Raw genomic sequence first — 246,187 nt, 5'->3', positions numbered from 1 at the left:
TTGTAACTCATTGATTTAGTTTTATGCGGTTTTAAAAAATTATGGAATTCAATTCAAGTAGAGCGTCATCGTATGTCGGTGATATTTTTTGGAGATGACATTGAATTAAATTATTTGTATGTTCTTTATCAAATACAAAATGATTAAATCATTTGATAATAATTTTCATTTTCTTCACCTCTATTTTATCTCGCAAGGAAAACATATTGATTTCCTTGCATAGATAAATTTACTTGGTTTAGAATATAGATGTCTGCCAAGTAAAACAGTTTTATAATCCATATTTGTTGTCGAAATTAATGGCCAAATTTGATTTTTCGCACAGATGCGAAATGCAATAAACCTAATATGCTTTATCAGATGGTCAGTATAGTGTAGAAATCGTTAGCCTAGAAGAAACAATTTTGATTTGTAAAGATGTCAAAGCATAAAAAAATCTATTAATAACATTAGTTGTAACAAATCTACATACTCAATAAAAATAATATAATAAGAAAATAACAAAAAAATTGATATGCTACAAAGGGCTATTGACCATATATCTTTCTGCCTTTTAATAATATTTTCGCGGCTCTCCTAAATACTCTTCGGAAACCCGGTTAACAATTGCTGTCGATACACTTTCACGCTTCAAATCTTCTTGACAACAGCTTAACTAGGGCCAATATGTTACGGGTGCTCCTTAAAAAGTTAATAGATGTTCCGTGAAAAACCTGGAATGAAATTATTATTAAATAAATATTGAATATTTTTCTCATCAAAATAAACAAGGTATTCGGCGAAAATTTTCACAAGAAATACCAATAATTTAAGTATATTTTTTGACTAAAAAATTGAAAGATATTTCATCAATTATAACTAAAATCCGACGAGATTAATCAATAGTACGCCATAAATTAATTTAGGAATGAAATCTCTTTGATGTTGGTTAACAAGACGACATGGATGTCAATTGAAGTAATGAACCAGAAAAAGATTTATAAATTAAAATTTCGTTTTCAGAACATGAAATTAATATTATTAACAAAGATAATATAAATATTGCTACATGAAAAAAGTCAGAAAAAAAACCTTTTGTTACAATGAATTTTACTTTCTTTCTAAACTAATAGCTTTTTTTGTTAATGTTTTCAACTTTTATCAAAACTTAATTAAAATAAATACCGGTAATTTACCAGTTTTTACGTTTATTGATAAACAAAAATCGGTAAATTTAGATGCCGTACTAACAATGATTGACATATTGATTATGTGCTCTTACCTACCCTATAAATATACAAAGTTTTTCGTGAAAATTTCAGAATTTAAGAAGTGTTCCGTTTCAGAAAAACTTTAGGAAACCCTTCTTTAAGGTATTACTGTACTATGCAGGTATCCCCAACTTACGAACCCCCGGACTTATGAACAAAATTCTAAAAGCTCTAACTTGTTACAAGGAGATATATAGTGCCAAAAAAATTAATAGTCCAAACAATAATTGATAATTTCTTTAATAAAATATAATATTTGTTTTGTTGCATTTATTTTTTTATCGTTTTTTTATTAAATAATTATGATGTCTACATTGAAAAGTAAGTAAGTAAATATTTTGTTTATTTTAATTTATTTTTTCAAATTTATGCAGTTAGTAATACGGAATTTAACAAATATAACAGTAAAAATCATGATAAAGTGTGGTAATATACTTATTTTTAAATTTTTAAAATTCTCCTTACTAACAACCCTTTGGAACGGAACTAGTTCCGTGGGATACCTGTAATTCCAAACAATGAAATAAGTTATCGTGAACTGCAAATAAGTTTGAATAAAGCAAACCAAAAATACTTCACATTTTAATTATTTTTGAGAAATCATATTTTATTACTTTGTTATTGAAATTGCATGCAATATCTGAATCGATCATAAAACTTAACGGGGAAAATGATAACAGCGTAATCAAGTAAATATCGTGATTTTTTTTAATATATGCCTGAGACTGTTGTTTGTTATTGATACAGCAGATTCAGGTTACAAAAACCGGAGAGAATTGATTGATAATATTAATAGGGAAACAATTGTATGTGGCGTACGAATGCAAAACAATTGCGAACAATGGTCGACCCGAAGCGTTAAGAATGCGAATATGGGGAATACAGAGAGGACGAGAAATATAATAAAATCGAAAAACAATGGTCGTCGTAAATGTGAACATAAGCGACATTTATTGATCGAAAGACCGAGCGTTTCATTTTTATTTTTATTATGATTTGCCTTTTTCCTCTTTGTTCGAGCGTTTTGTTTACATTTGGGCAAAACGTTTCAATCACGGTTAGCAGCCGCAAATAAACGTTTGCAATGCAGTTTATTTATTGTTTTCTTTTTTTGTGGTACAAATGCTTAGTCATTAAGGAGCTGCGCTGTTAGTATGGAAAAAAAACCGGCAAGTTTGCAATGTTTTCTTAAAGCGAGAAGCTGTGGGAACACGTGGCTACTGTATTTGGTCGAATGAAGGCAGATAAGGCAGCCGATTTGATTATTTTCCTGATGATGTCGCATTGGCAGTGTTTAATTTAATTTACTTCATATTGTTGATAAGAAATATTAAGCATATTAAAAGCAACGTAATTCGAGAAGACAGTTGATTTATAAGGAAAGTCCCCTGTTTAGAACTGTAACTCGATATTTACTAGAAATATAATATAATATTTATTTTATTTGTAAATATATAATGATAACATAATAGCTAAAATACACAAAAACTGTATAAAAAATAAATAACAATGTATGAATAATATTGATTGGAAGTTGTGACTAATAATTCATAATATTTATTGAAACAATAGCCCATAAACAAATTTAAAAAAAATGTATACTCATAATATTCTTAAAAAAATCAGACTTATAATCTTTGCAGACATTTCATTTTTAAATTCATATTTTTTTTGTCTGTAATTATTTATGTAATTGTTGCAAAAAAAATATTGTTATCATTATTTTTTTATAATAAATAACAGAAAATTGAATGAATTTATGTTTATAAGGAACAACAACAACTATGCGATGTTAGTGCTGATAATCGGTTCCGCCAATATCCCGAACTAAATACAGTGGAACCTCGCTTAACGAACACCCAGCTTAAGAAGCATTATAAATTGTAAATTGACTCCCTTAACGAGCGACGTTTCGCATGAGTGACGAGGAGAAGTCTCAGATTTTGCACCTGCAGAACAAACATATTTTGTGTCCAACCGTTATTATAGTTATGTTATTTTTGATTTTTTGTTGTGCAAAAAGCAAAATCATTAAAAAGCTAGACCAATTTAATTTTTATTCCGACATGGAACGGATTATGCTCGTTAAACGTGGTTCCACTTTACACTCAAATATATTTTTTTACACGGTAGATTACTTCCTGAAGAATACGAGTAAACATATATGTAGGATATATGAAAAAATATAATATTGGTTTTTGACACTCCTCAAAAATGGTAATGAAGATCATATGTATGAAAATGGTTATCTAATTTGCTGACTACTAGAAGCTTCCTTTTTTATCCTGCAGATCTGAAGAGGTGCAGAGAAAGTCTATTATTTCATCATCCAAGAGATTTGTCTACTGGCAATTCATGAAACCATTTTCTATATTTTTTTAAAATGTATTAGTAGTAGGTTCACTTACAATTAAAGGAATACCTCATTTGACAAACTGATACTTTTCATTAAAGTTTGTAATGTCACTTTTTTTACGTCTGCGAGTCTAGGCATCGCTGAACTATTTTAATGTTAAATAATGCCACAATTGAGCAATTACTTTTTAAAGTGGTAAAGTAAGTTTGTAATAATAATAATTGTAATTATTATTGATTATTAGGACTTCAGTTTGCACTGCCTTTTAGCATGTAATTGCCTTAAAAACAACATTAATATTAAAAAAAATATAAAATGGCTGAAAATATATATTTTTTATTTGGAAAAGATTATCTACATCAGTGATTCACAAAGTATTTAGGGAATCGTAGAAAAATTAATGACAGATTAATTCTGGATATTTTTCTACACATACCCATTTTCGGGGAATGGCAGGGTTTTCTTTTAATGTAAAAGGCTGCGGACCAAAAAATTACTGAAATTATCATTAACTATTTTTATTTCGAAAAGTGGTCTTATACCATTAAAAAAACAAAACGGCTCATATGTTATTGTTGAAAGTGGTATCAGTCCATTTGGAGAAATATATGACTACCATTTTCCAAAATAACGATTCAATTATATATTGCATATAAGAATTATACCTAACTTAAAACATATATACAAGACTAGAGATAAAAATAAAACTGATCAACTAATGAAATTTAGAGACTACAATATTGCAGTGATTACGAATCTTGAAGTTATACTTACGAACTAGTTCCGTTCCAAAGGGTTATTCGTAAGTCGGGGGTTATTTAAAATGACAAAAGAAATAAATTCAAGAAATTTTAGTTTGGATAGTTATTTTTTAATCACTATATATCTCCTAGTAATCTAAATGATGTAATCTGTGTTTATTGAAGAAATTCAAGACATATTAAGCAAATTTTTAATATATCATTTGCACACAATATGCAAAAGTAATAAAATATTGTCTTTCATAGAAAATTACATAATTATTTAAGTGTATTAGATTTTATTTCAATTATTTCTCAGAAAACAAAACAATTAAATGTGATAATTGTACGTAAATAATTAAAATTATTAAATATCAATTGATTATTTAAATATGCTCTAACTCAATAATGTAACTGAAATGAATTTTCAACGCATTTACTGTTAAAAAAAAAAACAAAATTAAATTCTTGTTTAATATTTATACTATCAGGGTTCCTTTGAAATAATAACAATATTAATAATATTTATTAGTTACAATGCAAACAAAGGGCTATCAACCTAAGTCTTTCAGTTTTTAAATATTAAAATTATTAATATTTATTGTAACGATTATACATAAATAAATAAAAATGAATACGTAAATCATAAGCAATGAAAAAATAATAATAAACCATTAGAAAAATATATCTTTTCTGTTTTTTTATATTTATTACTTACAAAAAATGTGTACGTGGTACAAATTTATTAAAGAGTACAAAAATACTATACAAATTAAAAAATATTATCGTATAATCATAATATCATCCAGAAAATCTAGTTAGTCCATTATGTTGAGATTAGACATGAACTAAGTGTACATGACATTTAAAATGTGAGGAAAGTGTCAGTGATATTCTGGACAATTTGATAAGTTAGAGATATAAAAGTTTTAATTTCGCTAACAATTTAATTTATCTATTGAAAATATTAAAAAAAAAATATATTCAATTAATTATTAATTTAATTACTATGATGGAATGATTATTTTCTATATTCAAAACAGATTTTTTTTTAATTTTTGGAAAAAAAAATAGATTTATTAATTCGCCTTTCCACGCCCCTAACACTAAGACTTTTAACATATCTTAATAGCTACTAAATATTGTTTAAACCCACATCTGTATCTTTTATATTCACATTACGTTGATAAGTTCAGCGGATATAATTAGAAAAATAATATAAACATGATTTAAGTCAAAGTTGAGTAGTTATAGTTGCGATAAAAGCACAATAATGTGAGGGATTCAATGTGAATTGGAAAAAGTCACAGTATTATCTATTTCTATTTTAGAAGAGAATCAAGTCACTGCAGAGCGCATAGGGCAGTTCCTCATTGAATTTTAACGACGGTCACTTGAACAAATAACTTAAGTGGACCTATTATTATATGAATACGCACAAGAGAAAGAGCAGAGTCCACATCCGATTGGTGGCTGCAGAGTTTGACGTAAACCTGAGATGCAGAAACTGCACAAGCGATTTAATCGCGTTTTGTTTTGTCTCCGGCGGGAAAGGGTCGTTTGATTTATTGCTGCGAATACTATAAAAGTTTCTACGCTCGCTGTAGCTCAAATTCAAGTTGCTCGTCAACGGAGAAGGACTGCTTCCTCTGACTGCTTCTCCATTGCACTGCGACACTATCCTGAGGGGGTACAACTGGTATTTAGAACGAATGAGCGCGAGTTAATTTGTGACGAATCAAGACGCCTCCAATTTGCAAACAATCAACAATTTTGTTTACGAATTGTGAGCAATTACTGGATAAAATCGAGCTAGGCATGGCTGAACTTCTTCAGTTGGCTGTCGTCGGGCGGCCGGTGGCAGGATGTTCGGGAAGCGAAAGCCAAGGGTGTCACGTGTAAATAATGATAAAAAAAAGGAGCTGCTGGATTCGGTGAGCCAGACCAGAGACAAGGTGATTCTAACATTGAAAGGAGAGGTCCGAAAGAAAAGGAAGAAACCAAACAAAATCAAGATGCCGATGGTGCTGCGGAACTTGCCGCGCAAGAATTATTGTGAGCTTTCTCCATACCCCGAGAGGGAATACCCGAATATTGATAACGTTCCTAGCACCAGGAGAAGCAGAAGCAGACGCACCAGATCCAGAATCCGTGCAAATTCGCCGCTCTTCTTTTGCTATGGAACTCCCGGTTCGATTACTCGCTCATCTCTACGAAAATTGATTTTTTTATGTATATTCGCAGCTAAGAAGCTCATAATAAAAAGATTCCCCATACCCGAACCAGCTAGACGTCGAAGATTGACAAGGAAGTTTCCGTACGTCTACGCAGTTGGCATGAAACTTCACAAGCTTGGAAATAGAAAAGGTAAATTTCAATATATTTTTGCCCCAATAATAAAAATCAAATAAATATCCCAATGGCTTGGTTTTTGCTCATCAACAGTCATATTTCATAATGCACTCAATTTATTTTTTAATTTCGTTCAAAAATCCATTTACCGTAACACTCAAACCACTTATAATTATAAAGATTTGCTAAAACTTAATTATTTTGATGATTTTATATTAATAATTTCATAAACTGAATATAAAGGAAACAAATGTTTTAAAAATTGTATACAAGGAACTTGCAAAAAATCTATTTTAATTTAACTATTACTATGTAGACTGATCACTCTTTGCAAAACAGATTTGTATAGACGTATTTGAACATAATTATCTATTTTTTTAAACTGTTCATAATATTTATTTTTAATTTATCATCATCAAAAAGAAGAAATAATAGAAAAATATTTTGTGATTGAACGTTTTTTAATTATTGCGATTATTTATTGCTATAAAAAAATAATTCTTACAATAAACTTGAAATATGCTGTATATACAAAGAGAAGAGTTAAACAAAAACATATGTTTATATATGCAATAATTTAATAAGTAAGAGCAGAAGAAATTATACTTAATTTAGGAATTTAAGTTAAATATGTTTATATGATTTCACTATATACCAATAATTTTTGTTTGCACAAGTAAAATTCTAAAAAAATGCGATTAATTTTAGTTTTTTATAGTTTTCAGACATTCAAAAATTAAAGAAATTGTAACGAATACAACCAATCGAGACGTCATTTTTCTACACTTGTTTCGCCATTATTTCATAGCAAATGTTGTAATTTCAAACCGTACTATAGTGTATCCGCACTAATTGAGGCCGCACTATGCGAATTCATTAAAAATATAATAATAAATAATTATTTTGATGGTTATCTAAGCATGTCGTAAAACGAGTACTAAAATATCTTCAGTAGTTTTAATCTTGATATTGTATTTATTATAACACTTCATACACAAGCAGTATATTTATTTATATTGTAGCGTCGAATATAATGGTTAATTACGATTCTCATGATATGCAATTAAAAAAATCTTTATTTTTTAAAGGAAATATTGGAAACGTTCATTACTTTTCTTTTACAACACAGTAATAGTTGTTTGTTATTAATAGTGATAAACTATTATTTTATAGAATTACACATTTTAACTGTTTTAAAGATAACTATTGTTTTGAGGATAATGTTACAAAATGTTTATTTATAAATATTAAATCGACTTAAAAAAGACTTTTGCTATGAAACATGAGCCTTTCAGTTGCAATAACATGCATCATTTCATGATATATCGTATATATATACAACGTCAATGTCATACTGACAGATATTTTATCAGAGCGCATAAATCATATGTTTAATAATTTGTTTCACCGATATGCCTCTAGATTCAAATAATCTATGATTCATATAACATGTACAAAGTTCTTTGCGCGTTGAGATTGTCTCAGCGCCATATTATAGTGGAACGCCATTTTGTTTCGACTGTACTTGATATAAAAGTTGTCCAACATCTCTGTTTTATTTGATTTTATTGCGCATTTGCAGAGTAAATAATTAAATAAATTGTAACGAATGCAACCGTTCAAAACGCCATTTTGTTCTACACTTGTTTCGCCATTATTGTATGGCAAATGTCTTAATTTCGAACCATACTATAGTGAATCTATGCGAATTATTGATGTACTTTATTCTTAGCCAATCTTAGTAAATCTGCATTATTGTAATCTACATTTTTGTTGTGATAATTTAAAACTGCGTCAAGGAAAAACTGTTGTGAGAAATAGATCTGTGTTTATGTCACATGCGATTAATGCGGGCGGACATAAAGATAAATCGAGCGAACCGTGCAATAATAAAAATAATATGCTGAAAACAATAGCAACAGCGAAAAACGATTATAGCTGAGAAATGGCTTTCCGGAACGAAAATAAACGCCAATCTCGTCGACGAAAAGCCAATCTCTGCGTCAAAACATTGGGGGAGAAAATAATTATGCATTGCGTTTACTATAAATAACATTTTTATCGTCCGCTCAAAATACTTACAATAGTTTTATGAATCACGTGTATTCTATTTTCGATTATAAATTTCTTTATATTTATAAATTAAAGTAAATTGGTATAAATTAAAATATTACAAAAGTGAGGGCAGACAAACTGTTTCTGCTGTCATCAATAAATTATACAGTCATACATTCCACGATTATATACTTCGTTATACGTTATCACTCTTCTCTAAATATAAATCTATTTATCTAAATAATGATTTTTACTAATACAATAAAACGTTTTCAATTTTAAGCACCTTTTTAAATATTTACTTTTTAACATATTTTTTCGCCGGGAACGTCTTTAATTTTGTCTTCATTTCCTTTGTCTTTGTAGCTGACAAGGTTTTCTAAACATTCCTCTGAAAAATGTCATCTTTTGCACTGAATACATTTCTAACATCCACATCATCTTGATTATTTTATGTAATTTTTTTCTTCTAATACAATTCTAAGCATTTATTAACAATTTCTTTTCGAGAACAAGAAATGTTTTCGATATAACGAAGTATGTCGATGCTTTGTTATCAGAGGTAACGTTAATCGTTACTGCATGATTATAGTTATTATTACTAAAGTGTTAGAATAGATTCAAAGCATTACTAAATATTAGTTTTTTTATTAAAATGGAATTAGTATACAGTGGAATCTCGCTTAACGAACACCTCGCATAACGATCAAAATGATATTTAAGAAAAATGACTCGCTAAACGCATGAAACGCAATATCGTAATTTACATTAGTTTATATCGGGAAAACTATTTCACTACACAAGTAAAAATCCGGAAATTTTGAAACGTATTAAACTCGTTAAGCGAGCTTCCACTGTATATTCAAATGTTACAAAACTGAGAGTATAACGACTGCAGTAGCTATTATAATTAGAAATATGAATATGTAGGAAAGTTTTCTGCAAAATTACAGTAAACATTTATTTTGTATTTTGCTTGGAGCTCGTTATATTTAGACCAATATTCTTTGAAATTAGTATTTTTGTAATATGAACTTTTTCAAACATTATATTCATATTTTAATTACATTTTTCAAAATAAAAATGTTGTTTCAAAAGAAATGGAATTTCATATATACGTGCGTGTAGCGACAAAACCATATTTTCTCGAAGGTCTCTAAATGTAGTTGAAAGAATGTTTTTATACTCTTAAATATTTACTGAAATATACCTTTCAGGTATCCATTCAAATATTGGTCTTTAGTAGTGATTCTCAAACTTTTTTATAGTATTTGTTAAAATAATTAATCAACAAGCTATAATGATATTTTAATACAATTCTGCGGATTTTATAGAATGCAATAATTGCAAATAGTATAGTGATCCTAAGAGATTTTTCTCTTAAAAATAATCATATATTTATTTTTGTATGTATCTTATAATTTTATTATAAATACTATCTTTTTGAAAATATTCTAAACAGTACCCATCTGTATTATTTTACATATTTCTAGAAAATTACACTTTTTAAGTTGTATTAGATTTACTAACTGATTTTTCGTTAATAGGTTAAGTGATTAAATATTTAGTATTTAGCAAATTTCTTATAAAAATAATTATTTTTTATCTCATTGAAAATTATTATTAGAAATGTCGTGAGACAAATTTTACAAAAATTTGGAAATATGGAAACCATATTCCATCTACTGAAAGTAGACAAAAAAGACAAATAATTTGCCATGTATGCTCAAATACTGTTCGAGGTGAAAAAAAAAAAAGAAAATAGTTTACAACTCGGTCTCCCGAGTGTAAAGTAGGACTTTCTATAAAGGACTGTTACAAAATGTAACGCACAAGGTTTTTACTGAAGTAAAAATGTTCAAATTATTGATAATTCCGATTTAGTATTTAATTTTTTAATTTTCCGTAAAATATGTTTTTGATGCTAATGTGATATTTATTGAGTTTTGAAATTTAAAGTAGTTCACAATTTATTTATTTATATTAATGATAGAAGAATGTGATCAATGTCAAATGTCAATAACAAAATTGACATTTAAAACATTGTAATATTGACAACTAATTTATATTCAGGATTAAAAGTGTCAAACTTCAATATTATCTTTAAAATTTATCAATAACAATAGAAATAAATATAAGTGTCAATTTTTAGTAAAACAAAGTTGTTTTAGTGTCAATGGTTATGGTCTTTTGTATCATAAAATCTGAAACGAACGGTGATTGGTTCGAATATCACCAAATGTAAAAAAAATCCTCTAAGGATGGCAGAAATAAGACCGTAAAAATAAATAAAATTACTCTAATATTTACATTCAGGATTAGAAGGAAGTCATTAATTTACTAAATGCTAAACAACCTATTTAACATTTGTGCAAGGATATTCAATGAGCAAATTCAGAAGCAAACATAATTTGTACATCAATTGACTTTAATGCAACAATATTGCAGTGTGCACTCGTTGTTTCTTTGAACGACGGCTGGATTTTATTCTTCGTTCGAATTGGGTTTATTCTTGCATTGCATTTTAAATTCTTTTATTATATTTAAGAGTGTTACAATGGTTATTACAGTAGGTTAGTTATGTGGGTTTATTCTTGCCTCTCATCGCCTATCTTTATTCTCGCAAAACCATTATGGTTCAGATTTATATTTTTTGATGTAGGGATATCGGTTTTTAGAGAAAATTTATGTAATTTGAAAACCGGATTTTTCCAACTAAAAATACGGTTTTTGAGTCTAGACTTAAAATATAAAAATTAATTAATTATTTTAATTATTTGATTGAAAACATAAAAATGTTGACACAAAATTGTCTTTATTATGTGAATTGAAATAAAAAAAATAAAACTGAAATTAGTTCCAAGGTTTTAGTTTAGTAATGTTTTTAGTTAATTTACAAAATCCATAGAACGTTTAGCTTATTTCTTTCACTGACTTCATTAAGTTTTTGGTGAAATATTATCAAGATCATATCCAACTTATTAAAGAGAAGATGATTGCGATGATGAAAAACCGGCGAAGAAGAAAAACAAATCATAATTTGCTTTGCAAAAATCAATTCATAAATATCTTCAGGAACCTGAAGATGTGAATTTAGAGGGTACAAAGAGAAGAACAAATAATTTGGTTCATTATTTATATGGGAGTTTTATCTATTTCTGTAAATTTTGTATGTGCTATTGATCCGTGTGTATAGAAAATAACTTGTAAAAATCCCTTTTCTCTATTTCTTTGTGAAAATTTGAAAACCGGTTTATACCGGTTATTGTATAAACCCTACTTTTATGGTAACTCGAATATCTCCTTGCATATGCTGTAAAAGTTGCATTATTGAAGAATCACGAGTGGACGGATTTCCGACAATACACATTATTTTCCTTAAGACCGTTTGACTCACATAACACCTTCCCTTAGCAATTACGTACTTTATCTAATGTTCTCATCTTCATGTATCTTTTGTTTTACAGATGATAAAGATGCCGTTCGTCGGGTCGTCAAGAGGCTCAAAGACGAAAATTCTCGACTGCGGGTGAGCTATACTATATTTTTCATATAATAAATTTTTAAATTAATTAATGTTATTACTCATATATTTTAAATAAATATATAATTTCAACGTTATATAAAACAAAATACTAAGTTTTATTACAATTATTATTAAATTCTGTACATTATAATCATATTTTTCTTAAAATTTATATAAACATGTTTTGTGTACACGTTTATCAACATTTCTAATCATATCGAGTTTGAAAATAAAACACTTGTTACAAATTTAAATTATTAGTAACTAGTTCCGTTAATGATATTAATTATTATAAAATTATTTTTTAAAGTAATAATATTATTATCTGTATTTTTTCATGAGTCAAGTGTATGGAATATGTGTAGACCAGGGGTTCCGAACCTTTTTTTCTCAATGTTTTTCAATCAACCCCTAAATTTTGTTTATTGTAATCGTCAATAATCAAGTTATTATTGGAAAGATCAATTTAGATTTTTTTTTGTATTAAACAAATTTACAAATACGTATGTTTTATAATTATATAATAATTATTTTAAAGCAACATAAATATTAATCATATAAATATGGTTGATGTTTCTTTAGTAATATTTTTTATATATTTTTGTTTATTTTTGTAATATTAAGTATGAATTAGTATAATCGAAAAACAATGATTTGGAGATATTTGTTAATTCATTGTATTTGCAATTCCATTTTTTTTCAAAACCACACGTTTGAAAATTGAAAATTGATTATAGATTCTATTTTTTTCATTAGTTTAATCAATTTCCATTGCAATGACAAATAAATGTTAATTTTAAATGGTTTTATAATCCAAGACAGGACATGTATATCTAAATCTATGTAACGAATATTGATATGTTGGATATTGATTCAAACATTTTTGTTGCCATAGGTTTATCAATTTACAAAAGGAACTTTATTAGAGAATTAAAGATTTCAATGAAATTCAATGCAAACAATTGTTTTTCTACAATCAACGAACTTCCGTATGGAGAAGCAAATTATACGTGAGGTCTAACAAAAATACTCTAAGTTGGCTGGAAAAAAAGAAAACAATAACAATTTTACTTTAATAAGCCACCTTTTTGGAGCTTTTCAACTTTTATTTAATGATCTCTTCATTGAAACGGAATATTCTTTACTTCAATTTTTTATTTTCGGAAACATCCAGAAATCACAAGACGCTAAGTCGCTACAATAAGGTGCTAGGCGAATTTCATTGATGCCAGATGGCGCAAGAAAGTTGTTGGTTATTTGAGTAGTGTGAGTGGACGCATGATCGTGATGTAAGAAGTAGAGACGAAGATCCCATTTTTCCTGGTTTTCCAACTAATTTTTGAAAACTTGTGATAAGCAAGTTTCTCTGTACTACTTAGCAGTTACCCTCTGACTAGCTTTGAGTGAGAGAGCAGCTACCACTTTTACCCTAGTAAAGTACATCGACATCATCATTTTTGTTGTTGAAATATTCGGCAAAACGAACACGTGCCTTTATTTGGTCGTCATTTAAAAATCGTAGAACGCATTGAGCGGATTTTGTGTAGCCATAGCTTTCATCAACTATCATTTCCTGTGTCACTCTTGTATCTTTGTCAATTTTTGCCTTCATCAGGGCTACATTTGTATCATCGGTCGAAGATTTCGGGCAACCTTCAGTATGTCCGGTCTGAAATCTTTGAAACAACTTGGCAATAGTCAGAAGAGATAATGCATTCACTCCATATGCATTTTAACATTCCTGGAAAATTTGCATAGGTTTGAGTTGACGTCGAAATCCATAGAGAATGACAAAATCAATTTTTGCAGTGTTGGTGATGGAATTTCTACCAAAATTACATCACTAATCTTGCATTTTCTCCTCTCCATTCTTACCGATCTTCTTAAAATTTGACATGAAATATAGTTAGATTTTAACAAATTGAGAAACAACTTTTTTTTCAGAAACAAATGAATTAATGCCAACTTAGCGAACTTTTGTTAGACCCCTCGTAGATTTCATCATTATTTTCGCATAATCGCAATATCAATATTATATTTATACATATTAAATTATTATTATTTTGGAGATTCTCGTAGTATAATGTTTATTAGAGTAAATCATTGCTAGTTATAATACAGTATAATGTTTCCGAGGCCCGGCACAGAGAATACTCACGAGATAATACAGAGAACCTTACATGTTATTAAGGTACAAGAGTAGCGAAAGAGAAGACAGGAAATAAGAGAGCGGTTACGGATATGTTGCCGCGTATATACCCTAACCAGATAGAGCCCTTATCAGACCTTCTCGGAATACCAGCTACGGGCTGGAGTGGGGCGTACCGTATCGGGCTTGTAGGTGACTTGAAATAGCGGGCTGGAATGAGCACATTATAATTAATAAAATTTAAAAACTGAATATATATTCATCGACTTCTTCAATTCTATAAAATAATGTTTATTATTTGTATTACACTTTTATTGTTTAAAGTTGGTACTTGGTAATAAGTAAATATTTTCATGTACATCGTCGTTTGTTTGTTTATTTACAATCTGTTGTTAGTAAATTATTTCATTTTTAATAATAGCAAAGCATGTAATGGAAATTTCCATTTCATATTATTATTTACAATATTTTGTTTGTTAAAATTCAGTAAATTTTTTCGCTGTTAAGAACTAATACATTTCGCTTGGAACCATTTGGATATTTACTATTTTTGACTAATTGGTTTCACTTAATACAGTAATTACTTCTACCAAATAAAAAGTACTACTGTCATATGTTGGAAGTCGATAAAATACAATTTTTTGAATTAAAAATGGTTATATTTATTTTTATTTCAATTTCCGTTAAATTTTAATTTAGTTATCGTTATCCAATTTATTAAAATATATTTTTTCTCTTTTATTTTTTAGGACCAGGCACAATGCAACTTGGTTTTTAAACAGATCGCGAGCTATCATAGGAATGCCAACAAGTTCTGGAGCATGTTCCTATTGGACTTAATTTCTATCCGCCATCCGAAGTTGCTGTCATCCATAACATTTTTGAACGTGAAGAGTGCAACTCAAAAATATTTTATGAACAGTTTCCTATATTACGCACTGAACCTGGCTCGCGTATACTACGAGACAGGCAGTTTCGATTTTGTGAAGCAAGGTATCGATATAGGCCGCGACTTCTACGGCGTCCAAAACCTGCTGTCCATATTCTCTTCGGTGGCATTTGAACCGGTAAGGTTCAACAAAGAGGTGCCTGCGTCAAAGCCACCTCTCCTGAATATGGACGTCTTTCCAACTGTTGTCCAGATGCACCGTGAGATTGGTCCAGTCTACAAGAACTTTGGGATTCGGAAAATCAATAACGATTCCGTAATTGTCAGCATCGACATGGAAAAGATACAAAACGGATCCAACATATTTCGTATACAAACCCCTGGTGAAATATCCGAATATAATCTGAAATTTGACAAGGACAAGGAAAATAACACTCAAGTTTTGGTGTCCTCAGATGATACTGTATGTGATACCACGCAGAACGAAAGTGATAATTTCTTGAAAAGAAACATGTGGATCAGGAAAGAAGACGTCGCTGAAACTAATGAGAATCAAATTTTGATGTCCCCAGGCGCTACTGTCTGTGTTACCGCGCAGATCGAAAGTACTACTGATAATTGTTTGGAAAGAAATCCGTGTATCACAAAAGAAAACATTGTTAAAACTAATGACAATCAATTTTTGATGTCCACAGACACTACTATTTGTGATTCCGCAAAGAACAAATGTACTACCGATGACGTTGTGACTAATGACAATGATATGTTGGTATCCCCAGACGATACTGTGTGTAATACCGCGCCAATCAAAAGTATTACGGACCATTATTTGGAAAAAAAGTTGTTGATAATGAATGAATCCAACATAGAAACAGATGACAATCAAGCTTCGGTATCCACAGATGGTGAAGTTTGCACCAATGTATTAGATATACAGAAACTTTCCGATCAAAATAAGCAGAAAATATTTGAGAAAATCTCTGAACGCTGCACTGTTTTAAACATGATCAAAGAAAATATAAAAGTTCCCATATCTAAAGAATCTAGTACCAAGAAAATAATCAATATCGTCCAGAATGATATAACTATTAAGATGGAGTCCTTATCAAAATTATGCTTTAATTCTTTTAAGAAACAAGGCTTCGTTGATATTCACGTAAATAAAAATAATAGTATCCAGCGAGAGGTTGACTGTCAGATGAATAAAATTTGCTGGGCGAGTGCGGAAATTCATTTCCAAGCCAAACATTACTTACGGACTGTTCCGTTTTACGAAGTTCGTAAGATTATGAAAGCGAAAATTGTAACGATTCCAAGGCAATCCGATGAACGCTCTCGAATTGTTTTGAATCGATCATCGAAAAATGTACATAACATATTGAGAGAAGTAGATTCAAATTTGATGCGAGATGAGAATAACAAAGATTCGTGTAAACCTTTGGACTATAGTATTGAAGCTAGTCGCAAAAGAATTGCTAACGACAAAGGTAATGGTCATCCGACAATCAGTGAACAGCCAGAAATTAAGAAAGCTGTGAATACTCATTCGAATGTTTCTAAAATAGTTAGAGATCCAAATTTTTCGACTACACAAACCATGAATATCACTCGAAATAAACCTATCAAGAGATCAACTAACCGAGAGGCATATGTGAATGATGCACACACGGGGGCAAGAGCCATAAAATCGATGAGGTTAGAAGTGACTCCTATCAATTTAACTACGGATAGTAATTGGTCGATTAGTCCTGATAGAAGGCAGTTGTTTATTGAGCATATGTACTCCATGCACAAATATAATTTTAGCTATCCATTATACTGTCAACAATGGTACGATACAGAATTCAAAATCTACTTTAAATCACTCGACCATCCATCCAGTGCCCAACACGTATGCGGAGATCATAATACGGGAACTTTATACTTTTACAATTACAATTTACCGAAATTCAAGAACAGAGAGATAAAAATGAAAATATATGAAAGCTTTCAGTCTGTACATCAGCAAACTGTCTGTAATATTTACTTTGCAAAGCAGCACTTTGTCATTCGTCGTCAACAAATGTGTAATAGGAATTTCGACCATCACGCGTATTATAGACACACAGTAATCAGTATGGTTCCATTGGATCCATTCCAAATACAAAATTTTCCAAGTACTGAGCAGGATTACAGCCACTATGTCCAATACCCATTCGTTTTGCCATATAATATGCCAGAGGATCAACTTAGATATCACGTCAACACGATTATGGCCATATTGTTAAACGTTTTGACTACGCAACCTCGTGCTCTGCCTGAATTGTTTCCACATAATAGATCTCAACAAACTCATGCATTAGGGCAACGAGTCGAGTTACCCGTTGCGCATCAACCAGTATCTCATCAATTTTTCCTGCCACAACCAATGCCTAGGCAAGTGCAGCAATTAAGCCTAGGATTATCGCATCCTAGGATGCAATTCAATCCAGTTCATGCAGAGTTGCCTGTTCAGCATCATTATAATTTGTTTCCTCAGCGACACATTTTCGATCAGCCACCGCAGATAACTGGACATGTGCAAAATATAAGACCACCGCAACCGATCCATAACAATTTATATAAACACCCAACAGCGCAACAGCAACAATATCACCAATTATCACAATTATCGATATCACAAAATTTAACTGCGTTTCCCACAAATGCACTTCCATCTTTAGACAAGCATAAACAGCAGCAAACATACCACATGTCAGAACATGGAAGAGTATTTAAAGAAAAAGAAATGATAACGCAAATACCAACAACTCAACTTTCTTTGTCACAGCAAAAAATATTTTCTTCATTTCCGGTACCGAAACTCTCACCACCTCCTGTACATAGACTTGAATCTACGCTGGAACAAACTCCCAACACAATGCATTCTATTATGGAATACACATCACATGACATAATGAATACACAACAACCAATCTCTTCTTCACAGTTGGAAGTGTCAAATAAAAAGAAATCAGTTCCTTGCTCGCCGCAAGAAATATTAAGCGGGCAGAAACCACATTCTTCTTTGCCGCAGGCAGTTTTGAATACAAAGCAACCACATTCTTCTTTGTCGATAAATGTGTTGAATAGACAGAAACCAGTTTCTTCCTTGCAGCAGGAATTGTTAAATGGACAGCAACTACATTCTTCTTTGCCGAAAGAAGTTCTAAATAGACAGCAACCATATTCTTCTTTGCCGATGGAAGTGTTAAATAGACAGAAAACAATTTCTTCCGTGCCGCCGGAAATATTAATTGGACATCAACCACATTCTTCTTTGCCGATGGAAGTGCCGAATAGACAAAAAGCAGTTTCTTCCTTGTCGCAGATAATAATAAATGGACCACAACCTGATTCTTCTTTGGCGCATAAAATGATGAATAGACAGCAACCACATTCTTCCTTGCCGATGGAAGTGTTTAATAGACAGAAAACAATTTCTTCCTTGCTGCCGGAAATATTAATTGGACATCAACCACATTCTTCTTTGCAACAGGAAGTTGTGAATAGACAGCAACCATATTCTTCTTTGTCGATAAATGTACTGAATAGACAGAAACCAGTTTCTTCCTTGCAGCAGGAATTGTTAAATGGACAGCAACTACATTCTTCTTTGCCGCAGGAAGTTCTTAATAGACAGCAACCACATTCTTCCTTGCCGATGGAAGTGTTTAATAGACAGAAAACAATTTCTTCCTTGCCGCCGGAAATATTAATTGGACATCAACCACATTCTTCTTTGCCACATGAAGAGCTGAGTAGACAGCAAGCACATTCTTCTTTGCCGATGGAAGTGCCGAATAGACAAAAAGCAGTTTCTTTCTTGTCGCAGGAAATAATAAATGGACCGCAACCTGATTTTTCTTTGCCGCATAAAATGCTGAATAGACAGCAACCACATTCTTCCTTGCCGATGGAACATGGACATCAAACACATTCTTCTTCCTCGATTAATGTGCTGAATAGACAGAAACCAGTTTCTTCCTTGCAACAGAAATTGCTAAATGGTCAGCAACTACATTCTTCTTTGCCGCAGGAATTGCCGATGGATGTGTTGAATAGACAAAAAGCAGTTTCTTCCTTGTCTCAGGAAATAATAAATGGACCGCAACCTGATTCTTCTTTGCCGCATAAAGTGCTCCATAGGCAACAACCACATTCTTCTTTGACGATGGAAATACCGAATGGACAGAAACCAGTTTCTTCTTTAACGCAGGAAATGTTAAATGGACCACATTATTCTTTGCCGCTGGAAGAGTTGCCACAAGAAAAATGTTCTGATATATTGCCTAAGCCACAAGTTTCCAATGTATCTAACATAATATCTAACCTGCAGGAAGATCAACCAGCTATAGCATTGTCATCAGAACAATCATCTGGTACAAAACTGAAACCATCTATATCAAAATCATCTTGTGAAATTAAAGTTAGGCAGCAAGTACCTGATCTGGATAAAGAAAATCCACCACATGATGTGCCAAAACTTCAACCTACAGCGATCATGGATTTCGAAAATTTGCCTACAGAAATCACAAATGATCAGCAAATGTCTGAAAAAGTACAAAATATAGATGATAATTCAGTATTAACTGTAAGAGAATCAAACAGGAAACGTGCCAATTTGATTGATATATCGGACACTGAAAAGAAACGACCCAGAAAAGTGTTTTTGCCGAATAAGATAGTCAATTCATTGTCGCCTGAAATGGAAAAGAATATGATTTCGCGCTTGCCAACATCTGAGTCTACAGTCACATTTCATATTAACAATGATACAGATGACGGAATCAATTTAAGTCTAAAGTTGGATCCCGAGAAGATGAAGAAAATCATGCAGCTTCTGGTCGGTGAAACCTCTAACACTACTAGTCGAACAGACAAACAGGAGTGCGAGACACAAACTTGTGGAATTACAGACATATCATCAGAGGATGAATATGCAGAGTTGTCTTCTGATGAAGTATCTATTGGCGACGTGGTACAAAATAACGGTAATTGGTGTACACTCTCCAACAACGATAACTTAATGGATATGTTAAATACAATGGTGGAGGACACAATCAGCAACAAACTAAATTTGAAATTAATGAAAAGCTTTATGGTTATATTTTTAACCTGCCATGATACAGTACGCTACAGAGCATTACTCAGATTACGCATGGACTTATACAACTACTACATATATTTACAGAGCAAACTGCATAATATTCAGCTGATACTAAATGGTTATGTAGTCCCGTCAACCTACAACATGATATACAAAGATATAGAAAGCATAATTGATATTAACCAGCATAAGGTGACATTTCAAATCCAAAAGTATTCTGGATACATGTACATCAATTATGTCGATAATTTGTTTCGAAATATCTTGTTCGATCCTGGTAGTTCTGTCAGTATGCGGTTTCGAGCAGATTTCTATAATATGGAGTACTTTTTGAGTCACATGGTAACCAACTCATGTGGGTTCAATGATTCTCTCGCTATCTTCTTCAAAATAATCTATGAATATTCCAAACATTTGGTGCCACAAGAACTGCAAAAGGAGCAGGATCTTTTAAGTAATAAAGACGAAGTCATTGACACCATCAAAATTTGCGAATACAGTTCCTTGCCACATATCTTATCCGATTTCTACGAATTCTTAGCCGAATACAATACAAAAAAAGAAATACGATTGGCATCGTTCAGTATGTATTCAAGGATGTTGAGAGATGCTGTAATGGACAAATACTACTTCGCATTCTATCAACTGACGAAAAAACTTGCTTGCAAATGACAGCAAAATATTACGTAATTTTTTGTGTAGATTGTTCTTGTTTGTTTTATTAAATAATATAGTGATAACCCAATCTTTAATAATGCTATTTTTAAGGAATGTTTCAAATAATTCAAATTGTGTTGTTTCTGTTTACTTGTTTTTAATAAATTCGATAATTAATTAAAAATTAAAACAAAAACGTTGATTCCTCTAAATCTCCTGAACCAAGTAAAACAAATCTATATATCAATCTGGGCTACATCTCCTTTACTGCAGCCAGCGTTCAGAAACATTTTCGGAATGTCTGGACCGTAATAGACCTTATTGTTGGCCGCAAGCGCTTCGTACTTTTTGATCTCCAAGTATTGCTTGGTGTGCAGCATTCCATTGATTTCTACCTCCTGCTTCAGTTTGTAAAACTCCGCATCAGAATGCGACTTCTGCCTTGCCAAATGCATGTCATCCTCGATAGCAGCAATCCTTTGCAACGATTCCTTTTCCATAACCTTCTGCTCATATTGGATCTTCGCGACCTGCGCTTCCTTCTCAGCTTCTATAATCGCTCGTTTCTTCTCCGTTTCCGCATCTTTCTCGACCACCTTTAATATAAGCAATTGATCTATAGATATATATCAACATTATAGTTTCGACACAATTACCTTTTGATGCTGCATGCTTATCAGCAACTTCGTTTTCTCGGATTCCATTAGCTCGTAATTTTTCCGTATAGCTTCTGGAATTTTTGGTTTCGTCACTCTGACTGCATGTATGGACAGACCTGGGGCCATTTCCAGTAAATCCATCTGCAAAGCTTGCTTAAGGTTCTCGTCGATTTGATCAAACAAATCTATATAAACTTCATGCAAGGAATGCACACTGCAGAATTGATTAAGTTCATGGTGGATTTTGTTGAATATAAGTGCTTTATCATAGTCAGCAGTGTAATTCCTCACAATGTCATAAACTGTAACAATAACATGTTATAGATATTTATTGATACATATAAATCTGTGTTATATTTACCACTAGCTGGTTGGATGTAATTAACAACCTCTATTCTATCAAAATAAATCATGACACCACTGCTTGTCCCACAAGGCACATTCTTCACTTCATCTGTTTGCAGGGTCACTTGCACCGATCTGTAGGTGGTAAGCAATGGGAACATCATGTGGTATCCTGGGGAGCTAGTAATTGGTAGTAAAGCACCACCCTGTAAACACAATTTCTGTAACCTCTGTCCAATTAAATATATCATAGTATATTTACCCTAAAATATACACCAACATGACCCTCCTCTATTCGATGTAGTGAATACATTCCAACCAAAAATAAGGTGGTTAAAACACCACCAATTATGAAATGTTCGAAACCCTGTAATTGAGCCTAAAAATACAGATAATCATACAAAAATGTATTAATTTTTAGTTATTTATAATTACCGGCATATTGTTTGTATATTTACGCAATTCTAATTAAATTATAGACAAATATTTCCAAGTAAATCTAAGTTTACTTGCGCCTACTAATATTACCTATACAATAGTCGATAATTCCTTATGCATTGTTGAACGGGCTGCCTAATTAAATTATATATTAAAATTGATCATAATTATTTATTACTTTGTAATATTTAATAAAAGTATTAATATATCGATATTTGTTAATTATTATAGATATAAATGTTTATTGTAGTTTCATAATGTTGAAATACTAATGTACATATGGTAGCCTATATTATTGTAATGGTTGAATGTAGTTAAAATTATTTAATGCTAAAAGAATAAAGTTCTTAACAATATTAAGTGGATTCCTGCTGCTGTTTCCTTTTTAAAGCCGCTTCTGCAGCAATTTGCAGTTCTTCAGGAGATTTTTGAAGGTACCATTTCTTCGTATATTTAGTTTTATCCAAAGCTTCCAGCTCTTCGGCAGTGTAATCCCATTTGGCGCGATTGCCTTTTCCTAAGATATCATATACAATGGTTGTGCCTACTGATATACCGAATACCACCCAAAAGACGATGTGCCACTCAGACAAAGTGTTCTACAAGATTGAGAGAGATTATTTATTAGTTGGTAAAAATGATTGAAGTTTGAGTGATTGTTTACATTTGGTGCTATGACTCCGATGACGTAGGGCGTCGCGACGCCGGCTATCGATCCGATGCCATTAGAGAGTGACATCAGGACGCCGGCGTAGTTGGTCGTCAGGTCCATGCCGTTGACCTTCAACGAGCAGTAAAATGGTCCTTTGAAGAAAAGGGCCAGAGAGAAGCAGATCAGTGCGTAGGTCCTTTCACAATTGCTGTAGCCGGCCAGAACTACGCAGATTGCAGGAAGAACGCCAGCTAAATGGGAATACATAATTTTCAGTTGTCTACCAATTTATAATTCGAACAATTATTCTATTACATATGGTTGTATATAATTTCCTGACCAATTCTATGTTTAAATTGTTCTTTCGTATCATGCGATCGGCAATTTTTCCGCTGATAATGCTGCTGATATACTGCGCGATGAATGGAAGTGACGAGGCAAACGCATTTGATTTGGTGTTATAGTTAAGAACGTTATTCATATACTTGGGTAAATTGGTAATGAGCGTGAAGATTATGTAGTTGTGACCTGTCTGACCAATAATGAGCGCCCATACAGCAGGATCTGCCAATATGGCCCTTAGGGGCGTAGCTCTCTTTTGCTTTTTATTAATAGACTCGGAAATTAGCAAAAGTTCCGCCGTAGTTATATTCGGATCTATGTTGGGATCAGAGTAAATCCAGATCCAGCAAGCAGGTACCCACAGCAGTCCGGCTGCACCCCATATGTAGAAGGCAATACTCCAGTTAGACATGTAACTGATAGCTAGTCCGCTCACCGTTGTACCTACGATAACACCAATCGAGTTACCAGAATAGGCGACCGCTCCCAATGTCGCCCGTTCGTTCGGTGGTACCCACCTAGCCAAGAGTGTCGTAATAGCAGGATAAAGGATGGCCTGAAGAAGAAATATAAATAATATATAATTGTGGAAATACATCTAGATATTTAGTGTCTATTTACTACGTATAAGGTAAGATTAATCTAATTTGGGTCCCTATACATTTTTTTTTTCAAAGTGAAACGGGCCTTAGACATTTATCTTAAGTGTCCGATATTGAGTATATAATGTTAATTTAAGGAACCGCAAAGTATAGGTGTAATCTCCAGTTGCTTGATAATATTAAAATTAGTAGCAGTGATGCAATCTTTAGGTGCAAACCTGACCAGCTCCAGAAACGATTCTAAGTAGACTGGGGACCCACCAAGACATCTTCAAAATGACGGTGATGGGAATGCAGAGCGTGGCAACGGAGGATAGGGCAACGCAAGTGATCAGGATGAATTTGGCACCGTACTTGTCGCATATGAAGCCCGCTGGTGGCTGGACGAGCGTATAACCAATGTAAAAGGACAGCAAAACGTAGCTCTGCTCTGCCTCGTCCCACTTGATCTTACCACCCTGAGGGTAAAAGCTTCAGCTATGAACAAGCATTGGAAACCATCGGAAAATACTTCGATGTCCTTAATGACCGAGGACTCTTCGCCTTCAGGCAACGGACAACTGTTCGAACTAGTTTTGTTCTTTTTAGCAGGCTGCTCGACCATCTCCACTATTGCAATGTTGAGCGCCACCCTCTGGCTATACAATATGATCACGGCGAAGAGCATCAGCACAGCCAGCACATGTCTCAATTGGGCCGTATGGCCTTAACAGAATCATCGACGATATTGAAGTCATAAACTTATGGTAATACTCACATGGTGAAATGCAGGATATAACCGAGCACTTCTTTCTTCGTCTCATCGTTAATTTGACAAAGCGTCAAACTTGATTTCAATTAACTCGAATTGTGGTAAAACGTCAAAGTCGAATTGGATCGTGTTTGCGTAGATAGGGTTGTTGTTTAGGTAGATAGGGTTGATTGAGTGGTTGCATATTATTAAAGACAACGATGGTTATGGACCGCATTGCGGTGTGGTTTTATTCGTATTCAAAACTGAAATAAAAAATCGATAAATGTTATCGTTTTCTCGAATAATAGTACATTTAAACTTAAGAATAAATAAATATATAAAAATATATGCGTGTGGTGCGTTGAATGGACTGGTACAGGTTATTTGGTCGTTGAGGCGTTGCCGGATTCCACCATGGCTTTGGGGTCCTTCTCTGCGGCGTTCGGATTTCCTTTCTCAGGGGTGTTCCACCACTGCTCCTCGGCGCTTCCCCACATCACATAGATGAATGTGGTTAAGGTGAAGACGACAAACGAGACCCAGAAAACGATCCTCCACTCCTCTACGTCATGCTGCAAATATACATAATATGAGATAGATTGGAGGGGTTAGTGCGAGGTTGAATTTGCTTTACGTTTGGTGTCATAGCTCCGCTCAGGTATGGAGTGATGATGCCGGTGATGGCGCCGATTCCATTGACGATGGCCATAAGTGTGCCGGCATAATTCGGAGAAAGGTCCAAGGCGTTGACTTTCATGCCGCAGTAGAACGTGCCCATGAAACCCATGCCAACTGTGAATAAGGCGATGACCGTCGTCTGGTCGTTACCGGCGTACGCGGCGACCACGATAAATATGCCCGGCCCGATGGCTGCGATGGCCGTGAAGAACTTCCTCGCAAACGTGACCTTCATAAAGTCCTTCTGGATGAGCCAGTCGCACAGCCAACCGGAACTCATGGAGACGATCCACATCACAATATAAGGAACAGAAGACCAAATACCGTTCTGGTCCAGTTGTAAATGTAGCACGTCACTCATGAAGTTGGGAAGGTCGGTGACCATCGTGAAGAAGCCCCAGTCGTGGCCAATTTGTGCAGCAACAAGCGACCACAACGGCACCGAAGTCAGGATTGCCTTCCACGGCGTTGGCACGTTACTCTTTTGTTCGTTAGATCCGAGCTCCTTGCGCAAGAAATTCTTCTCATCATCGGAGATGAAAGGATGAGAGCTGGGTTCGGAGTAGCAGAGCAGTGTCCAAAGGACGAACCAGAGGACGCCGATGCCGCCGAACATGTAAAAGACTGATGTCCACGTACCAGCGGCCTTGATCAGGAATCCGCTGGCCGTGTTTCCGACGACCGTTCCGATTTGACCGCCCGCGTACACCAGCGTTCCCATTTTCGCCCGCTCGTGTATTGGAACCCATTTAGACAGAAGCGAATTTAGAGCCGGGTACGTGGTGCCCTACAACAATTTCGTGTTAAATCGATTTGATTCAGCTCTCAAGACAATATCCTCTTACCTCTCCGAGACCTTGCAGTATCCTGAGGACGAGCAACCCCGGCCAGTCACCCCATTCCACCACAACTGGTGTTAACAGGGTAAAGAACGCTGTGGACAAAATTCCAATACCGAGCGTGTACTTCCCGCCAAATCGCTCCGCGAGTATTCCGCCCGGCAGATGAGTTATAACATAACCGAAATAAAATGCGCTCTTGACAAGTCCTTGTGTCTCCCTATCCCATTTGTGGTCTTCTTCTTCCACTATATCGAGAATCGCTATAGACAAGCAGATTCGCATCGTGTACGCATTGACTACCGCCAGAAATCCCATGATTCCTACGATATACCTTTGCGGTATCACGAAACCTGCAACAACGCCAAATGGTTAACAATTTTGCAAATAAAGTTAGAGTAACAAGTCATCACATGTTACAATATATAATATCAATATATATTTACTACTTTCCATCGTGCAACGTAATATAAAACGGTGGTTGGTGCTTAAGCACCGAAAAAAAATGTAATGTATTTCCATAAATTTACAACTAGTGTAACTAGATTATTATTTCGATTCACTATATCATTCATCTCCAATTCTTGTAACTCGTATTTAAAAACTGATTTCACTTTCTGGATTTATTTTGAAATTAATCTAAATAACATCCAAAACATATTGCATTTTTTTCTTGATTCCTACTAGGTCATATTCATTACCACGTTATTTTATGTAATTTACTTTTTATTATTATTTTGTTCTATTTTTTAATTTTCATAGATAATTGAATAAACTTTTTATTTGTATTTGTTTTGAATATAAATTATTTGTACCACGTTCTCCTTTCATGCAAACGCAAAAAGCTAATTAATTTCTTATATATATTTATATATTTAAAAAAAAAGAGTGTATATCGGAATATGCATTTACATAAAAAAAGGTCGATTCCACTGGACTTCCTCACCATGACCATACGGTAATAACAATAAGTCAATAAGAGCATACCTAACTTGACCTAACCAATACCAATTCATTTTCATGGCCATTATACATGTGGCTGTGCAGCGCTTTTCATTCCACTCATTTATGTTCGTCGTATTTCCTGTTACACCTTCAACGTTTGGCACATTAGAAAATTGGTTTTTATACAATTAAAAACGCATCCACATTCAAGGCTCATTTTGATCACACCTCCCTCCCAACCGTTGACATGCCAATATTTAATTATCAATTGTTTTGAGCCAACTCCAACTGGAATACCGCTAATGAAAACCAATTAACGCTAGCTAATTCTGATTAATTAGCAATGTATAAAGTAAAAACAGATACACTATAGAATTACGCTATTTACATTGCGATACGCTGAATGCATTCATCCTTAAGATGCACGAGACGAATTATGTGTTTCTGCTGCACAGATAAACAATCTGAAACAATGCAACTCAAGTGTGAACGTTATCAATCGATCTAAACAAGTTATCAGACACTTGTTGCCACTTTTATTTTGCTCTCTTTTTTCTTCGTTAAAATTCACGCGAATTGAATGTAACTTTGAAGTGCGTGTTCTTGATAACGCGCTGAATACATTCCTTCTTGTACGGTTACGCTTTTCTTTTCGTTATGTTTGAAGAACGTTTCAACAAATGCAGGAAACGGTAAATTGCACATGTTTGGAGACACTCTCACTCTCTCTGTGAGGTCTATAACCACAGTGTATTTACTTGTATTTAGAAAAAAACATAGTCATATGATTAAGCTATTGTTCGGCATTTGCGCAATACTACTCCTAATAATAAGAATAAATGAGAAACGAAAACAAACTAAAAACAGTGAAACGTATAATTTTTTATTATAAGTTTTCTAATTGACGTAATTCTTAAAAAAACAACAAAAGTTTTAAATTATGAAAATAAGTGACCGCTCAAAATTAGGTGCTTTAATAACAGTAACTATGGTAACTGTTATAACTTAACCATATTCAGTAGGCACGCGTGCACTTGCTGCTTTGTTTTCGCTATTGGACGCGAGTAATGTCACTTTTGACATTGAAATTGTCGAACATGAATCGAGCGTTACTTGACTGCAACTATTCAAGGTATGCCCGGTAAAATTGACTCGATTTATATTGATACTTTGTCGCGAAATACTATCATGTAAATAACATATTATTCGTTGTTTTCGAAAAAAAGAACACAATTTTCATAAATGCCAATGTTGAATGGCGAAGAAAGCTTTGGTGATAGTTGTTATCGGTGAATACGAGTTTTAATAAACTTTATACACTCGTAAAACAATCGAAATTTATAGTTACTTTGATCTTGTTCTTGAAATAAATGTATACTTAAACATACTTAATTAGTAATAAAAACTTTTGTTTTGCAAATAAATAAATTAATTCATTAAATTCATCGTTTTCTTTTTATGAAAACATATCAACTATAGTTAATCCAAGGATTATCGATAATAATTTAGGTTTTAAAATTGATTTTTCTTTTAATTAAAGACAATTATTCGATTTGGACTTACATTTTGAAAGCGTTAATCTCCAGCCGGTCAGCATGTTTGCTACTTAAATCAGGCGTCCTGGTAGTATCATAGGTTGATGCTTCGTTTGTTTCTCCGGTTGTATCACAAGCTTCTATTATATACTAATACTATTTCTTTGTTCTCTGTTTACTCTTCTTATAATGTATTGAAATTATCACAGTCGGTGAGGTTTCTTCTTTTTATTATGAATCGAAAAAAAAGAAAGAAAAGAAAAAAAGAAAATAAGAATAGAAATGAAACTATTCGTGCGTCGCGGCGGGCAGAGTTGTATGTGTTCGTTTTTTTTGTATATGTAGTTATGTATGTGCGCGCCCGCGACAGGTCTCTGAATGCGATGGTCTAGTACAGTGTGTTCACTTTTATAACTTCAAGTCCCTCAGGTACTAGTGTAGTAGTAGTAGATCAGTCGGTTTCCACTCCTGTACTGTTCGGGGAGACAACGAGATGGAAAAAAAAATTGAAATGCACGGCTCACACACGATGATATCTCACGGAGACCAGAAAATCGAAAGAGAGAAAGGACACATTGATATGCGTATATTCTATTCTATTTGTTCTTGCCTCTCCATCTCGTAGACCAGAAGAACTAGTTTCACTAAATACCGAGCAAGTGAGAGTAAAAAGTCAAGATTAGATAACGGAAGCCAGAAAGAAGAAGTGATCTCTGTGTCTAAGCGGTTGTTTTTCTCTTCTTTTTTTTTCAATCTCAAATATATTGTTTCTTCATAGCAACGATATTAGGAGTGGGATCCAAAGAAGTGCATTTCCTTTAGTTTCCTCGATGTATAAAAATTTTTTGGTTTGTTGTGACAGTTTTTTTCGTATTTTTTTTCTGAGACATTTTAAAATTTTATTTTCTTTTCTTTCAAAACTGTGTCTAAGTTTATTTTTTCAATCGGAATTTAAAGAACTTAATTTTTTTTTCAATAAATATATATTTCGATTTGATCATATTTATCAACATTTTGATTTTCTATTTTTTTTATGAGTTTCATTTGCTGAAAAATAAAAGACATACTACTGGTGATAACGTATCAGCGAATCAATGCTATTTACGCGAAAATTCAATTAGCTACAGTCATAATAGCTAAACTAAATCTCCGATCCCAAAAAAAAATATTCCTTGATAATGCATTGAAAAAAAATATTTATATTATAGCAAATATATTTTAATCGCAAAATCAGTGAATTGTTGACAAACAAATTTCTATGCTATTCCTTAAAATTGAATGAAATTTTTAACGTAACACAAATAGATAATCCACATATATTTTTAAACACTTAATTGGAGAAATAACTAGAAACGAACGGCACGTTTCACCACAATATCCTTAAATTAACGTTGAATAACAAGCGACCAAAAACAAAAGTTCACTGTTTACGCACAGATAAACCTTTTGGTTGAAAACAACCCAAATCCGTTTAAGTTTCTTTAAATTTACTTAAGCCTCTCGAATAAGCGCACGATCATCGTCGCGATAATCGCTTACTTTTGCACAATCCCCGTTTTCGCGAATTATTACAAAAAAAAACTGAAAGCAAAAACCAATTAAAATTTCGATTTTATCATTGCTGTTGCTGTTCCTGTTTTTTCCAAAAATCAATATCACATTGCAGATTTGATATGTTCCCATGGATTATTGAACGACAAACAAGTGCAAACTCGCAGATAAAATGATTTTTTAAAAGAGGAAAAAATTTATCAAGATAAAACGATTGCGATCATGAATACATAATAATTATACTACAAAAATATATACGATAAACAATGGGAATTTCAGAGCGATGTTTCTTTTTATTTTCTGCTTGGCAGGTAATTCTTGAAACGAATTGCGAAATGTTTATATGCACGGGGATTTTCATTGTGGTTTGAAGCTGTTTTTTTAATTTTATTTGACTGATTTTTTTTTTTAAGTTTATATTATATTCATGTAGAGTTATTTGATAACGAACAACTCCCAACCAAAAAACATGCGATACCATCGACCGTCTATTAATAATCGTGCGAGAGAAAGAAAACTTTTAAGATGAAAACTGTGTATTTATAAAATGATAAGAGCATGAGGGAAGGAGAGAGAAATTTTAACGGAAATTGAATCTTAATACATAAAAAAAAACACTTTCATCGATGAATTTGGAGTAGTTTCAGTTGTAATCATAAGTATTTAACGCTAGATTATATTTGTCGGTTACTGGTTTCTAGAAACAATATTCAATCCGCTTGTGCTATTTTACTATAAACCAGGGATTCATTTTCATTTTTTAAAAGTGTCAACACTTTAATTTATTATTAAAACAAACTTTTTTTTACTTTTAATCATTCACAATCTGCCACAAAAAGAAAACAAAAACAAACAAAAAAGAGCGGAACGACTTCTCATCGGAAATCTAACTACAAAAATAATGTAATGACAATAACAACCCAACTAAAAATTAATTCTAACTACACTGTGAAACTAAAACAAACTTCTAAAATGTATATATTTCAACACATAATTATCATTTTGTAACCTAACCTATAAAATTATCTTTTTATTATAATTGACATTTACATAACCTTTAAATTGTGGCATTACCACAACGATTTAATTGGGTTCTTTTTTAACCTGCGTTCAATAGTGAATTCAATCAAATTAGATGCTGCTCGATATTGTTTTTAATTTAATCATCGAAATGAACACAAAAGTTACTGTTTAACATTAATCCTATATGTTTTACAACTTTTGTTAATTTGCACATATTACATGAAGAATATACCACAAATTTTATATTAAACAGTAAAGTCGTGTTAAATCTGCAAATCCAGTAAGTAAAACTTAAAATTTGCAAACATATTTTTTATATACTTTTTCAAAAACAATTAAGAGACACTTCAATATTTTGACATAAATTTGATAATTAGGTATAACATTAAATAGATGATTATACAAAAATGGGAATTCAATGATTTTATTTTAAATATCGTAATCATAAGTTTCTCCAAAGATTCGATTCGAAAATATTAAATATCTATAATCTATTGGACAAAGTATATTCAAGTAAACAAAGAAAATTAGTGAAATGATCCAATTTGAATACAATACTGAAATAACAGAAATAAAACAATGATTTATAAAAAAAAATAAATCCACAACTAATATCTATCGATTAACGTCCATTTTATCAAGAACAAAATTGACGTTAATCCACCGAAATACCTTAAAATCGCTTAATCTAAACTTGACAGGTTTTTTAGAATCCGTTGAATGTGTTGTTATTAATATTATACAATCATCGAAAATCCAAGTTGAATGGTAATTTGATTATAAAAAAACTAAATGTACAATTTCATTCAATTGATAACAATCAGTTCGATAAAGACGACAGAACGGAATTTTACACGTGAAATTCCACTAAACAATCAATACCAAAGATTAGATGTAGTTTTTTTTAAGAATGAGAGAACTAACAAATAATGAATTAGAAGCAAACGCGAAAACACACCTCCAGAGTGCATTATCATCGATCGATCTACTTTGTATAGAATTTTGGCTAAAGCAAAACAACCGAAAAACAAAAACACAAGTGCAACTGTGTGGCAAGGTTTGCGTGATAATCGATATACTGAAAAAAAAAAAGGTCGTAGAATGGAGCGATCGTTTCGCAAGAAAGTTGGAGCACGTTGAAGCGTTTCCGCCGTGCCCTTGACTCTCGGATAACGCATTTCTTTTTCCCGCTAAGCCATTACACCACAATTATAATTGCATTTAGTAAAAATACTACCAATGCATTCGTTTCTATGAGAAGGGAAACACTTGAATGAACTTTGAATGAGGATAATTTGAATACCCGTTTACAATCGCGACTAGTCTAACTTAATACTCGGTGATATTGCAATATCACATGTATCCAGAATAAAGAAAAATGGAACGATATAAATAGAAAGAAATGTTTAGAAGAAAAAAAAGAAGTTGAAACAAGTTATCTAAAGCAGATCTTGAACAAGTGCTGTATTCAGTTTCATACTCACATTGCTGTCTGATGTAATTAACAAGCATATAGTAATCGAATGCTAGTGCAGGTAGTGTCAAAGATTGCTTCTTTTCTATAATTATACAATTACTATTCAAACATTGTCTTTTTCCTATAATTATACAATTACTGTCAAAACATTGTCTACAAACCTGCTCGCAGTAGGAATTCCAATACAGCTGCACAAATCATTGATAAATACCTTGATCGCAATTCAAGGTATTTGCAAGACTTGATGAAAAAAGCTAACGCTAACTTTACCATCAAAGAGTTTTGGAAAAAGCTTTCTCATATAGTAAACTGTCTTAAGATCATCGATAAATTCGCTTTGATGTACGAATTAATACTTAATTGTCAAATACCAGTAAATTGTATTCGACTAATTGTAGAGCTGCTGTCAAAAGCAAATTTCATTCATATTACGCGGAATCAATTAAGTTGCAATTATCAGTGAAATGCACTTGATTAATAGTAGAAATACAATAATAAATAATTTTGTTTTACTATTTTTTAGAACTTATTTTTATTTTGCTCAATTATAATTTAGATTGTTTTGAGAATTTCAAACTGTACTGTAGTATTTTGTAAATGAAAACTTTAACATTAACTACTTTACCGAATGCGGTTGACAAGTAAAAGTAAATTGAATTGTATGCACCAAGTAATTATATATATGCACTCCATTTGCTATACAATTGCAGTCAATTATAAGCATTAGGTACAAACTGTGAAAGTTAAGTAACAGATGTCACGACATCAAGTAATTGGCATAACTACATAATTTTGTATAAAACTATAGATATAAATACATTTTATAGTAAGTAGCATACGCTACAAATCTTACAAAATTAATAAGTATTTATCCAGTATCTTGTACTCAAATTACTTGAACAAGTACTGGTACTAGTGTATATTAATATACACACTAATCAATTAGAATTAATTAAAATTAGCAAATAAATACAGTCTTGTCCTAACTAACATAATATATAAATCAGCGATTCTCAACCTTTTTTCCATGCCCAACATATTTGCTTATAGACCCAATTATTTATAACTTAAAATGTAACTTGCTTTGATGCAAACTAAACTTAACATATATACCGCCTAGGTTGGTGGTGCGCCTCCTCTATCTGGTTCGTTTGTCTCCTATTATTCCTACTTGTAATTGTAATTGTCTTATTATGGTCGAGTTTTTAGAGTCGTTTAGCTTCTCGACCAAACGCTTCTACACATTTGGTATGCTGGACACACCAACTGGGCGACAATTTAGACAAAACAACAATTATACATAAATAAACATTAAATACATATAACCAAAGAGCTCTTGACGTTGGAGAGACAACGACAAAGACAGAGAATTTATAATTAATTTGAAATACAACACACAAAAATGTAATATGAATTCATATTGCAGTTGTACAAAAATCTATGTAAATATTCTATTATATTTTGCTTATCGTAATCTAGCATTTTTTGCAAAATTCTTAAATAAAAATATTATTTTTGTCATCCGTTGTGGAGCTAAAGCATGAACAAATTACTTTATTATACTGTTTTATGTTATTTATTTTTTTTTGATAATAAATTATTATTATTTTATTTAAGACTGAGGTCTTTTCGCCCTTAAATTATTATCATAAGAATGTAATTGGTTAGTTCTTTTTATTTACATTTCAAATTTGATTCATTACTATATCGTTCATTTGACTATCGACCAATTGACCGTCGCCCGCTTATCGAGTATCGTGTAATCATATCAGGAAATCATAATATAATGTACAAAAGGTCAATATAAAAAAATACCAAAATTATAACGGTATTTCTCAAGTTGACAAAGAGCAAGAGCAGTTTATTTTATTACGCAATAAAATCAATTTATTTCCGTGAAAATCGCACGAGCGAAAAAAAAAGAGAATTCTGTAAACGTTATCAGTAATAAGAAAAAAAAACAGCTTGCATTGAAAAAATCGCAATTATTGTTTTTGATGCGAGTTTGTTTCACATTTACAAGAAATTCATTCATTGTTTCTAGATTCTACCGTCATCATTTTAAAATCAGAATTTATTTAAAAAACAACTAGTTCTTTGAGAATCTCATGGGCCCACGAAATAAGAAGGCTACACAACATTCAGTTGCGGATTTAGCACTTTAGAGACGTAACTTAATTGTGAGGCTCACCTCTAAATATTTCCATTTTTTTAGTCAAAAAAGTATTGATTGGTTTTTGTAGGGCTGCATTAAAGTCGTAGGCCCATTTTAAGATTGAGGTCCCCTTGATATAAGAGGACGTCACGTCAGCGCTTTCTGCGCCTGTGCGATATCATCAGATCCGCCACTGACAATATTTATTGTATCCTATATCTAGAACTAATAAAAAAAACATAACACGTTAAAATTCTTTCATAATAAAACAACATAATACAAATTTCTAGAGATCTAGCAAGTTTTTGATAAAATATTGCAAATATTAGCGGATAATAATCAATTTCGTTCAAATTATGCCAATAATTTGTACTTGGACTTTATCTTATCAGATACGTCCGATCTATAAACATCAACGCAGACAATAGTTGCAGATGACGCAGCACTAAATGTCATCACATAATAACTTGGAGGTTATAAAAATATGCGTTTCAGTAAATTTATCATAAATGATGCGTAAATAAATAGATATTTTATTAATATATGAAAGAAGTCAAAATTATCAGTGAATTATTATATAGCAGCGGTCGCAAACCGGTGGTCCCTGGACCACTGAACAATTTGAATATATTTGCAATTTTTGTCATGGTAGTGGTCCTTGGGATTACAAATACATCAATAGTGCTTCAATCAGTCCGGATTAACTATCCGTTTCAAAAATTTCAAAACAAACTTGGATTATGCTCGGTATTACTATACAGTGGAACCTCACACCTCGAGGTTCGAGCACCTCGCATAACGAGCGAAATTATCGATCAAAATGAATTGTAAAAAAAATGACTTGCTTAACGAGCGACGTTTCGCATAACTAGTGACGATGAGAAGAAAAGTCTCTACATCATTTTTAAAACCAGTGTACACATCACATATTATGTGCATTTTTCAATATGTTTCACTATTCTAGTATTTCACTATACGAGTAATAATCCCGAAATTTTGGAACGGATTAAACGAGGTTAAGCGAGGTTCCATTGTATTTAGTTTCTCTATTAGTCCGGTTTGAAAAAATACGGGATATTGGCCGAACCGATTACCCGTACTATGTTAGGTATTTCAGTATATGATGTCCCAATTTACTTAACTTAATTACATTATTTATTAGCTTATTGTCTGTCTTTCCCAGAATATAGAAAAAATAATCTTTATTACATTAAAGCTCTCCTTTAAGAAATATCAGCGCAAATTATACAGTGGCATTGACAAATTGATATTCACTTCACCAACCGCCCTCAGAAGTGTATGCAGTCTAAATAGTGATTATAAATTCAAATGTATTTCACGACTTTGATTTTTTTCTTTGCGAAGTATATTATATATATGGTTACATAAATTTCAAGTAATTAGACTTCTCTTGATCTGGCGTAACCCAGAATCATTGCACTTCGTAACAGCATATTTGTGAAATTGTGATATAAAATGTCAAATGTCAAAGTTGAATGACTTAAAATTAAAACTCAAGTCACGTAACAAATCGGAAGGACAAAATAGAATTGAAATGTAATTAATTTGCGAGTTTCCTTCGAAAATAATTCGGGGATTACCCGAACCATTCAAATGCGGGTTTTTACAGCACAAAATAAAAGGTTGCATTTAAAAATGCAATTAAGCAAAACGAAACAACACAAAGACTGCATTCATTTTACTGTACTCTACAATTTTTTTATTCAATATTTAATATCGATAGTCCAAGAACTTTCGAATATTCCCAGGTCTTTGCACCCATTTCTTTTGTTTTCTCCAGCAATCAAATGCTATTTTTATCTACAATATTAACGGAAACGTTATGGAAGTATTCTCTAATCACTTCAGCACGCAGCATACATTAGATTTAATATAGATTCTTAAAAATACTCTCACAATTCTGTCGGAAGCTGATTAGTCGAAGCTAATAGTTCAGTCAATTTTGTAAAGTATATACAAATATAATGCATTGTGTTTAAACGTAATTGTTACTCATATAGCTGCAACACTTGAGACTTAGCTTTGTATAAATTAAAAGTTGTTAATAAATATGGAATTTTACATGGAAAACATAAATAATCGTACGAACGTTCAAAACAAACAAAAGATGAGAGGAGTAAAAATAATTAAGTGGTTATTGACGTATCTGGAAAGTTTTTCTTTCATTCGTGGGAGGGGGATGTGTTTAGATATTAAATACTAAGTGTAATTAAAATAAAATGAGGAATGCATTTTTATGCTGTTTACATAACTGCTCGGCATCGAACTGTTATCGGGTGTTCGGTAATGCACGTAACGAAGTGATAAGTCCGTAATTTACATCAGCTGACCCAGCGGCATACGTAAAGCTACACACTTGATAATAATTAAGACAATATCCATTAAAGTAAGTAGCGAATTGTTGGCAAAGATTAGACAAGACATAGAGTCGAAATCCAATAGAGAACAATGATATCTTATCGCACGAGATCAACGCCGAAACCGGACAAATCCGCATTTTTTCCTTCTAATTTCAAATAAGTTTTTCGTCAAATCATCACCAAAAAAAAATGTGATGTGCACGCGAAGAAGAAAAAGAAATCACAGAGACGGGTGTCGCCTAGCAGCAGCACGAGCCTCACGATTCAACATATATATTTGAATTCCGCGAAGATCAATATTTGCGCAAACAATCGAGGTAGAAGAAAAAAAATAACAAATAAATCCATCACCGTATATGTTTATATATATATAAATATGTGTATGTTTGTATATATAGGCCAAGGCGTCACGCCGAAATTGAGTGTCGGAGACTAATAAGAATTCTGCGTTCATTCCGTGGAGCTTCCTTTTTGGAGGAGGATAAACGAAGCGGAAAAAAATTAATGTTTCGTTGCACAATCACGCCGATTGAATTGCAATTAGGAGCGTGTTATGTCTTTGCTGTTTTTTTTTTAAATAAATTCCGAACGATTTGAGGAGTTATGGATCGGCTTGCCAAGGTGAATAAATCAAATAAAACAGCGACGATGATGATATCGGATGGGTGATGGATGTTGCATTCCGGGATCAATTAGAGCTTCGTGTTTGTGCAATCAATTCATCGCATTTTTGAAGTGATTAACATCGATCTCTTCCCAGATTTTGTCGCCAATAAATACATAAATAAATATACTCTTTATGTGGAATGGATGGAATTAAACGGATCCACGCGTAACGTAAGGTCAAGTGGTCGGATTTCCATTCTAATCTTATCTGTCGATTCCACAGGTTATCTTCAATAACAACAACGCACATACGTACCTTTCGTTTGGTTCGGTATGAGGAAAGTCCTCTCGTCAGCCGATGGTGGAATCTGTATGTTCTTGGCATTCTGCATCTCGTGCTTCTGCTGTTGTTGTTGCTATTACTGCTGTGGTCGTTGGCTTGTTGGAAAGGACTGAGGAAAAAGGGTGTCGAGCACAAAACCCTTGTTTATTGCGCGTTCCTCGAATGAATATAAATGGAATAAGAACTGAATGGCTTCGGCACAGACACCAAAACCTTACAAATAGCAGCGTAATTAAAATATGGTTCTGACTGTGGAATATAACAGCGTGATGCGCTCTCAGGTCGTTCATCAATCTGTGACCGACTGCGCGCTCAATCATTGGTATACAAGTGCCGATTAGCGAAGAGCTAAACGTATCCCCCGTTTTTTAGGCAAACTCGATAACTGTCTTTTGTACTTCGGTTTCTTGCTCTCTTTTTCGAACGCGCTCTTCATGTTCTTCACCTTGTTCTCCAGCTTCACGAACAGCGAGTTCTTTTGCTGCATCTCTATCTCCAAGCTCTTGATTTCTTTGATGGTATTCTCCATGTCTAAGAGCAGCTTGTCTTTGGTTAGCAAACCGGAACTCAGCTTCAATCTGTGCGTTTCATTACGGTAATAATCCCTGCGTTGCTTTAGCTGATTCACCTCCTCCCTTGCCCTGATTCGTAAATCCTCGCAATCCGTCAGCGTGGTGCTCAATTTTCTTATTTGGATCTCTATCGCAGAACACTTTTCGCGGATGTGTGCCAAACCCTGATTGGCCATGTGGCATCTCTTCCGTAACTTGGAAAGCTCTTCGTCTCTCTCCTCGACCTTGTCCAGATGGGTACGATTCTCCATCTTCAGCTGTTCAAACTCAACGAGCGTGTACTTGTCTCCTATCCTGTCCATCGCCCTCAATGTTGTCTGCAAATCAGCGCTCGCGTTCCTTATCTTTACGTGTTGCAATCGCAGCTGCTGCAATTCCATCGCCTTATCATGCTGATTGCTCAGACACTGCCTTAACATCTACTCAAAATTTCAATAACAAACAATCACGTATTTACAAACAAACTGAATTTTGACCTTTTCACTCATCTCCTTCCCAGTTTTGGTGAATATTAAACCGGTACCGGTTTCGCGCTCCCTCTGTTGCAGACTCGCGTAATTTTCTGCGGATTCCATTTTTAACCTATCTCTTAACTCCTTAAGCTCTTTGTTCTCTTGGGTCACCTTCTGCCGTTCCTCACGGTCGCGGTTTATCAAATCATGGAACTGATCCAATTTCATCTTGTACTTAAGTGAGTTTTCGGCGTAGTGCTCACTCTCCTTCAGTATATGAGTCATCTAAAGCCGAATAAAACATAGAAGTTAATTTATTTGTAAGGTCTCATCAAAGTTGTTAAATTTTATAAACTGTATTTATTATTGTGGCTAGCATTTATTTAATCCGTTTTGCATCTTTTAAATTGTATATAATTTAATTTTATATAAAATTATTTAAACAGTATTTTATACAGATTTTGATTTAAGAATAAGTAAAATTGATAATAATAATGTAAACTTACTTCGCGTTTAATGAAATACACGGACAATTTATGTTGAAGATATTGATTCAAACGTTTAACTGTGCCATAATCCTTAATCGATTTCTGGAAAATAGGGTAATAGGGTTCCCTGTCGAGGATAACCGGAGTAGCCTCCTCTTCTTCAAAGCACTCCTCCTCCACGACTTCTTCCTCTTCTTTGATAAGCAAACTAAAGGTAACATCTATCTCTGAAAATTCGAATATTACTAGTAATTAACCGGTACTCCTTCGATTTGTTCCTTCACCTTGATACTCGCTCTCTTGTTTTTCCACGGAATGCTCTTCATTTATAGCAACTTCCAAATTCTCAGTCTCTTCATCATCCACCTGCAATACTTCAGATCCAATCGTAGCTACGGATGGTTCCTTAATTGCATCGATTTTGCTCAATGCCGCATTATCAGTCGATATCTCTTTCACACTCTTCTCCTGCACAAGCGTTTCTGCATCAACCTCGTTTTTCGTTTTCGAATCAACCTCTTCATTGCCATGTTCCAAAACATTAGTTTCCTTTTGATTAATCACATTTGAAGACGTCCTCGTCGATTCTTCACCCTCATGCCCATCCACTTTCACAAATTCGGTCTCCCCGTTTCCTTCCACCATATTTCTACTACCGGATTCATTGATTTGCCTATGAGAGGACGTTTTCGTCTCCAAAGCCATACCCAAACCCCACAGAAACCTAACCCCAACGAATGACAATATAAAATTGAGAGACTTATTTTGACATTTATTATGCGGTAAAAAAAAATAAAAATAAAAAATATTGACGGAATAACCGCCTACTCAAAAATCGTCGATCTTGATGAAGAACTGCTTGCTCATCACTTTGCTCAGGCGTTGATCGACTGACAGGTTCCTATTTTTCTTTTTCATTCCGCGTTTCTTGGCGGATTCTTTGCGTACGGCGGCGAAAGCAATCATGCACTTAACTTTCTTCGTCTCCCTCTCGTAGCTCTTCTTCACTTGCTCGTTCATTCTCTTAAGTTTCTCGAATCGCTTCGATTCGTTCGCCAGCAGCTCTTCCAAGCTTTTAATTTCCTCCATTGATCTCTCCATGTCATTTAGAAGCTTGTCTTTGGTTAAGAGACCCGACTCCTCTTTCATTCGTTGCGTTTCGTTTCGGTAGTTATCACGCTGCAATTTAAATACGTTCACCATTTCCCTAGCCTAATTAAAAAAATATGTTGTTTTAATATTTTACTTTGAAATAGATATACAATGTATGCAAGGCATTTCTATAGTCAGATAATATCAAAAAATGTGGGTATATACGTGAAAAATACTTGAAAAGATTTATAAAATCAACAATAAATTACCAATTATTTGTAATATGTATATTTTTCATTGAGCAAAATTCATCTGATTTAAAACGGCTTTTATGTGTTAATACAATGAAAAGACATATTACAGCTTACGAAAGTAAAATATTGTGTATTTATAAATAAAAATGAAAATTCAAAATGTTTGCTTAAAAATATAACTTTTTTTAATGCATGCATCATATCAAGAAGGTTAGTATTGATCTTTTGAATTAAAACTATATTAATACCTTTATTCGGTCATTCTCTTTGTCATCAAAATTGCTTTTGTAGATTTTGGTCTTGATCTCGACGGCCGAGCACTTTTCGCGAACGTGCGCCAAACATTGCATGGCTCCGTTACACTTCTTCCTCAGCTGCGATAGTTCCTCATCCCTTTCCTCGATCTTATCCGCATGACCCTGGTTCTCCATCTTCAACTGCTCAAACTCCATCAGCGTGTAATTATCTCCGATCCTATCCATGGCCCTAATGGCTGCATGTTTATCTGTCACGGCGTTTCTAATCTTGATGTGCGTGAGCCGCAGTTCCTGCAATTCGGCAGCCTTATCCCTCTGAATGTTGATCATTTTATCCAAAGCCTGTAAGCCAGATATGCAAATAATCATACAATAATCACAAATTCTCGAATCGGGATTTAAACCTTATCCGGAATTTCCTTTCCAGTTTTCGTGTAAATCAAGCCCGATCCAATCTCCTTCTCGCGCAGCATCATTCCTTTGAAGTCCTCGAAAGCGTTGCTGCACCTCTCGTCTCGCACCGCCTTCATATTACTCATCTCCCTGTTGATTGCTCCCCTTTGCTCCTTGTCCCGCGATATCAGATCGTAGAAGTTGTCCAATTTCTTCGCGTACTTCATATACACCTCCTCCGGATGTTCACTCTCACGCATAACGTGTTCCATCTTGCGTTTCTTGAAGTACTCGGCCATCTTTTTATGGTAAAAGTTGTTCACTCTCTTGATGACACCGTACTCCTTCATTGCATCCAAATATCTTTCGTAATACGGGAAGCGGTCCAGAGGCGTCGGCAGTGATGGCTCCGACTCTTCGATCTCTTCCTCGACGATCTCCTCATCATCGTCCATGGCCAGATCGAAACCGCTGACTACAACCTGTACGCTCGAATAGGCCTGGTCATCTAAACAATTCAATTATTATTGAACTTATAGTTAATTACATGTTTATAAGCTAAATTAAGGGGATTTTTTCCAAGTTAACACGGGTAATCTTTTGCTTTGTGGTACAGCGGCAGGTATACATAAATTAGACGGCAGGCGCCATGGTGCCCGCGGCCTTTTTTGGGGACCCTCCTTGAAATCGATAATTAAATTTATTATATAACTTTACTAAAACTTACTAATAATATTTACACTCACATTTCCACAATTTAAGAATTAATTATTTGATTATAAAATATTAATAAATGTTTCGCTACGTTTTTATCAAAATATTTGCTATTTTAAAAGATATTTTTTCTAATAATCTGGGTCGCGAATTTAGATTTTTATTATTTAAAAATAAAAATTCATAAGATATGACAAAATTATAAACTAAAAATAGGATAAAGTGGGTTTCTAAAAAGAAGGTCGCAATATACAAAATTTTGGGAACCGCTGATCTATTGTATATGCTCCAAGATTTTTGACAAGTATGTGCAACAGCGTATAGAAGTACTTGAACAAGTTACCAAGAAATGTATAAAACAAGTTCATTGCATTTTATACAATATTAGTTTGATTTATTTTTTTTTTTAAATTGATGTAAAAAGAATCAAAGTCTAAGGATAAGGTTTGGTTGGTAATGTTCAATTTGCATAATTATATTGTGAATTAAAGTCGATTACCTTTATGATCAACGTCCTGTTGACCATCCTCCTGTTCACCATCTTCGCCTGGTTCTTCAATATTAACTTCTTTAACTGCATACTCGCTAACGGCCTCCAATAGTTTGGCCTCCTCATCATCGGCGTTTGTCGGTCGATCTACCACTTGATCCAATAAACTCTGCATGCTTGCCGCTGCTGTAATCTCATGGCCGTCAAGCTCCTCTTTTTTCTCTTCGGTATCCTCCGCAACGACCTTCTTCTCAGACTCTTCATTATTCGGCGACACTTCAGGCTGAAAAGTGAAGTCACGTTAGAAAGGCATGAAAGTATAAAGACAAAGTTACGCACTACTTCCGCGTCGCCGTCAGCCATGGCTTATTTAACGAATCCTTGCCGGATAATTGAATTGTCAAAAAAACAACGACAACAACAACAACGACGAACTAATTATAAATAGTAAAATAATATGCGACGTGCGTTGCCAGGACGAAAAACAAAAGGAACTCTTGTCATTGGCGTGCGGAAAATCGGTAATGAGGTGTCGAAGGTTCTGCGATCGGTGAAAAGAGCGTGAAATTATCGTGTTTGTGTCGTTGACACTTACGACAATTCATTACGCAAACCATGCACATCGATGGTCCGCGCGTGAAGAGGGGGAGCAAACACTAATTGATAAGCCACACTTCCCTAAGTACCCACAACACAACAATATGTTTTATTTTCCCTTTTCTCTTCGCTCTTCATTCATCCTCATTTTCTCGTCGGAGGTCTCTACACCACACCCTCTCTGCCACCCCATCCGACTAGTTAAAGCCCCTCGGCGATACACAGGGATCGTGTGGGAACTAGGCTCTGAGTTATTCAAGCCCCCTTCATTCGGGAATATCCACTCGAGAGAGAAACCGTGACAAATCTATTTGCCGACCACCAACAAAACAAACTGTCTGCACCATCGTCCTCACCCCAAGTAAATTCAATTCGCCATTATCTGTTTACCCATTTAAAACCCAATATTCACACACAATTGAATCACAGCGATTTCCGCTCAACCCGATTACATTTCTATTCCTTCAATTCATTAACATAATAACATTACAGTTTGATAATCATCGAAAAAATAATTGTTATTAATAGAAAATAAGGTAACCATAGATTCTTAAATTAAACGTTTTCACTCACAACAATAATAAAATGAAAAAAAAATAACTGCTGTAAAATCCTATTGACTCAAATACATTTTATCAATTTAGTCTGTAAAACAATTTCAAAGCATTGACAAAATCTGATAAATTTTTAAAATATTATTGTGTCCTAATAATAGATTTTAATTGGAATTATTAATATAATTATTAAATTTAAATTTATTATTATATTAATATGATGATAATAAAAAAAACAGTAATTTTTAAATTTTGTTATTATTAATATTCTTTAAAATTTCTAGAACTTAAGACTTGTTTTCTGTTTGATATATGGACTGCACTTATTTTGAATTTATTTAGCAAATTAATTCGAAGAATGAAATTTGTTATCCAGATGTCTAACCATAAATGTAACCTACTCGTTATAATAACTTAATCTGTTTATTGAATGTCTAATTAAAATGAAATAGTGACGTTTCAAGCCGTATTGGTTTTAACCTTTGCGTTGTCACGCTGCATCCATATTTTGCGTGACATTGGTTATAATGGAGTCCGCTGACACTGAAACTAAACTGGTAACTGTAATTGCCATACGTACATAGTTATTGGTACGTCTTAAATATATCTCCTTACGTGCAGCATTAGGCAATTGTTCAATTGATTAACTACCAATAATTGCGAATAAAATCAATTTTCTGACTACAGCTGCGATAACCTTTTTTAACTGAAGCAAAACACACATTTAATAAATTCAAATATACTTATACATGCTTACAAAGGCTTTTCCAGAAAAAGTAAAAAAAAATGTACTATCACAAACTTATTGATATAATAAAGAACAATTTAGAATCGCAAGATAGTTAAAATCTCTTGAACCGAATAATGAAGTGGGGCGAACAAATACAGCAATACCTCGCATAGTGCCAATAATCGGTTTCGCCAATATCCTCTGAGGCATTCATTTTTGTTTTGCAAGATTTTTTTTTCTCGAGGCGCAATTAAGTTTATTGAAAAATAATCTCGGACTATTCAACATATGAAGGCATGAATCCATGAAGGGTGAATTAAAAGAATACATCAAATCCCCTTCAAAATTTAATTCTACTTTTGTTATTCTGTTAAGTTTATATTTTGGTAATTTCTTGCAATAAATATTATTATTATTTATACATTACGACAGGGTTCAAAAATTCTGAGATTGTATAGGGAGCTATGTGTGTAGTAGATTTTATTCGATATTGATTTTTCTTTTTCAGGAAAACAACAAATTGAAAAATTTACAATGTGACACTAGCAAACGAGATCAAAAAAGTTAATTTAAATAGATCAGATTGATCGCGATTCTTTGTAAGTAGAAAAGTCGGTCTCAAGAACTAAGTTGGCTGCTTAGGCTGATACTAGTTTTTTAGATATTTTTCATTATTCTATTTTGCATATACAGTAAGATCTCGTTTAGCGCTTTAGATGCGTTCCTGAAGACAGAGCGCTAAACGAAACAACGTTCTAGAAGGACAGTTTAACACATAGCAAATAGGGAAACGGGAACACTTGACCAAAAATGAACAAATTTTCCTTTAATTTTAAGTTGCATTATAATATATAATTTATATAACATAAACATTTGCATATTAAGTTTATTTTTGTGATGAAGGTCTTGGCTCTTCTGATATTTTTGATTTTTTGGCGATAAAATCGTCTAGAGTCATTTATCGCTTTCTTTTTCTTTCATTAAACAAATGCTGGTAACAGACTATCGCACCCAAAACTTGTCTTCTTGCTGTTGCACTCCTGTCAAAATTTGGATTATTCGCTACAATTTGATCAACGATTTCGATTATCATTTCTAAACTTTGTCCAAGAAAATCTCTAGGAAGTTCTTTTGGTTCATCGTCTTCAGAATCACTATTTTGTTCTACTAGTTCTTGAAGGTCGTCGTTGGTAAAGCCCTCACCAGATACCTGCATTAACTCCTTAATATCCTGTTTATCTATATCTCAAATAAGCATAGATTTTGAGGAAAGACTGCGCTACGTGTTCGAGAATCATCGTATAATATACGAATCAATGAAATTTGATCCGGGTAAATTTTTAGCTTTTTATGGTTTTATTTTGTTTCATTAATAATATACGATCAATTAGCAGACATTCTGCTAACAATGTTATTAATAATTGCTAATTTGTAATAATTCCTACTTATATAGATGTTAAACAATAATGTAAATATCTATAAAGCTTTGTATTAGAGTAATATGTAGGTTTATTTCAAAATAATAAACAAATACATTTTAATTTATGACTTATTATTGATTTTAACATTAAACAACTTAACTTAATGAAATGAAAAATTGATTATAACAAAAACCAAATGTGACGAAAAAGCAATCATGTATATTTATAAGTATTTAAATACAGCATTGTACAAGTCCTTGGTTTCCTAATTTAAATAAAATTCACATGGTTTTTACTAATGCAAAAGAATATACTTTATTATTTATAACATTTATCGCTAAAAGGATACACGATACAATGCAGATGCCACTTTGGAACTACTAAGAGACTTTTTTAAATTTCATTATCTTCAAATTTAACTATTTTATTTTGACTTGAAACTTTAATGAATGTCTTTTATAACTTGATAAACCTAAATAAATTATATGCAAAATGCATAATTGTTCTCTGGACTTTCAAGTTTCCAGAAGAATTACCATTTTTTATAAATTATAAAACTTGCCTAAAAAAATATGCTTCATTTTAATTAATTGTTGTTATTTTAAGCTTTCCTGTGTTTGATGAATCGAACTTCATTGCAATATTTTTTTTTTAATTTGAAGTCATTTTAGATGGCACATTATAAAAATTGATATTCCAATTTTTTCTAACAAATATAATATTTCGAAAAGAAATTAATTATAATGTAAATATGTACATAATTCTTTGGTTTAATTCACTTAGAAATAATAACTTAAGATATTTCAATAACAGATTACTTAAATTTCTTTTTTAAAATTCAAGAATTCAAAATCCAATTAAAAATTATGAAAAAAATAATATGTCGTAATTTTATTCACAATCTGTTCATCAATTTGAATATTGAGTAAATTTAAGATCACGGTTGACATTAAATATATTGAACAGGCAGAAAGACCTATGGCCAATAGCCTTTGTATCAGTTTTTTTTTAAATTATATATATTTTTTTAATTTTGAATATTAACAATTACTTAAAACTATATACAAAATCTAGTGGTTTGCACCGCTTCAGCCTATTTGTGGTTTCACAGTTGTCAACAAGGCCAATAGCCAGAACATTAGTATGTGACTCCAGTCTATCTTGATATCTACTACTAAATGTTGGTATTGTATCCTTGACCATATCTATATGCAGATCTTCGTGTATTTGTTTATTCCTGACGAACCATGAAGCCCTAATACTATTTGTTAGGCATTTGTTAGGCCGAGAAGCATGCTTAGATATTTTACTTTTGTTGCTTTGGGCAGATCTTGTCCATTAAGTCTTACTGCTATTCTTCATTTTTAAGCCATTCTTGTAGCTTATCTAAATTTTTGTGTAGATATTCAGATGCTACTGCTGGATTCTCGTTTGATGCAAAGATTGATGTATCATCAACGAATGTTGTAATCGTAGTGTTCCTAGTTTTAGAAATAGATTCTATTGGAATAAATCGGTATATTCGTCTTCTATTTTTACCTGAAACATTCTATTATCGAGGTATGATTTTATTACTTTAATATAATTATATGGCAAATTCTTCTTTCTTTTGTATAGTATTCCGAGATGCTAAACTTTGTCAAATGCTTGCGATATGTCTAAGAGGTAGCCGAGCAGTTTCTTTTACTTTCCAGGTCTTGGTAGATGGTATTCACTATTCTGTTAAGAGCAAGTATCTATTGTGCCGTATTTGACGCTATAAAATATGAAACATGAATTTATTAATTTAGTATAAAGTTCAATTATATATTTTATATTTATATCATCAATAAAAAAATACAGATTATTTAAAAAAAAATTTATTTATTAATTAATAATTATTATTAATCATTATCTCAATTAAATTAAAAATAAACGTTATGCTATAATATGCAACCAATCATATCTGCAAAATTCAACTTAAATAAATGTTTTTCTCTTTAAGAACATAATCTATTTACAATTATCATAAAATAACTTAAATTTATCTGTTGATAAAAAAATAAAGCATTATGTCATTAATAAATAAAAAACAATAATACAAATTATCTGCACTTCAAATTAATCTTAAAATGTTATTTAATAATAATTTTATATAATTACGTTCTTATTTAATAATTTATATAATTAATTTAATCAGTTCTATTATTTTTAATTTTAGAATAATTTCAATCATTTGATACATATATTAAATTGCTTAAATTGTTTATTACTTAAGAATTAAATGTTTGAATCATTTAAATAAAGTACAAAATTATTGTATATTTTGAGAAGAGATTCGTTGATTGTCTCCAACTGAGATATACGAAATGTATTTTTATACGAGATCATCAGTTTAGTTTTCGAGGAAATAATGGCTCCAAATGAGTTAGCTTATATTGTAATCAAGGTTTAGAAAATAAAGTATTTCTAGATTTAAACTTATTGAAAACAGAAACCTTCTTTTTCATAAATTTGTATACAATAAAAACATTATAATGATAACAACATTTATTGCAACAACGATAAATTACATAAAATGTAACAATATAATAATGTTTATTGCAGCAACCATAAAAAAAGGAAACAAAATATATATTTATACCTCGCATTGTGCGCGTAATCGGTTCAGTAAATATCTCGGACAGTTTTACAACTATGAAAGAAAAATTACCACTTAATAATTATATTTTGATGAAAAGCTTTTGATTACTATTATTTTAAAGAACTATCATAATCACCAAGAACAACTTCACTTCAAATAATATATGTATCAGTAGCGGGCAGTGACTTTTCACTGAGTAATTATAGCAATTCAACATAATTTCCCTTAATTTCTAAATTTTTGTCAAAAAATAGATTGAGTATATTTATTTCGATAAAATGTATCGATTTAAAGTAACTTCCTTAAATTGCGCACTAAAAAAAAATCTATACGAGCTTCCTTTAAATTTTTTTCATTGTACAGTAGAGCATATGTAAAATTGAGAACATTCGTGTCTTTTTCATGCTTTACTGATATTGATTGATTTAGATCAGAATATCCGAATTTATTCCAGGCCTTTTGTTCTTGAGAAAACAAAATTCATGGCCAACAGAACAATTTTGATAAATGAGCACAACCATAAATTCAAGCAATTTGTTTCTATTTGAAGTTTATTTCTATATTTAGATTAGAAACGTTACAATATCCGAAGCGCGTTTGCTTTAATAAGAGAATAATTACAAGACAGTTCAGTCTAAAATTTTGTTTAAATTATTTTTATCTTATACAAAATTATTCAAGTAAAAAGGGGGTCGCGAAATACTAAATATAAATTAACGTATATTTCAGTATGTGAATACATTTTATCATTTTCGACTCAATTACTCTGCAATTTTTTTTGAATAAGTAAATAAAACTTGGAAAATAAAGGATAGTTTAAATAAGCTGAATGATATTCTACACACATTATAAAGAAGGTTATTTCTACCGAAACAACACATTGAATAATTCATTCAAGAGAAAGTCATTAGTATAGACTTCATAACATTGCCAATATAAACACCTCACTCAATTGCCTCTATCGACAAATCCATATGATTTTTAGGAAGTACCAACCTCCAAACGACGCCTGTCAAAATTACATGCCAATCTGACGTTTAGTTCACAAGTTGCAATAGATTTAGTGAAGCTACTTTTATAATTTTCAAAACAATGGAAAAATCTGAATTTCATATGCAAAGCAAATTTGATAAGTGTTTGATCCGTCGAGACAAATGGTAGAGAAGTGGATTGCTGATTTTAAACGCCCAAATTCGGCAATTGAAGATGCGTGAGATAGCTGACACCCTAAAGATGTCAGAAGGCAGTGTATTCACCATTTTGATGATTCCTAGTGCTGTTTGGAGCTTAAAGCGAAGTAAAAATGGATTTTTTCATGCGGTGTGTAACAATGGATGAAACCTGAATCTACCACTTCACTCCAGAGTCAAATGAGTGGACAGCAAAGGGTGAAAGCCGTCCAAAGCAGTCACAAACACAAATTTCAGCTGGTAAGGTTTTGGCCTTACTATCAATTACGAATATTATATCGCGTTATTGGTGCAATTGAAGGAAGAAATTGCGAAAATACGACAACAAATGACGAAGAAAAAAGTGCTCTTTCACCAAGACAATGAACCGATCAAAACGAATTGCACTTTCAATTGCTTCCCTATTCAGCGTATTCTCCAGATCTGGCTCCCAACGACAACTGCCTGTTTGCAAACCTAATAGTAATGCTCAAGGCAAAGAGATTTGTCTCCAATGAAGAAGAGATTGCCGAAACTGAAGCGTATTTTGAGGCCTACTAGAAGAAAGGTATCGAAATGTTAGAGAAGCGTTGGAATGAATGTATTACTCTTGAGGAGACGATGTTGATGAATAAAATCGAATATTGCCCAAAAGTTGTTGCTTTATTCGACATCCCACGAAGTTATTGAGTGAGGTGTTATATTTTAAAATATAATCTGGCTTAACTTGTTACTTATCAAGTAATGTGTTAATAATTTGCATTCTATTACAAGAAACACATATATATTTTTATTAAATATATCCAGCAAATACAAAATAAATATAACAGAAGAAATATATAATATTTTATATACTTCTTCTATTTAGTATCAAAGTCAGATTTTCATGGTTACTTAAAAATATGTAAGTCAAAACAATTCGGCAAGAGTACATGATTAAAACATTAATGTTAAAACGTTGCCTATTCGGTCACCTCTAAATAAAACATTATACAAACTTTGGAACAGAAAATTGATTACAATGTCTACAATGTGAACTGTGAACCACAAAAATTATCAGCGCATCCAAGGAGACAATTATGTCGAATCGCGCGGCCTAAAACCAATTCATTCGCATTAAACGTTTTATGGACGTGTTGACGAACAATAAATTTCCTCGTTCACGTCGCAAAATTTACCTTGCCTCGTTATGTTTTTCAATCTGCGTTTTTATTTATTTCTTTTGTTCGTACTTTTTTTATTAACATTTTTTTTCTCGAAAACCTATTAAATTCGCGGTTGCACGTTCCCGTTAAATTATGAATATGTATTGAACGTGTACGGAAATTTAAGCGTGCAATATTGCATAACGAGTTATTCTGAGCATAAGTAGTTTGCATGTTTTTGTATGTCTGATTTTGTAGACAGCGTGGAATTGACTGTTATGCAGATGATTCGGATATTTAATAGCTAAAATATAATATTTACAGAGACGGCAAAATTTACGTTTGTACGTTCGTGCGAACAATATATATATGGTTTACAAAATTATCGTAAATGTTTAAAAATTATATATTAGTTTCAATATCTTTAAGAACTTTATTATCACAAAAAAATGTAAAATGTACGTTTATATGTATAATGAGTATGTTCGTGCGACTCTCGTTTAAAAAATGTAAATGTTTACATGAATTTGTAAATTTCTGTTTCTATTAAGGTACATTTGCTTTGCATACAGATTATCTACAATTTTTGTCTTATTTATTTTTAAAGAACTTTATAATCATAATATTTTGATGTGTATACTATTAATTTAAACATTATTAACAAATTAATTAATGGAACGTCACTAACATTAGAAAAAATGAATGTGAAATTAATCATGAATTATAATGAAATTGCTTCTTTGATAATTAAGTAAATCACACATTTCATGATTCATTCGAGCATGCAATCATTTATTTATTAATTATACAAAAATATGCGGCGGTACCTCGCACAGGGCACAAAGACTTATGGTCTTAATAGCCATTTGCAGCAGTTAACTTATCAATTAATTATTATTATTGTTTGAAAACATTTTATTTTTTCTTATTGTTGTAATAAAAATTATTATTATTTCTCGCACAGTGTAATAAAACCACATAAAAATAAAAAGCACAAAAAATAGTGTAAAAATATAATTATGTGTACTAATTTTTTGAAATTTGCTTTTATTTTGTTCAATTTAAATTTAATTTTCTTTCAAATTTTCAAACCGTATTATAGTGAATTCACACTGGTCGAAGCCGTCTATGCGACGTATTGTTGTATTTTATTGGAATGAAATATAAACATTTTATAAATTTTAAATTTCTTTTTTATATAATTGAAACGCCTTTCATTAATAAAAACTCAATGGAATCATAATAAATATTAGTACGCAATAGTTTGTGATTTGTATTTTTTTATTTGGAAAAGATTTTAACCTTTCGAGTACCGCCTTCAGTAGATGTTATTTTGGGATTTTTTTTGTACCATCTCGAAATGGTTAATGGTTGAATAATGAACAGTTTTAGCTAAACAATAAATTTATTGCATGTAAGGGCGGAATGGGAGAAACTGGTACTTATATGTACCAGTAGTCTTTTGTGGTGTACCAGTAGTCTGTTATAGTTTTTAAAGTTTTTAGGAATAGAACAATGAAGAACAAAGTTTGTATAGTGGAATCAGACATTGTTTGCACATGGTTTTTGAACGCGTTTATTTTTTAGCATCTGAACACCTGCTACGGCGTCTTCTGATAGAGCCTTCTACAGGTTTCTTATATTGTTTTATTCCTTCTTTCTTTCTTCAAAATTTCGAGTAACTCATTAGTACACTGTGCCATGTACATATGCAAAGAGGGAATGTTTTCTTAAAATATTCCAGTGATGAGTTCCTCTTTATATTGGAATTAAATTTGGAACTACGTTTATCAGGAATACTGTATTTAGGAACAAAGGTTGAATCGGGTTCTGCGTTAATACTGTTGGTGCACATGTGTATCACACGGCTGGAAAATATGTATTATTCATGCATAATACATTATGAAAAACATTGCAAATTACAAAATACTTACTTATCAAGCTTCAATATCAAACAATTTAACTTTGATCCAGAGAAAACACTTAGTGGTACATATATGTACCTGAAGTACCAAAAGGGTTAAACTTAGATTAACGAAAATATATACATTTTTTTTTAATCAATGACTAATTTCATATCATTGCAGCTAAAATTAAGACAAATTGTCATTTGATCATTATATCATTAAACTAACATAATTTGATTAACTCATATAACAATTTGTATATAATATTTTTGTTAAAATATATATAAAATAGAATATATTAGTTTAACATAATTAGTAACGACAACAACAAAAATAATATACATTTGTAAATTAGTTCTGAAAGAGAAATAGACCTTTCCACTTTTTTATCATGCTCAATTTCAATAGAGATCAAATTTTTACAACAATAAATTCTATATTTTAATTTCCATACGCATCAGCATGTTTCCAAGTCATTGGAAGATGTGTCAAAGAATATAATAAGTACAATGAAATACAACATCCGATGGAAAATTTATGACATTGTCTTGCAAAACAACAAATAATATTGACACGTTTCAAATAAATGTATGTTTACTGATTTGTGGTTAAAATGAAATTAATTAAATTCTAAATTGTAATCTGAAAAATAAATCAGTTATTTTTATGTTATTAATTTAGTTCTAAATAATAATTACTTATTTAATCATATCGTAAACTGCATTTATTTTGTAAATGTAAATCAGGATTTCCTGCAAGGAAACACTGTAAATCCTGATATTTTCACGGAACACGTTGTTTATCTTGTAGGCTATATAATATTTATTTGGTAATTATTTCATTTCAGCTTTTCACGGAACACCTATTAACTATTAGAACATAGTTTGGGAAACCCTGGTGTAAATAATGGTATCGACCTAGGTCTTTCTGACCTAGATAACTAGAAGCATGTTAATTGTTTAAAAAATAATAAAAAAAACGTTGATATTATCAATTTTCTGCTTTATTAATTCTTGAGAGTCATTATACTCTATTCGTGTATTTTGAAATAAAGATTATGAAATGCAATCACTAATGTATCTAGCTAGTATGAAATCTAATGCATAACAACAAAATTTATATTAATATATTATTGATTTATAAAACGAAAATTCATCTTTATTAAACTCATTACTTATTTTGAAAGTTATCCAAATCCTTCTGATTTTTTTTAATTAATGCGAACTTCTTAGCAATAAATTATTAGTATTAGTTAATCAAGTACTTGCCTAAATAATACTTGACAAGTTGTGTAGGATGCGCGAACCACATATCAAATAAATTCTACTTGTAATATAAGTTTTTTGTCCAATAATCAATAATCTTTTTTTTAACAATGTATAAATATTTGAAAAATAGTTCCGATAATCAAATCCGACTCTTTGAAACCGGACTAATTGAGTACTTTAAACCATAATAAAAATAAACAGTACAAAAGACATTAAGTCAAAAACAGGAACAGGCTATTAAATATGCAACCGCATGGTTGATTATAATGAATATTATTTATAATATGACTTTTATTTATATTTTATTATGAATTAATTTTATTTTCCGTTTATTATTATTTCGTATATGCATTTTTTTGACGAGGGGTACTCAGTGTTACAAAAATTATAAAAGGGGTACACATATGTCGAAAATTTGGGAAATACTGTCTTATACCACTGAAGAGATTTAATTTCAGGAAATTGTCAATATTCTATTGAAGATTAGAATACAGTGTATTACATGTATTTTTTATATTTAAATAAATAAACAAGATGCACTTAAAACACACTGCATTTTGATGTTAAGTGATATTATTGTAACTATAAAAAAAGTAGTAACAGTATATATTAAACAGAAGAAGAATAATATTTGAACGTATCCCGTGTGAGAAAAAAACAAACATAGAATAAAAGAGTCCTGAGGGGTTAAAACGTGATTACACGTCTTCGGTGCTCCTCTTTTCAGTTTGTTTGATGCACGCGGAGAGGGTTGTAACTGTTAACATGCCAATTTGGCGTCGGTAATAATCGGGCCATGAATTTATGAGCCGTATAATAATAATAAATACAATCTGTGATTGTGACAGGGGGTATTTTTTCGTTCGTCTGAAAATGCGATGCGTTGGATGGAGGGGCGGTCGCGTGCCGTGACGACCGTCGTTCGGGCACGTGCAGGTACGGTGGCCACTTACATATGTCAAACATCGTTTGGAAACCGCCGGCTCCACCACTTTACACACCGACCACCGGAAGGGGCGGCAGGTCCTGCGCTCCCGATTCGAACCCTGCCCGTTCGAATCCGAGAGATTAGCGGAACAAAGGATGCCGCAGATCACGGGGCCGAAGGGCTCCGGCCGGAGAAACCGCGCTCTTTAAATCCTATTTGAAAATGAGATTAATTTATTTATTTCGGTTTTACATTTGTGCCGCACGCTGGGAACTTTAAAATCTCACCGGCGATTAAAATCCCCGACCACATTTTTAATCCTTGCGGCTGCTTCCATTCACTCTATAATCACTATATAATCATTGTTGTTTTTTCCTATGCCTGGTTAATACATAAATTACAATAATTGTTATAATAGCTATAGTGGAATCTCGGTGATTAAACACCTCGCTTCCCTAATATAAAACAATAAACTCTACGTGGGGTCTAACAAAAGTTCTCATAGTAGACATCAATTCATTTGATCCTCAAAAAAAAACAAAAGTTGTTTGTCAATTTGTTAAAGTCTAACGATATTTCATGTCAAATTTCAAGAAGATCGAAAAAAATGGATAGGAGAATGTGCAAGATTAGTGATGTATAGTCGGTAGAAATTCCACCACCAACACAGCAATAACATTGTTTTGCCATTCTCTTCGGATTTCGACGTCAACTCAAGCCTATCCAAATTTTCCAGGAATGCCAAAATGCATATGGAGTGAATGCATCATCCCTTGTGATTATTTCCAAGTGGTTTCAAAGATTTCAGAAAGGACATTTTTCTGTGAAGGGCGAACGTTGAAACAAAAGTAGGCAAAAATTGATGAAGATCCAATAATGACACAAGAAATGGTAGTTTATGAATTGGGCTTGAATTCCATGGCTTTGTCGCAAATATTAAATCATAACTTGGGCTACACGAAGAAATCCGCTAGATGGGTTCCACGATTTTTATCACCTATCGTAGATGAATCTTAATTCTATAAGTACGACCCGACCTAGCGTCTTGTGATTTCTGACTGTTTCCGAAAATAAAATAAAAATGAATGAAAGAGTCTTCAGTTCCAATGAAGAGATTTTGAGGAATGCTTTACTGACTTAAGAAATGAATGTAAATAAATGTACCAGGAATCTAATGCTTTCAGTTTTTTCAGAAGAAACCCAAATATATTGGACTGCTATAAATACAATACACTTATTTATTCACACAAACTTACATAACATTCATACGAAAGTACATTCTCCCGTCGGACCGCAACATCATATATTGGTAATTTCCGTACATAGCATTAAAACACACTACAACGGGAAATGGAGTAAAGATTTTATTTTTGTCAATTTTATTTGCAATCTATTCTAATGAACATTTAGCAAATCGGTTGTTATTGACATTAGGATGTTGCTTGTTCTTGCCCACTCCCCATTAGGTTTTCGTATATTTACTGATGTGTGTAGCTTTCCATGAGTAGGTTGTAATTTATGTGGGAATTATTTCTTCCTGGTAGTCTTTCATCGCCTCATTTTGCATATTCTTTATCAATAACTTTAGTTTATCCAGCAACTACGATTCTGGAATTTTCCCATATTTTTCTAAGTTTTGTATTTCGTCAATAGCTTCATAGATGAAAAGTGGGCATTATTCGGTTTCTTTGTACTTTGTTTTAATCAGTGTTTCTTCCCAAGCAGCTGTTTGGATTGTCTGCGTAAGTAATTCCACAGCTTCTAGGTCAGTGATGGACAACCTTCGGTGTGTCAAAATTCGGATACCAGTCTGTATGTTTGTTGTATAATTTAGGTGGTTGCTTGTCATTGACACTTTTGAGCTCAGGATGACAAACGGTCGGAAGACTGATTCAATATTCAAATAGTTTTTTATATTCCTTTTGATATACGTAGGTTTTGTAGGTAGGTTGGTAGTGCGTAGGTTTCGACTGCTGATAAGTGGTTGAGGAGTTTTCCAACTACTGATTTATAAAGTTCTCTTCCTCTAGTAGTAATTATCCTGGGGATTCAAGATAAAATTTTAAAAGAAGAAAACTGAATAAGAAACTTTAAAAACTTCAAATAGCTCAATTCTTAAATATAAAAGTAAGAAACTTATATTGATATTCGGTTGGCTAACCGTTAGGACTACCAACAAATCTTATTGTCCGATATTTTTGCAATAGATATTTATATTCAGACAACAAACAAACCGACGGATTGATAGTGGTGATATAAAGCTTAAATCTTTCGGACCGTATTATGTAAAGCGTTCAATTTTATAACTGAATACCGATTTTCAGCATAAAACACTAGATGTAGTCTCGACAAATTATTGCAAAGATATTTCGTTACTAACTTCTACCATATTTGAATATTTTCATATCTAAGTGACGGTTATTATTGTGCTGGCAAGGTGGAAAATAGTAGTGTCAAACATATATAAGATATAATATTTTCTATACAAAGAATAATTTGAACATTATTTTGTCTGGAATGTAAAGTATAAGGTTTGTGAACTTACTGTACGAAAGTTATGTTTGTTTTTTTTAAACAAACAATCACCTTCATAGGTCTTTGAAATTTATGTACGCAATTGCCACTACTGGATGTTTTGTTATATAATGATGGAATACCACCAATGCAGTTTTATGAAAATTTAAAGAAATTTTAAAAGAAAATGTGGAAAACGAAAAGCAAAATTTACATGAAAATAATGAAATTGACAAAGACATTGAGAAAAAGATGATGAGCAGCAAGAAAATGAAGATGATAAACGACAAAAACCATACACAGTTCCTGTGAATGACATCAGATATGATAATCTTGGTCATTGGTCTGCTGAAAACTGTGCTTTTTGTTTAAAAAAAAATCAATTTTCAATATAATTTTATATTCAAAAAATAATAACATTTAAGCAACAAATCACTAAATAAAATAACATAATAAGAAAATAAAAACCATCTGCGGCAAAAGGCTATCGACCACAGGTGTTTCTGCCCTTGAAATATTTTTAAACATCTTTATTGACTACAATTGTCAACAAAGGTCGATCAAAGTCTTCCCGCCCATATTAAAATATTTCTCTAATCTTGCAATAAAAAATAGAATATTCTATTAACTCCAATTTGAAAATGATATTGTAAAATCTGCTTAACTATTAAAATAATGTACAAAAACATAATCATTAAACAAAACCAATTTAATTATTTATATAGAAAATAAAATATATTTTAATTTAATAATTATTGTAATATTGTTATAATAATTAATTTTCTCTAATCGTAGACATTAATAAAAAAAAACAAGAGAAAACTATTAATAATACATTTATTAAGATGGGAAAAAGAAATAAGCATTTATAAATATTTATTAATTACGTTCACGTTAATTAAATACAATTACATAACACACGTTCTTTGCAAAAAGTTGGTAATTGCTGATCATTAAAATGATTAATTGCTATGTTTTCAGAAGATATAAAGATGAAAACAATAAGTTCCATTAACAATTCCACTGTATTGAAAGAATTATTAAATTAGACAATTGCTTAATTAGAAAATATCATGCAGCATTTTTGAATTGATATATGCTGATAATTTAATCTATCTTGTATTTATATGTTTTTTTTTGTCTTAATACAACACATCTGAATAAAGCTAAATTTACTTTAGTAAATTCTAACGACCAAGTTAATTAAGTAACAAATAACTTCTTTACAAATCAACTGCGACTACGCAGCAAATATTACCGTCACACTAAGAGTTGGAAATGAACCCTTTCCAGCCCAAATTTATAAAAAAAATGTTTTATTCAAATCTTTATAAAAGCACTTACTTAATCATAAAAAGCATCGTACCTGTGTTTTTTTATTATTCAATATTACATACTGTAATACATCTAGCTTCAATTTACAGTAGTTGCTTCCAACAGTTTTAATAATAAAAAGACAAAATTGCATTTAAAAATAATGATTCCAATTGGAATCACTGGACTGGAAAGGGTTAAATATCTCATAAAACTAATCTTCTATAAAATCTAAAATTATTATTAATATATTAAAATAATCCATATGAGCGGTCAATAACTCTTTGTATGTATGAGAAAATAGATAAGCGGTACCAATCAAAATTTGGCAAAATATAGTAAAAAAATATATACAAACAAGTTTATCAATGATCATTATCATATTATTTTGAAGTAAACAAAATATTTTTTTATTATAATAAACTACTCGAAACTGCATTCAATAGATTTTTAAAAAGTGTTTATATTATTTCCTGTACTTTACTAAAATAATTATTACTAAGCATACAAAAAAAAATGTGCATAATACGTAAGAAAATATGAATAACCGCAGCTATGCATTGATAAGTTTATAGAATATTAAACGTTTTTTTAATTAAATTTATCGAAAGATAAGTAGAATCTATGTTGGAAAATCAATTTGTTTTTGCTCACAAACGTATGATTTCTTTTGTCGATTCATAATCAATATTATCAAATTTCGTCGAAACCTTATTTCGTAAATTTTGATATCTATAAAACAAAAGTTAAAAAATTGAATAAAAATATGTTCTTTCTTGCATTATCAATTCAAAATATAAAGTATCAATTTGATATAATGATATTGTTTATCGTATATACATTTCGGTTGATTAAGTAAGTTTGATTAATTGCTTAATGTATAATAATTCTTTAAAATTTCAGATTACATAAATTTATAAGTTTATAATATTTATTAAGAAAATAGTATTATACATTAAAATTTTAAACAATTTTAATTATTACACATTGTAAAAATTTAAATAACATTAATTTTGATACTTTTCAGTAGATTTTTTTGTTTTAATAGTACCGGATCACGTATTAAAAAGTTCAATTGAAAGTTGTATTTGACGGAAATACATGCTTCTAATGTACTTACTTTTTTCATTTGTCCACATATTATTTACCTATGAAAATATTCGTTTGACGGAGGAATTAGAACCAGGGAGACATAAAGAAAATTCTACAATTTTGCAAATGTTTTTGAAATCAATTTCTTTTGCTGTAAAATGTTCAAAAATATCAACCCATCTTTGATGTCAGTCAGGGCTTGTTAATCTGTCGTCATTCGTCGATATTTTTGTTTGTGTCGTATTTACACATGAAACTTCATCAAACAATTCACTGTCGAGTATATTTACAGACCAATGATGCGAAATAAAAATATAGTTTTTCTCTACCTTCAACCACAAAGGGATTTCGTGTAATGTGACCCATTCAAACACCTATCTATGCACGTTTGATAAAATCATTGAATATTTTGGCTTGTATATTTTCTGATTTTTCTAACGTTAAAATCAATTATCTAATAACAATAGGAAGAAACTCATCATTTTTTCTTGCAACTAACTTTAAATTAAATTCCTTTAAAAGTATGGATTTTATTGAGATTTCTTGTGATTGAACATTCAACTCAGTAGAACTTGTTTTTGTGCGGTACTTTTTTATGCCATACATGAATTCCAACGGCGTTGAAACCATTGTAATGTTTTCTATCAGTGTGCATATGTTCAGCTTGCTGAAACGATTCTGTTAGTCGATTTTGAACCAATTCATCACAAAAAGATGCGCGTTTTGGATTATTACGAGTAGCAGTGAATTATGTATGTGCATTTTGAAAATTTATCCATATGTACAAAGAGAAATTAAATGTTTTAAAATGTTTCCACGTATAATTATTATTTTGTTATTTATTTTATGCGTTTTTTTTATGCGGTCTCTTTTACGGTTTCTTTTATGCGCCCCCATCTTCCGCACAAAAACTGTTGGCTAATGTTTTATTGAAAAAGTTTTTCAGAATTTTGGAACATTTTCCAAGATTCAAAAAGTATAGTTGAAAAATTCTATATAAAGCTGTTAAAAGAGTTAGCCAGCAAAACACACTGTAACCAAGAAGCTTTTTATATTGAAGCTCTGCGTCTTCTCATAATTATTTGAACTCTTCTACTCGTATTGCGTAAATATAGAAATGTAAATAAATGTTTACTAATATCACTTTAATATCTATCGGAAGACAATCTACAGCACTGCTTATGCAATTGTCCAATATGTAGGCACAACAATTAACTCCTATCAATTTATGTTTACTTGATTTTAGAAATTAAATAAATTTAGCAATGAATAAAGGACTGTCCTCTTAAATAAAGGACGTATGGTCACTTAACAAATAGTACATGATGACACATGACCATAAGTTTCGCTTTTGACGGAACAGACAAGATTTTTTAAAAAGGAAAGAAAAAGCTTTTTTTCCAATTTACAGCAAAACAATAAAATATATGCATAAACATATAACTTACCTTATGCGTATTTTTTTTTGTATAACAATTTAATTAAATCTATGCGGTAAGTCTTAAATGTTACACTTTTGAAGTCTGTATACAGTTTAACTTCGCTTAACGACTTTAATCCGTTCCAAAATTTCCGGATTTTTTCTCGTATAGTGAAACACGTTTCCCATATAAACTAATGTAAATTCCGTTAATCCGTTCTATGCCGGAGAAAAAATAGTATAACTTGGTCTCGATTTTTAATAATTTTGTTTTTCATATCTATGGTTATTATTATTCTTTAGCTTTTTATTCGGAAATATGCCAATGTTATTAAATTTTACACAAAAAAATAAAACACAAATAACAATTTTGAACACAAGTTTGAAAATTTTGTAATATGGTAAAAACCATGACTTACGAACAAATTCGACTTACGAACAACCCTTTTATTAAGATAATAAAATAAAAATCTTAAATAAAGTTATTACAAAATCAAGTTCTAAATGTTGGAGGCTATAGTGTAATTTTTTAAAGGTTTAATTTGTTCTATAAACTTTTCAAATAATTTATTACAAAATTTTTTGTGTTAGTTAAATTGTCTTGAAACAGAATAAATGCGTACATAACGCAAACAAAATTAGAATGTCTGGCGCGTATTGATTCTGTGAGCGAAATGTCCCTTGCGCTGGATGGGCCTGCAGTTGATGGCCAATTTATTTCGCATCAAGGACTCCGACTGCGAAGAGAAAAGAGAAACCTGTCAGGAGCAGAGGCCCGTTCAACCCTGCAATTTGCCGACGACCAATGGGCTTTCAGCTTAATCGCTATTGGTGCAACCCTCCGCCCAAAATCGATCCGAAACCAACAAAATCCAACCCTCCGCAACCCCCACATAACAACGAGAAAAAGAAGAGAGAATCTAGCCCGAGCGTATAAATAGTAAACCCCCTGGGGATCGACGCTCACTTCCGTTTTCAGTCATCCAAGTAGTGTAAAGTGGACTTAATTGAGATAACCATGAGCTCCAGCCGTCAGCATTCCCAACTGCCAGACAGTTCCTCATCTCCACCGATTAAGTAAGTGGTGTTCGTTTCGTTTCTTTTTTTTGCACCAGTGTTTGATTGAGGATTTTTTCGTCAGTTTACAGTATGGTAATTACAATGCCACCGATGATTTGTCCGAAGAGGAGCTGTCCGAGCTTCCCAGTTGCGCCTTCGCCGGAAGAAACTCCGGGAACAACATGCAGCATCACTACCTGACCAACATGCATCACTCCAACCATAATAATGGTATGTACAGTTCGGTTGCATTCATGCGGAGATTGTGAATTAATTATATTTTGTCATCTTCAGTGGATGCAGGTCATTGCGGCGGCAGCGGTTCTCTGAACGGCGAATATTACTCCAACTCTCCATACAGGGTGCAAAGACACGCGGCCAACATCCGAGAGAGGAAAAGGATGCTGAGGTCTGCTATTGGACCCACCGGGTACTCTTTTAACTATTGATGTTTTATTTAATTAACTTAACTTCCTCGGATCTCTAATAATAATCTAATACAAATGAACTACAAAATATGTCATTTTATTCAATATTGGACATTTCATTTTTTAATTAGTCATTTTTAAGTATCAATTGTGAGTAAATTAATTTACCTAATGAAGATGTCCGAGGGTGTTACTTGATTCTTTCAAAATGTATTGTAGAACGAGAGATTTTTAATTTTGATGTCACGTACAGCAGTATAAACTCCGCGTTTGATGAGCTACGGATGCACGTTCCTACCTTCCCTTACGAGAAGAGGCTCAGCAAGATTGACACCCTTCGATTGGCTATCGCCTATATAGCCCTCCTCAGGGAAGTCCTGACTGCAGACTGCGATCCCCTCACCTACGTGGAACGTTGTCTTCGAGGCGAAATCAAAGCGGACAGAGCTAATTGGAACACAAGTGGTCAGTATAAATTAAAGTTTTTCTTTAAATAACAATTCGTTAATTCACGAATTAACTTTTTCCCTTTTGACATTCAAAATATGTTTATAAAATAATAACTTCGCGAAGCGGAGTTTCATTAATGATTACCTTGGTAACAGATCAGTTCAATTTAAAGTATGCAACCCAACATATTAATTAATTGTTATTAGCAATAATTATATTTGTTAACAACTTTATTTCCTAACGGTGTCTTCATGATGTTGACTATATTTATACGAACAAATATTAATTTTACTAAATTTCAATTTGGATGCATTATTACAATTACTAAGTTTAAGTTCCGTAACGCTGCTCTACATTATTATTTTTATTTGAACAACAGGTGTGGCTCTCTCCATTTTTAATATGAAAGACTACTTTTGGGAATACCGTATCCCCTGAACACATTTTAAAGTAAACAAAATAAAACAGTTAATACTTCAAATACTTTATTTATGATCAAGGTCAATTTGAGATTAAATTTACGTATTTAATTATCGATTTGATGATGAATCTTATCATCAATGTGTTGGATTTAATTCCAATTATATATTTCTACTAATTCAATAATTAGTTACATAAATAATCTACAATTTTGATCTTGGGATTTCCTCTTTAACAGATTTTTCCTCTGTATTCATATTGTATACCAATGGGGATTTTACCATAATATTAATGATAATTGGTTCATATAATAATCAACTAAAGCGTTGAATTAATAATATTTATTAATTAATTCTTTTTAAACGAGGTGCTTATTATGGATAATATATTGAATATACGATTAAATAAATTATATTAGTTTCAATAATTTAATTAATTGTTCAAAATCTATTTTTTATTTTATATTTATTTTAATATTTAAAAAGTAAGAAATTAAATAAATCAAAATTAACATTGCGCTGATAATGAAAATATTTCATAAATTTGCACTCGGTTTCATTTTGATATTTATCTTTGCTGTTTACAAATACCAATTTCTTATAGATTACTTTTATTTCCTACAATCACGTATACGTTGGAAACAAAATTGTTCGTTTATTCATCAACATGTTCTTCTCAAAAAAACGTAGTTTAAATGAATCAATAATATTACTATTAAAAATACCTACATTAATGAAAATCGATTATTTTATAAAATCATACGTAACGGCTTTATTTATAGATTTCACAAATATAATTTAACATAAAAAGTTGCTTGATACAAGTGAAATTGTCATGTTGAGATCGATGTGTATCGAGGGGCCTGAGAGTGTTTTACTATATTGTTCTAATTATCAGAAACAATTGAATTATTATTGTATGTAATAATATAATAAGTGTATATATTGTATTTGTTATGTATGGTACTAATCTACTACTATAATTGCAGATTTAACTGCCCGTTTATCTTGGATCAACTGGGAGAATCTGGGGGTGAATCCGGGTAGGAGAAGTGCTTTAACATCGCTGGCCCTAACCTCCGACAACATGAACCATTGATTGTTAATTTCACTTGCCACGTGTGCAATAACAGAATGCCAAAGATTGTTAATTTTTTGAATAAAGTTTTTCGTTTATCCCGTTTACAATTCTGCGTCGACTAATTCATCCAAATTTTGCTCCAACTGCTGCTTAGCCATTGCTGCTCCCTTCCCCAGAGAATATTCTACAGAAGTCTCCGGCTCCAACAACAAAATCCGCGACGAAACATTCAACAGCTCGATTGCCTCGAGAAGCTTGCACCTAAGTACCTCCTTCGAGATGCTATGCGTTCTGTATAAGTTCCTGGCTAGAAGAATGAGAGGTGCGTGCAGTTCGTAGAGAATTGTCCCTCTTAGCCTGGTGAAGCCGGGCTCGATCACGTCTAAATTCTGTAGTAGCTCCTTGCAGAGCTCCACCTTTCTCTCCAGAAGCAGATCCGGAAGCTCTTCCAGCTGATAACCTTCTACTTTTCCGTACATCTGAGCCAGAGAGAGTCTTAGGATAGTGTGGAAAGTGTTGCGCGGATGCAAAACGCTCCTATACTTCTTGTACAGTGTTTCTCTCGCTTCAATCGCTTGGCTCGCATCCTCCACGCCTTCATCGACGTTGTCCAGATCTGCTTGTATTGCTTCGTACACGCGCATCACAGCTGCAGCGCTTGTGCTGAATTCGCAATGAGTGCATTTCCATCTCGCATCAAAATCAAGCGGACTCTCTGAAATGATAACTCCGTTGTCGCACTTGGAACATTTCAATGTACCCATGTGCGTACCCAACTCAGTAGGATCTTTGCACCTGGAACAAGCACAATCAAAGTATTTGCTCTCTCTCAGATGCTTCTTGCGCACTAAAGTCGGATTCAAAGCGTAAGTGTAGCTCGAGAACAATTCTCCACCTTCTGCAACCTTCACAGAAGCCCTCGTGACAACACCAAAATCGCCGCCCCGAATCGAGTGACTTATATTGGATACACAGTTGTGCGAAAGTATCGCCAATTTCGGGTAAAGACAACGTATAGAATAACCGCCATTCGTGGGATGAGCCTCGAACGCGTTCACCTCAAGTATTCCGCAAACTTTATGGATGAGCTCTTCCGAAAACCGATCCAATTTACACGGTCCTCTCAGGTAATCCACGACATTCCGCTGGTTGAAGCCCCAAACTGGCAAACCTCTCCTCTTTTCGTCGTGCGACTCCATCAGAGAGACTTCGCGTTCCCACCGCTCAGCATCCGCTTCTTTAGCCAATAAAACTCTGAAATTATCTGTGAATGAAATCATTTCAACAGATTCAACGCTCATACCTCAGAGGTGTGATGCATTCGAATTGCAGGCAAATCTGACTGCAATCATTCACAGGTTGGAAACCAACGCCGGCCGCTTCCATCACCCTACACTCTGCATCCCTGTGAGCTGCAACTTGCTCGCATTCCGCACCACACAAAGGCCATTTACACTTCGAGCATAAGTAGCTACAATCCACAGGGAAGTAACATCCCAAGCACATAGGAGGGTGATCTAAAAAAAATAATAAGTACAATGAAATAATACATATATTTGTAGTTTCTTACCGGGCTTTGGGCCGTGAGCGAAAGGAGTTTCTTCGAAGATAACATCGCCAGGATTTAGCACCACATGTGCCACCGCGTACCTTCCTACTATTTCGTTTTTCTCCACTCTGAACTTGTGTTCACTTGAAGACGCCATCGTCAATAATAATTCGACTAAATCCGGATCGGATTTATAAATACACCGAATGCACACGCACGAACGTAGAAAGATGGGAGTTGCGCCAGAAAAAATATATATTTTCGACTCCAGCATTTACATGTGCATATCCTAAGATATACAGTAAAAAATAAAGAACTAGCTGTAAACATTAAATAATGACTTAAAAAATAATCAAACAAATCTAATACAATATGAATCTATAGTCTTTCTTAAATAAATTGTTAATATTTATTTAAATATAATTATTTTTATAAATGTACATTTCTATTGTAAAATATTTTTAAATTTTGTCAGTAAGATACTTTTGTCAGCCCTCGTGTTAGTTTTTTTTTTATTCTACAGTAACCTAGTTTTCCAAGATCAATGTGATAATAACAATAAAAAGCCTTACAAGAGCATAGAAACGTCACAATTACATAAATTATGTCAGTTGACAATATACCATTCAATTGCATTCAATTTCGATGTTTTAAATGTTTTTCTCTAAAAGGAGTAGTATTTTGAAAATGCTCTTGATCCATTTTTTGTTCAAAGTTTTCACAATCACTTTTTACTTATATGCCCAGTTATTCTTTAATTTTGTCATTTATTTACGAATACATTTTAATGTTCCGAGTTTCTGATTCATGAGAAAATATTAAAATATCAATTGCTAATAAACATAATTCACTATCAATTATGTAAACATAATAAGCAACAACATATTATATAAAAATATAAAATTCGTAAATGAAGAAAGAAAATAATATTCAATAAAATTCATTAATGTACTTTTATTATTGACATTGACTGGTGTATTTATGTTGTTCATAAATTATGTTTCTTTTTTACATATTACTTAACAATGACATTAATAACATTATGAACACAGTATAATGTTATGAAACAACTAATGATTTCAAGAACGAAAGTAGAAAGATTGCAACTGATTGCAACTACACATTATAGACATGATTCATCTAGTGTATTCTATAGACTTATTACTTAAGTAAATTTTAATCCAATAACATCCTCGTAACAAATTGCTAATTTCTTGTGATAAGTTAGCGTGTACCTAATTATAACTAAAACAGGCTTATATAAAATTGACATACACCATGAATTATACAAAAACTAATAAAAAATAATATGTAAAAGACAAATAACCATTTTCTTTTATTTTATATGCTTATTGTTGTCCCAGTTGCGTGTATGTGTGCGTATCGGTCATTTCATTTTTCAATTATGTGTCCTATTAACTTATATGAATGAAACCCAGTTATGCAACCAATTTAACACATGATTTGAAAACAATATTTTAAATTATTACCCCCGCCCATCGCCACAAGATGGGTTGAACGGAATGGTATAAATGTGAGTGTGATGAGATTTTAACTATAGACCATACACTCTTCAGCTTTCAGATCAGATATTTCAGATACACCACAGAGCTACCACTGACTTCATAAAGAAATTAGCTGAAATGAAAATACCATTCCCAACATCTACAATATACAGCAGTATTAATGGCAATCGGTGGCAATCGCAAGCCCGATAACCGAAATCCCGACGTTCGAAATCCCGAGTGTATCGAAATCCCGACTATATCGAAATCCCGACTACCATAGTCCCGACAATGAAAAACATAAAATAATTTTATTATAGAATATTTTTTATTCTTAAGTTTTATAATGAATAAGTCAACGAAAAAAAAATACAATAATAATTAATATTATGTATTGTTATTAAGAATAAATGACAAAAATTAATAATCGGGCAAAAGAGCCATCGGCCTAGGTCTTAAAAGTATTTTTTTCAGTATTCGTCGTACTTATTAAAATATAGTAGAATAATTTAAAAATGTTATTGTAGAAATTATAATAATAAAAGACACTGTCGGGATTTCAATAGACGGTCTTTCGGTTATCGGGCTTGCGATATAGACCCGTAACCTGTACGTCCTTTATTTCTAAGAGCACTTATGAAACTGTGCAGTGCACAAACCAAGTAAGGAGATTGGAGACGCAAAAGAAGAATTGTTATTAATTGTTATTTTATCAATAATTAATACTTATGATTTATTTAAACATTATATATTTTGTTATTTAAACAATTATTTAATTCGGAATAAGAATAAACATAGTTATAAAATCCTAGTCTATTACATGTCTTCTCCTAGTTGGCTAACGTTCTTCAATAAGATTATGAATCACAAAAAAAACATATAATTTCTTGCATTCTATTACAGCATTAATTAAAGTGCGTCCGCATAAATATATGTGTCAATAGTCAGTTTGAACAGAAACTAATCAAGAAAATTACTTTTGTAAAAACGCCCACTTCCGATTATTAAAAAAGGGGGTTGTTACCTAATCAATCAATGTACGGGTAAATATGAATATTTCAGCACTTCAGTTCCAACCACTTGAAGAAATGGAAGAAGCGACAATGCCTATACTTCTTGTAGCTAATTTTCTCGGCATGGCACGCTTCTACAGCATAAGTAAAGGAAAAATAATCAACTCCTTTTTCTACTATTTTCGATTGGCAATTATCCTTGCCGTTTACATAATCGTCCTTGTCCTGCGAGAAATCTTAAAAACGCCACTAACGTCTAGCGGATCTATACCCACGATTGTTGAAGTGATGGACTTCTATGGCAGAATTCCTGTAACACTGATGACGATGGCCATCTTAAACATCTCTAACTGGCGTTTGCTGGAGTTCTACAAAGGTATCTCCAACGTAAACTCGCAATTCGTTAAGATGGGTTTCAAACTGAGATACAACAATTACAGAAGCCAAGTAAGGATCATGTTATTTTTGGTTCTCGTAAAACTGGTGCTGCAGCAGTTAGCTTTCGCCTTCGGTAGATTCGACTACTCTACACTGGTTCACTACGCTGTCGACAATATCAATTTTGTATTGCTGCACCTGACCAATATGATTTGGGCATCAACGGTTCTCTTGCTTAAAGAGAATTTCGCATTTTTGAACGACGTCCTGAGAACCTTGATGTACAGACAGTGCTGGGTGATCGATGACTACGTGAAAATCGAGCGACCACCAATCGTCAATCTGTTGAAACGATGCGCAAAACTGTACGACCGGTTGATCACGCTCAGTAAAACTCTGAATTCAGTTTTCGCGTGGATTCTGATAATGAATATTCCAATGATATTTGTCGAAATCATTTACAACACCTTCAGCATATGTCAGATGGCGCAAGGATTGAAAAGTCTGAATGCTCAAACCATCATCTTCGATCTACTGTATCTGATTAGCTTCCTGGAAATCACGATCCCCTGCATTTACGTAAAAGAGGAAGCCGACAAATTTGTCGGTAGACTTAACAAAGTCGATTTGAATTTAGAAAACAGCATCGAACTGGACAACTTGATGAGCAACCTCACCTTGCAGATTTACCACCAGAAGATTGGACTTAGCGCTCACGGAATATTTCCGATGGACGGCACCTTAGTATACTCGGTAATTATCAATAATCAATAGGAACTTATATAAAATTAATATTTTTTCAGTTCTTTGGTGCAATAACAACGTATCTGGTTATTTTACTTCAATTCGACCATTAGAGTGCAATTAGTTATGTAAAATTTCAAAGAAATACAAATATGTAAAAGTAATAAATCACTTTATTTTGAAAACTTATTTCCAACTTTCGGAGGCACCCCAGTTGGACGCTGGTGGAGCAGCAGCAGCAGCAGCGCCGGTCGGGTTCTTTTCCCAATCTTCTTGAACTTGATCGGCCCAATTATCCTTGGTGTTGAAGCTTGGAACAGCTGCGGGAGCAGCAACAGCTGGAACAGCGCCTGGAGCCAATGGTTCAGTACTGGCATCCCACGGTTCAGCAACTGGAGCGGTGTCCTGCCATTCAGTTTGAGCTTCGACAACTGGTTCAGGCTTGGCAACGGGCAATTCCTTAGCGGCTTGCTCGTCCTTCTCAGCTTCTTCTGGTTCACGGTAGAAGAAGAGATCGACAACGGTGTCCCATTTTTGGTCACGTGGGATATCCCCGCGAAGACGCAAAACCTATAATGAAAAAAAAACAATATTAATGCTAATTCAATAGGATACACATTAAATGTTAATATATTTGATTGAAATCAGTTGGAAAAATCAAAAATATATCATTATTTATCAATAATAAAGGAACGATTTTTTATCATCATGACAATTTTAAAATGTTTGTCTACTATTAGAGAACAATAACTTACTTCACGAGCCAAGAGCCACCACATCAAACCAATGCTGTGGGTAGCCTTGTTGTTGCATGGAATAGCAATGTCAACAAACTTCAATGGAGAGTCAGTGTTGCACAGAGCAATAACTGGGATGTTGACATAAGAAGCTTCAGTGATTGGTTGATGATCACTGACGGGATCGGTGACGATCAAAAGCCTTGGTTCACGGAAGGCAGCTTGGATCTGATTGGTGAACGCACCAGGAGTGAAACGTCCAGCAATTGGGGTGGCGCCGGTGTGAGCGGCGAACTTCAACACAGCACGTTGTCCATATGGACGAGAAGAGATAACGAATACCTCAGCTGGGTGCTCGATGGCAGCCACAGCACGGGCGGCCAAAAGAACCTTCTCCCAAGTGCGACGCAAGTTGATGATATGGATGCCATCTGGACGCCTCTTGTAGATGTACTGTTCCATGTTGAAGTTGGAATTCGATGTACCCAGATGGGTACATGCGGCCAACATCTTGGTCACATCATCCTCTTTCAGAGCTAAAATGTCTGAACCTCCCGACATCTTCACGTTTTTTTGAGTTACGACAAACCTAGAATGAACCATCAAACGGAAAACAAAAAATATTAATAAACAATTCCAGAAATAAATCCACAAAAACCTGATCAATGTAAATTGTATCAGTTGGAAGAATTATAATCACATAAGCAATCATATAATAAGGAACGAATTTTGATCATCATAATAATGAACATAGTTCAATTAAAATAATAACAATCAACATAATAACAATAATATGAGGTTACATTTTTATAACTTATAAAACCACTTCCATATTCACTCCCTCACAATTTCAAAATATTATCATTCAACATCTGTTTTAAATACCTTGTAAATGGTATAAACAAAATTCTAATGAATTCGTCAATGTTTTGTAAAATATAGTGGAACCTCGCTTAACGAGGATAATCCGCATTTGTTTATATAAAAAGCGTTCGCGTTATGCGAAACATCGCACGTTATGCGAGTCATTTTTCTTACAGTTTATTTTGCACGTTAAGAAAAAACCGAAGCTTATACGACTCAATCCTATAAATAAGAACATACTAGTTGCGAGGTTATGTATTGGATTGTGATTTTAAAATTAAGTAAAATCTGCTATTGTATAGCTAAATCAATGTAACTAAATATTCAATAACAATCATGAATATTCGAAATTGGAAGATTAGACAAAATCCTTTTAAAAACATGAAGGATGTCTGAGAAAAACGAAGAGTAAACTTACGTGCGTCAATGCCACAGGGAATATTTGAAGTGAAAGAACGCTTCGTAAGGGAACAAAGTGAACGGTTACTTGTGCTCAGCATTGCCAACATAACAAAAACAATTTCACCAATTTTAAATTTTCATATCTTACGCTGTTATAATCCCAAATTAAATTTAATTAATCCCTTCTGGACTTACCAATTACAAAATTGCTAAAGACTAAAGCTTAAATCGTGTTACTGCAAAAAATCTGATCCGAAACTCAGACCGAAACAAACAAAAAATCCAATATATGTCCAATTTAAATAATGAATTAATAGTAATTGTAGTAAGACAAAAATATCTTCTTTTTATATTTACAATCATATCATACAATGAAGCACGATTTCTTTATAATGTAATCATTTTTTTAGCTATAAAATATCGCAATTTCTGTTTGTTTTAAAATGGAAAAAGTCAATCTAGCATAAGCATAATGAAAACAACTGTTTATTGCAATTATTATTGATTTTACTTCACTGTGCACTTTCGCACAAGTCCTATACTTCATTCAGTTATTACAATGAGTTCACATACCCATAAAAAAGAAACCCATACCCATAAAGCAGTTTGAGAAATATTAATTGAAGATTGCTCCAAACTAAGAAGAGGATAATAATTTTGGAATTATCAAATTCAACCATAGACGAAGATAACGTTACTAATTTTAGATCAATTTATGAAAATAATGATCAGAAAAGTCTTTTAACTTTAATAAAGGCGAAAAATTTTATACAAAAACTGGAAATATTATTACTGCAAATAAATTCTAAAATATGGACTGCAAATGTGCCATTATATAAAATAACAAGATATAAATACAGGTATCCCCCGACTCCCGGACTAAAAGTTCTAACTTGTTAAAGGGTGATATATAGTAACAAAAAAATTAACTGTCCAAACAAAAATTCATAATTACTATCTGTTTTGTTGCATTTCTTTCTTTTGTCGTTTTTTATTAAATAATTGTGATGTCTACATTGAAAAGTATTTGTAAGTATATTATTTATTTTAATCTATTTTTTTAAAATGTATGCAGTTAGCAATTTAACATATATAAAAGTAAAATCCATGATAAAGTGTGATAAGATAAGTATATTTTGAAATTTTTAAAATTCCCCCGACTTACAAACAACCCTTTGGAACGGAACTAGTTCGTAAGTCGGGTGATACCTGTACAGAGATGTGATGAGTTTACTGCCTTACATACTAACTATTTACCATCACTATGCTAACGGTAAAAAAGAAATAAGTTTAAAATATTTTTAGTTATATTAAAAAAATACTTACATTTTTCACTTGGTTATTTATATATTTTTTAAATATAAATTAAATCATAATAAACTTGATTATTCGTGTTTACATTTCTTCATTTTAATTACTATTTTTTACATTAAAAATGTCTATAAAAATATGGACTTAATTTCCTCGTTTTTATTTTTTTAAATGTTACTATTTAAAGTGGTATAAGTCCACTAGGACCTAATAAAAAACTATATTTTCTTTAACAATTTTAATAATTATTATTGCATAATAAAATTTAACTGTTTTATAGTGTAAAAAACATCACACGATTAACGTTTACCAATATTTTTAAATCGATTCAAACGCAAACCTCGATTAATATCTCGATACAGTAGAACCTTCCTTAACGAGTTTAATGCGTTCCAAAATTTCTGGATTTTTAATATACTCGTATTATGAAACATATGTGTACAAAAGTTTTAAAAATGAAGCAGCAGGCGCGCATTCTGGGTCTTCTCATCGTCACTCATTAATAGTCATTTTTTTTTAATTAATTTTGCTCGTTAAGCGAAATGCTCGTCATGCGAGGTTCCACTGTACTTAAAAAAATGATCCGTTTAGAAATCAAATAACAATCATTACTAGGCGTAGTGGGAAATATGGTGGTAAATAAATGTTTATAAGAATAGTTTTTATCTGGCATATTATATTCACTAAATATAATGCAGCACTTAATGGAAAAAATAATTACTCTCTTATGTATTATTTCTTCTTGGATACCTATATACTAATGTAACTAAAAAATAATATATTTATATATAATATGTATATTAGTATTTACAAAGAGCAATTTCACACGTCATCTTTTATTTACTTTCAATTTTCTTTTGATTCAATGTTATCTTTGATACGTCAAACAAAATAAAAGAGATAATGCCAACCTGGAAAGACTGAAAGAAGAACAAAACGTCGAAGAATAAGAATATTTTACGTACAAACTAAATAATATATTATATTTTTATATATATTTATATATTCCTGGCACATTATCTAGAATTAAAATGAAAGATAAAATTATTTACAATACAAATATAAGCGATTTATCATATATCTGTGTGTTCAGCTAAGGCAACGTAATGATAATATTTGTTAGAATTGCACTGAAAGTGTAGAGTCAAGATTCGTTGCCTCCAAAAATTGGTTTCGCCTCCGCTTCAAATGAACTGAATAATCAAATTTCATTCTCACTCTATCTCTCTCTCTCTTCTTTACAAACAAAATGTTTCGTTTTTAAAATATGAGCAAATAAACAACAAAATATATAAAATAGAAATAACAACCGATTCAATATATATATAGTTAATTAATGAATTATCAATAATAGTTATAATAAAGAAATGCATCTCATTGTCTATGTGTAGTAGTTGTAATAATAGTAATAAAGGTGAAGAAAATATGTTGTATGAGTACTAATAATAACTATTATATTAATAATAAAAAGTCCCTACTAAAATTATCACAAAATAAACATTAAACTGTATTAATTATAATTAATAAAAGCGTTCTTTTGCGGTTTGAATCACGCCAAAAAGGAGATGTCTTGTTGTGATTCAGACCATACATACATCGTGTTCTCAAAGAATCGTGTCAATCTGGCGGCAAACTCGAACGGAAACCATGCGAATGTCTCGCAATGAATATATAATATATATTTATATGTGAATATACGTGAAGAAGTTAATAAAAAACAAACGAATAAGAAAGATAAAGGCGGAAACCCCGGGGAATAATATACGTTGTCTTCTACGCTCCGGAGGAAGGTTTGGTTGGTTGTTTTAATTTGTGTGTTCGTTTCTGGATTTGCGCTGGCTCGCATTTCATTCCTCGATTTGTGTCAAAAAGAATATGCAATGTGTGAAGGAAGAAGGCAGATGTGTGGATCATCTTCCATTATGAGCGATACGGTGTTACATAGGTAGCCGGGAACAAACCTTTGCGATTGCCGATTTCGCCGTTCCACCAGTGCTGATCACACCTGTCCGTCACGGTAATTACATCGCCGCGTTTAAATTCCAATTCCCCGTGCTCCTGCGGCGTGAAATCGTATAAGGCTTGCACTAAACACTAAAAATCAAAACAGAATACATGTTACGTAACAAATAATGACAATCAATATCCAATATTAAAATATTTATATGATGAATTACATCAAAATTGACAGATAACCTATCATTTTTATACCTGACAATATTTCTAATGACAAAATTCACATAGGTTGTCAATCAATTATGACTTGAGACAAATCTTAAGCATCTTAATCTTAAGCATCTTAATCTTAAGCATTCATAAAATCTTTCTCAATGATATACATTTTATAAAATTGACTTATACCAAGATTCATATAGTCGTGAAATCCTTACGCATCACAAGAAACTTTGGTTGTCAATTCTAACATTTCCCGTTAGCAGCCGATATCAAAATTGAATTGGTCAAAATACGTCAATTGCGTACCGATTGATGCAATAGGATACGATCGACGTAATAGTCGAACTGATCTTTCAGCACTATCGTTTCCAAATTGCATTGACCTTTGTAATCACAAAGCATTGTGAGAAGCGAAATTTAGAACTAATTAAATGCGTTAGTTAGAACAATGGACGACATTCATCAATTATGCTGCGCGCGCGCTTTATGTAATTAATTCGATGGCAATAACAACACAAACAAGTTAATTGACACACGTTAGTGTGGCTGCTGCTGATGATGAAATAATTAAGTAGATTAAAAAACATCAAGTGAATAATGAAAATAAAAGAAAAACAAACAAAACAAACGAAAATTAATTATAATTTAGAAAAAAAAAACCAAAAAAAAGTATGGGAACGCCAGCAACAAAAAGCTAAAGGGCTAAACCACCCTTTCGCATATTGTTTTTTTTCTTTTCACCACGTATTGTTTTTTACAGTGCTTTGCTTTGTTTGCTTTAAGTTCTATTTTTTACCTTGTGATTTTGGACACAGCAACCTGCAATTTCACATAATTCCTTTACTTCGTTTTGAACAAAGAAATATTTTATTTTTAATTCGCAGCTATGGAACGTGTGTTAATTAACTGACGTTTCGTTACATGTATAAAATTAATAAAGATAGTTTGTTATTATCACGGAAATGAAATACCAACAGAATAAATAAATATCAATAGAAAACTAGGCTACGCAGGGCCGGATTGATACGTATTCTATGTTTAGGTCAGAATTTCCCAATGTGTGAGGTGTAAACACAAAACAAATTATGATTAGTAATAACTATATGATAAACAATGAAATTGCATGCAATTTGTAGATAAAATTGATAAATAGATTTTGTGTGGTTTTGGGCTTAGTTTCTTTCTAATTTCATGATATGAACAGTAGTTCTATTGGTTGTATTTACCTCTTCTGCAACCATGTCTCGAAGTTTGACTTCTTGTGAGCGGGAGACTGATGCTGTGCGGTGGTACTCAACCAATTCATTGAGTGAATTGAATTTCACCACCCAAAGGAAGAATTTACCCTGTGCGTCTCGGAGGACTTTGAAGTGCTGCACGCCATCAGAACACCTAAAATTTAGTAATAATTAGAGTGAATTATGAAATAGTTATTTCTAAAAGGAAATTGGTAAACCACAGAGCTGTTACAGGAAGCTGATAATTCTTACTTTACTGATAAAGAAAAATCGCCTGGTGACGATTCACTGATCCTTATAAGGAAGGCGCCCTCATGCTTCGTATTCAGCAGCTTCTCAGCATCTGCCCTTGTTATCCTGCCATAATACCAGCTGAAATGAAACAGAATAATTTACTGCTACTGTCGGTCTATCGGTTATCGGAATGCGATTACTTGTGGTCTTTCATTTCAATATAGTTACTGGGTATCAGCCCCTCCTTGCCGTCCAGTTCGGCCCTGTACCAGTTCATGTCATCTTCCATGTTTAGGATCTACAAAAACAAAAGAGGAATGCGTTTAGTGCTGAGCGACGATCGGTTGGGATGCGATGATCCCCTCCTGCAGTAGGAAATTACCTTGAGCACTTGGGCTTTCCTGAAGCTGAGCTCGTCCTCAGCTGTAGCATTGAATTCGTGCTTGGCTACGGCCTCCATAGCGACAAAGAGAAGACACAGGAACGGAACCAAAGGAACGAAAACACAAACAGAAGTCGGAAGAGGGAAAGAAAGAAAAAGAACACTCTCTTGCACGCACGCACGGTATATTCAAATTTCACAGGAATGTCCCTCCTCACTCTTCACCAATTGTCACTTGATCCAAATGGTGGGCGATTTACAGATGGCCGCTGACGGATTTATTTTTTTCTGTTCAAATGTGTGTATGAGTGAACAGCACGTATATGATGTTCACTCTTCTCTTGCATTCGTTGTTTTTCTTCTTTTTTTTATCTTCGGCTATCTCACTCTACCTCTTCCTGTGTGTATATCTATAGATATATTAGGCTGCTGACTCTTCGAATAACCGCCACTAATCCCTATACAACTCCTCCAGGAACATTGCAGCAGAATGGAAGGGGTAGACGATGCGAGTGAGGAAGGCAAACAAAATAAAAAACAAACAGAACCACCCGGAATCGTTCCAGAACTATTCCTCGATTTCACCCGCGCTCTCCGCCGACACTAAAATCCTATGCCTCGGTACACTCCCATTAACCACCATTGAAACTCGACACTCTGACGCGTACGAAAGCCACAGCGCGGGCGACGTTGGCAACATTGTGCGACGCACCAATTCGAATTTTGAACATTTTTAAATATCCAAAAACTTTGTAATCTCTTCCACAAACAACGCCAAACACACCCAAAGGAAACAAATGGTAGCACGATATTACGTGCTCAATAACATATGCATATTTTTCAATTTTTCCGCAACGATTTACAGAATGTTATCAACTACTTCGTTATCTTGTTAACGTCACATCTCGTTTGCAGGGAAAATTCCAATTAATTAATCCTGCCGAAACTGTGCTCCAGTAATAATCTAACGGATGCGTAATTAAGCATGTTTATTTAGTCCTTTGTGGTTTTTCCTTCAAAAGCCTATACGCACATACATATGTAAACATATACACATACAACACCCAGGCAGAGATATATGCTATATGTTTTCAATTTAAGGAGCGAAGATCTGGCCGTTTCTAATTCCGTGCCACCATGAAATGCACAATATTTCGCATATATTTTTAGAATGTCGGACGCGTTGCTAACATAGGAAGAAGTGATTTCAATTACATAATCGAACGATTGGCAGAGTTCTTCACTTTTAACTAACGGAAGCAAAGACATGTTAAACAAATGTTATTAGAAGATTTATATTTTAAATAGCTATTGACCGTGAGGACCTTCAGTCTTCTATCTTGATGATAAATCACTATAACACCAACACTCTCCACCCAACTAGAGAAAAAAAAGCGAGGTTCAACCAAACAAATCTAACATTAAAATAATTCAAAGATTCCAATGCAAATGTCTAATGAAAACAATATTTGCCTCGTGGTTCATTGCCAATAGGAAAAATTATTTATTCACTGCAAAACACTATTACAAAGCTGAGTACTATTTAAAATATACATTAAAAAATTATGAATCTACTTAACAACAGTATATATAAATAAGCGTTTACACTCCTAGATTGAGGGTATAAATGGAATTGAAGATTTTTTTGTAATGTTATTCTTTCTCATATTTCATTAACAATTACGATTTATTCTTGATTCTTATGATTAAATAGAAAAATACGTAAATGAATCATATAAATACCAATTTATCAAATTATTAAATGTAATGTTATCATCATTTAATAAATTAAATAAATAAAAACATAGTTTAAAAATCAATCAGTTTGCAATGTGAAAATAATTAAAATAATTATTAACATGATTTGGAATAGATCAATGTTCTTGTGAATGTCGATTTCCTGACGATTATACGTTCAATTTTGACGTGCCAGTTCAGTATTTTTGTCGTACAATGTACTTTTTGTCTATCAATTTTGTTTATCTACTAATTTGCATTAAATCCAACCCAAATATTTCTCACATTTTCGTTGGTTGATGAATGCTAGAATAGACATCACTGAAAATGAATACACATACATATATATTTGATAAAATTTCAAACACTTAGATCTTAATTGAATCGATAAAATTTATTTGATAAACGAAATAATTTAATAATAAAAAAGATGTACATAGAACATAGCTGTATTTACTAAATATGTAATTTAAAAATGCAAAAACCTTGAACCAAAAAAACATAGTTGATTGTTTGGAAAGTTTCCTATTTCCAGAGCAGATCATTGTACTTTACAAATCGAGTTAATTTAGTGTACGGGCTTTACAAAAATATAATCAATTGATAATTCAATGGTAAAAATTCATTAAAATACTTCACTAATGAGTCACAATCAGATTAAATTCTACTATTATTGTTTAGTTAAGTTTTGTATGAACTAATTAAAAATATCGTTGTTTATTACGTTAATGATATATGTTTTTCTGAACAATCGGGTTGTTACATAAGTCCGTTCGTATTTTGGTGTGTACACGTTTACGTCCAGTGGACGGTGAATAGTTAAATGGAAGGGGATTTTTGATAACGATAGTTGTAGTATGCAGTTGTAGCTACATTTTAGTGTAAAGTTTATTTAATTTTGCTATCTAGTTTGAGAATTTGTTTAGATTGAAATTGAAGAAAAAATGTGAATTTTCGGCATTTCATGCTGTATTTTAGAAAAGGTCCTCAAGCGGCCATGTCTAGAGGGCTTCTGTAGCTACCGATCGCGTCGTGGAATCCCCGATTCAAGAATGGTTAGTTCGAGCTTAGAGCTACCTCTGTGCTCTAGATCAGTGAACCCTAACTCTCGATCCGCGGATCATATCGTACCGGTCCGCAGGATCAAAGGGTACCGGACCGCCCAAAGAACATATTTTTTCCATTTTATTTACTATGGTGTATTTCTCTCAGCTTTGTGCGACTTTCCATGGACGAGAGACTATTTATGTTTTCATTATATTCTGAATCCTTTTTTTTTGCAATTTTCGCATTATTAAGTTGCGTTTTTATAAAAGGCCCAATGTAAATACTATTTCATATTTAGTTTTTAAAGTGCTGTAGTGGTCCGCGGGATTAAAAAATTTCAGTTTAGTGGTCAGTGAGGGAAAAAACGTTGGGGACCGCTGGTCTAGATGGTAATAAGAACTTCCTGGAGAGACGGCATTATGAAATTGATTGAATGTTAGGCCATAGTAATACAAAATAATGGACAATAAACTTAATAATAAAGCTTTTTTAGAATGTATAACTTTTTGAATTTTAGTTGTAAAAAACGAAAGGACTTATATTCTTCTTACAACCCAATAGTTACGTGATCATGATTTCAGGATCAAAACAGCGAGTCCGCTATAGAAGTAACAGGTTTGATGTTGTCAATATTAGACTTTTAAGATGTGACAATGTGAGTGTGTAGAAAAAGTATTGTTTATTGTGCACTATTACTGATCACGGTTGAACATTGATTTTGCAGGGGAAACGTAATTGCGGTTGTACTAGGGGCAAGGGAGAAGGAGAGAACGTTTGCCGAATCTTTTTGGGGTGCCTATACCTTGACCGTCGGCTCAGCATGGATGGCCGAAATGAGTTAATTCGAACGGTTATCGGACTTTGGTATTAGATTCTAAATGACTATCCTGTTTCAGTAACGTACCCGTTCGATCTAATAAAGACGCGGCTTCAATTACAAGGCGAATTTGTAAACAAGGTCGATCTGAAAATGTTCAAAGAGCCTTATCGAGGAACTTATGATACCTTTAAGGGTGTTATCAAAGAGGAAGGTTTTTTCAGTTTGTACAAAGGGATGCAATGGCAGTTGGCGCGCCACTTTCTCTATTCGGGGCCAAGAATGGCAGGCTACGATTACCTGAAGCTATGGGTTTTTCCTCCGAACGAAGCGTATATGACGACCTTCATGAGCAATTCAATTAGTACTGTGATACACACATTGAATTAATTTAATTTTTTTAATTGTTTGTGTGGTTTCTGTCATCAAGGTGGTATGACTGCTGGTTTTGCTGCATCCTTCCTAGGGAATCCAGCAGATGTGGCTAAAGTTTACGCTCAGATGGAGGGCAAACGTGAGTTGCTACACATGCGTTCGAGGACAAGCGTGTTGCTGGGCGCCTTCAGAACCCTTTACGCAACCAGCGGCCCGATGGGTTTCTGGAAGGGATGTTTTCCCAACGCGTTTCGAGCTAGCCTGATCAACCTCGGCGATCTTGCTTGCTACGACCTATCCAAGGATTACATCCTGGAATTGAAAATTCGCGATGGCCTTCCGACTCATATAGCCTCAAGCGCTTTCTCTGGCCTCATCACCTCCCTGCTTTCCACCCCATTGGATACTTTAAAGACTCGCATGATGAATCAACCAGTCGACAAACGTGGAAGGTTATTAATTAAGGTTAATAATCTTAATACAATGCTTAATGGAACGCCAGATTTTTTATTGCAGAGGAAAAGTATACAGGTCTACGTGGAATTGCTTGAGGAAAACGTGGCGTTTCGAAGGAATAAAAGGAGTGTATAAGGGTTTTGTGCCGAACTGCATGAGAAATTCCCCTTGGGCAGTGATCTTCTGGATAATATACGAGCGAGGAAATGAAGTACTCACCGTTGCTCAAAAGAAGTGGCGAAAACGATGGAAACGACACAGAAAACGGCTGAAAAGGGCGAGGGAGAGATGCGCCAGAGCCAAGGAAAGGGAGAGAAAACTGAGGGAGAAGAACAAGTCGAAATGACACGCACATCACATTTCAATTTGACAGTCTTGATATAAATCTACGTAAATAGCGAATATTATCAAACGTCGTTTTTTTCGTTAATTTATTTTCACAACGGAAAAAGCCCAAAGGATTATGTTGGCTTTAGGTGTTGAACAAACAATGAATTTACTTACTATGTGTATACACGTATTTTTTTTGTTTTCGTTTGGAGTCCTGTTTATCTAAGTATGCTTACCTCCAAGTATGTGTTGCATAATCGGAGTCTTAGATGACGTCGTTGTTGTTTATTTGACTTAGAGATGATTTTCGGTATGGTAGTTTTATGATGGAGTTTACGTACCTGTTGTTGTGCACTACGCTTTAATTGCTTACTTACAGTGGAGGACCATGATTTGGCCCCCCAAAAATCGCCTGAGATAAGGTACAGTAGGAGATTAGTTTGGCTTTGCGTATGTAAATCTCGGTTCAAATTATTTAAAAGCATAAGCCTTTGGAGTTTTGATTCCATTCAGTGAATAATATCGCGACCGACGAGCGCTCAGGTCCGTTCGTGTACCCATCGATACACACAACACTTATGTCCAAAGAAACCGAGGATTTTGCAGCAGCGACGAATAGAAGAGAAGTAAAACCGTAAGCGCACAGATAGTAAGTATTTAAAAAGTGTTACTTGATGTATTGTACTCAATCTCATCTGTTTTTGTGTAAATGTAGTGACGACTGACGAGGGACAATCGAAGATGAGACGTTTCGTCTACGACAAATTCCGGATCCTGCATTGGCTTCCACAATACAACAGGACAGCCTTCTTTTCAGACATGATCGCTGGTATAACCGTCGGACTAACTATGATGCCCCAGTCGATAGCATACGCTTCTATTGCCGAGCTTCCGCCGCATTACGGACTCTACACCGCCATTATGGGATCATTCGTCTACATATTCTTCGGCACCATCAAGCAAGTGTCCATCGGACCCAGTAGCCTTATGTCTTTGCTCACTTTCTCTTACCTAAATGGTATGGGCATTGATTATATTGTCCTGCTGACTTTCTTGGCCGGTTGCGTCGAGCTGCTGATGGGCATCTTCAATTTAGGATTCCTGGTGGACTTTATATCTGCTCCGGTAACGTCAGGCTTCACTTCGGCCACGTCAGTCATCATCATATTGGCACAATTAAAAAATATTCTAGGCATCAAGTTCACTAGTGTTGGCATTTTCAATCTGATGCGGGAGTTGTTTGCCCATCTGAAATATGCTAAACTGTCCGACACCTGTTTAGGTGTGGGTTCAATGACGGTATTGCTAAGTATCAAATATATCAGCCAGATCGATTTCAAGAATCAAACGCTGAAGAAGGCCATATGGTATCTAGCAATTTGCAGGAATGCGCTCGTCGTCCTCTTTGGGTGTATTATTGCATTCCTTTTCGAGTACAATACGGGGGAGCAGCCATTCGTCATCGCCGGCAAAATTACACCGGGTCTTCCGGAATTCAAGTTACCCAATTTCAGTACTACAAACGGTAACGAGACGGTATCCTTTGTGGAAATGATCAATACTCTGGGTTCAAGTATAATCGTTCTGCCAATCGTCGCTGTTCTTGCCAACGTAGCAATCGCTAAATCGTTCTGTAAGTTAAGCTAAACTTATTCAATGTTTTCAATCGACTAATGGATAATTGTTTTACTTTAGCTGACGGAAGCGTATTTCAAGCAACCCAAGAGATGATGACTTTAGGTATATCCAATATCTTGGGCTCGTTCGTAGGCGCTATGCCCACAACGGGCGCATTTACAAGATCAGCTGTGAATAACGCTAGCAACGTTCAAACGCCCATGGGAGGTCTATACGCAGGAACCATGATTCTACTGGCACTCAGCTTCCTGACACCCTATTTCTATTTTATCCCGAAACCATCGATTGCGGCAGTTCTCATTTGTGCCGTTATGTTCATGGTCGAATATTGGGAAATTCCTAAGCTTTGGAGATGCAACAGTAAGAATGTTGTTATTCCAGCATGTTTTGATAGAAGCTAACAAATATTTTTTATTTTAGAATTTGACTGCTTTATTTGTTTGGTCACTTTCTGTTCGAGCCTGTACTTAGGTGTCGAGGTCGGCTTAGCGATTGGGGTCTTCCTGAACATCATTCCAATGATCAAAATATGGACAAGGCCTGAGATACACACAGATATAAAATCAGTAAATTCATATATAATTGCCAATCATAAACAAAATTAATGTGCATTCCATTGTAGAACGGAAAAGGAAATGAGTATTTACTGGTGAAACCGGAACTGGGCCTGTTCTTCCCATCCGTCAACTACATGACAGACACTTTGATGACGCTCTCCGTAAAATACGATTCCATGCCAATTGTATTGGATCTGAAGAATCTTGTTCGAATCGACTACACCGGTTGCCAAGTACTAATTTAATGCAATCGCTTTAACACTAGATATAAATTTAATTGGTATTATTTTATAGATGCTTGCTGCTGCGATTAAGACATTCAAGAATAAATCTCGTCAATTGGTGTTCCTGAATTTGAAGCCCAACGTATTCAAAGCGCTGAAGTCAGTAGTAGACGTTGATGAAACGGACATCCGCACTTCAATCACCGACGATGATATCTTCCAGAATGAATCAGCCATTCCTTTGCTGCAGAATGAAATGATTATATACCACAACGAAGAAAATGAAAAGAGGAAATCGGTTTACGAAAACGTATAATTTTTATATGCATATTTAAAATATTTTTTTGAAATACAACTATTTTTAATTGTTTTTCGTCTTTATTTTTTAAATGCCTGTGTATGTTGGGCAAAAAATCGGCGGTCTTGATGCGAAACGATAGTAGAGTTGGCCGTCTGTAAAGCAGATAAAAGGCAAGAGGAATGAGGACCAGTCAAAGTCCGGAAAGAGTTCAGCTAGTTTCCTCATGAACAGTTGATATTTATTGGGCAAACGCACAATCTGTTTCAATTTATCATTATCCCCGTCGTTTGTGTGAGTTCCAGTTTTATCATTATTCAATTGAGCTGCATCAGATTTCTTGTAATTTTCATCTAACTCATTATCTCCGTCCCCTTTTCGGCTGCTGCTTCTTCCTTTTTCTCTCCTTCCATCGTCGCCTCTTCCAGATATATCCTTCATTCCTTTCTTACCTCTTTTTCCTTTTCTTCTATCATTATAATCATCACTGTCATTTCCTTTCCTACCTTTACTTCGTTTATTTTGTACATTTCTTCCACTACGTCTTTCATCATCGTTTCTATTCTTATTAACTTTTTTGCTCTTTTTACTTCTTTGACCGCCGTCACCATCATCATCATCAGATCGATTTTTACTTTTACCTCGTTTATTCTTTTTTCCTCCAGTTCCTTTTTCATCATCATCATCATCATCCCTGGTACTTTTACCAGATTTCCTGCTCCTACTTCTTCTAGATGTATCATAAGAATCATCACTTCTCCGGCCTTTCTTTTTTGAATCCATGCCGCTGCTTCTACTTCTTCCACTGCTTGAACCTCTACTGCTTTTCCCCCTACCGTAACTACTTGTACTTTTACTTCTTCCACTACTGTCTCTGCCGCTGCCTTTCTTCCCTTTGCGTTTTCCAGTTGCGGTATCCTTGTTCAGTACCGTGGTGAATGGATTTACGAATTCTCCATTCTCTCCCAATAAACTCTTCAACAAATCATCCTTTAGATAATCACCGAGATTCTTAAGCTCTTTTTTTAAACCAAGCAATGCATTTCCACCTAACTTTGGTAGACTCAACCCCAGAGCTTTTAGTTCGTAGTATCTCTTCAGTTGCTCAGCATAAAATAAACCCTTACAAGGATGACGCGTTCCCTTCATTCGAATATTGGCCTTGTTGCAAGCCTCAGAACAGAAATACACCAAACCACAATTTGGACATACAATTAGCATCTTATCTTGTTTCAACAAACATTGAAAGCATACCACATACTTCTCCTCGTTCGGATCCAATTCAAATTCTCTAATTACTTGCTTTGCCAAGTGCTTCTTTCGCCTCTTACGTTTCACATTAATAGGTTCTTCTGTATCTTCTTCAGGTAATTCCAATTTTGCCAGATCATCAACTAGCTTATATTTTTTCTTTTTCTTCTTTACCTTAAACCCATTTGTAGAGTAAAGCTGAAATAATTTATATGTAATAAGAGCATGCAGATCTTCGCGCATATCTATTATTTTCCTGTTAATTAACAGCTGATGCATCTTTAGGGCTTCATCGATGTTCAGAAATTTGAGCAAGTTCTTATTTTCTTCATCTCCAAAAAGTACTTTTTTGTAATTCTCTACGTGCGCTTTAAACTGGTAATGACGTAATGCAACTTCTCTCGATATTTTAACAAGTTTCTCTTTGTACATATCAACAACGTTTTTTTTCTTTTTCTTCTTTTTTTTCGTATTCTTTTTTTCTTTCTTTTGCGGCGCAGAGCTTTCCTCCAAACGCATAAACTCGATGCAATTTAAATGCAGTCCCGTCTGATTTAAAGGATTCGCGTACGAATTTATCAGAATGTCTGTAATTTTTAAACAGGTCTTGATATCAGGTATAGTGTTGTTATATCTATTTAAAGTATAAATTGTAAGCGCAATGCCCAAGTTATTGCCAAGTATTTGGTTTGGGTCGCTACCTGATTTTAGAAGTCGATCCGCTATATTTGAGTTTCCTCGAAGAACAGCCAAAGATAGAGGAGTGTGTCCTAAATAATTTAAATCCTTTGCTCCCGCTCGTACTAAAGTTTCTAGAAGTTCATCAGGAATCTCGTCGTACCTCATGGCCAATATATGAAGAGCCGTTTTTCCTTCCGCTGGATCGCCTTCCTGTTTGCCCATAATATTAAAGCCTTCTTCTAGCCAATGATCCGGTGCTGTTCGAACATTCGGATCGGCCCCGTATTGAAAGAGAACTTGAGCCATTTCCGATAAACTGGTTGCGGATGGTATGTTGCAGATAATGTGAAGCGGCGTCATGGATTTGTAACTGAGATTAGGAGAAGCGCCAGCTTCCAAAATTTCCCACAAAATAAGCGGATTTTCACTGTAAACGGCTAGAAAGAGAGGCGGCATAGGGAGCTCACCATAATTGGGATCAGCTCCAAAATGTAGAAGAACCCGAATAGTATTTACGATCACATCTAGCTCCAATTTTTCCTCTATTACAATGTCAGGTTCCTTTTTATTCTTCTGCTTCTTAGATTTTTTTGCTTTCTTAGCTTTCTTTGCTTTTACCTTCTTTCGGAATTCCGTATGGAATACGTATTGAGTTGTAAATGGTTCTTCATCATCTCCTTTGTCGAGTTGGTACGGCTTTTGGAAGTTCCGAAGACTTTCGCTAACTTCAGTTAATCCAAGCTTCTGAAAAATGTCTTCAAAATCCGCGTCTCTCTGCTGCAAACCCTGCAGAATGTACAGGATTAACTCTTCCGACTCACCGAAGTAAATTCCGTCGCTGTGCTTAATGACGTACTCCTTAGCAATCAGACTTATTAAAGATCTTTGCGGTCTCCAACTGTTAATTTCCTCTAAATCTTTCTCCGAAATTTTCGGTGCATCTAAGAAAGCCTCCTCCCAATTACGAATGGCTTTATTGTAAGCAATATATCTCGTCAGACATAACGTGAGAGGTGTAAGGTTTTCGTCGTTCATTGCATCTAGATTAGCACCTAGATTGGTCAATAAACGGATTATGTTCCATCTATCTCGGCAGGCTGCAAAAAATACTGCAGTATTCCCATTGGAATCAGATAAATCTGGATTTATGTGGCAATGAGTAGCAAGAGTTCTTGCCTCTGATTCATTTCCATTCGAGCAATGGTTTAGGAAGGAAATGCAAGCACACTCTAATATGCCGGGATCACCGAAGACGCTTCGGTCTCCGGACAGCAATTTCGGCACGTCGAAGTTAATTGTGTTCTCGTTGTGCCTATGCACGAATGAATGCTTTAACAATTCAACGGAGATACACTCATTATTCCAAGCGAGCAAATTCTTAACTGGCATCTTCTTAGTTTTAATCTTTAATGGTGTTTCTACCTTTGGTAAGATTTCCAGAAAACACTTCTTCAGTTCTATTAGTCTGAGTTCTTCGTTCGAGCTATCCAGAAAACGTTCCACGTGTCTTAAAAGAAGAGAAATGACGTCTTGTACTTCTTGCGGTTCTCCGACTTCCTCTTCTTCTTCATCCTCCTCGACCAAACTGCAGGAGCTCTCATTCTCGCCTAACGCAACTTCTATATAACTGCTTTTATCGCCGAAGAATTCCCTATCATACCTAGGTTTATTAAAAGCAGAAGCATTTGGATTCCTTATATTATCGTTGTAGATCATATCAGGTTCATCATAAATAGGAATAATTAGGTTTGCCTTGTACTGCTCTGGCTCCACTGACACCAGCTTCCTGTAACCGAGTAGTTGGATTTTTGCGGGATTCGATACAGCTAGCTTGGGTACCCAATGCGAGCATACTGTCTGCGATAAACGGATCAAGCCTTGTCCTAACCAAAGTCCCACGTCCTGATTTCCATTCGGGTATGTGAGAACCCCCGGACCGAAGCGGTCGTTCTTCTTGTGCAGTCCTTCGAAATATGTGCAATCATCCTGTATTATCCTGGCGTATCCTTCGAAGCAATTCGCGTAGAAGCTCCCTTCATACATGTACTTATCTTTCAGACTAGTATAAATACCATCACCGTGCAAATTATCCTCCACGAAAGATCCACAATACTTTTGATTATACCATTTTTGACATCCATACCCGTGACGACGGCCTTCCTCGTTCAAATCACCAAAATATTCTGAACAATTGTCAAAATGAGACATAATATAAGAATTATCAAAAAAAACTATTTTGTTTTATCAAGTTTTTTTTTTAATATTTTTAAATGATGAGTTGTTTATTCATTATAAGGTATTTGAGAAAATTAAAAAATAATCAAAGTTGGTTTGTGGCCAAAATGTATGTTATTGATTGTTCCTTGTTGCTTATTTACAAAACCCAACAATAGATATGAAATTAAAAAGCTAGAACAAGGTTAAGATATTTTTTTCGATATGGAACGTATTATCGTATTTTACAATAGTTTATATGGGAAAAAATGTTTAGCTTAACGAGTGTTTCAATTTACAAGTAAGGAATCCTGGAACGGTTTACGCTCGTTAAGCTAAATATTTATAATATATTAAGTAAATATTATGAAAAAGTCATTATCTTCAATTTACATATTTTAAACAGTCTAATTTTAGATGCAATTTTAAATATTAATTTATTATTGTCCATGTTTCAGTGTTTGTTATTTATTTTAATTAACACCAGTTTTGTACTATCTTTTTTTTTGTCTAAGAATATAAAATCTTCACTAACTTTATGTAGTGGAGGCTGTTGATAATAGAATATAGCAGACTGAGAATTTGGGGGCCCTGGACTAACCCCAACTAACCCTTAATAAACCCAAGTTTAGGTTAGTTGTATTCATTTCTATTGAACGAGGCTACAGCCTATGGCCATTAAAGAGTCAACTGACTATGTATCTATATTTTCTTATTAAGTGTAATATTTATTCTTCGAATATTAAAATTGGATCAGATTCTCTTTATCTTTTAATATTCTTTCAGCAAATTATTAGTGATTTAGCGAAGTATTAATTAATTTTTTAGTAAGAATTTTATCAAATATTTCTTTCAACATAATTCAAATTTTATAGAGTTGATGGATCAAAAGTATTAGCAAAAACAAACAAAATTTAAAAAAAACCTAGCAGATCAATTTATAAATAAAAAATATTTTAAATAGTTTTCTGCCAGATTGTCGTGTCCCAGGGTTAAGAAATCCTTGGACACCGTGGATTATCTCGTAGTTATGTCGTTGCGGAGTCTTAGAGGGGTTTATGAATATTAAATGCAATATTCTTAATTAACTTTATTGTATACATCGGAGTTTTACTAAGAAGTCAACTAGACAATAGTTGATCTCAGGTATTATTAACTAAGAGTTACATTCTCCTCTTAAGTTAGTGTTTATGAAGAAAGTGCTCTTCCTTGGACTCTCCCAAGTAGGACTTCTTCTCAGTTCGACCCCTTAGCTAAGACTTCTTCTCTCTTCGGTCCCCTGACTAAGACTTCTTCTCTCTTCGCTCCCCAGACTAAGACTAAATTATATAATACAGAAATGTGTTTATTTCAAAAAGGGGCTGCGTGGGAGGTAAGGGTTTGACCTTGTAGAAAACACAACCGTTTCTTTATCTAAGTTTTATGATCCTGCCCAAATATTTAGGGGCTGCAGAAGTTAAGTGGTGATGCAATATACGCAACTATACGATTTAATGTGTAACCGTCCTTCGGAATATTCCACAAGTTATTCTAAATATTCACGTACAAGTATCCGTTTGTATATTTGATGGATACGTTAAATAAACTTTGTAATAATTAATAGGAAAGTCATGACCCTAACAAATATACATATTAGTTATACAATAGATGACAATAAATTGGTCGGCCACGACAAGATGATCAAAATAAAGACAATTCTGATGAGAGGCCGGCGTATTGGTCTGTTGCCTAGGGCCTACAAAATGTATTTCGATAACAAGCAAATCCACTAAAACACATTTTTTTCTGAAAGGCATCGACCAGTTTCTAAAAACTCATCTATTTTGAATAAACTCATTTTAGAGACTGACTGCATGAAGGATCATTGAAACAGTGGCGGAATTTTAATGGATGTTTCAAATGTTTAGGGCTCTCAAGTCTTAAAATGTATTAGTAACTGACATCAACTCCTCCCTTGGTCTAGGACCAACGACACTCTTAATGTGGCTTCAAGAACCGACACTAAACCTTCCAATCATCAATATTTTACCTGGTGCTTAGGGCTCTATGATTTATAGATATCAAATTGCCAGTAAATTTAAATTTTCTTTGGGCCCCAAAATTCATTGAAACTTAAACATTCTAAAAAGCTTAACATTATTTGGGGAGCCTACACTAACATTCTTTATGAGCCCTTTTATTGGATGGGGCCCTGTAGCTCACAAAGTCTATGCATAAATCTACCTCTGGATAAACTCCTTGGGAAGAAACCAGCGAAGTTTGATAAAAACTAATCGTCGGATTCTATGATTCATAAATCTATTTAAAAAAAAGTGTTATGTGGTTGCATTGTAAAAAAAGACACCGAAAACCCACAGGGCTAAATGCTGGTTTCTGTGTAATGTTATCATTTCTATTGTTAATACTTTTGCTTCAATCGAATACATTCATTATGAATAGTTACATAGTTTCTCCATTATTCACGCAATATTCCATCCTCCCAGAATTTTGGTGATACGTCAAAAAACTTTACCATGTGGTTTTTTATGTCGACTAAAAATTAAACGTTGCAGTTAATGGAATTTTGCAATGGCTCGAATGTAACTTCTCCGTAAAGAGAATAATTCTAAGTTATTACTTTAGTGTCATTTAGTAATAGAAAAGTATGAAAGACTAAAATAAACTTAGTTTTCTTCCATCTGTTTTTAATGGTTTTACTAATGGTAAAACCATTCTAGAAAACATATTGCAATCAATCATTATAGATTACAAAGGAACAAAGTCTTTTAAACATGTATTCATGTATATAATTAATTATTTTAAATAATTATGCACAGGAACATTTTTTAAAATATATACATTACTGTGCATGTGTTGTTTTGACCATTAGTAGTTGGGACAGCGTAGATGATATCACTATGTGCTCTGTGATTGGGATTGTGTACAATTTTTTGGAAGGCCATTACGTAATATGCAAGGTAAAAATAATAGTAACAAAAAAAAACAAATAATTATTTGTACCCAACATTCGTAGTATGTTTTTAAATTGCGTCCGGTGTCGGCGCTTATCGCTCCGTTCTTCGCATTCTTCACATGCCTGACCCTAATAATCTTCTGGTCTTACCAAAAACTTGTTGAAGTCTATCTTAGGATACGCTTCGGAACTAATTTTCTTTGCTTGGTAACTGGATACGATCTGGCGGCTCTGAATTTTGGCTCAACTCCGGATGTAGTCACCCACGTGTATATGATAAAATCTGAAACACCTAATGAAGTCCTACTGAAGCAAATACGCAATCAGTTCAACGAAAAAATCAAAGATAAAAGATATGGTAAGCTGATGAGTTTGCGAAAAGAGTTGTTGGGTTACATGTATTTGGTGATGAGCGAAAACGTGGTGGTCGCTGATTTTATCAGAAGCGATGGACGTGAGTCTGAAGAAGTTCTGAAAGAAGCGCACAACTTACCGTTACCATTCAACAATCAATTTAACTGGGAAGTGATCTTGTCAGGTTCTTTGATGATAATACGATACCACCATAGCTTGGCTGACGTGATTTCCGCTTACAATATCTTCAGTGATCTCTTTTGTAAACCAAATCCACTCAAGGATGCATACGCTAATAAGTTGCTATCTTCGTTGAATATCAAGAACTTGTCGTGCAAAAGAAACATCGCATTAAATACTAAGGATAGAAGAACAGTTTTTTATAGGGATTGTTACGAAGGGAATTCTACTGCTTTCATTTGCGAAAATAATGAACGTTTTGTAAAGAAAATCAAGATAATATCTAAAAATACAAACTCCACATTTTTAGCCATTCTTTTGAGCTGCTATTCAGCTTCCTTGTCAAAAGTGATTGAAGCAAGACAAGATGAATTACCTAAGTACTTATCCTGCATCTGTCCGAGACAAATTGATATACCTCGTCTAGCTAAGCTCTTATCAAATAAAGCTTGCTATGAATTTGGAAACAAGTTTTGCGGGTTAATAGTGAAAATACCCATAAGAAGCAAAGATTATGATATGCTGGAGCGTCTAAGACTGACCAAGGAATATCTGAAGAATTCTATGGAATCGCACATGGTCAAATTAGGATATCTTTGCGGTATATATTTCTTTCGAGTGTTTCCGATACCATTACTTAGGTTTGTCTTCGGCCGCTTTAAACTAACCAGCGGTGTGAGCTGCGTTCCTGGTGGTCCAAAATTAGAGCTCTTCAATGGTGATACAATTGAAAACCAATTTTTCTTGATCAACCACTTGGACCAAGTCTGTAAGCTTCTTACAACAGCCTTAGCTTTTTTACTTAATAGCATTTCTATTTCAAGGTTTAAGTCTTAGCATATTGACGTACGATGATAGACTGCAATTGGGTATAATTGGAAGTAAGGATGAACAATTAAATCAGGTACTCAACGGTATATTCCATGCTATCGATCAACTTTACGTAGAAGCCCAAATCAGAATTACAACTGACTCAACCGTGACATGCTAATGTTTATATCGAAAATATATGTAATATTTGAGAACTAACAATTTGATTAATCAAAATACATTTCAATCACTTAGATAAATAAAATACTTACTATAATGTTAACATACTTTGTTAAAATTTGCTAAAATTATATGTGCCAGTTATTATGAGTTATTATTATATATGAAAGTAATATCATATATAATAAGTCATATATTTTTCGTTTCGAGATATTTAATGATTTGAGTTTAAACAAATGAAAAATATTTGTACTGTAAAGTAAATGTGTTTTGTGTAGCTGTAGGAAATGTGATTTTTAATGCATGAAATGACTTAGACCAGAGGTATCCAAACTTTTTCTGTTTGCAGCGACATTGGTTTATCTCAGGGCGAACGGGGCGAACTTTATATTAATATATAGAATTTTCGGCGCACAGTTTAGGAACCCCTGACTTAGACCATTTTCAAAATTAACGGAATGTCTGCCAAGTGACTTGAACAATAATTAATGTTATTAGCAATAAGAAGTTATAAACAAAAGTATTAATTTAACATTTGTGGTATTCTTAACTTCCTTAGGAAATGGGACTTTCAATTCTAGTATATTTTTTAATTGATTTAAAATATTCCTTGTATATTGATGGAATGCAGGGTAGTAAATCCATTTAATCTTTATATGTTTATTCTGTCATTGGTCTAATTGAAGTAAGCTGATTTTAGAATTCAAAGCCTTACTTTTGTACTTGTCGTATTATAATTACGTAAATGTAAAATCCTCCTCTATTTAATTTAGCATCCCTGTTTTAGATAATGAAAACAAATATAAAAAAGTAAAACTGTATATAAGTATTTTGGAGTGTATTATAAAGCTGTTTAATTTAAAAATATGTTATTTACATTTTCATGTTTTATTATAAAAGACATTAGGCAACTTTCAATGTATTAGCGTATTGAAATTCGGGACTATTTTCATACTCGCACATATCCAAAGCAATTTCGCAGCTCTCCTTGACGACTCTCTTGGAGTCTTTTAAGTACTCTTGCAAAACTTCCAAACATTCTTGAGTTGCAATTGCGCCAAGCGCCTCAGCGCATTCATGCCTGACCATTTCATTCTCCTGTACATCCCTTAGGGATTCTGTGAGATGGGGGACAGTATTGGTATCTTGCAGTTGACCCAGTACAAAGGCAATTTCATGCTTGAATAGTGCACTTCCATGTTTCAAAGCCTCACAGAGTGCAGCAATAGATTCCTTTGAATTAATATTTCGCAGTGAAAACATGGCTCTGTACCTGTTGAATAGAGTAACATCTGGATTCAAGAGTATCTGCCTCAACTCAGTAACATCTGTGGTTGAAGCAGGTGGTGCTGGGTCTACTGAATTGTAAATATTCTGGCTTAAAGATTCAATACTTTCACCACCATGCAACCACTGGATCCTCTCCAAAGCCAGTTCACATGTTTCCTTAACCTCAACAATTGGGTCTGTCAAATATGTTCTGAGGATATCCAGTGTTTCTTTGGAGCCAATGGCACCTAGTGCTTCAGCTAAAAACAAATATGATTTGAATTGAATATCTTATATGTTGGGTAAGACAATATGACTCACCTGCCTCATGCCTGACCATTGGTTCTTGATTTGTGTCTTCGAGTACTTTAACAAGTACGTTAATAGCACATTTGTCTTGCATTTGTCCTAAACAATAGGCAAGTTCATGTTTTAGCAAAGCCGATGGATCTGCAAAAGCTACATTTATTGCGTCCACTGCCTTTGGTCCACCGATATTTCTCAACGTGAAAAGCGCTCGAAAACGCTCCTTCAACGGGCGATTTTCATCCTTCAAAACATCCCCAATCTTCGAAATCTGTTCCTCACTTACGTCCAGCATGTTCACAGGTAAAATAACAAATATAAAAATGCACTAACGAACACGTGAGCATATGACTCAAAACAAAACAACTGCAACAAAATAAACACATTTGCATTGTGTGTAACATAATGCTGTGAGGTAAGTTGCATATAATAATTAAATACTTTAAATTTCAACAAGCTACTAATTTTTACGTGGACAAAAACATTCCAGACGGGAAAAATATGTTTGTACATATTATTTGTTAAGTAGATTTCTATTGTACTTCATACTCAGCCAAATATTGATTCTTTGATTTCAGTTTTATCTGCCTTATTTTCAGATTATGAAAGAATATTTGAGTATTTTTGATAATTTACATAAAAATGTATATGTTTATTTAAATAATAATACAACGTTATGATCTCTATCCATTTGATCTTCTAATTGCTGTCCACTGACTCCCGTTGAGCAGCAGATTTCATCTAGACTAGCACTTCCGTTCAAAGTCTTTTGTAGAACGTTACTGTCTCCTAACAATACTGGATACTTGTGTACTCTTCGTATCAATCCCTCCAGCACCCCAAATTGTACCAACTTTCTCTCATTAATCCACATCGACGAAGGATTCATCCTCAAACACAAGTCTTTAATCCTTGTGCCTCTGGTCATAGCTGCATACATCCTGAAGACATCCCTCAGGGTGGGCATCTGGCGAGGAGACTTTGCCACATACCTCAAGCATCTATCCTGGATTTCCGAATCTTGAGCCAAATACTTCAGTTTCGATGTCGTGCAATAGACGTTCCCATATTGGAATAGAGGCACCAGAGCTACCACTCTGTAGTAGAGAAGATTTTGTACACATGCTTTGACTAGATTATTCTCTACACCAGAGAGAGTAGCTATCCTTGCAACATGATTGAAACCATCTATATAAGGTGCGACTGCATGTGTCGTCAGGTCCCATTGCTGATCGGGTAACGATCTTACCAATACCGGCACTTGATGATCGGCCACTTGAATTGGATCTTTGTGTATCTTCACCACTTTCAAGTGCGTTGCTGTTGGACCTTCAGTTAAAGCGCACTCTCCTAAAGTTCAATGATTAGACATTGCTTACACAACAAAACAAACTTACCATTTGTATTCAATTTCTCAAGCACTTGAGTTAAAATGGGCGCCAATTTCTTTGAACACTGTTTTGAGGACAGAAAACTACTCTCTATTTCCATTGCCATTAAATATTCGGAAAATTTCATGACAACTGGCTCATAGTGAACAGTCCTTGAGTTGCTATCACACACAAAACATAAATTAAAGTGATATGCATTCCTAGGATACTTCTTGTCATCAATACGCACTGGGAAGCCCAAAATCTTGTAATCATCCAATGTCCTACAATAATCCATTCCATAAACCATGCTGTATATCTCATATTACTTCAATCTTACACAGTGATTGTACTCTTCCGCAATTCAGCTTTTGTTATAATGTATACACTAATACTGTCAAAAAGTTCTTTGCTGATATAATTCTCTGGAATCTAAAATGTAATTATATTAGTTTTTAATTTTGCCTCAACAAATATTTAAACCTACCTGGCAGGATATAATTGGGCCCACAGTTGGATGAAACTCACAGAAAAATATACACCTGATAGGGCCATTTGGTAATGTGCAAATCTCCTGGCTATCATACATACCATTGCTTTGCATTTCTTAAAAAAAGAGACAATAGTCTAATAATATTAAAACTTTATCAAATTACTTTCATTTCTGTCTTGACAAAAAAAAACCTAGAAAATAACAAAAGTTTCTACTTCTGTCAAAAATTATGATATTATGCAACCAATCTACCTTCAACATATTCCTAAAAATATACATACAATTCTTCATATTTATTACATTATTTTTGTTTATCTCTGACAAATACAAACATCGAAGGATAATATTTCTGTATATGAAATTAATATATTAAATATTTTTATCTTACAAAATAATACAATTATTAATTATATTAATAAACATTACTCTTTCAATTTTTCTTGCATTTTTGCATGCTGATCTTGATCAGCTGTAAGGGAAACGGAGCAGATGAGAATGTTCAATTGTTCCGGCGTCGGGCAAGCAATCAGAAGCTCGTCATCTGCGGTATATTTAGCCGCAACGAGCAACTGATCTAGTTCAATAAAGGCATTGACGATGTTGTTCTGAAAACAAACAATTAGACAACCGACCCATAAACAATATAAAACAAATACTTACTTTAATTGGTCTGAACAAAATAAATTCCGTTTCTCGATTGGCCAAATAGAGGCGCATAGATCGCTGGATCTCGGGAATCTTCGTTTTTATGTTTCTCTGTGTGCTACTTATTATACCAGCCAATACCTGTGGTTTGGTAAACTCCTGCTCCCTGAGAGGTATCACGTTTTGCTTATATGTCTTAGACATCTTTAAAGCGTGTTCCGCCTGTAAATTAATTTAATTAACTTCATCCTAAACTCAATCAACTGCTTACTTTCTGCAGCCATTGTAGCAGATTCCCAATCAAGGTATTAGTAGTATTACTAATGAAGACCTCGCAAGATCCTTTCAAATGTTTGTCAATTTCTTTGCGCGAATCCACGAGATACTCTTTAACACGTGGCGTTCCCTCCAATAAAAATTCAAGGATCGCGTTGTTGTTGAGCGAGAAAATTTTACTACGGTTATGCATCAAATCCATTGCGGCGCCCCTCAGATGACTAAAATCGAGACTCATCTCTTTCACGGTGAAATCTACTTGAAATGGAGCTATTTGTTCCCGAATGATCAGCAGATGTTTTATTTGGAATAGCTTAGCATCCATCGCACTCTAAAAATATTCCTTACAATCATAATTCCATCATATTAATTATATTACCTTTCTAGCAGATATTTTATCGGCTGCCTTTTCTATGGTCTTAACACATATGAGCAATGCTTCCTGTGCTACGCCCTGAAATATTTCGCGATCCAAACAAATGTAGAGTCGCGATAGACAAACTAAAGTTCTTTTAACAGTCGGATACCACATGCCATGCAAATCAGCAGGAGAATCTAAAATATTTTTCTTTGAAATGCAAGTGTATTTCGCCAAATAATACTTACTTCCAGTGAAGGACCGGAAATGTCCAACTGCACCCGCGTTTATGTTAGCTACCTCTTGTGATTCTAATGAAATAGAGGACGACCTCGAATCTGCTCTTCGCTCGATCAATTCTTCAGCAATATTCTACAAAGTCATACAAAGACAACACTTCAAATGATTTAAAGTAATGGAAATATATTTACTTCCATCTGTTCCAACTTTTCGGGATATGCCAGATCGCCTGGCGACGGTTCGTATGCATTAAGATCATACTGAAAGAATATATTCGTTCTAAACACCAATCTTTCTTCAACATCTTGCAACAATTGATTTATAATTTCCACGAACTGATCAAGCGCAGCTAAAATTTAAAAAAATAATATATTTAAGATACAAACAAAACCGTTATAACATTACGATTATTTTGAGTCTGGTCATTTAGCATCTCTTTAAGAATCGTACACAATTCAGTCAACACTTCAATGTGATTAATCCCAATCAAACACGGTCTTAAAACGTCGTACAAATTCTGGCATAGAGTGGATAAATAATCACTGCAATGTAAAATAAATTATTATCACCTCTTACTTGCCACAGTGAATTACCTCAATTGTTGTGATCTGTTGTTAAAGAAGTAATTGTAGCATCCTGCCTCGTCCTGACAAACCTTAACTAGGAATAGCCCGGCAGATCTAAATAAAATGCTGTGATCGCTTTTGTACTTATCTCTTAAATCCAATAAAGCTTTTGAAACAGCAGATTGCATTACAGGGGCTCTCTGAGAGAAGTAAGACTTTTGTATATCATTGAGAGTCCGCAAATACCTGACGAATCACTAATAAAAATACATACAAGAAATATCTAAATGCACTTACATGTCGTGATCTTCGACATTATCTTCGATGTAATTGATTACGCGACTGATTTTTGTGGCTGCGTTCTGGAATTTCCCATAATAATAAGAGAACGCAGTTTCAACCATTGGTTCCTTGCCTGCTTTCTCTACTACCATTATGTTGCTCTTTAGATCGAGATTTATAACCTGATTTGTGGCATCTGTGATGATGGTGTTCACGTTTTTTAAGACGTTTTGCAGACAAGTGGCCAGGAGATTTTCGTAGCGAAACTTGTAATTGTTAGATTCGCGAAATTGCGCCTGAAATTGAAATAGTACGGTTAATCAATTGGAACTATGGCATTTAATAGTAGTAACAAACATTTTTTGATAAATATTCCATTGATTCATTCATTTGTTCTAATTGACTAATAAATTCCTTGCTGTTGATATTGTAACTATGTAAGGAAATATATTCACTGATGGAATGGTAATAAGTGAAATGCTTCAATTTGTCATGGATCTCCCTCTTTTTTTCTTTCAACTCAGTTTGATGCTTCATTAATTGTTCACTCATATTGTGAAGTGAGTCTGTTTTCAAGGAAACCTGCCTATAAGTTTCTTGGAGATTCTCCAATCCCAAAACTAAGTTCTCAGTCTAAAGAAAAATAAATAGAATTCCAATTAGGAACTTTTTAAATATAATAGTAATTCTACCTCATTGCGCAAAACTTCACATTCTTTTGCTTGCACATGCAAATAGTCCCTCTGATTAATGTACTCATATAAATTTTCATCTTCAATCTCTTTTTCCATAGCTACCATCCTTTGTATATAATCATTAAAATTATCAACTCGGTTCAATTTTAAATCTTCAGTCTCCTCCTATAAATTATTTGAATCACAATATTATTGTAATGCTATTCTATTAACAACATACGTTATCTGTGGGTGTGAAGTATTCCTTTTGCAAGGTCTCTCGCATTTTGTAAATGAGTTCCAACTCTTCATTTGATAGTGGAGCCAACGGACTTTCCACTGCCTGCCACTGCGCCAAATTTTCCTGTACTTTTCTATCAATCTCATCGTTGGTTTCTAATTGTATATCGATTTCTTCGCTCAAATTCAGAGCTCGTAAAATCTTCTCCATTGTAAACATATATTAGAGGTTAAAATTACTTTGACAACTGTTCACCTATTTTGATTAAAACAGTTATGCAACCCAAACGCATTTAGATAATTGCAGTTAATCTTTAAATTATCACTATTGAATGAATAAAACTGTATATATCTATCACAATCATTAAAAATTTTACTAAATTATTTTTATTATGTTTCTGTATATAATTCATTGAATTTTAAGTAGTACTCATATTTTGTATCGGTTAAAAGGGTGGAAGCGTTTGTGGTTGTTTGAATGTCAAAAATGGTTTTGACACTTTGTACTTTGGGTTGCAATTTTTTTTCATTTTGTGCTTGTGTGATGTTTCATTCGATATCATTAGATATTATTATATCTATCATATCCTGGTTTCTCGGATAAGGCTTGATTTTATTATGAATGATACAATAGCCATTTATAAATTGTTGGTTGGTGATGTACGCAGCTGTTGCGGAAACGTGAAGAATGTTGTCCGGGTTCGAATGGCAGAGGTCTGAATCGACGGACGTTTCAGATTGTACGGCGTCGTCCCAATCTAATTTTCGTCGTGAATTTGCCAAAAGAAGTATCGAGCTTAGACGCTCGAAGAGTGCCCACAATGGAATACATGCAACTTCCTGGAGCACCAGCACACAAACTGAAAGCTCTCACTCCAGTTTTGATGATGACGATGACGCTGAAGAGTCCGCGTCCCGCAGTAGAAGAAAGCATCGCCACCACAGAAACCGTTGTAGGTCCAAGCGTCTACCCCCAATTGGAGTCTTTTGGGACATAGAGAATTGCCATGTGCCAAAGAACAAGAGTGCTTCAAGCATTGTTCAAAGGATCAGGGACTGTTTCTTTGAGGGCCACAGGGAAGCTGAATTTATTGTTGCCTGTGATATCCGTAAAGAGAATCCACAGATTATACAAGATTTAAATGATGCACAGGTATACGCTCAAAATCTTATTTAAATGCTTATTTAAAATTATTATTGTTTAGGTGAATATGATCCATGTCTTGTGTACAAGCAAGAATGCTGCTGATGAAAAACTGAGGCAAAGTTTGCGGCGTTTTGCAGAGACCCATCCTCCACCTGCAACTGTGATTCTGATATCTGGTGATATTAATTTTGCTGCTGATCTTTCAGATCTCCGTTATAGAAAGAAAATCACTGTGATCCTTATACACAATTCAAATGCAGCAGATGCTCTCATATTATGTGCAAATAAAACACTCCCATTTTCAACAATAACTGACAACTTACCTCCTCTTAAAAATAAGGTAAGATATGGATGGCAATTATCTCAATTGTATTTACTTGAAATTCGATTTTAGGTACAAGAATCTGTTGATTTGTTGGTATCAAATCTACCTAAAGTATATGACAAAAGACTGAAAATCAGACTTAAGCTGCTTTCTGACAATTGCGGTGGTCGTGTGACTGAAGTAAATAATGACGAAGGCACTGCCATTTTAAGATTCTCATCTCTTGATTTTGCATTAAGGTGAGTACATGAGGATTTTTAAAAGCCATTTAATAAACAAAAAATACAATCTCAAATTATTTGCAATGTGGTGATAAGAATCCATAAAAAAGGATGTATGATTTTTACTTAGTTTTTGAAATATTATCAGTAGTGGTTTAGCATGCAGTGAGGCAAATATGTGTATAATTTTATTTAATTGCATCTAAAACCATTTCTCTTTACACATTTTTAAATCTTATGTGCTTAACAATTTAAATGCACTGAAAATTGTTTAATTTTAATTATATATTCATTCAAATATATTTGAAAAAGATTTATTTAAACATTTGAAAAGAAGAAGAAAATGTCTCATTATAGGCCTTACACAAAAGATAGGTTTGTGCAATTTGCTTTAATAATTTGTATCTTAATCATTTGTTTCACAGAATATAGATTATTTTAAAGTGTGCTGGTATAGAAAAAGTAAAATGGTGAACGGAGTTTTTTTGCCACGTGTTCACTTCTTATCGTCATCTATCATAAATTTAGTTCAAGTTTAACCGTAGTGGTCTTGAAGTTTTCAGAAAGTGTTCCAAGTTGTCTTAAATTATTTTTTATATTTTTAGGGCCCAGAGGCGACTAAATGGGGAAGATGTTTATGGGAGGAAAATCGTTGTGTCAAATCCAGCGGATTGGCGTTCCCACCATTCGCCAAGAAATTTTGGTAATTACGTTTTAAATTTTTATCCAAGAAGAAATTAAATAATTTATTTACAGCTGGTCGAAACAAGGCGAATAAAGGTGGTAATAGCAGCGATAATGGCCAGTTGGGATACAATTTGCCTTCGCAATGTTACAACGGTAGCCAACAGAACGCGTTCTACAATCAACCTTCGAGTGGTAGCCGAGAATTATCCTGGAGATCGTTTGGGGTAAACATTTATTTGAAATCGCCATCTTATTTTATATTGTCATGAATTCCTTCAGGAATCAAACACATTTCGAACGTCGCGCAGTTGTCCACCTCATCACCAGATCGAACAGGTCTGGTCTCAAAGAGGATTCAATGGTGGTAGCAGGCCGAGAACACCGCAAGAGGAGACCGGCAATCCTTTGAGAAGCCATAAGAATGGGGCAGCTACTGCAAGTTGCGATTTTAATGATCACAAGGCAAACCTCGTTATATATGGATTTCGAATTATTTAACAAGAATGTTGTTATTGTAGGCCTTTTATTCGTCGAATAATACATTCCAACCGATAAATTCGGGACAACAGCAGACGATCGAGTTAGTGATCAGCAATTTTGATTCATCTATCAAAGATCTCAGAAATGTTCTTTCGAATTTAATTAAGGAGTATGCCATGGTGTATAGTATTAACATCACTTGCCAACCAGATGGTAGTCCAATAGCATTGGTAAAAGTAGGTTCGCAGCAGGATGCGCATAATATCATTTCCAAACTACACCACTACAAGTTAGGTTTCAAGCGTCTTATAATTGCCTACACCCAAAGCAATACCCTCGATCCGGATCAATTGAAAGAGATGGTCATAACGTTGCTCCAGGTATTTAAAATTTATTTAAAAAATAAAAAACAATAATCTTTATGTATTGAACCGCTAGGAAGCCCCGCTAAATTGCATGCCGCTTTACCGTCTGCTTTATTTGCTGGAAGAGCGTTTTTTAACTAACGTTTCCGTTTCCGAGGTCAATAAATTACGAGACATATGCAGAATAACCGACGACAATGGCGAAAGGATCATCTCACTTACTCCCGAGATTAGGTCTTCGCCTCCGGCAAACTTACAACGGGTAAGTTATACGTCCAACGATTATTATTATCATTCGACAGTATGATGATTGATTTACAGGCGCATATTTTATACTGCTCGGTTCACTGCCCGAATGGTCTGAACGGAATCGAGGACCTCGGATGGGATTCGGAGGAGACCGACGTAACCGAAATACCTCACATTAATATGCCTTTAAAAGTATTCGCCAACAAATTAAACACTCTTCTATCATCTCACATGGGAACCCTACCACTACTAAGGTAATCCACATGGCGGAAAAAGTTTATCTTCATAGAAATATAATATCGTTTGATTTAAATTTGTTACAGTTTTGCCGTTTGCTATAAACATGAATTTGGGGAAACATTGCCAACTGATAACAAGGGCGTGCCGTTAGAGCACTTAGTTACATGCGTCAGCAACGTAAAATTAAAGTATGGGGGTTCCAATCGCAATACAAAATATATCGTCAGGGATATATTCGTAAAGTCCAACGAAAAGGATGAATCTTTTATGACTAGTCTATCGCCATCGATCACTTCTAATATAAGCTTGTTGAGTCGGGAACTGGTTGATCTGCTAAAAACCACCGAGAGGTGCCAACTCCAACTGAACAAATACATTCCAGCATATCACCATCATTTTGGCCGCCAATTACGTGTTGCAGATTATGGGTACACAAAACTAAGTGATCTACTGCATAGTCAACCAATCTCCAACGTAGTACAAGTAATATATTAACATCTAACTAATAATATTTCGCATTAATATTAATTACTATTTTCCTGCAGATATTGGGAGAGGGTGCCAAAAGGATAATCACCTTGACGCATTCCACGCAAATGCGACGATTCACGTCTGATCTACTGCGTGTTCTGAAGAGCCTCCTTTCTAAGCAGCTAACGGCGCAAGAATTCCCAGCAGCTTATGAACGTGTCCTCAATAAATCATTCAATGCCATCGAATACGGTCTTTGTTGTCTAGATGATTTGCTAGATGAAGTCCCTGAGAACATTATAGTAATCACGAAAAAAGAGGATTCTATCAGCATCGCAATCCCAAAACGTGAGCAAACCGGAGAGGAAATCATTCGCACCAAACAGTTTGCCGAAGAGGTCATTAAATTGCTCTCGTACTCGCCACAGTGTTCAATGATATTTAACAAATTCGTGCCAGCCTATCATCACCATTTTGGACATCAGTGCAAGGTATCCGATTACGGGTTCACCAAACTGATAGAACTTTTTGAAGCGATTCCTGAAACGGTTAAAGTGGAGGAACTGTCGGATGGTGAGAGGAAAGTATCATTGACTTTGCCGAAAGCATTAAACCTTAGGGGTCATCAAATTGCGGATCTGATAAAAAAATCCCATCTCTCATACTTGCCGCTGGAAGGATTAGCTTCTTCCTTCCAAAGAGAGTACGGATTTCCACTGAAAGCACATTATTACGAATGCAAGGATATTAACGAGTTGGTCTCTAAACTGAGTGATAACGTGAAGGTAATTATAATTATTAATTAAATCGTTCAACACTATATTATATATTCTTTACACAGATAACATACAGTAATGCTGGTCCGCTATTGGTCCCGGTCGAGAATGAGAACCAATCCACGCTGACGTTGAGAATATGGGCGTTGCTCATTAATCCTCCACACCATATGAATCTGAAAACACTGATCAAGCTGTACAATAGTCGATACCAATGCAACATAACCATGGCAACTTTGGATCAGTTAAATAATGTGATTGTAAGTATATTTATTTGAGTAAAAGTCAACATTGCGCTCACGTCTTCTTTAATATCAGATTAACAAATCGTCAAACATGGAATCGATTTTCCTCAGTCCGCAATACTCAACAGCGGCGAAAATCTACTTAATGTTATACAAAGAGGGAGGTCAAGTGGCCTACAATTATCTGGAGAACATATACAGAAAGACCTATGGTGTTTCGCTTATACAAAGCGAAGAGGATACATTCGAGAAACTACTCGGCGATTTTAGTTTTTTAATCGTTATGCGGAGAACCAGGAAGAAAACAAACATCGCTCTTAATCCGAAAATTACAGGTCTTACTCTTAGATTTAATTAATCAATTACTTTATTATACGTATGACATTATTTTCTTCACAGATTACGGATTATTGTTGCCGAATACTTCCAACGGCGGGAATAACAACAACAACCACTTCGCGAGAATGGACGATGGTATGAGTTGGCCTCCACCTCCTGCTCACGATTTGGTATTGGACAGCAACAATAGAGGAATTACACCACCTAAACCTGACACGCCACCTGCTCCGGTAAATAATAATTATTAATTATATACATACAAATGCATAAAGATTGCCTTGGTATTTTCTTCCAAATAATTATATATTTAATTACGATTATTAATTTTTTGTTATGTATTTGTACATGTAGGGAAAAGCTCCGTGGAATAATTGGGACACGCCTACAAAATTCAACTCGAACATGGATTTCTCAATCTCGTTGCCAACTGCTAGAACACCGAAGCTGATGGGTAATTCTGATTCGCTGATTTCGCCAACGCGCAATCTTCTGCCTGCCAATCCGCACCCGATGATGCCAATTATGTCACCACCCGCCGCCTATGAGCTGCCGATGCCAGACAAATTACTGAGAAAAGGTGATATATTGAAATATCGCGTCTGATCAGTCCTTAATTATATTTTCGAGCGTAGGCATATTCTCGGATGATTCCACCGATTCCGGTGTGAACAACTCCCAGATCGTCTCTGAAAACGAAATGGACATATCCAACAATGAGCAAACTGGTGAGTCGCTTTACCAATTAGTAGTCAAATCGTGTTCTGCTGGCTGCCTCTACGATGAAGCAGTTGGCTCTCCAAATGATAAAAATACGCAGATTTGAGTTGACGTAACGATCGATGTTCCAACGCATTTAATTATTTTTTAAACACAATTACAATATCTCCAATGTAAATCACATTTCAAGTATTTTTTTAATTAATTACAAATGCTCTTAATATTTTATGATTTCAAAAAAAAAATAAGTAAGTATATTTAAAATATCCGAACATATGTTTGCAGGCACCAAACCAAAATACACCAACTTGAAGCCGGAGTTGCTCAGTTACAAAATGTAATTTATTAAAAGCATAAATCGTCAAAAAACGCACAATTTTGATGAGGTAGCAAGCAAACAAACAAACAAAGAAAATAGAAAGAAAAGAAAGTATATATATTTATAAATGTTGTGTTTGTCGATATATGTGATTTACATATTATTAGGTATTTTCGTGTTGCTTTTCAGCTCTGTATGTTAAATATGTATTTCATTAGCCACTCAATAAAATACATATGTTAACACGGCTGATAATGCAAAGCGAACGGCGATTTTCCTCCCTGTTCCCATCATATTAAGAGAAAATGTAAATTTGGCATAATTATCGCGGAACGATGCGTGCATGCGCCCCTTTAGTATTATCGTATAATTTTAATGTCCATTTTAATTTGTTCAGTTTTGTGAATCTGTGATTTATAATTGTTTTAATCATAAACCACCAAAGATTTTTTTTAAAGTAATAATAATGATTGTTTGTTCTTTTAATATCTGTTGCATCGTCAAATATAGCAAGTAGTAGAAATATATGAAATGTATTCAATGTGTATTAAGTGTGTGAGCATGGGCTAAAAAAATATAAACGAAAAGAAAAAGTAGAATAATAACACCCCAACAAATTGAGATATTAAGGCAGAAAAATAAAAAAGGAAAAAAATATATATTTTTTTAAAAGATGTAATAACAAAACAGGGTCTTATTGGATTACATCTTAGATTGATAATACTGATTTGTAATAACAATGTTAATTTATTATGATATATGTATACATATATTAACTGGGTCTTTTGCAAGAGCTCAATTTTTAATGTAGTTTAAGGAGAAGGCAAGGAAACGAAATAATTGTTTATTTTGTATGTGCAGTATCGATTTCAAAATGACTTTTCGAAAATCGTTTGTTTGGTGGATTATTCTCGCTGATTTCTTGAAAATCACTGTCGCTAATCCAGAATTAACAAATATACATTACCGATTCATAATTTCATCTAATTATTTGAAATTAGCAAAAGAATGAGCCCAAAAGACTGCTGCTTTCGTTTATGTACAATTTCATTCTGAGGCAAGAGCAAGCACATCACATTATTGAAGTATTTGTACATTCTTATATTATATATTCTCTCTTTTATATGAATTCTGACACTTTGATTATTGTATTGATTATTTTTAGCTAATTAAGTTTAGGTATACATACATTTTCTCACTTTCTGTCTGTACCTCTTGTCTCTCCCATTTGGTTGCCTCACACATCAAATCTGTTGTATATCCATAAATAATTATGATTTTTTTATGTATTATTATATTATTTTTAAGTAAAGAGAAATAATTAAATTGATATCAATTAGTTTATTTAATTACAATGTTGACTAACAATTAATGGTAGTATCTCCTCATTCATTCTCTTCCTGCTTCATGCCAGAACCAACTGGTCCATGGCGACGCTCCCAAATCATCCTATGCTTTTGTTTCATGTATGCCATTTTTACATTATGGTAAGCGCCTAGATCGCCGTATTTGATGAACCAATTGGTAGTGGCATCCTCATATTGCTTCAAAACATCTTTACATTTCTCAGCATGATCAGGTGCTTCATACATCATGCAATCTTCAAAACGATGCCTCAGGATACTCAGGATTTCATTTTCAACTTGCCTGAAACATTAGAAACAATACATAATATCATTTCATAGACACCTACATACTTGTCCCGTTTATATTGGAAATTGGCCTCAGTATAGCACACAATATCATCATTATAACATTGATCAATAGTGGGCACGCGACGGAACTTTTGATGGTACCATGGATAATGCTGCTGATTAGGTTCAACAATCTTTTCTATAACGAAATCATTGCCAATCAGTAAAACGACGATTAAACAATGTGAGGTTATGTAATTATGTAATACGTTACCTCTTACGAATACTACAGGACCCTCCAGCATGCCCCTCATAGTTTGGAAAAACTGCTCAACAATATTCCTTGGCTGCGCTTCCGGCATTCTGATTGTCTACTTTCTTCTTCAATAAAATAAATAAATCCGAAATTTTATATTAGATTTTGACAAATCCTAAATTTGACAGTAACTGTCAAATACTGTCAAGGGGATTGTCAATTGGATTGTATTGGATTGTACTAGACTCATTCATGTAGAAATGTATAAGTCACAAAATAATTCATCGTCTTAGTTCTAGTTAAATTTTTAAAATTAAAATTTCATAATCACATGAAACATGTTGATATATTATTGTCTAAGTAACAATGTAATGTAATAATTCAAAGTTGCAGAAATTGTTTAACAATAGATTGGTATATTGTTGGTACACCTGTTTCACACTATGTGATGTGAAGCGGTTAAGCGGTTAGTTTACATGAAATCGTGTGGCTTTGTTATTGTTTCGCGCTTGGAGTGGTTTGGTGTTCTACTTCTTTTCTTGGAGTTTAAAACGTAAATATTTGTGCCTGAGTTGAATTACTATACTGTTAAAAAATGGAGGACGAAAATTTAAAGACCTTTGTAAGTGACTCTAAGTCTTAAACGATTATTTTTTTTGTAGGTTAACTCTTAACATTTTCTTTTTTAGTTGATACCAAATGATTTATGTAAGAGCGCTGGAATAGCTGGCACTTGGATGTCAGGAAACAAAATTGGTGTATTTCCTTATCACAATATTAATCATAGTAGCAAAGATGCCCCTAGTCAATACACAAAGAATGTTCCATCTTCAGTATTCCATGTGAAGCATGAGGTTGTGCTATTTCACCCAATCTTAAGGAGATTGGTCACAGAGTCCATGGGAATTTTTCTCAATCTGCAGACTGTTGTTGAAAACAAACCCTCTGATTATAAACAGCACTTGCAACAGTTTAGTGTGCAGTATCGTTCTGTTATTAGAGCCAGCTTGGAGAATCTCAGAGATGAGGTGCTGAGAGCCACAGGAGAGGAGAGAGAGACCTTACAGAACTTTATAACAATTTTCTATTCAGTGGAATGCATCTGGCATCTTTGTGAAATCTTATATATTGAAAATATTCCAGGACATGTGGTGATTAAGCACCTGTTGGAGTGGGTCAGATTCCATTTTCCGAAATATGAAAGAAAAGCTGCTTTTTTACTTTCTGGTGAGTCAATTGGTTCACTGGAATCAAGGCAAGATTATTGGGAAACCGTTATTGGATGTCTGCTTCAAGGCAGAGTGGAAGTAGTCAGGGCACTGCTTTCCTGTCATTCCGCCGCAAATAGTACTCATTTTAAATTAGCAGATCAAATTTTGAAAAGTATGCCGACATACGGGGTTTATGAAGGCGTTTCTGTTCAGGAGTTCAATTTACGATGGAAGCATTGGCTAGTTGATACGCAATCAAAAATTGACTCAAAATTATTTATTAGTGAGAAGAATTTACATTTAATGATGAGACTTATTGTCGGCGAAGAAATGGCATGGTCTGAAGTCCAGAGCCAGTGCGAGGCGTGGTACGAACTCCTGGCCGCTTGGTTGTTTTATACTGAACCAACTGTGAAATCATTTGAATTGGGCGCATTTGCAAAGAGGTGTATATCACGGATGGGAACTAGAATGCATCACTTGGACAGAGTTCTATTGGCTGCGATGGAAGGAGATGTTCAAGTGAGACCATTAATGTTATTTTTTGTAACTTTCCTATCTACATATTTGTTCTAGATTATTAAGGAAATTCAACATATGACAGAAAACGGATGGTTCGTGACGCATCTGATGGACTTGTTATACCACTGTGAACAGTTGGAGAAATGGCAGACTGACAAAGAAGATTCCTTAAAACTGAGACATTCATTCGTCTTTGAATATGGTAATACCCTGGCGGGACATAAATCCTTGTGGCAGCTAGGTCTCAACTACTTGGATCACTGTTTTCCTGATGGTTTAGCTGCCATAGAACTACTGTTGCCTAGGGTGCCCATAAACGACGAATCTAAAGCGCACAGAGTGATTCAAGAGGCACAAAAGCGTGGCCTATCTCATATTGCACATTCAGTCGCTAAAATTGAAGGCTTGAAGTCGTTGAGGAACGATAGAATGGGCAATGCTCTGGTGTGGGCTTTAAGATCCCAAGACTCGAATTTTGCGTCGTTCCTTGCAGACAAATTTCTTAAAAAATATGTGGATACTGGAATTCTTCCAAATGTCGATTTATTGAGTTACCTGGGATCCTGTATGATGGCCAGCGACAGGTTAATATTCTTAGGTAAAGTTTTTAAAAAAACTTTTTCTTTGACTTTGTAACAATTCAACGGATTTCAGGCAAATACTACCAATTCAATAAATTGCATAAAGACAAGAGTTATCGCGAGGCGGCGAAAGCGCTGGTTTCGCTGATTGCGTCAAAATTTACGCCAAAATTGTAAGTTATCTACTATATTTAAAGAAAAAAGAATTAACACGGTTGTTTCAGTTTTTGGAGTACCTTGTTGTCCGAAGCATTGACACTTCTGGAATGTGATGAACTTTTGCTATCATCTAATGATGTATTCAATCTGTTGAATGCGGTCGAAGAGAGATTGGATTGCCTGTGTGAACTGGATGAATTGGAGCCTTTAATTAGGTTAGGCATAGCTAGAAATCTCTCTAGGGCATTAACGTACGAGGCGCAGTATACGTGAAAGCTCAAGATTCCATGTCTGTTGTGACGTTTTCTTTTCTTTCTCTAATACATTTAAATAAATTATATAACTTGGTTATATAGTCGTTTTTTATTTGCAAATTTAAATAAATCTATGAAGTAGATTCAAAATATGGAATAAGATTTAGTTGGGTAAATATAAATACTACTACTTCCTTTTCCTAATATATTATACAATTTAGTTTAGATAAATAGCTTCGACGCAATAATTGACTAGATTGTTCATGTTATCGCTGTAAAAAGTTCCAGTGAATTTAATCTCTTTAACAACGAATTCTATCCAATGAGCGCAATCTTCCCACATTTCTTTGAATGGCAGTGCTTCGCTGGAGAACCATTTAGGCTTCATTTCTTCGGTCGTCCGTGGATATCCTTTGTATACGCTGCATACATATAAATGTACCAAACGATCAAGAATCTTTTCCGACCGATAAAATTTTAAGATGCCCAAATACTTCAAATCGGCCACTTCCACAACCAGACCGGATTCCTCGAACAGTTCACGTTTGGCGCATTCTGCTGGCAGTTCGCCTATTTCCATTTTCCCACCATATCCATTCCACTTACCAATCTCAAACCCTCTTAACTTTAAACCCAATAGGATCTCGTCCCCGTCGCGTTTTATAAATATTAATGTTTGTTCAAGCATCGTCATAGGATCTGGAAAACGTGAATCAACATATAAAGAAAGAGTTTTTATTCATGATCACAGAGTTACAGTTTTCACAAATTCATCATAATTATTATACAATGTTAAACGCATGCACCTATTATCTTCATTAGTAACATTAAATGTAACATCAAAGTAATCTTCATTGTGAATCAGTGGAAGCCACTTTGATGTATCTGGCCACATTTTCTCATAAGGCATGTTGTCCACTCTGAACCATCTTATTGGAGCCATCTCCTCACTCTCCACAATTTCTCCAAAAAATGAGGAGGACTTGAAAATGTGAACAACATCAGCATGGTTTTTGTTGTTGTTAATGTAAGTTACACAACCAATATGGTTCAGTTTTGCATCCAGGTTACACTCCTCCTTAAGCTCTCTGGATGCACCCTCGAGCAGAGTCTCCCCAGGTTCCACTTTACCACCAAAACCATTCCACAGGCCAACCCCTAAACCTCTAGTTTTATACCCTAGAAGAACTGTATTCCCCTTCTTGATAAAAATCAAACTGTATAATTTCTTGACGAACATTGTAATTAAACTTTAAATTCAGTTTTCGCGCTGACTAAACTGGTACTTTGGTTGCCAACTGTTGACTGTTGAATTGTGAGCTTTATCTTACCTGATTCGTTATTTCTTTGATAGCCAACCGTCACATCTATACTGTATACAGCATTGTATTCATTTTTGCAACGTTTGCATTGTAAATGGTGATTTACCACTTCCACCATATTCTCAATGGATGACAGATCTGATTTAAGAAAACTATTTTTATAAATAGAACGGCGCGTTTTTTTTAATGCTGATGAACTGAACAAAAATAGGAAACTGGATTTAACGGTTTTTGTTATGATACAGTTAATCATGTTTTACTATAATTCGCGGTTCCATTGATTTGCAATACACTATTATTGTTTAATTACATTATTTTATATATTACTAATGATTTAGCAAAAATTGCTTAGTTGCAATATGATTCATGGTTATCTAAATTACTTTGTTTTATACATATAACGAGTTTAGTTGCCTGTCCATTATTTTAAGTTGACTGACTTTAAACTTGATACGTAACTGTGAATAACTGTTTACTAATTTTGATTACAAGTTTCGATTTTCCAAGGACACTAATATGGTATCAAAAGTCAGTGTTGCCATTGTCACTTATACTGTAAATACGAAAGTCCCCAGTGTCGATCGGCCATCTTGGAATTACCTATGAAGTGAAATGAGTAGTGTCATCATTCGGGCCGAAATGTTTAAATAACAAAAGGTTTTTTTTCCTTTTCGACTGTTTTAATTTGCTTTTGGAATTTTGGAGTGGCTCAACACGGACTTCCGCTACGCAGAGCAGCCATCGGAAGCTACGGGTAGGTAAGTTTTTTTCGTCCTGCTCCACCTATTACTGTTTTTTTAGTCTTTGCCTTGCAGAAATTTCTTTTTAGAAATTGCATTTTCTCCATGACCTTTATATTCAATTAACGGTTCATTTGCGCTTTCAATCGTCAACTTCTATGTGATCAGCAATGAGATGAAGAATCGAACATAGTCGATCTATTTATTGACTATCTGCGGCAATGTAAATAAAGGAGCTGTCAAACGTCTTTGGCAGGAATAATAAATAATAAACAAACACAAGGTTATTCTTGTTTTCCTCCTTGTCCGATACACCGTGTCTCCGTAAATCGGTTGTCTCTGTCGTGATCCCAAAGTCCCCCCTTTGGGCGCGGGCACGTCATATTTGTATATATTATTCTTATCATGTGATTTTACATTAACTTGTTGCTTACTGATAAGATTGCCCACTTTACCTTATCTGTCTTAAAGTCTTCAAAACCTTGATATCATTGTTTCTTTAATGTTTTTTAATTTAAATTTTGCCAGCAGAAAATCAATGTAATCAAGCAAGTCCTCTTTTCGTAATACGTAACTATTTGTATGTTTATGAATATTACATGCTTGAACGTCGATATATCGATTTGGTAATTAGCGGCAGCTCGGAAAATCGTAGAAAACCCATAAGTGCCGTTTCCCGATGCGAATTTCTTGCACGTCACCTGATTCCTGCTATTCTTTCTGTTCCAGAACATCAACGACAGCGCTTAGGCAGCCCAAAATTGTTATTTTATTTTTTACTACGAAGGGGAACTAAAAAGACGTAAGAATTTGCATTCCACATATTTACCCTTTTTGGGGGGAAAAACATATTGTCACAAGTTTGCTTTCTATTAATTGCTTCCTTTTTGTTGTTTGTTACTTTACGCAGTTTAATTAAAGATTTAAAATCGCATTATTAACTAATTACGTTTGTTTTGTCATTAGGCAAATTTCTGCAGCAATGTGCCGTGGTATGATTAATTTCCATTCAAGTAGAATATTAATTAATCCTTTCTTCTGTTTGTTGTCACGTTTCTCGTTGTTATTTCTTTTATTTTCATTTTGGCATAGTGTGACAATATATTTTCTTCGTGTTCGATGAAACGTACAGGTGGTGCTATGCAGGTGAACGTGGCGGGTCTTCGGAGGAACTTGATGAACCTCGCGCACAATTACTCTGATGCGCAGAGGAAAGTACGAGAGGCAACTAGCAATGATACGTGGGGTCCTAGCAGCACGATTATGGCTGAGATCAGTGATCTCACCTATAACGTGCTTGCCTCCACGGAGATCATGCAAATGATCTGGAAGCGGCTCAACGACCATGGCCGCAACTGGAGGCACGTTTACAAAGCCCTTGTATTGCTGGAATATCTGATCAAGACAGGCTCTGAAAAGGTTGGTCAGCAGTGCAAGGAGAACATCTATGCAATACAGACTCTTAAAGACTTTCAACATATGGACGAGGCAGGTTGGTATTCGTCGAATTTTGTATCTCTTGTTTGTATTAATGCAGTGCTAATATCTTTTTGGTTGCAATAGGGAAGGATCAAGGCCAGAATGTCAGGGAGAAGGCGAAGCAGCTTGTGGCGCTGTTAAACGACGACGAAAGATTGAAGAGCGAGAGGGCGCGTGCTCTGAAAGCCAAAGAACGATTCGCCCAGAATGCAAGCGGTTTCGGTAGCGACGGAGGGCTAGACACTCCAGCGAGCCCACGGTTTCCGGCGTTCCAGGGCAGCAGCGAGTGGAACACAAGCAGAGACTCAGGTTTGATGACTACGAAGGAATATCTTTTTCTTCTTTCATAGTACGTGTTTGTTCATTAGTTGAATTGCCTCGTGATTTAGAAGTAGCTAGACCGCAGACTGCCGGGGAGGAAGAACTACAATTGCAATTGGCTTTGGCCATGTCCAGAGAAGAGGCGGAGCAGGAGGAGCAGAAGAGGAGGTCTGACGATGTGAGACTCCAATTGGCGCTCAGTCAAAGTCAGCAGGATTTCAAGACGACTCAAGACAAGCCCGGTAGCGCTCCTATCAACTTATTAGATGTGGGATTGGATGAAGCCTCTAACAACGTTGATCCATGGGGAATGCCGCAGGCCCAAAAGGCTCAGGTAGTGAATTCCACACAACATAATGTTATGTTCATGTGTTATTATTTTTTAGGCTGCGTCGAGTCCGTGGCGTTCTGGAGGTGGGACTTCGCCGGTGCCACAACCATTTGTAGATCCGTGGATTCCAACTGCAATGCCGCGCCCTCCATCGCAGCAAGGTAAACTTCCCGTACGACCGATGGCGGATCCCTGGAATTCCAAGGTTACGCCAACGCCTTTAGTGGAGACTGCAATTCGGAATGATCCTTGGTCTCCAGTCAGCCAGAGTTCATCGGATTTGGACGATTTCGACGCCATTACTAATAGAAATAGAACAATCTCACCTCTCCCGGCAACGAACGGTACCACCAATGGGAATAACAATAATACACTAATTCCGGACCCATTCGAATTGAATCTGCTCGGCGATATGTTGCCGCTTACTAACGAATCCAGTCCTTCGACTGGGGCCACTAAGAAAACTCCACATTCCTTTTTGGGCGAAAATTCGGCACTCGTTAATCTGGACAACCTAGTTACAGGTATATAAGTGTATTGTATCGCTCCAATCATATTTATTAATATCTTACTTGCTACTTGCAGTTGGTAAACCAGCGAATCAATTGGGAGCAGCAAACCCATTTTCGGATGGAACAGCTCCTGCGCCGGTAGCTGCGCCCCCACGGCCCATATTCAATCCTCAACCACCGAAACCGACGATGAATCAGATCAAGCAGACTGCGCCTTTCATTGCAGGCGGGGAACTGGGCTACGGGCAATCAGCGGTGCAAGCAGCATTTGCGTCCAATGGGGCTGCAGCGCCATCCGTGGCGACTCAGCCGGATCCTTGGGCTCCAGCACCAGCAACTACGAACACTGCAGCTTTAGGCACACCATGGATGAAACCAGGTGAAGCGCACGCCAATCCGTTCCTTTCTTAGTTGTCAAACTACTTCAGCAATTCTTAATTATTTTTATTTTATTTTTGAATTGTTTTATTTCCAATTTTTGGTAAGTTTTTATTTGCTTTTATTTTGTTTTATACAGATGACACTAAATAGTAGTAGCAACATTTGCATGTGTTATTTTATAATTTCTTCCAAATGTATTAATTTCTTCTTGTCTGTTGCAGGATATACATTTTAAAAGCAAAACAGAACAAAAGCAATTTTAAACTAAAAGCTTTCTAAACAAAGACAAAACATTACATAATTCATCCTAACTACTATATTTCTATAACACCAAAATCTAAAAAATAAGTTGATACGGAATGGGATTAAAAAAAAAACATTTTTTATAGAGTATATAATATATTATATATAGATTTTTCTAAATAATATGGTGCAAAGTTATTTATATATAAATTTATATAATAAGAATAATTATAATTATTATTGTGCCCCCTGGATAAAGAGATGATGGATAATGCAATTGCACTTGGATGGCAAAATAACTTGAATGGGTCTTTGCTCATTTCATTTCTATACAACACTTGGCTTTCAATTTCATATTTAAAAAAAAAGAAGTTTGCACTTTTGTGAATAAAAACATTATATTATTGTAATTGCATAAGACAAAATGTATAAGGTGTAAACTCAGTCCGTTCAAGTTTTAGACTGCAATTTTTTAATTCTTTTGGTTTGTTGGTGCATATCGAAGGAAGCAAAACGAATTTAACATTTAATATATACATAAATTTATTAACTCCTACTTGATTGTATTTATATATATTATTTATAATTTGTATAGCGATTCATTTTTATTTCTTATGTATATACATGTATCTATTGCATATATATATATTAGTATATACATGTTATTTTTCTTTATTTAATTATTATTTGAAGTTCAATTTGCTAACTGAAAAAATAAAAACATTGTAAATAGTATTCATTGATTAGATTCTATTATTTTATTGATTTTTTAAATAAAAAATTAATACTTTTTTTTTGCAATTATTGATAAATTGAGATTAACTTAAACAAGGTTCAGTGGCTTCATCTTAAATAAAGGATTTAATGGAGAATGAAATGTTATATTCATTTGAAAATAGACTTTATTTCATTACCACTTTTATTCATTTTTATTATTACATATATAATTAATAATATATCTGTTATGACTACAGTCTTTCTGTGTATTCACAAGTAGTTCACTATTGAGTAAAGCTTAGTTAATATTAGATATTTCTTCAATTCAGTCTGTCTTCAACAGTTGAGGTTTCATTGGCTGCATTTACAGAAACTGAAGGCAAGTAGTATGCCTTTATGAGACTATGTAGCCTTGCAATCTCTGGATCCACTCTTTCCATGTTCCTTAGCACTTGTGCAAATTTAATAGTTGTCTCCCTTCCCTCCGGGTAACCAAACTGCTTTAATGAATCAATCTGAATTTGCATTACTATAGGAAACAGTAACTGCATCATCTTAAGCATTTCATTGCCCACTGTGCTCTTTGCTTCTTCCAATTTTGCAACATTCTCTGCCGTTTGCAGCTCATCAATTGTCTTCTTCAATATCAATCTCACAGTCTCTACTGTTAATTCAACACTCATTTTAAGTGAAATAACATTAATTATTTTAATTTCTGTTTATATTTTTACTGTTTATCAGCAAAACCAATAAAACACGAAGGTTATATGGGCGGGATGGTTTCACTAGAACTAATAGTTCTATTGATATGGTGTGTTTATTAGAACTATTATGTTTAATATTTTTTTAGTACAAATATAAAAGTAGTTACTTATATAGTTAATAATATTTTACTAATTATTATGTTATTGCACTAAGTAATGCTAATTTTTTTATTGCAATAATAATATCGATGAATATATTATATAGTAACTTTTTGTTTTCTTAAGTTTGTTTACGTCTTAGTTTGAGTAACTTCACGTTGGATTGAGTTAATCTAATCAAAGCGAAGCAAAAAAAAGAACACCATTAACAAGTGACTGTGTGATAGTGATGTTTTTATTTTTTTAGTTTATTTTTTTTAATTATTTAAAGAGATCAACAGCAGTACCGGTAAGAAGGCTGTAATGTCGTTAATGTGTATTTTCTTAATTGTATTTCTTTAAATCAAGGGATGGAGGCCGTAGATATTCAAGCAATGGAATCAAAGTTAAGTGATGTTACTGTAACTGCCATACCAATGAACCAGAAACCCCAGAGTTCTGTAACACCTACACCACCTGCTGCCAAGGATGCCAATAAGGATCCAAATTTATCCAAGTATGCTCAACTGTTAGGGGTTATAGAGGAGCTGGGCAGAGAGGTGAGGCCAACATATGCAGGCAGCCGTAGCTCTGCTGAGAGACTTAAAAGAGGAATAGTCCATGCCAGAATACTGGTGCGTGAATGCCTGATAGAGACAGAACGCAGTGCAAGGCAATGATGTTTGTCTATATACAATTTATTTACTTTGTACTTAAAGTCAATGAGAATGGGAGTACAAAACTATGCATACCAAATCAAAAATAGTATATAGTCAATTACTTAACGAGGGGAAGAATATCCTCAAATATGCAGTCTCAGGATGTAGGAATTTAACACAGAAGGAAGAGTGAAGCAAGTCTTTTGTATTTTGTACCACTTAAGTTAGTGTTTTATTATTTATAATATACAGAATAGCATAAATTATAACTCAATCTGTTGGATATATTTGATGATTTCATCACACCCATCTTGATTTCTAATAAGTGGTTTATGTTTGAGCACCTTCTCCTCAACAATCTGCTTGCAGAATTTAACTAGAACTTTAAATACACCTTTAATCAATTCCTGAAACTCCATTTCATCATCATCAAAATGTATCATCAGTGTATCAATTATAAACTCGTGGTGTGACTTGAACGTGTCTCCCTTAAATTCCTCCGGGATATCCTCAAGTAGAATGGATATAGATTCAACTGAACATATACGCACCCCACTAATCGGATCGTCCAGACGCTTTAGTATTTCTATAAAATAAAATATTTAAATAATAGACAACAACAAACACAAATGGTAATACCTGGATATATTTTGATGAGATCGTCAATCCCCCAAATTTCTTTAACAACCATCATATTTTTGAGCAATACTAAAGCTTCGAGAGATAAATGACGGCTGCGATATGCACCGTCTTCAGTCAACGACAATAGCAAAGGTATGATCTGCTGCGATAAGGTTTGCAGAAGTTCCTTTGTGAATAGATCAACATTGATGGCAGGACTTAAAGCAGTGCAAAGGCAAGAAGTTGCCATGGTCCGCATAGCCTCAGCTGTGCGTCCTGCGTGCCATACCAGAGTTGGTTTAATGGCATCTGAAATATAAACCCTTAACAAATAATCTGAGAATGCTTTTATATTACCTGTAATCAATGTCTCTAAGAATATTTGAAGATTAATTGCATTTTTGAAGATAACGTCTTTTTTATCCAACGCTTCTGTGAGTGCGATGAAAGTCCTCAATCTGGCTTCAGGCTCGACACTCAAATCCAAGGCATCCACTAAAATCGCTCCAATAACGCCCAAATGCTGCCCGAAAGATGCATCTAAAAAAAATAAGATATCACTAATAATTCTCAGCTATTGCCTTTCTTTTATTTAACTCGAATAAGCAAGAATAGTTTCCAAAATGCACCGATCTACAGTTACTTCTGTCCAACCCTTCGGATCTCCATTTAACGATTTCAGCAAATCTTCCAAAAATATTTTCCACAGATCGTCGACATTGTCCAACTTTAAAACGTCGCTCAATCTTTGAAACATCCTCTCATCTAAAACCTCATCGTTTTCTTTATCTCTGATACTGAAGACTGTAGCAACAATGCGGAAAAGAAGTGATCCGATATCACCAGACAGTTCATCAGAGTATTTATCTTCAATCGAGTTAACACAGTTAATGAGTTCTTTCTGATATCGAGCCTACAAAACCAATTTAGTGTTTATTATAAAATCTTGTAACGGTAAAACAATAATTACCTTCCTACTTTGGCAGACATTGGGATCTACCAATAATTGCGAAATTTCTCTCAACTCAGAACAAACGAGGTCTTGTGGCGCACCCCGAATTAAGTTGGCCAAAACTGTGAGATGTCCATAATGGGCACCATCTTCTATAGCTGGCAGTATTAACTTCTTCCAAGTATCTACCGGCACGAAGGTACCAATCAATTGGCTAGCTCTTACAATCTAAAAATGACATTCGATAATTAAAATTGAAATATTATCTGAATACCATATATATACATTCACAACTACTCGTTCATCTTCGTCCCGAGCAGTGGCATACATAGCGACTAATAATTCTTGTAAATGCTGTGTGATACCGTCTTCGGCGTGATGTGCCACGGCGCAAAGCAACTGACTGCATCTTACACGGACATCAGCCTGCCAACTCGACAGTTCTCTAGCTAAAGCCGAAGTTAATTTGCCGATTGTCCTTTGTACTAAAACTCGACACCCTAAATTGGGTCTTTCCACTATAAAATAGAAACAATAATTAATAATCTACAGATACAATAGTAAAATCATACAATCTTTAGGATAGTGCTTCGGTAATTGCGTGAGAAAATCCAGTTCATCTTTGAAATCTTTCTCATTTTCCCGTTGATACTGCAAACCAACCTGCAACCATAATGTATGTGCTTCTGCTCTGGTTTCTGGAACTTCATCATTTAAACTATTTTAAATTTAAAATTTCATCTATTCTGTATTGCATTTTTGTTCTTACCCCGTAAGTAATAGTGGCAACAATTTGTAAAAAAATGAGTACCTATCTCTGTATTCTAGAAGCCACCTAGCAGCAACCCTGGCCACAGTTCTTCTCACTGCTGGTATCTGATCAAAGAGTCTTTCTGCCATTGGACCAGCTACCTCTTCCAAAGCTTTACAGCTACTTGCTAGCACAATCACTTCCATACATTGTATAGCATCAATCCTTATTTTGTATCTTTGGTGGCTAAAATTTCCCAAGACAGGTTTGACCAAACTCTCAGCTTGCATATGAAAATCCCTTGGTAAATATTTGGACAATAAAATTATGCATTTGCAACTCATTTCCTTTATTGCTGGATATTTATCTTTAACAGTTTCTTTTAAAATTATTACCAAATCATTCAGGAATGCTTTCAGCTGTGATCCTTCAGAATACTTATCAATTATACCATGGATTAAGTGTAATAATTGTAGACGAATTTCCTCAGACTCCTCAACAATTTCCACTGAACCAATTCTTTCAATGAATATTGGAAACAGGTAGGAAATGTAGTAGTCATTTATTGGTAACTTCTCCAGAATATACAGTTGCAATGTTTGAATTGCTTGCTCCCTTACAGGTTCTGATCTATCCCTGAGCGTGTTTAATAAGTATATATGAACTTCTTTAAATAAGCGGTGCAATTCATTATGATCCATAGGCTTCAGCGATTCTGCAAATTCTTTTAAAGCTAGTTTACGGACAAATTTGTCTTCGCTTTGCAGCGCGATGCAAAGCTTTTTCCCAGCATTTTGAACAATGTCGTTACCCTCAAAATCGTCAATCGACATCTTCAACACAATACTTTACACAATTCCACTAATAAACTAGAACGTTATTGATCAATGTTGATATGCCATTTATAAACAAGTTTCATGGCAACTGAAAATGTAACCTAGAAACCAAAGCATGTAAAATATGTTGCATACCCAATGTGTTTATTACAGTCTTTCCTAAATTTGGCGCCAAAATACTATATGATCTAAATCAGCGATAATCAATAATTTGGCGAAAAAAATCTCAACAATTGAAAATCCAATTAGCGTTGGGTACATTTAGATAAAGAAGATTTTGAGGTCAACTGGGCCTGGTTATATATTCTATACATCGTAGCCGCAACCCTAAAAGTTTGAGAATCCCTTGCAATTATTGAGTTCTGCTCATGTAAATTGCTTCCTAATACCGCTCATACCGCTTTAAAACCGATAAAACCAACCTGCAGCACTATACAATTTCATGAAATTGTAAGTTTTGTAGTTAATTGTTGTTGTGAAACTGATATTTTGTATTTTTTTAATGATTATTCTGTATTGGTCATCCATCAACATTAACAATATTATTGCTAGATTAAACGCAGAATCCGTGCCGGTAGAGATTGCAACATTGGAAGTAATCATTTAATTTTATCGATTAGCAACCAAAACTTGAGTTTCATCTGTTTTCTTGGTGTGACGTCAGTACCAAGAGTTATTTAACAATTAATTAGTCGAGGTTTGAAAGTAGATTTTTCGTACCGTCTGAAAGCCTTTCCATATTTGGAAATAATATGTATATTAAACAGGTAAAAGAGTCGAACATACTGCGTATTTGCAAATAACAATTATTACTTTCTCAGGTAATAATACAGGGTTTCAAAAGTTATCGTGATCAAACAGTCGTTGAGCCCTTTGATAAAAGGCATAATGTAGTTGTAGGTAGAAATGGCTCTGGGAAGAGTAATTTTTTTTATGGTAAGTAGAGAAAAAATGGTAGCAATTTTTAAACATGCATTAATTATGTATGTTGTAGCCATACAGTTTGTACTGAGTGATGAATTTTCTCATTTGCGCCCAGAGGAGAGGCAATCCATGCTGCATGAAGGCACTGGGCCAAGATCTGTCCATGCCTATGTTGAGATTATTTTTGATAATTCTGATAATAGAGTGCCAGTAAGACTATCATTACTTTTCAATGTTTTGGATTAAATGGTTCTTGTAGATTGATCAAGATGAGATTTTTCTGAGAAGAGTAATTGGAGCCAAGAAGGATCAATATTTCTTAAACAAAAAGGTTGTGCCCAGAAGTGAGGTCATGAATTTGCTAGAGTCAGCAGGATTCTCTAATTCGAATCCTTATTATATCGTAAAGCAAGGAAAAGTAAGTTGCACTTGAAACTCCTTAAGAGTTATGGGTTATTTATCATTTAATAATTTAGATCAATCAAATGGCGACATCTCCAGATTCCCATCGTTTGAAATTATTACGCGAAGTGGCGGGAACTAGAGTGTATGACGAGAGACGCGACGAGTCTATGGGGATTTTAAGAGAAACCGAAGGAAAGGTCGAAAAAATTGTAGAATTTCTGCGTACAATCGAGGATCGTTTGAGTACTTTGGAAGAGGAGAAGGAAGAGTTAAAGCAGTATCAACATCACGATAGAAATCGACGTGCCTTAGAGTACATTATACACGAAGTGGAATTGAATGAGAATAAGCATAAATTGTCATCTGTAATATACGATATTATTTAATTCTATAAAAATAAATTTTCGTTTACTTGTAGTTGGAGAGGCAGAGAGAGGAATCTGGTTCTGAGCAGGAAAAGCTGGCAGGAAATTTGAAAAAAGCACAAGATCAGATTAAAACTATCTCTCGTAAATTAAAAGAAACCAAAAAAGCGCTCGTATCGATGAAGGATGAACGCGACATCATGAACACAGATAACCAATATTTAATCAAAGATAAAGCTAAATTGGATCTGACCATAAAGGATCTTTCGGAGGAGGTGCAGGGTGATAATAAATCTAAGGAGCGCGCAGAACACGAGTTAATACGCTTGGAGAATAATATTAAGGAAAAGGAGGCTGAACTGGAAAAGGTGAAGCCGCAATACGAGGCAATGAAAAAAAAGGAGGAGGAATGCACAAGGGAACTGAGTTTGAAGGAACAAAAACGTAAAGAGCTGTATGCCAAGCAAGGCAGGGGCAGTCAATTTACGTCGAAGGATGACCGCGATCGTTGGATACAGAATGAATTGAAGTATGTAATGAAATTATCTTTTCATTTCAAATCATAATAGTTTGGTCTAGGTCTTTGAATAAACAGCTGAAAGATAAACGCGACCACAGAGACAAGTTAACTGAAGACTTAAAACGCGACGCAGCTAAACAGATTGAACTAAATAAGAGGATCGAAGAGCAGACACAAGAGATGGAACGACAACGGATTTGCATCGATGAACATAACAAAGCTTGTTACGAGTTGCGCAAAAATAAGGATCAATATCAAACTACGAGAAAGTGAACGATTTAATTAATTATATTAGATTTTTAGGATGTTATTTAATTGTTTTAGTGAACTGTGGCGGAAAGAAAATAATGTACAACAGAATAGGGCTTCATTGAAGGATGAGCTGGAGAGAGCTGATCAATCGTTGAGAGCTATGGCAGGAAAAGCAATCTTAAACGGTCGAGACTCTGTTAGGAAAGTTTTGGAGACGTTCATAAGAAGCGGAGGAGATGACGCAGAGATCGCCCGGTCATATTATGGACCGGTAATTGAAAATTTCAATTGCGATCAGTCAATTTACACGGCCGTTGAAGTTACAGCAGGCAATCGTCTGTTTCATCATGTCATCGAATCCGATCGAATCGGAACTCAGATACTTAAAGAGATGAATAGGCAGAAGTTACCCGGTGAAGTCACATTCATGCCACTTAACAGGTTAAATTCCAAGTTGAAAGAATACCCACAAGACGCTGATGCCATACCAATGGTATCGAAATTATTGTACGACGAGAAATACGATAAGGCATTGCGTTTTCTCTTCGGTAAAACACTGATTTGCCGTAACTTAGATGTGGCCACAAAGTTGGCAAGGACTACGGGATTAGATTGCGTCACTTTAGAGGGAGATCAAGTCTCCTCGAACGGTTCGATCTCCGGTGGTTACTTCAACCCATCACGATCTCGTCTGGAAATGCAGAAAGCCCGCACCGAGTTGATAGATCAAATTAAGCAGTGCGAGGATGAGCTGCAATCGCTTAGAGATGATCTGTCCATCACAGAAACTAGCATCAACAACGTCGTCAGCGAAATGCAAAAAACGGAGACCAAAACATCGAAGGCCAAGTGAATAATGATCACTCATCATCATTCAGTAATAATTAGTATTCTCTTTTAAGGGCGATTTTTGACAAAGTCAAAGGAGATTTGCGTTTGATGAAAGAGGAATTGGCCAGCATTGAGCGGTTCCGTACACCGAAAGAGCGCTCATTAGCGCAATGTAAGTCTAATTTAGAAGCCATGCAGACCACCAAGGAAGGTCTCGAATCAGAGTTGCATCAAGAACTTCTATCCCAGTTGTCTGTTGCCGATCAAGCGCAAGTCGATTCATTGAATGATGACATTCAACGGTTGCAGCGCGAAAACAAGGAGGCTTTCTCAATGCGCATGAAATTGGAGGCGGAGAAAAACAAGTTAGATAATTTGCTAACGAATAATTTAATTAGGAGACGCGATGAAGTTTTACACGCCCTTCAGGAAATATCACTGGAGGATCGCAAGCGACAACTGCAAAACTCTAAAGCAGACTTAGAGGAGACCGATAGAAAGTTGGAGAAGTCCAACAATGACTTAATATCTATCGATGTGAAGATCAAGGATATCACTAAGAAAATGAAACACGAGGATTCGGAATTGGATAAGCTTAAGAAAATTGAGAAGGATGCTCAGGATAGAATCGATGAAGACGCGAAGCATTTGGAAAAGTATGCCAATAAACAAAATTTATTAGAGCAGAAAGTCTCTGAATGTGTGGAGAAGATTAACCAATTGGGAGCGATACCATCTCAAGATCTTTATACGCAGTATCACAAGATGTCATCGAGGGCATTATTCAGAGAGCTGGAGAAGACTAATAACCATTTGAAAAAATTCAGTCATGTCAACAAAAAGGCGCTCGACCAGTTCATGAGTTTCTCAGATCAAAAAGAGAAGCTGCAGAAACGCAAGGAGGAACTGGACAGAGGTGACGAGAAGATCAAAGAACTGCTGGCTATGCTGGAAACCAGGAAAATGGAAGCGATTCAGTTTACTTTCAAACAGATCTCCAAGTACTTCACACAAGTATTCAAGAAATTGGTACCGGCAGGCAAGGGTAAATTGATACTAAAAACGGTAGATAACGATGAAGGCAGGGAAATCGGACCGGAGGATACAAATGCTGACGTGTTCACCGGGATCGGAATAAAGGTGTCTTTCACAGACTCTGATGCGGAGATGAGGGAAATGAACCAGCTGTCAGGTGGGCAGAAGTCTCTAGTCGCATTAGCTTTGATCTTCGCCATTCAGAAATGTGATCCGGCTCCGTTCTACCTTTTCGATGAGATCGACCAAGCATTGGACGCGCAGCATAGAAAGGCCGTAGCCAATATGATCCACGAATTAACGGGAGAAGCGCAGTTTATCACGACCACTTTCAGGCCTGAACTGTTGGAGCATGCCAACAAATATTACGGAGTTAAGTTTAGGAATAAGGTCAGCCATGTCGAGTGCGTTAGCAAGGATGTAGCTAGAGATTTCGTTGAAGATGATCAAACGCATGGTTGAGGCGTACATAAGGCTTTAATAATAATTAATTCCTACTTTAAAAGTCATCAAAATATAATACTAATTATTCTTATTGAAACAGTCACATAACCAAATATAAAATTAAAATATTTATATAACCATACTAATAAAAGAAAAACATAATTAACTATTATTAGCTATTTAATGCGGTTTACCCAGGAATAGCAAAATATATAATCCGAAATGTATCTCCGTTATATTTTAATATTTCATATTGGAAGTTAAATTTTTAGCTTTCAGTCTAATTAATTACAAATATAATACATGTATTATTATAGTCATTGGATTATGTAGAATGTAATGCATTTATATCACAAATATATTAGATTTAAGATCATACACAGACCGTAGTCTTTCCGTACCAAGACATTGTTCTGATTTAATTTAATTTGCCGAATATATTTAAATATAAACGCATTTTTAGGAAAGTTTGTTGTTGGCGTTTTGATTGGTTCGATGGATTTATTGATGCGCTACAGCAACGTAGCGCTGAATTAAGTTATTGATTCAAAAGTGTATGTTGGTAGCAATTGGTTCTGCAATTCGTGCAGAACAGTTGGTTCTGTTTTGTTGGCGTTACTGATTTTCGTCTGTCTGTCTGCCATATTGCATTTGTGTTGAATGCAGTTTAATGTAGAAGCAAGACGCGTTTAATAAATACTTATATCTGGCTGCTGGGTGCTCTTGTAGACAGAGTTGATTTGGAAGATCGCAAAAATGACGGCCCACGATCAGATGCGAGCAATGTTGGACCAGCTAATGGGCACCGGAAGAAACGGTAAGAAAATAAATAGGCGATTCTGCAGCCATCCGCAGACCCCCGTATCCGCGCCCCCCCTTGCCGCATCAATATAGATGTAGCATTGCCAGCGCACTCGATCAATCATATGTTTTAATATAATCGATTTTCGTATGTTTGTTTTCTCTGCAGGTGAGAACAATAAGTTTCAGGTGAAATTCAATGATCCTAAAGTCTGCAAATCCTTCTTGCTGGGATGCTGCCCTCACGAAATTCTAACCTCCACGGTAAGTGTATGCTAATTCCATAGTTCCCGTGAATTAACTGCATTGAAATACTTGGTGACTGAAGGGAGGAAGAAATACAGCAACAATGGTATCAATGCAGTGTCCTCTATTGTATTGGTACAATTGTGGTATTTGAGTCACCTGCAATGTTTTCATTTCTCACACATTCAGTGATATCTTTTGTTTATTTTACATTTTATTTCTACTATTGTTTCGTTTAAGTTTTGTGTTCATCCAAATTTTGAATGTTGGATTGGCATAAAATGTGTATAACCCGACGTTGCTACTTCAAAAATTGAAAGTCTTCCATTAGTGCTCTCTGTAACTTTTTCTGGCAGATTGATTCAATCACTGTTATTTCAGTCTTAATTTTGTTTCATTTCTTGTTCAAGTGTTTTGATTTTGAAAACGTTACTAGATTGAGTATTTAAAGGGCAATCCTGTGAAGTACTAATGTTAGCACTGTATTTTCAGAAACGTCAATTAACTATTATATGATGAGGAAATAGGTGTTAGTTTTATTATGTAAGTACTTGAGACGTACGTATGAACCAAATGAATCAAATTCTATACATATATATATATATTAATTAGGTTTAAAGAAAAGTCTATATTATTCCATAATACTTACTATAAACTAAACAAGTACAATTGTTTATTGAACGATTGTGAATTTGTGGTCAATAGTTTATCAATTATGATTTTTGTTCTTGAAATTTTCGTTGGTGCACTCACACATAAACACACACACATACATACCACACTCGAGAGAAAACACGCACTCTATTTCTCAGATTTTCTTCGGGCAAAAACAATGTAAGAACAATTATTTCTATATTACTTATGGAGAGTCGAAAACCGGTTACTTGTTCATTCAATAAATCATTTGTACTTTGCGGCATTGCTAAGGTATGGTAGAAAAATGAAAGATTATTCAAAGAAAGATTTACGCCAATTAATGGCGGAATTAAGTAGTTGACGTTTTTGGTAAGTAAGCAGAAAGAAACGAGATCAGTGGGAAGACGAAATTTATTGCATGAATCTTATTGACGTGTGTCCATGAAACGGAGAGAAAAGTCTTGTTTTTTCTTGTTGTTTTCTTGGGTTGAACAATTTAGCTCAAAAATAAATCAAACGAGTCGTGAGTACCAGCAGCATTTACTTAATCGATATTTTTCCTAATCAAAACAAAAATCCCCCAATCTGCGATGAACAATTATGGACTTTTGGTGCGTTGTATCCAGTAACGTAATATCTAAATGTTTTAAATCGTAATTATATATATTTGTTTTTCTATGTTATATAAAATTATTTCATTTGATCATTTCGTTGTCCACCCTCTATCATATTGTAAGTTGATTTTATTTACTTATTATTTAATTAATTTTATTCTTTCATTATTTACTTCAACTGCATTTCGTTTGTGCAAAGGTAGATATTACAGCAAAAACGAACAGAAGAAAATAATGCAGAAGAATAAAAAAGAACCTCCTGGTTACTATATGCTTTTATTTGTATTCATTTTCTTTTCTCTTGTTATTGTGTCGATTTTGACAGCGCATGGACCTCGGAGAATGCCCCAAGATTCACGACCTCGCCTTGAGGGCTGATTTTGAGAAAGCGCAGCAATCCAAGGATTACTTTTACGATTTGGACGTGAGTGTTTGATTTTATTTGTTTATGTTATTTATGTTTATATATCGTGTTGAATTTCATTCTTTAGGCTATGGAACATTTGCAAGCTTTCATTGGTGATTGTGATCGACGCACCGAATCCGCCAAGCAGAGATTGGCTGAGACTCAAGAAGAACTCAGCGCTGAGGTGGCGGTCAAGGCGAACAGCGTTCACGAATTGGCTGAGCAAATTGGTCAGAAGTTGGCTAAAGCTGAACAATTGGGAGAGGAAGGTTTCGTCGAAGAGAGTATGAAGTTGATGGAAGAGGTGAGTAACATTTAATAATAAAATATTATTATGGTATACACAAAAAATCATAAATATTTTGATTAAAATCCAACTTATTTTTATAAAATAATAATAACCTGTAGCGTCACCAATTGTTATGCTGCCAACGTTCTCTTTATGATGTAACCTAACAGCAACTGGTTGGCGTCGAAAGCATTATATGCTGTTAAAATAAATAGGAAAAAAATAGTCTACTTTCAGCTTAAAGAAGATACTTAACAACTTTTTAAATGAATAAATCTCATATTTAAGTGTAATATCAAGCTAAACATTAGTACTTTAAAAATATGGAGAAACATAATTGGGGAACAATGATCAATTATTGAAATAATTACGTAAAATATTGAAATATTCTTTGTACTTCTGCCCGTGTTTTGATATTTATGTGTATCATAATATTGTAATATATTTTCCAGGTCGATGAATTAAGAAAAAAGAAGCTGGAAGCTGAACAGGAATATAGAAATTCAATGCCTGCTAGTAGCTACCAGCAACAAAAGTTAAGGGTGTGCGAAGTGTGTTCAGCTTATCTAGGCATCCACGATAACGACAGACGATTGGCCGATCATTTTGGAGGAAAATTGCATTTGGGATTTATTAAAATTCGTGAGAAACTTTCTGAATTGGAGGTAAGAGTTTTAATGATCAATTATGATTTTTTTCTATCTAATATTTATTTTAGAAAACATCTGAGAAACGTAAGGAGGAGAAGAGGAACGTTACTAGAGATAGGGGTGGCGACCGCGAGAGAGATCGTGAGGAACGCTACCGTGAAAGACATAGGGAACAGTACGTAGGAGGAAGGGAGTTGGACAGGAGGTCAAAAAGGCATAGGTCTAAATCCAGGGAACGCAGAGATAAGGACAAGGATAAGGATAGCAGGTTAATATTTGTTTATTATTCAGTGATTCTCAAACTTTTTGGTCCACGACCCTTTTGGACATAAAAAGTTTCTGCGACCGCCCACTGAGTATGTGTAGAAAAACAACCAACCAACGACCCCCTAAATATATTACGCGACCCACACTTTAAAAATCACTGCTCCATATTAGTGCAACATTTTTCACGTTAAGGCACTCCTCGCAATATGTGAAAGAGCGGTAGGTTTTTCTTACATGATGAGTAAAAAATAACGGTAAAAATTCTTCCGTGCGAATTTTTGTACGTTGGTTTGGTCGGTTAATTCCCAACTTCATTTATAATTATTAACGACAAAAAACAACGTAGAATCCGGAGTTATTGAGTATGGTATACTTCAAAGCAAAGAAAATGTCCAGTATTATCAAATTGTACACTCTCAGGGAGTGAAGTTGCCTTATTTGATCCGATATGATATCAAATTGAAAACAATGGTTGCTGTTATCCTTTTGATCACAGTTTTCATCAAGTGCAGAGTTGATGCCTAACTTTTATGGTTATATAATTCTATATAATTAAAAATAAATACACAACGATAAGTTTTAGCTACTTTATCACTAGATTGTTAAACAATTAATAAATACTGCTATACCTGCTTGTGTGCACTGGGCAAAAATGAGTTAATACTGTAGAATCACTTAATTTTTAGATAAAAATTTAAATGAATCAAATTATGTTGGTATAGAAAATCTCGATGTTTGTCCTAAATATTTTGTATTTTTTTTAGGAGTAGAAGCTATAGATCCAGGTCCCGCAGTAGGGATCGCCGTTCCCATTCCAGGCACTCCGGATCCGGCAATGACAGACGAAGAGATAGGGATTAAAATATCGAGTTGATAATTTTAAACAACAGATATACCATGTTTGAGAACTCTTCGGACCTTCCCCTTCCCCCATAACTAAATATTTAAAATGATTGATTACCTTCTCCGCTGGTGAGATTGTTAGAGCTGCACCAATTCTCTTCTATTCATATAATATGTACAAATGAATTATTTGTTTTAGACACAAGCAGGATCTTTTTTTTTTCAATTTTGACTAGATATTTAGTGATTTGATAATTTAAATTTTTTATTTTAATGTAAATTACATTATTTTCTTCTAATTATTTTTTTTTGTTAAGTATAATGATTTGTTTTCTATCGTTTTTAGTCAATTTAAATTTTATTATAATATATCTATGAGAATAGTATGTAGTCGAGATAGTTGATAATTTCGCGCGTCATTGGATTGGACGCGGCCTCCTCATCTTGTTACTCTATTATTAAGATCAGATTTCGACGCACGATTACGTCTGACAATCAAGTCGGAAAGAGAATAAATGCATAAAGTAAAATAATCTAATTAATTTATTGAAAATCGTAACTGTTACAGTGTTATTATTTATTGCATAGAGTACTTTAAAAATCTTCAGCACTCGGCGCTTTCCTGTCAGCTTTGGTCTGTGATCGTAGCCTCTTCTGTATCAGCCTCTCTCGTATGGCTTTCTCTTGACTAAAAATAGATGGTTTTAAATAAATTTGAATTAACTTTAAAGAAAGTAACTTAGTACCGTCTTCGAATCCTCTCCACGGTATCTGCCGATGGTGCAGCCGCTTCTTGTGTGACTTCGACAATGCACATTCGCAATTTGTTCAAACAGTCTGCTAAGTTCATCTGTTGCGAACGAGTAAGATCTGATCGGAATATGAGATACCCTTCTTTGGTCAATTTGGTTTTATGCTGTGGTTGTAAATTTAATTATAATAATTAGATTGAAATCAATATAAACATACCTTCTCAGCTAATTTGCTCCTAATATCTGCATCTAACCACTCAGCAGTGTCCAAGTGGAATCTCATATCAACTTTTGTATTAATTTTATTGACATTTTGTCCTCCTGGTCCAGTGCTTCGTGAATATGTGATTTCCAATTGATTTACAGGGATGAAACCAGAAAACTTACTTGACAAGCTTGTCTCAGGCTAAAATAAATCATTAGTTCTAGTTTTTTATAGTACAATTATTGTAAGAGCTGCTCATTTTGTGATATTATACCTTTGTAGGTGATGTTAACTTCAAATTACTGCTTGGATATAAATTGTCCAAAGAAATGGCGCTTTTGTAAGCGACGGATCTGTGGATGACATTAAACACGTTACTGTGTTCCAAAGACAATACTCTCCTGATAACATTCATCTTAACTAAGTAATTATTAAATCAAATTATTCTGTGACAACTAGGTTATGTATTACAATGACACATTTATCTGTACAACAGCAGAGCATGATGTATTGCATAACCTTTAAAAAAAGTGAAAGCTCCAATGTTACCAATGTAAACCGTTCACATTGTTTTGTTACGCTTCGTAAATAATCGGCAAGCGTTGTGCTTTATTTATATATAAATTAATAATGCAATCCAATGATGCTTTACGAGATTCAGATCCATTGGCGAACGGTTGTGTTATATCAATAAAACGTTAGGTTATAGGATAATACAATATAATTTTTCTAGGCGAATCCTTCATACCAGCTTCCCAAAGACCTGATGGCACCTGGAGGAAACCCAGGAGGGTTAAGGAAGGTTATGTGCCACAGGAGGAGGTACCTTTGTATGAAAGCAAAGGCAAGAAATTAATGAACCGACATGTGGCACCAGCAGAGCCTATGAAGGTTGCAGGTTTTACTGCACATAAAACCATCCCTGGTTTGTTCATTGAGGATAAACCAGCTGTGAAGACACCAAAACCCAAGAAGACTAAAGCAAAAAGTAACTTTAAACTATTTTGAAACTATTCAACAGCAATAAAATGACATTTTTGCAGAAGTTGATGTGGTCACCAGTCTTGTAAGTGAATTAAAAATCACTGAACAGCCAAAAAAGCAAGTGACAGTGAGCAGTCCAGCAGTAACAGTAGCTGTTTCTGAATCATCGGATCCTGTGAAGAAAGTGAAAAATCTCAAAAAAAGGCTTCGAGAAGTTGAGAGTCTAGAGGAGAAAATTAACAGTGGTGCAATTGCCAAACCTGAAAAGGAACAATTGGACAAAATAAAACGTAAAAATGACTTAATCATGCAGATATATCAACTAGAGAAAGAAATTTAATAATACAGTGTTTTCCTTATTTCTCCTGTAAATAACTTCTTTTTTTTAAGTAATTGCCATTCATTGAATACAAACAATAAAATATATAAATATGCATGTACAATATACAGTGATTTTAATATGGATATCAAATAAATGACACTAGCCAGAAATATTCTGGTATTTTGAATAATATCAGTGATCTCTGAATTGCAATTGGCTGAACATACAGGTCACGTGTAAATAGTTCCGCATTGTGTGTATTTTGATAGTACTATAATCCATGCTATAATCCGCATCTAAATACTATGATGTCATAATTTAACATGTGTACATTTATTTATGTTGGCATTGGTATTATATGATGATATTTGACTGAAAAAGTGGGGGAGTTTCTTTGTTGATCTGTCAGTAAGTGTCAAAAGCTGTTGCCAAAACAAATCAGCTGATAATTTTGAAAAGGGGTTCTGCTATCAGCGTTGACTCTTGACGCCTCGCGATAAGAGTGTTCTGGTTGTATTCGCGTATCGGGCACTAAAAATAAACGGGCTCAGACGTCTTCCGCGTTTCCATTGTAAATACATTATAACATCTACTTGCTTATGAGTCATTCAGACACAGAGCAGTAGTACACTTGCCATTGTTATCTTTTATCACATTCCAATTAGTGTTACATCAATTGGTGCTTTGTCTTACCGCTTCCCGCTCTTACTCCTTTGTATTTTAATTCATATTAGGCAGCAGTTCAAGTGATCTTATAATGCAAACAGATGATGATTGTGATATTAACACCTGCCCTATTGACTATGATAAGCAGCAGGATGATGTTGAAGAAGAGGAGGATGAAGATGAGTTGACCAGGATCATTCCACCTGAGGGTATGCATATTTTGTAGAAATAATTTAGTTAATGTTTATGTAAAACTCACTATCAAGTATTTTCATAAATAATCAAGGATATCCAATTTATTTCATTAAATGATTTCTGTTTTGTTTACAAATTATATAAAATGTAATGCTACATAATTTTACTTACAACACAGTATTGGTTGCTGATGGTGCAATGATTTGGTTATAAATAAAGTATGCATATGCAAAACAAAATACTTTTGCTATGTGTGAATGTGTAAATTAGGTAGCGATAGTAGGCATGTTATCACTAGACTATTTACGCTTTTGTTTCGCAAAAGTACGTTTTATGTTTAAATACGATGAAAATCAAACGCGAATTGTTCAAGAATAATTTTGTCGAAACCCACGATGCGGTCGAAATCTTCGGTTGCTATGGTATGATATGTTAATTGTAGGATATAGGTATATTTTGTGGTGTTTTCTTGTGCTGCAGTTGACGATACCAGGGATTGCATGAAGTCGAGGCACATCCTAGGCATACTTGGATTTCTGGGTTTCGCCAATGTCTATGCGATGAGGGTGAATTTGTCCGTTGCCATTGTCGCGATGGTCAACTACGTGGAGCCGGCTATAAACAACACCTACGACCATTGTCCATATCCCAATAAGACAATTCCTGTGAAGGTTTTCGCGCAAGTAAATGGTCGAAAAGATATATCTATTGAACTGCCTGGTGTGCAGTGTTAATAGTATTGACCATAATAAATTGCCTGTTGTAGCCTGCGGAGTTCGACTGGGATGAGAAGACGCAAGGAATAGTTCTTGGGTCGTTCTTCTATGGGTACGTCCTTACCCAGTTGCCTGGTGGAAGATTCGCAGAGCTGTTCGGAGGCAAAAAGATTTTTGGTATCGGAGTTCTTGTGACCGCAATCTTCACGTTACTCAGTCCGATCGCTGCACGCACGAATTTCTCCCTGTTTATATTGGTCAGGGTGTTAGAAGGAATGGGAGAGGTAATAATTTATTGTTCCTAATATTGCAAATATTATCGTTTATTTTATTTGTAGGGAGTCACTTTTCCAGCTATGCACGCAATGCTTGCCAGATGGATTCCTCCTTTGGAGAGGAGCAAATTTGCGGCCTACGTTTACGCAGGTTACTATCTAGAAGAAAAAAAATCAATAATCAATTAAAATACTTCTTGAATTCCAGGTGCTAATTTCGGGACAGTCGTATCGTTGCCTCTATCCGGTTACTTGTGTGCTCTGAACAATGGATGGCCGTTGGCCTTTTATATTTTCGGTATCTTCGGTTTAGTTTGGTTTGTTTTCTGGCAAATCTTTATCTATGACTCACCGTCCGTCCATCCGCGAATCTGCAGACAAGAGCAGACGTTTATCATCGCCAGCATTGGGCCACAGGTTTAATGATTCCCACAATTCGCTGTTTACATTTCAAATCATGTTTTATTCATAGGATGATGATGAAAGGTCGTCCATCCCTTGGCGGAAGATGGCAACATGTTTGCCGTTGTGGGCCATCCTGGTCACCCAGTGCGGACAATCTTGGGCTTTTTACACCCAATTGACGGAGATGCCTACGTATATGGCCCAAATTTTACATTTCGATATAGAACAGGTAAATCACGTTAAATTTAAGAGTGACCAGTATGTCTCAATATGTTATCTGTATCGCAGAATGCCGCACTTTCCGCCATCCCATACCTGACGAGCTGGGTGGTGGGAATATTTGCCAGTATACTCGCCGATTGGCTATTGAGTAAAGGATACCTCTCGCTCTCAACTTCATACAAATTATTCAATTCCATAAGTAAGTTATCGGTTTAGGTTTAAGGCGATATATTCCAAGCTTGACTATGATTCTTCAGGTTCAATAATCCCATCGTTGGGATTACTGGGTGTTGCCTGGTTGAAATGCGACCGCATTGGTGTGCAACTTATGCTGGCCATTCCTGGAGCATTTGCGGGAGCTGTGTACGCGGGCAACCAGATGAATCACATAGCACTAAGCCCGAAATTCGCTGGCACTATGTACGGTATCACAAATGCTGCCGCCAATATGTGCGGATTCCTTGCCCCATACGTAACCAGTTTAATTATACAAGGACAGGTTTGTAATTACCATAAGAACAGTATAACACTCATAACGCAATCTCTGCGTTTTTAGGAGAACCTTGGACAGTGGAGTATGGTCTTCTACCTGGCTGCAGGTATCAACATGGGCACGAACCTGTTTTACGTTGCATTCGCCAGTGCCAGGGAGCAGCCATGGTCACGTTCCCATAGGATCCAAAGTCACAATTGACACGTCCTGTATCTAGCCCTGCTAGTGGACACCTAATTTAGATGCATTGTAAATACGTATTTATCTTTGGTTCTATAGGCAAATATCAAATATTCGGGCGAAGAAATGCTAGACATTTCAACTCGTCCCACCTCTAATCCACTACCATAGGGCATTCTATGGATTTGAGTACATCAGGTGATAGTAGGTTATCATAACGATGGGGATCCGCTATAGAGTTGATTTTCAGGTTTTATTAGATTAGATCACATATTATTTCAGCAAACTAAGAATTCACTCTTGATTTTATTTCTTATTGTACAGTATTATACGATTATATATTTTCCGGAAATCAATTCCCCTAGGATCCCAATTTATTTTAATTTTATAATAATATATTTTATAATTATTACAGAATATACTAAATATATATTTTAATCAAGAATTTATATATTTTTTATTTTTCATGAACGTTTATTCCACATTCCGTTTAATTTCACAGTCTTTATACGTATTATACTTAAATTATTTATTATCCTTTCTATTTTTTTTTCTTCCCATGTAAATTCTATATAGAAAAAGAATTAAGTTCAATTTTGTGTAAACGTTAGTTCGATAAATTTTTAACAACGAACATTATCTATTAGTGAATTCAAATAATTTATTTGACCAGAGACCATAAATATGAAATGGAGGATACTTAAAAAATGAAAGCGTAGGGCTAACATCCGAGAAAAAAATGTATTTGTGGGTGGGAGGGGGTTGCAACTAACACTGTTTAGGGGACCCAAATTTCGCGGTGTCCCGGACACTCGCCCGATTGACCGGTCGTAGCGACGCCTCTGGACGCCTCTAGTAAAGACTGAGGTCAGTAGCCCTCTATATGTATGTACACGTGTACAATAAATGATAATTATTTGTTTGTATTATAGTAATACAATATTTGTAATAGTTGACATAATGTTCTTGGGACTTATTTAATTATTAAAAAAAAATAATAATTACATTTGTGTTTCTCAATAGTATGAATCAGTATGAATGAAACGATTTTTGTTTGTTTGTTTCTGTTTCTTCCACTCCGAAGGAGTGGAAGTATGCAACTTAGCTCGCACAACGGGGTGCATGTAGCCAGTCAATGTCATATTAAATAAGATTAAACACTAAAAACAAAACGATTTTTATTTATAAATTTTAAAATAATATTTATTGGAATAAATTACAAAATAATAAAACTCAATACATTAACAGCATAATAATATTAATAGGACAGATGGACCTATGGTCAATAGCCCTGTGAATCAGTTGACTTTATTTGAATAAATATATATTTATTTTGTTCTTTTTATTTCTGTATGTTTTTTTTGTACGACTGATGTAATAAACATTATTATTAAAAATAATATAAAATTCAATTGCTGCAAAGATCTATTTCTGCCCTATAAATTTGATTTTATTTAAATTCTTCTTTCATGATTTTATTCAAATTAATTTATTTTGCTGTATAGTTTTTTTTTTTCTTCAAATTAATCAGGTAATCTTTGATTATCTTTATGTTGGCTGGCCTGCATGGTCGTCAGAATTCGAAAAAAGTAGACTGCATCAAAGCCGAACAGAATAACGGCTTTTACCCGTTTTCAAATTTGTGCTGAGGGTCAGGAACTAGTGAAATAACAATTATGGAGGATTTAAATAAGTTAAACGAAAATATCACGAATATTATTTACGCCAATGTGGAAAAGGTGGAAATGGTGTTTGCTCAAACTCATATGAAGGTATAATTGATGGTTACTATGTTGTACTTGTATTAACTCAAAATTTGTTTAATAGTCATTGAGAGAACTTTTGGAAGAGATGAAACCAATAGTGCAACAGTTGAAGCATGGCAAAAGGGATTTGTATTATGAGTATATAGAAATTCTAAATAATAGATTGAATAATTTCAATAAGAAGGTGGAACCAAATAGGTCTTTGTTTAAGGAACTTGAAGGTAATAATTTAGTTTTGGCATGTAGCATTAAATTATTTCCTTTATTTTTTTAGATAAAGAAAATGTTAATGTTGATGATGCTGTTGAGGAAGAACCAAAGGTTGGAAGACCCAGGAGAAAAGCTTTTAATAAAGCTTCAGAAAATATAAAAATAGTTACTACAGAGCCCCTAAATTCTAAGCTAAGAAGGCCAACAATAGTAAAGAAGGAAAAAAATGATGAGATTGATGATAATCAAATGCCACCACCAAAAGATCCTCCACAGAAAAGAGGTAGGAAAAAGAAGGAGGTAGTGATAAAAGCTGAGAAACCATCCAATCGGCAGACAGATAAAATTAACATAATTGAAGAAACCGTGCCAGCTAGAAAGTCAGAACGAAGTTCAGATGTGGTCTTAATATCACAGGTAAATACTGTAATCAATCTGATGTCAGATGATGAAGATAATGAATTGCCAGTAGTTGGGAAAGTGGTTCCTGATGTTGATGATCTTAATGATGTTGAAAGTGAAGCAGAACCTGAGAAAATATTTTCAGCACCAGAAGAAGGAGTTGAACCATTGAAAAAGACAAATAGAACTAAGAATAAAAAATATAGTACTATTAGTACTGTGGATGATGATGAAGTAATTGAGGCAGGCCCTAAGAAGAGAGGTAGAACCAAGAAAAAAACTATTGTTAATAAAGCACCTATATTGGATATTGATCCTAATATGGACGAAGATGAGGAACTGCAGAGAAAGGCTAAAATTCCAAAGAAGGTTGCTACAAAGAAAGTCAGTGAATATGAAGAAATGGAAGAGGAGAAAACAGAGAAGGAGTTAAAGCGGTTGACTAAACGGTCAAAATCGAATGAACGGAAATCTAGGGATAAAATCGAAAATTCCGAAGGTGCTAAAAGCCCACGTAAGAATAGCAGCGTCAGTAACTGGATATGCGAGGATGTGCCTACAGTTTCAGAACAACCCTCATTGTATGAAGATGCTGAAGGCGAGCTTGTGGACAAATGTGACGATTTACCAGTACCTAGTAAAATATCGCTTATGACAGGAGTTAATGAGACAAGGATCGTTGAAACTAGATTGCAATCCGTAAATGAAACAAGGGTCATAGAAACTCCATTGCAATCCGTCAATGAAACAAGAATCATTGAAGCACCATTGCAATCCGTCAATGAAACAAGAATCATTGAAGCACCATTGCAATCCGTCAATGAAACAGTAGTTATCGAAAGAAATGGAACAGAAGTTAGTACGAATTATATGCTTTCGTCCGAGAAACCTATATTCCACAATACAATAATGAACAACACTAACAACGATTCTATTGATTCACTGTTTCCTAAGAATAAGAAAGCTACTCTAATGCAGTTAGACAAAACGAAAGTGATTGCCAATGAAACTGTCGTTATCAATGCAGTAAACGAAACGCGGATCATAGAAATGCCTGTCTTACAGAATATGAATCAGGAATCGGTACAACCGAGTAAGTATAACGATGAGGATGATCAGTTCGCGTTGAATGGAACCAAAATAATAACACCTGCGATAAACGAGACCGTAGTAATCGATAAGACTAATGCAAAGCCAAGTCTGCAATCCGTTGAACCGAAAACAGTCAAATCCAAAAAGAAACCCGAAAAGGAGATCTTCAGCCCGTACGAGAATAGTCCTGTCAAAAAACGGGTGGAGGCATTCGAGAATTACGCAAAGAGCACGTCCAAGTTGAAGAAACGTTTCCATAGTGATGTCGAGAAGATGACCAGCAAGATGACGACGCCGACGAATAATAGGGTCTTGCCATCGATGAGCAAAGGTTACGATCCTGGCTCGGCCTCTAAAACTTTGAGTGCCATGAAGGCATCCAAGCAGGAGTTTAGAGAACGAGAAATGCATAGAAGGGAGAAGGAGATGGAGGCCGCCAAGAAGAAGGAGGCCATGCTTCTGGCCATGACCGAAGAGAAAAAACGAAAGAGGGAGGAAAAAGAGAACAAAGCGAAACTGCATCGCGAGGAACTCGAGAGGGAAAAGCAGCGGGTTTATGAGGCTCAGAAAGTTAAGGAGGAGAAGCAGAAATTGGCAGCGTCAGAGAAGCATGAAAAACTTCAGAAGTTGCGTGAAGAGAACGAAAAGAAGCGACTTTTGCTGAAACAGAAACAGGAAAAGAAGAAGCTGGATGAACAGAAACAGCGTCAGAAGGTTCCCATATACATGACCATGAAGGCACCTCTCCTCCCCACCTTCGATTGCTACGATTCGGACAGCGATCAAGAGGAAAGAGACCATCCGACCATTGAAAAACCAGAATGGCTTAAAGCCGAACACATGCGACTAGCCAACAGGATCGCAGCCTTTGTAAACGGCAAATTGCAAAACACATTGTTCAGTCTGAAACCGAAGACTCCGGATCTAAGTAAGATTTTCCAGAATATCGAACCAGACAGACTCAGGCGCAACTCCAGTGCCATATGGAAGCATCCACCTCGTTTCACGTTGCTTCCACATGCCGAGGAAGAAAACGATGTTTAATTTTATCCATTTTATTTTTAATTTATATGTTTTTGTACATTTTTGTTAAAACGCATTCTTTCACATTTAAATTGTTTAGACAGTAAAACAGTATTATAAATTGTGCAGAAATAAATTTAATATTCTAATTCCTAAAAACAATCTTAATTAAGATAATTTATGTATGCATCCTGACATGATTAAAGTAAACTTTTGTGAACATATTCTACCTTCTAAATGTGAATACACTTAGCGGCCGTACGATTACTTTGAATATTTGTTGATATGTTCTAAAATATATTATTACTAAAGACACATATTTATGACTATCTTATACTACACAAATTATACCATTTTTAATTTTACTATCCGTTGGTGCTAGGGGGACACGAAAGATTTGTTGTATGGCGGTGCATGCGGTGGCGTTCCTTAGTACATAGGCAGCACATGCCGCGGCTCCACAAGTACCAGCAAGTATTAGCGCCAAATAATTTGAAATTTCAAACAATAAATAATTTTCGCATAAATGTTGCTTATACTTACTTTATCCTTTCTAATAGTTTTTATTGCTTTCACGTTTTCGCAGTATTTACATTTGGAACTACGACTGTTTGACTACTTTTTAACGAAGTTTGTTCTGATCCAAGATAAGTTTAATTATTATTAAATATATTAGTCTTTTTTAAGACTAGTAATAATAGTGATTAGTCTATTAATTAGAGAGTATTATTAAATTATAATATAAACAGTGCATATTAAGGTTATGTTGTTTTGTTATGGTGTAAGGTTCCATCGGCAGCACTGTACGAGGCGCCACTTGATTTCAATATTTGCGAGGGCACGCCACCACACAACGTCTTTGGTGCCATGGACAAACAGAACAGAACGTGACAAATCAGGATAGGATAAAACATAACGTCATACAAGAGAACAAAACAAAACAGTGACAAAATAGAATAGTACTAAAACAAAATAGCGAAAAGCGTTATATTTAGTATAACAACAGCTAGTGATTAAAACGAAATGTCTAGAACAGCCGCATTAGGTGAGAAACCCCGGCTGATATCTCAGATTTTTTAGTGAAATTCAGTCTTTCAGACCATGGTTTAATTCCAATTTTCGGATTCCCCTCGAAATAACATTTTCTTTTCTTTTGCATCCCGAGGAGATTGATGCCAATTGATGCATATTCAAAATTTTATTTATTCTTGTAGTGGCATTATTTTTGTGAGGCTTCGCGTCTATTTTGGCGTCAAAGCGATGTTTGAATTTATAGTTTTTTTTTATTATACATTGTATTTATTTATAATTATTAATTGAAGAAACCAAGTGGAAACATGGCGGAAAAACAATTGTACGATATATTCCAAACTGCAGAAAACTCGCTCGCGAATCATCCAAGACTTATACACAGATTGATCAACGTTTACAGCCAGGTGAACATAACCTATATAATAACGAATTTTGAACCAAAATAATGTTGTTTTTTTAAAAAATAATAGTACCCGTTCGAAGAATTCTTCAAAGGATTTGTGCACTGTTTAGAGATCATATTTCACTATCCCATAGTACAATCTAGGAAGACATGTATAAAAAGTTTGGATTTTGGTGCACAGTTCACAGCCAATGTGATGAAGCAGGCTGAAAATGAATCAATAGATGAAGATTTTGAGACTCCTCAGTTCATATGTAAAATAATAATGCAAGCATTAGAAGTAAGTAAAATTGAACTATTAATAATTATATTATATGTAATGATATGTTTGCTTTTAGTATACTGACCTAGCACAAGAGAATATGAGGTATTATTCCTGCCAATTCATAAATTTGGTGCTCAAACATCTCGGGGAGAATGCACAGTTAGATGATGATTTATATCTTGCAATTCAAAATTCTATGCTTGAATCAATTAATGTAAATATTTAACAAAAAAATAATTCGTAATTAGTTTCTATAATATTTTATTTTAAGGATCGACTTCCAAGCATCAGATTGCAATCAATAACATGTTTGTTGCGTTTACAAGATCCTCTGAACAATGACTGCCCTGTAATCAAGGCATTTATTAATTGTTTGGCTGATCCAAATGTAGCTGTGCGTTCTACTTCTGTAAAGACTATTGCTGTGACCTCTGTAACAATACCAAAAATAGTAAAGTGCTTGTATGATCAAAATCATTTTGTGAGGAGTGAAGCTACGCTCAAGTGTGCTCATATAAATCCAATCTACTTTCGAATCCAGGACCGTCAAAAAGTTCTGCAAAAATTATTCAATGAAGATAATAAGGTTGTCAAGAAGTGTTTTCATGATGTACTCTTTCCTAAGTGGTTGGGAGAATATAAGAACGACATACTTAAATTTCTTAAATCAATTAAATTAGATGGCGACGATTCTGATATCAATACCGTTGATTCACTGACCAAGAATATTTTGGAGGTTTATTTTAAGTAAGTGTTAACTTATTTATTACTATTCTATAATGATATTAAATGTGTTTTATTTGCAGATCATTTCCAATAAATGATATAATCGCTGGTTTAAATTTAAGCGAAAATAAGTTGATTCCATATGAAAAATTATCAATGGAAGTTGTGGCGTATTGGAACACGCTGATCACACATTTGAGGAATAACGAGATGGACGATTATTTAGATGATTTGCAACCGGAACTGCTGCATTTCTGCAATTATATTGACAAGTAATAGAAAACAATACTTTAACTACAATACAGGTTACTAAAATAAATATGCTTTAGGTTTATTGCAAATAGTTTGGATGAACTGATGAACAAGAAAATGGATGACTGGCAAATGCTTGAATTCCAGTATAAGTTGAACATTTTAATGGTGATGGCAGGCGAAAAGGATCTTGCAGACGAGGTAATTTATTGATTGTTTAAAATTGTTATTAGATTGATCTTAATTCTAAATTATTATTTTTAGGTCGGGAGAAAGGCGTTACATGCGCTAATATTAAATATATTACAACACAATAAATTACACACGAAAACATTATATACTGTAATTAATATTTTGAGTGAATTGTCCAATACTCCTCAAGAATTTTCCATGGAGATATGCACTTTAATATCGGATATTCGGGAACCTCTTATAGAGGAGGAGGAGGAAATGATTCCAAATGAACAGCCGAGAAACACCCTCGATAACAATTTTAAAGTATTGTAGTTTGCTATTAGTAGTTTAGTTTTTATTAATTATTGGTTTATTTCAGTTGGCTAGGATGAAATTGAAATTGGACGTTTTGATAGAGGAGAGGGAAGAAGCGAAGAATGAAGAGAACTTCCAGCTTGCAGCGGAGAAGCACGAAGAAGTTAAGAAATTAAGTAAGGAAGTGGCAGATATGGAGTGTGTTCCAATTGCAGTTAAGAAGACGACGAAGGTGAAGAAACTGCAAGACGACTCGGGGACTATCACCCAATATTTGGATATCTTGATAGTGGTTTTGCAGATAGTGAGAAAACTGGATGATAACCTACATACTTGCATTAAAGAAGTTCTACATCCATTGATGGATAACCCGACGGATGATGTGTGTTTACGTGTTTTCAAATGCAACTGTTTGCTCTCTTTACTGGACAAGGAATACGCTTTCGATAATATCAAAATGATAGCAACGCCAATAGTAATGTTCCATTATATGTCCAACTATGATCTAGACATATTAAGCGCTTCGATGGGGGCTATTGCTGATCTGGTTGTTTTGTATGGTACCAGTTTACTGGGCAATGGGTCGGACACGACAATACAGAAAAAAAATAGTCGCCGTCTCTACAACCAGGGCGAATTTAATTTTGAAAATTTGGATATGGAAGATTACTCCTCGGAGGAAGTCATGAATATAATTATAGAGATTATGGACGATGAAAACGTTGTTTTGAGCGAGGTCGCTGTGAATGCGGTTGCTCGACTTTTGATGGCCGGGGCTTTGGTTACTCCGAGTCTTATTTCTCGTGTCCTTTTGAAATACTTAAATCCGATGATGGTGAAGAACAATCCGAAATTGCAGCAGATGCTCATCTCTGGTCTCCTTTACTTCGCGAACAAATACACGAACGCCGTCGATGTGATTGCCAAAGCGGTCTTCTCTACTTTAAATATGATCGTGAACGCTCCAAAAACCAACCCCCTGTCCGAAATCGATATAGATAATACCATACATTTTCTGGCGGGTTTAACGAATAACGCTGGGAAAGATGTAAGTTTACCAGAATGTGTACTAAAGTTTTTAGTTACTAATTTTTCATTTTTTTCTGTAGACATTGGTGAATGCCCATCAAGATTTATATTTGGAACTATGCACCAAACTCGTCAAATACCCAAATGACAATTGCTCAGGAGTTTGGATAAAAATGTTGCTGGTTTTGCAATTACCCACAGATGACAAACTAGTTTTAAACGAAATAAAGCAGAGGATAGAAATCATCATAGAAGAACTAACAGACAAAGTATTAATTCAAAAGTTGAAGAAGCATTTGTCATGTTTGATTGAATATCTGAATGGCTCTCATGGAATGTCGACTATTGCGGAGATAACAGAAGAATCGGTGGAAGACGATCAAAATAGTCTTGTTGCTAAGAACGCAAATGTAGGTAAACAGCATCGGCTTGAAGGCAAAAAAGCGAATATTGAAGAAGTGTCATCTGATCAGGAAATTGTTGAAGGTAGTGAGGCTAAGCGGAGCAGACTTCAATCAAGTGATGATGATACACAAACATCGGCATTTGTTGTACCGGGAAGTTCGATATGCAACAAGCTGGTAGTGCTGCAAAACATCACGATGAAGAAAACTAACCAGAAACTCAACTCGGATGACGAAAGCGGCGACAGTGCGAAGGAGAACAAAACTGGAACTGGTCAGAAAGAAAACAAAGAGAGAAGCAACATTTCTCCGGAGAATAAGTCTGTTATCAGTGATACAGATAGATCCAGCAGTGAATCAGAAAAGACATGCAAAGACACAGTGGAAGTCAATGGTTGTTCGTCGAACGCAGAAGATTCCACGACGGAGAAAGAAGACAGCCAGAATGGTAATAACAAGCGACAAAACGGCAAGGTTTCAACGCGAATACGAAAGAAACCTAAAAGATATGAAAACCCACTTGAAGAAATTGACAAAAATAACAAAAAGATTGAATTGGTAATGTTATATAAGTATTAGTAATTCGATGTTTATTAAATTGTTTTGAAATTTGCAGATGAGGCGTTCAACAAAAATCAATAATGATGAATCTGTTTCAAGGATTAACGGAAAGTAAGTTGATAATATTTTTTCTCTTTTCTTTATAACGACAACCAATTTCTTTAGGAAAGGAAAACCTAAGGGGAAGCAAGAGCAGAAGAGTAAGGTTTCGACTGGTTCGAAGAAAAGTGCAAAACAAAATGCGATGACCTCAATGGGCATGACTTCCAATGAAGTTGATAATACGACGTTGAACGAAAGTGTGTCAGTGAAGAGGAAGAAGCAGCGTGGAAACGTACAATCGATCTCATTCGAGGACTCTGAAGAGACGATATTATATACAATCGTGGAGTCATCGGAATTTGTGAGTGAAATGCATATCTACATATATTGATAGTCTTACTTTATGGGTATTTTTTTGTGCAGAACTATAGTAATTTGGAGGATAGCACGAGTTCGCGACGTACGAAGAGCATCGTTTCGGAAACATCTTCAGACGATGAGTGAGTAATAATCTTCGATGCATCGACGCATTATTAACGTATTCCGAATTGATTTCAGGAAACCCGCCAGAAAGTCTGTACGGCTTTCCAAAAAGAAGAAAGGCTCCGTTAAGTAGTTTGTTATTTAAACAACAATTTGTTTTCATTAATTTGTATATATATATATAGTATATTCCAAATGAGAGTAAATAGTAAATTTATTAGCATGTACATAAATATATAGCAATTAGATTTTAATAGTTGATTAATGTATGAAATACATTACATCATTAAAAGAAAACAAAAAAAAATCTTATAGTATTATATTTTTTCAAGTGATGATTTTTCAATAGGGTTTTCTCATCCTTATAATTCTAGTGAATTTCCGCTACTCGGATTTTTGTAATTGTATCTAACTCAGTGTTTCTCAAACTTTGATACGGTCTAACGTAATGCGGTTTATAGTTCATTTTCCAACTACAAACCGCATTATGTTTAAAACATTTTCACCAGTAAGTGATATCGCACTTTGAGAAGCACTGATCTAACTAAAAATACATTTATTATTGTATTAGGTTTCTCATGTTTAAATCCTTTCACTCCGTTAAATATAGAATCAAAATTGGTATTTTCTTTATTCTACTTAGTATTTTCATATTTAATTACTCTTTTTCATTATCCAAGGAAGTGGCCAGAATAAAATTACCTTGGATCAATGCCAATGTCACATAATTTTGCAACTGTGGGTTCCAATTCAGATTATTTCTGGTAATAAATATGTACTCTTAGTAGAGTTTATTATAATATTCAATTCAACTACATATAAATAAATATATACATTATTGAAATGCATATATGTTCATTGATGTGGAACAAAGATGTTAGAATTTTGATTGTCCTATCAAATTATTAATTTTCAAGTTTCAAGGAACTTAAATTAACTCTTTATTAAAGATTTTAATAATTTTGTCTATTGTTCTGTTGTGTCCAACCCAATCACTTTCTTATTAATTATCGATATATATGTTAATAAGTGCCTATCGGCACTCGCAAACTTCTACATAGTTCTGCTAGTTTTTCAACCCATTTATGCAACTTTCTTAAAAGGGAGGTTTGTTACAAGTTTGGTAGTTAACTATAAAAACTATGCCAGCCACAATTAACCTCCCCAAACAATTGTAAGATTTCTCACTCTTTGGACCTTACCGATAGTGGCGCCTATGATATACATCCGCCGGCGTCTTTAACGTACACCCACATGGCAAATTAGTATCTTCCCTTAGAATATTATTTTGTAAGTTAGTCCTAGTAATAGTTCTAGTCTATATCAGTCTATACTACTCTTGAACAGCAACCTATGCTTGTAGCAACTGGAAGCTAGATTAAGAATCTCCATCACCTAAGTGTTAAATAAATACGATTAAGTACACTGACTTCAATCTAGACTTCCATAAAATCCACTAGGACTCCACATCGACAATACTACAAATTATTCCAGTGTCCAGAAATATTCCATCCCGTGACACGATAATTATGTTATTCCCAAAAGTTGGTTCTCATTGCGTTTCTTTTTAAATAGTTTACACATTCAATAAATCAAATTAGATTTCTATATTCGCCTTTATCACGAATATCTGATTCGAAAGGTCGTTGGTTCAATTCCCAAAAACCAACAAAAAGGGTATAAATAGGTCCAAAAAGAGATTTATATTAATAATAAGTTGATATAAATCTCTTAAATAAAAAAAAAAGATTTATTATACAATAATAAATAATCTCGTTATACATCTACATCCAAAAGCTCAAATCAGAAAGAGTTTACAAATAATATTGTTTTTATCAAGTACTGAGATATCACAAATTTGGTATTCCAAGCATTGACTTTAACGCCATTTGAAATTCCATCTTTCGCGGGAAATTTAATTTATAATAAGCCGTGTATTATCCAATAAGAAATCATAATATTTATTACTTAAAACTTATATTCCGAATACGAAATGTTGTTCTAAATATGTTATATTTTTAGTATGTACATATTGTAATTTTACATACTAATTTGTTTTCAACGTACAATTATTTATTATTAAATTGGAATTTTCATGATTGGATTGGATGTGAATGTTTTATAGTCCACTTACATTAAAGTGTGTGACGTGTGACGTCACGAATGGACTTTGACTCAATAAGTGTTTGAACTTTGGTAGAAGAACAGCGATTTTGTTTTTTTATTCTTAATCTTGTTTACAGCTTAAAGTCCTTATTTTATTCATCAATAAACAGACTCTAGCTATGATCAACACTGGGTAAGACATATTGTCCATTACAGTTTTGGCTTGGTTGAGATATTCATATACAGCTATGTTGAAGTATTTTAAGTGACCTACATGGCTGAAGCACTTTAAAATTCTTTTAATTTTTAGGAAATTATCTGGGCTGACGGTTTTCGTGACTGGAGGCAGTCGGGGGATTGGCAAAGCAATTGCATTGAAAGCTGCAAAGGATGGAGCCAATGTTGTGGTTGCGGCTAAGACTGCCACTGCAAACCCGAAGTTGCCAGGGACTATCTACACAGCCTGTGATGAAAGTAAGATTATTTTTATTGTAAATAATAAGAATATGTTGTTATTTGTATTATGTATTCAGTTGAAGCAGCTGGAGGCAAAGCCCTGCCCTGTATTGTTGATGTCAGAGATGAGAAGCAAGTGAGAAGTGCTGTAGAAGAAGCCATTAAGAAATTCGGTGGAATAGATATTTTAATTAACAATGCCTCCGCCATACAGCTTTCACCAACTGATCAGACTGATATGAAAAGATATGACTTAATGCATAATATAAACACAAGAGGAACGTTTTTAACGTAAGTACACTATAAATATTTATAGTATGCAATTAATTTGACATTTCAATTGCAGCACCAAAGAATGCCTTCCATACCTTAAGAAGAGTAAGCATGCACACATTCTGAACCTCTCTCCACCACTGAACATGAACCCCTTGTGGTTCCAAAATCATGTTGCCTACACAATGGCAAAATATGGAATGTCGATGTGCGTTCTCGGTATGCATGCCGAATTCAAGCCCTTCAATATTGGTGTCAACGCTTTGTGGCCAAGGACAGGTAAACGAAGAACCAGCTCAACTAAACTGGTTTCTGATGAGTAATGATTTCTGCAGGTATTAGCACTGCTGCCATTGAAATGTTGGCCGGCGATGAATCCTTTAAATATACTCGTAAGCCTGAAATCATGGCTGATGCGGCTTACGTGATCCTCTCGCAGGATCCGAGGAAGGTGACTGGAAACTTCTTTATTGATGAGCAAATCCTAAAGGAACACGGTGTCACCGATTTCGATCAGTACGCAAACGACCCATCACAAAGGGAGAACATGATGATTGACTTCTTCTTGGATGAAGCACTCAATAAACAAGCCGAACCAACTAAGAAGACTGAGGAGTCTATAAAACCTGCTGGAGAGGTTGGCAAGATCTTCGTTGCTATTGAGAAGAACTTGAGCGAGGATTTGGTGAAGAGCACTAACGCCGTGTTTGCTTTCAATTTGACTGGCAAAGAATCTGGAAAATGGTAAGTTATCAATTAACAACAACTAGTGGTTGCAATATTTAATATTGAGGATTCTCGCATTCAATTGGTAAATCAATAATTTAAATATTAAAGACCATAAATTTTTTTAAGTAAATAATTTAAAATATTGATTAATTGATACAAATATTTATTGTTCTTCTTTGTTTTTTCTTTGAAACTATCTGGAATGGAAGAAATGGTAAATTCCACCAGGCAGCAAAAACTGATTGATGAAAATTCGTTTTATTTCATTTCTTATAGGTTCGTCGACTTGAAGAACGGCACAGGTAAATGTGGCCAAGGAGACGCTCCATCCGGCGCCGATGCTACCCTCACAATGGACAGCAAGAACTTCTTCGACATGTTCACGGGCAAAACGAAGCCCACTACCGCTTATATGATGGGAAAATTGAAGATTGCTGGAAACATGCAAAAGGCCATGAAGCTTGAAAAGCTCATGGGCAAATTGAAATCGAAATTGTAAATGTTTCAATGAAACTCTTGATAATTAAGTAATCTTAGGTGCAAAGTTTTCTGTTTTATATGGTTATAAATAAATATGTTTTTTTTATATAAGAATTCCAGTTGTTTATAAATTAAATTTTATTTATTTATTTTTATATATATTAAAAATAACGACTTAACACGAAATTTGGTAAATTTTGACTTCAAGCCTCCAATGCAACTTTTTCCACCTTTGCTTCCTTCTTGTCCAGTTTTCCCCTACCAATTTGTTTTACTAAATACCAATAAAAGAATTAGTTTAAATGTATACAAATAAGAACAAACAATATTTACATCTTTCAATCTTGTCCTCCTCAACAATATTATTTGGTTCTCCAATAATTTCAGTCTCTGGTACATCAGGCAGTGTTTCTGTGATTATCTCATTCAATTCCCTAAGAACTGCTTCTTCATCGTCTTCATTCAAAACACCAAAGAGCAATGCATCTATCTCCTACGAAAATAAAACAAGAATTAAGAATCAAAACAAATAAAAGTAAATAATAATTCAAACCTGTTGTTTCTCAACACCTTCTCTGGTTTCATCCAATATCCTCTCAATATCCGAAATATTCAATGTATCATTGACTTTCTTGAGGGCATCATTGCCAGTCCTGAGTCCATCAACCACCTTAACTTCAACTTGTGCAAACTCAATGTCCTGTGTTAACTGTTCCAGATTCACCAATTGATCATCAGTGCGTTTAAGCAATTGCTCTTGGAAACGTTTTTTCCTTAGCAAAGTCTTTGCTCGTCTAAAAAAATAAACAAAACAAAAAAATCAGTGAACAAAATAAAACAAATAATTATAATTACTCTTTCATCCCATCAGATATCAAGCGCTTGGCTAATTGCCTATCTGATTCTAGACTTGCTTCAATGCGTTTCTGGTACTGCTTTAATTTATCCCTTTGCTGTTTTAGTTTCTGCAACATTAAACATATTTCAGAAAACATGTATCAGAAAATAGCGAAATAAATTACCAAGACAGCCTTATCTTGTTCCGTTATTTTGCTCCTAGGTTTTTTACTGAATATATGTCCCATTTTGTGCTTTCTTTTCTTTATCTACACACAAATAATAATCAAAAAAAATATACTTCAGTCACTTTGACATTTGATTGACATTTTTTTCTAAATTTTGGAAGGAGTTAACCAAATAATAAATAAACGAGAAGTTAGCTGTGGAAGAATATTTAGTTGCCTACAATTATTAATGATTTTTCTATAATTTTTAAGGAAAGTCAATGCACAATTTAAATATGCCTCATAACTGGCGTTTGGTCCTAACGATACTAAAAGGGATTAATTATAATAAACAGTATACAACAAGTGGCATCTCTTTCTTACAAATTGGAAATGTTTTGTAAGGTGGGTTGTATAAAACTTAATAAACATACACGAGTTGAGTAGGTTAATATGTTGGTAAACAATTTTTTTGAACCATTTGATTGTACTTATGCGTTTAATTAGTTATGTTTGTAAACAATTCTCGCCGGAAGTGATGAAATATCTGTGCGTTGCCGAGAAGAACGATGCTGCTAAAAACATTGCCAAATTTCTCTCAAAGGGAACCTCAAACAGGGTGAGTAGTTATGCAGACATAACTTTCATAAAGCATATATTACTATTTATTTTTTTTAGCGTGAGGGACTCTCCAAGTTTAATAAAATATATGAGTTTGATTGCCAAGTTAGAGGACAGCAATCTCGGATGGTCATGACCTCAGTGTCTGGCCATTTACTCAACTATGAATTCTCAAGTCAGTATCGAAGCTGGAACTCCTGCAATCCAGTTCTATTATTGGATGCTCCAGTTAACAAATTCTGTCCAGAAAATAACATCAAAATTAAGGTACTTTTCATTGCTTGCATAGCTTTTGAGAATATTGTTTGAATTCTGTATCAGAAAACTCTTGAGCGGGAAATCAGAGGCTGCAATGGACTTATCATCTGGACCGATTGTGATAGAGAAGGCGAGAACATTGGTATGGAAGTGGTAAATGTGTGTACGGAAGTTAAACGGAATATCGTCGTGTACCGAGCGAAGTTCTCGGAGATCACGGGTCCATCCGTGTTCCGAGCACTCAATAACCTAGAGGAACCCAATAAGAATGTCAGCGATGCAGTTAACGTGCGGCAAGAAATCGATCTGAGAACAGGAGCTGCATTCACGAGGTTCCAAACGCTTCGATACAAGAACGTTTTTCCTAACATCCTGAGCGATAAACTGGTAAGCTACGGGTCCTGCCAATTCCCGACGCTCGGTTTCATCGTCGACCGGTACTTGCTCGTTCAAAATTTCATCCCAGAAAACTTTTGGAAGATCAAAAGTAAGGTGTTCAGTTGCTGCAGGCGAATCTAATAATCATTAATGCTTATTTGTAGTGAATCACAAGGTCGGTGATTTGTCGACCGATTTCAATTGGGTACGAGAACGGCTGTTTTCGAAGGAGGCCGTCATGATGTTCCTCGATATATGTAAAGATAATCCGGTGGCAAATGTGGAGAACGTTGAGAACAAACCGAAAAACAAGTGGAGACCCTTGCCCCTAGATACGATCGTAGGTAATACGATTGAGGGCGTTGATACAATTGGTAATTTTTTTTTTGATAGGAAATGGAAAAAAATATATCGAGGAAGCTGAAGATCACGGCCAAGGAAACGATGAAAGTTGCAGAGAAGTTATACACGCAAGGATTCATCAGTTATCCGAGGACGGAAACCAATATTTTCCCGAAAGAATTGAATCTGCGCGAATTGGTTGAACAGCAGACTAACGATAACAACTGGGGCCCCTTTGCTAATCGGATATTAGAAGAGTACGGAGGACCTAATCCTAGACAAGGCAAGAAATCTGATCAGGTACTATATATTTATCAGAATATTTGATGCAAGATAGTTAGCGTTTAATAATCATTATTTTGAAATAGTTGTCCAATAGATTAATATAATAGTACGAGTAAAATGAATAGTAAGAAAAACGAGCAACGTTTCGAATAACGAGTGACGATGATAAGATAAGTCCCGGATTGCTCACCTGCTACATCATTTTTAAAACTTGTGTACACATATTATGTGTATTTTTGAATATGTTTCACTATACGGAAATTTTGGAACGGATTAAGCGAGGTTCCACTGTATTAATATTTTTTTTTAATTTTAGGCCCATCCTCCGATTCATCCGACCAAATATGCAGAAAATTTGCAGGGCAAGGAGAAGCAGGTGTACGAGTTCATTGTGCGGCATTTTTTAGCCTGCGTGAGCCAGGATGCAGTCGGCCACGAGACGGTCGTTCACACCGACGTCTCCAGTGAGAAATTCACGGCTCGTGGTCTGATCATCATCAAGAGGAATTACCTTGATGTTTACATATACGAGAAATGGAACGCTAAGGAGATTAACGATTACAAGATCGGTGATACCTTTACACCGACGGTTCTCGAAATGGTAAAAAAATGTCATTAATCAAATTAAATCTAAGTCGTTTTTAACTCATTTGAGTTCAGGTTGAAGGGCAGACCTCCGCTCCCAATTACATGACTGAATCTGAGCTGATAGCCATCATGGAGAAGAACGGCATTGGTACAGATGCAACCCATGCAGAGCATATAGAAACCATCAAGAGTCGCGATTATGTGACGTTGCGCGATAACAATTACTTCATACCCACGAACCTGGGACTAGGCCTAGTCGAAGGGTAAGTTTTTTTCATTCTAAAATTAATTGGGTATGATAATTGTACAATATATAACATTAAAATTAAATAAATGGAAGGTGCTAAAATTAACTATATAATTATTAGGTTGCTAGTAATCATATTTTAAGGCAGAAAGACCTACAGTCAATAGTCCTTTGTAGCAGATCAATTAGTTGTTTTTATTTTCTTTTTATTATATTATGTTATTTTTTTGAGATTGTATTATTATTCATATTTTAAGCCAATTTTTAAATTAGCAGTGTAAATATTGAAAGAAATAAGAAAGTTGTTTATTAATTAAATCAGTGCTTTGATATTACAATACTTTTCATTTTTAATAATTTGTGTGGAATTCGTTTAGATACAACCAACTCGAAATGGAGATATCGTTGTCCAAGCCTGTGCTTCGAGCGAACTTCGAGAAGGATCTGCAGCTTATATGCAATGGAGTTAAAAGGCCCGACGAGGTGCTCAACGATCAGATCACAAAATACAAAGAAGTATATCAGCAGGTGATGCTAAAGGTTGGTCTCATAGATCGCACACTCGCGCAACACCTGAACGACACGCCTCACGAATATCAAGAGCCGCAATTCCAGACCAACACCTATAGATCACTGATGAAGTGTCCTAGATGTGGCTCTGATATCAACCTTAGGGACATGAAGAATGGCAGGGGCAAATTCATCGGATGCAGTGGATATCCAGGCTGCAAATACGTCATTTGGCTTACTTTCGGTTATTCCGAAATAGAAGTTCTGGACGAGTCCTGCAATATAGTAAGTACCATGCAAGATACAAATATACCAGTACATCCGTTCTATTTTCGCCCTCTTTACCTTATTTTTAGTGACACTAATGGTATATAAAAAAGATGCGCTCATGACGTATTCATAAAAGTACATGAATCTCACTCATGTAGACCGTACATGTGCGTAATATTTGAAATAGCGGTAGAGGAATTTCGTAGTGAAACCTCTAGTACCGCAATCGCCAACCGGAATTTTGGTGGTCCGTAGAGTAATTTAAATATATTTTCAATTTTTCTTTTAAATTCTACAGTTTTCCCCATATAAACTAATGTAAAATACGATAATGCGTTCCACGCCCGAAAAAAAAGTATAACTTCGTCTCTATTTTTAATGATTTGATTTTGCTTTTCATATCTTTTCTATTTATTGTTATTAAATTTTGTACAAAAAGTAACAAATAACATGTCTGAACACACGTTTGGAAATTTTGTGATCACAAACAACACTAAGATGCAACTAGAATGACCACTAACACCAGGAACTGTTTTCCTATTCAAACTCCGTGAAATGAGTTTATATTTGTTTATATTTCTTGTATCAATCCGGGTTCTTGGTGGAGATCTCTTTAATATTTGTTTATTTAAAAACGCGTACATTGTTTGTTTATATATTATAATAATTGTTGGACAAAATACATTTATGCAAAAACAAATTATATTTGCAAAGTGTAGTCCGCTATAAACAAAGATAACAAACAAAATCGAAGATGGTTAATATATTCAAAAATACATAAGTACACAAGTTTTGAAAATGATGTAGCAGGCGCGCAATCCGGGACTTCTCATCTCCTCGTCACTCGTTATGCGAAACGTCGCTTGTTAAGCGAGTCATTTTTCATACAATTTTTTTTATAGTACCTATACAATTTTATTAACTAAAACGTATTTATTTTTGCAGTGTGGGCCTGATGTGAAAAAGTTGAAAATAAAATTCGACCAGAATCCGTTCCTTGGGGAGCCGAATCCGAATGTGCTGTGCATAGGCGGTTGCGATCCCGCAGTTTTAACTGCTTTGAACATTTCCTTGACCGACAATTCTGGTAGTATATCTAGCATGAACTTATTTTTCATTTACAGCGAAAGCGAGTTACAGGTGCCAACAATCACAGTAGAACAGAAGCACCTTCATCAAGACCAGCACAGAACAATACAAGTTTTAACAATGCACGGCCAAATCAAAGTGTTGGAATACCTAACGTCAGACCGAATCAAAGCATAATTCCGAATCCACCCAGACCAACAAGGGTGGTGCCACCAAGAAACCTACCCTCCTCAGATGATACAATTGTGTGTAACTGCAATGAACCTGCTGTGCTCTTAACGTGCCAAAACAATGGACCTAATAATGGTAGGCAGTTCTACAAGTGCTACTGCAATGATCCTAGTAGGAAATGCAATTTCTTCTTGTGGGCTCCTGAGGAAGGTCATGGTCCTGAGCCGAGAGCCTCCGCTGCTTCCGCAGAAGAGGAAGAAATCAAATGCAAATGCGCCATGATGGCAGTAACAAAAACCGTTCAGAAGGAAGGTCCGAACAAAGGCAAGCAGTTTTACACCTGTCCAAAACCGATGGGAAGCTCGTGTAACTTTTTCAAATGGGTTGATGAGGTCAGTATAATCTAATGACCAGCGTACATGATTTTAAAATGACAAATTTGGTGTTAGGATAATGCTGCAGGTGGCAGCACTAGTTATCGAGGCCGTGCCAGAGGTCGGGGTCGCGGTCGCGGAGGCGGAGCTAATCATGGTAACAGAACTTTATCCAATCAACCCAGAGCGCCGAGGAAATGCGGAATTTGTGGACAAGAAGGTACACAATTAAATAAGCAAAATAATCGACAATCAATTAATTTATTATTACGTTTAGGTCACACGAGAACGAGATGTCCGAACAAATGATACTTATGTTTTATAAGAATAACCTATTGTTTCTTTTTTAATGCAAATAATTACTTATTTAGTTTACTGTTCTTTTGTAGTTTTGTAATTTCCCTTTGCTGCAAGTGGCATTCAGCTGTGGTTTCAGTCAACTAAAAAAAATGTATAAATATATTATATATATATATGCAACTAAGCTCACCATATTGAGCAACAGTTCAAATTTGACTTTTAACATATTGTTTTCCTCCTCGAGCTGCTGTATTCTACTCCTCAATTTCTGCGATGTTTTATGCAAAGAGCCGGTTGTTCCATTTTCTGACGCGATTAAAAGACATTTAAATATTATCAAATAATTTACATAGCTGGTGCATACCTGGTACCCATTCGCCGTTATCGAAAACACATTCCTGTTGGCCAAGTCTCAATGAGATTCTGTGGTTTTCACCGTAAAGATCCTCTACAGATTCAGAGCTTAAACTTTTCCTGCTTGGTGCTCTCTTGGGTAAAAACTTACTTCCGAACAGAGGCATTTTGCTCACAATACAAACAAAACGCCAGTGCCTAATACCAACATATATTTTAAATAATTTCCATCTGTACTAAATCAAAATTGATATTTGGGATTATTTCTTAATGGTATGTTCATTGTTAGAAACTAATTAATGTTTAAGCATCGTGTAATATAAATAACGTTAACGTAAATGTAGTGTACAAAGATTAGATAGTCAAGATACATTACTAGTAACTTATTCAAGTACTACTGAATAGTTGATCATGAGAACATCCTTTAGAATCTAAAGTTTAGATCAATGATTCTCCAAGTGGGGGATCGCGAAAAATACTTTGGGTTCGAAGAAAAATTGATGACAGACGGGAATCATCAGTTTTTCTACGTTTTTCTAAATATACCCATTCTTCGGGGGGTTCTTCAATTTTTTAAGTACAAAAGGGGGTAGCGGACCAAAAAGTTTGAGAAACACTGCTTTAGATTAAGTTTATTTTGTATCATGGTAATACGTTTACAATGGAAAGTCAAATATGATACTTGGTAAGTATAGTGTAGTGTATAACCATCTGAACAACACTTTATTATAGATTAATAGAAGTGAAACTTTATAGTAATAGGTAAATATTTTGATATAAATTACTTAATGTGTAAGAGGTTGCCAAGTCTTTAATTTTTAAAACAGTGCATTATATTACTGAATGTTTTTTTTAAATTTATTATATCTGTAAAGTGTAATAAATGTTTTAGGATTGATTATTATATAAATCAATGTATTTTATTAAATATTGACTACATTGTAGGTTGGGTTGCATTTTTGTCTTGTCAAGGTCTGTCAAAAGTGCCATGAGTCTTCTCCATAAGCGTTTTGTAAGATAGGTTTATATATAATTTTTTTAATTAGTTGTTGCGACAATGGGTATATTAGAGAAAATATCAGAAATCGAGAGAGAAATCTCGAGGACCCAAAAGAATAAAGGTATATGCAAACAATTATAAATATGAAGAGAAATTAACATTATCTGTTACAGCAACTGAGTACCATTTGGGATTGTTGAAAGCCAAACTAGCTAAGTACAGGTCTCAGCTACTGGAGCCTTCAAAGAAATCTGAGAAGGGTGAGGGTTTTGATGTGTTAAAGAGTGGCGATGCTAGAGTTGCCTTGATAGGTTTTGCTAATATTCAATTGTTAGATTTGCCTGGTATCATTGAAGGAGCTTCCCAAGGAAAAGGAAGAGGTGATTCTAGATTGAACCATTGCCATAAAGTTAGGTTATAATTGCGAATTTCAGGTAGACAAGTAATTGCTGTGGCTAGAACTGCTGATTTGGTTGTAATGATGTTGGATGCAACAAAGCAGGATGTGCAGAGGCACCTTTTGGAGAAGGAATTAGAAAGTGTTGGAATTCGTTTGAACAAACAGAAACCAAACATTTACTTTAAGGTTTGTATTTTAGATGTTGTTGTTTTTCTTTGGGAATTTGTAAGATTTCCATTGTAGATTAAGAAGGGCGGTGGCTTGTCGTTCAATTCGACGTGCCCGTTGACTAAGGTTGACGAGAAGCTGGTGCAGATGATCTTGCACGAATACAAGATCTTCAATGCGGAAGTGCTATTCCGGGAGGATTGCAATGCAGACGAACTGATCGACGTGATCTGCGCGAACCGGGTGTATCTGCCCTGTCTGTACGTTTACAATAAGATCGATCAGATCTCCATCGAAGAGGTGGATCGAATCGCGAAGCAGCCGAACAGCATCGTCGTCAGTTGCAACATGAAACTCAATTTGGACTACCTCCTTGAGACCCTTTGGGAGTACCTCGCTTTAATCCGTGTGTACACCAAGAAGCCGGGTCAACCGCCAGACTTCTCCGACGGTCTTATCCTGAGGCGCGGCGTGTCCGTCGAGCACGTCTGCCACGCGATTCACAGGACTCTCGCAGAGGACTTCAAGTACGGCCTGGTTTGGGGTACGAGTACCAAGTATTCGCCGCAGCGCGTCGGTGCCAGCCACATCATGGCCGACGAAGATGTCATCCAGGTCGTCAAGAAGTGAAAAGTATGTTTTTCTATGCAAGTAAACACCAAGCACGCATCCAGGCAAAGAAGTGCGCTCGTTTTTCTTTTATGAATTATTCATTATTTTTTATCTTAAATTAAATAAAAACTAATTTAATTGCTAAAACTCAATTTTAGTAATTTTTAACAAAAAAAAAGTACCGCATTCGATTTATTCCATTTAATCCATTTCTTAATTACAGTGGAACCTCGCATAACGAGCATTTCGCTTAACGAGTAAAGTAAACTGTAAGAAAAATGACTCGCTTAACGTGCTATGTTTCGCATAACAAGTGAGGAGGAGCAGATAAGTCCCGGATTGCGCGCTTGCTACATCATTTTCAAAACTTGTGTACACATATTAAGTGTATTTTTTGAATATATTAACCATTTTCGATTTTTTTGTCATTATTATAATATATGACACCATTATTATTATATATTACACATACTATGTACGCTTTTTTATTTAAACAAATATTAAAAGCATAAAGAAATCCCGGATCGATATAAGTAATATAAACAAATGGAGTCAAGCGTAAACTCTCTTCAACATATGTAAATTGGCAAACAGTTCCTGGTGTTAGTAGTCATTCTAGTTGCATCTTAGTCTTGTCTTGGTCTTGTTTGTGATCTCACATTTCTAAACTTGTGTTAGGACGTTATTTGTTTTTTTTTTCGGTGCAAAATTTAGTAACACTTGCATGTCTCCGAATAAAAAGCCAAAGAATAAAAAAAACCATAGATATGAAAATCAAAATCAATAAAAAGCTTATAGTTATACTTTTTTCTTCTGGCATGGAACGCATTATTCTATTTTACATTAGTTCACACTATACGAGTGAAATTTTGGAACGGATTAAACTCGTGAAGCGAGGATCCACTGTATATTTAATAAATTGGTGTACTTAATCACTATACCCCTAGAAGCTTTATTTGACTTAAATCTAATGCTTTCTATTGATTGTATAGGCTTTGCTCTTGGAGTCAATTGAATTTCAAAAAAAATACATTTACAACGACTTTTATTGACAACCATACAAAAATATATAGTAACACAATACACCTACTGAGTATCTTAATTATTTCCAAAAAATGATTGTATAAATGTAAATTCAGTATAAATAACGTATTGAATCTTTACACAAAAAAGTTGAGTCACTACTATTATATGATACTTGAAAAACTGATTAACGTGCAACAATAAAACCTGATTTATCATTATTTGGACCAAGATAATTAAAGAACCATTATCTAACAACCTATTATATGTACAAACATTATGTTATCAGGAAAAGTAAATTTGAAAATAATTCACAAAACTCTATAAAATGTAAAAAACACTACTATTCTTCATTTTATAAATTAAGTTCGGTATTCAATACCGGTGGCAATCGCAAGCCCGACAACCGAAATCCCGTCAATCGAAATCCCGACTACCATAATCCCGACAATCTAAAACTTAATAAGATTATTAATTGTTGTTATTTATTGTTAATAACATAAACTAATTTTATTATAGAATATTTCTTAATCTTAAGTTTTATAATGAATAAATCAACGAAAAAAAAATACAATAATAATTAATATTATTTATTGTTATTAAGAATAAATAACAACAATTAATAATCGGGCAAAAAAGCCATCGACCTAGGTCTTAAAAATATTTTTTTCAGTATCCGTCGTACCTACTAAAATATAGTACAATAATTTAAAAATGTTATTGTAGAAATTATAATAATAAAAGACTCTGTCGGGATTTTGATTGTCGGGATTATGGTAGTCGGAATTTCGATATATTCGGGATTTCGAACGTCGGGATTTCGATACACTCGGGATTTCGAACGTCGGGATTTCGATACACTCGGGATTTCGAACGCCGGGCTTTCAATAGACGGTCTTTCGGTTGTCGGGCTTGCGATATAGACCCTTCAATACATGCTATTTATGTAATTTTAAAGTTATGTAAAATAAGTAATACAGTGGAACCTCGCTTAATGAACCCCTCCCATAACGAGAAAAATGGATTGTAAGAAAAATGACTAGCTTAACGAGCGACGTTTCGCATAACGAGTGAGGATGAGAAGAGAAGTCCTGGATTGTGCGCCTGCTACATCACTGTATACGGAATATGCATTTTTTGTTATTTTTTGTCGGCTCCTACTGTCTAATTGGTCGATGTAATTGTGTACATGCATTAGAAATATAATGGGAGTAGGTAGTATATAAAATAGCTATAGAGCAGATTTGTCATATGATAATAAAAATATCACAGGTGTGAGATTATTGGCAACATAACTAACAGAACAGTGTGGGTCTGCCAGCTTGCAACCTCCGGTCCAAATGAAAATAATGTTTGCTTGATTTATATTAAGATTACGTCTTTTAAGAGACCCGATCCCTTCAATTGATGTACGTATATTACCATTACATAACTTGCCGTACAATTTTGCACAATCAAAAGTAACATTAATATCTGTTAAGAGCTTTCTCTTCCATTTATCTAATGTCCTACATTCATGGGTATTTCGTGAATGTATGTTGTTAGTACTTATTAATCAAGCGTCTTTAGCTTCTTAAACATTTACTCGTTTTTTTTTTCTACAACTCGTGTAAATAAAATAAGTATACACTCTTATACCGCGTTATAAGAAAGTCAGAATTAGTACAAATCAGATTAATCGACAAATCTGCGATTTATGGAAACCTAATTTTATTTCTTCATTCAAATTTAAATTTTTAATCCATTCTTTATCCATATTTTTATATGCATCTAAACTTTAGATTCTGTTATTATATATGGTATTATATAGAAACAGCGTCATAAGAAAACAACGTTATACTGTAATTTCATAACGAGCATTTCGCTTAACGAGCAATATAAATTAATAAAAATGACTTGCTTAACAAGCGACGCATAACAAGTGACGAGAAGAGATTGTGTAGACATATTATGTGTATTTTTGAATATATTAACTATCTTCTATTTTCTTTGTCATCTTTGCGGTCTATACTTTGCAAATATAATTTGTGTTTGCTGTAAATGCAAGACACATATGTATTGTGTCCAGACAGTCGAACTGGAACCGAACCTAAAACCGTAAACCGAGATTAACCGGAATTTTTAACAGAACCTTAACTGTAACCGGAACGTAAAATGGCTTAATTGAAAATCCGAAACCAGAACGAAATTTTAATTTCGGTTCAATTTTTTTTTAATTAAATTAATTTATAATCGCTCTAACATGTATGCTCTTTGATGGTTGTGTGCTGATGCTATTGTTTTGGTTTATTTATATAGACATTCGAAAAAATGATAATTTTTCGACAGTGTGTTGGTGGATCTATTGTTAATAGAGTATATAAACAAACAATGTATAAGAGACATCCACAAAGTCTCTTTGAATACTTCCGATTTATTTTTTCAAATAAACAAATACATAATAAAACCATTCAGGCCGAATTCCGTGTTAACGCTTAATCATAAATATAAATAAAGAATTTATTTATTAACGACGAATATTAAGAACTTCAAAAACAAAAATCTCTCATTTACTTGGAACGTAACCGTAAACCGGTACGTAATTAATTTCGGTTCAACTCTCTGTTTGTGTCCAACCATTATTATAATATATAAACTATGTACGCTTTTTTATATGAACAAATACTAAAAGTATAAAAAGAACTCCACTCCAGATTGATACAACTAATATAAACAAATATTAACTCACATCACGTTGTGTGAATGAGAAAAGAGTTCCTGTTGTTAGTAGTTAGTTCCATACTTATATTCAGACAGGTTATTTGTATATCAATTTCATGAGATTTTTTTATTAAAACGTCCATACTCTGAATGGTGAAAATTTACAACATTCTCTAAATATGACAAAGTATCTTAAATAACTAACAGTTAATTAAAGTTATAACAGGAGATATCAAACTGCCTGATTACTAAACTTTAGTTTATTATGTTTTACTTTTTCATTATTTTCGGATCAATTTCTATATTCCTCTAAATTAGTGATTTTCAAAGTGATGGGACACCGAGCGGAAAAATTGATAACACAACAATCCTGGGTGATTTTCTACGCATACCCATTCTTCGGGGGGTCACAGAAAACACTTTAAGTGCAAAAGGGGGTCGTGGACCAAAAATCTTGAGAAACGCTGCTCTAAATTGTTTTTTTTTAAAGCCATGAACAGTTTGATAAGTTTGAATATAACTATGAAAAAGACGTCCAGCGGTGACATCTATCGGTTGTAGAAATGCAGTCCGCTGACAGATGTCAGTTTCGCGTGGTGTTTCATTTATGTCCATTCTTTGCCGGCAGAGCTGTTCTTCCCCTTCCCACTTATATCATCATTATTTACGCCCATGTGTGTGGGATTTAAAAAGCAGTGGAGATCAGTTTGAAAATGAATGCGTCTGTGGACTCGACCCAATAGAAGCCACTCCTGTACAACCTGAGGGTCTTTCCAATTGGATTTTCGCTTTAGATTCGCATAGAGACGTGCGGAAATGGGAAAGAAGACCGGTGATGCTAACAAGAGCTGCGGAAGGGTAGACGTGCAGAGCGTCATCCCCAAGCGAAGGTGCGTTTTCAATTGTTTATTTACGTTGGCCCCAATTGTTTACAGTTCATTTGTTTTGTTAAAAATCTTTATTTGTTTTTGGGTTAACGAAATGCATCGGGTTGCGACGAGAACCTGACTCGTTTATTATTGATTTTTTGTTTGTTTCTCGCGTACAACCCTATCTTTGATTAAAAAATATATAGGGGGATTGGTTCTGGTCGCATGGGAGAAGACGCACATGGAAAAAAAATCAATAACTCTTCTTCCAAATCTCGTAAATTTAAATTCAAAACTTACTTTCCTTGCAATCGTTATCAACGTTTTCTAATTAAACATAATTATGAAAGTTGTTAATTGTTAACTTTATAGCGACTAAATACATGTTGTAAACTTCTATTCTTAGAAGCTTGGAAGAAAATTGATTTTGATAAGAGTTTCTAACGCAAACATTAAATTTCCTTCAAATAACCGATAAGATATATCAAGTTAGTGTGTCATTTATTACCTATAAAAAGTGAGTTACAGGTAATAAATAACAATTTAAAAAGTATGCCTTGATTCAACAAATCCGCAAAACATTTGTTTCCAACGGTTTGCTTTTCTCAAACGTTCAAATAATGTATAATATTTGCGGTTCGTTTTCCAAAAAACACAAATATTTGCATAATTTATTTGAACGTAATTCGTACTTCTTGTGCAAATGCATCTTAGGTCTGCATTTTTGTGTTTTTATCCTTGTGGTATTACATAATTATTATTTTTGTAGAGTTATAATTATCTTCCGCTTTCTTTTTTCGTAGACAGGATTTGCTCAAGTGGAACGGCTGGGGTTACAACGATTCCAAATTCGTAATCAAAGATGGGATCGTTCATTTCACCGGAAACAGGTATACTTCGTTTATGAGAAATTACACAATATTTATTTATCAGATATAATTTAGTTTGTTTCTAAAAAATATAATTTCACAGCAAATATCGAATTTATTTAAACATTTATTTTTTGTTCAATATTTACTTATGATTGAATCAGTTAGGTTCTGAAGTAATTTGATAACTTATTATCTTAATAATTCTTTTAAAATTTTAATTGTTTCGGAGAGTTTTAGTGAATAATCCCAAACTTACTCATATGATCAACATGATTTTATTACAGATTTTACTATCAATGTCTAGTGATTTATGCGCTCCCTACGGAGTACCGCTAATACAAATAGTCATATTTTGAATTGTTTCTACTTTTCCTGCGTATAAGCTTTAGGTTTATCTTTTATGTAAATATGCAAAACTAAATTATTTACTTTGGTTTATATATGCACTATTCGTTGAAAATAGTAGACAATAAGTACATTTCGTTATTTCTTGAATAGAGCTTCATGTATATTCAAGTTCAATTGTAATTAAATGCTAATAATGCAAAGTCGTGCGCGAATGTGTTATTGAGATGTCTGCCTTCTACAGGAGATATTTCATCATTATTGCTGGAAATATCAGATATGATAGTATGTAATTGTTATGAAATAAATATATAAATCTTGCAATTTTCATATTCTTTGTAAATTTACATCATCCAATATGTTTCTTTTACCATCGACTGACATTCAGAACAAATATATTCACAAGCACATCAATATTAGAGGTGTATATACAAATGTTTTTCAAGATTCTTTAAAAGTCGAATAAATATTAAGTATAATTCTTATATTATAGTTGTAAACAGTGAAAGTCGTTAAAATTTACTATAAATCATGTAAATATCGTAAACGTAATATGATGTGCGAACAATTAATATTATCGTATGAATTACTAAATAAATATAATCATTAGTAAATCAATTTTAGAGCTTCATTGACAACTTTTTGCATAATGTGCTTTTTTTTGCAAATAAAAGTTAAAAATTAAAAGTTTAGACTTTATATTAGATGACATAATTTATTAAATTAACAGTTCATAAAATCACTTATATTTGTCAATGTTGTATTTAACTCGTACTTTAATGTCGATTTTCTATTGTGTATTTGCACGTACTTATTACATATGTTTACATGGGGAATAATTGAATAATATTCTAAAGAATGAAATTGATTTATTAAAAGAACGAGTCTTGACGTTTGCACAATGCACTTGTCAGAATTGAACGTAATTGGCGTTAAATGCAATTTTGATGGAGTAGAAATAAATGCAACGATAACAAATGTATAAGAAGTGATTACATGTGGTCATTGTTTTATTATATTGAAATAATCTAAACTTAATTACAAATAGATTGTAAAAATAAAACACAACTTTTAAGAAGTATTCAATATTAGATCATTTATTTACAATATTTATAAAAGTTTATAAATTATGTTATGTTGTTTAAGTTCTGAATTATATTTTGTAAATATTTAGTTTTCATACTTGAAGTAATCTAATATAAATAACAATAATATATTATTGATGGTTTATTTTTGTACAAATGCAGATATCCGATTGGTGAATTGGCTCTGCCGTATTTCACTCAATGGGCAAAGGATGTACTCGGATTGGACTTGCAGTCTGTGAGGGATTCGAAGCCGCCACCCACGTCCTCAAGTTACCCGCCGCCAAATGTATCGGACCAAGTGCTGAACGGCATCGCCAACCTAGAGGTGAGCTACTCTGTGGACGTAGTGGACCGAGTGGTGCGGGCGCACGGTCACACTTTACACGACATCCACACGTTGCGAGAAGGAACTTTTGAGCGTATACCTGACGTGGTCGTGTGGCCGCAAAGTCACGACGACGTCGCCAAAATCGTTCGCTTCGCCGACGACAATAACCTGGTGGTGATCCCGTTCGGCGGCGGCACCGCTGTATCGGGTGCCGTGGAGTGTCCTCGGAACGAGCCGCGCACTATAATCTCGCTGGACACATCGCAGATGAACAGCATCCTCTGGGTGGACGGCGAGAACCTGGTCGCTTGCTGCGAGAGCGGTATCATCGGACAGGACTTGGAGCGTGAGTTGGGCAAGCTCGGCTACATGACCGGCCACGAACCGGACAGTTTCGAGTTCTCGAGCTTAGGCGGCTGGGTGGCAACGCGCGCCTCTGGCATGAAGAAGAACGTGTATGGTAACATTGAAGATCTGCTGGTGCACGTGAAGATGGTCACGACTAAGGGAGTCTTGGAGAAGAGTTGCCAGGTACCGCGCATGTCCTGCGGTCCGGACTTCAACCACGTCATACTTGGTAATTTAATTCCTTTTCATGTTGTATAGCAAGAAAATAATCATTATATATATGTTGGAAAATGCTTTGCGTTCCTGACTAGAGAAAATTAATAAGTAATTGGCTGAAGCAGCAGTTTTCTTTGGGTTGATATATAATTACATATTACATCTTAGTCATCGGTTATTAGCTATAATCTAAAGGTGACAGATTACTTTATATGAAATATAAATATTACGATAAGTATCGAAAGGATCCCAAAAATAAATTATTCTGAATATATAGATTAAGTCACCATTGAAGGAACTTAATTGTGGGTCAACAGTTGGATCGTGGATTCCCAGGGAATTTTGAAGAGGTGCGACATAATTCGAGTGGTTATATTGCTGGAATGTCTATAACAACAGCAACTTGATTCGTGGTGATATAGGGAAAACCGTAGACTAGATGAAGTATAAAATAAATAATGGTTGACGAGAAAAATTAATTATTTTTACTTATAGTTTTGGTATTACTAAAACATATTTCAATAGGATAAATCTATAATCATAATATACTTTATTCCAGAAAAGAAAATCGTTGTAGACGAAATCTGTTTATACTGCTTTAAATTATGTATAAGTAAACCACTTTCAGTGAGTCACCGCAAAAATAGAGTACCATGTTTACGCGATAGATGCTATTGAATGTAATAATAATCATCGATCTGTTTAAATAACCCAGATCGGTGACATAATGATGATTTTTTAATTGTCGTCAAATTATAGGATTATTGATTGAAGGTTTGAAATATATCGTCTGATGTGCTTTTGAAAAATCACTGAAGGTCATCAGAACATTCAATTTTGTTTGAATATACAATATTTTACATGCATGGAAATATTTTTGAATACCAAGTGATGACTAATGAGTTGATAATTATTTATAAAATAAAATGTTTATGGGTCAATTTCAGTATTTTGTGTTTACAGTTTTATTTTATGGTGAATTTGAAATCAGTTGATTTTTGATTAAACATTCTTCATGGATGTTTAACATTGTTATTACTGCAATGATGAATATTTGAAAATGCAATGTATTGTCCTTAAATATTTTGATTAAACGATATGACCTTAAAAAATCCAATCTAATTAAACACATACACAGGATGTTTATCCGAGAACCATAGACACGTTGTTTGAAATATTTCATCTGCAACGGTTTTTTCTGTTTCAAATTAATTTAAATATGTTCTATGTGCATCTGTTGATCAGTATAGATGGTTATAATATGTTCATTTCAATTGCAGGTTCTGAAGGATCGCTGGGTGTGGTGACAGAGGTGGTGCTGAAGATTCGGCCGTTGCCGCAATGCAAGAAGTACGGTTCCGTTGTGTTTCCGGACTTCGAGAGCGGTGTTAAGTGTATGAGGGAGATAGCGCGCGAACGCTGCCAACCCGCGTCTGTTCGACTGATGGATAACGAGCAATTCAAGTTCGGACAAAGCCTGAAAGCCGTTCCTGGTATGCTTGGCTTCCTCGTTGACGAATTCAAGAAACTGTTGCTGACGAAGCTGAAGCGTTTTGATCTAAATAAGATGTGCGTCATGACTTTGCTGTTTGAAGGCGGCAAGAAGGAGGTCGAGGACCACGAGAAACGGATATACGCCATTGCCAAGAAGTATGGAGGTATACCAGCTGGAGAGACGAACGGTCTCAGGGGTTACATGCTTACCTTCGTTATCGCCTATATTAGGGTAATTATCTATCAAAAGTTGAAACCAATAGCAGATACACTATAATTATTTATATTTTATTGTCAGGATTTGGCAGCCGATTTCAGCGTAGTCGCTGAATCGTTTGAAACGTCTGTGCCTTGGGACAGAGCCCTTGCCCTCTGCAGGAAAGTGAAGCACCGGATCGCCATCGAGTGTAACCGCAGGAACATCAAGCATCACTTTGTCTGCTGTCGCGTTACACAAACCTATGATGCCGGATGCGTGATTTATTTTTACTTTGCGTATAATTACGTGAACCACTCGGACCCAGTACAAGTGTATGAAGAGATCGAGGACGTTGCCCGGGATGAGATCCTCGCGGTCGGTGGCAGCATAAGTCATCATCACGGTGTCGGCAAGCTGCGCAAGAAATGGTATCCGGCGACAGTGAGTCAGGTCGGCGTAGGTTTGTTCAGGAACATTAAGAAGGAACTCGATCCCAACAATGTGTTCGCAACCGGCAATCTTGTCGAAGCCAAATTGTAGAATCAGTCTCAAATTCTATTGTTTCCCTATGTTTTTCTTCCTTATTCATTTGTTTTTTTTATTCCAATGGAGTAGAAGTTATTGGTGTATTTTAGTTACCGTATCAGAATAATGTTTTCTAGTCAAAATATTCAACTTTCGTTCAACATTTTTTTTGTACTTATTATCAGTGCACTAAATATGTTATATTTATAAATTTAAATAAAACATTTTTTCCTATTATACATATTTTTTGTAATATACCTTTATAGTTTTGCTTAAATTTTAATTTAGAAGATCTTATAAATGCCATTTGAAAAATGCCATATAATTATTTGCTTCTTCATTTTGACTAATGTTAATGACTAACAACATCGTTTAAGTATTTGACAGTCTAAAATAGTCATATTAACTTAAATTTAGTTGAATTTTCGTTAGCAAATTCAAAGTTTTAGTTTCAGTAATTAGTTTAGATATAAACTGTAAATGAAGGAACTTAAGTACAACCAATTCCATGTAATTGGTTCGAAAATGTATATAAATATATATATATAAAATTAAAATCTATTAATTTTTAAATTAAAATATAAATTCGATAGGAAAAAAGATATTTTGAACAGCGCCGCCTGTTGGAAACAAATACTGTCGAGGCGCTAATTATTTTGAATTTAATTTAATTCTCTCATTTAAACTAATTTCAATCATGTGAACCATGTGAACTGTATATCGTAAATTCTCAAAAACTAGTTTCAAGCATTTTAGTGATTTTTTTCATAAAATTAATCAATCTTTGATGCAGTTCAGTGTAGTGGGAGTTTGTCATAATACGTCAGAAGTGATTCGCATAATTGCCGTTATGTAAGTGGTGGCATTGTGATAGACGTCAAATAATTACATAACTTGTTGTTTATATTCGAAGACTTCGGCCAGCAAACACCGAGGAAGGGGTGAAATGTTCGCAGCGGACTAAATTTAATAAAGGGGTGAGTGGAACGAAGCAATTTCGATTACATCTGACCCAGCCACGTCCATTCTTTCTCCATTTTGCAGCATTCGTTTTCGAAAACGATTGGGGCCAAAGATGTGTTTCAGTCTCGATGTGGTGTATCAGGATACGCGCCTGGCAATCGAGCCCCCTTTTCGTTCTGATTAGTTTCGTAATTGCTGCAGGGCTCGTCGTCCAATTAAAAACCCTCTACGACAATCACCAGAGACATTTGAGGGTGATGGATTATGAGAAGAGTGTAGCGGAGCTGAGCGATACCATGGATCACGTCGAGAAGGTGACCACGAAAATTGGCACCATGAAAAAGAAAATCGAGGGATTCCTTGCGACCCATAAGAGGTCGGGTAGCTGACAATTAATGTTGGCTAGAATATTCGGCATTAATAGAAGCAACAAATTGAGCGGTCGTATGCTTTAATTTTCGTTATTGTTTTCTTTTACACACAGACACAGAATGTTTTCTTTAATTATTTTATTTATGCACCTTGAAGAAAAAAAAAAGACATGGGGAATACTAAGAACTAACTAACTAATGCACAAAGATCTTTGTAGATAGGAAACATTTATCTTTCTCTAGTACTTAGTAATTAAAATATAAAAAAATATATAAAAATGCCAATAAGACAAATTGTGATTAAACTTTGAGGATGAATCATCCTTTCTAAAGATGAAATTAATATTTAATATACTAAAAGGAAAAATATGTCAATAATAAAATTATTAATTAAGTATTAACATAACATTTATACTAAATGTAGAACATTTTGTGCTCAATGATGAGGGAGGAAACTGATGAAGCTTGTTTTTGTCTGATTACCTTATTTGTTATGTTTAAAGGTTTTATTATATTTTATGTTGGTTGTTTATGGAGAAGTGTGGAATTAAATATCGAGTGATAAACATTGAGGCTCGTTTTTGTAATCCCCTTTATCCTCGTATACAGCGTGAGGCGCGCACAACCACGGATCTTTAGTCACCTTCTGCCACTCGTGCAATCTACCTTTCAAGTCCTCGTATATCTCCTTGAAGGACTCCTTGCCAGCTACATTGTTCAACTCCTCCGGATCCTTCTTCAAGTCGAACAATTCCCATTCAGGTCTGCGGTAATATTTCTTCAGAGTTTTATACCAGTAGGTCGGTTGATTGGTGCGAGTATTGTTTAGTAAATCCTAATGCAAAAGAAACATATATAGACACAATGAATAATGTTTATTTTCATACCTGGAATGTTGGAGATAGGAAGAAGTCCTGATCGATTGGGAATGGAGCGTTATAGTTGATATTGTGGATTAACTTGTATCTTTGCGTACGAGCTGCACGCATTGGATAGTACATAGTCACCTCGTGTAGATTGTGACTAGCGAACACTATTTCCTTGCTCCTGTCTTGCGGTTCTGTACATGATTGAATATTGATTAATTAATGATCGAATGCAAATAATTATTTGAATTACCTTTGATCAGAAGTGGGAGAAGGCTGCGTCCGGTCAGATTATTATTGATAGAGTTGCCTTCATTAATGTCGAACCAATCGAGGACGGTGGGCGTGATATCAAGGAGGCTGGCCAACGAATAGGTGACTTTGCCTTTTCGTTCCTTGTGGCTGGGCGAGGAAATGAACATCGGCTCGGCTATACCCGAATCGTATAAATTCGTCCTGCCGTTGGGAAAGGGTATACCGTTATCCGAAGTGTATATCACCAGAGTATCGTTCGAGTGTCCCGCGTTCTTCAATTCCTGCAGAAGAAGTCCCACACCTTGGTCTAAACGGGATATGGTAATGTACTGAGCGGCCACGTCTTTTCTCGCTTCCATCGTGTCGGGCATGAAGTACGGAAGTTCGATTTGCTCCGGCACGTAATGAATGGGTGACCAATCCGGTATAGACCCCATGTCTTCTTCGCCATTTCCGAATCTCTGACAAAATTCCCCATATTCTGGATTTGTATGACCGCAACGATGAGGATCATGGAAAGCGACGTACAAGAAGAAAGGTCTAAAATTACATATACATATGTATAATTTGAATGAGTAATGCAATTCAATCAATTACTGTGTAACATTGCTCAAAAACTCTCTGGCAAGATTTTTTATGTGCGTTATGTTTCTTCCCACCTGAAGGATTGAATTATTTTCTTCGGTTTGTGAATAATCAAAGGGAAAAACGTCACCCGGGCCTACATGCTTTTTACCAATAATTCCTGAAATTTTCAATTTAATATCATATCGAATTTCAGTGCTCCTATAAACCTGTCTTTATTTGATTATCTTTCAAGATTTTTGGTAAACTCCGCATGTCGTCGAAGGAATTAAAGTGGTGTTCACCTTGATGTAAACCGTACATTCCATTCTGATGGCTCGGAGTTCCCGTTAACAAAGCAGCCCGACTGAAAATCATTTAGAAAAACATTAGAGTAAGTCACCTAATGGTTCAACAAAACCCAAATCATAAAGACATTAGAAAATGTCCTCTAATAATTCGCTGTAGACAACATCAACTTTAAAAATTGTTCTATTTTAAAAAGAATCAGTATTTAATTGATGAATGTTTTTCGAAAAGCAATATAGAAATGAGGTTTTCTTGAAGGTCACATTTAAGAAGTTCTGTTAATACCTCGGCGAGCAACTGCTGACCGAAGTGTAGGCATTGTTGAAAATCAAACTGTTTTTGGCGAGGGCGTCCAAGTTCGGAGTCTGCACGATTTTATTACGGTAGGTCCCCATCTCGAAGCCTCCATCGTCGGCTGAAAGCAGAGAACATTGACCGATATTCAAATGTGGCGCGCTTTATACTGTCACCGGATTGTAGGTGCCTGCTATTTCAACGTTAATTTTGTTGTGTATCTGGGAATTACTTCGCCGGATTCGTGTTGTTTATACGTATTAAGTATACGTGTTACAATTTAACTCACCGACTATAAGAAGTACATTCCTGGTTTCGGCGTAGTAAGTTGAGAACAGCAGAGACAACAGAACCAAGGCTAGCTTCGCTCCACCGGTAACCATCTTGCACGTAAGAAACAAAAGCAATGAGATTCTGGACCACTGGATTCCGGTAATGAAATTAATCTTGATTTTTTTTTTTGTTTCTTCCTCTCGTTTGTTCCTTTCTCTCTTCTTCGGCTTTCCTGGTGGGGTTTTCTAGGTCATGCCTAGCAAGAAGATTTTGTGTCTTTTCGATGTGGACGGAACATTGACAAAGCCGCGGAACAAGATCGAACCGCACTTCGAGGAATTCATATACAAGAAGATCAAGCCCTGCTGCCTGATTGGTATTGTGGGCGGGTCCGATATGAAGAAGATAGCCGAGCAGATGAACGGCTACGAAGTAATCAAGAAATTCGACTACGTATTTGCCGAGAACGGGTTGGTATATTTTAAGAATGGCGTTGAGGTTGCCAGGGTCAGCATACAGAAACATATGGGAGAGCAGAAGTTGCAGAAGTTCATCAATTACTGCCTGGGTTACCTCGCAAAAGTATATCTGCCTGTGAAGAGGGGCACATTCATTGAGTTCCGCAATGGAATGCTCAATATTAGTCCGATCGGCAGGTCGTGCTCGCAGAGCGAGAGGGACGACTTTGAGAGATACGACAAGGTCAACCACGTGCGCAAAGATATGATCGAAGCGCTGAGGAAGGAATTTCCTGACATTGGTTTGACGTACAGCATCGGCGGTCAGATCAGCTTTGATGTCTTTCCCGATGGCTGGGACAAGACGTACTGCTTGCAGCACCTCGAGGGTGAAGGTTTCGAAGAGATTCACTTCTTCGGGGATAAGACTGACATCGGCGGTAACGATCATGAGATCTTCCACGACAGCAGGACCATCGGTCATAAGGTCGTCGATCCCGATGACACCAAGATGCAACTAATAGATCTATTGGCCATTTGAATCCCGCTAAATTTAATTATTGTTAATTTTATTATTATCATCTCGCAAATTTATTTATTGTTATTGCTGACCGGTTTTATTGAATTGTAAATAAATGTTATTATTTTATGTACCGGAACTGGTGGTCACCAAACGAGGATTTAACAACTTTAAGTTAATGTTTGCCTTTGATTTACGATTTGATCAAATGACGATGAACTAAACGCAATGAAACTGGTTTCACGAATCTGGAATGTTTTAGGAATTGACCGATGGCGGTTTGGCAAACCGTCACAAATGTCATTTCTATTGGGGAACAACGTTGTAGGAATAACGGAAGACGAGAATCGGAACATACTCAACAGAATTGCATTTATTTCAATACCAAGCATTTGTTAATAACACAGAAAACTATCAGAAAGTCTATCTACCAAATAATACACAGCACAACACTAAAATAATATCATCTTTATAGGTGTTTAAATCTTTAAACTATCGCTCCGCATTCCTGATACATAAAAGTATTTAATAATAAATATATTATCTGTAAATTAGATTAGTGCCAAATACAAAATTTATATTTATGATATTGTAATATTACACTTAATTCTGTAATGGCATGGATCAGGATTGTTTTTTGTAAATTGATTTGAGCCGAACACGGCGATTGGTACAAAAGTGAAAGTAATATAGTTTGTACATTGAATGAACCATGCCATATGGTTTTATTAACATATATTCTAAACGTATTTGATGATAAATGAAATTTATATAAATTATATATGACTGTTACTACTATATAAATGCGAATAATATGGCTTTGCTAGTAGAATTAGAAAAAGTAAACATACATGTTGAAATCACTTAAATATAAAAAAAAATCCTTAATTTTCAATATTCAAGACCATCTTGTAAAATGTTAAATTTACAGAATCGAATCTTTCCCCCATATGTAGAGTTGATGTATTTCAAGCTTTTAATAAAATCTGATTCAAAATAATTCATGTTTATATAGTCTAGTCGTCCGTTTTAGAATGTTAAAATAAGTAGGAAAGTTCAAATGTGTTAGATAATTGAAATAAATAGTTGAAATGAACCTTTTTATTTTTTTTTTGTATGGCAATTTCAGGTAAATTTATCGTGCTTACAACTAAGAAGTTCTGCTGAAATACCTCACATGTGCGTTAGTATAGTTTCAGTATAGTTTCAAATTAAAAAATCATTTTCCTGTTGTCATCAAATTTTATTTATATTTTAAAATATAGATGTATTTGTTTTAAAAATAAAATTCTGTAAAAAAAAATAAAAAAACATTCATGATAATTTTCCCTGTGTGAAGATGTCTTTAGCATAAATCTATAATAATTTCATAAATGACCACTGGTTTGTGAGGGCGTTGCATTCGTCAAAACATGCGTTAAACAACATAACCTCCACAATAACCTCAGAAAACTTTTAAAAGAGCACACCACACGTGTTAGTTCAGTTAGTATAATTTAAGCGTATTTTATCACAATGGCAAAGTTTAAGAAGAAACCCATCTCCGCGAAAGCAATGAACGGAAATGCTAAGAACAACAAGAGGAAACCACAACGCGAGGTAAGTTGCACATTTTATTTTATACATTTTCTGTTTCAATAATTACTTTAAATTAAAGGAACCTGAAGAAAGTGAAGATGAAGTTGAATCTGAAGGAGAAGACGTAGATTTAAATTCAGAGGCTGAGGATGATTCAGAAATTGAAATGTCAGACTCTGAGGATGCTGACAATGAGGAAGAAGAAGAGGATGAAGGAGGAAATTTGATTGATGGTGAAGCTGAAGAAGTGGATGAGGAGTGTGAAGAAGAAGAAGAAGACGAGGAATTGGATATGAATGAGGAATGTGAGGATGAAGAAGATGAGGAATTAGAGATTGATGAGGGAAGTGAGGGAGACAATAATGAAGATGAGGATTTAGAGAAGGATGATGAAAGTGAAGCTGAGGATGACCCAAAGGAACATAAGAAGGCTTTAGAGAGGCTTCAAGAGACAGATCCTGAGTTTTACAAGTTTTTAAAAGACAATGACAAGAAGTTGTTGAAATTCAATATATCAGATAGTGAAGATGATGATGAGGATGATCAAGATGTTGATTTGCATAAGCCAAGTGATGATTTGGAAGTTGCTAGTGACGAAAGTGATTTTGAGGTAAAGTATTTAGAGTATGAGGAGTATTCCATTAGTTAATTTTATTATTTTAGGATGAGACTAAAACACATGTGGATGACAGGGTTATAACATTAAAGAAAATTAAGCAATGGCAAGAGGAGATAAAGGTGGACAAAACAAAAAATACTATAGTGTGTTTGATAAACGCCTTTAAGGCTGCGCTAGTGCGTATTGATGGAGATGAGGACCAGTCAGTCGAATATAAAGTTGATGGATCTGCTGTCTTCAATGGAGTGATGCAGTTGTGCGTGTTGGAGCTTGGGCCGGCCATAAGGAAGTTTTTGGGTTATAAAAGCGGGTCTAAGATGCCCGTAAACAAGTTGAAGAAGTACGTGAAAATCAGGGCACATTTGTACAATTATTTCGGCAGCCTTTCCAAGTTGATCAACAATATCTCCTCCAATCACATTCTGACAGTCTTGTTGAAGCATCTGCACTACATGTCACCACTGATGGTCGAGTTTTCTGGTATTACGAAATTACTGAAAGGTTTGGTGAAAGTTTGGTCCACCGGCGATGAATCCGTGAGGGTTGTGGCTTTCTTATGCATACTGCGCTTTACGAGGAGCAACCAGCAGCAGCACCTCGACTCAATACTGAAGCAAATGTACTTAAGCTACATTAAGAACAGTAAATTTGTGAGCGCCAACACGTTGCCTGCCATCAATTTCATGCGTCGGTCGCTCGTCGAGATGTTCGCTTTGGACCTGAACGTAACCTACCAGCACGCCTTCCTCTACATCAGGCAATTGGCCATCAATTTGAGGAATGCCATCACCGTTAACAAAAAAGAGAACATACAAACAGTTTACAATTGGCAGTACATAAACTCGCTGAAGTTGTGGGGAAATTTACTCGAAGTTACGTGCGACAAGCCACAGCTTCAGCCGCTCGTGTATCCGTTCGTTCAAGTATGTCTGGGCACAATCAAACTTGTACCGACAGCGGCTTTCTATCCTCTTAGATTCCATGTACTGCAAATCTTGATTGAATTCAGTCGACAGAACAGAGTTTATGTTCCAATTTTACCGTTTATACTAGAGGTAAGATTGATCCTTTTGAGATTTATAATATCATATTTTAAATTTCTTTTTACTCTCAGGTCCTGCAATTAGATTTCAATAAGAAACACAAGAAAGTCTCCATGAAGCCGCTAAATCTAAATTTGATGTTGCGAGTTTCAAAAGGACAGCAGAACGAGAATGGCTACAAAACAGCGCTAGTCGAACACGTTTATTCGATGGTCTTGGAGTATATGAGTATACAGAGCCAGAGCATAGCGTTCCCCGATCTTGCGTTGATTTGCACGATACAGGTAAAGTTTTTATGGAACACGATTTGTAACAGCACGTAATATAATTGATTTTTAGTTGAAAAAGTTCGTTAAGAACTGCAAAGACTCCAATTACCAAAAGAAAATCTCGCAACTTCTAGATAAAATCAAGCAGAATTCTGATTTTATCGAGAAGGAGCGGACAAAGGTGTCGATGAGTCTGAACGAGTTCAACTTGATTGAGGGTTGGGAAAGCAACGTGAAGAATAAGGGCACGCCATTGAATGCATTCCACGAAAACTGGAGCAAGGTGAATCAGTTGAAGAGGAAGAAGCAGGCGAACAAGACGGACGAGATCGCCGAGTACAATCTGCCGACGCTCAAGAAGTTCAAGAAGGAGAACGTGAAGAGGGAAGATGGACCTGTGGAGTTGTTCCCTAGTGACAGCGAAGATGAGTTGAGCATAGAAAAGAAGGAGGTAGATGGTGATGCTTCCAAGAAGGTTAAAACGCAATCGCAGAGCGAGAAAAAGAAATTGAAGAAGAAAAGCAAGAAAACAAAAGGCAGTACAATGGAGATAGACGAAATTAATGCGAGTGGAGAAGGAGATATTGTTCAAGATTTTAATGTCAGCGATTGGTAGATGTTTTTTAATAAAAGTTATTATTGATGGTATATACGATTTTTATTTAATTTATCTTCTATTCTATTTAAATTCAATTTCGTAAAAGTTAGTAATGAAAAAATATGATAAAACTAGAACGCAAAATATTTAGCGTTATTTAGTATTAAAACATGAGCACATCGAAATAGCTATGACTGAAAGTTTTTTTAACTTTTGATTTAAAAACAATTTTATAAACTAGATATCATTATGAGCATATTTAATTATTAGTATTTCGTTATCATTATTTCACTAATCCACGAGAAAATATTTGAATTAAAATTCAATAATACATATGTAAAAATATATGTATGAAATATGATGATTCTCAAACTTTTTGGTCCACGAAGGGGGTCGTGAATCAAAAAAACAATCAGAATTGATCTGTCATTAATTTTTTGCGACCCCCCTGGGACCCACACTTTGAGAATCTATGCGAATTATTTCAAATTTTTATATTGCACCAATCCTTGTTGACTTTTTTTTCAATTCTTCTAAAAATATAATTGTTATGTATAATAAGGATTCAGGGTAAACTAAAATCAAACAACATCAATTGGTTTTGAATTATTATTTTTTATTTAAAATATTCGTTTGTTTTTTTTTTAATATATATATATTTCATATTGGAGTCGAATAAAAAATAAAACAGGATTACATAATGGAGGGGTCCAGTATTTACAAGCGCATCTTGATATTTACAACAAAGAAAACAGAAAAAAAATATAAAAGAAGTGGAAGTCTTACTAATAATAAAAATAATCGTGAAACGCATACGCGCACATACATTCACACACCGGAAGTGGCATATTCCGTTTCATTTCCGCTCGTCGCATCATAGCACCCTCTCTTTCGTTATTTACCATTTAAACAAGTGAAACCATTAGTGAGACAAAACAAAAATAGTAGTAATAATATGTATATATATAATACACGGTTTGTATTTGTCGTAGTAATAAACTCTTTCTCTCCTCTTCTTTTTCTCTCCACGTACTAAGTACATTAAAAAAATACATATCTATTCGCTCGGCATCAGAAAATAAAATGTGTCGCATGACGTTTCTGTCCTTTTTTTCGAACGGCAACGTGCGTAAATCCAACACCTAAATACTATTTGACAAGTAATGAATAACATGTAATAATATAATAATAATGTTAATGATAAACGTAAAGAGTAATAGTAAGTAAGCGTAGTAGTATAATTATTTTAAGCTCGAAAAAAATAATATATTTTATGTTAAAAGTTTTAAGTAGATTGTGATATACTGCATTGTCGGAGCATTGGCTCAGATTCTATGCGTATTAAATTGCACAACAGTCCGAACTATCTTCGCCTCCTCCGGCTGCTGGTAAATCCCTTAACGACTAAGTTTTATTCAATTGATTGGATGCGATATATATTTGGAAGTTCTCGCGCTTAAATTTTATTTTTTCACAAAGAGAGAAGAGATAAATGTTGTAGCTTCTATCGTCTGTCAGCTTCCTCCGATTCTAATTAAGTATAATAAATAAGTAAACAGTCATTTTTTTGGTCACTTTTATCAAATATAGTTTAATCTTTTCTTTTCGTTTATTTTTCTTTTATTTTCTTTTAAGTTTAGGCACCCGACGCAGTCCAAAAGTTACTAATCTAAAGTATTTACTTATTTTTGAATGTTCTCGCGGTGTGGAAAGGGTGGAGGGGTTTTCTTATTATTATTATTTAAGATTGTATCATTTTTCGCATTGCAAATCCGTTCCCGCCAAAAAATGACTGTCTGCGTGCGGATCTCATCTTTTGCTCGAATTTTCTCTTAAACCTATGCCTTTCTGTATATAGTAGTATTATATGAATAATATAAATATCTCTCGTATTTCTCTTTCTCTCTATCTCTTTCTCTAAATATATATGTATGTATATATATATATAAATATGTTAGCACCAAAAATCACTGTCTAAAAACATAAATCTTCACTGTCCCTCTTACTTATTAAATATTTTGTTTCTGTCGTGTCCTATTATTTATTAAAGTTATTGTATTATTAAGGTAATATTATTGCTTCAGTTGAACGGAATCTCCGGTTCCATTTTGAGGGTGGTCGTGGTAGGGTCGTAGTTTCCGGCCAAATAATAAATGTCATTGTTGTCGTAGATGGTCTCGTAGCTGCGGGGATCGTCACCCAGCTTCGTGGTGTACTCCTTTAGCGGAAGGACTTCGCACTTATGGGATATCGTCTGCACGTCATTTTCGTCCACGTGGGGAGACTCGAAAAGGGCACCCTGTGTACAAAAGCAGATGTCTGATGAACATTCGCAAACATATTTGATATTCACCAAATATATAACTTTACAACTAATGATAGAAATATGTAATAAAGGTGATACGAAACCTCAAATACAAAAATGTATTTAAAATAATCAATTTTTAATTCAAAAATAATCAATTTCGAATTAACAATAGCAATAATATTCAGAAGAATTAAAAAATAATATAACTTATGTTGACGCTTCTGGAGTAAATAAACTCGAGGATATCGTGAGTGAAGATGTACAAAGTCTGGAATGCGACGTTAGAAACAATATGGAATTTCGCCGAAGATTGAGGATATTCTGATTTGCATTTAAAAGACGTTCTGCCTAGGGACCATGTTGTTTCCAGATCGATTAACTAGAAACTGCGGCCAATCGTCGAGATCTCCAGATTTAACTACTTTTGTTTTTTTTTTTCTGTGGAGTTATCTTAATGGATCTATGCCAACGAGCTAAAGTTGAATGTACAATTATAGAATGAAATACGATGCAAAAATGGATGAATTAGGAATCAAAATAATCGAACAATATGTTTGTTTTATATTTCTTATGGTAAGGAATTGAACTATAAATTGTAAAGCCATTTCGTATTAAGTAGAATTAATTAAGTATTAAAGAATATTACTCATTTTATGAAATGTATAATATATAAAGGCAGGAGAAACTAGTTCGAAAGTAGGGTGGAAGTAAACATTGAAATACTTTCCAGACTGCGTAATTAAGACAATCTCGCGTGGAGTGTCCACTCGTGCGTTTTACTTACCGGGTATTTGAGGTTCAGTGGGCATCCGACCGTCTCTTCAGGATGATAGAACCATTTGACTTTAACCACCATCGTTCCGCAGGACTCCCACATGGCCTCGATGCGACCGATGTAAGGACGATCCGGACGGCCGGTAGATAGGAAGACCGCCGAGTCTCCAACCTGCGTTACCGCGGAATTATTATTACAGTGGATTATTAGGCTTAGAGGAGAAGTAGATTTACCATTATGGCTTCCTTGCCGCGTTGTATGGCTTTGAAGAACTGCTTCCGTGAGCGGCCTTTGCCTTTAGGTCGTTTGTACCCCTTGCCCGACCAACCCCACAGCTGCCTGGCCGGCAGGAAGGCGCTCATTTTGCTCCTGCTTTCGCACGATTCCTGCCTATCGCGTATCTTCTTGTTCTGTTGCTGATTCTGCGCCGCTTCCAGGATATCGTCCATGGTGACCTCGTCCTCCGGATTTGCGAACTGGTTGGACGTCTCCTCCTCAGCTTCAGCCTCAAATTCCTCCTCTTCTTCGACCGTAGCTACGTGTGTGATCGTCTCCAGCTCTACCTCCTCTCGGTCTTCTTCTTCTCGTTCCTCCACCACAGGTACATGATGCGAAGATTCCTTATGATGGTGCCTCTTATGTTTCCTCCTCTTCTTGTGATGCTTTCGGTGCTTGCAATTGTCGTCCGTGCACTTGTGCTTCTTGCGCCGCTTTTTGTCCTCCTTAAGCAGCATTTTTTCACGCTTCCGCTTCTTCATGCGTTTTTTTTCCCTGTGCCTCTCGGCGGTAGCGTCCGTAGGTGTCGAGGAGAGCGCTTTTGCTTCCGGAATGGGCGTGATGCTCTGGATGGACCGCCTCTCGTCGGTTGTGGACGTGCGGCGGCGCCGCTTGCTCAAACTCAACAGCGGGTTCGGATCGTACTCTATGATGGGGTAGTCGGGTGGCAGCAGTCGAATGTCCTCCAGGGCTATCCTTCCGCTATCGCCGTCATCGAACTCCACAGAGACGAACCTAGAGTCCAGACTGGGGTCGGCGTCGACTTCGGGTTCGGCAACGCTCCCCGGGTACAGACATCTGTACTGCTGACTCCAGTAGGCGCATAGACGGGTTCCCGCTGTCAATTCGGATGTACTAGTCGGACTAACCTCCACGATCTAAACGAAAGAAAAGTAAAGAATTAAAAGGCCGTAAACTATTTTTTCGTGTGCAAACTTACTGCGTCTCTGAGTATCTCCTCTCTAGACATGATGTGCGGTTTGTTGCCTCTTTCGCCGTCCAATGTTATAGAGTAAACGTCGGGCGGCTGCACCGCATGCAATTTTCCGGCATAAAAAAGTCCGCCCATAGCAGTTAAAACTCTTAATTTGTCTTTAGCCAACAGCTCGGTCGTTAAACTGCAACGCGTGTCCGTAATTTTATCCTCATCCTCGTCCTCCTCCTCGCATGCCGCTTCTTCCACCTCTTCTTCATTGTGCACTTCTTCTTTTACCACAGCCTTATCATTCTCTTCAATTTCCTCCTCTTTCTTCTCCTCGATCACATTATTGTTTTCCAAATCCTTGAACGATTCCGTGCCCTCATTGTCAATTTTCTTTGATTGAGCTACAGGTGTTATTTCCTCATCAAATTCATTATATTCGACATCTTCCTCCTGCTCCTCATCCTGCTCATCTTCGCTTTGTAGCTTTACTTCCGCCTTGAGCTTAGGTCTGATTTTCTTCGTCTTCTTAACGTCATTGTCGACGAATCGAGGCGGACTCTCGGATCGCATAAGTGTCGAGTTGTGCATAAGCTTCTCCTTGGCCGCTAACACATAACCAACGAGGCTACCCTTTTTCGGTTTCTTCGCAAAGATCGTCTCCGTCAAAGTGGGCGAACCAGAGATGGTGAGCAACTTTTTTGGCCTGCCGACTTTCCTCTTCTTGGACGGGGAGGATTTGGGAATTGTCTCGTACGGACAGAGAGTCGGCGGCTTGAGCAGTTCGTGACTCGACTTCGTGTTCGGCTTAATGGGATCAATTTTGTCCAAGTGCGGCGGCGGTGGTGTCGTTGATTTCTTGCGCGCTCGCTTCTTCTCGTTGCTGGTTGCTACTGTCGCAGGCGTATTGCTATTAGTGTTAGTGGCAGTCGTGTTTATATTATTGTTGTTACTGCTGCTGCTAGTCTTCTTAGGCTTCAACTTGCTGAGCTCGCGTTGCTTCTCACGGTATTTGCGTTGCAGATCGGCTAAACGCATTCGCATTTCCAACTCCATGGCATTCATAAACGGCCAGTCGCCTTTACAGCACATAGGTTGAGATTTCGACGCCAAAAACTTCTTCACCTCCTCCTCGGACTCTTTGGTTTTGTACGTTTTGTACTGATCTTCTTTTCTGGAGAGATCGGGCGAGCAGGAGCACGTGGGTTTCGGTTTCTTGGACCTTGGCTCTTCGTGGTGCTTCTTACTTTTGCGCTTTTTCCGCTCGGCCCTCTCGCATTCGAGGATCCTTTGCTCGGCTAACGCGCAGAGGATGCCGAGGCCGCCTAAGTCCTCTTTCTCTTTGTCCTTGAGAGTCATTTGCGCGATGCCCTCGACCACCTCACACTGTGCTGGCAGTTGAACCGTCTCGCTGGGCTGAACTGGGGGTTGCGTAACATCCAACTTTTCAAACTCCTCTATGCTATTCGATAAGAGTTCTAGGCCGCTTAAGTCAGGTTGTTCGTCTGGTATTGTTTCTTGATTCTCATCGCCCTCCACTTTAAGCTCAGGCGTCTCAGGTTCTTGTTGTTCCGTCGACAGAATTAACGTTTTCTCGGGGGTCGAGGTTGTTTCCTCAATGAGAGCATCGGTCTGATTGCTTGCATCCTGAACGGTAGTTTCTTCTTCGTGGTTGATTTCCGGAGGCGGAGTAAGGCAAGCTACGGGGGAGGTGGCTTGCGATCGGCAGGCGGTGGTCTCCTGCGTTTGAGATGATAGAATCAAATTGGTCGGATGCTGGTATATGACATGGGTGGTGACCAAAGGAGCAATATTCTGGTCTGTATATACTGTTGTAGGCGTGTTCGTGGCAATAGTGCTGACTGCCTGCAGGGTCTTTGATTGGTCATCCGTTTCGATCTTGATCAGGGTTGTCGTAGGGATGGGCATGGGGATCTTCCTCTTGGTGGTATCGGTTGTAACGGCCAAAAGTCTTGTACTGTGGGTTTGTGTGTGTTGGTGCAGCGTAGTACTGGTTTGGAGGTAGTCTGATGAGGCTGAGCTGAGCAAGTGTAGGGGTGGTGGATGGAACGGTGGCAGCAGCACGTGCGAAGATGGCTGATGGTAACTTGGCCACACCACCGTCTGTTGCAATTGCTCTGCATAATCATAAATTAATTGTTAAAGATTCCCAGAACGTCCGAGATATACAATAAAATAACACCAGATACCAAATACGAATCGCGCTTAGCTCAGCTTCACGATGGGAAATTAGATATATGTATCTGCATTTCTTTAACGAATTTTTTGTTGCGCAATTGCAAAGGCGCTGCACACGAATAAATATAATTAAAAGCAAGGAGCAAAAAATAATAAAGTCTACAGGGGAGAGTACTAATCCTTGATACATATAATTCATCATTTCTTTCTCTCTCTCCCACCATGAATATGAGAAGCGTGTTTCTACGGCGTTTACTCTATTAATAAATAATTATTTGCAACCCGCCCAGAAACCATTAACATAATAATTAGTTGCGCAACGACTTTTATTTCTGCGTCCATTATAATTACGATCGTAAATTACGCACGGGTTTGGCGAAATGAGAGAGAATGCGGCAAAAACTCACCGGCCGGAGGTAGCAGAAGGAGTCCGCCCGTGTTCGGGTCCCGGACCAATTGGAATCCAACGGGCGGCATCGGCATTGACATCAGAGGTTCAACGGGCATCGGGGATACTTAACAACAACAAAAACAATAATATGTAAAACTACAAAAAAATATACTAAATGCGATAATTGGAGGCTAGAAAAACGCTGTTATTTTGGAAGGTCGACCTTGAATGCAAAAAAAGTGCGTGGGCATCGCGACGCCAGCTAGTTGGACGCGCACGCTTCTAAATTTAGAAGGTTTCCGCGTTTGGGAAATGACACCTCGATACATCTCCATCTTTAAGTTATACCAACTGATTTGTGAGGTGCATGATTATGATTGATTTGTTTGTTGCGTGTGCGTGTGTAGTTGTTATTGTTAATGATCATCGAAAAATTCGACGAATTTTTTTTGTTTCTTTTTGCAGCGTATTTATTTAGTGTTGTTTGGTTTTTTATTGCAAGCGAAGAAGAGGAACGACCAAGAAAAGGTCATTCGCAAAGAATGCGTACTTACCGGGATATTGCCAGAGGGTGGGCGCCGCGAGGGTGGAGCCACCATGTGCGCTGCCCATCGGCCACCCTGGAAACGCCCTCTCGTCGGAGCAGTGGAACAGAGTCCCGCCCGTCGTGGGTACGCCCCCCGTCGCCGCAGCCATGCCAGCAGCATCTGACACAAACACGCATTACATATTACATTACATTATACATCTCTCCACTTCGAACGCGTGCAAATGATAATTTTGCAGCGCTGCGTCTGTGGCTACGCGAGCAGCGTTTGCTAGCACTCACCGATTTCCGAAATCCTCGCGACTTCTTTGATGTGGGTCGTGTTGACGGTGGTCAGAAGACCTGCAGGTGGAAGCGACGGCGAAGACACGACCTCATTGTGTTGGATCCGTTGTCGGGCAACCGCAATTCCGACCGGTATGTTTCCTGTTCCGACAGAGATTAAAAATTTTCTCACTGGAGAAGGCAAAGATAAAATAAAGAATAAAGGGAAGAGAGAAGAAGAAGGAAGATAGAGAGAGAGACGATAACGCCGAGGGACTAACTAACCGTTCCGACTTTCGTCTTACCATTTGTGGTCACAATCGGAGGAGCGATGATCGTCTCCTTGTTAATATTGCCATTGTTCGGGGAGGCGACCTCGAGTTTGACCAGGGGCGTTTCGCCGCTCGTCGTGATTTCGGCCACCTGGCAGGGCGTCGCGGGGGGCTCCTTCTTGACACTGACTGGGCTCCACTCGAGGGGGTTGGTGCGGCTGCAACCCCCCAGCATCGGCGTCTTCACGTGAAGGTGGCAGCTGCAGAGTTTGACCGAGCGGCCGCAGCACTTAGCCACCGCGTCCACGGAGTACGGTGGCGTTATCGTCGTCTTCGTCGGCACCTCTTGGATCTGGATCTGGTGTTTCTTCGTGGGAGAAGGCGAGAACTCTGGCTGCTGGATTATGATGTTCGAGTTGAAGCCCTTGGTGAGAAACTCCAGCTGAGTCACCGGCACCGGGGAGTACGGAGAGCCGGGCGGCGGTGTCGGCGCCCCCAGAGTGTAGCCCGACGCGAACAAAGAGTCTGCCGTGCCCAACGAGAACAAATCACAAGAAGAAAATGAATACACATGAACGAAACTGGAAACATTCGTTAATTGCATGATTGTAGGGAAATGCGTCGGTGTCGGAAGGAAACCGGATGTCCTACGAACTTCCCACGAGGAGGAAATAGCGCGACACGAAATCTCGCCGCATCGAATCAAGCAAACTACGTTTTTTACTTAGTCTAAAAGCTAAACACTACATTATCGAAAGACCGCTCCGAAGTTTGCCAGTAGATTCTCAGAAACGTTCAAATTATCCATTTAACAATAACTACTTGCAATTGTCGAATAACAATCTCATATTTCAAACTGTTTTTGTCTATTTTTATAGAATATATTTACTTCTTATTAAATTTATTATCAATAATAATTAAATATACACAATCTTATATTTTAACCAGATAGTATTACAGTATGGCCAAAGGTCATTTTCCCAAATTAAATATTAATTTTCTTGTACATTTTCAATATTTTCAATTATTAATAGTAATATATTATGTGCATTAATATACACAATGCTCCTCTATGTTATATAATAATATATATTAAATGTAAATATCTAATTTCAATATGAGGAACATCTATACTTTTTTTACTCTAAACAAAAAAATGTTTAATATGTATTAATTAAATCAATAATGAAAGTACTGACCTTTAAAAGATTATTTATTGAATATTAATGCAATTAACTATCAATAAACGCTTCAAAAATTATAACCTAGTTTCAAAATTGCTTATTGTAGACTTATTAGAGTAGTAGTAGAGTATTTCGAACAAAAAAAAATCAACTTATTTAATATTCATTATTCATTATTCCAAAATTATAATATTTCCTTAGAATCTAATTGGTATTCTATTCATTTTCCTATGTGTTTCTATTTAATTATTAATTAAATATATTCAATTAATGCGCGACATAATCATTAAATTTAGAATAAAACAATAAAGATAATACTATGAACTAGTTTAATTATAACATATTACTATCTTATGTATACTATCTTTATAGGACATTTCCTTGAATCTGATTTATATTTTTTTATCATCTATGAATTTTATCAATATTATCACTTAATTATTTCTGAATAATAATAATAATAATAGATTTAATAATAATCTTATATAACATTCATATATATTTTTTCGTATTTAATCTCAATGCAGATTATTATTTAATATAAATTAATTATATAAATAAAGAGAGTCTTGACCTTTCAGGGTATCGACTAAATTTTTGTAGAATATTGAAAATTGATAATCAAGATATAATCAATAACTACGTGCAAATTATCAACGCAAATTTGTTTATTGCAATCGTTGATTTAAGATATTTTTATTATCATAGTATTATCTTATACAGTGGTTAACGAGCACCTCGCGTAAAATGACTCGCATAACGAGTGACGATGAGAAGAGAAGTCCCGAATTGCGTACCTACCACTTCATTTTTAAAACTTGTATTATATGTATTTTTGAATATTATCTTCGATTTTCTTTGTCATCTTTGTTTAATACGGACTATAATTTGCAAATATAACTTGTGTTTGCTGTAAATGCAAAACACAAATGTATTGTGTCCAACTATTATTGTAATATATAAACACTCTATGTTCCCTTTTTTTTATATAAACAAATATTAAAAGTATAAACAGACCTCCACCAAGTATAAATTGGAAAATAGTTTCTGGTGTTAGTGGTCATTCTAGTTGTATCTTAGTGTTGTTTGTGATCACACAATTTCCAAACATGTTACTTGTGATTTTTTTTAAAGTTATACTTTTTTTCCGGCTTGGAACGCATTATTTACATTAGTGTATATAGGAAAAACTGTTTCATTATACGAGTAAAAATCCGGAAATTTTTGAACGGATTAACTCGTTAAGCGAGTTTCCACTGTAAATGTTTTTTTTTATTATGAGTTATAGCAATTCCTAGAATTATTATTTGCTTAGAAAGATATTTAATTAATAACACATATTTAACTTTATTGACAATAAAATCATCCAGTTATTCAAAAAAAGGAATCAATTTGTATAGTATTGTAAGCAATTGATGATTGTTGATTATTAGTTGATTATTTGAACATTTAGTGAAAGTTTTTTTTAGTTTCAGAAAATTGCTAGCAAACCGTATGCTAAAAAGTGCAAACATATTCAGGACCTACCACATAGATTTAACTAAATTTAGCTTATTCGTAATGAATACTTAAGATTTTGTATATACAAATATAGAAAACAAAACGGTTGAAGTTTCTATTTACAATACCAACTAATTAGCTTAATGTGCTTTCAGCAGTTGATTATACATATTATTTATAATAGAGTATAAGTAGATACACCAACAAAAAAAGTAATATTCAGCGATTCAAGAAAGTGCTAGGCCGTGCATTTTCACGAGCTGTGAATGTAAAATAAGTCAAAGTTGAAAATAAGTTTCTTTGTAACAGGACTAATAATAATAATAATAAAAAAAAAAGTGAGTGCGTGGAGAAAGAAGAAGAGATTTAATAATTTTCTCGCGGCGTTGCCAACTTGGGAGCTTTTAGAAAGTCGCGCCCAGCGGAAGCGGCATGAATGCATTAAATATACAATATTCAGAAGAAAAAAAAAATTAGATCGGAAATTTATTTGGCTATAGGATTATTACGTGAATTTGCGAGGAAACGCCGCTCACCGGCGATTTATTATCGGGCATAAAGGGGAACCAGCTGTCATAATTGCCGTAAATTTGCGCAAACAAATTTGACATCGGATTTGTATCGGTCCACTTCCGGTGCTTAAACGCAACCACCCCCCGCAGCAATAACAGCGAGGTGATGCTATCACCACAACCTCTTTCGATCGAGTCCCGTGCGTCCCGTCCCTCAGGTGCGATGATGACACCTGTCAATAATGATTGTCTTTGCGGTTCTCGATGATGCGGAGCGGTTTGATAGTTTCCGTCGGAGACGGGCGTGGGCGAAGCGGAGGGTGATAAGGTTGCAAAAGAAATACGACAATACACAAAAAAAAGAGAGAGTGGTGGTCCGGGACGGCTGGCCGGTTTTGATAAGGGCGCACTTATCAAAAGGATGCTTGCGGTGGTGGTAACTGGAGGAGAAGCTGTAATAAGAGCTTGTGTTTGTTGAGACTTGCCTTTATGCGTGGCATGGAATGCGGTCGCGGAAGATGGCTGGATGGAGGCGGCTGCCGCCCCCGTCGTCAGCCGCCCGATGGAGCAGTGCGAGTACGTCGCATTTCCAAATGCTGACGCGCCCGGCAACAGCGAGTACAGCCCGTACTTTCCGAACCCTGCGACATAGAAGAACAACAACAACGAAATAAAAAGTGCATTCAGAGAGGAGACATCGTGGGAGCATTTTATAAGAATATGGGACGGATGGCTTGCTTACCGTCGGCCGAAAAGTTTGCGCCTGTCGGAGCCGGGGCCGGAGCTGGGGCCAAGGGCCAGAGACCGGCCCTTTGCACAGCCCCCCCGGGCCCAGCGGGGTTGCCCAACATGACCTCCAAAGAACCACCTGCAACAAACATAAATTATTATTAATAATAACCCAACAATATATTAAAAAAAAACACTTGAAAAAATGCCATTATATTCATTACAAAGTAAATGGATAATAAGAAAAATATAAATTTATAAGAAGATTAATTGCATTATTTACTGCTATACTATTTCTAAATTCCTTATTTTCTTGATAATGTACTTTTAAATTTATAACTGCTGTAATAAGTAATATTTTTATAATATCAAATTAATTAATTTTCTTCAATTAATCAGTTAAAAATAATATCATCATTATGAGTTTAACCTAGTTTGTCTTTTGCTACTAAATATTTTTTTTTATATAAAACATAAGTTTATCAGGTGTACCAACAATCACTAATGGTAATCATTGAGTACAATGTATATAAAAAAAACGAACTGACAGCTGTACTTATATGTATATATACACAATATTGTTATACTATACACAGCAGTTGGTATGCCTGGAAGACATTTTAATATTATGTCGCGTATGGTGTGAATATACTACGCTTTCGCATTAATTTGCTGCTAAATTATCATTATTTTAAAGAAAATAAAAAGATGAAAACGTAAATGAATGACAAGATCTGTGAATTTTAGTTATAAGTAAATGTGAACTTGTATAACTAAAAAGTAAATTTGTAAAATTTGTAAACAAGTTAGTTTATGTATGCAATGAAATTAATGTTTATTTACTATCAAATTATTAATTATACCTAACTTTCTGTAAATAACAATTTCATTTATTGATAATGTAGCATACTTTCAACAAAACCAATAAAACTTGAATGTTCATAATCTTGTCAATTAACAATTTACCACATAACTTAGATATAATATAAAATTAGATTGGAATAATAGAAAAAGGTTATTGACCAATATTGTTTAAAAATGTATCAAGTTAGATGAAGAAAAAAAACTATTTTTTTCTTCCTTTTTTTTATTCATTAATTTATTTTTATCGTTTTAAATCTGTTCAGTATGAATATTCATTGAAATGATTTGCAACTGGATTAACAATATCAACGTAAGGAATGATGTCAATGTCACATTGCCATTTTTTAGACATATACAAGCAAGTCTCAATGACGATGTTTAGTTTCTTTGTTATTTTATGTCTTAGATTTAATTGTGTCTGCTGTTATCTTTGAATTTAAATACAAAAAAATAAATAATTTTCATAATTAAATAATTATGATATAATCTACTCTAAGATAGAAATTATGTAACATGTATTAACTATTAAATTTATTGTTTTGTAAATATTAATACTACAAAAAAAAAAACAGAATGAATAAAATATAAATGAAATGAATATTTTTAATTACAAACATATTACGTTAAGTTCTATTTTATACCAATGTTTAATGGTTATGTATTGTTTTTTAAATTTCGAAATTTATCGTTAAATAAATTGAAAATATAAGTAATTATCTTCATGTTACAAAAAAATAATATCTCACATTAAAAAAATAAATGTACAGTGGAACCTCACTTAACGAGCAAAATGAAATGACTGGCTTAACGAGCAACGTCTCGTATAACGAGTGACGATGAGAAGAGAAATCCCGGATTGCGCGCTTGCTACATCATTTTTAAAACTTGTGTGCACATATTATGTGTATTTTTAAATATATAATATCCGGAAATTTTGAAACGGATTGAACTCGTTAAGCGAGGTCTTACTTTATTCATATTTTTCTATTTTATCTATCAAATTAAAATCAATGAATGAATTAGATTAAAATATTATGTAAAAATGTAAATTTTAATACTACAAAAAGTAAAAGTAGTTTCTGCATTATAATAATTAATTGACAAAATTCAACACACATAATAACAAATTATTTATCTGCAACACAAGTATTTTTGTAATATACGTAATATATTTATATTATTATTTTTTCAAAACTTCGCGCTTTGTTAAAATCAATGTTTAAATGTACCTGAGTGCAATTCTATGTAAATTTATATTAATGCGAAATGCGATTGAATATTTTCATATAACAGAAAATACAAATAAAATCTAAATGAATTCTGTTTAAGAAAAATGTAAATTATATTATTGATCAATTGTTTTTGTATTAACTATTTGTTCGTTTATAAATATTTGTATATAAAGCTATTTATAGGTAACAAAAAAGAATTGTATCAATAAAAAGTTAGTGTAAATAAAATTGAAATATGTAGTCCATATGAAAGCTACGAGAATTCCAAGCTTATGTAGCCGAAGTCGGGTTCCGACGGCAAAACGTACGTTCGCGCGAATGTAGAACTACAGCCTTATTATAGTATACAGGTATCCTCCGACTTACGAACTAGTTCCGTTCCAAAAAGTTGTTCGTAAGTCGAATTGGTTTGGGGGTATTTTAAAAATATACTTATCCTACCACACATTATTATGATTTTTACTTTTATATATGTTAAATTACGTATTACTGACTGCATACATTTTTTATCACTATATATCTCCTTGAGCTTTAAGAATTTTGTTCGTAAGTGATTTATTTTACTTATAATTTAAAAACAAAATTTAATTTGTGATTTATAATTTTAATTTAATGATAACTTCGTACGAATTCCCGAAAGATTAAATATAAACTTTATATAAATAATGTTTATATTGATGTTAGGTTTATTCAGTAATTCAATATTCATTTTTTTTATGCAAATAAAATACGACAAACAATTAATTAATCTAACCTAAATCCATTTATAAAATTGAAAAATTCGAAATGCGAGTTTCTACAACAAGATAAACAAATTCTTCGAACTACGCGAATGTGAAGTTTTATGCTACAAAGTTTCTTTTACAACGTAAGACAATTTAATAAACAAATAACAATTCATTATCGACTGATAACAAATGCAATTATCTCAATGTCAAATATGAATGACACTAAAAATGTAAATCGTGGATGACGGAAATGTCAAATTTATAAGGAAAAACAAAAAAAGAAATCGTAAAAATTATCTTCATGTCAAAATGCAATGATAACGATGATATTTACGGAAACATTGCTGATGTCCCCGCACATCCGCCCAATCCCGTATATGTGTACATGTGAAACGTAAACAGTTATTTATTCTCGACGTCGCCCAAAAGTAAATATTTATTTTTTTTTGGCACAAACAGTTTTTAATTTGACGATAAAAAAAAATCCGTTAAATCATCATACAAATAACATCTAACGGAGAAAAATATGGGAATGCATATGTGCATCTTTTCTCATTGAAAAAGAGTGGAGAGATGATGACAAATTCTATAATTAAAATTTTTAGACTTTAAAGTAAATATTCTTCATAAGTTTTAAATATAATTACCAATAACCGAATATAAAAATACTGAATAGTTGCCAATATTTCAAAGAAAAGTTTATTTCAGATTATTATTATAAAGTGAAAATAATACTAGGTATTTCCATAGTATTTGTTAGAAAGTCTTTCATATTGTGTTTATTGCGTAACTTACGCAAGAAGTAATGTTACATGTACTTGGTCAATTTCGCAAATACTTGAAGATCAAAATTACTTAATTATTTATATTGCTTGACTTGTACTTGCCACTTGTCATGTAACGTGTAATATATAGTAGCATAATTTGGTTACATAAATATCAAAAATTAGCTAAATAAACATGGTGTGTTATTAGAAGTTTACTTGCTACAAAATAATGTACTTTTATCTTAATTTACTAGCAGAATACTAGTAAAGTAGCATGAGGGGAAACAAGTTTATTCGTTAAATCAATTGCAATAAATTTCTGGTTCTTCCTCTTCCGTTTTTTTATGTATACCTGAACCAATTGCAATTCATTATTTTCAGTCGACGATCGAAGTTCCCCCTGATTTGCTTCTGTCATGCCGTTATGGTCATTTCCTCTTTTTTTTATACCTCTCTCACTGCTTCTTCTTCCATTCTCTTCTCGCTCACTGCGTGTTTGCCTCGTGCATTCTAGCGAGATTCGTTCATAATTAATAAAACAATAAATCAATTTCGCTTTTTCCAATTTATTGAGCGCGCTCTCAGTTCTAATACCCACGTTAATATTACAAAAAAAAAAATACAAACAGAATAACAACAAAATGGAGGAAAAGTTTACGATGTATAATTACAATCATTAAAAAAATACATTGGAAATTATGCGTGCCATTATAGATGCACACGAAGATTGGTGGACGCAAGAGAAACTTTCGTACAAATATCGTACAGATAAATGGCAGATGAAAAGCAAACTTAATTAATTTATATAATTTAATATGGCCATCGGTAAAATAGCAAACTTTATTTATCGATTGTTTTTTTTCTTCTTCTTTGCTTGCATTTTGTAAAACTGCGCAGTTGAATTAAGGTGCGCCGGCGGCGATAAATCTGTTGCCGTTCGTAAAGTTATATAAGCTGTAAATCATGACATGCAGTTGGCAATATGTGGTTTGCCAAATTGCCAACTTTTGAAAATTAACAACATTTATTAGGTCATTTGAATTTAGAAGGGCGTAAAGCATGAGGAGCATCTATTTTTGTTGCTCGAGATGAGAGCGATTTGGTCCATTTTGGTTTTAGAATACCAACGCACGCTTTCGCAAACTGTTGCGTAACTGCGGACACCCTATTTGCAGAAAGCAAAAAATAAATAAATAAAAGAGTTGCTTATAATTACGCTCGTGTGCTTGTGGAAACGGTTTAACGTGCATCGAGTGAGTTAAATGCGTATCGCTTTATTTTAATGTTGAATTCATTCACCGTGCATCTATGAAAACATGAAAATGGGGGACAATATGGAAACAAGTGTGAAACAATTAAATGTATTATGAAATGGTAATACCATGGTCAAGTTCGTTAAGCTCAAATTAACTAATGACCGGATAATTTTGATGTAAAATGCAGAAATAATATTTAAAAAAATCTAAGTTCCGTATAGCTGGACTGTAATGATTATCATCTGTTTCGTGTTAGTGGGTGGTCAATAAGTACTAAGTAGAGGTAAAAACGATCTGTGACATTAAAAAGAAGTCCTTGAGAAAATTTTCCTAAATGTCATTTTAAATTGAAATACTTTATGAAATGCTCGTATGGATGATTCCATTACGTTGAATGTTTAAAGTAGAATTGATGTACGCCATATCTCTTAGAATCAGAATCGAAATTAGAGAGATTTAGTGCGTAAATAAGATTTTACTGGTGTGGAATATACTTTATCGTGTTGTAGAGGATGAATGTGTACTATTTATTTTTTTTCTTGCTGGTTGTTGTTCTGGGAAAAAAGGGGCGAGGGTGTTCGGGGAGCAGGTATAAGAAAGAACACCTTTTCAGTTCGAAGGGGGAACCGAGAGATCCTTTTTATTTTTATTTTCGTATATACTTTGTTCACTGCGATGTCTGTGGTGTGCTCATTGTTGCGCTCCAGGTAGATAAGTTTTATCTAGTTGTCAGACGTGTCAAACGTCAGGCGATTTTCAAAATTCCCAGTGGTTAGAGAGAAGATGCGCGAGGCAGCGGCAGCATTGCAGCCCTACCATGCGAAGCTGTCCTCGGCCTGCTCCGAGATCATGGAGGACTTGTTGAGGAAGACGTTCGATGAGGAGAATCCGTTCGAGAGGTTCAAGGAGAAGGCGGAGGGTGCTGAAGATGGCCTAATGGTGGACGGTTTGGATGGGGGCTTCATGCATCCGGCGAACAGCTTCACGATACAGCCGCAGGGAGACGCGCACGAGCGCAAGGACTACGTGTCTCAGTGCCTGCACAGCATCGTCTCGAACAATAAGAACAGCAAGGGAAAGAGGACCGTCGAGGATGAGGACGAGGACAACTTCGACAGCGAGTATCTGGAGGAGCTGCGGGGCGGAGACGTCGTCGCTGAGACGGATTCCGATAAGGATCTGCCAGACGAGATCTTCTTCAGTCCGAGGATTCGTAACAAACGAAATGGTAGGATCGCGAATTGGATAGAGGCGCAGAAGATGATGTACACCCCGACTACTCTGTCCTCGGTGGAGAAGATTAACGTCGAAGTTCAGAAGAGTTTACCGGTGCTTGATAGTAGTAACCAAACGGACTTTGATCATTCCTCCGCCATCCAGACGGACGAGATATCCGGCGCGGATCCTGTGGAGACATCAAATCAGACGTCCGGTTTACAAATTATGTGTACGAAATCGACGAATGTAGAGGACGATGAAAAAGGCTTGATGATCTTCTCTAACGACAACTTCGCGGAGAGCATTGGCTTCAGCGCTGAAGGATCGCTGCAGTTTAGCAGCTACGAGGAAGACTCCTTCCAAGGATTGAACGAGATCGACGAGTTGTTGCTGATGGACGACGGCAGCAGCGGCGATTGGATGGAATTGGATGATATCTACGGACAAGGCGATGGAAAAATGCTGCCGGAGAACACCGTGACCGTCGAGGTGTCTTTCGGCTTCTGCGCTCGTCTCATCGCGATCTTCCTCACTTTGAATACCTTGCTTATGTTAAAATACCTCATAGTCGATATTATGTATTGCAATTACTCTTAAAGGTGGACCAAAAAAAAACAACAAAATCAAACAAAAAAGATACGTCGAAAGTGTGTCGACTTTGATTTGGCGTAACCTATCTCAAGGTGTCGAGCAGTATGCAGGTTCGCTGCGAAGGAAAAAAAAAGAAGACGAGCACCACGGTTCGTGTCGATGCAAGGCGAGGAGGGTTCTTTTTTTAGAAGCCCTCCTTCTTTTGAATGCTCGCTTCATGTAAACCATTTAGCGCATCGGGCATGAATTATGTATAATTTAGTCGGGGCGAATGAAGGGAAAGACGAAATGCTCTAAAATTTCCGATATTAAAGGAAGTAATAATCTTTCTTTTTACAACATACAGTTAAAAATACGGTTGCTACCGTAATTTTAGCTAAAGGGAACAACATTGCTGCCAAATATTAAAATATAATGATATCACTTTTATATTAATAAAGTTAATATTGTTGAATAGGTTAATTGATACTGTTTTCATTGATGTTTAATATTAAAAAAAGGCATCATTAAGATTTAGTAAAACCCTACTTGATCTCTCTTTAATATGGAACAATTGTCATATTTAACACTTATATTTTACTTGCTTCTAAATAAAAAACTATATAATTTTTAATTAAATACTAATTTCATGAATGCGTTATAAATGATAAACATAAATAAAATGAAGAAATTTATACCAGTTATGTATTGTAAATAGGCTGCATTCATAATAAGTAAAACAATAGAAAAAATCCAAAAAGAGCGAGTCTCGGCAGGAGGAAAACTATCATCATCGTGCTAAGTGGTAGCGTCAATAAGCACCGAAGGGGAGGTAGAAATTGGGCTATAAAGAACAAAGAAAGGTAGCATGGGAATTTGTATAAAACGAACGGGTGTATCTAATCTTGAACTATTTAAAATAACGTGGCGGTAATGTATTTCTCAAATAATCAACTAAAACGAAACATATTTTAATGATCAATTTAACATCATATAACAGTGGAACCTTGCTTAACGAGCTTAATCTAAAATTTCCGGATTTTTACTCGTATAATGAAACAATTTTTCCCATATAAACTAATGTAATATACGACAATGCGTTCCATTTTGCGAGTCATTTTTCATAAAATTTATTTTTATCGTTATGCGAGGACACTCAAAAACAATAAAAAATATAGATAAAACAAAAAATCACTAATATAACTGCCATAATTCTACAATCAAATTAAGAAAGTAAATTCTGAATATGAATGCATATCAAATCTGTTTTTTTGTACAAATTAATTAATGAGAAATTATACTATGAAATCAATATAATGATTGATTAATTAATTATTTATATGAGATTTTATTGTCATTCCAATATATTTCCTACGTAATTTATAATTTAATTTAAATATACGTATTTTATATATTAATGGTATGTAATTTTATTATGTTGTGTATTGCGTGCGACGCCGGCATTTGGCATCACGGTTAATGCCCTTTTGTTCTTAATTCATTTGCAGTATAAGAAAAAAAAATATATGATTTTTTTCATTATATTTTGAAATCGCAATCTAGTTTTTAGTCTCGCGATTATTTATTCAAGAATTGTAATTCATGATTTTTCAGTTTAGGTTGTCATTAATAATATAAAATAATAAATAATATTTATTAACTTTTCATTCTAAACACGTAAAGCATTTTTTTTTTAATTTATAGTAGTAGTAAAATAAGATAAATTATAAAGAGACGAAAAACCTATTGTTAACTATGTTTTTATAAAGACTATTTCAATTATTATATATGAAAATGATATTGAATTATGTTATTGATAATTCTAACTTTATTCTATCGTAATTTTTATTTATCCAATATAGCAAGTGATAGATTCAGTTACTACTAGATTAGTAAACAGTAAAATCATTATAATCATTTAAAATATTAAGCATTATTTATGAATGTAACTAAACACAAGTTTAGTAATTAGATTTAAAGTTTATAATAATCTGTTTTATTAGACTCAAATTTTATTTAATCTGAATTAGTTTATGTCGATTTTATAGGGCAACTAATAGCCGAATGGCTAAGTAGCCCTACCCACGATTCCGTGGGCGCCTGTTCGAATCCTGGTCAAGCCAGGCCCTTTGTGTGCCATCTTGGTGCTTGCAGCAGCAATAGGGCCATCGTTCATCATGAATGTACAGTCAAATGAAAGAGGTTCAGCATATGGACCTTCAGCCAAGACAAATGTCTACCGCCATTAGATATAATTAATTTTCACAGTAATAAGAATGTAAATTAAATATATTACGACATAATAAAATAATATATTGATTTTATAGCTAGTTATACTCTAATAAATCAAAATGTTTGAATCTTTACCTTGCAAAAATAATTTTGTATACTATATTTTTAACATTTAGACGTTTTTTTTTCAAACCGGACTGTAGTGAATCCGCTTTATTGAGCAAAATAAATTTAGTCAAAATTCTTAAAATATCATTTTACTTTTGAGAAGACTTCATATTTTTTTCCACACAATTGATCAGATTTCGTTGTTCCAATAATCTTATATTGATTCATTATTATGTTATTATTTCTCCACTTTCCAAGCACTAAGATATTATGTAGTTAGAATTACAGAAAATGGTACAATCTTTCAGGCTATTTGAATCTTCTTAGGAAATTGTTGTCCAAAATAATGTCCAAATTAAGCATTTAATACTAATAAACTGTTCGATACTCAGTTTAATTCCATGATTAAAAATACGAAACTTGTTTTCTCTAGTTAACTGTCACAATTCTAATGTATCCTTTGTACAATGAATTAGTGAACTATTTCGGTTAGTATCAGAACTAAACATAAGCATTCTAAACTGTTCAATACCAGTTGCGGTTGTCACAAATAAGTATACAGGCATCAAAACTTCGATATAACAAAGCCCGAGATTTCAAGCAGAATTGAAGTTATCCAGATGACTCAATTTGAATACTGTCTATAAAGAGTATGTTTGAAATTTATTGTGTGCAGAAGATGATAGTTTTTAAGTGGAAGACAAAATTTAAATACAAAGATCGTGTCAACAACTAAAGATTTAAAAATAGGTGCTTCAATTACATTGAACATGTTTTTTAGTGTAAATGATTCTGATATAGAACGAAGTTTTATTGTTGAGCGATCGGCACAAAATCGCACAAAAAAAATATTTGAATTTTTATAAAATCTTACATATAACAAATAACTTTGTACAATACATTACACTTAGAAAATACATAAAAGATTTTCGAAATACATGAGAAAGTGCAACCAAACTAAATAATTAAATTACACATGGAATTTTTTTTTAAAACATTTCATTTCTCATTGTACATATGGAGAAATTTTCAAAATGCACATATATAATTCACTGCTACTCATGTTAATCCATCTTCTTTTGATGAATTGGTTCAAAATCGTTTGAGCAGGCACACTGATAGAAAACATTACAATAGTGCCAACACTGTTGAATTTCATATAGCGCATAAAAAATCGCACAAAAACAGTTTCTACTGCATTGGCAATTAATTGTTCAATGAAACAGAGATAATCATCTTTTGATTATAAAATGTGAATTCACTTTGTCATAGTTTCGTATGTAAGTAGTTTGTATTGACTGTTTGTATTGAGTTTTAATAAAACTCTTCCATGTTAAAAAAAGGTTTCCAATTTTTTCACGAAAGAAATATATACCCATTCTGGCCATTTACTGGCGTATTATACCTCTGAAAAAATGTTCCTGGAATGCATCCTTTTCGTTAAGCGTGGAGGTAAGACTTTAGTTTATTATGAAAATTATATTCAAAAGTCTTCAAACAAACTGTTAAATATATTTATAAGGAAATATAATAAATGCATTATGAAAAAAGAAAAAAAATATATGATTTGAATGAAGTAAAATTGGTTACAATCAGATTTTGTTTCTATTTTGCTGAGTGTAATGGTTAGTAATGAAATTATATGCATTATTCGAGAATTACCCGAGTTATATATGGAGTAGAATATGGTAATTCTTGTAGGACACTTATATAAAACGGATTATATTCAATACAGTAACAAATCAAATAATTTTTGTCTTTTTGAATAATATATCTTAGTCAATCTAAAGAAAATAAAATGGAAATTAAATCCATGGCATACAATTCTCGAGGTCAAATAGTATGTAAGAGTATTTTACTTCTTATAATTTTCTCGAGTAATTTTGCGTATTCAAGTATTTCATAAAATTATGCAATATTATTGAAACATAATACTCTATACTGTGGAACCTCGCTTAACGAACACCTCGCATAACGAGCATTTCGCTTAACGAACAAAGTGAATTGTAAGAAAAATGACTCGCTTAATGAGCGACGTTTCGCATAACCGGCGACGAGAAGAAGAGAAGTCCCGGGTTGCGTGCCTGCTCTTCATTTATAAAAGTTGTACACATGTGTATTTTTGAATATGCTTCACTATACGAGTAAAAATCCGGAAATTTTGGAACGGATTAAACTCGTTAAGCGAGGTTCCACTGTATATTTTTATTTATTTATAATAAATGTGGTTTATTATTCATTATTTCTTTAATTACATTAAATTCCTTTGTTAATTACTTAAGCAAAGATAAGAGTTGAGAGAAAGGAAATAAGGAAGATAACGAATGTTAATGCAGTTATATTATTACCTTATCCGTTGAGGCCACGCGGAGATGAGGCAACTGCGGTCTTCAGCATGACACCTCTGCAAAGGAGTGAACGAAAAACTGCCGGAGCCCTGTAAAAGAAGAAAGAAAAGAAACGAATGAGTATTTTCAATCAATCGAGAGGATAGCGAATAGAGTTGGCCATGACTTCCAGCGTAACTTATATTTAAATTTTCGCTTCTTTTTTTCTGAGTTGGCCTCATCGTCTCGTATTTACTTACGACGCTCGGCCGTAAAGGATTTCGCATTTCAAATATAAAGTGTATAAATAAATATGTGCGAGCGAGACGAAGTGTGCGGAAAAAATGCGGATTTAATTTTCGCTTCGTTTTTTATTATGTATTGCCGAGACTTTTCGGAAGATGAAGGAAATAGAAAAAAATGAGTTGTTGTGTATGTTTTGGTTATTAGGCGAGAAAGATAAATGGACCGTGGTGTAGAGAGAGATAGATATAGAGAGCTGGAGGTCTCTGTTACGAAACGGAGCGCGTCGCGACGCACCTGCTCGACGGGCGTCTCGCGGCGCCTCCGCCAGCGCAAAATAAACGCAGAAAAATAATAAAAAAAGAAAGTATAGTACCGTTCCCCACCAGGAATCTTCACATCCAACAGAGATGAATGTATTCGGTATTTTAATGCGTGGAATAACATTTACTCAAGATTATATTTTCAGGGAAGACTCCGCAAAATGCGCAATTTAAAGTTGGTCATATTGCATCTTAGGCAAGCATTGGCTATTCATACACACACACATACACATATATTATGTTTCTGTGGTAAGTAACAGTTATTACAAATGCTGCGCGATGATTAAAATGCAAAAATTACACATTGCAAGACTCGAGAAGTTGAAAATGAAATTTTCTAAAGAACTATAATTATAATGAAGTTCTCTTGCTTTTATCTGCGCACAGCATTCTTTTTTTATTTCCTAACAAGAAAAATAAAGAACAAACGATTTTTAATAACTCAACCGGAAAGTCTATATTTCTAACTTTGAATGCAAATACAATTGGCTTCTTTAGCTTCTCTGTTTTAGTCAAGCATTTGAAGAGATTACCTACAAGAATGACCAAACATAAGCTATTTTTTAATTGAATTGACTAGGTGATCGGTAACATGACGTTGCAAAGTGAAGATGATACATTTGGTAACTTGGACAAGTGGCATCAACTTAAAGTATTTTTAATAAATAATTGTATACCAATTACACTACTGAGAATACGAACTTGATATGTTTTGTTTATGGTTTTCTTAACCTCTTAATGCAGAATGTACCTACAACAGTATGCAGGAGAAAACAATATTTTCAAGCAATGATCGGGTGTAGCATATTTAGTTCATTCCTATTTTAAAATATACACATGCTGCCAACTGTTAGTGTAACTAGAAGAGTTAACAGTACGTAATTGATAGTTAATATGCAAGTTAAATTTTTATGAATTAATTCCGGCGTTAAGAGGTTAAAATTATTTTCAATATTGTCATTCAAAAAGAGGGCATGCTTAGCTAACATGTGAACAACTTAAATTATGTAACTAACATAAGTCATAACGAGCATAATCCGTTCCAAAATGTCCAGATTTTTACTCATACAAACTAATGTAATATACGATAATGCGTTCCATTTTCAGAGTCATTTTTCTTACAATTTACTTAGCTCGTTAAGCGATATGCTCGTTATGCGAGGTGCTCGTTAAGAGAGGTTCCACTGTATTTTAAAGAGTTAAAATATTACCCAGTATTAAGAAAAAGTATATATAATGCTGAATTTTAATTACGCAATACTTTCAAAGTAATTTGTCAAGTATAGCGTAATACATACGAGATTGTCAAGAGTCGCAACAAACAAACCTGATTTACATTCTATTGTTTGAATACGGTTGATAGAAATAGGTTAGTGGTCAGCAGGAGTGTTACTTCTTAACAATTACAGATACAATTCATAAATTGAATTGATTGGTAAGGTGAATTGTTGAGGAGACGTAGAAGAGTTAAGAGATATAAATAATCATATATACAATAGACTATTGAAACATCTCATCAGTTGTCAACTGGCCTTGTCATTTTTGACAGAAATCATATGTTAATGATTAGCAAACACATTGCACGTGGGTAATGAAGGTGAACATACATTGCGCGTCTCGTTTATTGGCTTTATAAATTTGACAGAATAACTTTACACCTAAGAAAAATGCAAATGACCTAAGTTAATTTTCTTAAATAATTAATACTGATCATATTTTCATTACCTGCTATTTAAAAAAAAGTTAGACAATTTGTGACCGTTATCTTTTTGTTAGTTTGGTATAATTGCTGATGGCCTAATTAATATTGAAATTGATAATTATAAACAGCTCCATCTATAATCGAAAGTTCAGATAAATTAGTCTTCTATTTGTAAGAACTGATATATTAAAAATCAAAATAAATGAACAAATTAATATTCGTTTAACAAAGTCATAATAGTTACAAAACAAAATCTATAATAGAAGCAACATTTGTCTAAATATCTAAATATAAATATCGTTTAATTTGATTGTTAAATCTAATAACGTCCAACATTTTCTGAGTTCTGCGTAGCATTATCAACATAAAAAGTATTTTTATAAACGTTATTTAGATCATGGAAATTCCCGGTATGGTATTAAGTGTTGGTTAACTAATGATCGTTCTAATTTGACAATGACGTTAATGAAACCAATAATGGTGTTTAACTACTCATTTCCTAAGCAACTGATGAAATTTACCCAATTGTGCCCAATTCATGATTATAAAATAACACTAGCAACGTGTGTCTCAGAGAGTACTTGGATATAATACTATTACATAAAAGAGAGTATGTTTTATTTGAGTTGCAAGTCTTAATACTGAACAATAACATAACGGATACTGATTAATGAACTACGAGATACTTTTTAAGTATTTCCAGCAACTTGTTACATGGATAGTATTTTGTAATAGTACTATTGCAGAAAGGAAGTTAATACTTAAGATTTATGTCAATGTTAAGTATTAAGACTTGATTAATGTACTACGCAATACTTGTCATAACAAAACAAACTAGTTTCGCAAGACAAACTGGACATAATATAATGTAACACTGCAAGTACTTGTTTGCGTTGTCAAATATATTTAAATAAAAAAATAATATCTCATCAAGTGTGTAATCACTGGAATTTATTATATAAGTATAGTTATATAAAATATTTTTATTAATTATAATTTAATATTTATTCGGAACTTAGATAAGTTAATATAAATATTTGCGATGATTATGATTTTTTTTTCACACAGAGTAAATAAATAAATTTGCGCCATCTATGTGGATACAAATAAGTGCGAAACTTAAGTTCATGAACATCAATTCAAATGCCATTCATTATTAATGTAACAAGTTAACTGCAACGTAATTTATTATTTAAATCTGTGTCCGCAAAGAACTTACGTTTATTACTAAACGCCATTTGTTGTGGCAATACTTACTGTCACAACACACAAAATTGTTTATTTATAGGAACGTTTCCCAAGGGGAAAATTTTAGTTTGAGAGAAGTTTATCTTTGAGTCCATATAGTGCTGCATCCACACTATTCGTAACATGATAGTTTATATAATAAATGTTTTTAAAGCGTACCAACTACTATGCACACATTGGAAGCATAGTGCGGAATTTCAGGTCGGTTCAATTTCATTGTCACCGGACTCCAAGATAACTCAAGAGTGTGGATGCAGACAACAGCATTAAAAAAAGCTTTTCTATAAAACTACTTTAATGGAATATAGGAAAGTTACAGCCGAATGATGCTTCATAATATATTATTATTTGTTCATTTCGAGAAGATTTACTTTTATTTGGATTACTTTTTTTTCAGAATGCATTTTTTTTAATATGATTTATTGTGACAATTTATGTTTTTTGTGTCTCTGGGTGGAACGACTTGATGGATAGCCGTTTGGTTGCATTGTAACTAATAAAGATTATTATAGGAAAGTTAAAATATATTAAGCGTTATTCTTTAAAATAAACTTTTGGTAGAGGTATGTACAGTAAAAACTCGCATAGTGCGACATTGATCAATGCGGATTCACTATAGCACTGGATATTGGTGAAACCGATTACCAGCAATATGCAAGGAATTACTATATTTAGTTTCCTTTAAACTTTAAAATTGTTTAATAATATACACGCTATAAACATATTTTTTGCAAGTTGCAGTTTCTTTTTTATATCGACTACTCAAATCTTGCCGTTGCGTGATCCTTCTGCTCCCGAGTAATTCGATAATACCATCCGGAGGAGATAGAAAGTTGACTTTCAACCGCGTCCGAGTGGCCAATTAATGCGTATTAATATATAATGCGAGAGCTGTGAAAGGAAAACGAAGGAATGGAACGAACAAAACGAAACGCGGACGAGAATGAAACGTGCTTTTATTGCAATATCTACTTATTTCGATATTCCCGGCAGAATGTTTAAATATGCAAATGTGTTTGCAATACGTTCATGCCATTAAAATCCCGTTAATTAATACATTGGTTCTCTGCACACTTTTTTCCCGACATATTATAATATCACAATTGCAAATTATCTTTCGCAATTTCAATTTTATATTTACTTGTCAAATTGTTATATTGTTATTAGACAGTTTTATAAACATTTTTTCCAGTCTGTCTGTCTGTCATTAATATTGTTGATAATTACGAAAAAATAAGTACAAAATTTAAACGATTATCTTAACTCATCTTATACTGCTGATGTTGTTTTATGACTCAATATTAAAATGTAATGTGTTGACAAAAAAAGGTTTGACATAAATATGACTCAATGGTTGGTAACACTTTTTTTCTGCTATTGAGTCACGAACTTTATAGTACATTGTCATCTAATATAATTCTTTTAACCAATTTGATTTTAATATGAATTTATAAGTTTTATGTAAAATCTGGTGTTTCAATTGAGTAATAATTTTAACTAATATTTAATTATTTTAGCACTATACACGTCAGTTTGACTAGATGACATTTGTTCATAAGTCTTACTATAAACTGTAGTTCTTAGATTTGAGAAATTTTAAATATACTTCATTATTTGAATGTAATAATTTGGCTCAAAATAAAATGTAAGCTTCTGTCAAATTGCAGTCAAATTTTGACATAAATTAGTGTTTCAAATAAATGACTTTAACTTATAATCATAGTTCAATGAAAATACAATAAGATAATTGTCAAAAAAAAATGAAACAATACATTATAGGCAAACAATAAATCACGAAATTATAAGATCATCTTACACTACAGAACTTGATAACTAAACAAGTGGTTCAAATTGCAGGTATAATGCGGAGAGCATGGCAATTTGTTATATACACTACGCAACAGTTGGTAATACATTTATATTTTTCATACGTGTTAATGAATCGCTCGATTTTTGAAGTAAATGCGATATTTCATATATTCGTCATCGATTTTCTTGCTTAGGAATGATGTAAATCCCATCAGAGTATGAGGATTCTCGTCACCCTCAATGCATGGGAAATTGGACAGGCAGCAGCGCATGGAGAAGGGAGAAGGCCAAGAGCAAAGCGGAATCCACGACCCTTCCATGCTCACAGCAACCACACCTTGTGCGATATTTGGAATTTTGGGGGATGATTTGAAACGAAATCAGCAAAAATAACTTTCTGCGAATGAAATTTATTTTTAGGGTTCCACAATAGAGGCACGTTCGTTTCATTTAAGCATCGGTGGTTATTATTAATCAAGGGAAGGGAAGAGCAGTCGTTACGACCTTTTTGGAAAACAATTTCAGACAGACAAGCATCGGCCGCCCATCGGACGTGACCTTGAAGTGTTTTCAGCAATACAACAATTGCCAATTCCTCTTATCGAAATTTAATCCTAATATTTGGTTTGATTAGTATGTGATATTTATGAACAATTTAATGAGTTGTAATAAGATATAAGTTTCAAACTGAAAGTACATTTAAAGTAAACATTTTCCTTATATTTTATTTCTAAATCTTTATTCGCTGTATTTTTTTATCCAATGTATTTTGTTCTTACAACATACTTATGCGATTTCATCATCTATTCAATATTTTTCAACTTTCCCAACTCAAGATAAAGTACTTTAACAGAATGATCTACTACAGAGTAACAAGTTATAAAGAAGCCAATGTTCGACAACTTATTGAAAGATACACTTCACTCACAACGATCAAAATGAACGATTTTCCTATTACCTGGACTTGAGATGAGAAATGTATTAAAAGCACTGTACTGCTTCGTGTTTATCTTAGAATCAATAATTGTCGAAGTATATTTTGTTTGAGTTTAAGACCAGAGCAAACTTGCCTTATCGTCTTTCCGGCTCGACAGATAACTACAATCAATTAACTTAATCGTCTATAGTTATATATTATTTATATAAGGAAATTGCTGTAACAGAAAAGATGAAAAAAATAATTACAGTTAAATTTAACATACAATTTGTCGCATTACAGAAATAAAATAATAATAGTTATTATGATATAACTATAGCACTGTTTCTCAACCTTTTATCACGCTGTTTGTAGATGTACAGCGAACCAATTACTAAGTGTATTTCCCCAGTTCCTCGCTAAGGTGACAACTGTCATTTCAAATTATTAATAACAAAAATAATTGTCAAAATTGTCTTTTTTTTTTCTAAAAATAATTCATAAAAATTGTAATAAACCCGAAACATTTGCTATTTAAATTGAATCTTTCAGTCCGTGTCCGAAGGTCACGCAATCGATGTCATTAATATTGTTCCTGGATTCACGCTGATAATGTTCGCTGTCGTTGATGGCATTGAACGTATTGATCTTGTCCGAACGTTTACTTCCACACAAAACTAATTCAAACTTAATTAAATGAATTACTATTACTTATCTGCTCTCCCGCAACGAATGAAATTAATTCGCTCCGAAGGTCCGAAAATTTATAATTTACATAGTGAAACCGTCGTATCGTGCAAATATATAGTAGCATGTAATGTGAGTAACAAACATAAATGGGCTTTGATGTAATATTTTTTTATTACATTTGTATTTTCTACTTCAATTATTTAGAAGTCCACGTACACAATTCCGCGGGATGGCGCTGCAATCAAAGTTCTAAAATGTATAATTTACATATTGAATTCGTCATATTGTGCAAATAGTACAGAGAAATGCGTCTTGTTATATTAATTTTTCAACGGGTTCGTGTTTTCTTGTTTAATTATTTAAAAGTCCACATACATAGTTCCGCCAGATGGCGCTGCAATCAAAGATCGAAAATGTATAATTTACATAGTGAAACTGGCATATCGTACAAATAATATGCAGTTTAACTCGTATAGTGAAACATATTAAAAAAATACACGTAATATGTGTACACAAGTATTAAAAATGTAGCAAGCGCGCAATCAGGGACTTCTCTTCTCAACGTCACTCGTTATGCGAAATGTCGCTCGTTAAGCGAGGCTCCATTATATATAAAATGCGCATTTGCGCAATAATGAATTTCTAATGAGATTTAAGAATAATTTGTCAAAATTACAGATATATTATAATTTGTAATAAAAAAAATAAAATAATAATTTTTTAATTTAATTTTGGTGACCTTCCAATTTAATGCGAATAAATCTAATAGAAAAAGGATATAATTTGTTAGAGTAAAACCACGCGCATTTGGAAAATAACACAGACGAAGGATTTTGTGGAGAGGCAAAAAAATCCATTTTTACGTCGTAAAGTGTGAAATATAAAAATGAAATATTGTAGTTTGTATGGTCGGGATTGAAATAATTAAACTTCTTTAAAGTGTCAAAAATAAAAGAAGTAAACACACTAGATTTAAAGTAACCTTACTCAAGGGCATTAACAGTTAAGAAACCCGAGCCTAATGCTATTGTGACTAGAATAATTCATTCTACTTGAGTGTCCCACTCTATGGGGACTCATTTGGGCGAGGTTGCGGCTGGATAACAGCTGCGAACGGAGAGATGCAGCGAGACAAATTCGAGCCTCTAATCCTACCTTTAATTTTAACATTAACTTTCCCATCTTCCGCGTAAATCTACGCACGTAACTTGTCCGCAATCTCCTATTGTTTTTTTTTCGTGATATTCAAATGCGAGAGCGTTAACCGAAGGAACGCTCTCACACTGCAAATAAATTAAAATATACAAAGAATAAATAACTATTATATTCATACTTATATAATGTAGCTAATTACTTACATTAAATTCACTTATTTATACTTAATTACAAGTTTACATCATAAAAATATACTTCCATAGACTCGGATAAATTGAGATTAATTATCAATTACATTTATATTCGCAGTTGTTATTTTTAGGTAAAATCATTGAAAAATGAAAATAAATTTAGAGGTAAGTTACTTTGTATTTTCCTTTATGTAACACATATTTATGTATATGATCTTCAGTAAACGGTCCTATATACAGGATATTTTGGTATTATAATGAATCTAAGTTTATATAATTCTCCAGCAACAACAACAAAAAATATGATAAAGGGATTAATAATACATTCATATCCCTTTTAACGCCGAGGGTAATGTATTAATGAGTAACAAACGCATTATATAAACCTTCATGTTCAGAGTATTTCAAAGCCGTGAGGAATTTCGTTCGTCGCTGGGGTTCTTATCAATGCCACTTCATTAATGTTTTGTTCCGCCTCAAATCCTAGGACATAACTTCTTCCACTCTCTTACTTTCGCGCAGTTTAAAGTTACTAAAGTCGCTCTATGTAATTTTGTCAAGTATCGTGTTTCCTTTAGAATAAGTTTGACTTTTTGGTTAGACTTTTTGTTTTATTATTTAAAATAGTAGAAAATTCGTGAAATTACATATTACATATGTAATTGCATATTGTTAGATAACATCTATGATTGAATGATTTGTACTTTATTGAAAATATTTACAGTTTATTGTTTATTTATTTTGCTTAATATCGAGTATCCTTTCAAATATGTATAATTTGGTGTTATTGAAAAACAAAATGAAACTTTTTTTAAAGCCACTTTGATATTATCTATAATTCAGCCAAGTTTTGCGATGTTTATTCATGTGTGTTTCTCAGTCTAAAACTTGCTGTAGAACGGAAAACTTTTGTTGAAAAATTTCTATAGTTAAAAATTAACTTTACATTTTAAAATGCGGACGAGTATGTGAGAAACGCTCGAATCGAGGATATTGAAACTATTTTTTTTTATTTCTATTTTCCATATGTCTATAAAATTATTTATAGTTAGTCTACTGTCTCATGAAATATTATCAAATTGATATTAGCAAAAAAAAAATTAAAAAAAATCAAATCAAATTTCGTAACATTTAGTGTTAATTTCGCAATTTACATTTATTGCAATAATCATAAAAAGTAAACAAAAATAAAAACATATTCATAATTCTTTTTATGATAGGAAGAAATATTGCGAAAGACAACTGACCATAGGTCTTATAGTTTTATTTCATTTATTTAAAATGTTCACGAAATGGTGTTACTATCTAATTAGCATATTTCTGATAAGTCTACGATTTGGAAATAATTAAAAAAAAATATTTTCCACAGTTTTTCTTAGAATAGTTTTTTTAGTGATTATTTTATTTAAATAGGGATCTGAGAGGAGTTCGAAGTACCGCATATAATTGAATCAATTTGGTTGATAATCAAAGGTTGCTTTTCTTTGTAATAGAGTAGGGGGAGGCAACTGGAAAAACAAAAGTGTTCCGTTGTTGCTTCCTCTCTTGCGTCGTTCTTGTTCACCCACAGGTTTCTCCTTCTAATTTCTTTCTCCCCTTAAACGAAACTGAAACGTGTGTTTTGAGCGATTATGTCATGCCGAGTGAGATGTGGAGGCAGCGAGAGAGCAAGAGAATGAACGGTGAGGCGAGGGGCAGGGTTGAAGGCGACGGACGTGGCGTTCTCTCGCTCTTCCTTTCGTACGCGGGGAAGAGGTTCTCTCTCATTCACGTGCGCTTCTCGAAATCGGACAAGTGAAGAGCGAGGGTACTTGAAATAATAATAAGAAGGAGAAGAAGAAGTAGAAGAAAAAGGAACGCTCGGGAAGGTCAACGCGAGAGATTATTTATTTTAGTGCCGGTTTTCGAAGATACTTCTCGCGGGGACTCGAAGCTGCAGGAGGCGGCGGCTGCGGCGGCAGCAGAGGTGGAGGACGGGGGCGGCGGACGCGAAGTCGCGCTTGGACCGGCTTTAAGCGAACTCCTCTCGATTCCGAGAGATCCCCTTTAACGAGAACGCGCGGATCGACTCTCTCTCCTCACTGCTTGCATCTGCATTTTCCAAATACTACCAACTTGGAATTATTTATATACTGAACGCACACACACACTCATCCATACGTACACACACACACACCAGTGGGCACGCATTTAGAGCGACGCCGGTTATTATGACACACATTATTATATGACTTCTACTCGGCTCGTTTGTTTTTCATCGTTTGTCGTCCTTTTTTTTTTCTTCATCTCATTTCTTCGTGTTCTTTTCGGCTCCTAGGAGGAAAACTAGATCAAGATGTTGGCTCTTCTAGGGGCCAGGCCTCGCGCTTCCCTGCGACTACTTTCTTCTATTCATCTTTCAACCCACAAATGCTTCTCAATTAACGTTTTACAAATTTACAAGCAGGCCATTTGCCATCGGGAACCTCCCAGATTCTACATCCATCTTAAGGCAATCAAATAATTAATTAGTACCTGAATTCATAAAAAAAAATATATATTGGTACTGATTCAATCAATGCGGATTCACAAAACATAATTAAATTTAGATGAGCAAAATAAATTGTATAAAATAGTGTACAGTCACGTATCTTTTTGTGCCATTTATTTTTATGCAGTTTTAAAGTCCTCGTTTAGTCCGGTTTTAAACGGTCCGCGATATTGACGGAAATGATTTTCGCACTATACGAGTATGTACTTTATTTCTTTAGTTATTACTTTCGTCTGTTACAAGAAAAAAATATTATAAAAAAGACAAATATATTTTAAATATTTGAATGAAATTTGTAAACAGTGGAACCTCGCCTAACGAGTTTAACCCGTTCAAAAATTTCCGAATTTTTACTTGTATAGTGAAACATATTCAACAGTACACATAAGATATGTACACAAATTTTAAAAATGATGTATCAGGCGCGCAATCCGGGACTTTTCTTCTCATCGTCACTCGTTATGCGAAACGTCGCTCGTTAAGTTAAGCGAGACATTTTTCTTACAATTCATTTTGCTCCTTAAGCGAAATGCTCGTTAAGCGAGGTCCACTGTATTTCTAAATTTCAGATTTTTAAAAAATAATAAGAAATGTGTTCGGGCAGAAAGCTTGAGTCCAATAAATAAATCATAAATAAAATGAAATCATGATAAGAAACGAATCCAATTCGCCAAAATATATAGGTTTTTTTTTTGTCTGTATATTATTTAATCACGATATATAATTTAACAAATTCTTAAAGCAATAAAAAATACAAACAGCTTTATATTTTCAAACATTGCAGATTGTTAAAAATAGCAAGTAAAGTGATATTTCATAGATATTTATTTTTCGGTAAATAAAACATAAGATATTATTAAATTTTTAAAATTAGAATATAAAGAAAATTTAGTGTTTTCGTTCTTAGTGTAGTCAAATAATTTACAAAATAATCTAAGGAATAAATATGCTTTACTTTCATAAATTTCATATAAATTAACATTTGAATCTGAAATTTAGTAAAGTAAATTTCTTAAAGCAATAAATATAAAACATAGATTTATATTTTTAAAAATTGCTTACTGTTAAAAGTAACCAGAAAAGTGATATTTTAAGAATATTTATTTTACAGTAGATACATTATAAAAGAATCAAAATTCTTCAATTTCTAAAGTAGAAATTATTTCATGAAAAGTACAATTCAAGTATGGAAATAAATTATTGAAGCTTTGATTTATATTCAAAAATTTGAGATTTGTTAAAAGTTACAAGAGATTTCTCGTTAAATCTAATAGTATTTATAATAAAATGTGTTAATTCCATTTGTTGATACACAATTTCTAATTTTTAAATTATATATAAGAAAAAAAGTACTAAGAATGAAAAAGCAAATTTCTCGTAATTATTTTATTCATCAGCATTTAATTATATACTTTAATAACAAAATATTGTGTTAAATAAATAAAACATAATGTAAGCTTTCTATTTGAAACTATTTAATTTCTAATGTTAAAATTACAAAATATAATTGGAAGTCATATCTTTCAACAATTGATTTTCTATATTTTCTTAATGTCTAAAATTAAAAACTATATAGCTATTTTTTGGACTATAAGACGCACCTTTTTTTACATAAAAAATGTATTCAAATTTTGGGTGCGTCTTGTGATAGATAACATTTGAAGATAACATTAAAAAAAATCAATAAATCGTCTCTAAATTTGAAAATAAAACAAAAAAGACTTTCATGTAACGTGAGGTATAAACTAAACGTGATCAATTATGCAAAACAATATGGAAACAGAGCATAAATACATTTTGGTCCATCACCAACTGAGAAAATGGTTCGAGAATGGAGAAAACAAATTTTAATAAAAGCTACAAAGTAAATCAATATTGTATTTTTCTATTTTTATTTAATTTTAATTAATTATATCTTATAAAAAAAGGTATAACCAACGTAAGTAAGAATGTTTAAATTATTTACAAACACGAATTAGAAATCATATATCTTTTAAAAAGAAAATTTACAAATATATTGTATAAGTATGTTTAGATTCAGTGTTTATTCGTAATCCTATTACTATAAATAAGTATACTTTCATAGTTAATAGACATCATCAAAACTTCTTATAAAGAAAAATAATAATAAAGCATAAATTCCATTTAATTTCACTATAATATCTTACTTTCGAATACAATGACTGCAAATTATGATTATTGATTTATAGCCATATAAGAAACTAACAAAAATGTGCAAAAAAAAATACTAATTTTTTTAAATAATTTGAATTTGTGGCAATTTAATCAATTTGAATGAACGGCTATAAACGCAGAATTAGAGTTAAACGAGGTTTAAGTCAATACAGTTCGTCGTATAAACATCTAACAGTCGTTTACTTAACACGATTCTTAAGAGCACAAGAACTGTTTACGAATGCCCGCGGGATGGCACCACAATCGAATTGCTTTATTTGTATTATTTTTTGTATCATAACATTGAAAGTATGCATATATGAATTATATTATCGAAGAACATCAAGAAATTAATTATTTGTTATTGAAAAAACTAATAATCTTATTATTCAATATACACGTAGAAAGTAGAAGACGTGTTTGTTTGTACAGCAATACCTCGCATAGTGCGGCTTCGATCAGTCCGGATTCACTATAGTACTTTTAAAAAATTTCAAAAGAAATTAGTCCAATTTCAAATAGCAAATAACACTTAACCGGACTATGCGAGGTATTACTGTATAAAAGTAGAAATCGAATTATTTGCTTTTTCAGTTTATTTTTCAGAAAAACGATTTACAAGGCGATAAACTAACTTTATACCAAGTTAGTCCCTGCGGTATTTAGTTTAACGTGTTCGGTATATATGTTCAATTACACATAAAATAAACACAAACAATTGAATCACGAATAAATTTCATTAAAACAACTAATTTGGTTGTTTTTAATGAAATAATCTTATTCTATTTTAGTTTCAAATTAACAGTTAATATTCATAATCATCCATTCATATTCTTCGATGTTTTAATATGTCTAATTGAACTGTCCATTAAAATCGTTGCTTAACTTACTTCACTGAAGCGGAATGTATGAAACATATCGGTAAATTTTAAAGACATAAAGTACTACTTTTTATTTGTTAAATACTAAAACGTTCCGAAAGAATTACGATAAAATCTGAATGATAAAACGTCTGAAGCACCGAACCTAAAACTTGTTATTTATCGCAGATTATAAACGAGAAGAAGATAAATGATATTTACGTTCTAGGTTAGTAATTCCACGAAAGTGTCACTAAATTTGATTAATTAAACGTCAAATTGGATCCAAGGCGGATTTGCTTATTATTATGTGATTTCGGATCTATTTACGTTATCACGATTTTATTTGATTATAAAGTTAAAAATACATAATAAATGCTTATTTAAACCTATATTTTTTACATGTAAAGTAATATCGCTTTTATTTGTAATTTGTATCTATAGTCCTCCCATACATTGACATCAAGTTAGCAGTTACTATTTATACAGCGAAACCTAGATTCTCGGACAATTCGGTTCCCAAACACTAATATAAAAAAATACCTCGGTTTTCGATCACAATAAGCAGTATTCGTATAGCAATTCCTAGATTCTCGAACAATTAGGTTCCATAATATAAATCCAAAACAAAGTTACCTCGGTTTCCGAACATAATAAGTAGTCATCTACGTATGGATGGATTACCCACTATATATTAATTCTTAAACTATTCGTTTTTCGTAAGTCGAAACTTTTAACTAGTTTTATGATAGTAGACGGAATATGTAGACAACATTAAATTAGAGTGTATTTTATTAGTACATCAAAGATAATTGGTAAAAGCTTTCATCTTGAAATTGTTTTCAATATATTAACTTGTTTAACTTGCACAAATTTATTTCTTGAAAGTTATCTTCTGTCCGATTTCTATTTGTATTTTCGAAGTATTTAAAATGTTGGATAATTCTGACTTTATTTATATTTTATTGGGTAATCAAGAAGATTACTTTATTGTAAAAGGAAAACAATTTCTTTATCAATTTAGAAGAAAATGTTGAGGATTAAGAGTATCATTATTATCCAGTAAAACATTTATAAATTGCATGTCGTGTAATAAATACTAATTGATTGATGCTTAGGGAACAAAAAAAAAATTAATAGAGGAAGGGAAATAGAATTCGAGCGATCCGTATGATGCGAAGTCGTTGCTGCTTAAATAATGTACATATTTGCGCTATTTATAACTTAATCTGATAAATAAATGTGTGCCGTAAAAATAGACTTCCTATCTAAAACCGGCGTTTTATTTATCCCCGTTTTATTTCGCAACGAGGAAAATATAATGAAACGAACGCTAAAAGCATTACAGCATCACAGATATTCACAAATTTTCAAATTTGCAGCTAAAACTCTACTTCTAGCTTTTGCACTCCTGTCAATATTTTGATCATTCGCTACAATTTGATCAACGATTTTGGTTATCGTTTATAAACTTTCTCTAAGAAAATCTGTAGCAAGTTCTTTAGATCAGAATCACTATTTTTGCGATCGTCGATTCCTTGTTCTGCCAGAAGGTCGCTGTTGGTAAGGCCCTCACCAGAAACATGCAGTAAATCCTTAATATCCTGCTTACATCGCAAACAAGCATAACGTAAGCACAGCGTTATATGTATGTGAATAATCGTTATATATACAAATGCCGCGATAATTTGAATGCGGGTAAATTTTAAGTTTTTTTAAGGTGTCCAGCAAATCGCAATATAGCAAATTAGCGTTAATCGAGGCAATGCTAAATGAGGTCTTATTGTATATTGTTGAGATTCAATATAATTATTTCGATCTGTCGATCTGTACCCCTTTTTATTAACATGCTTTAATTAGAAGATGAATCTACAAATTATTGAATTATAAATATTATTTACTCTAAAAACAACGATTTTAACGAATTTAATTAAACACTGCATTTACAATAAACAATGTTGAGCTTTTATGTAATAAAAACTCATGAATATTCTAAAGCGGAGCTGCAATATTGAATAACCATTGTAATAAAATATTGTAAATCGAATATTTTAATAATGGAATTGAGAGATTTTCGTTTATGTAGTATTGTCAAACTCGAGGTTTTTTTAATATCATTAATTTGTTCCAGCGTTAATAATTCGATCCTCATTCATATATTTGTACTGAAACGAGTTCCAATTGATGTTATATAATTAATGTGGAGTACTCGATTCGTAAATGCTATGCTATTATTACCTAAAAAAAATGAAGAGCGTCATAACCAAGCGTTGTTATGTAGTAAAATGTTCAATTATATTTTATAAAAAATAAACAATTAGTATCAATGAAAAAATAAAACAATTCAGCAAATATTAATCGCAGTTGGTAATAGTGCTATTATATAAGCCAAAATGCAAATAATTAAAATTATGCAAGATTTTCATGCTACTTTAGAGAACATTATTATATTCTTATATTGAGAAATACTTGAGAAATGTATAGAAAAGTAACAAGACGATAGTTCTACTACCTTCATTGCAATTCTGTCTGAAGGAAGTGTACCTTCTCTTTATCTTATCTAATCATCAAACCAGGTATATTTCCCTTTTCACAGATGAAATAGGTATAAGAACACTAAGATAATGGAGTTTAATTAAACTAAAAGTAAATCAAGTGCGAATAATATACATTTCTGGAAACTTTCATAATTTTCTGTAACTAAATCTCTTTCAGATTTAGTTGCATACATTGAAATACTGTTGCAAAATAGAAATTTTATAGAGAATAATCTATAAATGATTAAGTAAAATGAAAATATTGAAGTTTTGAACTGAAATGAAAAGCAAATTGTAGTTGTTCAAAATTAAAATTGTAACAAATAGTATACATTTTTTTTAATACATAAATAATTTATACAACCAAGTATCTATTTTTGAGTGTATTTAGATCCTCGGTTAGTCCGGTTTCAAACAGTCCGGGATATTAACAGAATGGAGGTATTGCTGTATTTCAATCTTTTTCTAAGTTACTAACGTTCTTATTGCATCTGTCAAAATAAAAAGTAAGGTTTGTATAGTTTGAATCAATTAAAAGTAGTAAGTAACCTAACATCGTTTATCGAATTAGGTTAGGTTGAAATTAACCTAAGTGCTGATCAAATATTACTGATATGACAATTAAGATTCATCATAATATATTGACCGTTAAGTCATATTATTAAGAATTTTCAAGTAATTTTCAGTGTTTTGTACGCTGAACTTACATCTTTTATGTCTGCATCAGTTGAATAATTCATATTTTTCCATAAACTGTTGTAATTTTATTTAGAATAATGTTTTGCTATAAACTTTTATGAAAATATAAATTAAGAAGATTGTTATTATTTTCAATTAGTGAAAACTTCAAAAAGGTAAATGTTTGTGTTCGTTAACAGAAGATTAGTTAACGTTAGATTTACGGATGGAACGAGTCCAGAGCAGAGGGTTCAATTCATTATTTCTTTGAAGTGCACTTTGCGCCCCATGTTCTCACTTGATCTCGCGGAGAATATAAAAAAAAAAAAAGAAGAAATGTAACATCAGATTGAGAGTTGAAATTAAGTGAATAATCCGTTGCTAAGGAAACGTCGTCAAGGGATGGTTTCCTTGATTTTCCTTTCTTCAAACGAGAAGTGAAATTTCCAGTTTCCCTTTCGTTATTTCGCGCTGCTTTATTTTGGTTGCATACAAACGTAGTAGTAGTATTAAAAAAAAGAAGAGGGAAACGCACAGGACCGCTGCTTCTGGCGGCTGACGGGATGGCTGCTGAGCGTACACAGAATTCGATATATCGATTTGAGCGCAGGGGGGCGGTGAATGGTGAGCGGACGTAAGCGCGGCGCACGGCCTGCGTTCCGCATTCATCGGCACCGGAAGGAAAGAGAAAACTGAAGGGTTCGGGGGAGGGGAACTGAAAACGCTTCCCGTCGCCGCCCGCCGCTGAAATTCATTTCCCTTTTCGCGAAAAGTCAGCTTCGCGACGAACAACAAACGACAAATCAACATTATTAAAACGCAAGAATGGACGGATGGCGTGAATGAGCGTGTAAAAGGGAGAAACAACGGTGAATATAAAATCCCCCGCATTCCGAGGATTTGCGCTCCGGATGGAGATTTACCAGGAACAAGATTTTCATTCAATGATTTGAATAAAATGTTCATCTCAAGTTTGTAAAATACATTTGATTTAAAACGCCTTATTTAGTAGAATACAAAAATATGATAATGAACGCAGATGCAGGGGTATAGGAGGGTGCCTAGGGCTTACGACAACCTTAATACGGCTCTGATTTACGTGTCGATGATTTGCGTAGACACGATTCTCTTCGTTCGCAAGTACGTACTGGACCAGTGATAGCGAAACTTTTGGGATCGGTGTCTCAAAATTTGATGATGAGGAAGGAATGTTCCTCTATTCCAATATTTTTATATATTTTCACAAGATTTTTGACTATTACGTACATATTTTATTAATAATATTTATTGCAACAACCATAATATAAACTTAACAAAATAATATAAGAAAAATTATAATTAAATTGAATTGTTGCAAAGGAATATCGACCACAGGTCTGACTGACCCATATTTTATTATTATTCTAATTAAAAGTAATGTAATTATTTATGTTTTCCTAAATCTATGATTTAAAAAAAAACTCCATTTACAACCTCTGGTCCAACATCCAAAATGTGCATGTTAGTTCAATCAAAGGCCCATCATATACGTATTATCGAACGTATGTTAAAAGGAAGTAGGTTTAAGATATGCTGACTGTATGTTACACATAAAATACTGCTAATCGTTATCATTTCCGGAGAAACTAGATTTAACCGGAGGAAATACTGAGCAACCTGCAACTAGTTAAATGATCGCAGAAACTTGCTGTTCAATTGTTTACCTTCAACAGCACTTGAATTACATTACTCAACTCAGTTTAAATAAAATTACTAGTGAATTTGCTAGGGTAACAAATTTAAACAGAACACACATTACCACATTGTACAAGATTTAAAGTCCCTAGTTGGAAGTTTATTTTACTGATTGTCCAGGAGGACAGAAAGACCTATTTACATATTGATATTTTTGCAAATAAAAAAATTACTATAATGCAATGATTTGTATATATACTTCATGAATCTAATAATATACAAAATTACCAATTTTGATATAGAGTAAAACAAGAAATTAAATCTTCACTTTTATTATTTCTTTACAAACTGAAAAATAATGTCTTATTCTTTACCAAATTATGAAGCAATTTAAATTTAAAAAAAATAAATATACAGAAAAGATATTTTAATGAGAATAGTATCATAAATAAAAGATAATAACATCAGACAAAAAGCAAATAATTGCTTCATAATACGAAGAAGCACAACATAAAATAGGATAAATTAGAGTCAAGCAAACTTTACTTTTATAATGTATTCTTGACCTCCAAGAAGAGAATTCAACTATATAAGTAAGTTATTTATTTATATAAGATTCACCTAAAAGAATCACTTAAAATAAATCAAATGTTAAAGTAAATATATAGAAAAGAAAACTCATAAATAATGATTGAAACAAGTTAGTAATACATAAAGTTATATTAAATTCTGCTTTGGCTTATGACTTTCATCAATTCAAAGATTTCATGCAAGGTTGCATATTACCAACGACAAACTGCATTTTCTGTGGAAACCGTCGACTACCTCGGAAGTTTATCTAAGAAATATAAAGAGACGCACACTGGCTGTTAACTTATTGATTAGATATCATCCCCAGAATTTCGAGAGTGAAAAGTTTAAAGTAGGAGATAAACCATTTCGTATTAATTAGTGTATCATTTATTAAATTAAATTATATTTCAATTAATGTAGGTATAAATTGCATTCATATTGCAAAACCAATTACTGGACGATCAAAAAAAAGTTCCATACATTAACATCGAGTTAAAATCTGTTCAATTTTACAATAGTATATTTTTTTTATTTAATAATTAAAAGCAATAATGAAATAAAAGTCATATACAATTGATCAAAAAATTCCATGTATTATTTTATTAAAAAAAAAACATCATTTAACCATTAAAAAATAATGTTGTTTACTAATTTTTTAGAATTTTTATTTTGCAATTTAAAACCGGACTAATCGAAGCTGTATACAATATAGGAGGATGGAATATTTTATTTTCAATTGAAAATCGACAAATATAGAGAAAAATATAAATAAACTGATAAGTATTTACATATAAAGGTAATTGACCTAAGTCTTTCAGACTATTAAAAAGAAGTTTAATTTTATTATAATTTTATTCTTCCAAATTGCCGCATATAAGAGCATGCTTTACAAATAAATGTCTTTTTTATTAAAATTGAAAAAAAAAAACAATGTACATTTTCACGTAATGTATTTGTTATTATCAAGTAAAATGGATTAGTAGGACAAACGTCAATTATCTATATCTTAAATACAGTGGAACCTTGCTTAACGAGTCTAATGCGTTCCAAAATTTCCGAATTTTTACTCGTATAGTGAAACATATTAAAAAATACATATAATATGATGTAGCAGGCGCGCAATCCGGGACTTCTCTTCACATCGTCACTCGTTATGCGAAAAGTCGCTCGTTATGCGAATCACTTTTCTTTCATTTTTCTCGTTAAACGAAATGATCGTTATGCGAGGTACGTGCATTTTGGTGTTTTGTGCAAATATTATATTTATTTATGTTCTTATTGTATCCAGTTATTTTTTCAGAATTACTGAAAAAAATATGTAATCAAATTTAAGTAAGTCAAATTTATTGACTATAAAAAACATACATTATTAAGCTTCCACTTTGTTTTAATTTATTATTAATGCTTATAATTTAAGGGAATCGGAAGTTAATTATTCATAATTCTAGACAAAATTTTAGTAAATGAATCTATATAAAACTGGTTTTCCGAGATCTTTCCACCAATTTTCATAGAATTATGCGTGTTTGTTATGGTACTTTTAATGCTTACTCTCGAAATGGCGTTTCTGAGATTTTCGTAACAAATTGCACCATGGAACAGGATCTTCTACATCAGCATACTACAAATCATAATAAAGATTATTTACATAATTTTTTAAATATTTATTCTCGCTTTTTATTGTTTTATTTTTGTTGCTAAAAACTTTCACGTTTAATTTGTATATAGTTTTTTGTGTAACTCGTATAGTCTCTATAACTTTAGACAAATTGCTTGAATCAATGGAAATAATCAAATTATGTAATAAGATTGCAAAAATTTAAAAAAATCAGTCAGGTTTATAAATTACATAAAATACGTTTTATAATAAACAATGCTCAGAATGAATATACTGCAATACCTCGCATAATGCGGTTTCTATCAGATTCGGTTTCATTATAGACCGGATAGAAAAATTCAAAATAAACTAAATTTGTATTAAGAAAATAAAAATAAATTCTAAAAAATTAGTACACAACATTATTTTTGTATTCATAAATAAACGTTTTTAACCGGTGGCAATCGAAATCCCGACAGTATCAAAATCTCGACTGTATGTAAAAAATGTTATTGTAGAAATTTTAATAAAAGATACTGTCGGGATTTTAATACAGTCGGGATTTTGATGAAGTTGGTATTTTGATACAGTTGGGATTATGGTTGTCGGGATTTCGAATGTAGGGAATTTGATTGACGGGATTTCGTTTATCGGAATTTCGATATAGACCCGTTTTTAATTTCTCTAATTTCTCGATTAGTCCGGTTTCAAACATTCCAGGATATTGAATGTATCACTAAGCTATGACAGCTGTTCATTCAGTTGCAGTATCTTCGGATTTGTAAACAACGAAAGATACATTTATATCTCATATAACTCGTTATTCATAAATAATTAAGGTATTGTTTAACTATGTAAATATGTTTCTTGCAATAAATATTCTTATTGTTGATACATTTTTTTTTGCTAAAAATATTACTGTTTGGGAAACCCTGATTTAGATTAACATTATTTCAATTATTGTGGTTGAATTAAATTTGCCTTTATAATATACATATAATTTGATGTAATAAATCAAAGCAGTTGTGATTCGTTTTTGAAAGAAATAATAATGTAAAAATAAGAAGATAATTAAGGATGGAAAGTGCGATGGTAATTATAGTTTTGCCGAAAGTTTGAGTGGAAAATGAATTCAAAGTAAGTGGGAAAGGACGCTGCCGAGGTGGAAGAAGGAGGAGGTGGCGGCGGAGGAGGAGGGAACGGGAAAAGGAGCAGAGCAGCAAAGAAGAGGAGGAAAGTGAGTTGGTAAAAATCTTATCCGTTCTTTCCATCATCAATCATCCGGGGCCAGCCATTTTATATTATTATTTCCCATGCGCAAACAAACATCTGTCCGTCTGCGAGCGAACAACATTCGATATTTTCCCTCGTCTCTCAGGGCCTGCATTTTTATCTTAATAACACGTCCTCGAGATCTCTTCACCCGAAACCACAAAAAAAACAATATATAATTTATATAATACATAGAATATAGGCGGAAAAACAAAAAGAACAGAGGTAATTGGAATTGTCGAAGGATTAATATTAAGGTGCGCAACTAAATGTAGTGACACATTATTTGAGTTGGTACACGCGTCAATTTAAAATAATAAAAAATACAAATGCAGCTGTGTCATCACTATATTTAGACAAGTTATTCCACAAGTACTCGTTCAAGTAGTCAAATATAAGTGGTCTGTGTGTGTGCGGCTTTATAATTATTAACCGGGATAATTGACAACAAACTTAAATTATGTCAAAAGAACTTGTTCAAGTTATCAAATAATATTAATACTTGTACTTGTTCAAGTTGTCCAATGTAAGAAACATGGCAAGTGGTGTGTACGCGCACAGTCGCCGAAACAAAAAAATGAACAACGGCGATTAAACAGTTGAGCGGCGATATTAAAATTAAATAATAAAATGAAAGGAGTGCCAGTAATTAGAGGATTCCGTCGTCCGTCTAAATTGTTAAACACTTGTAATTAGATTCCCCTCTACGCCTGTATCTGATTGCTTCCGCCGCATGCGCCTCGCATGGACTGAATATTTAATATATACTTTTCATATTCGATTCATCTAATTTGCTTTTAATATATCATTTGCAAATCGCATTCATTTCGCATAACAAATAAGATAGAACTTTTTGATGAATTTTAGTAATAATATGTCCTTTTAGTAATAATATGGAATACGATTAAGTGCAATTACACAATGGAAATACCCCATGATCAATGATCGAGTGGATGTAAATTAGGGTTTTTTACATTTGACAACTTACGAAAGTTAGAGAAGCTAACTAAAACTTCGTGATAGGGAAGAAATTTATTTAATTTGAAAACTGTGTTTTTCCAACAAAAAAAAAACCGGTTTTTGAACTGTGACTTAAAATATATAAACGTATTAATTATTTGATTCAAAATGTTAACACAAAATCATATCTATTACGTGAATTAAAATAAATTAAAACTAAAATTAGTTTTAAGGTTTTTGTAACATGCCTTCTGGATTTACAAAACACATAGAACGTTTGGACGTCACTAGCTTCAAAAATTAAGATCATTAAGTTTTTGGACAAATATTTTCAAAATCATTCATATCTTCAAGCACCTGAAGATGTTTCTTTGTCTTGAGGCAAAACTAAAATAAGAGCTTTTAATATTAGAAAAAAAAAAACGAATAATTTAGATTGATTATAATGCTCAAAAGTAATCGTCTTTTTCTATTTCTGGAAATAGATCTATGTGAGCAATATATATTTTTATGTGAAAATTAGGTTTTATAGTTTTATAGAAAAGTTTAAATTTGAAAACCGGTTTTATAAAAAGTCAATTTTTGTTTAAACCCTATTTCGTGAATAGATAAATATGTCACTTTGGCAAAAACAACTGTTATTTGTTATAGTAATTAAATTAATTGGATTGTAGTCCTCTATATCAGCGTTTCTCAACTTTCTAGCCGCGCGATCCAACACATCCAATCGCCAAAAGTATCAGTTTCTCGTTTTGGCTATCATTTCGCAATTCATATGTTGAAAAACGCTGGTCCGCGCGACTGAAATACTTATTGTTAATGAACAGTTCTAACAAATACTGTTTCCGATTGCAATCGAAAGTTGTGTGCAAAAAAAAAAAAAACTCTACGGTTTGTCGGATTTCCGAAAGGCTGCAAATCCGGTAATTTCGAATAGTTAATTAAAATTAATTAAAACGTATGCTAAATAATAGTAACAATGACGAAGTTCAGATTTGCATTTATTCAAATTAAGAATGTGTTAATTTAGATCCATTGAATATCATTTTATTTAGTTTCTACATAAATTATAATTTTGCAATGCAAAAATAAATTATTATACAAAATGTACAGTTAAAATAATTAACAAAAATCATTCGTACCGAACAATTCCAAAATTATTTTTTTTAATCGTCTAGCGCTTACTTAATCTAGCACTTGAAGTTAATAACTACAGAGGATGTTGCATAAACTTTCGAATAAAAATATGCTGCAAATATTGAAGTTTAACAAAATTATTACATATATTGGCTAGATGTATCTTTTTTTTCTTATTTCAAAAATTGTACCCGATTTTGTCCTTTTTTGGGTAATAATATATATACATATTTGTTTCTTTATTTATTTACAATTTACATTATGTTCTATTGGTTTTTGACTTTCAAATGTAAAAAAAACATGCGCCATATGAATATTATCATAAATATTATGTTGGTTTTAAAAATATCGAGTGATTTTAATATTGGTATATATAAAATCATGTATATGCGTCAATATTTTGTTCTTACATAAATATTATATAATTGTTATTATTAATTTAATATTTAAATAAAATATGAGGGCCTTTATATGTGTACCGTAAGACCTCGTTTACCGCTACCTCGATTAACGCTGGTTTGTTGCTACCAACATACAAAATATCTGATAATTTCTGTGTGGAAATGCTTGTGTTGTATAAGACACATATTATAATGCAAATTACTATAAATATAATTTAAATTAAAGTAAAATTTATTTATTTTGTCGCGTGTTCCCGTTTACCTATTTATTGTGTGCTAAAATGACCTCCCATAATGCTGTTTTGTATAGCGCTCTGTCTTCAGATGCGCATCTGAAGCGCTAATCGAGGTCTTACTGTATTGGTGTGTATACTAAAGATACTAAAAGATAAAAATGACACTTATTTGATAAAAAACAACATTTTTTCATCGAATAAGTGTCATTTTTTTAAGAGATTTGTTTTGGAACAAGTTTATAAATATTATTTCTACAAAAATCAATATTTGCACTTTGTACTTTGGAATTTAATTTCTTTAATAAAATTGTTTTTCACCGAATTGATTAATTAAGTAGTATGCAAATAATTAATATATTATTGTAATATAAATAAAATAATAATAATCTATATTCAATATCAATCATAAAAATACATCAAATGCTTCTATAATACGGCAATATTTCGCACTGTTTGAAACCGGACTAATTGAGGACTTTAAAACTGAATAAAAAACTATAAACCGAAACAATTGTAATTATCATCAAATTAAAAACTCTAAATTCCTTTTATTCCATTAATTTGAAAATTCTTGTAAATACAATTATATTATCGACTTTTCGCAATTAATTAAAATAAATAACTTTTATAATCACAAGAGTACAAATAGTACAAAAAAACACCCATTTTACGAGAGTCCAGAAAAGTGTCGTAAAATGAAACTTTCGACGTTGCCGTCAGCAGAACGTCTTGTAAACAATAGCGTAAATTGGCAACGCAGTATTTCTCTCATTTGCAATGCGCCAACGAGAAAAGTCGTAAAATAGATCATAGTAAAATTGAACATACTTATATAAACCGGAACAATTGTAATTATCATCAAATGAAAAACTCTAAATTCCTTAACATTAATTTGAAAATTCTTGTAAATACAATTATAATATCGACTTTTCGCAATTAATTAAAATAAATAACTTTTATAATAACAAGAGTACAAATAGTACAAAAAAACACCCATTTTAAAACAAATTCCAGAAAAAAAGTGTCGTAAAATGAAACTTTCGACGTTTCAGTCAGCAGAACTGCCTTGAAAACAATAGCGCAAATTGGCAACGCAGTATTTCTCTCATTTGCAATGCGCCAACGAGAAATGTAAAATAGATCATAGTAAAACTGAACATACTTATAAAAACCGGAACAATTGTAATTATCATCAAATTAAAAACTCAAAATCCTTCACATTAATTTGGAAATTCTTGTAAATACAATTATATTATCGACTTTTAGCAATTAATTAAAATAAATACATTTTATAGTCACAAGCAATAAAATTAAATATTTTGTTAATTTATTAATAGATATTTCCTGGAAACAAAGTGGTTGTTAAAAACAAAATATGGTAATTCGCCTGATACCATTTTATTACTTTGCTATTAGTAATTTAAATGAATATTATAAATGTTGCACTAATGGACTTTGTGTGCACACGAAAAATGCCATTAGCGTATTTTTGGTATATAAAAAAAATATATATAAATGTGAAATAAAATACTGGTGAATATACATAAAATAGGGTTATATTATCATCGATTATTTTGGGCAAAATGACCTTGGTCAATAGCCGTTTGGCACACATTGCAGCCAATAACTATTGTTTCCCTATGCAAATTTTTTTGATCATCCACCATTATCTATTTAAAAACAAATGACAAAAAAAGTTTATTAAAATTAAATATCTTGGTAATAAGATTTCAATAACATTAAATGTGACATTTTATATATTATTTTGTGTTCATGTTGGTATTTTAGGAAATAATTAAATTTAGATTTTATTTGGTAAAAGCGATTCCGTGGGCGCCGGTTCGAATCCTGGTCAAGCTAGGCCCTTTGTGAGCTTTCTCGGTGCTTGCAATAGGGCCTTCGTAAATCACGAATGGTCAAATGAAAAAGGTTCACCATATAGACCTTCAGCCAAGTCGATGGACAACAGCAGTGTTAAGAGCAGGTACACAGACAAAGGGAATAGTGGAATCACAGAGCATCAATATACTACTACAGTTAACCTACAAGACGGCAACCAACAAATTACAGAAGAATAGAATGGTAAAAACTTCCATTGGAAAGTTTAACAAATGTCTACCGCCCTTAGATTTCATTAATATTCGCAGGAATAAGATTGTAAATTATACTATGACATAATAAAAAAAAATACAAAAACAAAATTATTTAATTTGTAAAAACACATAAATTTAGATTTGATACATAAAAAATTATGTCCTAATGTTTTCATCTTATAAAAGTGTAAATAATCCTATTAATACTAAATAAAAATAAAATATAAGCAATTCGAAATTGATGATATAAGAAAAATTGTGACATAAAAATTATGTTCATTTCTATGGTGACATAATTTCATTTTTTTGGGTTAGAATAAGTATATTTATAAACGTAAAAACCATAGAAAATGAAGAAGTTTAAATTTGATAATACGAATTTCGGAGGGCCAAAGGACGTAAAAGGTCGATGACCTATATTGATCCGCGCCGCACGCCGGAAAATACGATATTTAACAACCAAACTAAATACCACTTCTAATCAACGCTTTTTTTTATCAGTAAAAAAAAATCAACAAATATTTCTACTAATAATTATAATAACCAATGAAAACACACACAAAAAACTAGTTGCAAAAAAAAACTGCAGTTTGTATAATTCAGCGGAAAAAAAATAGCAATAATTGATTACCATGGAAACAATAGTATATTTTCCAGGAATCCATTAGAAGATGGACAAGTAAAGTAAATGCAAGCAAAATTTTCATTTTAATCGGAAGAATAGAACAAATACATCAACGTTTTCTTGTAAAGCGAGTTGAAAAAAAAAAACAAAACATACATGTAGGTATAGCATTACGGATTCTCGGTTAGGTATTTTTTTTATCAAAGAATTCGACGAACATATAAAAAAAATAAATAACACACAAAGAAACAAACAAAACGAATTACGGAAAAAGCTTTATTATTTACGTTAAGCACTTAATTTGTCAAATGGAAACAACTGTTCCCCGCGCAATTCAGCTAACTTGGATACGGTTCATTAGTAATTTGTTTTTATTTATTTTCTAAATAACTTTTTAACTAACTCATTTTTTTTAATTGTTTTCAGAATACTTGTTTTTTTTATTTTGTTATTATTTTCTTTAACTACATAAAATAAGTTGTAATTCATTATATTAAAAAAAAAAACATTAAATTCATATCTAATTGCATTTGGAAATTATAAATAACTTACCTTTTCCACTTAATAACTATAATTTATTGCATACTGCATTACTTGCATAAAAAAAAACATAAAATATTTCACTCGGTAGTATTATTTCTTATGATTCAGTTAAATTTTCTATTAGTCATCGCCCATCCAAGTTTAAATTTGAAAACGCATTGCTTAACTATTTATTTAAATTATAATGCAAGTCTCAAACAATAAAAAAAGTTACAAGAATTATTTTTTTTAATTTTAGATATTGATTTGTCTACACCGCACAATGCGTATTTACAATTCAATTGTGCGCATATTTGCAGGATGATTAATACAAGGAAACAATAGCAATACATTATATAAGAACATTTTTGTTTATTACAATTACACATGAGTAACTGAAGACAATTATTAATTAATAATAATAATAAAAATTATTACACATATTTAAAAAAAACTTTCTGTTTAAAAGTATGTGTATTTTTGATGTATAAAATATGTAATAATACTCAAATATTCAATTACGCTTCAAAATTTAGTGTTTTCTTTCAATATACAAACTTATTATTTCGTAGAATAATTTATCTGCTATGTGTAAGTTCAAGAATAGTTGTATCGTCCTTACTATAAGGAGATTGACCACATTTTTCTAACTAAATGTGTTAAGACTTGTTATTGTATCAGATCGTCCTAGTTACAATTTTATTTTATTCTAGTTTGTTAGTGGTCACCTCACTATCACCCAACAAAATAATGTCCATATGACACATTGCTTAACTAATTGCTTAGTTTAGCATGAACATTAGGAAAATAATAATATTTATAGTTAACACACATCAAATTACATAAAAAGTGTCTTTCCGCCTCGTAAATAACATTACCTAAAATATTTTATAATTTATTGTTAACATTTGAAAACTTACAAAAGTTAAATCGGATGCAACGCGGAAACTACTTGGACAGGCGACTGGTATTCTTAGTCCATTCTAGACTAGAGCAATTTAACTTTGCTTAACTGTTTTGTTGATACACTAACATTATAAGTTTAAATGATTACAAAAAGACTTTTCTTAAAATAACTTTTAGTCATATTTACGTTTTCAAATCAAATAAATAGTCTTAGTGCATTATAATCTATTTTTGTTTTATTTCTATTTACTTCTCAATAAAAAAGAAATATTACGTAATCTATATTGTCTAGTAACAAAATATGAAAATAAGCATTTCAGATACGCGTAATAAATTATTATACAATTCCCTCAAATTAAATATTGAACTTTATGATTCTTTCATGTTAGATTAAATGAGAATAAGTTTTATATATGATAATAAATGACGATACAGATATATTTCATAACGATAGTAAACATTAGTCCAGATTTTCCTTTCTTGTAACTGTTTCAAATTATACATACAATAGGAATAGAATTATTGCTCCAAAGGAGAAAACTCGTTCCCACAATTTTTCAAATAAAAAACATAATTGTATCCTGTGATATTTCTAGAATACATTACAAATTTAAACTGTGATCACTTTTAGCTCGTTTTTATTTCTTGGTTAATTCAAAAGTGGTAAAGCGCAGTTGAACATAAACAGGATAAAGTTAGATATTCCATTATAATTGAGCGTACAATGCGCGGGGGGTGCCATTACACAATCGCAAATGGAGATTTTACTTGGGGAGGTGAATAATAAATCGCATGCAATTGAATACAAATCCGATGCAATTACTAGAGGAATTTTCGAGAAAATTGCCGAGGGTTCGCATCAATTGTTCCAAAAGATGAAGGGGAAAGAAACAACAACAAAAATAATTGAAACAAAAGGAAACTGAAACAATTGAAGAAGAGTCAGGACGGATGAATCAAATGATAGTTACCGGTGGTCTGGATGATGTCTCGAGTGCGTCCTTCTTTGTTGGTCTCGCTGCACTTTCCCAAAGCGATAATCCCAATGAGAACGATCGCCGTGCAGAATGCAAAAAAAAAACAAACTTTTCGGAAGGGTTGCTTGTTTGATGTTCACTTGCACGTTTTAATTACGCGCACTTCGATCAAAACAAAACAAAAAATATATATGGACAATACGTACACCTTTTTTGTTTTGTTTTTATTACTAATCTTCCTCCCTACACTCACAATTATTGCACTTGTTTCTAACAAAAAACAGAAACAACAAAATCACAGTAGTTCACATCTTCAGTTCCGTAATTAAAGTTTCAATTATTTTCCTTGTATTATTTTTTTTTATTACAAATACTGTTTAGTTTCTGGTTCAAATAATTCTTCACTTCTTATTTAATTGTTTGTTCTATCCTTGTGTTTTTTTTATGTTGTTGTTGGTCGACAGGGAACACCGCCGACGCGTTTATGAGGAAGTCTCGCGCTGAACTGAACTCGTAATGGCGTTGAAGGTGCAAGGGGGGTCCTGCCGTCGAGGACTTTCGCCTCAGTTCGGCACCCATTGGTACTGCCATTCGAGTACCAACCATAAAAAAGTATTTCCATCCTAAAAAGTTATTTATCGTCGGCAGGAAGATGAGAAGAAAAAAAATAAATAATAAGTGTTTAATTCAAACGCATATGAGCACGAAGGAACTTCGTGGACGAGAGGAATTGGAGTCGATTTAATTGAAGTCCATCCGGACGGTATTAATATGCAGAAGTGCCCATACGAATACCATGCGTGGTCATTGAAAAACCTAATTAGTCGTCAAACCTGTTTTCATTTTTGTTATGTTTTTTTCTTTATACAATTTTTAGTAACTGATTTAAAAAATATATTTTTTTACTTATTATATAACTAGTATTTCATTTATTTTTTTTGTATAAATATGTTGTATAATGTTATAGAATTGGTTAAAAAATTTAAATTTATTTAGATTAAGAAATATATAGTATTGGTACCTTTGATTGAGTAACTTGATCTGCGAGTATTTTGCAACACATGCAAAAGAAAATTTAATTTGATGAAAAATCATTTCCAAATTGTGAAAGATAATAAACGATATACGAGTGTTTTGGAATACGAGTACGTATATTATGCAACGAATTATGCTTGGAAACATTGAAAAATGTGTTTATTTTATACAGTGGAAAAGCCAGGTTCCACTGTATAAAATAAACATGGATTTAATCGGTTTCAAAATAACCGGATATTTACTTGTATATTGAAATATATTAAAAAATACACATAATATGTGATGTAGCAGGTGCGCAATCCAGGACTTCTCTTCTCATCGACACACGTTATGCGAAACGTCGCTCGTTAAGCGAGTCATTTTTCTTACAATTCATTTTGCTTGTTAAACTAAATGCTCGTTATGCGAGGTGCTCGTTAAAAGAGGTTCCACTGTAAACATATTTTTTATTTCTTTGCTAATAATTTCAAATGATGCGGGATTGTGAAAAAGCAAATCATACAGCAAAGGGAACACAATGAGTCTAACACTAGAGCTTTCCAAACAAATAGTAAAAAAAACTAAATTTTCGTATAAAAAAAACATTAAATATTTGTATTTTTAAATTATATTAACAAAATGTTCGCTTTGATTTTCAGAAATTTTATAATAAGTACAGTGGAACATCGCATAACGAACATAATTCGTTCCAGAATCTTACTCGTAATGCGAAATACACGTTAAGCGGAACAATTTTTCCTATATAAATTAATGTAAATGCGTTCCATGCCAAAAAAATACCATTTCTTCTCTTTTTTTATTCCCTTCTTGGAGGACATTTTTGCAAGGGTTGTTAAATTTTGCACAAAAAAATCAGACATAGTATGTCTGAATACAAGTAGAAGTTTGGAAAATGATGTAACAGGTGCACAATTTGAAACTTCCCATTTCCTCGTGATTCGTTATGCGAAACGTCGTTCGTTAAGCGAGTCATTTTTTTGAATAATTTGTTTCGTTCGTTATGCGATTTACTTGTTTTGAGAGGTGCTCGTTAATCAAGGTTTCACTGTATTTCATATTGATTCACTGTAATTGATTAAATGTAAAACCTCGAACAAGAAACCTTAACTTAGTTCTAAAAAAGTTACACACTTTTTGACATACAGTGGAACCTCGCGTAACGAGGATAATACGTTCCAAAATTTCCGGATTTTTACTCGTACAGTGAAACAATTTTCCCCATAAAAACTAATGTAATATGCATTCCATTTTGGAGTCATTTTTCTTATAATTTATTTTGCTCATTAAGCGAAATGCTCGATTTGCTAGGTGCTCGTTAAGCGAGGTTCCACTGTATTTAAAAACGTATCAACTTTAATCAAGTGTACGTTTTTATGTTATCTATAAAGCTATTAACCATTCTCTTTCTGCAATAAAAAATCTATAACATTAACTTTTATACTTTTTATATTAACAATTTATACTTACAATAATAATAATTTATTGTATATATGCAAAGGGATATTTATTGACAGCAGTCTTTCCGCTTCTATTTACAATATGTATGTAATAAATATGAATATTATTGTAATATCTTTCTTTCCTAAAAAAATAAAATTATCTACAAGATTTCAGATAAAATTGAATATTTTATACAAATTTATCACTCATAATTATAAATCATCATTCTTATTAATATTTAAATTTGAAGTAATTGGAAGTTAGTTCTAACAGGCAAAAAAAATAATAATCCTAAAACTAGTTCTGTGTATTTTATAATGTGTAACACTATTTGAAAATACGTTGGTATTTATAATATGCTAATTATTGATTCTTTAAATTTGTCTAGTAGTATTCATTAAACTGATTTTTCATTTTATTTGTACATGTTCCTAGTAATTATAAATACTTTATTGAAAATTCTAATTATATGCTGAACCTTGATCAGAAAAAACATGATTAATTGCCCTTTGTATATTGTTTGGTGCATTTCTTTTTTAATATTATTATTGCTGCAAATCCTGTTTCATTTTCCATTAATTAATTTATTATCGCAATATTACAATTAGTACTACATTTTTTTTTAAATTTAAAATAACTTTAAAGAAATGCAGACATTAAAATACGCGTCTATTTTTTACAAGTCTGATTGACTAACAACTGCACAAACTACAGTTGCATCTTATGCTAATGATATCGTAATTTTATCATCGATTATGGACTCGGTGGTTGCAGCTTCACAGTTTCAAAACTGCTTGAACCAAATAGGAAAATGGTTTAAAAAATGGCGAATAAAACCTAATGGCAAGAAGTCCACGTAATATTCACCCTGAAAAATTAATTTTCCCACCAGTCACCTTAAATAATAATATAATCAAAGAAGATGATGACGTCAAATATCAATGTATAATTTTACTATTATATTTTTTTTTTATTTTGTTCAATTAAAATTTAGATTGTTTTGAATTTTTCAATCCGGATTATTGTGAATCCCGACTGATCGAAACAGCGAGACATTGGTGTATTGAATCGGTGGCAATCGCAATCCCGACAACCAAAATTCCTTCTTTCGAAATCTCGACGTTCGATATACCGAGTGTATTGAAATCCCGACTGTATCGAAATCCCGACAGTGTCTTTTATTATTATAAATTTCATATCATTTTTATGGTAGTTGGGATTTTGATGTAGTCGGGATGTTGATTGTCGGTATTATAGTAGTCGGGATTTTGATTGTCGGGATTATGGTAGTCGGGATTTTTACATAGTCGGGATTTCGATACAGTCGGGATTTCGAACGTCGGGATTTCAATAAACGGTCTTTCGGTTGTCGTATTGAATATATACCATTAAAATTGTGAAATATTAGCAATGTAATTTATTTCTAATGCATCTATGCATTTTCTTTTACTTTTGTACATTTTACAAACTTTTTTAATCTTATAAAAAAATTTAAAATTACAGATGCAAAATATGTAAAATATTACACTTTTTATATAATATTAGGATAAAAGTTTTTATTTTAACTGTTTATATATATATATGTGAAATAAATTTGATATATAGATAAATGCGTCGGTGATTTATCGAGGCGTTTTCAATAAAATCACTGAACTGTTTCAATGTTTTTCATTAGTTTCTTGGTGAATCACTTAATTGTATTTGAAGATATATTAAAATATGAAAGAAATAATATTTTCCATTATTTTTATGTTTTTTATTATAATTAATGTAGAGTGGAACCTCGTTTAACGAGCATGTTGCTTAAAAAGCAAAATGAATTCTAAGAAAAATGACTCGCTTAACGAGCGACGTTTCGCATAACGAGTGACGATGAGAAGAGAAGTCACGGATTGCGCACCTGCTACATCATATTTAAAACTTGTGTACACATATTATTTGTATTTTTTAATATATTAACCGTTTTCGATTTTCTTTGTCATCTTTGTCATCTTTGTTTAAAGCGGACTATAATTTGCAAATATAATTTGTGCTGTAAATGCAAAACACAAATGTATTGTGTCCAACCATTATTATAATATATAAACACACTATGTACGTTTTCTTATATAAACAAATATTAAAAGTATAAAGAGAGCTCCACCATTCCCCGAATTGATAAAGTAATATAAACAAATATAAACTCGCTCAAATATGTGTATGAATTGGAAAACGGTTCGTAGTGTTTGTGATCACATTTCCAAACTTGTGTTCAGACATGTTATTTGTGATTTTTTTGTATAAAATTTATTAACACTGGCATGTCTTCGAATAGAAAGCTAAAAAATAAAAATAACCATAGATATGAAAAGCAAAATCATGAAAAATCGAGACCAAGTTATACTTTTTTTCTCCGGCATGAAACGCATTAACGTAATTTATATTAGTTTATATGGGAAAACGTGTTTCACTGTACGAGTAAAAATCCGGAAATTTTGGAAAGGATTAAACTCATTAAGCGAGGTTCCACTGTATTTACAATAACAATTTATTGGTTAGGAAATATAAAATATTATAAACAATATATATTAAAAAAAAACAATAAGACCTCGTATAGCGCATTAGATGCGTTCCTGAAAGCAGAGCACTAAACGAAACAGCGTTATAGACGCGACCAAAAATAAACAAATTTTAAGTTGTATTTATAGTAATTTGCATTATAATATGTTTTATAAAACACAAACATTTGCACATAGAAATAGTTTATTTTTGTTTTGAAGGTCGTGGCTTTTCTGATATTTTTTATTTGTTGGCGATAAAATCATCTAGAGCCATTTGTCGCTTTCTTTTCCTTTCATTAAGCAAATGTTGTAGCATCCAAAACTCCTCATCTTGCATTTGCACTTTTGTCAAAATTTGGATCATTCAATTCAATTTGATCAACGATTTCTTTTATCGTATATTTTATTGGTAAACAAATACATCATTTGTTGTCTGCTTTAATATTTGTAGATTTGCATGTGTATATAAGATAACAGATAGGTCCGAATATATTTTCTTGAGATAGACGCAACTTATTTCATGTTCGTTTGGGCATAAATTGTGAATAAACATAATAGAATAAAGTAGATAAAATATAAAACTGCTGTCGGAAAGACCACGCTTGAAAGCCCTTTGTCCCAGAATGGGAAAAAAAAAATAAAATAATAAAAGTAATTTAGTATTTTTAGTATCAAATATTTTGGCTTCATCTATTTAAATATTTGCTTTATTTTTGTTATAGCGTATATATTTATTTTAGTGTAGGTTTATGGTTAAATTCACTTTATTACTCGAGCTATAAATCAATAACATAATAATACAATATAAAATTGTGTTGTAATTACATTCATTAAATCATTTCCAATTATAGTGACAAATTTCATCGAATATAATCATATTTGTTGATTGAATCCATACATTCTATTTTAGTAATTGTGATAAAACAATACGAAAAAATTAAATCTATTGTTCAATTATAATTAAATTGTAATTTTGTAATGTTACTTTCTTAACAAACTTGTTACATATTTTTACATTAGAATCTGTATATCAAGATCAATACAATAAGTTCTTTCGTATTTTTTGAATTTAATCTAATATTACGTAAAATTTACCTCACCTAATTTAAAATTGCCTAGTGTAAACTGCTACATTATACAGTAGCATATCAATTGTCAAACTTTTTTTTAATTTGCGATACTATTTGAAAATTCTTTGAATATTTTTCTACACATTAAATTATTATTACCTGTATCAATATTATATTCTCAGGACAAAATTTGTTATTTGAGTATTATGTTCGAGAATGTGATAACGGTTCGGAAGTCGAAATTGTGTATGCAAACCAACCCAGGTTACATAATCAAGAAAAAATATGTTTCTAAAGTGCACAAAAAGCCGATATGTTCGGAAGCCGATATTATGTATTCACTTTAATTTTTGGTTCCTTTTCAAGGAAGCAATTCGAAAACCGATTTTCCACAGATTAAAAGCCATATGAAAAATAGTTAATATATTTGTTTAGGATGAAAATATTGTCTGTGAAAATATAAAAAAAATCATTTTATTGTTTAAAATGAGTGCCGATCAAAATTGCGACTTCCGTAATCCCGACAGTATCTAAATCCCGATAGTAACTTCTAATATTTGATATAGACATATTTATAATGAACCTTAACAATAAGAAAATAAGATACTGTCGGGATTTCGGTTGTCAAGATTTCGATATAGACCCGGTTAAAAGTTTTCTGGAGCGTCTAGTTAATTCTATTCGGAAGGCAAAAAACGTATAATATAAAAATACAGTGGAACCCATAAGAACGTGTAATTAGCAAAACAAATTGTAACAAAAATTACTCACTTAACGAGCAACGTTTCTAATAACTAGCGTCGAGAAGAATAGAAGTCTCGGATTGTGCGTCCGCTACATGATTTGCAGACACATTATGTCTGATTTTTTTTGTGCAAAGTTGAAAAATGTCCTCGAAGGAAAATCTGTAAGAAGATTACCATATTGGAATAAAAAAAAAGAATTACAATAGCTACGACTTTTATATGGTTAAAAAAATAAATTAAAAATAAATGTTGAAAATAACCTATTCCTCGATTTAAACGGTACTTTCATTATAAGTTTTCGCTTTAACACGGATTAAAATAATAAAAAAATATATGAGTTTTTTTTGCATACTTTTCGATTTACAGGATTTTACATTCAAAAAGTTACAATTTCGATTTACACGTTTTTCACAGGAAATTTTCTTCGAATAAACGTTATACACAATTTTTAACGAATATTTCGCGTTACGAGTAAGATTTTGTAACAGATTATGCTCGTTAAGTATATTTACTATTTGTATATGAAACCTCGATTCTCGAATATAAAACTAAAATAAAAATATGAGCCGTATACAATATCAATGTGTCACACTGCTTAACTATATCTAAGAGAATTAAATTTACTGTTTCTATTAAAATAATAGCAATTATTAAGTGAATAATATGTGTTTTCTTATCACACATGGAGTTAAGCCACGTTCATAATTAACAATTAGATTTATTATAAAATTTGAAAGAGCTCAATATATACGCAATTCATGAAATCTTCTAAGCAGAGAGTCGAACCGAAATTAATTTCGTTTCGGTTTACGGTTACGTTCCAAGTAAATGTTTATCGTTCCAGATTCGGTTTGTCTAAAAATTCCAGTTTAGTTCCGTTTCGGTTCTGCTTCAGTTCCGGTTGAAATTAAAATTAAAAATCGAAAAAAAAAACGATTTAAATTGGTTAGTTAAAATTTAAAATCGAGTCCAATATCAAATTTTGATATAATTCTATTTACCAAATTCCCTTACTATTGTTTTCAATTATAAAATTGAAAATACAAAAGAAATATAAATTAGTTAGTGACTAGTTCAACATATTGCACTTTGTAATGTTTCTTCGGTCATGTTTACAGTAATATCCTTTTTAATTACTTTCATTTGAGTTTGTTCAAATGTTAGTTGCGCAAGACTTGTGCTTGCCCTTTCTTCTTTAAATTTTCTAGTTTTAGTCGGTGGTTGTTTGGTGGTTATTGAGGCTTTATTTATAAAAAGAATTCGGAGTATTCAAAGAGACTTCATCGATGTCTCTGATACATTTATATATATACTCTATTCACAATAGACCGACCAATAGGAAAAAATATTTTTTTTCGAATGACTATAAATAAACCAAAACACTAGCACCTTCAAAGAACGTACATGAAAGAAATCGATTATGAAAAAATGAACCGAAATAAAAATTTCGTTCCGGTTTCGGTTTTTCTGTTGAGCAATTTTTCGTTCCGGTTACAGTTAAGGTTCAGTTAAAAATTAAGGTTAATTTCGGTTAGGTTCCGACTCTCTGCTTCTAAGAATATAAATTACAAAATTTTCAGCTCATCTACATTTTGTGCATGCAAGAGTGATTTGAAGAAGTCATGGTTTTCGGGTGGTAAATATACTCCTTGTATTTTAATGTTGAAATTTTTATATTTTGACAATAATAAAATATTTTCGAATTTTCTTGATCTACCCCGACGTGGTAATAAATTCAATATTTGAAACTATGCATTTTCATCCATTGGTGTCTTAGAATATTTTTTATTGTTCATTTCTCATAAACTGCATCCAACATATTTGTAATCAATTTATTGTTTCTCTATTAGAATTTAACCTTTAAAAACTACGTCCTCCAAAAGTCTTGTTGATATGAAATCCTCTTGTTTCATTTCATTTAGAATAAACTTATTACCGTTTTGGTAATATTAATTTAAAGATCCGCACATTATCAATAATGAGGAGACCTTCAAAATAATCTTTTTAATTATTGAACTATGTTTGAAAATGTATGTGTTCATAATTATCATATACTTTGAATATATTTAACCGCAAATTATAAACGTTGTTAAAGTCAATAACAAAAAATTGAGAAATGTACTTAGACCACTTTCAAATTAATCGGCCTCCAAACAACATTTCGCAGTATATATAATTTTCATTTAAACGTTGATTTCAATCTGCAGTTAAATTCTTCCAAAATGTATATCACTAAAAATCTTTAAGAATGTTAAAAAACTAAGAATGTATATGAAGAAATATGTCCAAAACTATATAAGACAATGTATGAAGGTATCTTTTCTTTAAACGAATCACGATGAATATCATTTGGTAACTGCGGAGGTCGTGATGCAATTATTGTGGTTTCCATGCACATTCATACGTGAAGTAGGTTTTTCCACTCTTGCACAAGAGAACATAGCAAAAAGTGTTTGATAAACCAAAAGACGAAGCAATGTTTAACATGTCCTGATTATAAATTATCAAATTTCTTGATCATCGTCGTTCACATTAATTTCAGCAATTTTATTCTTTATTTTATATTTTTTGCAGTAATTGTATTTTTGTTGAGTTAAAAAAAAACTATTTGATGAGCGGTTTCGTTAATGAATGAATATGTTTGGAAAATAGTGATATAAATAAACACTTATAATCTGTTAGATAAGTGCGACTGTAATCTAAATAAACGGATAAAAATAGCATAACAAAATCATAAAGTGCTACTAAATCGAAATTATTTTTTAACTAAAACTTTAAGGTATTCAAATACATTTAATAAATAATCATCAAATAATTCTTAACGAGAAATTTTGGAACGGATTATGGTTCCAAAATTTCCGGATTTTTACTTGTATAGTGAAACAATTTTCCCCATATAAGCTAATGTAATATACGATTTTGCGAGTCATTTTTCTCGTTAAACGAAATGCTCGTTAAGCGAGGTTTTGAAATCCAATACTATGGTACCTCATTTAACGAGTAAAATCCGTTTCTGAATATTACTCGCAACACGAAAAACTTGTTAAAACTTGTAAATTACGGTAATGATGAAACGTTGAAAAAAAAAATACTTAAGAAAAATTGTGTACAACGTTTATTTAAAGAAAATTATATATACATTGAGAAGCGTGAATCATCGTCATATTTTTTTATCGCGGAAAGAACCAACCTGTAATGAGAATTCGATTTGTTGAAAACTCGAAATAATTAGTTTATTATTTATGGTACATACTTAATTCTTTATAATACTCTTTTTTATTCTCTTATGTCTCTTTCTTGTGGCTTCAAATTCACGACTATATCAAAATTTCGATTTTAATTAATTTCATCTATATGAAAAATAATAATATATTATACTTTTGGAAATGTTGAATAATTTGTGATAATTAATTGCTTATTTGTGGTAATTCATTTGTTATCATCGATTGATTAGTTTATATAGCAAATTTACCGCAATGTTATAATTAATTAATTAATTGAAATTCAGTTTTCGTAATTTGACGGCGCATTTTCAAGTCCATCGAATGTAGGGGGAGAAGTTTACATTTGAAAGAACATTCATAGCGCTTCAATATCGATTTTGTTTAATGAAACAATTATTTTTTTTTGCAGTTTGAATGAAACGTTGATTAACAGGAATTAGTTTAGAGCAGCAATTGCACTGTAATATACTCTAAAATGCAATTAAGTTTATTGGGTAATCAGTTGCAGTTTCGATGCACAATCAAGCGGTTTCCGTTCTCCGGAAAGTAAACTTGCGTCGAGGAGATGTATAATTTATGGACGCAATTAGTGTTTTAACAACGCCGGACTAAAGAACCCTCCACCCATGCACATACATCCATCAAAACGACCCCAAAGTAAAACCTATCCACACAGGAAGAACCGGATGCGGAATTTCGAACATCGATCGCTGAGTTCATCTGAGCCGACAGAGGGCGCCAGCTGCAAGGTGTTCTATCCTCTTGCAGGCAGCTGCCGCCGCCTCCGCTCCTGACGCATTGATTGCGTTTGGACCTCATTCCGTTTGCCTTCGGCGACGAAAAATATTCTGCGTTTCCTCTATTAATCCGCGGCCCCCATGACCCATCAATCACGCGACGCGGACATTTTGAAGGCGTGGCTTCCAGAGGGCGTGGTGCGTCCATCCCTAAAACACGCCCATCCATCGTTCGTCCACACCCGTCGCCATTAAATGGTAATAAAACAAAAGCCAGAAACAAAAGGTGTTCAAAACACGATGGTAAAACAAGAGTAAACTAATATTTTCAGATGCATTTATTAAACTCCATTTGTTTTTCATTTAAATTACAAATAGTTTCAATACATTTGATCCATTATTCCTGTAGATATATTTTTGTTGTTGTTTAATATTTATTTATATTTATATATAGATATAGTATAAGACTTAACAGTTATAAGTACGAAAGCAGTAGATATTTCTGATCACAAAACAAAATCAAGTAAGGGAAGAATAAGATTTTCTCTCTCTCTTTCTCTCTGCCTTTTTCTCGAATTATATTTTTTTTTATTTGGTTATCAACAAATTCGTTCGTTCTCTTTCTTTCTAAACAGACAATACTAACAAATGTATAAATCGAAAAATACTCAACGCTTTATTTCATTTATTTTTTCTTCTTTTATAAAATATTATATGTAAATATTCATTATATATAAGTGTAGATATATCTTTTTTTCATTATTTTTAAATGTATAGAGAAATCACAGGCTCATGGTTTTTTTCTTATATCCTTCTTTCCAATAATGTAGACAAAATAACAACAAATCAGCGAAGTATTCGTGGTTCTTGCTCCGTCTCTCGAGAGGACGTTCAATTCCTTTTCTGGATAAAGTATTACGTTCCAATAAAAGTTTTCCAAGATCTTAACAAGTAAATATATATATATAAATCTAGTAGATAATAGTAATATTGATATCCTATATATAAATATGACACATTTCTTTCTTTAAACATCGTGATTCATGTTTCGTTTTTATCCGTTTTACCTTTTATTCAGTAAAAACGTCACTTAACTTTAATTAATTTAATTTCATATTTAACTAATCTTTATTTAATATTCCATTTTGTTTGTTCTTTAAATTCAATTATTTAAGATATTTCATTAATATGTTACGTTATTTAGTAATTTACTTTAATGTATTTTATTTATTTAAAAATTTATTTAAAATCGTGTTATATATTTCTTAGCATTATTAAGTAATTTGAGAGCGCTGGTTTACTTTTACATTTCGTGCAGGTACTGATTTTCAACTTAAATTATTGTTTGTTCACCGGGTGGACCACAAAACCTTGAGGTTCAGCGGTTCGTCCGATTGCGGTTTGCTTGTTACCTTCCTTCTTGTCGTGGGGTTCCTTTTTTTGTTTTGTTTGTTAACTTGTTTCTTTCATTCTTGATTAAATTTTCAATGTATAAGTAGTATAAAATGTGCGATAAGCTTACATTTAACATTGGCACACAGAAGAACGAAACGAGAAGAAAATGGAAGAAACTTATAGGGAAAAATTCAAGCGCGGCGAACTAACTGGATATATGTATATAAAAATCGGAGAAGTAGTTCTAAAAAGTCACAGCAGCAGAATCACATCTCTCTTTTAAAGTGTATAAAAATATGTTGTTTCTGGTTGTTGCTGTTGTTGTTGTTGCTCTGGCTGGGGTGGGTTTAAAAATCATTCCAATTTCTTGGTGCTGTCGAAGATATTTTTTGTTCATTTGATATTGTTTTTTTTGGTTGTTGTTGTTGGAGGTCTTAGGTATCTGAGACCGTGTGCCCAGACTCGGTCCTTTTCTCCTCGATCAGGGCGTCCAACTCGGACGGCGACGTTATCTGAAACACGTTCGTCACCAGATTAAGCTAATAGCACCAAAATCCAAGAGAATCAATGATACGGGGAATAGAGACTATTGTTAATTCTATTAGCACTTGTTCAAGAACAAAATAATAAGAAGATTCTGAAGTACTACATACAAACGCTAGAGGGAGCTCTACACGACTTACCCCAAAGCGATATATTTTTTTTGTGGGGTTGGGTTTATACAAAATAATAAGTAATGTTATCAATCGATTCACATTTATTCATATCGTTATCATTGGTTCTGCCATAAAACTAGCAACGGTAGAAATCGATTTCATTAACCGAACAAATATACACCAAAACGTTTAATAGAAGATAGAAATAACAAACTAAAGAAAACTTAATTAACAGGTTTTTCTTTAAATATTGCTTTTTCGTATCTGTTTGTTTCATTCTTGATATTTCTCTCAATTTTTTTTTAAATTCTTTCGGTTCACACACAATAGCAGTCTCAAAAAATATTCTTTCCTTAGTCATTATAATACAATATAATTTAATAAAAAATCAATTCTCATTTTTTTTTTGGAATATATATATAAGTATATATATATTTTAATATGTATATATATCGTAATATATTGTATATGTAAAAAAATATCTTATTATAGCGTTCTTTTTTTTTGTCTTTGG

At 33.6% G+C, this 246,187-nt stretch overlaps 44 protein-coding genes and 3 long non-coding RNA genes across 69 annotated transcripts; 24 read left to right on the top strand and 23 right to left on the bottom strand.

The window, feature by feature from the left end:
• The first annotated feature begins 5,830 nt into the window (after window positions 1-5,830).
• LOC108561254 lies at window positions 5,831-21,211 on the top strand. Of its 2 annotated transcripts, XM_017919115.1 has the most exons (4): window positions 5,831-6,401; window positions 6,591-6,713; window positions 12,221-12,282; window positions 15,178-21,211. In XM_017919115.1, the coding sequence occupies exons 1-4, from the start codon at window positions 6,212-6,214 to the stop codon at window positions 21,115-21,117; spliced, it is 6,315 nt and encodes a 2,104-aa protein (XP_017774604.1). In that variant the 5' UTR covers window positions 5,831-6,211; the 3' UTR covers window positions 21,118-21,211. The 2 variants fall into 2 exon arrangements, with proteins under 2 accessions (XP_017774604.1, XP_017774603.1); XM_017919114.1 differs by having other exon boundaries at window positions 5,831-6,713.
• A 69-nt stretch (window positions 21,212-21,280) lies between these two features.
• Window positions 21,281-22,652, bottom strand: LOC108561257 (erlin-1-like). Its single transcript, XM_017919118.1, has 5 exons — window positions 22,542-22,652; window positions 22,369-22,485; window positions 22,123-22,312; window positions 21,759-22,063; window positions 21,281-21,698 (listed from the first exon to the last, which is right to left on the bottom strand). The coding sequence occupies exons 1-5, from the start codon at window positions 22,545-22,547 to the stop codon at window positions 21,339-21,341; spliced, it is 978 nt and encodes a 325-aa protein (XP_017774607.1). The 5' UTR covers window positions 22,548-22,652; the 3' UTR covers window positions 21,281-21,338.
• A 183-nt stretch (window positions 22,653-22,835) lies between these two features.
• Window positions 22,836-24,943, bottom strand: LOC108561234 (sialin-like). The gene is made up of 6 exons (XM_017919081.1): window positions 24,898-24,943; window positions 24,652-24,845; window positions 24,359-24,598; window positions 23,512-24,136; window positions 23,209-23,447; window positions 22,836-23,143 (listed from the first exon to the last, which is right to left on the bottom strand). The coding sequence occupies exons 1-6, from the start codon at window positions 24,941-24,943 to the stop codon at window positions 22,901-22,903; spliced, it is 1,587 nt and encodes a 528-aa protein (XP_017774570.1). The 3' UTR covers window positions 22,836-22,900.
• A 162-nt stretch (window positions 24,944-25,105) lies between these two features.
• LOC108561255 (putative inorganic phosphate cotransporter) lies at window positions 25,106-38,714 on the bottom strand. 2 transcript variants are annotated; one of them, XM_017919116.1, is made up of 4 exons: window positions 38,380-38,714; window positions 26,397-26,743; window positions 25,508-26,338; window positions 25,106-25,445 (listed from the first exon to the last, which is right to left on the bottom strand). In XM_017919116.1, the coding sequence occupies exons 1-4, from the start codon at window positions 38,453-38,455 to the stop codon at window positions 25,254-25,256; spliced, it is 1,446 nt and encodes a 481-aa protein (XP_017774605.1). In that variant the 5' UTR covers window positions 38,456-38,714; the 3' UTR covers window positions 25,106-25,253. The 2 variants fall into 2 exon arrangements, with proteins under 2 accessions (XP_017774605.1, XP_017774606.1); XM_017919117.1 differs by lacking the exon at window positions 38,380-38,714 and adding an exon at window positions 28,899-29,305.
• Window positions 38,715-38,723: 9 nt separating this feature from the next.
• On the bottom strand, window positions 38,724-39,397 carry LOC108561259 (coiled-coil domain-containing protein 96-like). The gene has a single exon (XM_017919121.1). The coding sequence runs from the start codon at window positions 39,395-39,397 to the stop codon at window positions 38,744-38,746; it is 654 nt and encodes a 217-aa protein (XP_017774610.1). The 3' UTR covers window positions 38,724-38,743.
• A 12-nt stretch (window positions 39,398-39,409) lies between these two features.
• LOC108561258 lies at window positions 39,410-40,626 on the bottom strand. Its single transcript, XM_017919119.1, has 3 exons — window positions 40,203-40,626; window positions 39,937-40,145; window positions 39,410-39,715 (listed from the first exon to the last, which is right to left on the bottom strand). Exons 1-3 carry the CDS (start codon window positions 40,621-40,623, stop codon window positions 39,410-39,412), a joined length of 936 nt encoding a protein of 311 aa, XP_017774608.1. The 5' UTR covers window positions 40,624-40,626.
• Window positions 40,627-40,746: 120 nt separating this feature from the next.
• Window positions 40,747-43,481, bottom strand: LOC108561233 (coiled-coil domain-containing protein 96-like). Its single transcript, XM_017919080.1, has 5 exons — window positions 43,458-43,481; window positions 43,128-43,401; window positions 41,926-42,422; window positions 41,513-41,863; window positions 40,747-41,130 (listed from the first exon to the last, which is right to left on the bottom strand). Exons 1-5 carry the CDS (start codon window positions 43,479-43,481, stop codon window positions 40,747-40,749), a joined length of 1,530 nt encoding a protein of 509 aa, XP_017774569.1.
• An 18,936-nt stretch (window positions 43,482-62,417) lies between these two features.
• On the top strand, window positions 62,418-65,334 carry LOC108561294 (helix-loop-helix protein 13). Of its 4 annotated transcripts, none has more exons than XM_017919164.1 (5): window positions 62,418-62,877; window positions 62,942-63,090; window positions 63,154-63,268; window positions 63,544-63,752; window positions 65,146-65,334. In XM_017919164.1, the coding sequence occupies exons 1-5, from the start codon at window positions 62,819-62,821 to the stop codon at window positions 65,253-65,255; spliced, it is 642 nt and encodes a 213-aa protein (XP_017774653.1). In that variant the 5' UTR covers window positions 62,418-62,818; the 3' UTR covers window positions 65,256-65,334. The 4 variants fall into 4 exon arrangements, with proteins under 4 accessions (XP_017774653.1, XP_017774652.1, XP_017774651.1 ...); XM_017919163.1 differs by having other exon boundaries at window positions 63,541-63,752; XM_017919162.1 differs by having other exon boundaries at window positions 63,154-63,289.
• On the bottom strand, window positions 65,251-67,006 carry LOC108561293 (protein msta-like). The gene is made up of 3 exons (XM_017919159.1): window positions 66,808-67,006; window positions 66,541-66,754; window positions 65,251-66,491 (listed from the first exon to the last, which is right to left on the bottom strand). Exons 1-3 carry the CDS (start codon window positions 66,941-66,943, stop codon window positions 65,339-65,341), a joined length of 1,503 nt encoding a protein of 500 aa, XP_017774648.1. The 5' UTR covers window positions 66,944-67,006; the 3' UTR covers window positions 65,251-65,338.
• Window positions 67,007-69,214: 2,208 nt separating this feature from the next.
• LOC108561290 (putative gustatory receptor 28b) lies at window positions 69,215-70,593 on the top strand. Its single transcript, XM_017919157.1, has 2 exons — window positions 69,215-70,435; window positions 70,486-70,593. The coding sequence occupies exons 1-2, from the start codon at window positions 69,341-69,343 to the stop codon at window positions 70,537-70,539; spliced, it is 1,149 nt and encodes a 382-aa protein (XP_017774646.1). The 5' UTR covers window positions 69,215-69,340; the 3' UTR covers window positions 70,540-70,593.
• On the bottom strand, window positions 70,582-72,518 carry LOC108561292 (40S ribosomal protein SA). The gene is made up of 3 exons (XM_017919158.1): window positions 72,446-72,518; window positions 71,182-71,752; window positions 70,582-70,996 (listed from the first exon to the last, which is right to left on the bottom strand). Exons 2-3 carry the CDS (start codon window positions 71,722-71,724, stop codon window positions 70,613-70,615), a joined length of 927 nt encoding a protein of 308 aa, XP_017774647.1. The 5' UTR covers window positions 71,725-71,752; window positions 72,446-72,518; the 3' UTR covers window positions 70,582-70,612.
• Window positions 72,519-75,567: 3,049 nt separating this feature from the next.
• Window positions 75,568-78,441, bottom strand: LOC108561287 (protein enhancer of sevenless 2B). Its single transcript, XM_017919153.1, has 5 exons — window positions 77,770-78,441; window positions 77,588-77,685; window positions 77,406-77,525; window positions 77,142-77,307; window positions 75,568-75,834 (listed from the first exon to the last, which is right to left on the bottom strand). The coding sequence occupies exons 1-5, from the start codon at window positions 77,845-77,847 to the stop codon at window positions 75,661-75,663; spliced, it is 636 nt and encodes a 211-aa protein (XP_017774642.1). The 5' UTR covers window positions 77,848-78,441; the 3' UTR covers window positions 75,568-75,660.
• A 2,689-nt stretch (window positions 78,442-81,130) lies between these two features.
• Window positions 81,131-82,566, top strand: LOC108561245 (mitochondrial uncoupling protein 4-like). Its single transcript, XM_017919093.1, has 5 exons — window positions 81,131-81,208; window positions 81,278-81,390; window positions 81,450-81,734; window positions 81,801-82,197; window positions 82,262-82,566. Coding segments are annotated over exons 1-5 (1,083 nt in total). The 5' UTR covers window positions 81,131-81,206; the 3' UTR covers window positions 82,548-82,566.
• Window positions 82,567-82,755: 189 nt separating this feature from the next.
• Window positions 82,756-85,294, top strand: LOC108561243 (sodium-independent sulfate anion transporter-like). The gene is made up of 6 exons (XM_017919091.1): window positions 82,756-83,180; window positions 83,247-84,164; window positions 84,227-84,529; window positions 84,590-84,735; window positions 84,792-84,959; window positions 85,021-85,294. Coding segments are annotated over exons 1-6 (1,782 nt in total). The 5' UTR covers window positions 82,756-83,179; the 3' UTR covers window positions 85,267-85,294.
• Window positions 85,295-92,340: 7,046 nt separating this feature from the next.
• On the top strand, window positions 92,341-93,872 carry LOC108561232. Its single transcript, XM_017919079.1, has 3 exons — window positions 92,341-92,351; window positions 92,408-93,650; window positions 93,706-93,872. The coding sequence occupies exons 2-3, from the start codon at window positions 92,621-92,623 to the stop codon at window positions 93,870-93,872; spliced, it is 1,197 nt and encodes a 398-aa protein (XP_017774568.1). The 5' UTR covers window positions 92,341-92,351; window positions 92,408-92,620.
• An 812-nt stretch (window positions 93,873-94,684) lies between these two features.
• Window positions 94,685-95,824, bottom strand: LOC108561238 (deoxyhypusine hydroxylase). The gene is made up of 2 exons (XM_017919086.1): window positions 95,462-95,824; window positions 94,685-95,400 (listed from the first exon to the last, which is right to left on the bottom strand). The coding sequence occupies exons 1-2, from the start codon at window positions 95,739-95,741 to the stop codon at window positions 94,775-94,777; spliced, it is 906 nt and encodes a 301-aa protein (XP_017774575.1). The 5' UTR covers window positions 95,742-95,824; the 3' UTR covers window positions 94,685-94,774.
• A 274-nt stretch (window positions 95,825-96,098) lies between these two features.
• On the bottom strand, window positions 96,099-97,484 carry LOC108561239 (nitrogen permease regulator 2-like protein). Its single transcript, XM_017919087.1, has 4 exons — window positions 97,304-97,484; window positions 97,157-97,248; window positions 96,844-97,100; window positions 96,099-96,796 (listed from the first exon to the last, which is right to left on the bottom strand). The coding sequence occupies exons 1-4, from the start codon at window positions 97,418-97,420 to the stop codon at window positions 96,099-96,101; spliced, it is 1,164 nt and encodes a 387-aa protein (XP_017774576.1). The 5' UTR covers window positions 97,421-97,484.
• Window positions 97,485-97,731: 247 nt separating this feature from the next.
• On the bottom strand, window positions 97,732-100,862 carry LOC108561231 (conserved oligomeric Golgi complex subunit 3). The gene is made up of 12 exons (XM_017919078.1): window positions 100,592-100,862; window positions 100,369-100,536; window positions 100,034-100,309; window positions 99,692-99,972; window positions 99,422-99,640; window positions 99,234-99,370; window positions 99,020-99,177; window positions 98,837-98,960; window positions 98,610-98,785; window positions 98,226-98,561; window positions 97,970-98,176; window positions 97,732-97,914 (listed from the first exon to the last, which is right to left on the bottom strand). The coding sequence occupies exons 1-12, from the start codon at window positions 100,808-100,810 to the stop codon at window positions 97,732-97,734; spliced, it is 2,484 nt and encodes an 827-aa protein (XP_017774567.1). The 5' UTR covers window positions 100,811-100,862.
• A 289-nt stretch (window positions 100,863-101,151) lies between these two features.
• LOC108561247 (meiosis arrest female protein 1) lies at window positions 101,152-108,501 on the top strand. Of its 3 annotated transcripts, none has more exons than XM_017919096.1 (17): window positions 101,152-101,743; window positions 101,796-102,077; window positions 102,132-102,301; window positions 102,889-102,986; window positions 103,040-103,194; window positions 103,250-103,432; window positions 103,489-103,830; window positions 103,973-104,077; window positions 104,137-104,318; window positions 104,388-104,787; window positions 104,850-105,560; window positions 105,617-105,811; window positions 105,870-106,131; window positions 106,196-106,365; window positions 106,487-106,712; window positions 106,768-106,860; window positions 107,138-107,250. In XM_017919096.1, exons 1-17 carry the CDS (start codon window positions 101,279-101,281, stop codon window positions 107,191-107,193), a joined length of 4,095 nt encoding a protein of 1,364 aa, XP_017774585.1. In that variant the 5' UTR covers window positions 101,152-101,278; the 3' UTR covers window positions 107,194-107,250. The 3 variants fall into 3 exon arrangements, with proteins under 3 accessions (XP_017774585.1, XP_017774584.1, XP_017774586.1); XM_017919095.1 differs by having other exon boundaries at window positions 101,153-101,743; window positions 103,889-104,077; window positions 107,138-108,501; XM_017919097.1 differs by lacking the exons at window positions 101,152-101,743; window positions 101,796-102,077; window positions 102,132-102,301 and adding an exon at window positions 102,455-102,658 and having other exon boundaries at window positions 103,889-104,077.
• On the bottom strand, window positions 108,493-109,271 carry LOC108561253 (NADH dehydrogenase [ubiquinone] 1 beta subcomplex subunit 10). The gene is made up of 3 exons (XM_017919113.1): window positions 109,080-109,271; window positions 108,869-109,004; window positions 108,493-108,818 (listed from the first exon to the last, which is right to left on the bottom strand). The coding sequence occupies exons 1-3, from the start codon at window positions 109,165-109,167 to the stop codon at window positions 108,557-108,559; spliced, it is 486 nt and encodes a 161-aa protein (XP_017774602.1). The 5' UTR covers window positions 109,168-109,271; the 3' UTR covers window positions 108,493-108,556.
• Window positions 109,272-109,425: 154 nt separating this feature from the next.
• On the top strand, window positions 109,426-111,885 carry LOC108561248 (nuclear pore complex protein Nup85). The gene is made up of 5 exons (XM_017919098.1): window positions 109,426-109,683; window positions 109,751-110,794; window positions 110,849-111,392; window positions 111,449-111,548; window positions 111,600-111,885. Exons 1-5 carry the CDS (start codon window positions 109,657-109,659, stop codon window positions 111,805-111,807), a joined length of 1,923 nt encoding a protein of 640 aa, XP_017774587.1. The 5' UTR covers window positions 109,426-109,656; the 3' UTR covers window positions 111,808-111,885.
• Window positions 111,886-111,964: 79 nt separating this feature from the next.
• On the bottom strand, window positions 111,965-113,597 carry LOC108561251 (7,8-dihydro-8-oxoguanine triphosphatase-like). Of its 2 annotated transcripts, none has more exons than XM_017919110.1 (2): window positions 113,120-113,597; window positions 111,965-112,487 (listed from the first exon to the last, which is right to left on the bottom strand). In XM_017919110.1, the coding sequence occupies exons 1-2, from the start codon at window positions 113,361-113,363 to the stop codon at window positions 112,006-112,008; spliced, it is 726 nt and encodes a 241-aa protein (XP_017774599.1). In that variant the 5' UTR covers window positions 113,364-113,597; the 3' UTR covers window positions 111,965-112,005. The 2 variants fall into 2 exon arrangements, with proteins under 2 accessions (XP_017774599.1, XP_017774600.1); XM_017919111.1 differs by having other exon boundaries at window positions 113,494-113,597.
• Window positions 112,517-113,125, bottom strand: LOC108561252 (7,8-dihydro-8-oxoguanine triphosphatase-like). The gene has a single exon (XM_017919112.1). It carries the CDS (start codon window positions 113,026-113,028, stop codon window positions 112,534-112,536), a length of 495 nt encoding a protein of 164 aa, XP_017774601.1. The 5' UTR covers window positions 113,029-113,125; the 3' UTR covers window positions 112,517-112,533.
• Window positions 113,598-113,685: 88 nt separating the features above from the next.
• Window positions 113,686-117,258, top strand: LOC108561249 (epsin-2). 10 transcript variants are annotated; one of them, XM_017919103.1, is made up of 8 exons: window positions 113,686-113,864; window positions 114,580-114,652; window positions 114,983-115,342; window positions 115,414-115,638; window positions 115,698-115,987; window positions 116,037-116,505; window positions 116,567-116,974; window positions 117,096-117,258. In XM_017919103.1, exons 3-7 carry the CDS (start codon window positions 114,991-114,993, stop codon window positions 116,902-116,904), a joined length of 1,674 nt encoding a protein of 557 aa, XP_017774592.1. In that variant the 5' UTR covers window positions 113,686-113,864; window positions 114,580-114,652; window positions 114,983-114,990; the 3' UTR covers window positions 116,905-116,974; window positions 117,096-117,258. The 10 variants fall into 10 exon arrangements, with proteins under 10 accessions (XP_017774592.1, XP_017774591.1, XP_017774596.1 ...); XM_017919102.1 differs by having other exon boundaries at window positions 113,686-113,868; XM_017919107.1 differs by having other exon boundaries at window positions 114,997-115,342; window positions 117,096-117,257.
• Window positions 117,259-118,022: 764 nt separating this feature from the next.
• LOC108561244 (protein C10) lies at window positions 118,023-118,614 on the bottom strand. The gene has a single exon (XM_017919092.1). The coding sequence runs from the start codon at window positions 118,515-118,517 to the stop codon at window positions 118,155-118,157; it is 363 nt and encodes a 120-aa protein (XP_017774581.1). The 5' UTR covers window positions 118,518-118,614; the 3' UTR covers window positions 118,023-118,154.
• A 236-nt stretch (window positions 118,615-118,850) lies between these two features.
• LOC108561277 (cyclin-dependent kinase 2-associated protein 1-like) lies at window positions 118,851-119,546 on the top strand. The gene is made up of 2 exons (XM_017919138.1): window positions 118,851-118,986; window positions 119,046-119,546. The coding sequence occupies exon 2, from the start codon at window positions 119,048-119,050 to the stop codon at window positions 119,354-119,356; it is 309 nt and encodes a 102-aa protein (XP_017774627.1). The 5' UTR covers window positions 118,851-118,986; window positions 119,046-119,047; the 3' UTR covers window positions 119,357-119,546.
• A 46-nt stretch (window positions 119,547-119,592) lies between these two features.
• On the bottom strand, window positions 119,593-122,591 carry LOC108561275 (dynein assembly factor 5, axonemal). Its single transcript, XM_017919137.1, has 8 exons — window positions 121,678-122,591; window positions 121,481-121,626; window positions 121,194-121,426; window positions 120,927-121,136; window positions 120,554-120,869; window positions 120,314-120,496; window positions 119,975-120,265; window positions 119,593-119,921 (listed from the first exon to the last, which is right to left on the bottom strand). Exons 1-8 carry the CDS (start codon window positions 122,490-122,492, stop codon window positions 119,599-119,601), a joined length of 2,517 nt encoding a protein of 838 aa, XP_017774626.1. The 5' UTR covers window positions 122,493-122,591; the 3' UTR covers window positions 119,593-119,598.
• A 261-nt stretch (window positions 122,592-122,852) lies between these two features.
• On the top strand, window positions 122,853-127,477 carry LOC108561274 (structural maintenance of chromosomes protein 3-like). The gene is made up of 10 exons (XM_017919136.1): window positions 122,853-122,945; window positions 123,048-123,262; window positions 123,317-123,431; window positions 123,490-123,629; window positions 123,679-123,837; window positions 123,896-124,189; window positions 124,243-124,718; window positions 124,769-124,978; window positions 125,034-125,810; window positions 125,864-127,477. The coding sequence occupies exons 2-10, from the start codon at window positions 123,248-123,250 to the stop codon at window positions 127,287-127,289; spliced, it is 3,612 nt and encodes a 1,203-aa protein (XP_017774625.1). The 5' UTR covers window positions 122,853-122,945; window positions 123,048-123,247; the 3' UTR covers window positions 127,290-127,477.
• A 388-nt stretch (window positions 127,478-127,865) lies between these two features.
• LOC108561288 (putative RNA-binding protein Luc7-like 2) lies at window positions 127,866-132,254 on the top strand. Of its 2 annotated transcripts, none has more exons than XM_017919154.1 (7): window positions 127,866-128,088; window positions 128,242-128,336; window positions 129,894-129,992; window positions 130,060-130,278; window positions 130,716-130,928; window positions 130,982-131,181; window positions 131,945-132,254. In XM_017919154.1, exons 1-7 carry the CDS (start codon window positions 128,028-128,030, stop codon window positions 132,039-132,041), a joined length of 984 nt encoding a protein of 327 aa, XP_017774643.1. In that variant the 5' UTR covers window positions 127,866-128,027; the 3' UTR covers window positions 132,042-132,254. The 2 variants fall into 2 exon arrangements, with proteins under 2 accessions (XP_017774643.1, XP_017774644.1); XM_017919155.1 differs by lacking the exon at window positions 127,866-128,088 and adding an exon at window positions 128,811-128,861 and having other exon boundaries at window positions 128,272-128,336.
• Window positions 132,255-132,330: 76 nt separating this feature from the next.
• LOC108561281 (peptidyl-tRNA hydrolase ICT1, mitochondrial) lies at window positions 132,331-133,488 on the bottom strand. Its single transcript, XM_017919144.1, has 4 exons — window positions 133,255-133,488; window positions 132,993-133,181; window positions 132,770-132,939; window positions 132,331-132,711 (listed from the first exon to the last, which is right to left on the bottom strand). Exons 1-4 carry the CDS (start codon window positions 133,393-133,395, stop codon window positions 132,618-132,620), a joined length of 594 nt encoding a protein of 197 aa, XP_017774633.1. The 5' UTR covers window positions 133,396-133,488; the 3' UTR covers window positions 132,331-132,617.
• Window positions 133,489-133,518: 30 nt separating this feature from the next.
• On the top strand, window positions 133,519-134,409 carry LOC108561282 (partner of Y14 and mago). The gene is made up of 3 exons (XM_017919145.1): window positions 133,519-133,656; window positions 133,714-133,968; window positions 134,024-134,409. The coding sequence occupies exons 1-3, from the start codon at window positions 133,611-133,613 to the stop codon at window positions 134,302-134,304; spliced, it is 582 nt and encodes a 193-aa protein (XP_017774634.1). The 5' UTR covers window positions 133,519-133,610; the 3' UTR covers window positions 134,305-134,409.
• Window positions 134,410-134,653: 244 nt separating this feature from the next.
• On the top strand, window positions 134,654-137,821 carry LOC108561280 (putative inorganic phosphate cotransporter). 2 transcript variants are annotated; one of them, XM_017919142.1, is made up of 9 exons: window positions 134,654-135,161; window positions 135,628-135,830; window positions 135,914-136,147; window positions 136,202-136,289; window positions 136,347-136,555; window positions 136,611-136,772; window positions 136,832-136,964; window positions 137,023-137,264; window positions 137,322-137,820. In XM_017919142.1, exons 1-9 carry the CDS (start codon window positions 135,044-135,046, stop codon window positions 137,457-137,459), a joined length of 1,527 nt encoding a protein of 508 aa, XP_017774631.1. In that variant the 5' UTR covers window positions 134,654-135,043; the 3' UTR covers window positions 137,460-137,820. The 2 variants fall into 2 exon arrangements, with proteins under 2 accessions (XP_017774631.1, XP_017774632.1); XM_017919143.1 differs by lacking the exon at window positions 134,654-135,161 and adding an exon at window positions 135,471-135,569 and having other exon boundaries at window positions 137,322-137,821.
• Window positions 137,822-139,023: 1,202 nt separating this feature from the next.
• Window positions 139,024-141,965, top strand: LOC108561262 (uncharacterized protein PFB0765w-like). The gene is made up of 3 exons (XM_017919125.1): window positions 139,024-139,210; window positions 139,266-139,425; window positions 139,479-141,965. The coding sequence occupies exons 1-3, from the start codon at window positions 139,115-139,117 to the stop codon at window positions 141,950-141,952; spliced, it is 2,730 nt and encodes a 909-aa protein (XP_017774614.1). The 5' UTR covers window positions 139,024-139,114; the 3' UTR covers window positions 141,953-141,965.
• A 26-nt stretch (window positions 141,966-141,991) lies between these two features.
• LOC108561267 lies at window positions 141,992-142,619 on the bottom strand. Its single transcript, XR_001891005.1, has 2 exons — window positions 142,283-142,619; window positions 141,992-142,221 (listed from the first exon to the last, which is right to left on the bottom strand). It is a non-coding gene; the product is annotated as an uncharacterized LOC108561267 (long non-coding RNA).
• Window positions 142,620-142,898: 279 nt separating this feature from the next.
• LOC108561260 (condensin complex subunit 3-like) lies at window positions 142,899-147,825 on the top strand. 2 transcript variants are annotated; one of them, XM_017919123.1, is made up of 14 exons: window positions 142,899-142,976; window positions 143,254-143,367; window positions 143,434-143,646; window positions 143,705-143,845; window positions 143,903-144,378; window positions 144,438-144,629; window positions 144,687-144,810; window positions 144,874-145,107; window positions 145,163-146,146; window positions 146,208-147,089; window positions 147,148-147,203; window positions 147,258-147,495; window positions 147,558-147,634; window positions 147,693-147,825. In XM_017919123.1, exons 2-14 carry the CDS (start codon window positions 143,269-143,271, stop codon window positions 147,748-147,750), a joined length of 3,774 nt encoding a protein of 1,257 aa, XP_017774612.1. In that variant the 5' UTR covers window positions 142,899-142,976; window positions 143,254-143,268; the 3' UTR covers window positions 147,751-147,825. The 2 variants fall into 2 exon arrangements, with proteins under 2 accessions (XP_017774612.1, XP_017774611.1); XM_017919122.1 differs by lacking the exon at window positions 142,899-142,976 and having other exon boundaries at window positions 143,152-143,367.
• Window positions 147,826-149,785: 1,960 nt separating this feature from the next.
• Window positions 149,786-151,776, top strand: LOC108561263 (hydroxysteroid dehydrogenase-like protein 2). Of its 2 annotated transcripts, none has more exons than XM_017919126.1 (6): window positions 149,786-149,916; window positions 150,034-150,197; window positions 150,257-150,470; window positions 150,526-150,731; window positions 150,788-151,196; window positions 151,458-151,776. In XM_017919126.1, the coding sequence occupies exons 1-6, from the start codon at window positions 149,903-149,905 to the stop codon at window positions 151,678-151,680; spliced, it is 1,230 nt and encodes a 409-aa protein (XP_017774615.1). In that variant the 5' UTR covers window positions 149,786-149,902; the 3' UTR covers window positions 151,681-151,776. The 2 variants fall into 2 exon arrangements, with proteins under 2 accessions (XP_017774615.1, XP_017774616.1); XM_017919127.1 differs by having other exon boundaries at window positions 149,889-149,979.
• A 40-nt stretch (window positions 151,777-151,816) lies between these two features.
• On the bottom strand, window positions 151,817-152,819 carry LOC108561264 (charged multivesicular body protein 6-A). Its single transcript, XM_017919128.1, has 5 exons — window positions 152,684-152,819; window positions 152,517-152,626; window positions 152,215-152,455; window positions 151,995-152,154; window positions 151,817-151,935 (listed from the first exon to the last, which is right to left on the bottom strand). Exons 1-5 carry the CDS (start codon window positions 152,744-152,746, stop codon window positions 151,865-151,867), a joined length of 645 nt encoding a protein of 214 aa, XP_017774617.1. The 5' UTR covers window positions 152,747-152,819; the 3' UTR covers window positions 151,817-151,864.
• A 285-nt stretch (window positions 152,820-153,104) lies between these two features.
• Window positions 153,105-158,178, top strand: LOC108561261 (DNA topoisomerase 3-alpha). Its single transcript, XM_017919124.1, has 12 exons — window positions 153,105-153,284; window positions 153,344-153,553; window positions 153,608-154,031; window positions 154,087-154,262; window positions 154,316-154,564; window positions 154,866-155,150; window positions 155,210-155,400; window positions 155,762-156,179; window positions 157,110-157,251; window positions 157,305-157,816; window positions 157,874-158,018; window positions 158,076-158,178. Exons 1-12 carry the CDS (start codon window positions 153,159-153,161, stop codon window positions 158,105-158,107), a joined length of 2,910 nt encoding a protein of 969 aa, XP_017774613.1. The 5' UTR covers window positions 153,105-153,158; the 3' UTR covers window positions 158,108-158,178.
• LOC108561266 (protein chibby homolog 1-like) lies at window positions 158,146-158,658 on the bottom strand. The gene is made up of 3 exons (XM_017919129.1): window positions 158,463-158,658; window positions 158,289-158,404; window positions 158,146-158,238 (listed from the first exon to the last, which is right to left on the bottom strand). The coding sequence occupies exons 1-3, from the start codon at window positions 158,617-158,619 to the stop codon at window positions 158,158-158,160; spliced, it is 354 nt and encodes a 117-aa protein (XP_017774618.1). The 5' UTR covers window positions 158,620-158,658; the 3' UTR covers window positions 158,146-158,157.
• A 772-nt stretch (window positions 158,659-159,430) lies between these two features.
• On the top strand, window positions 159,431-160,992 carry LOC108561237 (developmentally-regulated GTP-binding protein 2). Its single transcript, XM_017919085.1, has 4 exons — window positions 159,431-159,573; window positions 159,626-159,832; window positions 159,887-160,038; window positions 160,096-160,992. The coding sequence occupies exons 1-4, from the start codon at window positions 159,510-159,512 to the stop codon at window positions 160,648-160,650; spliced, it is 978 nt and encodes a 325-aa protein (XP_017774574.1). The 5' UTR covers window positions 159,431-159,509; the 3' UTR covers window positions 160,651-160,992.
• Window positions 160,993-162,811: 1,819 nt separating this feature from the next.
• Window positions 162,812-170,823, top strand: LOC108561270 (alkyldihydroxyacetonephosphate synthase, peroxisomal). Of its 2 annotated transcripts, XM_017919132.1 has the most exons (6): window positions 162,812-163,064; window positions 164,984-165,245; window positions 166,028-166,114; window positions 167,689-168,434; window positions 169,702-170,147; window positions 170,214-170,823. In XM_017919132.1, exons 2-6 carry the CDS (start codon window positions 165,172-165,174, stop codon window positions 170,652-170,654), a joined length of 1,794 nt encoding a protein of 597 aa, XP_017774621.1. In that variant the 5' UTR covers window positions 162,812-163,064; window positions 164,984-165,171; the 3' UTR covers window positions 170,655-170,823. The 2 variants fall into 2 exon arrangements, with proteins under 2 accessions (XP_017774621.1, XP_017774622.1); XM_017919133.1 differs by lacking the exon at window positions 162,812-163,064 and having other exon boundaries at window positions 164,858-165,245.
• Window positions 170,824-171,468: 645 nt separating this feature from the next.
• LOC108561273 lies at window positions 171,469-172,543 on the top strand. Its single transcript, XR_001891007.1, has 2 exons — window positions 171,469-171,616; window positions 171,684-172,543. It is a non-coding gene; the product is annotated as an uncharacterized LOC108561273 (long non-coding RNA).
• Window positions 172,037-174,651, bottom strand: LOC108561271 (N-sulphoglucosamine sulphohydrolase). Its single transcript, XM_017919134.1, has 7 exons — window positions 174,551-174,651; window positions 174,253-174,382; window positions 173,889-174,025; window positions 173,692-173,839; window positions 173,093-173,634; window positions 172,861-173,033; window positions 172,037-172,808 (listed from the first exon to the last, which is right to left on the bottom strand). The coding sequence occupies exons 1-7, from the start codon at window positions 174,642-174,644 to the stop codon at window positions 172,521-172,523; spliced, it is 1,512 nt and encodes a 503-aa protein (XP_017774623.1). The 5' UTR covers window positions 174,645-174,651; the 3' UTR covers window positions 172,037-172,520.
• Window positions 174,411-176,608, top strand: LOC108561272 (phosphomannomutase 2). The gene is made up of 2 exons (XM_017919135.1): window positions 174,411-174,651; window positions 174,784-176,608. Exon 2 carries the CDS (start codon window positions 174,787-174,789, stop codon window positions 175,531-175,533), a length of 747 nt encoding a protein of 248 aa, XP_017774624.1. The 5' UTR covers window positions 174,411-174,651; window positions 174,784-174,786; the 3' UTR covers window positions 175,534-176,608.
• Window positions 176,609-176,893: 285 nt separating this feature from the next.
• Window positions 176,894-179,669, top strand: LOC108561289 (nucleolar complex protein 2 homolog). Its single transcript, XM_017919156.1, has 5 exons — window positions 176,894-177,111; window positions 177,170-177,700; window positions 177,754-178,764; window positions 178,824-179,036; window positions 179,092-179,669. Exons 1-5 carry the CDS (start codon window positions 177,028-177,030, stop codon window positions 179,635-179,637), a joined length of 2,385 nt encoding a protein of 794 aa, XP_017774645.1. The 5' UTR covers window positions 176,894-177,027; the 3' UTR covers window positions 179,638-179,669.
• Window positions 179,670-180,398: 729 nt separating this feature from the next.
• On the bottom strand, window positions 180,399-233,322 carry LOC108561268 (protein winged eye). The gene is made up of 12 exons (XM_017919130.1): window positions 232,825-233,322; window positions 202,822-202,910; window positions 191,512-191,637; window positions 191,255-191,410; window positions 187,607-188,098; window positions 187,320-187,463; window positions 187,045-187,197; window positions 186,507-186,614; window positions 183,919-186,038; window positions 182,936-183,856; window positions 182,712-182,873; window positions 180,399-181,918 (listed from the first exon to the last, which is right to left on the bottom strand). The coding sequence occupies exons 3-12, from the start codon at window positions 191,618-191,620 to the stop codon at window positions 181,700-181,702; spliced, it is 4,584 nt and encodes a 1,527-aa protein (XP_017774619.1). The 5' UTR covers window positions 191,621-191,637; window positions 202,822-202,910; window positions 232,825-233,322; the 3' UTR covers window positions 180,399-181,699.
• On the top strand, window positions 203,519-208,479 carry LOC108561269. The gene is made up of 3 exons (XR_001891006.1): window positions 203,519-203,615; window positions 208,174-208,223; window positions 208,320-208,479. It is a non-coding gene; the product is annotated as an uncharacterized LOC108561269 (long non-coding RNA).
• Window positions 233,323-246,187: the final 12,865 nt, after the last annotated feature.

Source organism: Nicrophorus vespilloides, unplaced genomic scaffold (assembly GCF_001412225.1).
Source record: "Nicrophorus vespilloides isolate i.1.1-1 unplaced genomic scaffold, Nicve_v1.0, whole genome shotgun sequence".
Lineage (NCBI taxonomy): Eukaryota > Metazoa > Arthropoda > Insecta > Coleoptera > Silphidae > Nicrophorus > Nicrophorus vespilloides.
The sequence above is the reverse complement of the archived record's forward strand: the minus strand, read 5'-3'. Positions and strand labels throughout refer to the sequence as shown.

Excerpts from the sequence above, each read along its gene's own strand:
- LOC108561255 (XM_017919116.1), bottom strand. The coding sequence starts at position 38,455 with ATGCAGAATGCCAAGAACATACAGATTCCACCATCGGCTGACGAGAGG. Across the intron at positions 26,744-38,379 it reads CATACCGAACCAAACGAAAG|GTTTCGTGATACCGCAAAGG; the intron begins GTACGTATGTGC and ends GCGTTGTTGCAG. Across the intron at positions 25,446-25,507 it reads GCGGAGCTATGACACCAAAC|CATGACGTAGAGGAGTGGAG; the intron begins GTAAAGCAAATT and ends GTATATTTGCAG.
- LOC108561234 (XM_017919081.1), bottom strand. The coding sequence starts at position 24,943 with ATGAGACGAAGAAAGAAGTGCTCGGTTATATCCTGCATTTCACCAT. Across the intron at positions 24,846-24,897 it reads TATATCCTGCATTTCACCAT|GCCATACGGCCCAATTGAGA; the intron begins GTGAGTATTACC and ends GATTCTGTTAAG. Across the intron at positions 24,599-24,651 it reads CGGTCATTAAGGACATCGAA|GGTGGTAAGATCAAGTGGGA; the intron begins GTATTTTCCGAT and ends TTTTACCCTCAG.
- LOC108561239 (XM_017919087.1), bottom strand. The coding sequence starts at position 97,420 with ATGCAAAGCAATGGTATGTATGATAGCCAGGAGATTTGCACATTACCA. Across the intron at positions 97,249-97,303 it reads GCCCAATTATATCCTGCCAG|ATTCCAGAGAATTATATCAG; the intron begins GTAGGTTTAAAT and ends ATTACATTTTAG. Across the intron at positions 97,101-97,156 it reads CGGAAGAGTACAATCACTGT|GACATTGGATGATTACAAGA; the intron begins GTAAGATTGAAG and ends GGATTATTGTAG.
- LOC108561252 (XM_017919112.1), bottom strand. The coding sequence starts at position 113,028 with ATGTTCGTCAAGAAATTATACAGTTTGATTTTTATCAAGAAGGGGAAT.
- LOC108561293 (XM_017919159.1), bottom strand. The coding sequence starts at position 66,943 with ATGGCGTCTTCAAGTGAACACAAGTTCAGAGTGGAGAAAAACGAAATA. Across the intron at positions 66,755-66,807 it reads CGCTCACGGCCCAAAGCCCG|ATCACCCTCCTATGTGCTTG; the intron begins GTAAGAAACTAC and ends TATTTTTTTTAG. Across the intron at positions 66,492-66,540 it reads GAATGCATCACACCTCTGAG|AGTTTTATTGGCTAAAGAAG; the intron begins GTATGAGCGTTG and ends AGATAATTTCAG.
- LOC108561254 (XM_017919114.1), top strand. The coding sequence starts at position 6,212 with ATGTTCGGGAAGCGAAAGCCAAGGGTGTCACGTGTAAATAATGATAAA. Across the intron at positions 6,714-12,220 it reads CAAGCTTGGAAATAGAAAAG|ATGATAAAGATGCCGTTCGT; the intron begins GTAAATTTCAAT and ends TTTGTTTTACAG. Across the intron at positions 12,283-15,177 it reads ACGAAAATTCTCGACTGCGG|GACCAGGCACAATGCAACTT; the intron begins GTGAGCTATACT and ends TTTATTTTTTAG.
- LOC108561292 (XM_017919158.1), bottom strand. The coding sequence starts at position 71,724 with ATGTCGGGAGGTTCAGACATTTTAGCTCTGAAAGAGGATGATGTGACC. Across the intron at positions 70,997-71,181 it reads GGTGGCTCTTGGCTCGTGAA|GTTTTGCGTCTTCGCGGGGA; the intron begins GTAAGTTATTGT and ends TTTTCATTATAG.
- LOC108561245 (XM_017919093.1), top strand. Across the intron at positions 81,391-81,449 it reads AGCATGGATGGCCGAAATGA|TAACGTACCCGTTCGATCTA; the intron begins GTTAATTCGAAC and ends ATCCTGTTTCAG. Across the intron at positions 81,735-81,800 it reads CTTCATGAGCAATTCAATTA|GTGGTATGACTGCTGGTTTT; the intron begins GTACTGTGATAC and ends TCTGTCATCAAG.
- LOC108561264 (XM_017919128.1), bottom strand. The coding sequence starts at position 152,746 with ATGGGACATATATTCAGTAAAAAACCTAGGAGCAAAATAACGGAACAA. Across the intron at positions 152,155-152,214 it reads AAGGTGTTGAGAAACAACAG|GAGATAGATGCATTGCTCTT; the intron begins GTTTGAATTATT and ends TTATTTTCGTAG. Across the intron at positions 151,936-151,994 it reads GGAGGACAAGATTGAAAGAT|TAAAACAAATTGGTAGGGGA; the intron begins GTAAATATTGTT and ends ATTGGTATTTAG.
- LOC108561263 (XM_017919126.1), top strand. Across the intron at positions 150,198-150,256 it reads CTACACAGCCTGTGATGAAA|TTGAAGCAGCTGGAGGCAAA; the intron begins GTAAGATTATTT and ends TTATGTATTCAG. Across the intron at positions 151,197-151,457 it reads GGCAAAGAATCTGGAAAATG|GTTCGTCGACTTGAAGAACG; the intron begins GTAAGTTATCAA and ends CATTTCTTATAG.
- LOC108561289 (XM_017919156.1), top strand. The coding sequence starts at position 177,028 with ATGGCAAAGTTTAAGAAGAAACCCATCTCCGCGAAAGCAATGAACGGA. Across the intron at positions 178,765-178,823 it reads TTTTACCGTTTATACTAGAG|GTCCTGCAATTAGATTTCAA; the intron begins GTAAGATTGATC and ends TTTTACTCTCAG. Across the intron at positions 179,037-179,091 it reads CGTTGATTTGCACGATACAG|TTGAAAAAGTTCGTTAAGAA; the intron begins GTAAAGTTTTTA and ends ATTGATTTTTAG.
- LOC108561271 (XM_017919134.1), bottom strand. The coding sequence starts at position 174,644 with ATGGTTACCGGTGGAGCGAAGCTAGCCTTGGTTCTGTTGTCTCTGCTG. Across the intron at positions 174,026-174,252 it reads GTCAGCAGTTGCTCGCCGAG|TCGGGCTGCTTTGTTAACGG; the intron begins GTATTAACAGAA and ends AATGATTTTCAG. Across the intron at positions 173,635-173,691 it reads TTTTTGAGCAATGTTACACA|ACCTTTCTTCTTGTACGTCG; the intron begins GTAATTGATTGA and ends ATGTAATTTTAG.
- LOC108561257 (XM_017919118.1), bottom strand. Across the intron at positions 22,064-22,122 it reads TTACATCCAACCAGCTAGTG|TTTATGACATTGTGAGGAAT; the intron begins GTAAATATAACA and ends TTATTGTTACAG. Across the intron at positions 21,699-21,758 it reads TAAGCATGCAGCATCAAAAG|GTGGTCGAGAAAGATGCGGA; the intron begins GTAATTGTGTCG and ends CTTATATTAAAG.
- LOC108561237 (XM_017919085.1), top strand. The coding sequence starts at position 159,510 with ATGGGTATATTAGAGAAAATATCAGAAATCGAGAGAGAAATCTCGAGG. Across the intron at positions 159,574-159,625 it reads GAGGACCCAAAAGAATAAAG|CAACTGAGTACCATTTGGGA; the intron begins GTATATGCAAAC and ends TATCTGTTACAG. Across the intron at positions 160,039-160,095 it reads AACCAAACATTTACTTTAAG|ATTAAGAAGGGCGGTGGCTT; the intron begins GTTTGTATTTTA and ends TTTCCATTGTAG.
- LOC108561233 (XM_017919080.1), bottom strand. The coding sequence starts at position 43,481 with ATGGCTGACGGCGACGCGGAAGTA. Across the intron at positions 43,402-43,457 it reads CTGACGGCGACGCGGAAGTA|CCTGAAGTGTCGCCGAATAA; the intron begins GTGCGTAACTTT and ends TTCACTTTTCAG. Across the intron at positions 41,131-41,512 it reads AAGAGAATGACCGAATAAAG|GCTAGGGAAATGGTGAACGT; the intron begins GTATTAATATAG and ends TTTTTTAATTAG.
- LOC108561266 (XM_017919129.1), bottom strand. The coding sequence starts at position 158,619 with ATGCCTCTGTTCGGAAGTAAGTTTTTACCCAAGAGAGCACCAAGCAGG. Across the intron at positions 158,405-158,462 it reads TAACGGCGAATGGGTACCAG|AAAATGGAACAACCGGCTCT; the intron begins GTATGCACCAGC and ends TAATCGCGTCAG. Across the intron at positions 158,239-158,288 it reads TTGAACTGTTGCTCAATATG|TTGACTGAAACCACAGCTGA; the intron begins GTGAGCTTAGTT and ends CATTTTTTTTAG.
- LOC108561282 (XM_017919145.1), top strand. The coding sequence starts at position 133,611 with ATGCAATCCAATGATGCTTTACGAGATTCAGATCCATTGGCGAACG. Across the intron at positions 133,657-133,713 it reads TTCAGATCCATTGGCGAACG|GCGAATCCTTCATACCAGCT; the intron begins GTTGTGTTATAT and ends TAATTTTTCTAG. Across the intron at positions 133,969-134,023 it reads CAAGAAGACTAAAGCAAAAA|AAGTTGATGTGGTCACCAGT; the intron begins GTAACTTTAAAC and ends ACATTTTTGCAG.
- LOC108561244 (XM_017919092.1), bottom strand. The coding sequence starts at position 118,517 with ATGAGTGTTGAATTAACAGTAGAGACTGTGAGATTGATATTGAAGAAG.
- LOC108561249 (XM_017919099.1), top strand. The coding sequence starts at position 114,970 with ATGAAACGTACAGGTGGTGCTATGCAGGTGAACGTGGCGGGTCTTCGG. Across the intron at positions 115,639-115,697 it reads GAACACAAGCAGAGACTCAG|TTGAATTGCCTCGTGATTTA; the intron begins GTTTGATGACTA and ends TTTGTTCATTAG. Across the intron at positions 115,988-116,036 it reads AGGCCCAAAAGGCTCAGGTA|GCTGCGTCGAGTCCGTGGCG; the intron begins GTGAATTCCACA and ends ATTATTTTTTAG.
- LOC108561294 (XM_017919160.1), top strand. The coding sequence starts at position 62,819 with ATGAGCTCCAGCCGTCAGCATTCCCAACTGCCAGACAGTTCCTCATCT. Across the intron at positions 63,091-63,153 it reads TCACTCCAACCATAATAATG|TGGATGCAGGTCATTGCGGC; the intron begins GTATGTACAGTT and ends TGTCATCTTCAG. Across the intron at positions 63,753-65,145 it reads AGCTAATTGGAACACAAGTG|ATTTAACTGCCCGTTTATCT; the intron begins GTCAGTATAAAT and ends CTATAATTGCAG.
- LOC108561247 (XM_017919095.1), top strand. The coding sequence starts at position 101,279 with ATGTTGTCCGGGTTCGAATGGCAGAGGTCTGAATCGACGGACGTTTCA. Across the intron at positions 102,302-102,888 it reads TCTCTTGATTTTGCATTAAG|GGCCCAGAGGCGACTAAATG; the intron begins GTGAGTACATGA and ends TTATATTTTTAG. Across the intron at positions 105,561-105,616 it reads AACTGAGTGATAACGTGAAG|ATAACATACAGTAATGCTGG; the intron begins GTAATTATAATT and ends TTCTTTACACAG.
- LOC108561281 (XM_017919144.1), bottom strand. The coding sequence starts at position 133,395 with ATGAATGTTATCAGGAGAGTATTGTCTTTGGAACACAGTAACGTGTTT. Across the intron at positions 132,940-132,992 it reads GGAGCAAATTAGCTGAGAAG|CATAAAACCAAATTGACCAA; the intron begins GTATGTTTATAT and ends TTACAACCACAG. Across the intron at positions 132,712-132,769 it reads GTGGAGAGGATTCGAAGACG|TCAAGAGAAAGCCATACGAG; the intron begins GTACTAAGTTAC and ends ATCTATTTTTAG.
- LOC108561231 (XM_017919078.1), bottom strand. The coding sequence starts at position 100,810 with ATGTTTACAATGGAGAAGATTTTACGAGCTCTGAATTTGAGCGAAGAA. Across the intron at positions 100,537-100,591 it reads ACTTCACACCCACAGATAAC|GAGGAGACTGAAGATTTAAA; the intron begins GTATGTTGTTAA and ends AATAATTTATAG. Across the intron at positions 99,641-99,691 it reads AATGTCGAAGATCACGACAT|GTATTTGCGGACTCTCAATG; the intron begins GTAAGTGCATTT and ends GTGATTCGTCAG.
- LOC108561270 (XM_017919132.1), top strand. The coding sequence starts at position 165,172 with ATGGGAAAGAAGACCGGTGATGCTAACAAGAGCTGCGGAAGGGTAGAC. Across the intron at positions 166,115-167,688 it reads GTTCATTTCACCGGAAACAG|ATATCCGATTGGTGAATTGG; the intron begins GTATACTTCGTT and ends GTACAAATGCAG. Across the intron at positions 170,148-170,213 it reads TCGTTATCGCCTATATTAGG|GATTTGGCAGCCGATTTCAG; the intron begins GTAATTATCTAT and ends TTTTATTGTCAG.
- LOC108561272 (XM_017919135.1), top strand. The coding sequence starts at position 174,787 with ATGCCTAGCAAGAAGATTTTGTGTCTTTTCGATGTGGACGGAACATTG.
- LOC108561268 (XM_017919130.1), bottom strand. The coding sequence starts at position 191,620 with ATGTTGGGCAACCCCGCTGGGCCCGGGGGGGCTGTGCAAAGGGCCGGT. Across the intron at positions 191,411-191,511 it reads CGCAAACTTTTCGGCCGACG|GGTTCGGAAAGTACGGGCTG; the intron begins GTAAGCAAGCCA and ends TCTATGTCGCAG. Across the intron at positions 188,099-191,254 it reads ATTCCATGCCACGCATAAAG|ACTCTTTGTTCGCGTCGGGC; the intron begins GCAAGTCTCAAC and ends TGGGCACGGCAG.
- LOC108561238 (XM_017919086.1), bottom strand. The coding sequence starts at position 95,741 with ATGCTGGACGTAAGTGAGGAACAGATTTCGAAGATTGGGGATGTTTTG. Across the intron at positions 95,401-95,461 it reads AATGGTCAGGCATGAGGCAG|CTGAAGCACTAGGTGCCATT; the intron begins GTGAGTCATATT and ends ATTTGTTTTTAG.
- LOC108561251 (XM_017919110.1), bottom strand. The coding sequence starts at position 113,363 with ATGATTAACTGTATCATAACAAAAACCGTTAAATCCAGTTTCCTATTT. Across the intron at positions 112,488-113,119 it reads TCAAAGAAATAACGAATCAG|ATCCTATGACGATGCTTGAA; the intron begins GTAAGATAAAGC and ends CACGTTTTCCAG.
- LOC108561243 (XM_017919091.1), top strand. Across the intron at positions 84,530-84,589 it reads TAAGCTTTGGAGATGCAACA|AATTTGACTGCTTTATTTGT; the intron begins GTAAGAATGTTG and ends TTTTTATTTTAG. Across the intron at positions 84,736-84,791 it reads TACACACAGATATAAAATCA|AACGGAAAAGGAAATGAGTA; the intron begins GTAAATTCATAT and ends ATTCCATTGTAG.
- LOC108561290 (XM_017919157.1), top strand. The coding sequence starts at position 69,341 with ATGAATATTTCAGCACTTCAGTTCCAACCACTTGAAGAAATGGAAGAA. Across the intron at positions 70,436-70,485 it reads ACGGCACCTTAGTATACTCG|TTCTTTGGTGCAATAACAAC; the intron begins GTAATTATCAAT and ends ATATTTTTTCAG.
- LOC108561261 (XM_017919124.1), top strand. The coding sequence starts at position 153,159 with ATGCGTTTAATTAGTTATGTTTGTAAACAATTCTCGCCGGAAGTGATG. Across the intron at positions 153,285-153,343 it reads CAAAGGGAACCTCAAACAGG|CGTGAGGGACTCTCCAAGTT; the intron begins GTGAGTAGTTAT and ends TATTTTTTTTAG. Across the intron at positions 155,401-155,761 it reads GGACTAGGCCTAGTCGAAGG|ATACAACCAACTCGAAATGG; the intron begins GTAAGTTTTTTT and ends GAATTCGTTTAG.
- LOC108561275 (XM_017919137.1), bottom strand. The coding sequence starts at position 122,492 with ATGTCGATTGACGATTTTGAGGGTAACGACATTGTTCAAAATGCTGGG. Across the intron at positions 121,627-121,677 it reads TTGCCACTATTACTTACGGG|TTTAAATGATGAAGTTCCAG; the intron begins GTAAGAACAAAA and ends AATTTAAAATAG. Across the intron at positions 119,922-119,974 it reads TCTCATCAAAATATATCCAG|AAATACTAAAGCGTCTGGAC; the intron begins GTATTACCATTT and ends TTTATTTTATAG.
- LOC108561274 (XM_017919136.1), top strand. Across the intron at positions 123,630-123,678 it reads ATTCTGATAATAGAGTGCCA|ATTGATCAAGATGAGATTTT; the intron begins GTAAGACTATCA and ends TGGTTCTTGTAG. Across the intron at positions 125,811-125,863 it reads ACCAAAACATCGAAGGCCAA|GGCGATTTTTGACAAAGTCA; the intron begins GTGAATAATGAT and ends TTCTCTTTTAAG.
- LOC108561253 (XM_017919113.1), bottom strand. The coding sequence starts at position 109,167 with ATGCCGGAAGCGCAGCCAAGGAATATTGTTGAGCAGTTTTTCCAAACT. Across the intron at positions 109,005-109,079 it reads TCCTGTAGTATTCGTAAGAG|AAAAGATTGTTGAACCTAAT; the intron begins GTAACGTATTAC and ends ATTTCGTTATAG. Across the intron at positions 108,819-108,868 it reads TTCCAATATAAACGGGACAA|GCAAGTTGAAAATGAAATCC; the intron begins GTATGTAGGTGT and ends CTAATGTTTCAG.
- LOC108561258 (XM_017919119.1), bottom strand. The coding sequence starts at position 40,623 with ATGGCTTTGGAGACGAAAACGTCCTCTCATAGGCAAATCAATGAATCC. Across the intron at positions 40,146-40,202 it reads ACAAGAGAGCGAGTATCAAG|AGATAGATGTTACCTTTAGT; the intron begins GTGAAGGAACAA and ends TCGAATTTTCAG. Across the intron at positions 39,716-39,936 it reads TGTATTTCATTAAACGCGAA|ATGACTCATATACTGAAGGA; the intron begins GTAAGTTTACAT and ends ATTCGGCTTTAG.
- LOC108561262 (XM_017919125.1), top strand. The coding sequence starts at position 139,115 with ATGGAGGATTTAAATAAGTTAAACGAAAATATCACGAATATTATTTAC. Across the intron at positions 139,211-139,265 it reads TTGCTCAAACTCATATGAAG|TCATTGAGAGAACTTTTGGA; the intron begins GTATAATTGATG and ends TTTGTTTAATAG. Across the intron at positions 139,426-139,478 it reads TTTGTTTAAGGAACTTGAAG|ATAAAGAAAATGTTAATGTT; the intron begins GTAATAATTTAG and ends TTATTTTTTTAG.
- LOC108561277 (XM_017919138.1), top strand. The coding sequence starts at position 119,048 with ATGGAGGCCGTAGATATTCAAGCAATGGAATCAAAGTTAAGTGATGTT.
- LOC108561287 (XM_017919153.1), bottom strand. The coding sequence starts at position 77,847 with ATGGAGGCCGTAGCCAAGCACGAATTCAATGCTACAGCTGAGGACGAG. Across the intron at positions 77,686-77,769 it reads GGAAAGCCCAAGTGCTCAAG|ATCCTAAACATGGAAGATGA; the intron begins GTAATTTCCTAC and ends TTGTTTTTGTAG. Across the intron at positions 77,308-77,405 it reads GATTTTTCTTTATCAGTAAA|GTGTTCTGATGGCGTGCAGC; the intron begins GTAAGAATTATC and ends ACTAAATTTTAG.
- LOC108561288 (XM_017919154.1), top strand. The coding sequence starts at position 128,028 with ATGACGGCCCACGATCAGATGCGAGCAATGTTGGACCAGCTAATGGGC. Across the intron at positions 130,279-130,715 it reads GTATGAAGTTGATGGAAGAG|GTCGATGAATTAAGAAAAAA; the intron begins GTGAGTAACATT and ends TATATTTTCCAG. Across the intron at positions 131,182-131,944 it reads GACAAGGATAAGGATAGCAG|GAGTAGAAGCTATAGATCCA; the intron begins GTTAATATTTGT and ends TATTTTTTTTAG.
- LOC108561232 (XM_017919079.1), top strand. The coding sequence starts at position 92,621 with ATGATAAAATCTGAAACACCTAATGAAGTCCTACTGAAGCAAATACGC. Across the intron at positions 93,651-93,705 it reads CAACCACTTGGACCAAGTCT|GTTTAAGTCTTAGCATATTG; the intron begins GTAAGCTTCTTA and ends TTCTATTTCAAG.
- LOC108561260 (XM_017919123.1), top strand. The coding sequence starts at position 143,269 with ATGGCGGAAAAACAATTGTACGATATATTCCAAACTGCAGAAAACTCG. Across the intron at positions 144,630-144,686 it reads TTCTGCAATTATATTGACAA|GTTTATTGCAAATAGTTTGG; the intron begins GTAATAGAAAAC and ends AATATGCTTTAG. Across the intron at positions 147,496-147,557 it reads TCGTGGAGTCATCGGAATTT|AACTATAGTAATTTGGAGGA; the intron begins GTGAGTGAAATG and ends TTTTTTGTGCAG.
- LOC108561248 (XM_017919098.1), top strand. The coding sequence starts at position 109,657 with ATGGAGGACGAAAATTTAAAGACCTTT. Across the intron at positions 109,684-109,750 it reads ACGAAAATTTAAAGACCTTT|TTGATACCAAATGATTTATG; the intron begins GTAAGTGACTCT and ends TTTCTTTTTTAG. Across the intron at positions 110,795-110,848 it reads CGATGGAAGGAGATGTTCAA|ATTATTAAGGAAATTCAACA; the intron begins GTGAGACCATTA and ends TATTTGTTCTAG.
- LOC108561280 (XM_017919142.1), top strand. The coding sequence starts at position 135,044 with ATGCAAACAGATGATGATTGTGATATTAACACCTGCCCTATTGACTAT. Across the intron at positions 136,965-137,022 it reads CAAATTATTCAATTCCATAA|GTTCAATAATCCCATCGTTG; the intron begins GTAAGTTATCGG and ends ATGATTCTTCAG. Across the intron at positions 137,265-137,321 it reads GTTTAATTATACAAGGACAG|GAGAACCTTGGACAGTGGAG; the intron begins GTTTGTAATTAC and ends CTGCGTTTTTAG.
- LOC108561259 (XM_017919121.1), bottom strand. The coding sequence starts at position 39,397 with ATGTTAAGGCAGTGTCTGAGCAATCAGCATGATAAGGCGATGGAATTG.